General features: G+C 40.8%; 3 protein-coding genes, 1 long non-coding RNA gene and 1 other non-coding gene across 24 annotated transcripts; 1 reads left to right on the top strand and 4 right to left on the bottom strand.

The window, feature by feature from the left end:
* Positions 1-23,594: 23,594 nt before the first annotated feature.
* LOC140595526 (uncharacterized) lies at positions 23,595-27,298 on the bottom strand. Its single transcript, XR_011997241.1, has 2 exons — positions 27,045-27,298; positions 23,595-26,813 (listed from the first exon to the last, which is right to left on the bottom strand). It is a non-coding gene; the product is annotated as an uncharacterized lncRNA (long non-coding RNA).
* Positions 27,299-35,503: 8,205 nt separating this feature from the next.
* Positions 35,504-53,431, bottom strand: LOC112918868 (uncharacterized). Its single transcript, XR_003234768.2, has 4 exons — positions 53,303-53,431; positions 44,066-44,429; positions 36,813-37,757; positions 35,504-36,422 (listed from the first exon to the last, which is right to left on the bottom strand). It is a non-coding gene; the product is annotated as an uncharacterized protein (transcript).
* Positions 41,356-43,941, bottom strand: DCAF16 (DDB1 and CUL4 associated factor 16). Its single transcript, XM_072738026.1, has one exon. The coding sequence runs from the start codon at positions 43,806-43,808 to the stop codon at positions 43,158-43,160; it is 651 nt and encodes a 216-aa protein (XP_072594127.1). The 5' UTR covers positions 43,809-43,941; the 3' UTR covers positions 41,356-43,157.
* A 154-nt stretch (positions 53,432-53,585) lies between the features above and the next one.
* On the top strand, positions 53,586-94,986 carry NCAPG (non-SMC condensin I complex subunit G). Its single transcript, XM_025997157.2, has 21 exons — positions 53,586-53,802; positions 54,189-54,422; positions 55,257-55,485; positions 57,433-57,578; positions 57,852-57,936; positions 59,328-59,520; positions 60,000-60,149; positions 64,543-64,683; positions 65,673-65,796; positions 66,914-67,000; positions 67,534-67,713; positions 69,932-70,042; positions 72,493-72,612; positions 78,637-78,864; positions 87,101-87,282; positions 87,577-87,751; positions 89,591-89,752; positions 90,189-90,327; positions 90,936-91,022; positions 92,539-92,605; positions 93,544-94,986. The coding sequence occupies exons 1-21, from the start codon at positions 53,692-53,694 to the stop codon at positions 93,665-93,667; spliced, it is 3,075 nt and encodes a 1,024-aa protein (XP_025852942.1). The 5' UTR covers positions 53,586-53,691; the 3' UTR covers positions 93,668-94,986.
* Positions 88,167-247,443, bottom strand: LCORL (ligand dependent nuclear receptor corepressor like). Of its 20 annotated transcripts, XR_011997238.1 has the most exons (9): positions 247,113-247,427; positions 204,674-204,739; positions 194,377-194,456; positions 193,343-193,472; positions 190,760-190,806; positions 142,055-142,306; positions 120,372-120,465; positions 107,614-112,436; positions 95,955-96,252 (listed from the first exon to the last, which is right to left on the bottom strand). XR_011997238.1 is itself a non-coding variant. In XM_072738009.1 (8 exons), exons 1-8 carry the CDS (start codon positions 247,252-247,254, stop codon positions 96,239-96,241), a joined length of 5,601 nt encoding a protein of 1,866 aa, XP_072594110.1. In that variant the 5' UTR covers positions 247,255-247,427; the 3' UTR covers positions 93,461-96,238. The 20 variants fall into 20 exon arrangements, 15 of the variants coding, with proteins under 15 accessions (XP_072594120.1, XP_072594110.1, XP_072594111.1 ...); XR_011997237.1 differs by lacking the exon at positions 107,614-112,436 and having other exon boundaries at positions 93,461-96,252; XM_072738009.1 differs by lacking the exon at positions 190,760-190,806 and having other exon boundaries at positions 93,461-96,252.
* Between the last annotated feature and the right edge of the window lie 14,148 nt (positions 247,444-261,591).

The raw sequence follows: 261,591 nt of genomic DNA, 5'->3' as shown, positions 1-261,591 counted from the left end.
CCCCACCCGCATCCTGACAGTGGAGCGTGACCGCACCTACCCCCGCACCTCAGGCGCTCCTAGGCAGGGATCATTTGAATGTTCCGGGGCCACTGCAAGGAGGCACTGCAGGTGTGCCACTGCCGGCCTTCCGGCTCTGGGCCCCTACAGGGTTGCAGGAGTCCGAGGCAGGCATCCCTGGGAGTTTCCCTGGGCAAACTTGGCCTTATGCTTGGGTCCCTGGGACCCAGGAGGAGGTGCAGCCTGGATGGCAGGCCCCAGGGAGAACCTCCTGATCCTGCAGAGAGCACAGAGGCCAGAAATCGGCATCCAGAAGCCTGAGCAGGGACTTCCTGGGCCCAGGGGTACCTGGGAGCTGGCCAGACGTGGCTGAAGCGGGGTACCCAGTGCCCCCTGTGAGCAGCCTATACTTAGTTCCAGAGAGGCACCCGCGGGAGGGTCATGAGGGTTCCCCAAGGGTGAGACGATCCGGTGCCGGGAAAGGGCCTGAGGCCCACCCTGGGAGACCCTGGTCCTGGGAGTTGGAATGTCCTCAGGTGGCAGTGAGGCTAGACCATGTATCTGTCCTCTTAGGTAAAAAGCCTCAGCAACACACGACGGCTGCACAGCTGGCTCCCTGGGACATGGTGGCAATCCTGAAATCCTGTTATCAGTCCTGCTGTTGTTTCTAAAATTCATAAACTGGTGACAAAGTGTGGGTGGATTCAATCAAGGGGAATAGCGAACTGGGTATCTATTTGCAAAACAAATGCTTTCAAAGCCTCACTTAGTACTCACCCGTGAACATACCTCCCAAATTGGATTAATTAGAACGCGCGGGGGAATGAGAAAGCAGGGCGTAAGTGCACACTTAGCAGACGTCGCAGAGAACTCACCTAAACGCAGGCGCAAAATGAGTCACAAGGGAAAGATCAAAACTGCAGCCCCGGTGCACGCGTCACCCACACAGCCCTTCTCAGAGCGGATACTCGTTTGACAGTGTTGGGGACCGGAGCCCCGCCGTGGCCTGGACCGCCTCCCCTGGCTCCCCCTGTCCTGTCGCGGCGCCTCCAGTGCCAAGACCCATGCTGCCCCTTCATGCCCACCCCGCCCACCTCCCCACCACCCAGACCGGGGCCCTGGGCGTGACTTCGCCCCGGAGAGTGGCCTGAGAATGTAAATCAGATGCTGTCACCTGCTCGAATCCCTTTGTGGCTTCTCCTGCACCAAAGAGGAAATCCAAGCATCTTATCAACAGCCCTGGGCCTGGGCCACCTAACCTTCCCCTAATCTCCCTTCTGTCGCCCAGCCAGGAGTCCCCCTCTGCCTAGCACTCCAGCCACCGAGCACAGGACCTTTGCATGTGCTATTTCTGCTGCCTTCCCCTGCTCTTCCCTCCCTGCCCTCACGCCTGGTACCGAAGGTCTGGACCTTCTCCCTGCCACACGGCCTGCTCCTCGGGGCTTCTGCTCCCTCACCCCCCATGTATTTGAGGTGGGAACCTGCTCAGTGGAGATGTGAGAAGAATCGATGCACTCTTCTGAACGTGGCCGGGCCATGCACGCCTCCCCGTCCTAGGACTGCCAAAGGCGCCAAGGCCACAGGATTCTGCCCCGAGGAGCCCGCCGCCCTGAGTCCACCCCCCAACCCACCCACCTGTGCCCAGGCCCTGGAGGCCCCGAGTTACCTGCAGAGGCCTGGCCTGCGGCGGGCAGGGGGGAAAGCCCAAGGGAAGCTTTCTGCTGCCCACAGGGTGGCCCCCGGCCCCGTGCCACAGTCCCCTCCAGGCGGAGCGGCCCCTCCCCAGACAGCGCATGGCCTGAAGGGCAGGATCCCAGGGAGGAGCGTCGCCCCTTGCTCTCCAGCGACCCCGGGATTTGCCTCTGAGCACATCCTGGCATCTCAGCCCCACCTTCTGTTGACGCAAACCCAACCCCTGCTGGCCCGGGACACAGCCTGCCCGGAGGTGGCGCCCAGAGGTGGCACCCTGCGGCCGGGTCCTCGAGGAGGTCCAGAATGTTTCTAAGGCCGTGCACTGTGCACCGGTCATTGACGTCGGTCGGCAGACAACAATCCCTTGTCTCTTACTGACTCTGCGGACTCTGAGCCCTCACACCGATGCCGGTGTGGACGGGAAGCAAGGCCCCAGCCCCACCAGCTGCCGGGGCAGCCCCTGGGCCCACCAGTGGTTCGGGGCGCGCTGAGGGCCACATGAGCCCGTCTCTCCTGCAGGCATCCAGAGGCGGCCTGAGGCCCCAGATGCCCGTGGCCACCACTTCTCAGGACGTCAGGCGGGCTCGCGGGCTTCCCTCCCTGCACCCGAGGCCGGGGTATGCAGGGGGGGCAGGGAGCTGGCCACTCTGCATCCCCGGCTGCTGGACAGGAGACCTCGGAGGCGTCTTGTGAGTGGTTGCATCGGGGGGACCGGGTGGGCAGCCCTGCAGACATGCAGACTTCTGGGAGAGGAACATTCCAGAAAGGGAGCAGCGAATTCAAAGTCCTGACGTGGGTAGAGGGTTGGAGACTGGGGCACTACTCCTGCGCGTGGAAGGGGCTGGTGGCGGGCCTGAAGCACTTGCCACTGGGCACAGGGATGGCGAGGGCAGGTGGGCCAGCCCAGGAGATGCCCACAGCTCCTGTGGGACTCGCCGACTGACTGGGGCTTGGGACGCCAGCAGGCAGGGCTCCCTGGAAGCAGGCACTTCCCGGTCAGGACTCAAGGCTTTTTCTGGGGTCCAGGTCACCCCCAGTTTGGTTCTGGAGCTGGAGCAGAACGCCAGGGAGGTCACAGGTGCATCTGAAAGTGAGAGAGGAAGGTGACCCACCGATTGGGTGCCCCAGCACCACTCTGCAGCCCCCCCCCCGCAGACCTTGTCAGAGCCAAGGCCCCAACTCCCAACCCCCTGGCCCCTGGCCCCTGCCTCCTCTGAGGGTCCCTAGATCTGCAGTGATTCCCGCCCTGCCTGCCTCTCTTCCCTCCACCCTGCATCCCCAGGCCCGCGTCCGGCCCGCGCCTGCTGCTGCACCCAGGTCCGCCCGGCGGTGGGAGGCCAGGGCCCACTGGGTGGGGGCCTCTCTGGGAGCAGCAGCCTCACCCAGGGTGGGGGGGGGCAGATGCACAAGGACCAGGGACATGTGCACTGACCCACAGCTCCTTCACGCTCCGTGTCGGGCCTCGAGGCCCACGGCATCTGTGTGAGCGTGTCTGCGCCCCAGGCTGAGGCACAACGGCCCGAGGCACCGGGTGTAGGTGACTGGGCAGCCCCAGCTCCGGCTCGGCTCCGGTGCTGCGGGGTAATTCCCCGGGGAAGTGCGAGGCCGTGACCGCAGGTGCGCTTCAAACAAGTGGGCACACGGGGGCGCCCGGGGCGCAGTGGGCGCAGCGTGGAGGGGCTGACCTCAGGGTCCCCGGATCCCTCCTGGGCCCTGCGCTCTGCAGGGCCTGCTTCCCCCGCTGCCGCTGCCTCTGTCCCTCCCCCTGCACCCGTGTGCTTCCTCCCTCCCTCTCCCTCCCTCACTTTCTCAAATAAATAAAATAAAAATGGGCAAGTCCTGCAGCCTTCATCAGAGTGTAGCTGCTCCAACCACGTAACTCCCGTAAGACTTGGTGGGGAGGTGGGGGGAAGCACCCACTTGCGGGAGGTTGGGGGCCGCAGGCCTTGCTGCACCCCTCCAGGTCCCAGCTTCCTCCATCATCTAGCGACAGCGAAGAATGCCCAGGTGTCCTAGGATGTGACCTTATTTAGAAATAGGGTCCTTGCAAACAGTCTAGTTGGAGTGGGGTGCTTTGGGTGGGCCCTACACCCACGGCTGCTGTCCTGGGAAGGGGCCGAGGGGCAGAGACCCAGGATGCCAGGTGTGAGGGGCGCACCGACAAGCCAAAGGCACCAGCAACTGGCGGCAAAGCCCAGGTGTGAGGGCAGCGCGGGGGACAGACCCCTCACGGCGCCCTCGGGCGGAAACACCTGGCCCACAGCTTGACCCTGGTCTCCCGGCACCAAGAACTGAGAGGCAGTAAGTCGTGCTGCAGTAAAGCCACCGGGGTGTGGCCGTGGTTATGGTAGCCACACCGGGCTGGCGCAGGAGGGACGAGGAGCACTCTGGGGACGACTAGAGAATGTCCCCGCAAGTAAAGCCGAGGTGGACCCCCTCCACGGACACCCCCACCCCCACCCCTCGCTGGCGAGACCCCGTCCCTGCAGGACCTGCAAGCGCCGGATGGAAACAGCAGCCTGAGCTCCCAGGAAGTCAGGGATGTGGTGGGGACCAGGAGCCTTGGGAGCTGGGGGGCAGAGGCCCAGCCCCGTCCTGGGGGCGGACGGGCCTCGGGGCCGCACAGGACAGGCCCCCAGGAGCAGGAGCAGGCGACCCAGCCGGCAGGAGCGGGGCCTCCTTACACATCGTCGCGGCGTACGTGCTTTTCAGCAGTTTGATCACCACATGTCTTGTTGTGGATCCACTTCAGGAGTTTTCCTACTTGGAGTTTGTGAAGCTTCTTGGATGGGTACGTTCACGATATTCACGGAATTTGGAAAGTTTTTGGTCATTATTTCTCCAACTCTTCTCTGCACTCTGTCCCTCCGCCCGGGTGCATGTGCCGGCTCCCCGGGTGGAATTCCACGGGGCTCTCAGGCTCTGCTCATGTTTCTTCTGGTTTCCTTCTCAGATGGTCTAATGCCTATTGACCTATAGTCGGGCACACAGAGTCCTTATGCTGCTCAGATCTGCATTTGAAACACCTCTGGTGAATTTTTTTCATTTCATCATTGTACTTTTCAACTCCAGAATATCTATTTGGTTCCTTTTCATTGTTTCTATATTTTTACTGATATTCTCCATTTTGTTAGACAATGTTTCCATGGTTTCCTTTGGTTGGTTGTACATGGTTTCCTTTGCTCTTTGAGCATGTTTAATTCATTTATTTAAGTCTTTGTGTGATTAATGCACTGTATAGGCTTTTTTTTAATTTAAAAAAAAGATTTATTTATTTATTTATTTATTTATTTATTTATTTATTATTTATTTATTTATTCATGAGAGACACAGAAAGAGAGACAGAGAGAGAGAGAGAGAGGCAGAGGCACAGGCAGAGGGAGAAGCAGGCTCCCTGCAGGGAGCCCGACATGGGACTCCATCCCGGGTCTCTAGGATCATGCTCTGGACGGAAGGCAGCGCTAAACCACTGAGCCACCTGGACTGTCCTCCCCCCTTTTTAGGGACAGTTTCTATACATTTCTCTTTGTCCTTGTGTGGACCACACGCTCCATTTGTATGACTCATAACCTTTATCATTGTTGAAAACTGGGCATTGTGAATTTTACAGTGTGGCATCTTTGGAAATCAGATTCTCCTCCTTCCCCAGGACTTGTTATCACTTCTCGTGGTTGCTGTTGTTTGTTTAGTGACTTTTCTTAACCAAGTTTGCAAAGTCTACATCATTTGTCATGTGGCCACTGACGTCTTTGTTCAGCTAGCTTAGTGGTCAGTTAGTGATCCGACAAAGACTTCTATAAAAGTCTAGAACAGCAATACCCTCCCCCTCGAACCATAAAAGCTCCCAGTCTTTGCAGATGGGCCATGTGCGTGGATTGGGGCACGCTTTCAACACTCATCCAAGTGTCACTCGGGTGGAGAGATGAGGCCCCCTGGGCCACTCTGAGGATGCGCCGGCTCAGGGAAGGCGTGGGCAGCTCTAGACCCCCAGTGGTGCCCGCCCCAGCCTTTCCTCCCGAGCTTTCAGCGTGTCTGCTGTTTGCCCCAGGAGGATACACTTGCCTTTAAATGTTTCCCAGGATCGCCCCCCTAGCTAGCTACTTCTCCATCCTGGAGGGTCCCTAGTTGGGTCAAACAGAGGCAAGGCTCTTTTGCAACAGTCGTTCAGGGGCACCCAGGTCATCAGAACAAGGATGGAGAGTTCTTTGGACACAGGGCCCACTCTGCCCTCTCTGGCCCCGGGCACCCACATCTGCTTTCATGACTGCCTACCAAGCAAGGGGGCGGGTGGGGCAGGCCAAGGGCAGGTGCAAATGCCCAGAGGCCCAGACCGTGATCGAGCTGCCTTTCCTCCATCAGGCATTAACCAGTTGCTAGAAGTCTCTGACCATTTTCCAGAGTTTCAATCAAGCTGATTCTCATATTTTTTGCCAGTTTATTTGGGGGCTTTTGAATTTCCTTTCTCCACCATTCTCACTGATGTCACCGTGTAAAAAAACATTTTTTTTGTAAAACCCTGTCAGAAAATGATAAGTAGAAGGAAAATCTCTCAAGGTGGTAAAGAATATCAGCCAGAGTCAACAGCAAGCGTCATCAGTCACGCCGTGGTGATGGTGGCCCCACGCTGCGCGCTTACAACAGTTACAGGGCGATCTTCTGTTGTGCGTATTTTAGGACATGAACGACCACCTGAGTCCTGTTACCATTTAAAAGAAGTAAAGCAGGGACGCCTGGGGGGCTCAGGGGTTGAGCGTCTGCCTTTGGCTCAGGGCGTGACCCTGGGGTCCTGGGATCGGGTCCTGTGTTGGGCTCCCTGCATGGAGTCTGCTTCTCCCTCTGCCTGTGTCTCTGCCTCTCTCTCTCTCTGTGTCTCTCATGAATAAATAAATAAAATCTTAAAAAAAAAAAGAAAAAAGGAGTAAAGCATCACAGATACTGTCGGGAACAACGACAACGCACCTGCCTTTGCTGCGACATCGCGCTGGGTTTCTGAGCCAAAGCAGCACAAGGGACCCTTACAACTGATGTGGGTCGAGCGAAAACCTATGCGGAAAATCAGGAGTCTGCAGGCCAGACGTTAGCACCAGTAAAACACCTTTAAAAATCAAAATATAAAACTATAGAAACACTTAGAGGGGGATCCCTGGGTGGCTCAGCAGTTTAGCGCTGCCTTCAGCTCAGGGAATGATCCTGGAGACCTGGGATCGGATCCCAAGTCGGGCTCCCTGCATGGGGCCTGCTGCTCCCTCTGCCTGTGTCTCTGCCTCTCTCTCTCTCTGTGTCTCTCAGGAATAAATAAATATAATCTTTTTTGAAAAAAAGAAGAGAAACACTTAGAAAAGAAACCTTTTGACAAGTGATACAGTGGGCAGGCCTTCCATGCGCCTGCGTCCGGTTCTGCTCTGCTTTCCTTCACACCAAGGGTTTCGCCAGCCCGGACTCGTATGCTGGGGTCAGCCCAAGGCATGAGTGCGGGCTGGGGAGCTGGACGGGCGACACGGGTCACTCCTGAGATAAAACCGCAGAGCTGGGGCAGGACCCTCGGCGCTCTCCTGACCACGTGGTCATGGGGCCTGGACTGCGTGTCCCTGTGCTCAAGCCCTCACAGTCCCCTCGGAGCACAAGTGGGACCCTGCACTGTGTTTTAGCCAGTGACACATGCAAAAACGAGGGGTGCCACTTCCACGATCCCCATTTTGATGAGATTTTAATGCCCCCCCCAGCCACGTGACTCTCCCCCTCGCTGGCTTTGGGAAGATCTGCTGGCAACTGTGGAGGGTGGCCTCCAGCTGACAGCCAGCAGGAAGCAGAGGCCCGGGCCACCACCTGCGGGTGAATGGATCCGAGGAGCACACGGAAACTGCCAGAATCACGCGACAAGTCGCTGAGTGGGCGGCTATGCAGGCAACATGTGGCCACGGCTCCGCCAGGCGGGCACGGAGGGGCTGGCCCTGGCCCTGGGGTGGGGGTGGCAAGGGCAGGCCCGGGGGGCCCTCCTTCCCTCTCGAGCCACGGCTGTTGGGGCTTCGGCTACCGCAACACAACCTGCCTACTGATTGTCATTGATCCTTGGAAAACACCCTTCGGCGGCGCAGGAAAGCGGCCGCGCGTGGCCGGGGCGCGACGAGCAGTCCCACCGCCGCCGGCAGAGCTGTGTGGACGGACCGAGGCTCGGCCCTTGTTCAGGGATGGCGACCCAGCAGGAGTGCCGCCCCGAGCTGTGAGGGTCCCTGGGCCCTGCGCGGGTGGGAGGGCAAGGGGTCATCTGGTGCACCTGCCCGGCGCTGGACGCCAAGTCCTGACCACAGAGGGTCACTCGAATCCGGGACAAACAGCCTGGCACCGAAAGGAAAACGGCCGAAAGCTCGAGTCCAGCCCCAAGGGCTGAAAGCCCTCAAGGCCGCGTGACGCCTGCCGGTCCCAGTCCCGGCCCCGGCCCCGGCCCTGGCCGGGTCCCTGCTGTCCCCGTCTCTGCCCCCGCAGCAGAAGCCTGGGTGGCAGAGCTCCAGGCACCTGTCTCTGGAAACGCAATTTAGCAAACATTCCAACTGCCGGTGGGGCGGGGGTCAAAGTGCAGCAAACCCCTGGGGGGCCGCGAGTGGAAAGGCGGGGGGGCCCACAGCCATCACCTCGGCAGCAGTTCGCTGCCCCCCCCCCAGGACAAACCCCACAGCTCAGCAGAGCTATTTCAGGCCACCTGCGAGCGGACAACTGCCTCTGCAGGGAGCGAGGCCGGATGCGCGGTGCAGGCTCCCCTCTCTCAGCGTGCAGGTGCACCCCTGCACCCCGAAGTCCTCTCCCCGCCACACACCCGGGGTCCGCTCAGCCCCCGCTGAAGGCAGGCACCCCCAGGCCTGATCCCGCCGGCTGCTCGCGGTCTCCCCGGAGCACCGGCAGCCCGACAAACCCTCGCGTGAGGCTTACACGGAGCAGAGGCCACGGGCTGGCCGGTCCCCGCGGCCAGGAGGTACCGACCACTCAGAGCGGGTCCAGGGGCCCCTACGGCTTGCCCAGGTCCGAGCTCCCGAGCCGGTGGATGCGGCCTGGTCATCCGGCCCCGGTGCACACGGCACCCGGCTCCTCCCAGGAGGGACACGAGGCACCACCGGGCCAGGGGCCCCGAGGAGGGGGGCAGAGCCGGGCCGCGCACCTGTCGGGCCGGGCAGTGCGTCCCTGGAGGCTCGGCGGCTCTGTGGCGGGAGCCCCCCGCCCCCCAACCTCAACCTCGCGCCTCTGGGCCCCAGGGGGTGTTTCTGTGGTTTGAAGCCAACCCGTGCGGCTGCGGCCACGGAATGATAGGGATGGTCACTGCTCAGTGGCCGTCACAGTCGTGTTCCTGACGGTGGGGGTGACTCAGGACCAAGCAGCTCTTGCGCGAGAACCCCCGGTCACCTGCCCTCCCTCCCAGGCTGCTCGTTTCTGCTGCTTCTGTTAAAAGTACGGAGCTTTAGCCCCCATGCCCCCTGCTCATGTCTCCACCAGGACAGCCACCAGGACGGCCACCAGAGTGGCCTGCGGACAGCGGACAGGACAGTCAACGTTTGGTCGCTTTTACAGTTGTTTCTTGTTACATAAGACTGCACGTTTTCGTAGAAACTGCGGTTTTCGCAGATTTGAAGGGCGTGAGCTCGGCGCCGCAAAGGCCGGTCAGGCCCCTCTCCCCACGGTGAGTGTCATTCTGTAACATGAGTCCGGAACCCTGAGAGAAAACCACCTTTGCCTGCTGTATTGGTTTCCTGGGGCTCCCGTAGCAAACCAGGTGGCTTAGGACCGCAGAGAGGGTGGTCTCACGGTTCCAGGGGCGGAGCGGCTGCCCTCGGGGACCTGGGGTTCCTGGGCGCAGGCCTCCAGCCCCTGCCTCCGTCCCACGTGGCCTCCTCTCCTCCTGTGTGTCATCTTCCTACGAGGACACGAGTCATGGGCTCAGGGTGCCCTGTACCATCGTGGCCCCGTCTCAACTAGTGACACTAGTCACTGAGATCCTGGGAGTGACGACGTCCACCTATCCAGTCCCCAACCCCAGTTTGGGGGCAGATATGCAGACTCCCTGCTCACTTGCACAGCTCGCCCGTCCTCCAGAGCTCTAGGTTGGAGCTGGTAGAGAGGCCACACCGGGTCACCTCACCACCGCAGGGGTCACAGGCGGGATGGGCCACCGCAAGGGTGTCCCCAACGACCTCTGCTCACAGGCCCCTTCTCGGTTGATATCATTTAAAAATCATGATTATGAAAACCAAGACCGTTACAAGTTACAGACGGTTGTTTAAAAAGCCTTATTGTTAAAGCCGAGCGGCCGCTAACCGGCCTCAGTCCCGGGTGAGTGGCTTGCTCTCCGCTGCTTCGAGCGGATCCGGTTTTCTTCTCTCCGCCTGCACCTCTCACATCCGAGAGGGTGAGCATGAGCTCCTGGGATCCGTGTCAGGAGTGCTGGCCTCGCGGTCTAGAAGGATCCGCGGCTGCACTCCTGTCCCTCTCAGCACGGGTGCCCCAGAGCCGGTGCCGCTGGGAGACGCCGCGGCCTGTCTGTGGCCAAGGAGCTGTGACTCCTGCAGCTTTGGACCTTGAACGTGTAGCAACAAGTCGCTCATCAGAAGATATCTTTGGGGCACCTGGGGTCCATTCAGTTCCTGTCCGACACTGATGTCAGCTCAGGTCCTGATCTCAGGGCCGTGAGTCCAAGAACCGCCTTGGGCTCGGTGCTGGGTGGTGGAGCACCTGCCGATGGGACACCTCTGGATGCGGAGCATCAAGCCGTGCGCAGGTCCGGCTGAGCCATGGGCGCCAACGAAGGAGCCACAGCAACCAGCACGAGATGCAGGGCGGGACCGTGTCCCATTGGCCGGACTGTTGCTGGGGAGGAGGAAACCGTCCTTCTCCTGCTGGGATAGTAAAGTGGTCCGGTCCCTAAGGTGACATCCAGGTGCAGGTGCAGCTCCTGTTGGGTCTGCAGGTGGCCGGGAGTGGTCGGGCCCGGAGCTCCCTGCCTGCAGACTCCATCTAACTGAAGCTCCTTCCTAATTTTCACCTGGACAATTCCCTGCCCCACCCCCACTGCAGGTGCTCACCGTGGGTGTTTTTTTGTTTTGTTTTGTTTTTTTGTTTTTGTTTTTGTTTTTTTTTTGCTGCGTCCACTTGCTTTTATTTCTCACTGTTTACAAGAGTCCAACAGGAGGACATACGTGAGGTGGGGAAGGGGGCGTGCAGGGGCTCCTCCCTCCTGGGGCGGGGAAGGGGGAAGGGTTGGGGTACACAAGGGAGGCCCCCAGAGATAGTTCTAGGGCCCTTGTGGGGGAAAGAAATGGTCCCGCCCCCCAATCTTGCCTGCTTTATTCTGAAGGCCCCAGACCCCACGCCAGCCCCCTGGGAGCTGCTCAAGCTGGGGCCGTGGTTTGGGGAAGGGCAGCCACCCCCAGTATCCCCAGTATCAGGACCCCGGCTTCTTGGATCCGGAGTGCTCACTTGTGACAGCGGCTCTGCCACGGGGAGGCGGGGGTGCGGCTGCCGGGATAGAGGGCCAGCAAGGGCATTGGTCTAGTAGGGCTAGTAGGGCTTCCAGGGTGGCACCCCAGTAATGCTGTCAGGGGGGCCTGGGTGGGACGTGCAGTGGTGACTTTGGGAGGAGAAGCCGGTCACCGGTGAGCCCACAGTGACCGGAGAGATGGCCCTTGAGGGGGAGCGCCTCCCTGCAGTCTTCAGTCCTGTCCCTACAGTCCGGTCCCTGACACCCTGCACCCCACCTCAACCCCTGTTCCTGGCAGTCCGCGTCCCTGCACCTGGTGCCTCTTGGACCCGAGCCCCACGTGGGACTGCCAGGTTGCTCAGCGACAGGCTCCTACTCAGCAGGTGGGAGTAGGGCCCTGAGATCAGGTTCGAGGGCTCCCCACCCAGCCAGGGAGAGACCCTCCGAGACTTCCAGGGCCACCACCTGGCTGAGCACAGGAAACCAGTCCCCAGACGCCCTGATGCCTGGGAGCGGGACCCTCCTACCCATGTCGGCACACAGTGACAGCCCCACAGACAAGCAGCCAATCAGGAGCCTCCCACCGCAGCCGCCTTCTGACCCAACCAGCCCGTGAGAACAAGTGCCCGGGGGGCCCTCCGAGCAGCTCAGCTCAGGGAAAAGGAGTCCCAGGGACACTCAGACCAGCAACCCCACAACCAGGCCCAGCACAGGATGGGGTCCTCAGGACACCTGACCAAGTGGCAGCACCCCAGGTCCGCTCAGCTCAAACCAGAGCCATGGCAACAGGCTGATGGGGGGGCGGCGGGCTCTGACCTGGGCCTGCAAACAAGCCAGCAGAGGGCAAAGGAGTCCTGGAAGCACAGCCCACGGGGCAGACACCCCCCCCCCCCCCAGCACAGGGCACATGCTCCCACGGGACCCCTGGGCAGCTGGCGCCCTTGGACCCCCCCCCAACACAGGGCGAGTGTCCCCACCCATAGGACCCTAGGCAGCTGGAGCCCTCGGACCCCCCAGCACAGGGCACAAGAGTCCCCCAGACACTCCACTGACCAGGAATTCCTGCCAGCACAGCCCCTGGCTGAGCAGAGGTCCTGCGGGGTGTGGGAGTCCCCTGGACATCGCTTCTGGAGGAGGGCCTGGCCGGGTGGGGGGATGCTGACCCGGAAGGGCAGGGGCTGACCTGCACCCCGCCTGGCCCATGTGCACCCTTCAGGGCTCCGGAGAGCCCCCGGCCAGCCACAGGGGCCGGCGTCCCGCTGAGAACAAAGCAAAGCAGGGGTTTCTGCACAAACCCGTCTGGCCCCAGACCTGGCAGAGCTGGGACCCCGACCTCCCTCCCTCCCTGCGGGTGACAGGTGGGAGTGTAGCCCGAGCTGAGAGTGCGGGAGGAAGGCACAGAGAGGAGGAAGGTCCTGTCCAGCTCCCCCCAGGTCCAGGGATGTGGGTGGCAGCTCAGGGGAGGAGGAGCGCCCGCATGGAGCTGGGTCCCGGGGTCAGGGTCTCCAGGGCCCGGGAAGGAGGCTGGCGTCGGCGCTGCTGGCGGGGTCCAGGTCGCGGGGACACAGGGTCGGCACCGCTAGTGGGACCGGGCCGGGCTGCAGGCGGGGGGCTCACTCCGGGTGGGCTTGAGCCGCTGCAGACCACCCTCGGGCTGGGCGGGGGCAGGAGGCGGGGGCCAGACAGGGGTGGGGTGGGTGGACCGGCCGGCGGGGTGCGGGGGGACAGCACCCTGGTTGCCCTCTTGTCCCTGCCGTCTCCGCCCCATGGGAGGGGGCCCGGCCCTCCTGCTTCCTCTGCTCTCCACGGCGCTGGGACCCGGCCGGGCTCAGGTCAGGGTCGGGTCAGGGCTCATGTCGGGGTCGGGTCGGGTCGGAGCTTGGGTCTGAGTCCCGGGTCGGCTGGGGTCAGGGTCGGGTCAGGCTCAGGTCAGGGCTCAGGTTGGGGTTCGGGTCGGGGTCGGGTCATAACCCGGGTGGGGCCCGGGTGCGGGGTAGTGGGGGGCTGCAGGCTGCTGATATTGGCTGTGGGCACAGACACAGGAAGCGGCAGGGGGCAGAGACCGGCCCTCCCCCACACTCCTCCACAGCCTGAGTCTCGGTTCTGTGCCACGACCCCAACGCTGGCCCCACGGGCACACCTGATTCTGGGTTGACTGCGCCCAGGTACCCCACGGCTCTGGCCGGGGTGTGGCTGCCCGTGGGTCCCCCACTGGAGAGGGTCTCACGAGGGGAAGCCTGCAGCAGGGCCTTTGAGGGCAGCAGAGTGTCCCTGCGTGTCACCCCCTCCCCCACAGCTTTCCGGGCGACTTGTCATTTTATTGCATAAGGGAGGGTGCTCCCACAGCAGAGCCAAAGGGGTGGTAAGTAGGATTCTTGAGGCTGCTAAAGGGCACTTAGCGGGAGGGTGGCCGAGTGACAGCGCGGAGCGACCCTGCCCCGGGGCCCCTGTGTGGCACTCTTCCCGGGACGCTGGCCGGGTGTTTGACTTCACGGTGTCTCCATTCGGATGGTTTACGTGACTGAAGGGGTTAAGAAGCCAGGGAAGCCCAGACCCAGTGGGAATAGGAGAGAACTGGGGAAAGGCGGAGGAAAGGTGGATCAGCCTCTTGGCCCATCCAGGACTTTCCCCACATACAAAAAACGACGCACCCGAAACTGCGCTCGCTATCCCTCCGCAGAGGCCCTGGTAGGCCTGAGGTCCCCTGGCGCCTGCTGCCCCCGGTGAGGGCCCGGGGCCTGTGGGGGAACCTCCGCAGCGCCCATCCTTTGGGTTTCCAGGGGCTGCTTCTGCTTCTCCGGGTCCCACTGGTCCGCATGCCCGCGTCCACCGGCCCCGTTCCCGGCAGGCATTGGCCGGGTCACCCCGATGCCGTCTGTAGGCACCACCGCACCCTGGTGCCGCTTCAGGCACTTGTCGGCGCGGGCTCTGGGGAAGCTGGTGGGTAGCTGGGGAGGCTGCGGCCGGTCCCTGGCACACCGGTGGGGCCGACTCTGGCCGGCCTGCCTCAGGCTCTGTCCCTGCATCACTTTGCGTCCCTAAACGGCTCGGATTTCATAACATGCTTAGTTTGTGAGCACCTCATGTAGGCATTCTCACCCCAGCCCAGCAACGGTGCAATGGAGCAAGTGGGGATTAAAATGCTCGTTTTGGGGACCCCCGGGTGGCTCAGTGGTTGGGCGTCTGCCTTCCGCTCAGGGCGTGACCCCGGGGTCCCGGGATTGAGGCCCAGGTCGGCTCCCCGCAGGGAGCCTGCTTCACCCCCTGCCTCGGTCTCTGCCTCTCTCAAGAATAAACAAAATCTTCTTTTAAAATTAGGAAAAACTCCCATTCTGTTGAAGCCACGCGGGTATAGTATTTTGTGTTGGCAGCCTGAGCCGACGAACACAGATGCCGACATCTGGCTCCCTGCAGCAGCCTCTCCCAACCACGGCCCTTCATTCTAACGCAGCCGGGTCACCAATGGCCACGGACCGTGGCTTCTTCCTCGGACCATGACCACGTCCGTCTTCGCACCGCCGGCCGCAGCCCACGCTCCCTCCTGAGGCGTCTCCTCCCCAGTGAAGCACCAGCCTCACCCGGGCCTCCCGATGCGTGTCCCACGGGCCTCTGGCACGGGGCAGGGTCTTAAAGCTTCCGTGTCTGCCAGCCCTGTGCTCCGGCTGCAGGGTGTCCCCGGGAAGCTGCCCGGAGACCCGCTTCTCCGAGGACTTGGGAGGACGCCGCACCCGCACGGCGCCGGCTGGGGCTGAGCACTCACCGCGGGGGAGTAGACGGACCACCCATCGCGTCCCCGCCGACAGCCCCTGACAGCCCCTCGTCGGGCTGGTTTCCTGGGCGGCAGCCCTCCCGCCTTGGGACTCCGGGGCTGCCGCCCAAACTACCCCCGACCCAGCGGCTTGGAGCAAGGCGCCTCTCTCCCTCCGAGCGGGCTAAGCGTGGCTGAGCTGATGCAGGCTGGGCCTGGCCTCAGACTTTGAATCCTCTGGCTTTGGCTCAGGCTGTGGGCGTCGGATTCAGGTCTGCGCTCTTGGGGCTCCGCTCGCGACAGTGGCCGCTCAGCACCAGGCCGTCCCACGGCGGTCTCCAAAGGGTGCCAGCACGACGAGGAGGTCTCCAAAGGGTGCCAGCACGACGAGGAGGTCTCCAAAGGGTGCCAGCACGACGAGGAGGTCTCCAAAGGGTGCCAGCACGACGAGGAGGCCGCGCTCAGCGCCCCGGCGTTCCTCGGACCGGAGCAAGTCTCGGGGAGCACAGCGCTCAGGGGCTGAGGAGGTGGGCCCCGCCGGCGGGGGGTAGGACTGAGCCAACACTTGCTGAACAATAATGCAAACGTGCAAACGGGCAAACGGGCCGGACGTCGGATTTCCTGCCAGGTACCTCTGCCTTGAATATCCTACGGACTCCTGAGAGTCTCCATTTGTTGGCTCAGAACCTGGCTCTGCCACATCCTCCCCCCGTACAGCGGGGTCTCCTTGGCCGTGTCCCGCCGGCAGGGGGTCCTGCGGCACTGGGACAGAACCCGAACACCCACCTCCAACAGCCAGCCCCTCTGAGTTCTGGATCACCCGCCTTCTAGAACACTCCCACCCCCACCCCCGTGGGCCCGCACAGCTGAAGAGCTCCCCCTGCAGACGTGTGCCCGACTGTCTTGGGTTGTCTGCGGGTTTTCAGACGCTGCGTCCCTGGTTCCCAATGGGATGTTCACTGCCCAGCTCCCACTGTCCAGCGCTAGTTCTTGCCCTGCCTGTCACCTCGGGCTCCCAAGGCCCCCCCAGGGGTCTCAGCTTGCTTACGCCGCAACGAGGAGCCTGCACCCCGCACGGCCCTTTTGGGAGCTCACCACTTAGAGTGGAAACAAGCTTCTCTGTATCAGCTCTTCTCTGGGGACAGCACCTGATGGTGGCCGTGAACCGCTGTTCATGGAACCGACATCAGGACCCCCCAAAGGGGAGAGAGCTGCTGATTAGCCTTGGCTTTGCGGAGGCCTGGTTTAGATGACGTCTGCTCACACGCACGTAACCCTATGCTCAGTTCGAATCTCCCCACTCATATTTATTTAGGGCATCACCGGACTATTCGACAAGCTTCCTTAGGACGAATGGGCCCCGCTCCGGGGGGCTGAGGACAGGAAAAGCAAGTCTGGACAGGCGCACGTCGGCAGCAGGACGAGGGTAAAGCTCTGCAAGATGAATGTCGCCAGGACTGCTGGCTCTTGCCCGCTGTATTAATTTCTCCTTTAAAAGAAAGCTGACCCATTTTTTCCAGCCCACAACCCTAATGGACTCTTATTCAGAGGCCACCCTTCTCCCACATAAAGAGCCGTATTGTGTTTAATGATAAGCCTTTTAATGGAATTTGCTATTTCTGGGTCTCTGAGAAAATGCCATTAATGAGCTTGCAAGTGCAAGGAAAAGCAGATGCTTCGGGGGCACGCTTCTCAAGGGCAGGCTACCCTGGCAAGATGATGAGCAAAACCCCAGAAAACAGGGACGTCTGGGTGGCTCCGTGGTGGTTGGCTCTTCCTTTGGCCCAGAGCGTGACCCCGGGGTCCCCGGATCGAGTCCCACGTCGGGCTCCCTGCATGGAGCCTGCTTCTCCCTCTGCCTGTGTGTCTGCCTCTCTCTCTGTGTCTCTCATGAATAAATAAATAAAATCTTAAAACAAAACAAAACAAAAAAACAGAAAACAGGTTCCTTCTCACTGTCTTGGAACTGGGTTGGCCTAACAAAACTACGATCTAGACAAACTTTGTCTGCAAGGTCTCACCCTTACCCACCCCCAACATCCTACCTGGAGGCCCCTTATTCTGATGTCGCCCGAGTGCTCGTCACCGTCATCGTAACAGAATGTCAGCAGCGCGTGAAGTGAGACCGAGACATGGGTAAGCTAGGCGCATGATACCTGTCATTCCTTCAAAACCTTCGGAATAGGTCAGTGCCCGTTCTGGAGCCTGAGCACGCCCTGAGCGGACCGAAGGAGGCAGGCCGCTCCGCCTGGTAGCTGGCAGCCTTAATGATAGCAAAGGGAGCTTTCATAGGAGGCTTGTCTTGGGTGGCAGCGGGGCAACGGATCCCCACACCTGCCCTCCAAATCCTAAGGTTTACAAAGGCCCTACCTGGGTGCGGTCATTCATATCATGTCGGTGTCTTCAGCCTGACATCACCACCCCCAGGCTCTGTCCTTGGAGCAGCCTCTGGGAGCGGGAAAGGCAAGTGGGGCCCACATTCCGAGGACAGGAGAGGGGGAAGGAGTCCCCGAGCTCCTTACCTGGTCCAGCTCACAGGTCAGCTGGGGGTCACGTCTTGATGATGGTCCCCAACGATGCAGTGCCTCTGTTAGTGAGGGGGGCTTCTGCTACTTCGGGATCCCTCGGCGCTTCCTGTGATGTGCCGACACCTGCACGCGGGGAGATTTGCTGGGACGCACACCCCTTCCCGCGCCTCCTGCTGGCGCTCCCTCGTGGAGGTGCTACACATACATAGATAAGGTATAAGATGAGGTCCTGGTCCTCAAGGGTTGAATGGGTCAAAGTAACCCAACCCATATTCCTGAATGTCACTGGGAGCGGGGCACTATGCTAGGAGCTGTTGGAAGTTCCAAAATGAGGAAGATAAAACGGGGAGCCTCACGTTTCGTAAGTGCTTGCTCAGCTTAAGCATCACCTGAGCGGATTTAAAATGTGATCCCACCTCACACCTGTCAGAGTGGCTACACGGAACAACTCAGGAAAGGACAGCAGCTGTTGGCGAGGATGCGGAGAAAGGGGAGCCCTCTCCCACTGCGGGCGGCCGCCCTGGAGACAGCGCGGAGGCTGCTCGGGGAGTTCCCGCTAGAGCCGCCCTGCGACCGGCAGGTGCGCGGCCTGGAGCTCACTGGGAGATAGAGACGCGGGGAGACGCCGGGGCACCTGCGCCCCGATGTGCACGGCTGCCGGGTCCACAGCAGCCACACTGTGGGCGGAGCCTCGGTGCCCTCGGGCAGAGGATGGATAAAGAGGATGGAGATAGATGATTGAGGGATAGATGATAGATAGAGAGAGATAGATAGGAAAATCCTCGGCTATCAAAAAGAAGGAAATCTTGCCAATTTAACGACCTGGATGGAACTGGAGGGTGTTATGCTGAGTGAAATAAGTGAGAGAAAAACAAATACCATGAGTTCACTCACATGTGGAATTTAAGAAACAAGACAGATGAACATAGGGGAAAGGGGGGAATAAAATAAGACAAAAATAGAGGGAGACAGATCACAAGAGACTCTTAACTCTGGGGAACAAACTGAGGGTCGCTGGAGGGGAGGGGCTGGCGGATGGGATGACCGGGGGACGGCGTGCAGGAGGGCACTCGAAGTGATGAGCACCGGGTGTTGTGTACGACTGACGAGTCACTGAAGTCTACCCCCAAAACTAATAACACAGTGTAGGTTAATCAAATTCAATTTAAATAAAAAATTTAAAAATTAACATAAAAATAAAGTGCCCGTTGGCAGGCCTCGCCGTGGACTGGCTGTGCAATGCCGCAGGGAGGCCTGGCCACTGTGTGTATGCATGTACTCACTTATTTTTAAGATTTTATTTACTTATTCCTGAGAGATGCAGGGAGAGGCAGAGACCCAGGCAGATGGAGAAGCAGGCTCCGTGGGGGGAGCCCGACGTGGGACTCGATCCCGGGACCCTGGGGTCACGCCCTGGGCCACCAGGAGCCTCAAGCCACTTGTGTTTCATACTAACGTTTGAGGAGCACAGGCCTGAAGGGCTTCAGGAGAAGTGCAGGAAATTAGACGGCGCCCGATCCCTGGGCCACCAGGCGGGGCAAGCGCAGGGCTGGCGAGGACCGGGACCTGTCACCCAGGCCACCGGCCGTGGTCAGCGTCAGGCTGAAGTCACAGCCACCAGTGGAGTTTTAAAAATGCACAGTTGCCTGAGCCCCACCCAACAGCTTTCGTTCGCTGGTGCGGATTTTGGTTAGGACGCGCCGCCAGCCTCGGCGGGGAGAAGCCGGGGCCTCACGCGGCCGCCCTGCCCATGTCCGTGTCTGTGCCCCTGCCCGTGCCCGAGCCCGTGGGAGCCTGGACGAGGCCGGACTCATGGGCCCAGGGCTTCCGTGTCTACCGGGGACGGTCCAAGTCGCCCCACACACAGCCAGCGCCAGGCGACCACAGCGGCGGCCGGTGGCAGCAGCGAGCAGTAAGGCTGGAGCGGGCCTCGGGCCTGCTTCCCAGCCCAGCGAGAGCCTGAGGTTCAAGGGGCCCAGTCGCTGCAGCGGCTGCTGAGGCCCGGCAGGCAGGGCACCGCTCTGCGGGAAGGTTCCACCCCCAGGGGTGCCTGTCCTCGGATGCCCCGGGCCACCCAGACTCCAGGGGTCAGAGGGCTCCAGGGCGCGGGCACAGTCTGCACCTCCCATCACATCCCCCTGCGTTGAACGTGACCCAGTGCCGGGGACCCCGCGAGCCCCCACGGACTGGCCCAGGGCAGCCTCTGTCGCCTGCGCACCCCGGGGTCTCACCACATGGACCAGCCCCCGAGGCACCCCGACGTGGCGCTGTGAAGGCCCTGTGGATGCATCCCCCTTGAGGGTTTTCTCGGCTTGCCCTCCTGCTAGTGACGAGGCGCCGTCTACACCGTGGCCCCTCTGCAGGATCGCCTGCGTGTCCAGGCTGCCCACCTGTCCTCGCCCCGTGATGCTGTTCCCACGCAGCCCTCCCATTGGGCACAGGCAGCCCGTCCTAATAACCGCCCTTAAGAATCCCAAAGCCGGGATCCCTGGGTGGTGCAGTGGTTTGGCGCCTGCCTTTGGCCCAGGGCGCGATCCTGGAGACCCGGGATCGAATCCCACATCGGGCTCCCGGTGCATGGAGCCTGCTTCTCCCTCTGCCTGTGTCTCTGCCTCTCTCTCTCTCTCTGTGACTATCATAAAAAAAAAAAAAAAAAAAAGAATCCCAAAGCCGGGATCCCTGGGTGGCTCAGCGGGTTGGTGCCTGCCTTTGGCCCAGGGCACAATCCTGGAGTCCTGGGATTGAGTCCCGCATCAGGCTCCTGGCATGGAGCCTGCTTCTCCCTCTGCCTGTGTGTCTGTCTGTCTGTCTCTCTCTCTCTCTCTCTCTCTCTCTATGTCTATCATGAATAAATGAATAAATAAATCTTAAAAAAAAAAAAAAGAGGGATCCCTGGGTGGCGCAGCGGTTGGGCGCCTGCCTTTGGCCCAGGGCGCGATCCTGGAGACCCGGGATCGAGTCCTACGTCGGGCTCCCAGTGCATGGAGCCTGCTTCTCTCCCTCTGCCTGTGTCTCTGCCTCTCTCTCTCTCTGTGACTATCATAAATAAATAAAAATTAAAAAAAAAAATCCCAAAGCCCTGGGGGCTTGGCTGGGTAAGCGTGTGCTTGTAGCTCGTCATCAGCTCAGGGCCTGACTGAGAGCAAGGCCCATGCCAAGCCCGCTCCCCATGCCAAGCCCACTCCCCCCAGGGGCCTGCTTGACATGCCCATGGCCCGCGGCCCCCGGCCCCTCTGGCAGGTGCGCGGTCTCGCAAACCAAATAGTTCGTTTTAAGGCAGGCTTTCTTTTTCTTTTTTTTTTTTTAAAGATTTATTTATTTATTTATTCAGAGAGAGCGAAAGAGAGGCAGAGACACAGGCAGAGGGAGAAGCAGGCTCCATGCAGGGAGCCCGACGTGGGACTCGATCCCAGGACCCCGGGGGTCATGCCCTGGGCTGCAGGCAGCACTAAACCGCTGGGCCGCTGGGGCTGCCCAAGGCCGGCTTTCTAATAAGTAGGGTGAGCGCCTTGTTTTCAACCAATTACTAAGTACCCCTGCCCCCAGCCTCTCCCTTCCAATCTCCCTGAGAGCTCCTCCTAGAGTCTGCCCGTAGCTAACGTTAGTTTTGCTCATAGAAATGTAACTGAGGAAAACACCTGGCCTGTGGCCGGGATCAGGTCTCTCTCTCTCTCTCTGAGTCTCTCATGAATAAATAAATAAAATCTTTTTTATTATTATTTATTTATTTATTTATTTATTTATTTATTTATTTATGATAGTCATACAGAGAGAGAGAGAGAGAGAGGCAGAGACACAGGCAGAGGGAGAAGCAGGCTCCATGCACCGGGAGCCCGATGTGGGATTCGATCCCGGGTCTCCAGGATCGTGCCCTGGGCCAAAGGCAGGCGCCAAACCACTGCGCCACCCAGGCATCCCTAAATAAAATCTTTAAAAAAAGATATGAAGGGGAAAGTGAGCTGTTCCTATGAAAACTAGGTTGAACACTTTGGACAGATTCAGTAAAGAAATGCTGCTAAGCTTCGACGTGGAGGGACCTGGAGGGTATGATGCTGAGTGAAGTAAGTCAACCGGAGAAGGACAAACATATATGGTCTCATTCATTTGGGGAATATAAAAATTAGTGAAAGGGAATAAAGGGGAAAGGAGAGAAAATGAGTGGGAAATATCAGGGAGGGAGACAGACCATGAGAGACTCCTAACTCTGGGAAACGAACTAGGGGTGGTGGAAGGGGAGGGGTGCAGGGGTGGGGGTGACTGGGTGACGGGCACTGAGGGGGGCACTTGGCAGGATGAGCACTGGGTGTTATGCTATATGTTGGCAAATTGAACTCCAATAAAAAAAATTAAAAAAAAAAAAGAAATGCTGCTAAGGAAAAAAAACTATTTTCAAATTATGTAACACAGAGACGTGAAAAGTTCTAGATTCTCTTCACTTTAAGACACCCAATAAGGAAAACTACAGGTGCACGGTGGGAAATAGGCCAGATGCTCTGTGGGCACCAGTACAGGTGCGCTGTGGGCAGCAGGCCAGGTGCTCTGTGGGCGGGCTGAGCCCACGTACAGGCCGTCCAGCGCAGTCCCTGTGGTTCCAGGGCCCTACCTGCTTCCCTGCCCCTTCCGGCCTCCGAACCGTCCGCTCTGGGTGGTAACAGGAGGTCCCGCTAACTCGGGCGTAGTTTGTGTGAGACGAAGGTGTAACGCCAGCCAGCAGGCCAGCCCGAAGAATGGAAACTGAGCCACACGGGTGGTTAGTGAATGAGTGTTCACATGCATGCTTTCAGTTAGGGTCCTCGAACTTTTTCTGGAAAGGTCTACATAGTAGTTATTTTAGGCTTTAGTCAGGCTCCGTCCCAACTATTGAAATCTGCCATCGTTTTTGTGCCAAACAGAAGCTTCCCTGGATGACCCAGAAATGCATGTGCACTGCTGTGTTCCAATAAAACTTTATTTTGGACACTACATTTGAATTTCATATAATTTTCACATGTCACAAAATTTTGTTATTTTTACATTTTTTTCAAGCATTTAAAAATGTAAGAACCCTTCTTGATTCACAAACCATACAAAAATGGGCAGTGGGCTCATTTGGCCTCATAGTTTTAAGTTTTTTAAAAAAATATGTAATGTTATGGATGTGTTAGATTTTTCCTTCATGGTTTTCATTTTTCAATTATTCAAAATGCTCAAATAACATTGAATAAAAGGGTTTCTATTGAGTTTCTCTACATTCTTTCTATTTCTCTTGTGTGTAAGGGCCATGAGATAAGGGCTTTTACCTGGCACATAGCAGGAGCTCAGTAAATGTTTCCTAGATGAAAGACGTTTTACAACACGTATGCAATGGAATACTGACGCAGCCGCGGAAAATTACGTGGGAGAGCTCAAGGTCTATTGTGCAGGGTATAAAAGCCCCGGTAATACAATAGTTATGTGTGTTGGAACTCTATTTAGAAATTATACGTGCATATTGGTATGGGGAATCATATAGTAGGACATAGAAGAATATTATTAATTATATCACTGTAGTTATTACAGGTTTGGGGATGTTTTAAAATCTTTTTTTTTTTTTTTTGCTTGTAATTTTGATTTTTCTAAAATGGTGTATGATTGGTCATTGCTGTTTTATTCCACCTTGTAATGCTGGCGTCCTGAAGGAACTTCAACCTCAGCCACGGAGGCACAGGTTTGGCCAGACCCTGTGTGTGTGTGGTCAGGGGCTTGGAGGGACCAAGTCAGATGCGGGCTGGGAGGGGTCGGGGAGGCCCACAGGCTTGTCAGCTGTGACCAGTTCTCTACGCTACTCAGAAAATTCGAGATTAGCGCCTCTTGAGTTCTGACCTTGGGAAAAGCTTCCCCGCTTTCCCAGGAAATGTATGCAGGTGGTGGTTGAAGTTGGATAGTTGATCCTAGGAGCAGAGGGAGGTCCAGGGGGAGGTTTGTGCCTGTTGCCCAGCAGCGGGCACTGTGGGCACCGGTCACCAGGCAGGTGCCGCTCCGGCAGGAGGCAGCCGTCGGGGCCTGAGGGAGCTTCCTCGGGGAGAGCAGGAAGCAGCAACCGGTGAGTGGGAAAGTGATGGTGGCCCACGGAGCCCACGGAGCCCACGGAGCCGGGGACCTCAGACACGGCCGGAAGCCACAGGTGGGTTTTAAGCAGAACGACACCTTCTGGTTTATATTTTATTTATTTTTAACATTTTATTTATTTATTCATGAGACACACACACAGAGGCAGAGACACAGGCAGAGGGAGAAGCAGGCCCCACACAGGGAGCCCGAGGTGGGACTTGATCCCGGGACCCGGGGTCACGCCTGAGCCGCAGGCAGCGCTCCCCTCTGCCCCCCCAGGCGCCCCTGGTTTATACTTTAAAAGCTCATTGTTGCCGCCGAGGTGTGAGGTTGCGGGGTGGGGGGCAGAGGGGCGCCTGGGGGCCGGGCACCTGGTTCTCTGTGGCGGGACTTGCTCGGGACTCGGTCTCTACCGGGAGGGAGGCGGGCCTGGGTCTGCGGGGGTTTCTTTCCTGCGGCCTTTGAGCCCCCGTTGATGGGCCGCACCTCGCGGGCTTCCAGTGAGCCATGCACCTGCTGCACCTGCCGCACCTGCCGCCTGGTCCACGGGCTCGGGGACCTCGGGGTCGGGGTCGGTGTCAGGTCGGGGTTGCAGTCAGGGCCGGGGTCGGGTCGGAGTCGGGGTCAGGGTTGGGGTCGGGGTCAGGTCAGGGCTGCCCCGCGATGCCGTCCCCTCCCCCAGCGTGAGCTGGCGACACCAGCCCGAAGGCCGCAGGCTGCGGGGGGCAGGGCCGCTGTTGGGCTGCAGGTGCCCAGCCCCCGGTCCCTCACCGCGTGTCGGGCCACCACCCAGCCCGGCCATGCTGCTCCGGGGGCACCTGTAGGGGCTCCACACCCTCCAAGCGGCCCCCCGAGGGCTGTCCCCACTCGTGGCTGGGAATGGAGCTTGGGTCACCTGCCGCTGCGAGGACCCTATTGTCACGCGTTCGGGGTCCGCGGGGCCAACAGGACGCCCACCCCCGGAGCTGGGAGAACAGGCCGGGCCGCGAGGCGAGGCCCCGACGACCCCTTGCTCCCAGCCCCCTCGGCGGGTCCTCCTTCAGGAGGGGACAGAACCAGCACCTGTCCTGCTCCCGGCCACCCCCCCCCCCCAGAGACGCCCCGGACACCAGCCAAACCTCCCCTGTCCAATCGCCCAGGAAGAAAGACTCACTTTTTCCGATGAGAGACGAGGGGAGTCGGCCCCTTGCACTGGAACCTCACAAAGGGCCTCTAAAGACATGGGGTTTTAGCCGCTGGCGGTGTAAGGCCCGGGAGGGAGGTCAGCCCAGGGCCAACCCCAAAATTGTTCCGTCGCTCTCAGGTGTCTTCGTGTTTATTTTCATTTGTATTTATTAATATAAGTAAGAGTAAGTAGTATTCCTCGAGAAATAAATCAAGTTTAAATTATATCAAATTTAAAAGATGACTTTGAGTCAATATTATAATTGTTCTGGGGCGCCTGAGGGGCTCCGTCGATGCGTCTGCCTTCGGCTCAGGTCAGGATCCCGGGGTCCTGATTGGCAGGGAGGTTGCTTCTCCCTCTGCCTCTGGCCCTCCCCGCTGTTCGCGCTCTCACCTGCTCACTCCCTCTCGAATGAGTAAATAAATGAAACCTTGCCACTGGTCACAACCCAGACGCACGAGAGGGCACCAGGTAAGTGAAATAAGACAAAGACAAATACTGTATGAGGTCACTCGTATGCAAAATCTTTTTTTTTTTTTTTTTAAGATTCTATTTATTCATGAGAGACAGAGAGAGAGAGAGGCAGAGACACAGGCAGAGGGAGAAGCAGGCCCCATGCAGGGAACCTGACGCGGGACTCGATCCCGGGTCTCCAGGGTCACGCCCTGGTCCGAAGGCGGCGCTAAACCGCTGAGCCAGTCAGGGATCCCCTCCTATGCAGAATCTAAAAACCAAACAGATGAACAAACAATACAGAAAGACATCTAGAAAGTTCTGGTGAAAGTGCTGAGCAACCAAACTAAACACGAAGTTTAGACCCTATCAAGAGAAAGGCGGACGACCACGGAGCAATGAAGCTTGGACGCGCAGTGGAATTTTTACCCGAAACAGCCGGTGCCAGAAAACGGCTGGTGCCTTCCTCGCTGCTCTGGGCAAGGAACCGCTCACTGGAATTCTGTCCCCAAATGAATTACCACCCACCACCGAGGGCAAAATCAAGACAGTGTCAAATACGCAGAAGTCCTTCCCCCACCCAGACCTCAACAGGGAAGATTTTTAATAAGTGAACTTCAGCTGGAAGAAAAGTGAACCCCAACAGAAGGCTTTGGATTCAAGAAAACATAATGAGACGTGATGAAATGTCAGTGGATTTAATTAATGCTTGATTATAAAAATGATTCTTTAAAAGATTATTTATTTACTAGAGAGAGAGAGAGAGAGAGAGATCGAGCATGAGCAGATTATCCGCGGATCCCAGGACCCTGTGACCGGGACCTGAGCTGAAGGCAGAACCAACTGAGCCACCCAGGTGCCCCTATAAAAATGATTTTTTTAATTAAAAAAAAGCCAAATGCCCTGGACAACAATGGCAAGATGGGAAAGGATAGGGCTGTTAAATGGGTAAAGTGCACAAAAAATCCTTTGCAGGAATGGGGCACCTGGGTGGCTCAGAGGGTTGAGCGTCCAAGTCTTGGTTTCGGATCAGGTCATGATCTCAGGGTCGTGACACGGAGTCCTGCGTGGAGCCCCAGGGAGTCTGCTTAAGATACTGTCTCTCCCTCTGCCCCTTCCCCCTCCCCTGCTCACTGTCTCTCTCTAAAATAAGTAAACGAATCTTAAAAAAAAAAAAAATCTTTTGCAGGAAGAAAGAATTACATGATAACTTTCTTAGAAAAAAATATTGATAAGTATATATGTTGAAAAATAAGAGATAGTTCTGAGAAGAACAGAAATAAAGCTGTTAGGTGGGGAATGAGGGAGTCGAGACCATTTTATTGACCCAACAGAGGGCAGGGATGGAGAAAAAGGAAGAACGGGAAAGGAAGGTCAATGAAAAACATAACAATGTGATAAAAAGAACGAGCCCCAATATCTAAGCGATCCCCATCAGAGTCCAGGGCTTGAACTCGCTTCTCCGAAATACACCTGGAAGAGAACTTACAGGAAGATTCAATATAAGAAGATGCAAAATATGTGACACACGAACATTAGCGGAAAGAAAAGTCGAATATTGATCAGATATTAAAACGTCCAACATAAGCGGTTACCCGAAGGCCGCGAAGCGAGGCGCCGCGCGGTGAGGACCGTCCTGACTTGCAATCCGAAGGGCCTTCGGGGAGCAGCCTGCTGGGCGCCGCGCCGTGTCCGGGCCTGGCGGCAGGTGAGCGCGGCAGGTGAGCGCGGCAGGTGAGCGCGGCAGGTGAGCGCGGTGGCGGCCTGCCCCGCTGGGGACTGTGCTGCGCCGCCCAAAGCCACGCTCCCCGGACCCACGGAACGCCCCCCGCCCCCCCCGCCCCGGTTCTGGGCCGGGTCCTGCAGGGAACCCTGGGGGTGCAGGTGGCACCACTGCAGCAGAGGATGCCTCGGCGCCGCGGCCAATACCTTCCGTGGGGTGGGTCGGACGGGAGGGGCCAGCAGGTCGCCAAGGCGGGGGGTGGGGGGGGAGGGGTGTGCGCGCCCTTCTTCCGTCCTTGACCAGAGGGACCGCGGGAGCTGGGCTGGCGACGACAAGGGACGCGGGTGGCGGGGCCGGGAAGGGGCTCGTGCCAATGCCAGGGCTCTGTAGGCTCTTCCTGGGGCCACACACACAGAAAAGGGCCTGTGAGCTACGACACATGGGTGGGAGGAGGTGGGAGGAGGTGGGAGGAGCGCAGGGAGGGGGTGGGAGGAGCACAGGGAGGAGCGCAGGGAGGAGGTGGGAGGAGCGCAGGGAGGAGCCCAGGGAGGAGGTGGGAGGAGCGCAGGGAGGAGGTGGGAGGAGCGCAGGGAGGAGGTGGGAGGAGCCCAGGGAGGAGGTGGGAGGAGCCCAGGGAGGAGGTGGGAGGAGCGCAGGGAGGAGCATAGGGAGGAGGTGGGAGAAGCGCAGGGAGGAGCGAGTCCGCACACTGCGGGCCTCAGGAGCTCCCCACGCGCGCCAGCGGCAGGAACCCGCGGCCGTGGCTGTGCACCTGCGACCTGGCCCCGCGGGCCGCTGCTGGGGACACCGACAGGGCGCTGGGCTCTGGGCATCGCCCCCCCACGCCCGCCCCCCGCGCGCAGGTGCGGCCCCCCCCGCGGGCCCGGCTCTCTGACCGCCGGTGACCGTTTGCTCGAGTCTTCCGCGAGTTCTTTTCTGGGCGGACACGCGCCTCAGCAGCTCCAGTCTTTTGCCTTCTCGGGCTCCTGCGTCCTGCTCCGAGGGGCGCGCCCACCCGTCAGGCTCCCGCCGCTGCTGTTTCTCTTTCCCGTTTACACCTTCGGTCGCCCCGGGGGGGCCGCGGTGCTAAACGGGCTGGGGCGGGCGCAGGCCTGATTTCCCGGAGGGGGAGGCGGCAGGTGGTTCCTGTCGCGCTGCTGACCTCGGTGACCTCTGTAGGAGCAGCCCGCCCGCGTGGGGGACAGCGCGGGGGACGGCGAGGGGGACGGCGAGGGGACGGCGTGGGGGACGGCGAGGGGGACCGCGAGGGGGACGGCGAGGGGGACAGCGAGGGGACGGCGAGGGGGACGGCGAGGGGGACAGCGCGGGGGATGGCGAGGGGGACGGCGAGGGGACGGCGTGGGGGACGGCGAGGGGGACGGCGAGGGGGACGGCGAGGGGACGGCGTGGGGGACGGCGAGGGGGACGGCGAGGGGACGGCGAGGGGGACGGCGAGGGGACGGCGTGGGGGACGGCGAGGGGGACGGCGAGGGGACGGCGTGGGGGACGGCGAGGGGGACGGCGAGGGGGACGGCGAGGGGGACGGCGAGGGGGACGGCGAGGGGACGGCGTGGGGGACGGCGAGGGGGACGGCGAGGGGGACGGCGAGGGGGACGGCGAGGGGGACAGCGAGGGGACGGCGAGGGGGACGGCGAGGGGACGGCGTGGGGGACGGCGAGGGGGACGGCGAGGGGACGGCGAGGGGGACGGCGAGGGGGACAGCGAGGGGACGGCGAGGGGGACACCGAGGGGACAGCGAGGGGGACAGCACAGTGGACGGCGAGGGTGGCGGCGAGGGTGACACCGAGGGGACGGCGCAGGGTACAGCGCCAGGGACAGCACAGGGGGCAGCGCAGGGGACACCGTGCACCGCTGCCGGGGCCTCCCACCGCCGTCCGAGGCCAGCACATTCCTGAGTGTGCGGCTCGCGACCCCTGCACGGAGGCCTGGTCGTGCGGGTAGGAGCAGGACCTCGGACCCACGGTGGCGCCGCCCGGGCCAGGTCCCCAGCCCTCCGCAGGGCCCGAGGAGCCGGGTGCCAGCCTGTCCCGCAAGTGTGGTCCCAGCTGCTCAGTGGGGACACTCCTGCGGGAGCGGGTAAGGCAGCCTGAGAGGGGGGACCGGGGACCTGCGGGGGACACCGCGGGGGGGAAGGCGGCCTTGCCCAGTCGCGTCCTCCCCTTCTTTGGCCGAGGACGTCCTTGCTGCCCTCCGGCCCCTTGGCGCCCTCCACTTGTGCCGCCTCCTGGGGGCCCCCTCGGCTGGGCAGGATGCTGCTGGCCCGACAGCGCGTCCTCCCGACGGCTCGGCAGGTCCCTGACAGGCCTTGGGGCCCTGCGTCCCGGGGGCACCTGCGCCACCGCTGAAAGCGAAGAGCGACGGGGACCGCAGCCCAGGCCGGCGCCGCCCCTGAGCCCCTCACCCCGCTCCGGCCCGGGCCCCGCCGGCCAGTGCAGGGCGGACCTCTGGGGGGTCACAGGGCCCCGAGCTGGACACACGCAGGCCCGAGGTGACCCCAGCCACAGGCCCCAACGGGCAGGCACAGCCCGTGCAGCTCTCAACAGAGGGCAGGACGCACAGGGTCCCGGGTCTCCTCGCCGCCCCACGACCCTGGCCCGCACCCCGGCCCGCGGCCGCCCTCGTCCTGCCCTCCCGCCCTCGCAGCTGACAGTGCGCCTGTCTTCGTGGCGCCCCGCGTGGGTTCCTTCACGGCCCACCCCCTGCGACCCCGACACCCCACAGGGCTCCGGGAAGCACAGCATCCTCACCGGGGGTTGGCGACCCGGCCGCGTGTCTCCGAGTGGCCGCTCCGTCACCTTTCTCCACGGTACCAACCCACGCGTCGTCCAGAGTGTATGCGTGCACTCATGACTTAAAAAATACATTTTATTTATTTATGAGAGAGAGAGAGAGAGACAGAGAGACAGAGAGACAGACAGACAGAGAGAGAGACAGAGAGACAGAGAGACAGAGAGAGAGAGAGAGAGAGGCAGAGGGAGGAGCAGGCTCCGGGCAGGGAGCCCGACGTGGGACTCGATCCCGGGACCCCAGCGTCAGGCCCTGGGCCGAAGGCAGGTGCTACCCCGCGGAGCCCCCCGGGCTGCCCCCCTATTAAGTAGCTCTGCACCACACGAGCCCGGCTCGGCCGCGGAGACCCAGGGCCGCCCGCTCCAGGGGCTGCGCCAGCCCGGCCCCCCACTTAGACCTCCTTAAATCCTGGTTAGTTTAGGAATTCTCGGGAGCTTCATAAAAACCAGCACTTCAGCCCCCCCGTGACAGGCTTAGCTCTGGGAGGCAGGAGCGAGGCACTTAGGCAACCGCTTCACTGACGCTGCTGTGCTGCTACCAGGCCCCACTCGGAAACCGTTTCAGTGGCTCCAGGACAGCTGTCCCCCGGCCGGCCGCTCCCTCATGTCCTCCCTGTCGCCCCACCCCAGGCCTGGCCGCTGCCAGGTGTCAGCTCCCAGCAGCTTCCGAGGCCGAGGTGACCTACTCCGTCAGAGATGCTCTCCCGGGCGGCCGCGGCGAGCCGTACCCCAGGGACCTCCCCCAGCTCTGACCAAGCAATGCATCAGCAGGAACCTTTATTTTTATTTTATTTTATTATTTTAAAGATTTTAATTATCTGACACAGAGCGAGCGAGCGAGCGAGTGGCGAGCACGAGCAGGGGGAGAGGGAGAGGCAGACGCCCCACAGCTCCATCCCGGCCGGATCATGAGCAGAGCTGCAGGCAGCCCCCCAGGAGCCCCCCAGGAGCCCCCCAGGAGCCCCCCAGGCGCCGCCAGCAGGAGCTTTCAGGGCGCGCGTTCCCAATACCGCGCTTCTCACCCAGGATTCTGTCTACGGGCTAATGTTACATACACTGTAGCACCCACGTAAGCCAACAGATGGATTCAAGAACAGGGCGCCTGGGGGCTATGATTTTGCTGGAGCTTGCTTGTCCCGAATTGTAAGTCTCTCTTATTCCCAAATAAACGCATCTTTCGCTGATAAAATAAACTGGCGGTTTTGTTTTTAAGAGTTCATTGGATGAAAACCTCGGGATATTATATATTATGATACATTAGAAAATTTTAAATAAAAAAATAGAGTCAAATATGTTTCGACATAATAAAAAATACGTATTTATCTCTTTAGGACCTTGTGATTCAGAGGCTTAATTCTAAATTCAGTTTCTTTCAACACTGACCCAATAGCTGTTATAAGTGGAAGCCTCTGTAACTTGGTAGATCTAAGCAAACGGTCTCACCAAGGCTGCTCACTGAATTATGGTATCACTTTTGCAAACCCATCCATAGATTTTCATAAAGGATTTTGTTGAAATTCAGTAAAATTATATCTTCCCTGACACCAATTAATTCTCACAAGTTAATCACAGAATGTTGCATTTTTTAAAAATGTATTTTTAAATAGGTGATTATTTATACAGTACAATATTCAAAAATGAAAAAAATGAAGTTTCTCTCCCACTCATTTCTAGTCATTGGTTCAACTTCCACAGAGGCAACAAATTCTATTTTTATATGAACACATAAAGTATTATTTTCTGACCCATTTTATACTTGCTACTATATGATTGAAGAAGAACATCGTTTTCCTACACTGTGTCCCCACATCCCTTATTCCTAAGGAATTTTATCAGAATTCCAATGAAAAACTTCCACTCATTGGAATTTACCATTAAAAGGCAAGGCCTGGGGATGCCTAGTGCTCAGGATTACTCCTACTTTCTTTTACACCCCTCCCCACCTTTTTTTTTTTTTTAAGATTTATTTATTCATGAGAGACACCAAGAGAGAGAGGGGGAGAGAGAGAGAGAGAGAGAGAGAAAAAGAGAGAGAGAGAGAGAGAGAGCAGAGGGAAAAGCAGGCTCCATGCAGGGGGCCTGATGTGGGATTCGATCCCAGGACCCCAGGATCATGGCCTGAGCCGAAGGCAGACGCTTGACTGACTGAGCCCCCCAGGCGCCCCCGACTGCCTTCTTTAATACCATTTTTGGCAACCCCCAGACTGTACTCGAGCAACGATAATGGTTCTGTTTTCAGGTAAACATCGTATCTATACACACGAGCAACGTCTGCAGCATTAACCAGGCGACTGTAGTAGTCAGGGTGATGCTCACTGCTGAAATAAATAAACCTTACATTTCACTAGCTTCACATAGTAAAGTTTATTTTTTTGCTCACAAGAAACTCGGAGTTATTGGTCCTTAGACCTCCTTTCTAAGGAGACTCTGGGATTGGCTCTTTCCCTCGGCTCCACCATCCCCTAGGACCTCACGGTCATCCACATTCAGCCCGCAGAAGGTGAAAAGAACACAGCGCTTCTCCGGTCCCTTGGCCTGGAAGTGACACACCAATTCTGTGCCATTCCACGGGCGAGAGCTGAGACCAAAGGCACTACCAGCGATGTGAGGGTCTGGGGACGAAAATTCCAGGCTGGGTAGCAACTTCTCAAAAGAGCTCTGTACTATGAACAGGGAGCACACAATCTGACGGGCATATAATCTACTGCGAATAATTCAGACGTGTTGTTAATAATCTGAACATCACTGGTAAATAAAGGTAAATAATTGGGATATAAATTGAAGTGAAAAAAAAATCTCACTAAAATATAAGCTCCATGAAAGTAGGAAGTTTTGCCTGTTTTGCTAAACGTTGAAGTCCCAGTGCTTAGGCCAGCACTTGGCACTCCATAGGTGCTAAGTATTTGCCGAAGGACCAACTGAATGAATATGCCGTATGTGCTGGAATTACCGATAAGCCAAAATATTTATGGGAATGGATTTAAAAAGAGTTATAAGTAATTGACTGGGAAAACTATTAATTTTACATATAGAAGCAGATCATGGCTGGGCGGCTCAGTTGGTTGAACGTCCGTCCAGCTCTTGGTTTCGGCCTACGTTATGATCTAACCCTGAGGTCCTGGGGTTGAGCCCCGTGCTGGGCTCCTCGCTCAGCATGAAGTCAGCTCGTCCCTCTCCCTCTGATCCACCGCCTACTCTCTACCTCTCTTGAAAATAAATAAGATCTTAAAAAAAAAAAAAAAGACGACATTGAGAAATTTCTTAGAGTTGGATAATAGGAAAATCAATGGATAGTGGGAATATTAATTAGGCTAGATAATATCTAGGAGAATACCTTACATGCATAAAAACATTTAAAATAACAGTACACGGCAGAGTAACAAATACAATTTTTGTGACTCCAATGGTTATAGAATTGGTATACTAATATCCAAAATTTTAAACAAATAACTGCATTAAATTTGAAGTTATTTTATGCCACTTAGATAATAGATTTTCAAGAAAAATTTTAATTTCGGAATTTTTCAGTATTTTGAGCACAATTTACTTTTTTTTTTAAATTTTATTTATTTATGATAGCCACACAGAGAGAGAGAGAGAGATAGAGGCAGAGACATAGGCAGAGGGAGAAGCAGGCTCCATGCACCGGGAGCCCGATGTGGGATTCGATCCCGGGTCTCCAGGATCGCGCCCTGGGCCAAAGGCAGGCGCCAAACCGCTGCACCACCCAGGGATCCCTAGCACAACTTACTTAAAAACCGAATGTCAACTTTCCTACCTCAAAGTTCATGAAAAGGACCAACTCCAAAGATGTATAAACCACATCTAGATAAATCACCTTTGACCCGGATAAAACTGAATAATAGAAAGTATTAAAGGAAACAGAGGTGCCTCTAATATTCTGTTCTCAGGGATCACATTTTAAAAATAGCTGCAGTAAGAATACTTTAATAAAGACAATTCCCCTTCTACCTTATATAGAGAATTAATCTGAGATGGATCATAGACTTAAAAGCTAAAACTATAAAGCTTCTAAAAAAAGAGAGCCCCTTGGTAACATTCAGGATGGCAAAGATCTGTCAAAGCACTAACCATACTGAAAAAAAGATAAACTGGATTTCATCAAAATGAAAAACTTCCACTCATTGGAATATACCACTAAAAGGCAAGGCCTAGGGATGCCCGGGTGGCTCAGTGGTTGAGCATCTGCCTTTGGCTCAGGGTGTGACCCCGGGGTCCCGGGATCGAGTCCCATGTTGGGCTCCCTGCATGGAGCCTGCTTCTCCCTCTGCCTGGGTCTCTGCCTCTCTCTCTGTGTCTCTCATGAATAATAAAAAATAAAAAATAAAACTAAAAGGCAAGGCCTAGCCTGGCAGAGATATTCAAAACACACACGTGCAGTTGACCTTCGAACTGCACGGCTCCACTTACACACGGATGTTTTCCGCTAGAGGACAGTACTGTAAATGCATTTCTCTCTCCCTTATGATTTTCTTAATAACACTTTCTTTTCTCTGGCATACTTGATGGTAAGAATACTGTACATAAAACATGTAACATAAAATATATGTTAACCGACAAGTGTGTTATCAGTAAGGCTTCTGGTCAACAGTAGGCTATTAGTATTGAAGACTTTGGGGGGTCAAGGGTCACATGTGGATTGTTGCCTACACAGGGACCGGGGGCTCCGACACCCCTTCTCCTTCCATTTCTCAAGGGTCAACAGGATCTTTGGCAACTTGTATAAAAAGTGTATAAAGAACTTGTAGAAATCAATAATAAGACGATAATATCATTTACAAGTGGGCAAAAGACTTGAACAAATACTTTAATAAGTATATGAATAGGGGATCCCTGGGTGGCTCAGCGGTTTAGCGCCTGCCTTTGGCCCAGGGCGCGATCCTGGAGTCCTGGGATCGAGTCCCACGTTGGGCTCCCGGCATGGAGCCTGCTTCTCCCTCCTCCTGTGTCTCTGCTTCTCTCTCCCTCTCTCTCTCTCTCATAAATAAATAAATAAATCTTTTAAAAAAAAGTATATGAATAGCTACGGGCATACCAAGAGGTACTGTTGCTGATCAATGTTAATTAAAGCCGCAACGAGACACGATTACAGATCAGAATGGGTAAAATTAAAGAATGACAATAATGAGTGTTGGTAAGGATGTGTAGCAATGGAAACTTTTGTAGTTCGCCGGTGACAGTGTAAAATGATAAACTCGCTTCGGAGAGCGTTTGGAAACTGCCAGTTTTGCTAAAACAAGCACACACCTATCTTATGACACAGCAGTTCGACTCTTGGGTATAAACCCAAGAAGAATGAGTGCACATACCCACCAAAAACACAGGCACAAAAATGTATACTGCAGCTTTATTTGTAACAGCCTCCATTTGGAAAGAACTCGAAGGCCATGAATGGATCGATGAGTCACGGTATGTCCATACAGGGAATAGTCCACAGCAAGAGAAAACCCAACCGGTGGTATGTGCACGCGGCTGTGAATCCCAGCCGTTACTCCCACACAGGAAGCCACGCGTAAACCGTACACACTGCACGATCCCATTCTCAAGAGGCTGAGAACAGGCCTAAGTAACCAAATTTAGAAGAGAAGAGTGGTTCTTCCTCCAGGAGGTGTAGCTGGGAAAGGAAACTAGGGCTCAGAATTTTTTTTTTGTACTTTAAGCGTATACATCCTGATACGTGTATACATGTGGAAAGTTACACTTAACGATCGGTGTACTTGTTGTACTTTACGGTAGGTATGTTATCCTTTACTTAAAAAAAAAAAAAGTCAGCTAGACGAATTGAGTTTTCTCCATACTTTGATGAAAGAGAAAACACACATCACCACACATAATCATTTGTGATTAAATAATATTTTATTTGATTATATAGTGATAATACAAATTATGGGGAAAATCCTCAATCACGACTCAGAAAAAACCCTAAAGCATTACAGGGGCATATACCATGGAGCTGTCACTGGATTTAACTATATCTTGATAGCAAAAACACTACAGAAGGCGAAAAATAGTGTGAAATTTTAAAATATTATTTTTAAAGGAGGTAATTCCTTATGCTTTTAAATGAACAGAGGCTAAAATTTAAATAAAAATGCTGTTGACTCTACTGCTATAGACTATGCATCATTTCTGTAAATAAGAAAATTTAGAGATTTGCCTAAGCAAGGGACAAAATTCCTTTTACTAAAAAAAGTCATATATTTTTTTTCTAAAAAAGCCTTCTGCAGTGCACATCTTACTGAGCATCCACTGCAGTTGTGGAGAATGGCACCTGAAGAAGCAACCTAATCGCTGACATGACTACAATTTTACTATATTTTTAATGTCAAACTTCTAAAATCTGACTACTCTGGTTGTAGCAAAATAATAAAATTGAAGTAAAATTTGAGGTTTATATTCGTGACACTCCAGAATGTGTCCATAACCCCAAATCCAAAAATGTCTATTTGTTGTACTTCTAACTGCCTCGTTTTAACATTAACCCACTGTCCCCTGTACATCCCCCTCCCCACCGCCGGCCCCGTAGTGTCCGGGCATCTGTCTCCCCCTGGTTTCCCAGGTACACACTGTTCCCAGTGTCCAGAGACCCGCTTCCCCAGGCCCGCATCCTGCTTACTTGACATAGTGGCCATCCCAGGACTTTTCCTCTTTGCGTTCCTCTGTGAGACCTTACGTTATCAGGACCCCAAGCCTTCTTGGGGACTCCCAAGGAGATGGACTCCTTTGTTTTGGTGAAGCACATTCTCCAGGGGCCTCCTAAAAAAAGGAACACGGTAAGATGCAATGTTGAGACCACACAAGCCCAAACGTTATGTTAGCCCTGTACGTGGAAGAGCGGAATTCCACGTTGGAATTTTTCCTCTTCTATTTGAAGGCCTTGTTTTCATAGTCTTCCTTCGACCAGTGTTGCTTCCAAGAAATCTAAACCAGATTGCAAAGATTTCTGTTTCTTTTGAGATTTATTGGGGGGAAGGGGGGCCGAGAGCAAGCAGGGGGAGGGGCAGAGAGAGAATCTCAAGCAGACTCCCCACTGAGCACCGAGCCTGATGTGGGGCTTGATCCCAAGACCCTGAGATCATGGCCTGAGCCAAAATCCAGAGCTGGGGCTTAACTGCCTGGGCCACCCAGGCGCCTCACGAAAAATACCTTTCTTGTGACTCTTGATTCATCTCCTTCGGAAGCGGTTAGGGTCTTTATTCTCGGTGTCCTGAAGTCTCAGGATATGCTTCTGTGTGTTTGATTCATTGTGCCGGGGACTTGGTGGATCCTCTTAATTTACGTGACCCGTATCCTACATTTTGGAGAAATGTTCTTTAATTTTGTTCTCTTTTCACCCCCCTGCTCTCGTCTCATTTTGGAGCTCTTACTAATCAGATGCTGCATGCCGTTCTGATCTTCTGATTTTTTTTCCTTCTCTCCTATTTTCCACCTCCGTCTTTTTGTTCTACTTTCTGAAATTTCTTCACCTTATCTTCCAATACACCTACTGAATGCTTAATTCAAGCCCTATTTTTCCAATATTTGTATTTTGTGATTGTTCATTTTTCCCCCAGCATCCTGTTCTTACTTCACGGATGCAGTATATTCTCCTGTGTCTGGGAGTATTATAGCTTCTCTGGGGAGTTTTATGGCCCTTGCGTTATTTCCGGGTTTTGGGTTTGTTTGTTTTAGGTTATTTTAGTTGTTTTAGTCTCCATATCTCATTCTTGAAGTTGTCCTCAAATATGTATTGATCCTTGGCTATCAGTTTAGCATGATTACGAGAGACTCAGAGCCGCACAGGAGCGGGCAGGCCTGTGACTCCGGGTTTCACTGTAACAGACCATCGGGCGGCCCGTTGCTTGTAGAACTGCTCCTCTCTCCGGGTGGGGGGGTGGGGCGGGCAGGGCCGCGCCTGAGCCCAGCTGCCATCCGAGGCCGGCTGGAGGGGGCTGCGGGCCGTGATCAGAACGCCGCGTCCTCTCAACCCCGGTTTTCGGCGGGGCACCTCACACCGCCACTGCCCTCCCCGAGGCCCGGCTCTAATCTGCTCGGTTTGATCTGTCCAGGGGATAAGCCTCCCAGCTTCGGCTGCAAAGTGGGATGAGTGACCTGGTTACAAACGGAGACAAAAATAAACGTTCAGATCCGTGTTTTCAACTTTGCTCCTCACCCCCCATCTCCCGGGTGACCTGGGCCTTCTGGGGGTTCTGGAAGGAAGAGATGAGGGTTCCAAGCGTGTGGACCGTTTCTGCAAATGCAGAGCGGCTGCCACAACCGTGCTACCTCCCAGGTTTTGTTTTGAGTAATACTGGAGCTTTCCTCCATAGTAAAGCGAAGTGAGACGTTAACTGCTTAAAACACGGCTTAGGATTTAGCAGTGAACCCAAACAGGACAGACAGCAGCAAACCCGAACCACCTATTATCGTGACAGCATTTTAAAAATGTGTCTGGAAAGGTTTTAATGGTTATGTGATTATTTTAACCTATAAAATGTGTCTCCTACAAAACTCTCATACCAGCAATTGGGCTTCCCCTTCCACCTCACGCCTCTAATCTTGGCTCAAGCATGTGTTCGCCTCCCGCTCCCCTGCCCATCACGTATTTGGAGGCAGGTAAGCCACACATGGGAAGAGCCCACCGCCTCCAGGAACAACTCCATGATTACAACCCAATTAATCAATGCTGCTAACATATCTATAGGGCTGCCAGATTAAAAAAAATTTAATGTGGATTTCAGATAAGTAATTAGATTTTTCCTGGTATAAGTATGTCCCATATTTCATTGTTTATCAGAAATTCATTTGGGCATCCTGTATTTTACATTTGCTAAATCAGTAACCCAACAGATTTAAGGAAACTTCATAGAAAAGTGGCCAACATTAAAGAGGGAAGGTGGCATCTGGACCAAGGCATTCAGGGGCCTGGGAGTCCACATTACTCCGGGGCAGGTAGCTGGGGGCCGACACCACACAGCCCGCTTCGTGATGAATTCCCGGGGCGCACGCCGGTTGTGGCCAGCAGTAATGCTTTCAATTAATAAAGAATTTAGTTCTCTAGGTGTTGGCCCCGTGTCACCAGAGCTCTGCCACTGGTGCCGAATCAAGTCTTTCTGGTAGTTCGGGGTGCAATCATAAAGCCAATCTAGGGTTTTCTTTCACGAGGACTGGCCATACCCTTGGACTGTTCCAAAAGCTGGGGAGCCTCCCCAAGGAAGTTGTCCCTTCCAGACGCCTGCCTAACCAGAACACTGTAAAACACCAGTTGACACACTGGAGCCTCGGGTCCCCCACTGACACTACGGGCGGCACGTCAGTGTTCAGGGTTCGGCAGTTCACCCAAATGTGACTTTCCCCGAAGAAGGAGCTGCTGAGTTTACAAACTGCAACACTGACTCTGACACCGTTTCATCTGGTTTCTGCTGAAATCTCATCGGATACCACATCGCCTGGGTTTCTATGTATACTCGGAACCTAGTTTTAATCTTGTTGGGCCGACTGGGATCCCAGGTCTCCTGGGTGACCACAGATCATGTCCTACTCCAGGGACATCAATTCCTAATGGATCCAGGAATTTTCATATTATGTGTCAGGGTCACCCATGTCTTCCCAAAGAAATCGCCCAAACTCCAGCCAACCTTTTCTTTTCTTTCTTTCTTTTTTTTTAAGGATCCAACCCTAACCCGTCACTAGCAATTTAAGCTAAGTCCATGCTGTTTGGAAGCAAGAACTCTGGGATTTTAGAATCAGGCCTTCCTTTCCCACATCTCCCTGAGAAGAGCCGGTCATAGTTCTCACAGCTAACAGCAGTTGGGTAGCCAGCAAGTGCCAGGTCATGGCGTTACCTGTATCCTTTCCGTTTTCTTGGTCTCACGTCCAAAACTGTTATTTAATCCCACTGTTGTCACCAATTGAAAGAATTCAGAGGATTGTATACAGCGATAGACTCAAATATGTAACTGTTAACTGAATTTTGTTTAAAATTGGCAAAGATATGCTAGAGATTTTCTTTTCGACAAGAGCAAGTTGACACCGGTGGGTGGTGCTGGCTGGTATGGCCCTCTCAATGTCCCAGTCCAGTGGGTACTGCTCACTGGGGACTCAGGCCAGGACCTCTGCACAGGCTTGTATCAGGCAGTCTGACAACTTATCCAGAGTTTCTGGGCTTTTCCATATGCCCCAGCCATACAAGCAAAACACTCCTGGCCCCAATCTTTGGGTGCCATTGCCTCTTGAACTTATCAAATACAACTTTTATCTGTGTATAAAAGACCTCTTTATTCCCTTAGCTGACTACCCCTTTTGGGGTTTAATTGTGCCCTCCATGTGAACTTCCACTACACTTGCACATTTACAAATATCTACGGGTCTGTGTAAGGATCAGGCAGGCTTATTTAATGTGATCCCGGAGAGCAAAAATATCAATGGCCAAAAGCTTCAGGGCAATTATATTGGTTCAATATATTTTATTTTTAAAATTATTTAAAAAAAAGATTTGAGACAGAGAGCACAAGCAGGGGGAGGTGCAGACGGAGAGGAACAAGCAGACTCCCCGCTGAGCAAGGAGCCAGATGCAGGGCTCAGCTGCATCCCAGGACCCTGAGATCATGACCTGAGCTGAAATCAGATGCTTAACCGAGTCAATCACCCAGGTGCCCTGGTTCGATGTATTTTAAAATTAATTTCTGGGACGCCTGGGTGGCTCAGCGGTTGAGTGTCCACCTTCGGTTCAGGGCGCGGTCCCTGGATCCAGGATCGAGTCCCGCATTGGGCTCCCTGAGGGGGGCCTGCTTCTCCCTCTGCCTGTGTCTCCGTCCCCCCCTCTCTCTCATGAATAAATAAATACATCTTAAAAAACAACAACAATTAATTTTTTATGTGTAGTATCTAATTTTGTACTCCCAGTGTCTGGATTATAGTAGATACACCGTATGTTATTAGATGAATGGCTAAACTTCTAACAAGAGACATTTAAAAGTAATGGGATACTCCAAAAGGCATGAAGTTCTCTAATACTGAAGCCAAAAGTAGAAAATTATTTATTAGAGACAGAAGAGAGAATTTATGTATTGGTAAAAAAATAACCCAAGCGATCTCTAAATTCCCTAACAGCAGACATGTATCAATTTTCTTCCTTCTCTTGGGAACGCTGATGGGTTTAAAAGACATGATTACGGTCTTCTGTGCTCAAAGTATCTGGACTGCTTCAACAAAAAGAGGCTGCCGATCTGCATGGCAAGAGAGTAATACCTTTAATAACATTAATGTCTGTTGGTTTAGAAGTCCTGTTTCCTTTGATAAATATTCCTCTGAATACATAATAAATTTGTCATTTCTCCCAATCTCTTGTAGGGGAGAGTGGGAAAGTGGTAAGTCCTCCCCTACAGCCCCGTGTCCGTGGCACACAAAAAGAAGTAAAGGCTTAAGTCTTTTCCAGGAACCTATCACTCTGTGTAACCTGTAATTACTTAACATATACTAACAAATGGGTTCAAATACAGGTCTTGACTGAATAGTTGACATTTTCTTTTATGAGGATGTTTCATTTTCTAGAGCTGCCAAGTCACCTCCTATCAGACACGCTGTATAGATACTATTTATCTGTATCCGTATCAGTCAGTTGACTCTATTCAGCACTTAGTGAATGTTGGATAGGCCTTAAGCAAAGCAGGATCTATTTCATTTGTTGAGAACAAATGACCATACTCTGTTCAGCATGTATAAAGCTGTCGGTTTATTCAGCTGCAGAGCTGGGGAAAGGCTTCTTTTTGGAGTGAATAGCAAAAATGCTTCATGAGCAAGGCACTTTTATACACACATACAGAAAAAGGAACAAATTATGGTTACATAAACATCAATATATTTTAATTTTCAGATCTCCCTACCTCTTCCCACCTCCCGCTTAAAAAAAAAAAAAAAAAAAAGGAAAACAGGTTCTTACAACATTTTAAAAACCCAGTTTCACAGAACATCTACATAGGAACAGTTTCTGATACATTCAGTTATACTAACAGTATGATATGGTTTCAGTTCAGCAATTTTCCACTAACAAATATTTTTTCCTATTACAGGTCCCTCTTTTTTCCTTAAGATATGACAACTAAGGCTTAGCAGAAAAACTCATCAGATTATAAACATTTCCCTCTCTCCTTAAAGTTGCTATACGTGTATAGAATTTGTGATTCCACTGATGCTTCCCTTTCTTTGATGCCACATCATATGCAGTAGTTAATTATGGAGAACAGGAAAAATTAAGACTAAAATGAAAGTGTATGTGACATATTTTTCACAATCCATTTTCTGATGGCTTTTTGATGCCTGGTCAGCCAGGATCACACACACAGGTTTCACTCTATTGTAGGTGTGTGAAAAGATTTAATGGTCACATGCATCTTCTTTTATGTAGACTTCTAGGTTTTGACTTATTTAAATAAATACAGCAAGATTAATTCACAAGGGTACATACTCTTCCTTGTTGAGCTAGAAAAAAATCTAAAGCTAATCTATCTAGAAAAACAATGATGCTACAAACCCCAACTTCAAATTGTACTAGGTTGAGATTTTTCTGTAGTAGTAATAAGGTCTTTAAAGTTAGAAGAGTTCCTGAAAAGTTTGCAATAGATGTAAACAGTGCATAAAGTACTGCTGAGATTATACAGATGAAATATTTTAATTCACTAGTAGTTAATACTGAAAGTGTAAATGCTCTTAATCCTTTCCTACTGGTCTTTTAAAATACAATCTGCTCTTGACTAACCTCTGAATGCCAAGATGCATGAAACACATTCCCTGCAGAACAGGTGTCTGTTTAACCCCCGGTTTCAATTTTTTTAGGCCAACGTAGCTAGAGACGGCCTGCTGGGAGCCTAGGATATAAAGGTTTATACTGTAACTGCAGATACTGTAACAGGTCTGAAGCAGTGCAGTCTAGGTTTGAAACTGCACTCCCTCCCGCCAAAATAAGAACCCTAAAGGGTGTCATCTATAGGCCTATCTGTATAAAAGGTGGGAGATAAATCCTTAGCCCCATCATTTTCTTTTGTCTAGGTAATTCAAATTAATTTAACTAGCATGTAGAAATTAACGTTAGAAAAGCATATGCTCAGAAAGGTGTTATTGGGAGTAGCTAAGTTCCCACTTTCCCCACTGGCTATTTTGAAGGTTAGGTAACAAGAGGGGTAGGGGCCCGTTACTACTTCCTCTCCATTCAGTGAGGCACAATAAATTGGGGGGCAGGGGCTGAGTGTGAACAATAGTCAACTTCTGTAATATGGTCCGTTTTGTCCAATTCTCTACTGAAGTTTTCATTTTATCCACAGGGTCTGTCAAAGGGCAAGCTCATCATGCATTTTCTGTAGCAGAGTTACGGTGCTACTGTAGTGGCAGTACTTAAGGGCTTGTCAGGACAGGGCATCGTTCATTGAGAAGGCATGTGTTTCTTAACTGCGGTGTGTGTGTGTGACTTCCTTCTCAATCAGCAATAGGACAGATACCAGAACAAATGGTAGCTCTTTATAGTGATGCAGTTAGGAGTCTGTTAACTGCCTTTTGGAAGTCAGTGTATGAGTAAGTCGTGTTGATGGGTTCAGTGCGGGTTGTTTCCTTAACTGTTTTAGTTAACCAGCCACAGCAACAACCAGAAACACATGAATTAGGGATCTGTTTTAGGTATTCAGGTATGGGAGTGGCTCTACTCAACGTTCGGCTTAACTGTTTGGTGGCAAGCTGTAGTGCTCCATTTAGAGTGGCATGATCTCTAGACAGCCGGCTGGCATTTTTAAGGGGCTTCTGAAAAGGGGGTACTCCACAAGAAGCCAGAGGAGGCCACTCAGGAATTGGTTCCAGTTTGGGTACACAATGGGAGCAATGGGAGAGTCTTAGGCCTATCTCTCGAAGTATATGGACTGGTGTGCTTGGATCCAAGAGTTTAGCATGATATAACCAGGAATTAGGATTTAAAGGTTTCCAAGTTGTAGAATATTTTAAAAGGCACTTAACCTGCCAAGCAAGACTCTCAAGGGGTGTTAGGTTGGGCACCACAGGGTCTTCTTCTTCAGAGGAATCCCACTCTTGCCCAGAACTCTCATTTAGGTAGTTAGCGTTTTCTTCTTCCTCACTTTCTGATTCTGATATGGGGTCAGGAGAGGGATTTCTGGGACCCATTAGAACAGAAGAAGAAACCAGAAAAGGGTAACAATCTAAGCCAGCAAAAGACTGACTAATACTAGCAAACAGAAACAAAAGATGAAAAATCCTTCAGCAAGCTTAATCTGTGTGACAGTCCGTTATGCACACATGGCATGTCTCTGGCTCATACCACTGTGCAGTTCTTCGAGATTATGTTGTATATTCTTCACTTACAAAGAAGACATCTCGGTTCTCAGGACCAGTTCAGTGTGTAAAAGTGTTAAGTCACTTACCAGTTGTACAGGTCAGAGTCTCTCCTTCAAATCCTGGCTACCCAAGAAGAGAAGGGGTCCTCATCTAGGAAAGCTGATTTTCTTAGTGGTCTCAACTGGTCTTGATACTGGGAAGAGACACTTTGTGTATTCTGTTTTGTTGGTAGAGATATTATATCTACTTGGTAAAGAAAAGAAACAATGGTTGCCTTTGTTGTCCACTGGTGGTGCAAATTTTGTGCAGGGAGACGGCGGGATGAGTTGTCAAGGACATCTGGTGTACACAGATCCGATGCTTTCCATGGATGGTGCAAATGCCCTTGGAAACTGGTGACTTAGTTGTTGAACTATCTGGAAAGGTAGCTTTAACCTGTGAATGAGAAGACTAGAGAAATGATATTAAAGTCTGAAAGCAATGAGTAACATTACTGTCCATCTAACTTTATTGAGTATCTAAGAACACAGATGCTAAATAAGAACCCTTACTGGGCTTTCCCATTTCTTTCTCATAGACTCAGGCAGAATTTTCTATTGGGAATGACTCCTGGGAAGCAGAGCCTGAGGTCATTTTAATCACTTCTTGGTACATAGCTGGGTCAGTTTATTCTTTAGTATACTGTTCTAGCCCAGAAAATTACTTCTGCAAAAGCAGTTCCTTGATGACCCAAACTCCAGATAGAGAGCTATAAGAGGTAGTTCTTTCCCTTTAGATATGCTTGTTGGGATTAGTTTTAGGGGACCTGTCCTGGCTGTAGAGCTGCTAGACGTTAGGGCTCTTGCTGGGACCCAAAGGCTGTGGTCATTATAACCATAATCTATAGATACGAGAGAAAATGGCAGGTATAAATCTTTTTTTTTTTTTCCAGGTGTAATTCTTAATATAGTAGAAATTACAATGAATGTAAACAGGTTAAAAACTCACAGTTAAAAAACAGACAGACTGGATTAAAAAAACAAGATTCAATAATAATGCAACAGAAGATACTTCAAAAAAAAAAAAAAAGAAAAAGGTAAAAAAAAATAAAAGAATGAAAAAAGATGTAACAGGCAACTGTGGACCAAAATAAAGCTGAGATAGCAATCTTAATACCCAACAAAAAAGATTTCAAGCCAAAAGATATAAGGGACAAAGATGGACAATTACACCAGTGAAAGGAACAGAATAAAATTATAGTACTCATCATATACACGTATGACCCTGAAAGCACAACCTCAAAATTTTTCAGGTAACAACTGACAGAACTATATAAGCAGGGGATATAAGAAGCCTGAAAAACAGTCAAAATATTAATGTACTTTAGGTATTACATCAGTTGTCAGGACTCTATGCCAAACAGGTTAGACATCTGAGAGTACACATACACGCACGTGAAAATAGATCACGTATTAGGTTATAGATTCCAAAGGGTCTATTTCATTCAGATGAAATTCTCTGACCAAAATGCAATAAAAGTAGGTATTAAAGGTTATTTAAAAGCAACTCTATGTTGGGAAGCTAGTTAACTCATGGGTTAAAATGGAAATTGAAAAGGATATTAAATACTAAAACCGAATAATATAAACTATACAAAGCAAAATTTGTGGGAGGCAGCCAAAATAGTACTTAAGGGAAGTTACAGCTCTGAATACACCGATGAGGAAATTTAAGTATCTACAAGTTAAGCATTCAATTCAAAATAACGGAAAAGAGGACGCCTGGGTGGCTCAGCGGTTGAGCATCTGCCTTTGGCTCAGGTCGTGATCCCGGAGTCCCGGGATCGAGTCCCTCATTGGGATCCCCGCAGGGAGCCTGCTTCTCCCTCTGCCTGTGTCTCTGCCTCTCTCTCTGTGTATCTCTCATGAACAAATGAATAAAATCTTAAAAAAAAAATAATGGAAAAGAGCAATAGCAAAATAAGCAGAAAGGAAATAAAAGCAGAAATGAAATAGCATACATACGAGAATAACAGAAGACTGAAAAATTTTTTAAAGATAGAAGAAAAAGTGACTAGTGATACTGATCAAGTGACTTAAAAACACAAAAAGTGTTTAAAAATAAAAAATATGACAAATATATACTAAATGTGAAAACCTAAATGAAATGGCTGAATTCTGGAATAAAATACCAAAACTCACATAGGAGGAAATAGATAACTTGACTAGAACAAGTCAGTATGTGTTAAAGAAAATGAAAAGGCACCAACCTCCTTTTAAAAGCACCAGGCCCATATAATTTTATAAATGAGTTCCACTAAACTTCCAAGAAAATTAATACCTATTTAAGTTGTTCCAGAAAAAAAAAATCATATAAGCTGACAAGCTCCTTTTATGATGATAATAAAATATTAATTACAAACCTAGAGAGGAACCAAATGAAAAAGTACAGGCTCATTTCACTTGCAAAAATTCCAATATTACGTAATAAAATCCAATAGTAGATCAAATAAAAGGTAAAGAATATGCGTATAGAGCTTATCCCCAGGAACGGAAGAACACCTCAACCTCAAAGAAATTTATAGGGACGCCTGGAGGGGCTCAGCAGTTGGGCGCCCGCTGGGTGCCCGCCTTCGGCCCAGGTTGTGACCCCGGGATCGAGTCCCGCATCAGGTCCCCATTATTATTTACAAATAATACAGTAATCTAATTTAAGAAACCTGACATTGAAACAATTAGAGTTAGGGGACCCCCGGGTGGCTCAGTGGTTTAGCGCCTGCCTTCGGCTCAGGGTGTGATCCTCGAGTCTTGGGATCTAGTCTCACATCAGGCTCCCTGCATGGAGCCTGCCTCCCTCTCTCTCTGTGTGTCTCTCAGAAATAAATAAATAAATAAGGTAAAAAAAAAAAAAAAAAGAAACAATTAGAGTTACTAAAAGAGCTCAACAAAGTTCTTGATTTGAGATTAATCTATGGATATTCATTATCATATAGTATATAGGAACTGCCAATGTTAATTTATTTAAAATTCTCCTAATAATCCTACAAGAGAGGTACTTTAACTGCCCTCAATTTACACATGAAATTTAAGCTACGTGCCCAAGGCCATATTTCTACTAAGTGAGAGTGTGGATTTGAACACAGGTACTTTTAAGTTAAAAACTTCTACACAAACAATACTAACTGAAAAAAGCATTACATATAAATCTTTCACAATGAGGAAAAAAATCCAACAACATCAAACCTATCAAGGATCTAGAAATTATTTAATAATATATAAGACCTCTATGAAGAATGGAAAATTCTAATGAAGGACACAGAAAATGATTTAAACATCTTGGATGGAACAAATGAATATTATAAAAAAATTTTCCAAATTGATTTATACAATCTCAATATGGAGAGAATAAAATTCCCCATGCAGCGACCCCAATTATTTAAACTGAAGACTGAAGGGGATTCTTGGCCTACAAGATATTAACACATATTACAAAAGTCACAGAAATTAAAATATGGTAGAGTTAGTATATTGGACAAATAGTCCAACTGTACAGAACAAAACTCAGAAACACAGCCACACAAAGTTGTGGAATGTAGCACAAAATAAAGTTAGCACGTAAATCAAGGGGGATCGGACGCAGTTAGTACAAAATATTGGCAAAGCTGGCTCCGTGTTCAATGAAAGATCTACGTGAGAATGTAAAACTATGTAGTTAATAGAATATAATACACGAATATAGAGTATCCTTGTGACTTGGGGCCAGGGAGACTTTTATTATTATCTTTATCTAAGATTTTATTTATTTAAGGGCGGGGAGCAGAGGTAGAGGGACAAGCACACCCCACACTGAGCACAGAGCCTGACAGGGGGCTTAATTCCATGATCCCAAGATCATGACTTGAGTTAAAAATCAAGAGTTGGATGCCCAACCGACTAGGCCACCCAAGGACCCCTCCCCAGAGACTCTTAAATAAAAACAACATAAAGCATGAGACCAAAAAATGAATTCAATTACATCAAAATTCATTATTTCTGAACTGAACTAAAGATATCAAGAACTAAGTTAACTACAAATCCACAACAAAAAGACAGCAACCTCAATAAAGAAATGGCTAAGGACAAAAATATTCAACTTACATGAGAGAAAATCAACAGGACATTAGCTATATGATGAGGAAAGAGTTATTATCACATTATTCTATTTGGTAAAAGTTAGAAAGCCGGAGACCATGCCATGGGTCAGTGAGGAGACAAACGAACAAGCCCTGTAGGAACCAGTCCTGCTGGTGATATTACAGTCCGGGGTAATTTTTCTGAAGAGAAGTCTGGCCGCACTACTTAGCCAAACTATTTGCACATCTCATGATCCAGCAATTCTACTCTTGTGTATATAAAGAAATTCTCCGTAAGACCTGCACGTACTCTGACGCTTCCTCTTTGATGGTAAGGAATTAGAAGTGTTCTAGGTTTCCATCACGGGAGGAGTGGATACGCAAAATGTGGGGAAAGCACACTAGAGGTATACATAGCAACACGGGTGTACTAAAGGCACAACTCTAAATGAAAAAGGCAAAAAACCAAAATAACATTTCATCTATGCTACTCTGTAGGAGTGATTTCCAAAATCAGTAAACATCTCTAGTTTCAAATATACACTGAGTTGTGCTAATAACGTCATATGCTATGGCTTCAGGTCAATATTCCTGTGAAGAACATTTCTCTGGCTTCCACACATTCTGTTCCCCCAAAACGTCTGGCATACATTACGGCTTGTTAGGTTTTTTTGAAAGAAAATGAGAGAATGACAAAGGTCAGCTGTAAGTAACTGTACAAGCATGTTCTGTTTTTATTCTATGAAGACAAAAATTCTCAAATTATATTCAAGTGATCTGGGACTACAGGGCACAAGAACAAATGAAAAGTTTTTAAAGCAGGACCAACGTTGCTCCTAAAGCAATATGAAGAAACTACGTAAAACTTCGTCTTTAAGAAACATGACTGCAAATACTTTCAAGTTTATATTATTACCTAGTTCAACATGAAAACAGAAACAAAATTGTAAACATACCGTAAGTCTTCAGTTTATTGAGACAGGAGAAGCTGTTGACTTTTAATTCTCCTGTCCTGTTACATTTTTACTAGATTTTTTTTTTTTCATTTTTACTAGATTTTTATCTGCAAGATTATTATTGGGCTGTACTTGTTATTGTGTTAAAGTATTCTTTAAAACGCCCACTTTTTTTTTTTTTTTAAAGATTGTATCTGGGGGATCCCTGGGTGGCTCAGTGGTTTAGTGCCTGCCTTTGGCCCAGGGCGTGATCCTGGAGTCCTGGGATCAAGTCCCGCATCAGGCTCTCTGCATGGAGCCTGCTTCTCCCTCTGCCTGTGTCTCTGTCTCTCTATCATAAATAAATAGAATCTTAAAAAAAAAAAAAAAGATTCTATTTGAGAGTGAGCAAAACAAGGAGCAGGGGGAGGGGCAGAGGGAGAGGGACCCTGACCTGGGGCTCGATCCTGATCTCGGGGTTCTGGGATCATGACCAGAGCTGAAGGCAGATGCCCAACCCACTGAGGTACCCTTCTACTTTTTTAGCAGAAATAAGACAAAGTCTCGTCGGGGGCATATGTAAATTCTAGAGTGAACTCGTCACTGTTACTCCTTTACAGTCCATGCGTACAATTTTCCCACATCAAAACTGAACTAACTGGATCTATTATTCCATTTACTTGTGTCTAATTTACCTTTAAAGAATGATTTTACCATAATTTCAGAACTAAACAGGCTTACCTTCCAAAATTTTTAGTTTTGTTATTTCTTCAACTAAACTAAGTTTACCAAGGACAGGAAGAAATTTATTCCCATAGTTGCTAATACTTGTTCTTTTTTCCCATAAAACTAAAAGCAAAACTCAAGAAAAAGGAAAGCTTTAAGGCAGTGAGACTAGGATTTTTTACTACCATTTATTATTATTTTTTACCATTATCAACTTTATTGAGGTATGACCGACAATTTGTATTTAACATGTACAATGTGATGTTTTGATACACGTATATACTGTGAAATGATTACAGCAAACAAGCTAATTAATACATTCATCACCCCAGTTACCATTTTCCTGTGTGTGGTGAGAACACTTGAGATTAACCCTCAGCATTCCAGGTATACGTAATTACTAACTATCACCAGGCTATACGTTAGGTCTCCAGAATTTATCTAACGCAAAGTTTGTACTTGTCCAGCATCTCCCAATTTCCTCCATCCCCCAAGCCAGTGATAACTTCCATCCTACTCTGTTACTACGAGTTTGACTGTTTTAGATTCCACATAGAAGTAGGATTATACAAAAAAAAAAAAAAAAAAAAAAAAAAAAAAAAAAAAAAAAAGAAGAAGTAGGATTATACAGCCATTGCCTTTCTGTGCCTGGCTTATTTCCCTTGGCAAAATGTCCTCCGGGCTGACCCGTGTTGTAGCAAATTGCAGGACCTCTTTCCTTTTTAAGACTGAAGAGTATTCAATTATATAAAAATCACATCTTTATCATTTATCCATGGACGGACACTTACATGGGTTCCCTGTCTTGGCTCCTGGGACCACCACTGCAATCAACAAGGGACTGCAGATGCATCTTGGAGGCTGTGCTTTCATTTCCCATGGATATACGCCTAGAAATAGGGTTGCTGGACCACACTGGTATTTTTTAATTTTTTGAGAAAACTCCAGATTGTTTTCTATATAATCGCTGTATCAATTTACATTCCCACCAACATGTATAAGGATTCTCTCTTCTCCACATCCTCACTAACACTGGGTATCTTTTAATTTTTTTTTCTTTAAATTTTATTTTATTTATTTATGATAGGCACACAGTGAGAGAGAGAGAGAGGCAGAGACACAGCCAGAGGGAGAAGCAGGCTCCATGCACCGGGAGCCTGACGTGGGATTCGATCCCGAGTCTCCAGGATCGTGCCCTGGGCCAAAGGCAGGCGCCAAACCGCAGCGCCACCCAGGGATCCCGGTATCTTTTAATTTTTTGATTATAGTCATCCTATCAGGTGTGAAGTGATATCTTACTGAGGTTGTTTTTATTTTTTATTTTTTTGAAGATTTTATTTATTCATGAGAGACACAGAGGGAGAGAGAGGCAGAGACAAAGGCAGAGGGAGAAGCAGGCTCCATGCAGGGAGCCCAATGTGGGACTTGATCCCATGACCCCGAGACCACGCCCTGGGCTGAAGGCAGCGCTAAACCACTGATCCACCTGGGCTGCCCTCTTACTGAGGTTTTGATTGCATTTCTCTGATGATCAGTGATGTTGAACACGTCTTCAAATACGTGCTGGCTGTATGTCTTCTGTGGAAAAATGTCTATTTAGCTTTTTTGCTCATTTTTAAAATTGGGTTATTTGCTTTTTTGCTATTGTAAGAGTTTCTTATATAGTTTGGGTATTAACCCCTTATGTGAAACATAGTTTGCAAATATTTTCTCCCATTCTAAAGGCTGCCTTTTCGTTTTGTAATCCATCTCTTTTTATCTTTCGGATTATAATGTTCAAAAAATACTAAATAAAAACATGTTATTAAATCCTTAAAAAAGCTAATCGAAATAGTTAGGCTGACCTCTGGTGGCCAGATGCCTCATCCTTCAGTAACTGACAAATCTCTCATCTGCAGAGACCCCCAATTAAAATACAGTAAAGGGGGATCCCTGGGTCGCTCAGTGCCGCCTTCAGCCCAGGGCATGACCCTGGGGTCCTGGGACCGAGTCCTCCATCGGGGTCCCTGCAAGGAGCCTGCTTCTCCCTCTGCCTGTGTCTCTGCCTCTCTCTGTCTCTCTCATGAATAAATAAAATCCCACATCAAAACTGAACTAATCTTTTTTTAAAGATTTATTTATTCATGAGAGAGACAGAGAGAGAGGGAGAGAGAGAGAGAGAGGCAGAGAAACAGGAGGAGGAAGAAGCAGGCTCCATGCACCGGGAGCCCGACACAGGACTCGATCCCGGGACTCCAGGATCGCGCCCTGAGCCAAAGGCAGGCGTCAAACTGCTGAGCCACCCAGGGATCCCCCTGAATAAATAAAACCTTAAAAAAAATACAGTAAAGGAAATAATATTGTTAGAAACTTCACAGTAAAAGGAACCAAAGGTAGCATGCACCGAAAGCATAAAAAGAGCTCAGCAATTAAAGGCCACAAAATAAGAAAAATGTCTCCAAATATTAGTCTGTTCTAGTTTACCAATTTTACATGAAAAACACATGGGATATACAGTGGTTCTCACACTAAGAACAGTTTCACACTGTCCAATACTGTAGACACCAGCCCCAAGTGTCTACGGAGCACCCAAAGTGCGGTTCCTGTAAAATAACATCAAATTTCAAAAACGTGGTAGGGAAAAAAAAAAGAAAAGAGAATGCAGACCATTAGTAATTTGTTGGTTACACGCTGAAATAACATTTTGGATATACTTGGTTAAGACGCTAATGCCCTTTCTGGGTTTCTTTCCCCACAGCCCTGCAGCCATCCTCATTTCAGCCACAGGGAGATTATACTGGTTGTATATTCTAGGAATTCCTGGGCCTCTATGCTCTTGCTCCAGCTGGTTGACCTAAAACACTCACCCCTTCTTCGCCTTCTCAGAACTAGACCTCTTGACGATTTTGCGATTCCAGGCAACCCAAAAGCTACCGCTGCCATTACTTTAACCGGCATTGAATACTTCGTGCTGCGTGTGTAACAGGAAGCAAGAGAGCCGGATGAATAAACCATCGAACGTTCACACGACAGAATGCCGGGACAGCCTGTCTGTGCCTCAGTTTCCTCGTCTGGAGGTTACCTGGCCCGGGTCGTTTGCAAGGGCCTAAGTGAAGCGCTCAGAACAGTGTCCGGCAAACGAGGGTCCGAAGGGTGCAAGTCAGTACTATTAAAGGACCCACATCAGTGAACCTCAAAGACCACACTGATTTTTTTTTTTTAAAAGCAAATTGCAAAGGATTATTATTATCATTTCTGCAAACGATGACTTGTAGGAACTTGTAGGTTGGAAAGCGAGAGCAGCTCGGTGCATTTACTCGGAGGCTTCCCCCCAGCCGTTAACACGGAACCACAGCGGGGGCAGAGAAGCCGTCAGCCGTGGAGAGCAGGTGAGTCGGCCGGAGAGGTGCAGGGGCGGCCTCCGCGGCCCCGCCCGCGGCTCCAGGGCGCCTCCAAGGCCCCGCGGCAGGCCGGGCGCCCGCGCCTCGGGAGGGGGGGCGGCGCGCAGCCTCCAGCGCCCGGCCTTTCCCTTCTCGCACCGCCCCCCTAGAGCCCGAGCGGCCGCGGCGCCCTCGGCAGACCCCTGCGCTCACCCTGCGGGATGCTCTCCTCCTCCTCGCCCCGCCGGGCCGCACCGAACCAGCGACGCCCGCACAGCGGCTCCGCCGTCCGCCTAGTCGCGCGGCTTACATCACTTCCGGGCGGCCCTACGCCACTTCCGGGCGGCCCGGCGCCGCGCCCCTCGCAACGCCACTTCCCGCTCGGAGCGCCGCAGCCCGTGCCCCAGGCGCATGCGCCCGCGCCTCCGTCAGCGCGGACGGGCCCGCCCCTCTGTTCCCGCCCTCGCAGCAGTCTCGCGGTACCTCCTCATCCCGCGGGAGTTATTTGAACGCGGTGGCGGGAACGGCGCCCCGGACCGTCGGAGGCCGGCGCGCCCCTGCGTCCCTGAGCGGCGGGGCTCGCCCCCCCGGGTCGCGGCGCCATGGGGGCGGAGAAGGCGCTGCTGCCGGTGAAGGAGGCCTTCCAGCTGGCGCAGCAGCCGCACCAGAACCAGGCGAAGCTGGTGATGGCGCTGAGCCGCACCTACCGCGCGGTAAGCGGGTCCAGCCTCCCGGGGCCGCGGCCTCCTCCTCCACCGGCCGGTGACGTTCCCCCCGCCCCCCGCGGCGGCCTCGGGGGTACCGGGAGCCCCCGGGGATCCCATGGCTCCTCCCCCTCGCACGGTGTCGCGGCGGCGGGGGCGGCGGGGCCGGCGGGGCCGCCTCCTCGCACCCTGCGCCTTCGCGTCCCTTTTCCTCCCCGAAGTCCTGGTCTCTGCAGAGACATTTGTGCAACAACAATAACAAAAACATTTATTTCCCCCCCCCTTGGCCGGCTTGCCCCCCCCCCCCCGCCTCCCCGAGAGTCCGTCTGGGCTGCGCTCGGGCCCCGCAGCCGTCGGGGGGCGCGGGGGTCGCGACCTGCCGCTCTGCCCTCCAGGTGGACGACAAGGCCGCCTTCCACGAGGAGTTCGCTCGCCGCCTGCGGTGCGCCATGGTGGTGTATAAGCGGGAGCCCGCCGTCGAGAGGGTCCTGGAATTCGCAGCCAAGTTTGTCACCTCGTTTCACCAGTCGGATGCGGACGAGGAGGCGGAGGAGGCGGCGGCGGCGGCGGCGGAGGAGGAGGAGGAGGACGGGGGCATCTTGAATTACTTGTTTACCTTTCTTCTAAAGGTACGAGGCTGAGACTTTGGGGGGTGTGTGTGGGGGTATCGTAGAAAGTCTTGCCGTATTAAAAGGGCCATGGGAGTTGGCCATCAAAATCCTAGAGGAGGACACAGGCAACACCCCTTTTTGAACTCGGCCACAGTAACTTCTTGCAAGACACATCCACGAAGGCAAGAGAAACAAAAGCAAAAATGAACTATTGGGACTTCATCAAGATAAGAAGCTTTTGCACAGCCAAAAGAGTTTGCATGCTTTAGAGGAGGAGATGTCTGTGAATGAGCCTGCCTTTTGTAGGAAGTGTTGGGACTGTCCTTGAGATGAGAAAAACGGACTTTAACTCCAGCGTTAAGCTTTGATGGTCTTAGCCAGTTCTCACCTGGCTTCAAACGAGTTGCCTGTTTTGTTTTGTTTTATTTTATTATTTTATTTGTTTTTTTGAAGATTTTATTTATTTATTCATGAGAGAGAGAGAGAGAAAGAGAGGCAGAGACACAGGCAGAGGGAGGAGCAGGCTCCATGCAGGGAGTCCCACATGGTACTCGATCCTGGGTCTCCAGGATCACACCCTGGGCTGAAGGCAGGTGCTAACCCGCTGAGCCACCCGGGCTGCCCCAAGTTGCCTATTTTAGAAATAAAATGAGGGTTCCTACAGAGGGGAGTGTGCCCTGGTAATTTGGTTCAGGCTTCCTTTGGACTGTGTGTACGGGGAGCCTCACTGTGTGCCGGCGGATCAAGGCAGCAGGGCGCTTTCTCTGCAAGTAGCGAATGACTCTGTAACTTCCCGAATTCCGAACAGGACTCCTGTGATTGTAAATAGATTTTAATTTGTTCCCGTTACAGTCTCACGAAGCCAACAGCAATGCAGTGAGATTTAGAGCGTGCCAGCTCATAAGCAAGTTCTTGGGAAGCATGCCAGAAAATGCCCAGATTGATGATGATTTGTTTGATCAAATTAATGAAGCCATGCTGATTAGGTTGAAAGATAAAATTCCAAATGTGAGGATACAGGCAGTTCTGGCTCTTTCACGACTTCAGGATCCCAAAGATGATGACTGTCCCGTGGTTAATGGTATGTGTAGCTTCCTAAACTCTTTTTCGGTTTCCTTGACTTTGTTAAACTCTTGGTAGACAGGGTTTCTAAAAGATTCTCTCTTTGTGGGGAAAGGTATAGGGTACATATATGACTTAAAAAAAAATACCCAAGTAGTCCCTACCAAACTTAAAAAGTAGGCCAAAGAGCATCATTCACCAGTGCCTTTGAAGTCTGCCCTACCTCCCATCCTACCCTCCGTCAGAGTTCACGATTATTCTGAATTTTGAGTTAATTATTCTCTTGTCTTTAGACACATGTATGTATCTCCTGTCATTTATGCGCTATATGAGTTGTATTTGTTTGCACTTTCGGATCATTATTTCTAATTGTAACATTCATCCATGTTGATATTTACTGTCTTACAGCATTCTGTTGTACGAATATAGCACAGTTAATTATTTCTAATATTGACCGTCTGGTTTCTAGTTATTTTACTCTGAAAAAAATGGTGTTACTGCGAATTTCCTTATCATGACTTCTGGTACACAGGTTAAAGAGCTTTTCTAGGGTATATACCTAAGGGGGACTTGTTAGGATCATGTTAGGATATGTGTACATTTCAGCTTTATTAGGTAAGGTACAAGTGTTCTACAAAACAGTTTACCAATTAATATTCCCAGGAACAGTGCAGAAAAGCATTCATCGGTCATATTCTTTCCAGTGTTTGATATTGTCAGATTTTAAAATTGTTTATCTGGTCGTGTGTGTGATACATTTCCTTTTTATGCATCTTTCCATATATTTAACAGTCAATTGTATTTCTTCTATATAATGCCTATTAATGTGTTCTCATTTTTCTGTTGGTTTGTCTTATTGATTTACTGAAGTTCTTTGTTCTGGAAAGAAATTTTGGATCTTGTGAATTGTAGGTATCTTTCACCTTTAGATAGATAGCTCTTTGTTTTACTTTTTTTAGGATGTCTTCTGCTGGACAGAAATTCCTGATGTCAAAATTAATCAGTCTCTGCCTTTATGACCTCCTTCTCCTCCTCCTCCTCCTCTTCTTCTTCATGATCTGTGCTTTCTATCTTTAAGAAATTTTTCTCTATCTCTGGCCTTGTAAAGATAGTTATATTCCACTTGTCCATATATGCCTAACTATGTTTTGGCCACATTTTCATTTTTTTCTTTGTCCCTGCTACTAGCTTTATTATCAGTTTTGGTAACCGATGATAGTTAAAATATTTGGTGTTAAATGGTACACATAATACTGTATAAAACAGGGACGCCTGGGTGGCTCAGCAGTTGAGTAGTCCTGGGATCTAGTCCCGCATCGGGCTCCCCACATGGAGCCTGCTTCTCCCTCTGCCTGTGTCTCTGCCTCTCTCTCTCTCTCTTTCTCTCTCTCTCTCTCTGTCTCTCATGAATAAATAAATTAAATCTTTATAAAATATATTGTATAAAACAAATATTTAGTAGTCAACATGTACTTAATTATAAAGCTGGGGAAAATTTGAGAAGCAGAGGTGAATAAATACTTAAATACAGGAAATGGATTTTTTTTTTTTTTTTTTTTAGGAAATGGATTTTGTTTCAGGGAGTAAAATGAGAAGTTACTTCCTTTTTCAGGACTCATTAAAAGTCAAAATAATGAGCCCTTTACATTAAAGTCATCTGCCTGCTTTACTGGATTTTCTTTTAGATCTTGAAGAGTCGCAAAGACATAATCTTAATGATGGATTTTCCACAATCTTTAGGGCTTTTTGTTTTTTAGGTTTAGCCTTTGTGCCTAGTCCATTGACAAATTCCTACTTATTAAGAGAACTTGATAGGAAAAAAAATTTCACTAAAATCAAATGTGTAAGACTAAAAAACTTTATCGTTTAAAAATATTGTTAAATATCAAAATGTGAGTTATCTTATGACTGTGGTTAAGTAAATAATAGTTCCTTAGTGTACTGAAATGTATTGCTCTATTTTTAGCATATACTACTTTGATTGAAAATGATTCAAATCCAGAAGTTAGGCGGGCAGTGTTATCATGTATTGCGCCATCAGCAAAGACTTTGCCAAAAATCGTAGGGCGCACAAAGGATGTGAAAGAGGCTGTCAGAAAACTGGCTTATCAGGTAAATAAGTCTAATGATTTGTGTAGACATATTCTTAAAATTATTTTGAAAAATATTTGGCATATAATAACGATTTCTTCAATTTTTGTGGATTTTTATGGACAGGGAGTATATAGATAATTGAGGTAGACTCTTACTGCATTAAATGTGTTACCAAATATTAATTTGTTTTGGAAATTCTGGGTTATTTTCTTAGATGAAGGAGTTATTACTAGTTATGAAATATATAGACTATGGAGTTTAATGACTTACTATTTTTACTTTCTCCTTAAGGTTTTAGCTGAAAAGGTTCATATGAGAGCTATGACCATTGCTCAGAGAGTAATGCTCCTTCAACAAGGTCTTAATGACAGATCAGGTAAGATAGACTTCTATATACAAAACATCAGTAGGGGACACGTGGGGGGCTCAGTGGTTGAGCCTCTGCCTTCAGCTCAGGGCATGACCCCCAGGGTCCCAGGATCGAGTCCTGTATCGGGCTCCCTGCAGGGACCCTGCTTCTCCCTCTGTCCGTGTCTCTGCCTCTCTCTGTGTGCCTCTCAAGAATAAAATCTTTTAAAAAAAATCAGTAGGTTTTGGTTTAGTAGGCTTAGAAGATTTAGAAAACATGTGTCCTTAATTATGTCCAGGAAGTCTGTCACTGACACAGCCTGTCAAAATTTAGCTTGGTACATCATGTAGAAAACATTTCAAAGGGTTAAAAGTCCTGGTAGTTAAAGGAACAGTGTTTGTTTTAATTTTGCTGTGTTTTACAGTTGAAGGAACTGTGTGAAGGCTATCTAGCTAATTTATATCAGAGGTAGGGCAGGATCTTTTTCAACTCTCTCTCTTCCAAAGAAGTGCTGTCTGTCCCCTTTGTGTATGTCTTGGTGGTGATGTGTGCTGTGCTACAGAAACCAATTAAAAATAATCAGGCTAGGGATCCCTGGGTGGCGCAGGGTTTGGCGCCTGCCTTCGGCCCAGGGCGCGATCCTGGAGACCCGGGATCGAATCCCACGTCGGGCTCCTGGTGGATGGAGCCTGTTTCTCCCTCTGCCTGTGTCTCTGCCTCTCTCTCTCTCTCTCTCTCTCTTTCTCTCTCTCTCATAAAAAAAAAATAAATAAAAAAAAATAAAAATAATCAGGCTAGTATAGTTTTCCTACCCTTTTTTTTTTTTCTCTGTTAAAACTAGAGACTGCTTACAGGCATCATGAGGAATGATATATTTTAAATTTCCAGTCCCCATGAAAAGGCTAAGACAGCTTAGTTTTGCTGTAGCAATAAAACTTGAGATTCAAAACATTGTCAGAGGACCAATGACTAGGAGGATGAATTTAACAGTTAAAGTTTGTTCAGTTATACATGCTGGTATGATTCACTACTGCGAATATAGCAGTCATGTAATAGATGAAGTCAGGCATCAGGTGAAATAATCGTTATCATAATGTCAGGACTAATGCTGAAGCCCAGTGAACCCAGGGGAAAAGGAGTGCAGATATTTTTGTAGGCTGCGAGAGTGGGTGGGTATTTGGTTTGGGCCTTTTCCATTTTTATTGGAAGTGAGCAGCATAGTGACTCTTGCAATATTATTGTAGTTTTATTTTTTCTTCCGTATTTTTCTTTGTTCTTCTTAGTCTCTTCTCATTGTTATTGTAAATGTCCATTTCATGTTAGCATTGATCTGATGATATTTAATTAATACAGACAAAATATAGAAAATGGAAGCTAGAGGGAGCCCCTGTTCACTTATATTTCAAATGACTTAACAGATGCAGTGAAACAGGCGGTGCAAAAGCATCTTCTCCAAAGCTGGTTACGTTTCACTGAAGGAAATATATTAGAGTTGCTCCATCGGTTAGATGTGGAAAATTCTTCTGAAGTGGCAGTCTCTGTTCTCAACGCCTTATTTTCAGTGACTCCTCTTAACGAACTGGCAGAAATCTGTAAAAGTGACGATGGCAGGTACATGTTCCTTACTTGAAATGTGATTCTCGTGAACTTCTACAATTAGAATCAGTCCCCTTCTGGTCCTTTTCTGATGACTTCAGATGGTTTTAATAGCTTTTATCTAACTCACCTGTGTTTTCTTTACTGTGGCATGGTGAGTGTCTTTTCTTTTTTATCCCCTTTGGGGAAGAACTCGCTACCTTATCACGGACTACTTTAGCTGCATTCTTTTTCCCCCCCCATTTTGTTACTTTGATGTGTGCATTAGCTTACCATGGAAAGTCCTGCAACATGCTTCCCCATTGTATGACTCTTTTTTTTCTCTTGCTCTAAATATTTTCGTTTGTGAATGTGTCTGGATAAATCAATGACTTTGCAATTAAAAGGATGCTGGTTATAAATCAGGCTTGCTTTTTATTCCTATTTTTTATACTCAGTTCAAATTTTTAACTTTAAGATTATGCTTTCTCTTATTCTCTCCCTTTTAATTGAAGGCAACTGATTCCATTGGAAACATTAACTCCTGAAAATGCTTTGTATTGGCGTGTCCTTTGTGAATATGTGAAATCAAAAGGAGATGAAGGTGAAGCAGTTTTGGAGCAGATTTTGCCGGAGCCTGTAGTATATGCAGAGTATTTACTAAGGTAAAATTTTTTCTTATTATTCGGATTGTACTTTTGTTGCTGTGTTAAGCCTCTAGCCCCTTCCCTCAAAGCCATGTTTGATGACTTTGTGAAAAACCATTTTTTTTGACAAGGCAGAGATAGATAGCAATGTATATTGAGTCTTTCTGAAGAATGTTCTGTGCTGGATGGATAAAGTGCAAAAAGTCAGTGTGTTTAGGGAGATTTCCTTAAAACTGTTAGGATGTGCTTATGAACATTTCTCCATAAAGTTGATAATGATGATGATGTGTTACTCCTTGAAATTGGTTGGCAAACCTTTTCTAAGGGTCAGAGCATAAATATTTTAGTTTGTAGACCTGTGTCACAGTGACAGTTCTGCTGTGTTGGTGCAAAAGCAGCCAAAGAAATATGGGATGAATGATTGTAACTATTTTCCAATAAAACTTCTTTTAACTTTTATGGATACTAAAATTTGAATTTCATATGATTTTCATCTGTATATATTTTCAAATTATGTTTATATCCATGTATAAACAAACTTCCATTTAAAAGTGTATAACTCTTATCCTGCAAACTGAAAACAAGCAGCAGGCTGTATCTGGTGCACGGGCCATACTTTTCCAACTGACAAGGTGAACCTTTGTGGCTACTTTAGTATTAATTAAACCTGCACTATTTGGCTTTTTGTTTTCTAAAAGGATTTTTCAATATACACTTTTTTATTAGTTATTCTAATTTCACTTTAAAATTGTACAAGTAAAACATGAATGCAATTCTGGTCAAAATTCAAATACAGAAATATGTAATGTAGAAGAAAAACGTAGAATTTTTCTTTCATTTCCTAATTCTTCAATTCCATTTATCTTACAATTAACAATTTGTGGAATGTACACTTTTGGCCCTCTTTCTCTACATATATATATTAAAATACACAAAAATTTTAAACATAGCACAATACATGTTTTTGTTTTTTTTTTCCCCCCAACTACTTATATCTGTGGTCATTATATGTTGGTGCATATAAACTTATCACACTCTTAACATATCATTCCATGGTATGATGGCAATACTTAATTTACTTCTCTGTTAATGGACATTTAGCGTGATTCTGGTTTTTTACTGATAAGGTTGTATTAAACCATACATTTTTATATGTTTGGGATTTTGTGGGGTTGATTCCTAGAAGTGGAATTGCTGGGTCAAAGGTTATATGTATTTTCATAGATTTTGGTGGATAGATTTTTAACTTTATGCTTTTTTAAAAAAATATTTTATTTATTCATGAGAGACACAGAGAGGGAGAGAGAGAGACAGAGACACAGGCAGAGGGAGAAGCAGACTCCATGCAGGGAGCCCGACGTGGGACTCGATCCCGGGTCTCCAGGATCATGACCTGGGCCGAAGGCGGGTGCTAAACTGCTGAGCCACACAGGGATCCCCTAACTTTATACTTTCAATGCAGTTTTGAAAAAGCTTCTTCCATATAATATGAATTATAGGCCTGAGTTCTTTTTGTATAGAATGTAATATTTTGCTTATGATGAATGATTCCATGTAAGTTAGGAAGCAAAACTATAAATGCATTTTCATTTGTATGCAAAATATTGAACTAAGGATAAATATCTAAAATTTGAGCCAAAATGGAAACTTACAGCCTGAATTCATTAACATCATAAAAAATATGAGTGAATCTACTGTTTCAATAGTAATTGTTTCAAGCTTCAATATAATTAGAGTATTCATCATATTGCTGTTTGGGCCATGTTGCAGTATTTCCAAAACCAATGAGTTTGATGTAGTGCTTAATAATATGAATTAATATAGAAGTAATAAATACTTATAGAAAATAAGGGATTGTTTCACAGATTAATTCTTAGTTACTGAAATCAACAGGTAAGGAGCTTGGTTCCCCTGGCTCTGAGAAGTTAGGGATTCTTATATTTCCATTGTCACTTAATCTGTGAGTTCTGAAATAGGTAACTTTAATCAACTTTTTATTTAAAAAGAACAAAACTTGGGGATCCCTGGGTGGCGCAGCGGTTTGGCGCCTGCCTTTGGCCCAGGGCGCGATCCTGGAGACCCGGGATCGAATCCCACATCGGGCTCCCGGTGCATGGAGCCTGTTTCTCCCTCTGCCTGTGTCTCTGCCTCTCTCTCTCTCTGTGACTATCATAAATAAATAAAAAAAATAAAAAATAAAAAATAAAAATGTTTAAAAAAAAAAATAAAAAGAACAAAACTTTAAAAATTGTATCTTAATTATTATTGAAAGAACAGTTTAGAAAGAGAATAGTTTTCTTTTTGGAGCAACATCACTAGATAGGATTAGCTTATTCCGGTACTGAAACAAAATTAAATGGAAAAATTGCTTCCTGAAAAATCTCAGAAATATATTTTCAGGCATTTGGTAGCAGAAAGAGGTAGTGACCCAGAATTCTGATATGAAACAAGGTTTCCTGTTAACTGAAGTATTCACATAAAGGAAGAAATCAGGGATATTAAATTTGGCTTGTCAAATTTGAGGAAGAAAAAGAGATGTGAACACAATTTTAGAAAACAACCTTAAATATAAATTCTTGGAGAGAGCTTTAGAAAAAGGCTTTCTTTCTTGAGTGTTCTCCTCATTGTAATGAATGTGTTTAAAAATGGTTAAAAAGAGATGATTTCATGGTAATTAAAATTGGTGGGTACATTTTAGGTTGTATTTATGCAGTTTGAGATTCTTAATCTATGAATGAAGTTATTACTCTGAATTTATTTTAAAAAATACCCTCAGTCTTGATGCTATGCATTGTGCTAAAGCTGGAGTGGAAGAGTAGGGAAGGATTCAAAGATGAGGGGATCCCTGGGTGGCTCAGTGGTTTAGCTCCTGCCTTCCACTCAGGGTGTGATCCTGGAGACCCGGGATCGAGTCCCACATCCGGCTCCCTGCATGGAGCCTGCTTCTCCCTCTGCCTGTGTCTCTGCCTCTCTCTGTCTCTCGTGAATAAATAAATTAAAAAAAAAAAAATCTTCAAAGATGAGTGAAGGTTTTTTTTAGCCTGTTAGAAACCAGCAACTCTACTAAGCTAATGATTTTGATAATTACTAGTTTCTTTCCTTTAGTTTTCTACTAGAACCCAAAGAGCGCTGATGCCCATTGAAAGTCCTATCTCATGGCCAGAGATTTGTGAGCTTTTATTTACTCTTGGTTGTTATTTTAAAGACGAGTCAGTTTATTAAGGACTCGTACATAATTCTGCAGTTCTTATAACTTGATTTTTGTTGACAATTTAAAAATGACATTTTCATCAGGATTGTTTCATATTACTTTCAACCTAAAGGCACCTAGTTGTCTAAGCTTTAACTCTTAATTCTGCCTTTACCTAGGTTTTTTTTGTTCACACAAAAAAGAGAACTCTTGGTAGGCTATTGAATTTTTATCTAGATGAGGGTTGTAAAAGGCTTTAATTTGGGCAGAGGTAATAAGCATAAAAGGGTAGTTGATGCTTATTTAGGAATACCTACAATGAAATAAGAACAATGCAGATATTAGTAGAGCCCCCAAGCCAGGATAATAGAAATTCATGAAGCTCTATTTTTCTGATTTTTTAAAAGGTCATTGTATTCATGGCTTACTTGCATAATTAAAAAAAATTATTCCTACTTTTCTTCTAAACAAAAGAATAATGATCAGTTAGGGATGATGAGTGTGAAGACTAGCTCTTTCTGAAAATTGGGTTTTTGTTAAGGGGGTCAGATACTGATGATACTGAAGTAATGTTACCAATTTGAGAGATATAAATATTTGCCTTTTGAAAATTTCCGATAAGAAATTTGAATCCTTAATTGAGTATATTTTCCAAATTCTTTTTGATTCAAGCCCATAAATTTGTTTGCAAAAGTTCCTAATAGCATAGAATAAACTTAAGTTTATTTTATTTTTTTCAAATTCCACTTTTTTTATTTAAAAAGTCCAGATTGAGCAAAGGCAGAGGCTGCCTCCACAAAGGTCCCTCGGCTGAATGAGGGAGGGGTGGTCAGTACCAGCCCCCTCAATTCTGGGGTGCAGGAATCTGAGGTCACAAGCAGAGGGCCCCGCCCCGGGTATGAGAGCGTGTCCCTGCAGTGTGCCTGCCTGTGTGGGGGCACCTGTGGTGAGCACCTGCTGGGGGTCCCAGCGTGTCAGGGGTGGGCTTTCTCTACCCTGTCCCTGGCCCGGTCCTGGAGATCTGGTGCAGTAGGTGTAACCCTCCCCACACTGGGCGAGTTTAAGAATAAACTTATTCTTTAGGCCAAGTTAGTATAATGTGGTATAAACATCCATATATTTGAAGTGATAGGAACTGAAAAAGACCCTTTTCTGACCACATGGGGAACTGTTTAATGTTTTTTAACAGATTGTACATTTTATTTATTCTGCTTGTTTCAGTTATATTCAGAGTATCCCAGTTGTCAGCAATGAAAAGAAAAGTGATTTTTCCTATATTGGAAATTTGATGTCAAAAGAGTTTATAGGTCAACAGCTGATTCTAATTATCAAGTCTTTGGATACAAGCGAAGAAGGAGGAAGGTATGTCTAAATTTTGGCGCTTGTCCTATTTTGCTTTTCTAATATCCTGTATTCAAACACAGTCTTATTACAGTATGATTAAATATATTTAACCTAGCTCTCTTAAGTGCAATAAAGTTTTCTTTTTCCTCTTATGCATACAGTATCTAGTAGGAGATATACTCGGTGTGGGTATGTGGGTGTATACATACATATATGTTTATATATGTACTATATGTACACACATGTGTGCGTGTATATATGTGTGTGTATATATGTATATATACACATATATATAGTTGACTCGAGCAACACAGGGGTAGGGAGTAAGGGTGCTGATCCTCTGTCCCCCCTTCTTGGAGTCAGAAATCCATATATAACTTTTGACTCCTCAAAAAACAAGTTATTAATAGCCTATTGACTAAGAGCCTTACCAATAAGCATAAACATAAAAATCGACATAAATAGTTAACATATATTTTTTATATTGTATGTGTTATATACTATATTCTTAAAGTAAGCTAGAGAAAACCTGTTATTAAGAAAATCATAAGAAAATAAAGTACAATTTTGTATTTATGGTATTGTACTGTATGGGCAAAAAGGATGCATATAGGTGGACCTGTGCAGTCCATGTTGTTCATATATATGGAAACACAAGTTCCTTATTCAGTTTTTTCAGAATAAATCAATAAAATTACAGATTTTGCTTAAAAACCTCTATTACAGAGAGTTAGTAAATACCGTTAAAGATTTGATTCACTTCTAATATTTTGTCGTTTCATCATGTTGATTTATGAAAGGTTGTAAGGTCATTTATAAAGTTTTTTTTTTTTTTTTTTTTTTTTTTGCAGATAGGAAATTTTTACGTAGTCTGTACGTGTTTTTTTGTACCTATAGTATTAAAAAAAGAAGTGAGACAAATGTAATTAAATCTTCAGAATAAATGTTAGAGATAAGATAGGTTTCTACTGTCATGTTTAAATGAACATAGTTCTTTTTGAATGCAGGAAACGACTACTGGCAATTTTACAGGAGATTCTTACTCTACCCACAACCCCAATATCCCTACTTTCTTTTCTTGTTGAGAGATTGCTTTGCATCATTGTAGATGATAATAAAAGAATACAAATTGTAAGTAATTTTCCTCATTGTTGATAAAGGTTAAAAGATTGTGGTCAGTGGTATTGAGGATTATCTTATTTTCTTTTCAGTATTTTTTTATTTATCTTTAATTGCTTTTTGTTTTAGTCATGTTTATTTTTTAAACTTCTTAAAACTAAATCTCTCCCACACACACATTTAAAAAGTTATCTCCTTCCTTCCTATCATTTTGTTGAATCAGATTGAAATAAAAGAGGTTAGGGAATAGGGGACACATTGGTCTTTGTCACTAGAGTGTTTGAGAGGTTACTCAAGTTATACATATTTAGGTTCAGATCCCTTCTGCTGCTTTGTGACTTTGAGCAAGTTATTTAACTTATTAACCTTTTTACTTGTCTGCAAAATGAGAATACCAATAAAGCCTGCCTTGTTCAATGATATAGTGTGCATCATGTGCTTGGTAAATACAGAAATAAATGCTATCTATTGTAATACTATTGCCAATATTTTTTCTGGGGTAGCCAAAAAAGACAGGCCTGTATCGGTGCTTTTCATAAATTGATACAATTTCTGAGTTACAGGTTAATTCAGGGGTTGTCTTTCCCAATGCCTCCTTATACATACTTACACATAAATCATTTCTACAGTGTACAAGTATTCCCAGTTAGTAGTTATCCCACGTCTGCTTAAGTACCTTCATTTAGGCTGTAGCCTTTTCCTAAATCAGCCAACTCCTGTGTCCCAGTGGCTCTGAAAGGAAGCCACTTTAGTTATGTATTGTATATGCAAAGGAAGAATAAAAGAGTATTCTGTTTTTCTATATTTAACTCCCTCAGAGCTGAACAAGGGAGGGAGTTGATTGTAGACAGAATTTTAGTTTTTGGTGCTTAAAATTAGATACTATATTTGTTTTAGAATACATGCCTGTTTACCATCTCATGATCTTAGAGTTTTTAGTCATATATTGTTTGGTCATTTCCCCCCCCAAAGTTGCTGGCAAGCAGAATGTGTGCTGTTTTTACTTGTGTATTTTGCTCCATTTTTAAAGAGATTGTGGATACTATTTGAAGTTATGTGTAGCAATTTGATTTCATTTTATGACATAGAACATATATTAAAGCATGTACTCTGAATTATAACTTACCAGGTTACAGAAATCATCTCAGAGGTTCGGGCACCCATTGTTACTGTTGGTGCTGCTGATCCAGCTGATGTAAGAAAGAAGGAACTCAAGGTAAATTTCCTCTAAATTGAATAAATGCTTGACTATAATGTAGCTGTGCAAGTCTTTTAATTCCTCTTCCTGTATGATTTCAAAATTGTTCTCACAGAGTCATATTATTGGTTAACTGTTGAAGTGTAAGAGTATCTCAGATATTACCAGGTGATGGAGTTTGAAAGGTTTGCCCTCTTTGGATCAGGAAGGCTGTGCCTTTTTTTTTGTATATGCCTGACTCTGCTTAACTTCTGTTTGTCAAGATGTTAAATATTACTTTTTTTAAAAAAAAAATATTACTCTTAAGTTTGCTACAGATGTTCATAGTATATATATATTTTTAAGATTTTATTCATGAGAGACACACAGAGAACGAGAGCGAGAGAGAGAGAGAGAGACAGGCAGGCAGGCAGAGGGAGAAGTAGGCTCCATACAGGGAGCCTGACGTGGGACTCCATCCAGGACCCCGGGGTCACACCTTGAGCTGAAGGGAGGGCCACCCTGGTGTCCCCATAATAGTTTTTGTTAAAGCAATTTATATCTTTCCTTAGATGGCTGAAATAAAAGTTAAGCTTATTGAGACAAAAGAAGCTTTGGAAAATTGCATTAACTTACAGGATTTTAATCAAGCATCAGAATTAAAAGAAGAAATAAAAACATTAGAAGATGCCAAAATAAATCTAATGAAAGAGATAGAGCAACTTGAAATCAAAGAAGTCCACATAGAGAAGGTATAAATAACTTTTCTCATACTAATTTTCAGCTGTTATTAATCATCTCAACTATATTTTCTTTCTTAACTCAATGCTGACAGATATATTTACTTTGGAGTTGGAGTGCTTTTTAGCAGTATCATGAATTAACATGAAAATATTTTTTTTGTCTTCCTTTTTATTTTAGACTTTGAAAGACCTAAATTAGCTTTATAAAATAATCTCTGTCATCTCTGTACTCTATCTTCTTCCTTGCTAAGGAAACTTAACCCTCTAGTATTTTCCTTCTGTGTGTGTGTGTGTGAAAGCTTTATCCATCTTTCTCTTTTGTGGAAGACTCCAGACTTTTCTGAGCTAGAAAAAGAATTTCTGTGGTAACTATACCATTATACATGTAATTTTTAAAGCTTAACCACACTTTTGTTTTTAGAAAGAGCTAAGGAATTTTGTTGTTTTAAATGAAACACTAAGCATTTTATTTAGTAACATTTAAAGCTGAGTTTCAGCAGTCGTATTTTTTTAAAACTTCCTTGTGTTTGATAAAACATTTGTCATTTTTTAACATAAGATAGAATAATATCAATTACTGTGTTTGATATTAACTTTCAGGAGGTCTTTTAGAATTTTGCCTTTTGTAGTAAACATGATTATTTTACTTCAAGTTTAGGAAGTGCTGGTTGGAGTATGCTCATAAGAAGAATGCTGGGTGGGGAAGAATTTACTCTGTAGGAACATTTTGTAAGTTATGCTATGTCCTTGAGCTCTCTAGCTGTAGACATCTCTGCTCCAACACTCCACTTTTGAATTTTATTTTTCTAGCTAGTATCTTATTTTGTTTGATAAAGTATGGATCATTATAGGTTCTAACTTTGAGGAGCATATTTAAAGTGACAAATGAAAATATAAACTTCAAGTCTGAATTGGGAAAATATGAATAAAAATGGTCTATCGTGATTTTTTTTTTTAATTTTTTATTTATTTATAATAGTCACATAGAGAGAGAGAGAGGCAGAGACACAGGCAGAGGGAGAAGCAGGCTCCATGCACCGGGAGCCCGATGTGGGATTCGATCCTGGGTCTCCAGGATCGCGCCCTGGGCCAAAGGCAGGCGCCAAACCGCTGCGCCACCCAGGGATCCCTCTATCGTGATTTATATCATCTGTTTAACTGGACTTTCTTTGATCTTTTATGTGTTCATTTGTCCTATTTAAGAGTTATAAATCTATTATAAATAGTGCAGTTATAGCATAACATAATAAATTGTATAGGCAAGGAAGTTATAGGGGTTTTATGGAGAGGCATCTAACCCAGGTAGGGTGTTGTTGGATTCCCCAGGGGAAGAAATGTTTTCACTTGACATTTGAGTAAAAATAATACTGTAAGCCAACATTTATAGAATGCTTTTTCTGTGGTGGTTACTACTTCATGCACTTTGCAAGTGTTTGATTCTCACTACATAACTTTATGGGGTTGGTCCTATTTTCATCTTATAGAGGAAAAGTAACTTGCCCAAAGACACACAGATAGTAAATTGTAGAGGCAGGATTAAAATCCAGGCAAGTCAGGCAAGTGGCTTTAGATTTGTGCTTTTAATGTACTCTGTTATCTCTCCTTGATGAATTGTTAAAGGAATGCAGGCAGAAGGAAGGCGTGTGTGAAGACCCAGAGTAATGTGAAACTTTAGGTCCACATAACTAGAGAATTGAGGAGGGAGAGGTAAATCAAGTGGAAAAATTAAGGGCCAGGTCTTGTAAGTCGTCGTATAAGCAATATTTGAAACTTTCTGCCTTAGCCAAGGATCATGGTGAACCACTAAAAGTGTTAAGTGGTAGGATGAGATTTATTTAGGAATTAGTAACAGGGAGAAGAGTCAAGAATATATCATAGGTCTTTTGGTTTGGACATTTGGGTAGATGGCAGTGTTAATTTATGGAGATAGCACAAGAAGAGGAGGAGGGCCTGGGGTAATAACGAGTTAGTTCTCTTTTGGACATTTTGAGTTTGAGAAGCCTGTGGAACATACAAGAGGAAACGTAGTAATTGTATATATGATCTGAAACTTAAGAAATAGCTGGGTTAGCTCATCGATGGTAAATGGAGTTGGATGATTGGATAAGATTGCCCAGAGAGTGTACATACAGACAATATGCTTAGACAAAGCCCTGAAAAAGCTAACATTTAAGGGATGGGCAGAAGATATTCTTACTAATGGGGAATATTTTGTGTTTCATTTTAGAATGATGTCGAAACCCTACAGAAGTGTCTTATTTTGTGCTATGAATTGTTGAAGCAGGTGTCTATTTCAGCAGGTATAGGTGCAACCATGAATGGCATCATTGAATCTTTGGTATGTTGGCGGCTTTGAGGCTTTATTTTAGCCCACTCCTTTCTCATTTCATAAATTATATGTTCCTTGGAGTTCCAAAGAAGAAAAAGATAACCATCTTAAACACCTGATAAATATAATTGGTAAAAAAAAAAAAAGAAATTATATAGTGGCTACTTCATGTTGTGAAGGTTAAATTAAGATAATGTATAATGTATATAAAATTAAGATGATATATATAAATTAAGATAATGATACATAAGTTATACTTATTCCTTTAAAAAGTTTGAAAAAATTATGTTACCAAGAGATGTAGAATATCTTCATTCTTTGAATAGTAAGAGGAGGTATTGAAACACGTAAGGAAATATTTAAGTATTAGGAAATATTTAAGTATTAGAATCTTGCTGTATGTATTAGAATCTTGCTGTATAGACTGAGACTGTTACATTGTGAGTCCCATGAAAGGAATTTGTTTTTTCCTATGAATTTAAAGGAATATGTAATTAAGTAGCTCTTCAAAGGTAATTTCCACATTAGTGAGCATAGGGACATAAATACTACAAGACTCTAGTAAAATAACATTGTCTGATAGCAATATAATGCAAACCACTTGTAACTTTATATTTTCTGTAGCCACATTTAAAAATTAAAAAGAAACAAGTGAAATTAATTTTAATATCTTTAACCCAATATACCCAAAATGTTTTGATGGCATCATTTACTCAATATTAAACTATTGAGATATTTTACATTCAGTTCTTCATACTGTCTTTTTTTTTTTTTTTTTTTAAGTAGGCTCCATGCTTATGGGGCTTACTTGAATTCTTGGCCTTGAGATCAAGACCTGAGCTGAAATCAGGAGTTGGATGCTTAACTGAGCCATCCAGGCATCCCCATATTAAGTCCTTAACAGAAGCACATCTCAGTCTGGCATAGTCACATTTCAAGTGTTGAATGTGTCCGGACTCTTCCAGGATTCTCCTCCAATTGTTTTTACTTAAGATTAATGAAAAATAGCCAATGGATATAATCTAAAATCAAGTTCCTTGGATTGTCATGAGTTTATAAAGGCAGTAAAGAAGACCAATTAGCTTTTATGACCATGTAGAGCTTCTGATTAAAAGTAGGTTTTACTAAACCATTAGAATTTAGCTTCATTCTTAGTGAAGCAAATGTCTTTAGTGAAAAGTAGTTACTTTTAAAGTTGTATTTGCATACTTTATGCCTGGTCCTATTGCAAGAGAATGGTAAACTGGTACAATTACACAATGGAAGTAGTAAATTTGAAGACTACACATACTGGAAAAGATATACAAGTTTGAGTGAAGAAAACACAAAATTGAATAGTCATAATTTAAGTGTACAAAAACAATTTATGTCTAAAGATTGAAAGATATTAGACGTAAATGAGTATAGGGTATTTTGATGGAAGAGTTATAGTATTTTAATGGAATTACCATTTTAAAATAAAAATCATAAGTTACTAATTGAACAAATACTTCTTGAACATCTACTGTATACTAAATGCCAGTGATAGAGTGTACATGCTATACAAAACATATAGACTATCCTTGTGGATCTTCTGGTCAAATGAGAGGGACACCAATCAAATAAACAAGTAGAAGAATATGCCATTCATAACTGCTATGAAGAAGAGTTATATGGTCATATGTGAACTTATAATAGTGGGAGTTGCTCTGTGCAGGGAAGATGACCTTGATCTGGTTTTTGACATTAGCTGTGTGAAAAAGGGAAGGAAGAATGTTCTGTATTTGCTCTCTCCAGTACGGTTGCCACATCCACACGTGGCTATTAAAAACTTGTGCCTATTAACAACTAGAGCAAACTGAGATGTACTTGAAGTGTCAAAATACATTGGGTTTTGAAAGCTTAGTACAAACAACACAATGTAGATTATCTTAATTTTTTAATATTGATTACATGTTGTGATGTTAATATTTTGGTTATATTGGGTACAATAAAGTGTATTAAAATTAGCTTTACATGTTTCTTTGAATGTGCCTACTAGAAAATTTAAAATGACCTATGACTTACATTATATTTCTGTTGAACAGTACTGAATGGAAGGGATCAAGGTCAGATGATTTTATGAGCAAAGAGCAGGGGATAGCATGGTATAAGATGATACGAGAAAGCCTACACAAATGAGAGATATGCCGTGTAAAGGTGTTTTATCTTTGTCCTGTGAGCATTGGGAGCCATTGAGTCACTTTAGCAGGTAGAAAGGGATGTCTCATGATCAGACTGTATTTCACTCTGGCTTTATTCCTCTGTTTTAGCAATTTAATACATACCTTTTTTTTTTTTTTTTTTTGTAACTAAAAATTGAGTTAGACAATATGGATAAGAAGTAGATCTATAATATACAGAAGTTTTATTTTTAACCATGTTTTTAATATGCTGTTATACATTTATTATCCTGATCAAAATTATTTTATTTAATTTAGATTCTTCCTGGAATAGTAAGTGTTCATCCTGTACTAAGAAACCTGGCTGTTTTATGCTTGGGATGCTGTGGACTACAGAATCTGGATTTTGCAAGTAAACACTTCGTATTATTGTTGCAGGTAGGATTTATCTTATGACAAAAATCTTGATTGTATTTTCTGAAATAAGTACATAGAATCTGTGATGATACAATGAGTGCTCTAAATTTAATTTATTCCAGGGTTTATTAATGATGGTGACTCTTATGGATGACTTTTAGGGATTTTTATCTTTTATGTCCGATTGAATAGATAAAGCAAAGAAGAGGAGTAGGAAGTGGAAATAATGGAGAAGGATCTGTTTTGTCAAAAGTCTCACTGATAAGTTGGTTTTGGTATTTGGGCCAATACCAGAGGAAAGTGGGGGAATGAACTATGTAGATATCTGGGTAAGATGTTTCTGAGGAGAGGGAAGAACATGGGAAGGGGCCCTGAAGTAGAACTTTGTCTCAAATGTTCAAGGAGCAGGGCAACTATGGCTAGGGCAGACTGAGCGCGAGGGAGAATAGTAGGAGAAAGGAATTGCAGGCAACAGGATGTCCATATCTTTAGGGACTTAACAGACTTCACAGTGAAGGAAATGGGAAAAAATTGGAAGATTTTGAGTAGAGGATTATTATGATCTGACTGGGTATAGAGTTGATGTAGACCAGGGACTGGCAAACCTTTTCTGTAAGGTGCTAGAGAGGGGGGTGCCTGGGTGGCTAGTCTGTTGGGCGTCTGCCTTTGGCTGGGATCATGATCCCAGAGTCCCCGGGATTGAGCCCCATGTCGAGCCCCACGTTGTGCTCCCTGCTCAGCAGGGAGTCTGCTCCTCCCTTTCTCTCTGTCCCTCCCCTTCCCCCTGCCTATGCTCTCTCTCTCGCTCTCACTTTCTCTCAAATAAACAAATAAGTTTTTTTTTTTTTTTTTTTTCCAGTAAAGGGCTAGAGAGTAAATATTTTTGACTTTGCAGACTGTATCCTGTGTCTCAAGTACTACTCTTAGGTGCAAGTGTGAAAAGACCCATGACAATATATAAGTGAATTAGTGTGGCTGTAGTTTAATATTTATGGACACTAAAATTTGAATTTCATATAATTTTCACATGTAATGAAATTATTTTTCTTAACTACATAAAGATAATTCTTCTTAACTTGAAAGTTGTGCAAACAGGCAGCAGATTGGATTTGGCCCCTTAGCCATAGTTTACAGTCCCTAATGTTAACTGTAGGGGTATAAGAATGGAAGCAGATTTACTCATGATATGCAGTAATCCAGGAAAGAGATGATGATGACTCGGACCAGTATTCAAGTGACTAATGGGGTTGCAAGAAGGGGCGGTAATCTAAGTTTGAAGATGACATCTATAGAATTTGATAATCTGATGTGGCATCTGAGAGAAATAAATTGAAGGTAATGAAGAATTATAGCCAAAGTAACTGGAAAGAGACTTGCCCTTTCCTGTGATGGGGAAAATAGAGGAACAGGTTTCATGGTGGGTGGATGAGATAAGGAGTTCAGTTTTGGGCATGGTAAGTTCGAAGTTTGTGTTCCAAGTAGATACATCGAGTAGGCATTTGTGAGTTTGGAGATAGGAGGGAAGTGCAAATTGGAGAGATGAACCTGTCTTTATGATAGTATCCAGTGCTTCGAGACTGGATGTTACCTGAGGGATGAGTGTAGATTGAGATCTCAACTTTGTAGTTCCCTAGGGCTTAGGCAACATTTAAAAAGAAGGGGAGAGGGCAGCCTCGGTAGCGCAGCGGTTTAGCGCCTGCAGCCCAGGGCGTGATCCTGGAGACCTGGGATCGAGTCCCATGTCAGGCTCTTTGCATGGTGCCTGCTTCTCTCTCTCTGCCTGTGTCTCTGCCTCTCTGTCTCTCTCTGTGTCTCTATGAATAAATGTAAAAGTCTTTATTTTTTTTTTTTAAGATTTTTATTTATTTTTTTTTTTTATGATAGTTACAGAGAGAGAGAGAGAGAGAGAGAGGCAGAGACATAGGCAGAGGGAGAAGCAGGCTCCATGCACTGGGAGCCTGATGTGGGATTCGATCCCGGGTCTCCAGGATCGCGCCCTGGGCCAAAGGCAGGCGCCAAACCGCTGCGCCACCCAGGGATCCCAATGTAAAAGTCTTTAAAAAAAAAAAACATTAAAAAAATAAAAAGAAGGGGAGATGAAGAACTAGTAAAGACTAAGGTGGAATAGACAGTAAGGGGAGTGTGATGTCCTAGAAGGCAATTGAAGATGATATTTTATAAGGGCTAGCATCATCTGACTGTCCAATGCTGGTGACAGGTTGATAAGGATTTATAATTGACCATTTGGGACAAATAAGGAAGTGTTGTGGCTTTCGTGAGAATGGGCTGGAGAGAGAATTATGAGAGAGGAATTGGAGATAGCCAGTACAGACTATTCTTTTAAGATTTTATTTTTGTTAGGAATAATAGAAATGGGGAGGTAGCAAGAGAAGGGCTTGGGATAAAGAGAAGAGCCTTTTGATTTTGTTTTACTTTTTTTTTTTTTTTTAATGATAGAGAATGTTATACCATGTTTGTGATAAATACTAAAGACTAACTCATTGGCCCTGTTGAAAGGAAAAAAAATTGATAATATAGGAAGAGAAGACACTTGGCTAGAGTGCTACTGAATAAAGAAGGATGAAATCTGGTGTAACCAGTGGAATGTATTTGACCTTTTAACTCCTTTGGATATCTGTCTTTAACATTTGGGCCTGGCTTAACTTCAAAAAAAAAAAAAACTTCCCTCTACTTCTCCATATAAAAAGACAATGTGATTCATGTAGCATCTGGTGTTGCCAAATGTAATGGTATAAAAAAAGCTGCAAGGGAGTTTTAGTGCAAATTGTTTGCGAGCAGGTAAATGGGAGTGCTTTGTGTGCTCAATTTGAAAATAACATATGACAACACAGACATCATTTTCATGAAAAAATTAAAAGACAACTCTGGGGTGCTGGGTGGCTTAGTTGGTTAAGGATCCAACTCTTGATTCAGGCTCAGGTCATGATCTTAGTCAGGGTCCTGAGATCTGTCGGTATCGGGCTCCATGGAAGTCTGTTGGAGATTCTCTCTCCCACTGACCCACCCCAACTTGTACATGCTCTTTCTCTCAAATTAATAAATCTTAAAAGAAAAAGTTGAACTCAACCAATAATAGAATATTCCCTCAGCATGAAACCTTTATCTTGGAGCATCCTTTAATGTTGCAAACACATTACCAAGAAAAAGAAAGCATATAATTAGAGAAAACCTTGGGGAAGTCACATGTTCTAGAAATGGCCAAATTGCTTGTGGCTTATATCAGAGGAAGAAAATTAAACTCATACTTACATCAAAAGAATTTCATAAGGAATAAGGAATTTCAGGGTTTTGTTTTAGTTTCCTCTTTTGGAGCATTTGGCATCTAATCAACTTACTTTAATGTGTAGTGATGGAGTTCCTGTTGATGCTTTGTTTATATTTATCCTATGCTGCTGATGTCACAGAAAAATTTCTGTTACAATTATATTCTTTTGGAAACTTGAAATGTCAGAATTATCTTTAAAATAATGTGAAGTTCCTCTCTCAAAGAAACTGAAAGAAATATTTTGGTAGTTTGTCCAGGCGAATCATGTAGAGTGCTTGGCCATACATCGGTTTTGCTCCAAGATGTAGAGTGAATCTGCATGTGTTATAGAGAGTCCTTTTGAAGCCAGCAGGTATTGGGACAAATGATTCTGTTAGTAATTCTAAAGAAAGTCTTGTTCACTATTTTAAAATTTTTTGGCTTAATATAGGAGTCCAGAGAATAAAATTCTGTATTTTCAAAGAAGTTTTGCTAAGGAATTAGTGTACAGTAAGCTTTCTACTTCTATTTCCTGTCTTCCGAGAAGATGGGTCTTGAAGTGCTAGATTGATCTCTGGTCATTACTTTTTTTTTAAGTGGAAGAAGAATCTTATTAGAACATTCGATAGTGAAGGATTCATTTATGTCTAGCTTCAGTAGTATTTTTTTTTTCTCTAAAAATGGGATAAAACATTCATTAAGATGTTCTATATACCATTAAGAATGTTGCTGAAAAATTGTGAGTTACAGTCAGGTTGGAACTCTAATAGGAAGATTAAAGGTAGACAGTACATAATATTTCTAGTATTGCAACGAAGGAAATACCATAGGATTTTCCCAAAAGATAATTAAGTTCACTTAACCTTTAAAGATGAAATATGGATTTTGATCCTTTTAATTCTTGGTGGCCATAACATCAATAATAAGTGCCGTGGGGACGCCCCAGTGGCTTAGCAGTTGAGCATCCGCTTTTGGCTCAGGGCGTGATCCTGGGGTCCTCCCTATGAGGAGCCTGCTTCTCTCTCTGCCTGTGTCTGGATCTCTGTCTGTCTTTTCATGCATAAATAAAATATTTTAAAAAAATGCTGTGGTCATTTTAGCCAAAAGAAAGACAGAATGACTGTAGTGTTTAAAAGTGTCCTGAAGCATTTAATGCTAACTCATGCTCCACTTGACAGAGCTTATAGGAGCCTTGATGCTGGTTGTTTATATTTTTATTTTTTCTATTTTTTTTGGTCTTTGTTTTTATATATGTACTTTTCTGTTGTGGAAAGGAATTGTCAAATTCAAGCAGATGTGAAAGATAAATGATGTTTCTTATCCCAACTATTCCACAATTTTACTCTCTTCCAAATCAAATGAATCAATAGAAAAGCAGCCTTGTCATGGAATTCAAGTTTTAAAGAATTGAAGTTTGTCCTCCCCCCAGTCCCCCCCCCCTTTTTTGTAGTATAAACAATTGAGATCATTAAACTTTTTTCAGGGACTAGCTACTAATATTTGCCTGAAAAAAACAGCTAGATTTTTTTTTTTTAAACTAGGCTCCATGCTGAGCATGGAGCCCAGTGTGGGGCTCAAACTCATGACCTGAGCTGACATCAAGAGTCAGATGCTTAACTGAGCCACCCAGGTGCCCCTTGATAAAAATTGTTTTGTAAATTAAAAATGTTTGTGAGGGATCCCTGGGTGGCACAGCGGTTTAGTGCCTGCCTTTGGCCCAGGGCGCAATCCTGGAGACCTGGGATCGAATCCCACGTCGGGCTCCCGGTGCATGGAGCCTGCTTCTCCCTCTGCCTATATCTCTTCCCCCCCACCCCCCCCGTGTGACTATCATAAATAAATAAAATAAAAAATTAAAAAAAAATGTTTGTGAATGATATCAGGTTCAAATGTGAAATATATGTAAAATTTGCTTTTTCTTTTCTTTTTTTTTTTTTTTTTTGTATGTTATTCTGCAGTGGGGTTTTAAGGTCTTTTCAGTTCCTTGAAAGGTTCACGATCAAAAAAGTTAACCACTGAACAACTTAAGTTGTTTATAAAGTTATTTTTAGGCCTATCAGATTTTAGATTAAGGGAAAATAGCTATCTTTGGGGGGAAGTAAGATATCAGTTCTTTTGTAAATCAAGTTTTAGTAATAAAAATTGATTCAAGACATGTATTCACAATAACTTGTTAGAAAGTCGAGAGGGAAATTCTTTTTTTTTTTTTTTAAAGATTTTATTTATTCATAGACACACAGAGAGAGAGGCAGAGACACAGGCAGAGGGAGAAGCAGGCTCCATGCAGGGAGCCCGATGTGGGACTCGGTCCCGGGACTCCAGGATCACACCCCAGGCTGCAGGCGGTGCCAAACCGCTGCGCCACTGGGGCTGCCCTAATTGATTAGAATGTAATGTTTTTGTCTTGATAAGATGGCGAGAAACAATTTCCATATAATTGAACAGTTTTTCTAGATCTTCAAAAGAATCATAGCCAATATATTCATTCTTTTTCAAATAAAAGGAACAAATAATATAATTCAGTCTGACTCTAGTTCTAGGAATTTTTTTGTACTAAAGGTGAACTTTTTCTGAATGAAATATAAGTGTAAATATAATGGTACAAATAAATAAAAATAATAACTTTAAAACAAATTTTAATTTCTGAAAAATGTTTCATGTGGACTTGACTGTTGGAAATAGAATAAGAAAATAAGATGTGTGTTAATTTTATGCCGTATACACAGAATGAAAAGTTTACTGAATTTACTTTTTTTTTGGTGGGGGATGTTTGAATTTAGGTCTTACAAATTGATGATGTGACAATAAAAATAAGTGCTTTAAAGGCAATCTTTGACCAACTAATGGCATTTGGGATTGAGCCATTTAAAACTAAAAAAATCAAAGCCCTTCAAAGTGAAGATGCAGAAGTAAACAATGATGGAGACCAAGAGTTCAAAGAAGCTGAAGAAGAGACTGCCACAGTCAAGAATGTTCTGAAACTTCTTTCTGATTTCCTAGATAGTGAGGTAAGAAATAATCACAGCCCTGTTGTTACGAAATTTCTTTTTATTGTTTATTTTTATGCTCTATTCTTTTTTAGGCTGAAGTTTAAGTTTGACCAACATTTGAAGATTGTCTTTTAAATATAATTAAATTCCTCTTTCATCTTTAATATACTTTGTTTCTCACTGCCATATTGCATGTGCAGAAAATTGAAATGTAAACAAAAATGACTATTGGAGGCTGTTCATTTTTTTTTTTTTTTTTAAGATTTTATTTATTTATTCATGAGAGACACACAGAGAGAGAGAGAGAGAGGCAGAGACACAGGCAGAGGGAGAAGCAGGCTCCATGCACGGAGCCCGATGTGGGACTTGATCCCAGGACTCCAGGATCATGCCCTGGGCCAAAGGCAGATGCTCAACCACTGAGCCACCCCAGGGTCCCTGTTCCTTTTTTTTTTTTCATTTTTTCTCATGTCTTTGTGATTTATGATTTAAAAATTATCAACTTTTTTTTTTTTTTTTTTTAAAGATTTAATTTATTTATTCACGAGAGACCCAGAGAGAGAGGCAGAGACACAGGCAGAGGGAGAAGCAGGCTCCAGGCTCCGTGTGAGGAGTCTGATCTGGGACTCAGTCTCAGGACCCTGGGGTCATGACCTGGGCCGAAGGCAGATGTTCAACCTCTGAGCCGCCCCCCCGCCCCCCCCCCCCATGCATCCCCTTCAGGAGTCTGAAGAAACAATTTAAAATAATTTTACATTGGGTTGGTGGAAGGTCTGAGATAGGATATGAGATTAGATTTTTTTTTTCCTCAAAGTACTCTTGAGCTATATTTTTATAGCATATGTAAACAATTAAAAAATCTTTATCTTGACTTTTTTTTTCTTGAGGTGAAATTGATACAAACATTTTTGAAGTGGACAATTGGCATTTAGTACCCTCACCATGTAATGTAACTGCCACCTCTAATTTGAAAACATTTCCCTTATCCCCAAAGGAAGAACTGTATCCATTGAGCAGTTGCTCCCTACTTCCCCTGCTGCCTGCTTCTGACAGTGACCAGTATGCCTTTTGTTTCTGTGGATTTAACTATTCTGGATGTTTCACACAAATACAGTCATATAGTATGTGACGTCGTGTCTGCTTTGTTTCACTTAGCTTATTTTCGAGGCTCATTCATGTTGTAGCTTTTATCAGTACTTTTTCCTTCTTATGGCAGCAGGATCTCTCATTTTGTGTATAGATCACAACTTGTTTAGCCACTGATCCATTGAGAGATATTTGGGCTGTTTCCGTCTTTTGTCTGTTGGGTATAGTGCTGTTAGGAACATGCATGGACGTGTAGTTGTCTGTTCTTTGGGGTATATACCTAGGAAGGGGTTACTGGGCCATATGGAAGTTTTTTTTTTAATGATTCACCCCCAATCCAGTTAATTAACATATCCCAAAAATTCACCTATTTACTTATTTTAGTGAGAACATTTAGTTCTACTCTCCTAGCAAAGTTCAGTTATACAGTATAGTGTTAGCTAAATATAGTGTTAACTAAAATCACCGTGTTTTACATTATTAGGTCTCCAGAATTTATTTTTAAAGAATTTGTAACAAAGTTTGTATCCTTTTACCATGGTCTCTGCATTTCTCCCCACTCCCCAATCCTGGCAGCTACTTTTCTACTCCATTTTCCATAAGGTTCTACATATAAAGTGATACCATGCAGTATTTGTTTTTGTCTGGCGATTTCACTTAGCACAGTGTCCACAAGGTTGCATTGTCCTACCATATTGCAGATGATAGGATTTCTTTTTCTTACTTCCAATATAGTGTGTGTGTGTGTGTGTGTGTGTGTGTGTGTACAAAGCATTTTCTTTATCCACTCATCAGTTGATGGACACTCGGACTGTTTCTAGAATTTGGCCAGTATAGATAATGCTGCTCTAAGCATTGAGGTGCATGTATGCCTTTGAATTAGTAATTTTGTATTCTTTGGATAAATACCTAGTAGTGCAATTGCTGGATTGTAGGATAGTTCTATTTTTAACTTTTTGAGGAACCCCCTTACTGGTGGCCTATTCTTGAGAACGTTCCATGTGCATTTGATAATTATTTTTTTTTTAAAGATTTTATTTATTTATTCATGAGACACACAGAGAGAGGGGCAGAGACACAGGCAGAGGGAGAAGCAGGCACCATGCAGGGAGCCCAACGTGGGACTCGATCCTGGGGCCTCAGAATCAGGCCTTGGGCCGGAGGCAGCGCTAACCAGCTGAGCCCCCGGGGCTAACAATGTATATTCTGCTGTTTTAGGACAGAATGTTCTGAATACATGTTAGATCCATTTCATTTAATGCGTCATTGAACTATTTACAGTTGTTATATCTTCTTGTTGGATTGTTCCCTTATGATTATGTATTGTTTTTGTCTCCACTTAATTCTTTGTTTTAAAGTCTGTTTTGTCTGATACTTGTTTCTACCTCACCCTTCTTCCCACTTCCATTTACAGAAGAACGTTTTTCTGTCCCTCACTGTCACTCTGCATGTGCTTTAGGTCTTAAGTGAGTCTCCTGTAGCCAGCTTTTTTTTTTTTTTTTTTTTTTAGAATTTATTTATGTATTTATTCATGAGAGAGAAGCAGAGACACAGGCAGAGGGAGAAGCAGGCTCCCTGCGGACTCTGGGATCATGCCCTGAGCCCAAGGCAGACAGATGCTCCACCGTGAGCCACCTAGGCTTCCCACCAGCATTTTTTTTTTTTTTAAATCCATTCTGTCACTGTGTCTTTTGATTGGAGCATTTAGTCCACTTACATTCAAAGTAATTATTGATAGGCATGTACTTACTGCTCTTCTGTTACTGTTTTTGTGGTTGTTTCTGTAGTTCTCTGTTCCTTTCTTGGTCTTTTCATTCAGTTTGCTGGCTTTCTTTAGTGATACACCTGGATTCCTTCCTCTTTACTTACTGCGTATCTGTTACCGATTTTTGTCTTGTAACCATCAGATTTATATATAACATGGACAAAGCAATTTATGTTAAGTTGATTGCCACTTAAGTTTGAATAATTTTATTTTATTTTTTTAGATTTATTTATTTATTCATGATAGACAGAGAGGCAGAGACACAGGCAGAGGGAGAAGCAGGCTCCATGCAGGGAGCCCGACGCAGGACTCGATCCCGGGCCTCCAGGATCACGCCCTGGGCCGAAGGCAGGCGCTAAACCGCTGAGCCACCCAGGGATCCCCCAATAATTTTAAAAGTACTAAATTTCCCCTCCTCTCCCTGTATAATTTAGGTATATGATGTTATACTTTTTATCTTTTACTTCTGTGAATTCCTTGACTGAGTTTTATAGGTATGCTTCATTTTACTTCTTTGTGTTCCCTAGTTTTCTTACTCCTGCTTACAGTGTTTCTTTTCTACTAAAAGAATCCCCTGTAACATTTCTCATATTTATTTATTTGTTTGTTTATTTCAGAAAGAGAGCACGAGAGGGAGGGGAAGGGCGTAGGGAAAGGCAGAGGATCTCAGGCAGACACCCCCGCTAAGCGGAGAGCCAGATGCAGGGCTTGATTCCACAGCCCTGAGATCCTGACCTGAGCTGAAAACCAAGAGTCAGGCACTCAACTGACTGAGCCACCCAGGTGCCCCACTACTTCTTGCCGATTTAATTACCCCACGTCTTGGTGTGGACCTCCCTGGGTTGATTCTGCTAGGGGCTTTCTGTGCCTCCTGGGTTCAGATTTCTATTTCCTTTTCCCTTTTCCAGTTTCGGGAAGTTTTCAGCTGCTATTTCTTCAAATGAGATTTCTTTCCTCTTTTCTCTCTCTTCTTTTGAGGTCCCTGTAATGCAAATGGTATCATGCTGATGGCATCTCCTATGCGTGTTATGCACCTTCCTTTCGTGGCTGAGCTGTGTTTGCCTTTAGTCCAGTCATCTGCAGTGGCTCACTTTGCCTGTTGTTGGCAAGCTTTAGTCCCTATATTTTAGTGGGCCAGTCTAGGGAGGGCCACTTTAGGCTTGATTGGGTCAGACTGAGTGTCGGAGATGTGGTCACAACAAACTGAAAGGGCTCTTTTGGTGTTGCCCCCTGGGAAGCTTTCATTGGTAGGCAGGACTGGCTGTCAGATTAGGTGTCTTGCCTTCACCCCACTGCTTTGGTTGCTTTGGGGAATTCCTGCTGTGTCCGGGTTGGAGGGGGCAGCTCTGGAGAATTCAGGAGTGGGCTGTGCTGTTGGCAAGGTAGGTGGAAAGTGTTCATCCTGGGCTGATTCCCTGAAGTGTTGGGTATATAAGTTGGGGAGCCGGGGAGGGCAAGGGCACCTGCCAGGTCTTTTGTTCTTGGAGAAGTCTCCTAAAGATCCCCGTCCTTCTAGCACACATTCTCAGATTAGTAAATAAATCTTCCCGTATACTCCTGGCCTTTTTCAAAGGACCACCTCTGTGCTGTATCTTTGCAGGATTGTTTGTTAAGCTGTCTCCTTAAGGGCAGGGACCGAGTTTCCTATCTCCATGTGTCTTTCCCAGAGCATCATTGGCTGATTTTCTTAAAGCTCTGGGTGTCAAGCCCCACCGATGATAAGAATTCACAGTGTTAAGCCTTCTGGTTTTCAAAACCGTATGTTCCAGGGATTCATCTTCGCAGTGCAGGTCTCTCCTGTGCCTGGGGGGGGGGGGGGGGGGGGGGGATGGTCTGCCCCTCTCCTCTGTCCAGTGGCTGCAGTGCCCCTTCTTCCTGTGGACAGTCTCGTGTGTCTGTGGAGAGTCTGTCCTGGGTTATTTACACTGATGTGGGTGTTACCCTAGGTACATCCATGGGAGGAGATGAGCTCAGGGTACTCCTCCTCCATCTTCCTGGAAGTCCAAGGTTTTTTGTTTTGTTTTGTTTTAATGTGGGCATTTACTGCTATAAATTTCCCAAGGTTTTTTGTTTTGTTTTGTTTTAATGTGGGCATTTACTGCTATAAATTTCCCAAGGTTTTTTGTTTTGTTTTGTTTTAATGTGGGCATTTACTGCTATAAATTTCCCTGTGAATGGTGCTTTTGTTGCACTTCGTAATTTTGGGGTTTTGTATTTTTCATTTTAGTTCATTTTCTAAGTGTTTTCTATATTTCCTTTTGTTTGATATTGTCTTTGGTTTGTTGGTATATAACAAGTATATTGTTTACACATATTTGAATTTTACAGTCTTCTGGTATTGCTGTCTAGGTATAATCTCTTGTGGTTAGAGAAGATACTTTGATGTTTTCATTTTTAAAAAATTTATTTTGAGTTGTTTTTGGCCTAACATAGTGTCAATCCATGAGGATGTTCCACGTACCCTGGAGAAGAAAGTGTATTCTATAGTGAGGTGGAGTGGACGGCATGTTTGGCGGGTCTGGTTGGTCTGCAGTGTTGTTCAAGTCCTCTGTTTCCTTACTGATCTGCCTGGGTGTTCTGTCCATTACGCAGAGCTCTTCAGTTATTATTATTATTGAGCTATTTCTTCCTGCATTTCTGCCAAAGCTTGTTTTATGTATTTTGAGGCTTTGTTGTTTGTACTTTTAATTGTCTTTTTGATGAATTAACCTTTTTAATATACGTATTTATTGTTCTTTGTCTCTTTTAACAGTTTTTTACTTAATCACATTTTGATTGCAAAATTATGGTGATCGGTCCTTATCAGCGATTTAAGTGTAAATAAATTAAACTCACCAGTCAAGGGACGCCTGGGTGGCTCAGTGGTTAAAGCGTCTGCCCTTGGCTCAGGGTGTGATCCTGGAGACCCTGGATGAGTCCCATATCAGGCTCCCTGCAGGGAGCCTGCTTCTCCCTCTTCCTGTGTCTCTGCTGCTCTCTCTCTCTGTGTCTCTCATGAATAAATAAATCTTAAAAAAAACAAAACAAAAACCTCACCAGTCAAAAGGCAGATGTTGGCTTTTTAAATTTTAATATTTAAGCGATATACTAATCTCCTGTTGGGAATTACCCAGTGCGATGGGCTTGCTAACACACCATTGGTAGAAAATGAATGAATAGTAAAACTGTGTGACAAAGGAATGAAGGTTTCCAATAGTGCTGGTACCTTAATCTCTTTCTGGCTAAACTGGATTCTGTGATTTTGACTTCATTTTTGTTATCACTACTAAACAAAATCTGACTTACTTTACTGCCCTTTGGGCCACAATAAGAATTTTTTTTATATGCTTTAAAGACTTGCAGTTCTCACTTCATATTCCTCACATTCAACTTGAGATGGATCACTATTGCTATCAGGAAAGTATGTCGTAAACATTTTAAAAAGATGGGGAGCATGCAACCTTGGGAGTTACAGACTGGTACATTTGTGTTCTGGTCGCATTTGTGTGAATTTTCAATAAGGTGTTTATGGTCTCTGGCTTTTTCCTTATCTGCCAAATGGGGATGTTGATGCCTATTCACTGGATGGTTCTTCAGTTAAGTGAACAAATATTTGAAGGCAAATTATGTGCCAGTCACTTTATGTTGAGGGTACAGCACTGAGTGGAACAAAGTTTCTGCCCTCATGGTTGTTGTGAGCTACAAATAGTTAGTGCCAGTGCCCAGCGCTTATTAATCTTGTTGACCTCTAAATCTTTGTTTTGAAAAAAATTTTGAAATAGTTCTTGTATTTTCTCATTCCGTTGTTTTTACTTCTATTTAGACTTTTATTTTACATTCGTAGATTATAATCTGCAAAGATAATTTTCCTTAAATCTCATTTAAGTATTAATTTCTCTACCATTTCTAAAACCTTAAGTGGTTCCACATCCTGCTTCACTACAGTTGAATTTCTTTGCCGGATTTTCAGGATCTCTGTCATGTGATCATTGAACAAATTTGCCGTTTATCAGTAACAATATAAATAATAACTGATACTTGTTTTTTTTTTTAAGATTTATTTATTTATTTATGATAGACAGAGAGAGAGAGAGAGAGAGAGAGAGAGGCAGAGACACAGGAGGAGGGAGAAGCAGGCTCCATGCCGGGAGCCGGATACGGGACTCGATCCCAGGACTCCAGGATCGCGCCCTGGGCCAAAGGCAGGCGCTAAACCGCTGAGCCACCCAGGGATCCCCAATAACTGATATTTGTTGAGGATTTACTAAATGGATAGCACTTTAGAAAAAAAGATTTTATTTATTCAAGAGAGAGCAAGAGAGCAGGAGGAGAGAGAGGGATAAGCAGACTCCTGGTGAGCACCAAGGTGGATATGGGGCTTGATCTCAGGACCCTAAGATCATGACCTGAGCTGAAACCCAAGAGTCAGGTGCTTAACTGACTGAGCCACCCATGCGCCTCTATGTGGATAGAACTTGTAAGAGTTATTATTTGTAGTATTTCTTTATCCTTGTAACTGTAATTTTATCATCTTTTTTTTTTAATAAAAAAGTGAGATACATGGGGCACCTGGGTGGCTCAGTCAGTTGAGCATCTGAGTTTTGATTTCGGCTCAGGTCATGGTCTCAGGATCACGGGATCGAGCCCCAAGTTGGGATGCCACAGTCAGCAGGGAGTCTGCTTGAGATTCCCTCCCTCCGCCCCTTACACCATTCACGCGTGCACTCTCTCTAAAATATGTGAATCTTCAAGAAAAAACTGGGGTACAAAGTTAATATGCACAGGATCATGCAGCCAGGAAGTGTTAGAGGCTTGACTTTAATAATTCATTCGGTCACAATGACTAGTACTTTCAGTTACCTGCCTTTAGGCCTGTGCCTCCATTTGAATGTCACTGTATCTTCTCTCCATTTTCTTCTCTAAGGTTTGCTTTGATTAGTCTTTCTGAGAATAACCGTGCGCGGGAACACCTGCTCACAGTTCCCCTTTATTCATACACATTGTCCCCCCCCCTCCGGAGCTTCCCTTTACAGGCCACCTCCCTCTGACGGCAGGGGTCGTTACTAGTGTTTTCTGGATCTTACATCATGAGAAGCATGTAATACAGGCTCTTTGACTTTTGTTTTCACGGTACTTAAAAGGCCGTTTGGTTCTTCTTCTTTTTTTTTTTTCCCGTTTTTTTTTGTTTGTTTTTTTTCCGTTTGGTTCTTCTAAAGAATTTTAAGGGAGTTATAGTTTTCTTAGCTAGACTAATAATTTATCACATAGCCTTAACCTAAAATCTTTTTATGTGTCTTTAACGAATTCACAGTATGAGTGATTTTTTGATAGTTCATAGAAAAATATTATACGACAGGCTGCCTTGTAAGGCTTAAAAAGGAAATACAAATTAAAATTTCTTTTAATGAAAGTCATTTTTAATAGGTGTCTGAACTCAGGACAGGAGCTGCAGAAGGACTAGCCAAGCTGATGTTCTCGGGGCTTTTGGTCAGCAGCAGGATTCTTTCTCGTCTTATCTTGTTATGGTACAATCCTGTGACTGAAGAGGACGTTCGACTTCGACATTGCCTGGGCGTGTTCTTCCCCATGTTTGCTTATGCGAGCAGGTATTTGGTTATATTGATCAATCAGAATCTGAGTTGAAGTTCAATTCAGGCTCCCCATGAGTCCTATCTATAAATACAAGTTTCTTTTTTTCAGTGGTTAGTGATAAAAATGAGAACTTAATTAGATTTTATTTACCTGAATTATTTGTCTCTTTCCTCGATGAGAATATACTGTTATCTTGATGGGGTGAATTTTATACTTTTTTGTTGTTTGTTTTTTGTTTGTTTGTTTGTTTTTTTGAGAATCATATGCCTTTTCTTTGCTCACAAATTTTTCAAATTGTTTTTCAATAGGACTAATCAGGAATGTTTTGAAGAAGCCTTTCTTCCAACTCTGCAAACACTGGCCAGTGCTCCTGCATCTTCTCCTTTAGCTGAAGTAGATATCACTAATGTTGCTGAGTTATTTGTAGATTTGACAAGACCAAGTGGATTAAATCCTCAGGCCAAGAATTCACAGGATTACCAGGTGGGTGAGGAAGTTAGTCTATGGATAGTAAGGATGATGCCTGTCATGGAGGTAACTGTTTTTGATGAAATAATCCTTTTCATAGGTTCTTTGAAACAGAAAGAAGCCACATTTTGATCTTGAGATTTCTGGTGTATATGGTGGCATATAAACACAAAGTAAGAAAAAGACCTTTTGGGAAATGTGATAATCCTATAAAGATAGAAGTAGTCAATGCTAGCGTTTTTGCTACTGAAATTCAGAACTTGCCAAAAATAAATCACTTTCACTACCCCTTCCCGACCTAGCGCTGGCTGTTAAACAGTCTGAAAAATGTCCTGTATTTATTTAGGACTCATTGAGTCTTCAAATGTTGGGTTATACCTGCTATATTTCTGATACAAGGAAGGAGAATTGAAAGAATGAAGCTCACCTCAAGCTTATTTTTGTTTTTAATTCAAAGAAGATAAATTAGCGGCAAACTTTCCCGTAAATTAAATTTAAGCTAGGTTTTTAATCCTTTAATATAATTAAATCAGACTTGTTACCATATTGAAAGTTAATGTGTTGTTAATGATTTCAGATGCTAGCTAATTAAGTTGAAAGTATTGCTTTTTAATTTGAATTGATATTTAGTGACTTCATACTCCTTTCACATCATTATGTTATATGTTCTTGGAAAGAAGATTACAAAGGTTATTAAGGCAAAGTATAGTAAGGGTAGGTGATAGGGTGACTAAGTGCTTTAGGACTTTTGAAGAAGGCAGGTATCATGGGGTGGGTGGGGGGTGAAGAGTACAGCATTAGTAGTAAAATTCAGTTCAGTCTTGTTGGGATTTGGACAGTGGTTTGGGTAGAGCAAGAAAGACCAGATAAAAGTGATTAAATGTAGCTGGTTGCCCAATTCATGGTGGGAGTTGTGGAGGAATCATTCTGGCTGAGGAGCCAGGATGGCCCTGTTGAGGGACAGAGCATTAAGGTAGTAGGGAACGGGGAGTTGGCCATATTTGCCATAACGATGTAGGGAATATATATTGAAAGGCTTAATGGGATGAAAGTTACCTATTAGGAAGATCAATTTGATCACTATTGTTAGATGAGGTGAACTGGTGAGGGGAATAGAGAATATTAATAAAGAGAGGAATTGGAAATCTTTAAGATTTTTAAGAGATAAAAGCTTGTAGAAAAAGAATAATAGCAGCAAAAGAAATTAGAAAGAAAAGAATAGTAGGTGTTGACATGGAAAAAAATCACGAGTATAAAAGACACGCAGAAAGAGCCCAGAGAGGCAAGAAGGATAGAGTCCAACCAGGATAACCCTAAGGTCCTGAGTATGGGTCAGAGAAGACTCCGAAGAAGCTGCTGACATCGTTCAATTGCAGAGTTTTCTCACGATCGGCATCCTGCAGGAGCGAGGGAAGTAGGCTGAGGCAGGGGAGGAACCTGGGCCCCAAGTCATCCCCAGGAAGTTCTTGAACCGGGATGGTGCTTTGAGTCGTCCAGAGCCAAGACAAGGCTGGGCTGTTAAACCTGCATCTTTTCCAGCCATTGAACGTGGACTAGGAATATGACGGGGCCCTGCTGTCTTCGGCCTGGATCAGTTCTGCACCTGAGAACTTTTAGCCTCCAGAACTCCGTCGTGAAGGGGGCGGGTCTGGACCTTGTACCACAGGAGCCTCTGTAAGAAGAGGGAGAGTTCAGTTTGGGAGGAATATGTTAAATTTGGTCCTAGACATCTTGCGTTTGAGATGATGGCAAGAAAGTTGGAAATGTTTGTTAGATGTGTAGGAACTATATTGTAATGGTGGATATTCCAATATTCCAATTTACAATATTTCAATTTTCTCTTGACTTTTCTAGGCTTTATCTGTTCATGACAATTTGGCTATAAAAATTTGCAATGAGATCTTAACATGTCCATGTTCACCAGAAATTCGAGTCTATACGAAAGCCTTGAGTTCTTTAGAACTCAGTAGTAATCTTGGTCAAGATCTTTTGGTTCTGTTGAATGAAATTCTGGAGGTAAAGTAGTTTCTAAATACTCTGTATAAATGCTGCATGAATTTTTTATCAAAGTAGAATTTATGTGGTTGTATTAAATACATTACATGGTTGTATTAAATTATACATATGTTGGCAAATTGCTTAGTTGAAGCAAACAGGGACCCCTGGGTGCCTCAGCAGTTGAGCATCTGCCTTGGACTCAGGTCGTGACCCCGGGGTCCTGGGATCGAGTCCCACATCGGGCTCCCTGCATGGAGCCTGCTTCTACTTCTGCCTGTGTCTCTGCTTCTCTCAGAAATAAATAAAATCATTAAAAAAAAAAAGTAAATATTTTACAAATTAAATAGAATTTTTTAAGAGTTTTAAAATAATGTGATACCATATAGAGCATTTTTGAAAGAAGATTGGAAAATGCTACATTAAAAATGTTAATGATATTTTTTTTCTTTTATAGCAAGTAAAAGATAGGACATGTCTGAGAGCTCTGGAGAAAATCAAGATTCAGTTTGAAAAAGGAAATAAAGAGTTTGATGACCAGGCAGGAGCAGCACAGGATGACAACGTGACTATGACTCCTTTCCAAGTTGAAGATGGTAATTGCATACTAACCTGAGGATTTTAAGATTCTGTCCTTTTCATCTTAATGAGGCACATTATTTTTTCCTCTCACATGTGGTGGTTGGATTTCAGAAATGAAAGAAAAATGTTTCTAATTTAATTGCCTTGGAAGGGATCCCTGGGTGGCGCAGCGGTTTGGCGCCTGCCTTTGGCCCAGGGCGCGATCCTGGAGACCCGGGATCGAGTCCCACGTCGGGCTCCCGGTGCATGGAGCCTGCTTCTCCCTCTGCCTGTGTCTCTGCCCCTCTCTCTCTCTCTCTCTCTGTGTGACTATCATAAATAAATAAAAATTAAAAAAAAAAAAAAATAATTGCCTTGGAAAACATATTGCTGATAAGTGTTTATTCTTTCATAGGTCTTTTTTATGTGTACATTTTTCACCATATAACCACGCATACATACTGTCTTAGTTTCATTTGCTTTCCAATATTCACATTTCTTGGAACACTGATCTATGATAATTTTCAATAGCTGCTAATGATACTGATTGTCCTGTTTTATGAAAAATCAACTTGGAAAGACCATTTAAAATATTTAATGCAGCTTTTAAAAATTTACATTGTTGCATTATTTCCTTTAATAGAAAAAAGTAAAGAAGCATGTAAAACTTCTCTCAGGGATGGAAAAGCAACCCGAGCATCAAAATCCACTCAGCAAAAGACTGACAGAGGTAGTGTATGGATCTTTATAATAAAACTTTTCAATTTTGTTTTCCAATGAAATACTGATTTTGCAAGTGTCCTTGTAGATAAAGATTTTTAAATTTCTCAGTATCTTTAACTTTATTTTCAATTCTTTAAGCTGATACTGTGTTTCGCTTTGTGTCTAAAAGATTCTAGTACCAGTGTTGCTCCGAGTGCTTTTGATTGAAAGTGATAACGACGCAGTGTATCATATTGCCAAGTACTGTTTGGGTTGAATTAAGATTTTTTTTTTAATCAGATGATCAGTGATGATTTTATATTATCGTTTGTATTCTGTCCCTTATATGATTAAGCATTTTTGAAAAACCTTTTATCCCTGTAATGCTTGTCTGGGCTTCTGTTTTCCCTTTTCCCCATTTTCTTTCATAATTTCTCAACATCATCTATTTCCCAAGGGATATCCAACAATAGGGGATTTGTTGGAATAAAGTAAATGTTGACTATTAGGGGATCACTTGGAAAAAAATCTGAAATTCAACATCTTTTTATTGTTTTATTATTATTACAAAAGCAGTTCATGCTTATTACAGAAGAATCAGAAAATACATGCAAGCAAACTAATATAAAGAACGTTAATAATCCCACCCACAAGCCACCCATTATTTTAATTCTTAGAAAACAATTTTGAGGCCCTTTCCTGTGCAGATTTAATTTTTTTCTAAATGGAATCTGGCCATAATATTTTTGTAGCCAATCACTTATTTAAATGCTTATTGTCGGGTATTGTTACAGGTTAGTCCCATATTGTTGGATGTTTTCCTGGGGCTAGCTGCATTATAAGCAAATATGTAAGATTTTGGAGAAAAACAGTAAGTTTCACATGAATCCATAGGTTATGTAAATTTCAACCAAATGTTCCTTCTGAGAAATTTGATCAGGTTCTTAACATAAATGAGGAGCATCACGGGCTAAATTTGTCTTAATTTTGGAAGTTTCTAGCAAGTAGAATTTTTATAACCTTCAGCATATTGTTAAAAGGTGTAGCTTTTATACAAATGATGTTTTACGACACATATTTGAATTGGCCACGTATGTGTTTGAATATTTTACAAGAAGCCATTACCTAACTGATTACAGTTCTTTCTTCCGGGCCTATTGATGGGCTTTCCCCGCCTTTCTCACCTTAATTTTCATTAGTTTCTCCATACACCATGTGCTATAGCTGTAATAGAAGTACTTCTCTTTCCATACCATGTTTTTCACATTCTTCTTTCTCCCAAATATATTTAACTAAAATTTGCCTCCTTATAATTTTTTTTTTTTGCCTCCTTATAATTTTTGTCCATATTTTCCCTTGCCTGTTATCCAAGTTTACAAACGAAATGAATAGTTGGTTAGAAACTAGGAAAAAAGAAAAAAAAGAAACTAGGGAGAAATGTGTTGCAGAGGGAAAAGAAAGGATTTGGGTAGCCCAGAACGTAGATTAGAAACACTAAGCAATTGCGGATAAATTTTGATCATGAATTATACACTGTCTTGAAGGGCAGAGAAAAAGGACAGCCTCGACTAGGAACAGGAGGCGCCGGGCTGCGGAGGTGGACTCTGAGAGGTATGCCGTGCACATCTAGAAAATGTGGAGGCTTTTTGTCGTTGTTGTTCTAGTAAATAGCGAAGAAATTGTAGTTTGCTTCTACTGCCAAAGAGTGAAACTCCTATGTAGTAAGAGACTCAGTGAAAACTGTAAAGAGCAAGGTCGTGGGTATATAGAGTCTAAAATTCCATTATCAAGAGCCTTTGACCTCCCATGGCTTGTGTGCTTTTCCAGGTGGGCAGCCCTTAGTCCTGGGTGGTCGTCTTGAATATGTCCTTTCAGTTTATATTTCCTGATCTAATCATGTGGTTGTATGTACGGCTCCTCCCTTCTTGAATTAGCAAACTCTTAGGATTTAGATTTGGGTTCTTGACCTTTATAAGTAGGATTATTCTACCATTGTAACTTGATTATATTTGTGGCATAGTGTTAGTTTTAGGTTCTGCCAAGTAAGCCACTGCTGTGAGCTCTAAGTTTATAGCTCTCTTTCATTCGTCTATTGGAAAAATCGTACTGTATTTTCCGTATGTAGCTTTAGGTTAAGTTTTGACTAAATTTAAAATGTTTGGGGAACTTGCTGTTTATAAACAGTGTCTTAAGAATATGTTGCTTAAAATAAGAGAACTTAAAATGTTTTTTCACTTGGAGTTGTCCTCCAGAATTCTTTTGGGCAGTTGTTCCTGTTTAATCACACACCTCATTACAAGATTTTGTTGTTTTGCCTTATAACACCAGGTTCCATATAGATAGACAAAGCAGTTAGCTAGGTTTTCCGTGATTTACTTGGCAGGATAGCAAGATAGTTAGTCTTTTTTTTTTTTTTTTTGGTTTTCGTTTTAAACTTAATAGAATCAGGATTCAATTACACGCTGATAAATGACAGAAACAAAAAGTTTTATTGATAAACTTGTTTTAAAGCTTGTATTTAAATTGGTGTATTTTCAACATCTATTTAGTGATCCTGAAATTCCAGAGCCAGAATCAGAAATGAAGATGAGATTGCCAAGACGAGCCAAAACAGCAGCACTAGAAAAAAGTAAACTGAACCTTGAGCAGTTTCTCAATGAAGAAATAAGTTAGAGATGATGGAGGTGAAGTCCTTTTAACCGTGTCCTTTCAAAGTATGTTCAGGTCTCTACTTAAGTTACCCTTGTATCAAAATTAGAAAATGTATTTCTGATGCCTTGTAAGATTTTGTGCGGTGTGAGTCCACATCACGGTGGCCTGTACTGAAGCAGGACAGCGCCTGGCCCTGAGCAACCGGAAGCCTGTGTCAGTGCCGTGGGAGCAGCCACATGTGGGGTGGGCCTAGGAACCTGCTCCGGACCCGCTGCTCAGGCCATGCGCGCGCCCTCACGTTCTGGACCGCCTCTCGGTGTCGCTAGCTCTAGTAGCTGCATCTGAGAAGCTCGCGACTTCGAGGGGGCGCGTGTACCCAGCATAGATGGACACGCTTCAGGGCACGTTTAGAAAGGGACATCTGTCTCCAGGGCAAACGACGTAGCACACACTGGCTCGAAGGGGCTGTCAGGGAGGGGGGTAGGACAGTGGACCCAGAGTCGCCAGCCATCTAAGTTGAATGGTTCTTTTGATGATTTTTGTGGTTAAGAACTAAGAACATTTTGGCTGTGCTACCTGAACGGGTAATTTCTCTTCTCACCATATCTGCATACAGGAGCCCTCGTTTGCTTAAGTTTCTGATGGTGTTTCTTGGGTTAGGGAGATGTTCACATATACATATACATATATATTAATTTTAGTAATCTCTACACCAGTGTGGGGCTTGAACTCATGACCCCAAGATCAAGAGTCTCAGGCGCTCCTGACTGAGCCAGCCGGGCGCCCCCACATAAATATATATTCATTATGGGGTTGCTTGCTTTGTTTCTGGCGTGACAGTACTTGCTGTGGATAACAGGACAGTTCTAGCGGGACCGTGTGACAGGAAGCCCTTTATGAACTGGCTTAGGAGCGCGGTCTTCACTGTCAGTTTCGTCTTTCTCCCCCAGTTGGCACTCCCCTGACTGGTGGAAGTCCGCCTACGAACTCCGTCCTCTGTCCTTCTGCAACACTCAGCAAAACATGTTTTCTTACCCCTTTCATTACCTTTTCTCTTGGATTATCCAGAATAGAAATGTCCTAACATTGGATCTGTTTTCGTAGTAATTGTGCTTTTTACGATTTAGGCCATTTATTTGAGGTGATGTTCTAAGATAGAGCTAAATTAGGATCGTTTGTGCTTTTTAGAATCAAATTGCTGTATTACATACACATATGTGCTTTGTAAAACCCGGAAATACAAAAGGAGTCTGAGCGATACCAAGTAAGAACGCTTGTTAAGCAAAGGAAAAGGCAGATGTGGTGGCGTAAAACAATAAAACACAGATGCTTGTCTTTCATCCTGTTGGCTCTGTGTCGTCCTGTGCTTCAGATTCCTCGTGTAAGTCTCCTTTTGTTAAATCCCTGTCACTTTAAAAATACCTTTTGGGGGTGGGGGTGGGAGAACCAGGACCCAGAGTGTCCACGGAATGTGCTGGGACCACGGGTTTGGAAGCCCCGCCAACTACGTCCCTGACCCCGCAGCCGGGGCGCCGAGGGACCGGGCCGCGCTCGTGCGCCCGGTGGGCCAACGTACCAGAGCTGTTGTTCTCGGCCCGGGAAGAATGAAGCTAAGCACCGAACCTTTAGTCTTCTCACTGCCCACGTTAGACACAGTCGCGTAGCTGTTGCTGAAGCTGTGCTTTTGCACTATCGTAGTTTAAGGTAAGGAGAGGTGTCCTGATGGAGGAGGACATTTTACACTTAAATGGCTAAAGTACAATAAAATCAACAGATGTAAATCCATTTACCATTTTTCATTCAAAACTGGTCACTTACACGGCCCAGTGACGTGTGCGGGGGCCCAGCCTTGCCGGGGGGCAAACCTGCAGCCGCGCCGCTGACCTCGCAGCCCGCGGGTCCCGGGGGTTGAAGGGCGCAGACGGCGGGTCAGTGGAAACCTGCTGCTTGCCGGTGAGCTGTGCTGGGTCCGCTGCACGTGTGGGACTTGCAAAGAGACGTCTGGGCGGTACCTTTGCCTTTTACCAGTTTGCTTCGAGGTAGTTGGTACCCGCCTGTGTACACTGTTCATGGGTCAGGTCATCAGCACGCATGTTTACATACCAGCTTTCTAAATCACATGATGCAGTATATATTAGGGTTTGTGCACAGAGATAAAACCAGGGACAATTATGTATTTAAACCGAGGGCATAAAAAATCCACAAAATACCATTAAAAAGAGAAACATCAAAAATCCATTTGTACTGCAAAATTCCACAACGGTCTGATGTAAACGGCAAAAAAAAAATACAAGGAATGTAATCAAAATGATTAATGCTAATGATTTAATATAAAGACATCACAGGACTAGAAATAGTTCAAGATCAAGTGATAGATGCAGGATATTGATGTACAAAATAAGGACAGTGCAAGAGGAGCTGCGATCTACTTCTCTTCGCTTTTGAGATTTTGGTTATGGACCGCGCAGCTCGCTAGGGACGCTGCTGTCAGACTCAGGTTCCATTCAAGGGGACGAGTAAGGCACATCTTAATGGGGCTCAGGGGGCCACTTGCTGTGCTGCCATCGGACACATTCAAGTGCTCATCGGTTCTCATTTGTCGCAGGCTGGAAGACAAAGCGCACAGCGTTTTAGTTCCACGACCTCAAAGGCAGGATCCACCTCGTCAAAGTTCAGGTCACGGCCCGGCCTGCGGCGGCGGCAGAGGGCGGAGCGCGGGCACCTCGCGGGCACCTCGCGGGCACCTCGCGGCCCCGACGCCCGACCCCGCGCTCCGCCCGCGCCGCGTCCGCCGGGGGCGCCCCTCCCCCCCCGCCCCCCGCCCCGCGTCCCTCCCCGCGACCCTCCCCGGGACCCTCCGGCCAAGCACAGAGCTGGCTCCGGACGCGCGGGGGCACGTGGGCCTGACCAGCGCGCAACCTGCTGGGGGAGGTTCCCGCCGCTCCGGGCTCGGCCTGCGGGGGTGTGGGGGCCGCGCACCTGCTGGGGGGGGGTGGGGGGGCGCGGAGCAGGTGCCACGTGGAGGCAGGGACGTCCCGCGGCTCCAGGTCGCCGTCCAGGGCAGCGGGGCCGCCCCGGAAGGGTCTGGATGCGCTTCGCCGAATTTTATTTTGCGGGTTTTAAACCAAAGTCCACGACTCCGGGATGCGTCTGTGTAGCCGACGGTGCGTGTAGGGCTGCCGGCCGGGAGAGGGAAACTGAGTCACGGGCGCTTTTCACATTTTGACAGACGTCGACCGCGACTCGCTCTGGGGGCTCCGCGCGCCCCACGCTCCGCCCAGCGGCGCCCGAGACGGCTCCTGCCCCCGCTTCCGTCACGGCCCCTACGGCGGCGGCGGCCCGGGGGGCGGGGCACAGGGGCGCTCGCACCGCCGCGCTCGGACCCCGCGCATTTCCGCGACCCCAACGGCGGGGTCCGGCGCTGACCCGCGGAGGCCCCGAGTGACCGCGACCAGTGGCCCCCTGCCCCTCCTCCCCTCCGCCTCCCCCCTCCTCCCCCTCCTCCCCTCCCCTCTCCGCCTCCTCCCCCTCCCCTCCCCCCTCCTTTCCCCTCCCCTCCTACCCCTCCCCTCCTACCCCTCCCCCTCCTTTCCCCTCCCTCCTCCCCTCCCCCTCCCCTCCCCTCCCCCTCCTATCCCCTCCTCCCCCTCCCCCCTCCCCCTCCCTTCTCCCTCCGCCTCCTCCCCCTCCCCTCCCCCCTCCTTTCCCCTCCCCTCCTACCCCTCCCTCTCCTTTCCCCTCCCTCCTCCCCTCCCCCTCCTATCCCCTCCTCCCCCTCCCCTCTCCCCCTCCCTCCTCCCCTCCGCCTCCCCCCTCCTCCCCCTCCTCCCCTCCCCTCTCCGCCTCCTCCCCTCCCCCTCCTCCCCTCTCCCTCCCTCCCCTCCTACCCCTCCCCCTCCTTTCCCCTCCCTCCTCCCCTCCCCTCCCCCTCCCCTCCCATCCCCTCCCCCTCCTATCCCCTCCTCCCCCTCCCCCCTCCCCCTCCCATCCCCTCCCCCTCCTATCCCCTCCTCCCCCTCCCTCCTCCCCCTCCCATCCCCTCCCCCTCCTATCCCCTCCTCCCCCTCCCCCCCCCCCGTAAATGCACCCCACCTGTGGACAAGTAATGGCTCTAGCTCCCCTGACCCCGGCACCGGCAAGGCCCCCGCACCCCCCACCCCCAGTACCCCCAGGGCCCCCGCCGTGCCCTTCCCACCTTCCCACGGGCGCGGGGCTCTGCCCCTTCGGGCTCCCGAGCAGGGCGGCTGCGGGCCCGTGTGCCCCCCGCCCCACCCCCGCCCCGGCCCATCCCGCGTCCAGGTGAAGTCGCCCGGGCCGGCAGGTGGAGGCAGGACCTGGCGCTCCCGCTGCCCGCAGGTCGAGGTGCTGGGGCGCACCTGGCGCCGGAGCCCCCGACCCCCCTGACCCGGCCCCGCCCTCCGGCCCCGGAACCGCCCTCGGCCCATCGGGGTCCCCCGCCCCCCGCCCCCCTCCAAACCCCGTCGCTGTGCTCGTGAGACCAGAGGCCCCACCGCCTCCCTCCCCCTCCTTGGGCCCAGGTCACCCGCGCCTGCGGCCGGGGACCCCATGCTCGCCGCACCCCTTTCGGACACGATGTCCCGGCGGGGCCGCCCCAGGTCCCGGGCTGCATCACCCCAGAGCGAGGTCGCCCGCCTTCCCTCCTCCCGCTAAAGCACGAGCTGCCGGGGGCACAGCCCACTGGCCCCCTCCACGCCCGCCCTCCGGCTCCTGCACAGCTGCCAGGAGGCCGAACAGACCTGCCCCTGGCCCTGAGGGAACCGGGACCAGACGCGCCTCCCACTTTACACAACTTAAAAAGTAGACAAAAATCCATGGGATGCACAGATGGATCCATAAACACTATACTGCGGAGCCCAATGCCGGGCTTGAACTCATGACCCTGAGGATCAAGACCTGAGCTGAGATGGAGTCAGATGCTTAACTGACCAAGCGCCCCAAGGGCCCCTGAAATATTAAGACCAGGGACAAAAGACCGTGCAGGGTGATAAGGATCCCTGAAAGGAGGGAAGCCCGGAGAGTCGCTCTGCTTACTGCCAAAGAGTTTCGAGGCCGCAGTAGAGAGAGGGCCCCAAAGGGGCTTGGAAACCTTCCAGGGGTGACAGGACAGTTTGTGGGTGAGGGAGCCCAAGGCAACCAGAAGCCGTGGCTCGGACCACAGGAGACACACAGAGAAGGCTCCACGGATCTGCACTGGTTTCCCCAAATCTGTAGATAAATCCTGATCAGTGCGTGAATGTTTCCAAGGCCGTGAAAACCACCCCTGAACAGGACTAGGCAGACACTCGCTAGAAGCCGCGTGGGACGGGATAGGGTCTGTGTTCCCACCAGCAAGAATGGGAAGACCCCTGACACACGGCAGGAACTAATCATCGGGAGGGCCTCACCTTGGGGCCAAATCAGCCCTACGGCAAGACCTCTCCTCCTCAGCACCACTGACGTCGGGGCCTAGTGATTATCGTGGGGAGCCACACACGTAGAAGGTTTAGTGGGGTCCCCGACCTCTACCCACCAAGTGTGACGGTCCAAGGTGTCTGTGCATCACCGAAAATCCTCCACTGGACATCACCAGTTGAGAACTACTGTCCTACGCTAAAGGCTGTTCCAACTCTGCCTACCAATGCCCAAAACAAAATTTGAAAGAATAAAAAGTTTTCTTTTTTTTTTTTTTTTTAAATTTTTTTTTTGATTTTTATTTATTTATGATAGTCACACAGAGAGAGAGAGAGAGGCAGAGATACAGGCTCCCTGCACCGGGAGCCCGACATGGGACTCGATCCCGGGCCTCCAGGATCGCGCCCCGGGCCAAAGGCAGGCGCCAAACCGCTGCGCCACCCAGGGATCCCTAAAAAGTTTTCTTAATAAGCTAATGGTGTCTCAGAACAGAGCCACAAAACACTGAAGGCCTTGCAAAAACAAGCAAGCCCCCACCCCCAGCACACAATGTAAAATCTACAATGTCTAGCATCCAATCTAAAATTACCGGGTCTGCAAAAAACAGGAAAACATAAAAAATGAGAAAAACCAATCAATAGGAACTGGTAAATAACACAGATTGTAAAACTAGCACACCAGGATGTTTACCCAGGTGCTTTCGAAAAGCTGAGGAAAGCATGAGCATGAGGAGGAGAAATACAATAATTTCCCAAGAGACTAAACTTAAATCTCAAGATGAAAATCTAATTTCTGAAATGAAAATATCATGGGTGTTATTAACAGCATACTAGACAATCCAAAGAAAAGGTTATCAAACTTAAAAGCAGAAATAGCATAATCCAAAATGAAACAGCAAAGCAAACAAAAATGAATAGGTACCAGTGATCCACGTGACAAAATACATGTGGTTGGAATCCCGTCGGGAGGGGAAAGAGGGACAGAAACATTTTAAGAAAACAGGGCTGAAAGGTTTCCATATGTGATAAAAACAATCCCCTCATAGCCAAGTAGTTAAAAAAAAAAAAAAAAACTCCAAATAGAAAAAACATGAAGGCAACAATGCCAAACCCATTTATAATCAAAGTGCTGATAACCAGTGATAAAATCTTATAAGCAACTGGAGGAGGAAGAAAAACCCAGGACGTAGAGTAGCAAGTATAATAGTGCCCGCGGACTTCTCTGCACGACGGTGGAGCAACAGCTGCAAAGTCCTAGAAGAAACCTATGGTCAAATCTGAATTTCATATCCAGCTAAAATAGTTTTCAAACACAAAAGTTGGGGGGGAAAGTGAAATAAAGACTTTCACAAAAAATGGCAATGCTGGGTGGATTGAACAGCAAGCCCACACCACAGAGGTGCTAAAGGAAGTTACTCAGGCAGAAGTAGAACGGCATCCGATAGAAACCTGGATTTGTACAAAACGGTGAAAAGTACCAGAAATGAGAAATTCATGTGGAAAATACTTTTCCTATTCTATTTTTTTTAAAGATTTATTTATTTATTTATGATAGACAGAGAGAGAGAGAGAGAGGCAGAGACACAGGAGGAGGGAGGAGCAGGCTCCATGCAGGGAGCCCGACGTGGGACTCGATCCTGGGACCCCAGGATCGTGCTCTTGGCCAAAGGCAGGCGCTGAACTGCTGAGCCACCCAGGGATCCCCACTTTTCCTATTTTAAGAATCTCTTTGAACAACTATGAAAAGGAGAAACAGCAACAACATATTGGGAAGATTATACCATTTATAGAAGCAAAATATATGTCAGTAAGAAGAGTGCAGAGGCCTGGGGGGAGGCCATGCAAATGTCCTGTAAGTTCTTGGACTAAAGGTGAGGTGGTGTGGCCACCGGAGCTCAGACGTGCAGGGCAAGCCCACGCGAGAACTTCTTAAGAAACCAATTGAGGGATGAAATAGAATAAAAAAGCAGGAAGTAGATAATAGATGGGACGAATAGAAAGTAGAGAGTGGGGTGGCTGTCATCAAAAAGACAAGCAATAACAAGTGTTGGTGAAGATGTGGGGAAAGGGCGAGCCTTGCTACTCCCGGTGGGTGTGCCCCCTGCGGAAAACAGTGCGACGTGGGGGGGCGGGGGGTGGGGGGCCTGCAAGGCTGCGACACCTGAAGAGCCTGGGCTTGGCCGCGGTGGGCAAACCCCAGTTGTGCGGAGACCGGACCGCCCTTACAGATGCGCCCCCCCCCATGCCGGAACAGCACCCATGATGCCTGCTACACCCCCAGCACCCCCAGAGCCCCATGGTCCCCCCGCACCCCTCCCGCTCCCCTGCACCCCCAGCTCCCCCAGCGCCCCTGGCACCCCCTGCGTCCCAGCATCCCCCTGCTCCCCCAACATCCCGGCCGCCCTGCACCCTCTGCACCTCTATGCTCCCCGGCTCCTCCCCAGCACCCCCGGTGCCCCCAGCATCCCGGCTCCCCCCTGCTCTGCTCCCCCAGCATCCCCCGCGCTGCCCTCCCTCCGCAGGTCCGGGTCCAGGGAGCTGGAACACCAGGAGCCAGGAGGACCCTGCACTGCGGCTGGGGGCTCCCGGGGCTCCCCCCCCCTTCTACCGACGGGGTCACGAACTTTCCCCACAAAGGCCACGGGGTACTCCCGCTCTGTCCAGGGAAGTGAGGGACGCGCGGCCGGGCCAGGCGGCCCAGTTTAGAGAACTGGTTCTGTGTGCGAAACCAGCTCTGCAGCACGCCCTTCCTCTAGGAGGAGACGCGACCACTCTGTCAAGTCAGAGCGTGTCGCCAAAGCAAAACAAGAAGCCGTATTAGTTTCACAGGTTCCCCGAGGTCCCCGGCGACTCTAACGTCCAACACAAAGCCTCGGGGATCAACGCAAAGCGCATCCCGCTTGTTGGACCACAAGTCTGTGGAATACGCTGGATGCTTTTCCATGAAAGACGAGGGACAACTGGTGAAGTAGAATATTGTGAAAACGCGGTAACGGCTGACAAAGCAAGAGCACATCCAAGAAAATTTCAAGAAAAAAGCACCAAACTTGGGGTCGTCCAAGTGGCTGCTCCGTATTTTGATAAAGCCCCACGGGGCCTAGGGTTGCTTCCAGGCCGAGGCCTTCCCCTGACTCCGGCCCTAGGCAGGAAATCTCGCTCACAGGACGGGTCTTCGTCAAAGATTCCTGATTTCCTCACAAGACTTCAAGCGACCCCAAGTCTCCGCAGTCCCGCCGGGCCCTGGCGCTTAGCGAGGCGGCACCACGAGGTCCAGGCAGAAAAGACGCCGAGGAGCGGAGTCATTTTCCCCTGCGAGCGCGCGTGTGCAGCGGCCGCGGGGCCACCAGGCGGGGCTGAGGCTTGAGGGGCCCCGGCTCCGCGGGAGGTCAGGGTGCGCCAGGGCCCTGCTGGGCTCCCACGGCCCTGCCCAGGGCCCCCTGCGCTGAGCCCCCCAAACCTGACCCGAGGATGAGACGCGCAACCCAGGCGGGCGGCGGTCACCGGGCGGCAGGTGCGCGGCGCTGTCCTCAACGGCGACACCTGCTCGTTGGCCTCGGCCACGGCGACCGGGTCCCGGGGCGCATCTGGTGCGTACAGGGGCCTGTGGTTTGGGTCCTGGCGCTGTCTGCGGGGCTGGGGGGGGCGCAGGGACCGTGGGGCAGCCCCAGCGGGACCCCGCACGGAGCCGCGCTCCGGGGGATGCTCCCCAGTGTGGGGCCAGGAAGCCGCCGTGCAGGGGCGGGGGGGGGGCGGGGGTGCTGCGGGGGGCCGGGGGGGGGCGGGGGGGGGGGCGGGGGTGCTGCGGGGGGGCGGGGGGGGCGGGGGGGGCGGGGGGCGGGCTCTCGGCGGCGTCGCCCCGCGCATCTTGCGCAGGAACTGCCCTGCGGGGACAGCGCGTCGTCCAGGAGGTTTCCTACCGCGGCCGCCCCCGGGGTCCCGCCGCCCGCCACCCCCCGCCCTGCGCCGCCGCCACGCGGTCCTGCCGCGGCCCAACTTCCTTTCCCGGGCTCGGGCGGGCGCCGGGCGGGCCGGGCCGGGCGGGGCCGGCGGTGCCGCTGGCCGCGGAGCAGCCCCGCGCGTGGGCCCGAGTCCGGGGTGGAACCGGCTGTCGTCAGGCCTTCGGGGGCAGGAGACAGAGGGGCCCGACCGTCGCCCGAGTCCAGCTCGGAGCAGCAACCTGGGTCCTGCGCTGTCCCCGGCGCGCCCTCGGCTCAGGCCTCCCTCGCGGCCCCGACCCAGCCCGCGGCCACGCAGGGAACCTCCCGGGGCTGCTCCTGGACTCGAGGGCGCGGACGCTCCGAGGTTCCGCCTCAGCGTTTCCGACGGTCACCGGCCACCTCCGGAGCCCGCCCTTCCCCCCACCTCCGCGGGCCGCCGCCAGGGACGGTTCTCGGGCCCCTCCCCCACCCCTCCTCCCCCTCCCCCCACCCTTCCCCCCTGCCCCTTCCCTCTCCTCCCCCTTCTCCCCCTCCACTCCCCCTCCCCCTCCCCCTCCGGGGCGCCCCCCCCGCTCCCGTCACCCTCGCACCCTCGCGGCCCGTCCCAGCCACGTGGCCCCCTCCTGGCCCCCTCCTCCCCGCCCCCCTCGGGCCCGCCTCCAGCCCCCGCCCCGCTGTCCCATCCCTTCTTGGAACCCGCTTCCGGGCCACCCCCTCCCGCCTTCCTCTCTCCGCCTCACTGCGCTTCTGTGCCCCCCCCCCCCGTTTTGGTTTTCTTTTGAGGATTTCACCGTTTGTTTGGGGGACGCGGCCCTGAGCGCAGAGGCACGGCCGTCGGGCAGCCCCGCGGGACCCGAGCCCAGGCCAAGAGCCGCCGCTGAACCGAGCAGCGACCCAGGCCCCTGCGCCCCTTTCCCCCCGTCCTTGGGGCCGCGCGATCCCAGGCCCTTCCCCTGTCACACGGAGCCGCCTGTTCCGCTCTCGTGGGTTCAGGGACTTGTGGGCCCCAAGATCTCGGCCTCGTGCCGGCAGCAAACCCGGATTAGCTGCAGCTGGTTCGACAGGACACGTCCAAGATGCCCGCGTCCGCTTAGGCGCAGCTTCCCCCATAAACCCCCGAACGACACTGTAAATGTACTTTTTCTCCCTCATGATTTTCTTATTAAAATTCTCTTTTCTCCAGCTCCACCATGAGAACACGGCACAGGGCACGCGACGGAAACACCCGCCGACCGTCCACCCCGGCCCACAGGCCACCGGCGCTGAGGTGTCGCGGAGTCTCTAGCACCGGGGCCGGCGCCCCACACCGCAGTGCCCGGGCCGAGGTGACCGCCTCATACGCGTCTTTCCTCGGAAACCCAAACGCCCCGTGCCTGACTGTTCTCTCGGATCTCAGGGATCCAGACGTTCGAGCCCAAGCCCGGACATTTCCCTTCACTCCTCCTCCTCTGACATAGCGGACCCCACCCCCGGGCCCCGTCAAACAGCCTGTTCTTCCCTCATTGCCGCTGCCGGCCCAGACTTGGTTCCGGGACTGATGCCGGCCCCGCAGCGGCCCTGACTCCCGCTGTGCCCCACAGGTGACAGCTCCGGCCCCGACTCCCGCTGTGCCCCACAGGTGGCAGCTCCGGCCCTGACTCCCGCTGTGCCCCACAGGTGGCAGCTCCGGCCCTGACTCCCGCTGTGCCCCACAGGTGGCAGCTCCGGCCCCGACTCCCGCTGTGCCCCACAGGTGACAGCTCCGGCCCTGACTCCCGCTGTGCCCCACAGGTGGCAGCTCCGGCCCCGACTCCCGCTGTGCCCCACAGGTGGCAGCTCCGGCCCCGACTCCCGCTGTGCCCCACAGGTGACAGCTCCGCTCCCGCAGGCCTTCCCGGCCGCACCTCCCCACGCAGTGTGCTCTGCCCGCGGCCTCCTCCCTGGGCCAGGGCCCGGCCTGGGTGGCCGGTGAGCACCCCCCTGCCTCACTCTCTAATCCCCCCGCCGGCTCCCACGAGCCCCCTCCCGGGCACAGCAGGCCGCCTTCTGCCGCCTTCTGCGGCCTTCTGCCGCCTTCTGCCGCCTTCTACGGAACGGCCTGTTCACGGGCTCGCGAAACACAGACTATGACTTGGCCCATCCATCCCCTTAACTGATGGGATTAGTAATGGAATATCCCACCTAACACATAAAATATACTCTATTGATTGAATAAACACGTGATACAGGCCTTGTTTTCTTTCTTAAGCTGGAAAGGGAACTTTCTCAACTTTCTACGGTGTCTAGGAGCACGCTGTAGGCATTAAGAGGATATTAAGACCAGAATCGCATTTCATCTTTCCTTTCATGTCTACATTTGACATACAGCAGTACAGATGTAGCAAAGAATTAAGTTTTAAAACTCCCATGTATTAAACTACACCTGGACAGTTAATCTTGGAATGTACAAAAATGAGACGTTTATGGTAGAAGCAAGACTTTTCAGCAAGAGAAATATTCCATAATTCACTATACACATTGCCCTATGAATTCTTCTATAAAAGTCCTTGTTAAAAATCTCTCAAATCTCCAGTCACTGATTATACTATGATGAAGAAAAACACATATAAAACTAATAATGAATTTTACTGTCATTTCCAAAAAGGCATTAAGAAGTATGGAATACCAGGAATAATGAGAAAAAATAACACTTTAAGAAACATTTTAAAATCAGATAAATATAACAAATACTGTTATAAATACAAATTTGTAAAAAATAATGTCCTTGATTAAAAAAAAAAAGAATGTTAAATATAGAAGGAAAGTTATCAGTAAAAGGTAAATAAAACTTCAAGCAGAACAGGAAATAGTACTAGTAATTTTAAAAATGAGAAAAGGTGAAAAACAACTCTTACTATGATACTAAATTTTAAAAAAATATCACAAAAGGATTTTGAGATTAACTTGAAAAAATAATACTAAGGCATCTTCCATTTTATTTTTCCAGGATACTTAGCGAGATAGAGAATCATACTAAAATAAATTTATATTTATACCTGAGGAAGATACAATGGCTAAGAAGCTAGAAGAACAAACTACGGTTCTGTTGTAAAGTGAGTCAATGCAAACTGCGTTTGGTAAACTAACAGCACGAAATGAGAATGGCATAAAGAATTAGAAATGAAACGCTGCACTTTATACTCCATTCATGACAGTCTTTTAAAAATATGTGTGTATATTTTTAGGTGAATTATACATTTTTTTTTAAATCAGGCTTCATCACTCTTTTTTCCTGACATATCTGTTATGCTATTTTTAGTTATCCTGAGGACAAGAAACAAAGGACATTACTTTTAGATTTGATTCATCTTTCATAATGGAGACTCTAATTTGATCAACATTAAAGCTTTAATCATCACATGTTACGAAGTTAAAGTTTTTAATGAATGCATGTTAAATATTACTCAAATAGGTATTTTAAAGTCAATTAATTGAATTTTGGGGGCCATTGTAATCATCTAACCTATTAAAACTTGAGTTTAATTATTACTTTTAATATTTTAATAGAAGATTTAATCGTTTTTTAGCTTTTAAAGAGGTTTTACAAAAGGTAACACAAATAAATCCATCAGTACCGGTGTAAGCCCCTAAAACACACAATGCAACAACCAACCACACAACACAATACCCTCAGATTCACCAACGTAACCTGGCCCTCTTTCGTGTCTGGGAAGTAAGGAGACGAGCACCTGGCACTTGCCACACGTCCTCAAGCGTCTACTTTCCGACAAGCAGAGGCGTTCACACCCTGTCTTGCCACGGTCTCGCGCCAGGGGCTCCCCGGGCTGCCCTGCCAGGCCTGCACGAGCAGCCAGCGCACCGCCGCCGATCCCAGTTCGCATCCTAGATCCAGCGCTACCTGCCACTGACCTGTGCGGGACTCGGCCCTCGCTCCGCTGTACAGGTGGTCCCTGGAAAGAGCCTCCTCTTTGTGTCTGTGCAATCTAGTTCAAGTCTCCCCTGCAAAAGCCTATTCAACAAGTTTGCTTATTTACTGAAGAAAATATCTCGTTCCTGGACGCTCTGTAAAGAGCAGAGTCTTAACGTGGTCCCCGAAGCAGCAGAGGTCGCAGCCACTGGACGGTGCTCGGGAGGCGGTAAAGGCCGCGATTATTACGTATGTGAACGGACCTCAGCAATTTAGCAACGAGACAGTCTTTACTTCTGCCCACGTGGTCTCAAAGCTATTAATTTATCAAGACAATGAAAATGCATTATCCTGTAGCGTAGCAGTTGATTCTTAGATAGCTCCTTGGGCATATTTACCAAACTATTTTCCATATCTTTTATTAGATAAAATGCAAACACAGATAATATAACTTGTACATTAATGATATACGTTTAGAAGCCTTCTATGTCTCTACTGAATAGATTTTAATTTGCTTAAAATCCCGGATACAGTAAGGTGTAGGGACGCGCACTGCTACACTGAGCAGAACCTAATTTCAGGAGTTTCATACTAGGTGCCAAGAAATTAGGTTGTCCAAGTATTTTGGAAATAAACTGAAACCAAATCAGCTGTTCCTCTTCTCCCCATGATCTCCTACTTTACTCAAGGCACCTACAATGAAACTTTCAAATTAAGCAGAGAAAAACTTACCTAGTTGGGATTTTGAATAATAGTTTGCCATTTGTCCACTGTTGCAAGACTGTCGTTTATGTCTTTTTGTTGACATTTCTGTGGTCTTCCACGGTGGTCTTTTTCTTTTGTTCAATTTGCTAAGAACGTCAGAACTATCAGGATTCTTGTCATAGTTAACACATTTATTTAATTTACTATTGTCAAGTTGGCCAGGAAATTTATCGGTCGAAGGACTATCTGTTTTGGCATTTTCTATTTCTTTAGATTGCTTTTTAAAGGAGTTCTGCCTAGCAGAATGGGATCTCAGGGTAAAGCGCTTTGCTGCTTCTACGCGAGTCTGATGATTACTTCCACTGTCAACAGATTCAGGAGAGTAAATGATTGTATTTAGCTTAAAAGTATTTCTGTGTTCAAGATAGTTGATCTTCCTCAAAAATATTCTACAATCTTTTAGGGTTTTTGACTTCCAATTATTTGGACATACATTTCCTGGTCTTGGTCCCTTTTCAAAATCTTTTTGGCTGCAATTTGTTCCATTCTCCTTTGCTTCTGACTTAAAATTATTCTCTAGACTAGCACATGTTTTCAAGTCAGGCATTGCCACCTTCCGTTGCAAAGAGTCATCCCTGACCTCAGGTGGCAAAATAAACTGATTTTCTACGGTGTTTTTTCCTTCGAGGGGGGTGTCAGCATTTGTTCTTCCCTCAGTCTTATTTAAAAATTGGTTCCGGCAGAAAAATCTCAAGTTCCTCCTTTTAGAGATCCAATCAACTGTTCCATGGTTGTGCAACTTCCCCTCTCTTTTCCACCTTTCATGTTGTAACCTCTTAAACTCAGTTCTTTTTAATCTAGCTAAGGTTAAATTACTTTTCACATTTAACAGTGGAGAGCTAACCATTTTATGCAGTATATGCAACTTCCCTGCTGATTTGGAAGGAGAAGATAGTGCAAATTTTTTAAAGTGCTTTCTGAAGGGGCTGGTATTAAAATGAGAATATTTGGTTCCTAGTTTGGTTCCTCTGGTATTTATTACTTCCAAAGGGTTTCGAGCATTTGCCTTTCTAACTAGTGAAAGAGACTGTGTTTCTGTTGTTTGCATAAACCAGATGCAGAGTTCGTTCAAATCGTACTTTTTCCGAAAAAGCATTTTTACAGGTGAAACTTCAAGTTCTAAAAGACAGGTTTCCAAAGGGTTGGCTATTTTGAAATTATCATTTTCGACGCGTTCTCTTTTTTTATGAACACAGTTTTCAGCTTCATCTCCACTCACTTGCACCCAAGCATTTGTTATTTGCTCAAATCTATTGTTTAATTCTTCTAATAAGGAATCGTTTGAAGCAGAAGCAGCCCACCACCTGAGCAAGGGGTTTGATGAGATGATAGGGTCCAAAGACACTTCGGAAACGGGCGTTAATTTGTTATCTTCCAAACGCATTTTTGCGTTCCTGGAGTCCCTAGTTCCCGGGGCCCCTTTCGAAGCTGTTTTTATCCTTGACGGCCTATGTTTTTCCTTCTGACTTTTACCTTTCTGCAAATGGAGTCTATAGGACTTCCGGAGCAGAGCATTTCTGTAAATGAGTGAGCTGGAAGATGCGAATGGATGTAGGAAATGGAGGGATGGTTTTCTGTCCCTAACAGCATGTGTCAAAGGCACAGCGGCCACCACACTTTTCGGCCCATTGTCAAACACGTCCGCGCCAGCGCCGGGGAGCCTTGCACCCACCTTACTGCACCGGTGGTCACGCTTCTCTTCAGCTCCGTGTTTTTCTAACATGTTTTCTTGTTCTAAAGGGGGCAAGCAGCTGCTGATGCTTACTTCCCTCTCCTGAGGGGAGACTCTATTGATGGTCACAGATATGCCAGAGACCTTCACCTTTGCGGGCCGACCAGGCCTCCTAGTTACCGCAAAAGGCTTCTGGTTGGGCCGAGCAACGTTCTTGGAAGGTTGAGGGACCACAGACTTGTCCTTGATGGGCCGAACGTGTTCAAAGCCAGACCCCAAGATCTCGCCCTCAGTAGTCGAACTTGAAACAGCACTTCCCCTCTCACCCGAGTCAGGCTTGTGTTCTCGAGGGTTTCTGAGGCCACTACCCTCAGCCGGAAAGTCTGCGACCTTATTGCCGCCAGACCTACCGCTGCTTATGTTTCCAGCTCCTTCAGAAACGTGTCTCTTAGCTCTTCTTGACCTTCCATAAATAACAGTTACGGTAATACTCTTTTTACAGATACCTTCTTTTACTTCTGATACGAGAGATTCGGGACTTTTCTTTCCAGCACTAGAGGACTCATTCTGGCAAACGGTGAAGTCTGTTTGCTCGGCCTTAGCTTTCGGGGGTCTTCCAATTGGCCGCTTAGTTTGCTTCACAACCTGGGGACCTATTTTTTTAGGTCTGCCTGGCTTTCGTTTGAAAGATGAATCCATACCACTGCTTGGATTTTCCTTCGGTTCGACTTGTGGCTTTTCACTATTAATATCATCTATAAACATTGCAGAGGATTCTGTAGTTTCACTTGCACAATTCAATTTATTTAGTTCTCCCTGAAGAGTGTCACTGTCATTAAGATTAGAACTATGATTTTCCAAGTTAGGGTTTGGGACGTCCTCATTTGTTTCTGGCTTTTTTTCAGTTACGTGAGGAGTTGGACATTTTTCAGAAGGAAGATCAGTATTGGACTTGGAAGTACCAACTGAAGTTAAAGTATATTTGACTCCTTCACTGCTTTTAACCTCAGATAGAAACATGAGTTTGATGGGACTAGAATAGCTGGAAAAAGAAGAGCTTCCAAAGCCCTCATACTTTGTTGGCACACTTGTAACACTGGAAACCAAGCTACTTGTATCTAAAATTGATGACTTTTCCAGATTAACACGTTTTTTGCTATTCCACTCTATTGTAGGCGTATGACTGTTTTTGATATTGCCGGCCGCTACCACGGATTTTGATAAACTCTGCTCTTTGCATGTCATTCTGCTTACAGTAAGGGTCATATTTCTACCTGCATTTTGATCTTTACCATCAATTTCTATCAACTTCTTGGATGCCCTGCATCCTTCAGATGAGTGATTATTCCAAGACTTTTTGGCCATATTTATCGTGTCTTCCAAACGCTCCACAACAACTTGTAAGTTAGAATTCATTGCAATTTTGTTTAGATCTATGTTGTGTGAGCTTTCAACTTGAGTATTTTTTACTGGATCTTTTCTTTTTGTAGATTCAGAAACTTTTTTGGCCTTAGGGGACTTTTTGAAAACATAATTATTTGTAACATATATAGAGTACCACCCTGGGGGCACAATATTTCGTTTAGTTCTGCTCAGAAGTCCAGGAACATCACTCTTCAGAGGCGTTTCAGTATTCTCCAGTTTTGGATTCTCCTTGTGATTTTGCAAAAGTTTTTTTCCAGCTGCAGATCTCTCCCGTGATTTTCTTATGCTCATTTTCCCAGGGGAAGTTGTTTTAAAGCTTTCTGAAAATGCATCAAAAGCCAAGTTAGTCTCTAAACTATGAAGAGGTAGTTGCAATGATTGTAATGCACAATCTGGTGAAAATGATGTTTCTACATGATTATTATCTTGCAAGCTTTTAGAATTTTGTAAAGACCCTTGGCAATGATAGAATTGTTTGTCTGTTGAAAATATCTCATCATTGCGTGTCAACTTCCTTGAATTTTTTTCAGTATATTTTTTTCTTACAAAATTTTCATCAAGACTAGCAAGTTCTCTTTTTATTTGTAAAGAGTGCCTTCTAAACATGGGTGAATCAGGAGAGTTGTGCATTGAAAATAAGGTTTCTTGACGCTTTCGAAATCTTGTCTGAATAATTTTATTTTCTACCTTTTTATCATGTTGGCTCAGCAATTCCATAAAACTGTAATCACTGGCCTTAGCGTTATGCAAGAGTGAGGCTATTAAATCTCTCAATTTTAAATCATTATCTGTAGTGCAATCACTGCTAGATAATTTTATAAGGTTTGTCATATCTGTAGTTTCTATTGATTTTAATTTTTCATTAATACGATCCATTAAATCTTGAAAAATTATAGTAGTTTCACCTTTTTCATGATTCGTAGCACAATTATCGCTGTCTTCCAGGAGCAAATAATCAGAGTTACTGCATTTCTTAGCTTTTTGTATTTTACCTTCGTGATCACCCTTGTCACTGTTTATTTCTGCTGGTATGAGAGATGGAGGCTGGTTAATGTTTATTTCAAGTCTGTTATTTTCTAAGGCTGAAAGCTCCGAGACGACATCTTTCAGTTTTTCAAATCCTTCAGTCTGTACAGGTGATAATGGTGGGGGTGACGGACTTCGTGATCTACAAACACCCTCGAGTCGGACTGAAACGTCGCATACTTCCCTTGATGAAAGAGGAGCTTGGAAGGTCGATTTTGTAGAGTGAAGGTTTGGTAACGGTCCAGAACAGCACCTGTGAGAACTATAACTGTTGGCAATTCCTCTATTCACCACTGTCTTAATGTGCTCAATAGTTACAGTTTGGCAAGTTAAACAACGTAAATCTTTAATACAGACTGGCAGAGGCACAAAACCAGGGCTTTGCCTTTCACTTTGTAGACCCCCTCTTTCTGCCAGCCTATATTCACAACTACAGAATAGACCATGTAAATTATCTTCAGTTAGGGGCTTTTGAGATTCTGAAGACACAGTATATGATGTATTACAATAGCAAAGAGAAGCAGCATTCTGCTCTTGGACTAGAAATTTCAACATGGCCAAAACTTGTTGCTGGTGATGTATGCACAAAGATTCCAAAACTTTGCTTAATGCTGATTTTCCTTTTTCCATTTTAGTAGCTTCCTCTGATTTTGCATCAACAGTTGAACTAAAAATAAAAATCAAACAAAAAATGAATTACAGCAAAAATACCAGTATTATAAGGAGTTATAATTTTAACAGAGTTTGAACAAAAGAAATTTTGGTATCGCTGGACTCCTAACTCCTACAGAGCCGCAACAGTGACATCTTGATTATTGTTCAGCCACAATATAATGAAGCACTGATGATAATTAATTTCCTATGGCAAGGATAATAGTCAAAGGAAAGCCCTAGTTTTGTAGAAGACCTGAGTAGAGATATGATTATATTTATAGATTGCTAATGTTTAGTGCTTTGGAGGTATTAAGAATATTTAATGGAAAGTGCTTCATGAGTTACATTTTTGAAAGTATACATTTTATAAGTTATTTTGATAATTGTCAATCCGTATTAGTGCAAATAAGAAAAATAAGATGTAGGAGAAATTCTTTATTTAAAATAGATATTTTTTCAAGGTAGTGAAAATAAAAATTAATAAAAGACAGCTTTGCATACTCACAAGGAAAATTAAGGAATTTAGATTTCATGTAAATTACAGTATTTTTTCTAAGATTAAGCTGCAGGCATTTTAACCTAATAATAAAAAATTTAAGCTATTTAAAAATAAAATCTATTTTTAATTGATTTTAAATACTAAAGTAATTACATGAAGACTAAAGGCATTACTTACCTAATTATTTAATTTCAAATGCTGGAAAATGTCCCACTGAAGAAGCTAATATACATCTAAATTTAACTAATACCCAAGATTACTTAGCAACCAAGGCACAAGTGTACAAAAAAATTTTTTTAATCCAATACCAGCAGCAAGAATAAAATATATTAAAAGAATTCTGTTTCAGAAAAGTATCTATTTAAATTAAACATATCACCAAACTCTGTACATGAAAATAACCTCCCATTCATGATTTCTTATATTTGCTATTATTAGTAGTAGCTCTGCTTTATAGAAATTTTATTTAGGGTTGGAATTGGGATATATTGATTATGAATTGCTACAAAAGACTGTTATCTTGTTTAAAGGGTTATTATATTCATGTGTATTAAAAATAAAGGATTTTTATTTTAAAATGAAAAGTGAAATTAATTTTATTTTGCTCTCTAAAATGGCTTAACCTGTTTCACAGATAAGTATGCAAATATTTAACTACATTTTATAAATATTATGTTATTTGAGTAGCAAAAACACTGAAGTAAATTCTGAACATTAGATAAAAATTTTCTAGAAAAATGATAACTTTACTAGATTCAACCAATATTTCACCAAGACTAACATGTGATTTGACAAAAGCAGTCATCAAAGTGATAAGATATGAAATTAACAATAAAACATTTCAAGTCCACAGACATGACCCCGATACCCCTTCCTTTCTGAAAAAAATTTTTTTCTTTTGGTAAATTTTATCGCAAGTGGAAGTCAATGATGGAATGGATTCCCAAGATTCACTATTAAATAATTCAAAAACTATATGGAGAACAAAGACATAAGGAAATGTTAATTATCAAATATGAAGATTTAAGTGATTTTATACTTTTTCCAGCAAATTAAAAATTATAATTTTCACATAAGCACTAAAAAACCCAAAAGAGTTCTGAAAGATGCATTTCTTTAAAGTCATGTTACGGCCTATTAAATATATCTGTGAATAAACAGAGATTTTGTTTCTTATAAAAATTCACCGCATCATATTTTAAAGATTATTTTCCTTTCATAAGTTTCAAAAATGCTTACATGTTTTTTGTTAGTAATGTCAAGTATAAAGTAGAAATAATTAAAATGAATGATTAGTGTTAACTATTCTGAAAACCACCCCAAGTTTTTTACAACTGTCTTCTGAGATTTCAAGGAAGTCTATACTTCTAAAAAGTTTCTTATTCAGTTTATTACTTTTTTTTTCAGTTTATTACTTTTAATAATGGAACTTCCATAATACCATAGTGGTAATTTCCATGAAATGGTATATGAAGAATAGCTTCATAAAGTGACTAGCTGGATATTCAGGTATTAGATTATATCTAATACACACATATCAAGATATTAGATAACAAAATTCTCAAATTACAAAATTCCATAATGTTTATTTGGGTCCAAAAATTTTCTTTTCTATATTTCTTGCATGTTAGAATCTCAAAGAGAAACCTAATATGAGTAAATAATAGTTGAATACATACAAGTCTCCAATCTAGAATTTATTGTCAAGTGATTATGTCAAGTTTCTATATTTTTCATAGCTCCCTTGTTTTTAATGTTAAATTTTTTTCTAAGTTTTTCCAGGATGATTTATAAATGAAAACATCCTATTTTTTTTTTTTTTTTTTTGTATGTTACTATGGGGTTTGCTCATTACAGGTTTTGTTGTTGAAATAGTTCTTTGGAGAAGTCAGTTTTTCATATTAATATAAATAATTCCTATAGTGAATCAAAAAAGTCAGTGTAGTCAGTTTTTTTCTTTTCTTTTCTTTTGTTTTTTTTACTGAATGAGTAAATCAATCACACACCAACAGTGTTGTAAATTTAAGTGCAAAAGCATTGAAGTGCTTTACTACAAATTACAACCTAGAAACACGTTAACTGAACAATTAAAATTCATACAATCAGATTTAGATATATAACAACACAAAGTAGGAACAGAATTACAGTACATTTACAACACAAGACAGATACATGAATTCATTAGAAAATATTGTAATAAATAATTCATGAATTATAGTGCAATTGATTTATGCATAAATATAACTAATTGCCTAACAATCAGTTTATATTAACAAAATCTGTCAAAATCAAGGCAGCCACAGAGTTTTACTAAATTACTGCGACAATGGAAATACTGCAATTAAAAAACAAATACAAGTATTTGTACTGTAAACAACTAAAAAAATCAGTCTCACTAAAGTTAGTATACAATTTAATATAAAATTGTCATTAGCTACCAGAAATGGTTTAAACAACTTTACTGAGCAGTAGTTTTCTAAAAACAGAGGCACTGTTTTTTCTTTTCCTTCTTTTTTTTTTTTTTTAAATATAAAATACTTGAGGAACATTCAAATAAGTAGAAAGCATATAAGGGTTGCTTTCACCTTCATTAAAAGTCTGCTGAAACTGGATTTTTCAGAAAACTGTCAATTAATAAGTAGTAACTGGTAACTAAATTTATAAAGTACTTTGAAAGTTTAACATAAAGAACATCTTTATAGAATCACTGGGGAGAAGGGGAACCCATAAATTTCCCTGCCTTTCCTAGTTTGTATAATCAAAAGTTAACTCAATAATTAGAAACATTTTGTTTCTTTTAAAAGTTATGGGTTGATCATTACCTATAAACTATCAAAAAATATTTAATTTACTATTTCTGACCAAAAATAAATAATACAAATACTAAATGCTGCAAATTAACTATAATATTACCTATAAAACTACTGATCACTGTGAAGTCAATAGCAAAATGATCCCTGATTTTATGAATCCTGTAAAGTTTTTGGTCAGGTCATCTTTTAAATGATATAAAAGTGTTCTGTAAGTATCCCTTTACTATAAACTTCTCAATCAATTTATTAATGTAAATATAGTGTGAGGAATAAAAAAGCTCAATATAAATATTATGTAATGCATTCAGGCCCCCAAATTTTTGCAAGTAAAATTCTGTATAAAGAGGTTAATAAAATCGTGGTGAAACATTTACTTTGTTTTTTAAATTTGTTTTTCAATGGGGGAGGAGGGGAAATATATTAAATAATCCAAGTTCTGGCCCTCACAAAATATGGCTTAATTCTTTAAAAAGAAAGATGACCCTGACATCTGCTGTTTTGCAATCTATTATGTATATTTACTTGGGGGGAAAAAAAAAAGAGCAAGAGGATTCATACCCTAGTATGCAGGTAACGTTAAGCTGAAGAGGGTTCAGTATAGATCTAAGAGACCAAATAACTACCTGGTTGTGTAGTTTCCCACTCTTCAGTTTCTTTAAACATAATGTAAGCAGTTTTTAAATGTAATAGCTGAAAATCTCTTTAGTATTACATATATATGTGATTATTAGATACACACAAACACAAGTGTAAAAACACAAGTATTTGACAAGGTGCACTTATTTTTTAAATTCAGCTTTAAGTATTCCTTTTGGACTTAGGAAAATTGGCTTAGAAAAGTGATCGGAACCTGAATTTTAACAGAGAAAAGGGGCACTCGGAGAATTCTGAATATATGAAGCAAATCCCCATTCTTTATATGGAGGCACATGCTTTATAACATTTTACCACTAAAACTGCATACTCCATAAATCCAACATGGATACTCTGAACCACATTTTAAAACTGCTATATAAAAATTATTGGTCTCTCTTATGAGTCTAGTAAAAGTTAAAATGCACTGCCCAGCTTCTAACTACCCAATTAGTAGAGAGTTTACATTACTGAAAGTTCAAAACAGCTTCAGTGTTAAACATCTGTAAATCTATTCAAGACCCTGAACAAACTGCAAATTTGGTTATTAGCAAAATGATAATGTATCGCCCACCAAAATGAAATCTGTAATTCATTTTGATAAACTGAAAATGTTTTGAAATGTCACAGCAGCAAATATATTAAAGTTACACTGAGGTTTTTCAATAGTAGGAGTGTGTCACAATCCTTAAAATTTAAAGTAGTCATAACATCAACTAACCAGCACATTTAAACCAAAATTATCATTCTCAAGCTTTTTCTGTGCACATTATAAACATGCTCTAAGTTGCATTCCAACTTTCTTTTCTAACCTTACACATTAGCTTATTTTTCAAATGAAAAACAAAATTAAATTATTTTAATAATTAAATTTAAATTACTTTTTGTTCTTAGTATTCCATCTTATATTAAAGGATTCTATGGCTGCTGGGGTTAAATATGTGTCAGTTTTTTTTTTTAAGTATATACCTTATAAACCCCAACTTCCTGTAAATCAACTATTAAATGATAAATATTAAATTTCATTATACATATCATTTAAGGTTTTCTTTTCTATTCCTGGTGGATGCACTTGAGTGCATTTCATATTTCATAGAATACACTGTAGTGTACTAATACTGTATATATTAATTTTTCTTAGTATGGAGATAGTGGTCTATTTAAACTTTGATTGGTTGTTTGATGTACTTACAACAGCTGTAAGTGTATTAGGTAAAAATGTTCACAAACTATTCATATCATACTTCCATTATAAGATGGTTCAACTGAATGGCTGGAGTGGTCTCTCACCAATAAAAATGTTTCACTTGACAATTACTTGTTTTTCCACAACGCTTTATGCTATTGACTACTAAAGAAAACCTGAATCTTTTTCACCTATTTATACAAGGATTAAATACAAACTATCAGAATTAAGTAAGCAACTATATAATTCTGTCCACAGTGAAAACCCTGAATAAAACTTTTTTCAAAAGGCATGTAAGTGGTTTTTGAACTGTAAAATTTCATGTCTCCTGTCAGAGTGAGCATCTGTAATTCCCACATGTGTGTATATAGACACACAAACACACACCTGTGCACATACACACACACGCCAACACACATACACACACGCACATACACACATACAAACATTTTCCTAACAAGTAATCTACACAGGCTTGCTGTTTTTGCAGCTGCCAGTCCCTGAATCTGTCATATTATATAACCCAGTGTCTGGTAATCGGAGTTTCTTCTTCGGAGGAGTCTTCAGTGTTCCAGATCTTTCTTTTACCTTGTATTCTAAAGTGCTGTGAGGTACCCCATAAATTCCTTGTGCTTTGGAAACACTCATTTTTCCGCTCATTACCATTGCAATAGCCTCTTCCATTATTTCATGATCGTATTGGCGATAACGGCCACGTTTTTTCCTGGGCTGCTTACTATCTTTTCGATCCAATCCATCTTCAGTATTTTCAGAGGTTCCATCAACTGTTCCATTTTTAGAATTAAGACACAAAGGAGAGAGGTCCCCATGTAGAAAATAAGAGTCAACACTTGAGTGAGTTACAGGCCCAGAACATTCTATTTTGTTCTGTTTAGGGAGTATATTTTTCAGTTTTTGGAGAGCTGATCCTTCTAGGACTGGAGAGGTTTTGGAAACTTGATACATAACATCCAGCAGACCAGGACCATCAGGTTGTGGTTTTGAAACAGAACTTACTCGGAGCTGAGGAATTTTTAACTGTACAGTAGGATGTGAAGTTTCGTATTGTAGGCTTTCATTTTTTTCTTTAAATTGAGTAACCATTTTCTGTAGAGTTAACTGATGGAGGTAACTGGAAGCTGTTGGGAATTTTAATTCTGAGGTTTCAAGTAGATTGAGTTTACTTTTTTCTGTGCGCTCTGCTTGAGCTCTTGCCCACAAGGCTACTTTTTGCAGTACTGCACAAGTTTCTTTACTGTCTTTATATGAGTAACTATCATTGAAATCTCGAGTTTTGTTTTTAAAAGACGCAGGCTTCCCTGCTGGTAAGGCTTCTAAGTGGAGAAGTAAAGTTTTTTGAGGTATGCCATAAAGTATGCCTGCTTTATTTATGTCCAGTGCTCCAGACTGAATGTCTTTCAAAGCTTTTGAGAGCAAACCATCTGCAAACTCAGCACTTCTTTCCACATAGTCCTCTCTGTTTCTGTGTAGTCTCCTGGATGGATGGAATGAAACGATGGTAAACTGATGCATGAGAGACTCTCACACAGCTATGGAAGGGGAGGGTCCACTCCTTTATTATACTCCTTGCTTAGGTAACATCACTGCTTATGACTCTTTTTAAGTCTGTGAGATGTAGTAGTTACTCCTTATCAAAGCAAACGCTACAGTCCTGGTAGGACAATGTGTCAATCATACGGTGGCCTCAACGGGCAGACCTTCCAAGAACATAAAATCCTAACTCAGTATTTGTAAAAATATTCTCATGATGTTGCTATTCCTCTGACAGATGCTTGCAGAGCAACACTTATAATTTTTATTTGTACAATTAGAGTTCCATTATAAAAAATACCCAAATCCTAAAGGAGTTTTTGTTAGTAGAAACGTGACGTTACCGCTAAACAAGTAATAAAAGAGTCAACCCCTTTAAAGGAAAATTGTAGCAGCAAGAATATTTCCAAACACAAACACCCCGTATTTCCACAAGACTAATTTTTCTCTAGACAAAAACTTAAAATTTGAAACAAGTAGATCAGTTATATTTGGGTAAAATAATTTGATACTACTATGTTATTTCTGTTTCAAATATATCACTGTAATTTTCTCAAAGAGAAGCTAACTGTACCTTATGACTCAAAAGCTAGTACAGCCTTAGTTGAAACAAATTACACTCTCCAGCTAAGATTTAAATGTGACAAAAAAGCTTCCTATGCAGTCTGTTAATGGGAAGATGCAAAAGTTACTAAATAAAAATCCAAAAATCCAACAGAATAGCATCTTACTGCCGACTTTTAAATTAATTTAAAGAGAGCCTTCAAAGTATGAAAGGACTTTTTGTGGTGTTTCCTCGATATATATCATTGTATATATTATATAAAGTTTGCCACCACACCTAAAGCACAGTGAAAAAAATGTAAATACTACAAGCTGTAAGAATTATTAAGTATGGTACTTTTAAAATTTGCTGATTGTTTATAAAATTAAATAGTGAAATCACATATTTTCCTTAAAATTGCCTCCTGAATACTGAATTTTAAATTTTCTCGACTCGTCCTGCTTCTTAAGAGGATGATTAAGTTGGTAGTTCATTTTAGTAACATGAACTAAAGTTTGGTGATTGTTCTGATAACTTTTCTTTAACAGAAAGAATAAAAAAGAAAGAGAAAGGACAAATGAAAGGTATGAGAGACACACATATGAGTGACAAAAATTCTGGAGGAAAGCTATATATGTCAATCTACTCAAAGTAGTATTAAGAGTTCTCTGTAGAGATAATTGTATATTAATATTAAATCATGTTTCCTAGATATTGCTTACCCAGCCATTGAATTTTCAGAAGAAGGATCACATATGGATGACTCTTCAGATTTTATGCTGGTTTTCTTTGTAGAGAGATCTAACACTCCATCCCCTATAATTTTTGCAAGAGAAAAAACTTTATATTTGTGACAGGTAGGTAATCCTTACATTTTAACATTTCATATTTCGCTGATCTACTAATCCATGACCTAAAAATTAACATTTGTATTTGACATGTGGCCGTTACCAACTCATCTTGTGGTTTTAGCAACAGGACATGACTGGGAAGGCACTACATAGGAAAAAAGAATCGAGGAGGAGCTGGCACTGCCAAATGATATGAAGAAACAAACAGGCTGTGATATAAAATCTGTTTAAAATCAACCGTTGGTCACTTTTCCCATTGTTCTGCTGTGAACAGCCATTAACTGCTTATTCATGACTTTTTTCTACTCAAGGCTGCTCAGAGGATGCTTCGAGAAAATAGGAATGATGTAAGTTGTACAAAACAGAGATCACAGAAAAAATGATGATGAATAAGAGAACAATTATTAGCATTTACTAGGACTGGCAATATGTGGAACATATATTTAGGTAAACTGTGACTCCACATATAACCAATCTATTTCTTTTTAGAACTCACTATAAAATTTTACTATTTTACATAGCTGAAATGTATAACAATTGCATCATTGCCTTTGTAATATACTGTGTTTATATCTGTGATTGGATGAAGACATTACCTATAACAATATAACATTTTAGGAAAAATAGCTTGTTAGAAAACAACTGCCTAAGTATTTATTAAAATGTAGTTATTTTTATTACTATTATAATATTGAATTTACATAAATAAAACATGTTAATCTGACAAACTTAAGGATGGAAAAGAATAAAAATATACTATGAATTTGAAACAGAGCACTAAATAATACTATTTCTTTACTGATAGCTAAAAATTTGGAAATTTAAGTTATAAAGAATCATTATAAGAAAACAGGTTTAAAAAATATAAAAATTCAAGTTGGCTTAAAAAAACTCAACTGGGTTTTATTGTTACCGTGCAAATTTACCCAACACTTAGGTGGCCTGGCAAGATACAAAGACAAAAATAAAATGCCTCACTCATAACTTGCTATGTGTAATTCAATGATTTTATTGAGTGCCTACTATGTGCAAAGCACTATTTTAGGAATTTGGAAGCAGCAGTAATGAAGGCGTAAAAAGTACCTTTTGTCATGGTGCCAACCATGACCAATCAAGCATGTTATCTGGGGGAAAGCTTCTATCAGGAACAGTTTGTGCAAAGACTGTGATATGGAATCATTTTTGAAATGTCTGAGGAATAGCAACGAGGCCCAGGTGGCTGGAAGCCAGGCTGAGTGAAAAAGATCAGAAATGTAGGAAGGCAGATCACATTAGGCCTTGAAGGTCATGGTGAGAAATTTAAATTTAAATTTATTTATTTTAGTTTTTAAAAGATTTTATTTATTCATGACAGACACACACACACACACACACACACACACACACACACACAGGCAGAGACACAGGCAGAGGGAGAAGCAGGCTCCACGCAGGGAGCCCGATGCAGGATTCAATCCAGGACCCTGGAGTCATGCCCTGAGCTGAAGGCAGATGCTCAACCGCTGAGCCACCCGGGCATCCCTGAATTTTATTTTAAGAGAGACAGGAAACCCCCGGAGGATTCTAAGCATTAGACTGACACAATTTTAATTTATGCTTTTAAAGGATCAATCTGTTTTCTGGCAAGGGGGTAAAGGTGGAGTGGAGAAACCTGTTGGGAAAGGACTAGGGTATTCCTAAACTCTGGGCTTTCATACTTTGTTAAGTTGCCCCTGTTAGAAGACTCTTCATTCTTTCCTTCTATCCTCACACTCATCCTAATTCTCACCAAATCTTACTGGTCATTACTTACTTATTCAGTCATTCAGGCCACAACTTGGATTTGGGTGACTGTCACTATTCTAGGTTCCTACACTTGCAACACTTACCTATAATATTTGGCATTAAGCATGCTATATTCTAGTTGCTTATATATTTACTAGTGTTAGCCATGCAGACTATAAACTATGAGAAGGCAAAGACCATGTCCATTTTATTCACCCGTGTATCCCCACCGCCTAGAAGAGTGCCTGGCATACAGTAAGTGTAGAGTAAATATTTGCTGAATAGAATTTTGAAGAATTAAAAAAGGAGACTGGATAAGCATAAGGTACATAGTACCTTGAAAAATTGTTAAATGAAGCATCTTGCCCCAGGTTATCTGTTCAGCTCAATTTTTTAAAAATTTATTTATGATAGTCACAGAGAGAGAGAGAGAGAGAGAGGCAGAGACACAGGCAGAGGGAGAAGCAGGCTCCATGCACCGGGAGCCCGACGTGGGATTCGATCCCGGGTCTCCAGGATCACGCCCTGGGCCAAAGGAAGGCGCCAAACCGCTGCGCCACCCAGGGATCCCTCAGCTCAATTTTTTATGTTTTGTCTCCAACTCAGCTCAGCCCCTCAGGTTTCCCATGGATCCAATCACTTGCAGTCCCTCAAACATGCTACTCTCAAACTGCAGTACGTGGTTCCCTCTGCCTAGAATGCTCTACCTTTTCAACTTGTCAAACTCCTACTCATCCTTAAAGATCCATATGCCCCCAAGCAAAGCTGATTATTGTTTCCCTTGTGTTGACATTTATAACACTTAATGACACTTGTGACACTGTCTTGAATTACTGATTTTATATATATATATATATATATATATACACACACACACACACACACACACACACACACACACACACACATCTTTTTATCCCACAAAACTGAATCCTTCAGGTCAAGGATATTATTTATTTGTATTTCATAAGTAGTAGAGTGCTGTAACCTACTAAAAGAAATGAATATTGTCTTCTCCTTTACTATCTCATTTCTCTCCTTCAACAATTAAAAACTTTATTATTTCAAGACTTTATAAGATCATCTTCTTTAAAAACCATTACTACCTAATCCATATTCAGATTTACCAGTTTTTTTTTTAAAGATTTTATTTATTTATTCATGAGCCACAGAGAGAGGGGCAAAGACACAGGCAGAGGGAGAAGCAGGCTCCCTGTGGGGAGCCCGATGCGGGACTTGATCCCGGGACCCTGGGGGATTACAACCCTGAGCCAAAGGCAGATGCTCAACTACTGAGCCACCGAGGTGCCCCAGATTTACCAGTTTTGATCCTGCTCATATTTTACATAGTATATAGCACATAAAACACACTGTCCATAAATCTGTTATTCCTAGTCAATGTTACAAAATGAATTAATGAAATTTCTCCAATTCTTTTTTTTTATTTTTTATTTTTTATTTTTTTATTTATGATAGTCACACAGAGAGAGAGAGAGAGAGAGAGAGAGAGAGACAGGCAGAGGGAGAAGCAGGCTCCATGCACCGGGAGCCCGACGTGGGATTCGATCCCAGGTCTCCAGGATTGTGCCCTGGGCCAAAGGCAGGCGCCAAACCGCTGCGCCACACAGGGATCCCAAATTTCTCCAATTCTATACTCTTTTAGACTTTTGATATAATTTAAAGTTAATTAGTCCACAGACCAGAAATAAGAAAAGGAGGTACAGGGAACAACTCCTCTCTCTCCTTTACATTAACTATGCCTACTTGTCTATTGCTCTCTAGTTAGGGCAGTAAAGGCATTCTTGTCCTTTTGGGGCCATTCTTAGACACATGGCCCTGGTTAGGGATAATTTTAATCTTAAGGATGAACTAAACCTAAGTCTTATTCCATCTTTAAGAGAGCTACCCAAATCAGGTTTATACTCCTGATTTCTTTTCTTTCAGAACGCTAAACAGTGACCGAGGTGAGAGATGCTTTCACTTTTTCCCCACAGCCTTGTCTCCATATCTAGGCTACCTATGTTAAAAGCTTTGCTCTAGAAATATTTGCTAACTTAAATAACACACTATCGTTATCTAGTGAAGACAGAAAATATACCCCTTCAACATATTTCTACCACACAGTAAAATTATGTAATCAATGAACATTTGTGTAGTGAATACAAGATACATAAATATATAAATAAAGAACTTTAAAAGAAATTTTAGTTGTCACAGAAAATCTCACTTTCTGTTAGCAGTGCTTTGGCCTATAGTAAAGTATTTTGCTGATATCCTTACTTCTTTATACACCATAAAAGCTTGAGCTCAAGAGCTAGAAAAATCACAGAGTTATTTCTAGGGCTGTCCAAATTAGAAAAGCAAAACCAGTAAGAGAAGGGGAGAGACAGCCTGGGAAGGCTTGAGAAAAAGAAAGATCAGTAATGGGCTTAATGGGCATTTTCTTGCTCCTGCTGATTTAGATCTAGCTGAAGTGATTACCTCTACGAGCATCACTCCTTCACACTGGAGACAGCACATCATAACTAGATTGTTTTGCGTGCATATACTTCCAAAGTACTAATGATTAACCTAATGGATAACTAAGCATATTTTTAAAAGATTTTATTCATTCATCTGAGAAAGACAGGGAGAGAGAGCAAGTGAGTGAGCATAAGCGGGGGCAGGGAGGGCAGAGGGAGAGGGAGACGCAGGCTCCTGACCAAGCCGGGAAACCAACACAGGGCTCAGTCCCAGGACTGTGGAATCACGACCTGAGCCAAAGGCAATACTTAACCACTCTGGTGCCCCCTTTTTAAGGATTTTATTTACGAGAGAGAGAGAGAGAGAGAGAGAGAGAGAGAGAGAGAGAGAATATATGAGCGGGGGTGGGGGACAGAGAAAGAGAGACAAGCAGACTCCCCGAGGAGGAGGGAGCCTAACTCAAGGCTTGATCCTAGGACTCTGAGATCATGACCTGAACCAAAGTCAGACGCTTGACCAACTGAGCCACCAAGGCGCCCCCAAAACTGAACACTTATTATGTTCCAGGACAATATAAAGTAAGTAGAAGACAAAGAGACTGAAATTTATTTACTATTCAACTACTGGTAGGTACTTAGGTTATTTGTGTTTTACACTATTACAAGCAATTCTGAAATGAAAGTCTATTTAAATGTCGTCTTGTGCTCATGTATAAGAATTTTTTTTTTTTTTAAATATACACCTAGTAGTGTAAATGCTGGATTTACATTTTGGAATTTAGTAGATACTACCAAACTTCTTTACCATATCCTTGATGACATTTGGTATTGTTGAGATTTTAAATTTTTGCTAATCTGGTAAGAAAAGCAAATTATAGGAATAAATTAACAAGAGTGCACTTAGTATGCATTAATGTGAATTTTTAAAGCACACAAAATTATTTTACTTATAAATGCATAATAGGTTTTATCAAAGGTTGCTTCTAAGATGTAAACAAAAGGATTTGATAGTTCCTTAAGAGAAAGCACATCAGAGGCAAACATGATCAAATAGTGACAGGAACATTACTATTTCTACATACTTGGAAATTACCTAATAATAAATACAAATTATTCCCATTTACTTGTTAATAGACTTGGTCTTAACACTACAATTTACTTATTTTTGATCAAACACTAATGCAGAATGCATACAATTATTATTATTATTTTTAATGATTTTATTTATTTATTCATGAGAGACACAGAGAGAGGCAGAGACACAGGCAGAGGGAGAAGCAGGCTCCATGGAGGGAGCCTGACGCGGGACTTGATCCCGGGACTCCGGGATCACGCCCTGGACCGAAGGCAGGCGCTAAACCACTGAGCCACCCAGGGATCCCCCTAAAATGTATAGAATCAAAGAGAGGCCTTTCAACGAGGTCAGGCAATTGTATATATTACACTACCAGACAGAACTTAAAATGGACTGATCTTTGAAAAACCAAAACCATGCCTAATAAGCTGGGCAATTTCTTGATACCAAAGCTTTATTGGGTTAGTTTTATATTTAGAATTCACCTTCTGTTAAAATCAAGATTTGAATTTTCATTTACAGATTTTTCAGTTCCATATTTTCATGTAAATTCCCGACCAAGGATCTATTCAAAGCAGACAAGTGCAATTGTCACAACACAGAGTTGTTTTTTCACCCCTCCAAGGGGACCATTCTTTCTCATCTCTCATCTTATGGCCTTTGTCCATTCTTTAAAGTATGCTCTCTGTTCTCTTGGCCTGACAAGTTAATTTCTACACATCTTTCAGGACCATCCATCCCATCAAATGCTTTCCTAATTTTCCCCACAATACCCTTTATATTCTTCTATGCTGTATATTAAGATGTGTTATTAGTTTAGTACCTAAAGTCTAATGGGAGAGTTAGTAACTATTTTTAAAATCCATTTAAGATTTATATGTAATTAAGCATAACTACCTGGCCGATCTTCTCACCAGACTCCCTCCCTAAGCCAGGGCCTGGAAGGAACAGTACCTCAATACAGATTTATTCAGTGACTCATCAATGACTTGCTCTGTTTGTCACAACAGTCAGCATTGCATACAACAGACTCAAACAGTCATGCAATCAATGAACTTTGTTCCGCTAGTCAGAAATAACAACACAGTCAAAATGCTGACATCTATATGGGAGAGAGGGTTAGTTTCACACAGAAAAATTCTGCTCAAGAATGGTTTCTATATTTTTTTTAGGTTTTAATAATCATATAGATTTTTCTTCAGAAATTGTCAAGACTGATGATCACTAATCAATTATGAATATTAACTATATTACAAACATATTAACTCCTCACAATACTATTGGCCTTCAGTTGCTGTTCAAGATAAATAATGAAGCTCAGTCCATACAGCAGCATGAGTCTGAGATAAAAGGTCTTTGAAACTACATTATCTCTCATCAATATTAAATATGTAAATATTAGTAAGAGTCACTACATGAAAGCAAGTAAATTTTAATGAGGAGAAAATATCACATACATTTTGTTATCTAGAAGGGAAGAATATTCCAAATTAAATTTCATAGAAATGGCAATTACTAGCAATAAAGCTTTAATCAAAATCAACGCTACTTAAAAGTTAGTAATTTTTTATGCAAACTGCAAACTTATGTTAACAGCCTTAATAAATACCTTAAAGCTATTTCTACCTTTTTAAATGGGTCTTGTCTTTAAAAAAAAAAAAAGGTTTATGAAAGAGAGAGTGCACACGTGCGTGAGTGTGCACAGGTGGGGAGGGGCAGAGGAGGAGGAAGAGTGAGAATCACAAGCAGACTCTGCTGAGTGTGGAGCCTCATGTGGGGCTTGATCCCATGACTAGAGACCACGACCCAAGGAAACCACAGGTCGGACGCTCGACAGACTGAGCCACCCAGGCGCCGCAGGTCTTGTCTTTCTTTTATGCCCTCAATGTCCTAGTCAGCCTCTGTGGAGTCAGACTCTTTCTGGTCTTAACTGTACCCTTTAGGAGATTCCTATGCTGTAAATTATTAATTCATTTATATTTGGCTGATTTCTAGAAAATATTAGTAACTCACAAACAATCTAAATACATAAAAATAGTATTTTTCTATAGTACACATAAAGTGTGAAGCACTACCTAAGAGTATTAGGTATCTTAACCCATTTAGTGCTTATACAACCCAATACATAAATACGTTTCCCTAATTTGCAAACTTTAATGACACAACTGAAAGTGAAAGAGAGGTTAACTATCCTGCCCACGGTCACACAGTTGTAAGTAGCAAAAATGCCATTCAAACTCAGACAGCCCTGTACCAGAAACTACATTTTAACTACAATTCTAATCTGCGATGTTTTGAAAAGAAAAATCACAATGTTGGTAATGGTGCAATAAACATAGCATGGTCAAACATTACTAGTTCAGGAATACAACCCTTTTGGAAACATTACAGCAATATGTCATCACAAATCTTAAGAATGTTCATACTTTTCTTAAATGTTCACACTTTGAAGAAAATATTTAACATGAAAATGTCATGTACAAAGATATACCAAAGATTTTAATATTACTGATCAATACAATTTTTACAGCCCCATATAATTAAAAAATGGTTATGTAAATCATAGTAGTTTCACTTGAGAATTAAGTCTACGTATCAGTTAAGGTAATTAATAAAACACTGAACATTGTGCAACTGCTATTACAAAGTTTTTAAAAAGGAGGATATAAACTTGAATAAAAATATAGAAAATGAACCATAAAAAAAAGCCAAAAAATCAAATATAGAATAAAACCTGGAAGTAAATATACCACATGACAACAGTGCTGATCTTTGATGAGGATCTGATTAGTAAAATATGTGTGTGGGCACATACCTGCATACATATAACTTATTAACTCAAATTTACTATAAAAACTTATTAACACAGTAATACCAAAGTATAAGATTCCCTTGGATTACCCAAATTTTATTTTTAAATTGTTTTTGATGTTACTGATTTAACCACTGAGTTGAAGTTCCAGAGTCCTGGGGGAAATAACCAATAAAATATCAGAGTAGCATATCAATTAAGTTTTAACATTGGTTTTGGTTTTTCCTTCCCTTATTTGCCTCCTTCTACAAGCAAGCATGTTTTTAAAAGGGAAAGTTATAGCCTTCCCAAAATGGTTTACTTAGTGCATATATAGCTGAAACCCATAGAATTCATTAATTTACTATTTATTAGTAATAAAAGGCAATATAAATTAAAGTGCTTATCGTGAATTTAGGATGCAAAAATTAATTAAGGTCTCAGTACTTCCACCAAATACTGAATTGAAACAAAATTTCATAAGGCTTCAAGTCGATACTTAAGAAACATTTTCAAAAACAAGTTCTCTTTTTTACCCCATGTATTGCACTACCTTATTCTATAAGTTCAAATTTTAACCAAACATTTTACTAAAATGTGCGATATTTACTTATTACAACAATATCACACTGGAAGACTTTACATTTGTTAACCATACATTTGATAGTCTCTATCATGTATATTCAAAAATGATTTATATTTTTAAAAACTTTTTATTGAAATATGACATTCGTAATAAAAACACAAGTATACAGTTTAATGAATTTTCATAAACTATAGTCCTATATAAACAGCATCTAATTATGACCATCAACCAAGAGACACCCCCCCCCACCCTATCTGCCTCTGATCACTAACTCACTACCATCCCCACTATCTTGACTTCTAACAGCTTTATGCATGCGCACCTTGTTGCAGCAACTTTACTTCTAGGAATACATGTGAAGTAGAAATCGAGTACAAGGTCTTAGCTCAAGCAGGCTTACTTACATATCTAAAGACAGAATGAAATATGTGATCGTTCCACAAAATATAATACTATTCAGCTAAGTGATTCTGTATTAAAGTATTTAGTAACAAGGATGTTTAAAAATATTATTTTGAAAAAACACAAGTTGCAGAGGATTGTGAAGCGTATGATTTGTGGGAGTGAGCTCTGGGAAGACAAAGAGAGAGTGAGTGTATGTATTTCCTCCCAGAAGAAACTGGATTGAAAATTTAACAGGAGCAGTGACTGCTGGGTAGGTAAGAAAGGATAATTTTTATTTTCTTCATTTGCTTATTTATTTTCTAGTTTTCCTATAACACTTGGCTTTTATAATTCATTTATTCAATTAATACTTATTGAATGGATACAATATGCCAGTCCTTTTTTAAGGCACACAGGAAACAGGTAAGGGAATACGATAGAAAATGTTCTGCTTTCATGGAACTTACATTCTAGAGGGGAAGACAAAGAAAAGATAAACAAATCAATAAAAAAAAGTCACAAGGTGTTAGGACTTATAATGAAAATAAAACACAGTAATAGGACACAGTAATAACAATGGCAAGTGGAAGTTACTATGCTGGAACAAATGATGGGGCAAAGCCTCTGAAAAGGTGATCCACTCTTTTTAAAAAAATAAATTTTATTAAGATAAATTCAAACATGTAAGAATATAGAATGATTCCCCCTTATATCCTCTCTTCAGTTTGATCAATTACCTAGATTTTTGCTATACTTGCTCCATTTATCCCTATTAAGTATTTTATAGCTAATTCCAGATGTTACGTCATTTCTGTGGCATGAAACTTTAAAACATAAACATTTCCACATATAACCATACCAATTCTTTGCTATGGTCTAAAACTTGGTTTGTACTGAAATTCCCTCCAGTGAGTCTTCAGGACACTGACTTTGTTTTTTAAGTTTATTACTTATTATTTACTTATTATTACTTAAGTAATCTCTACACCCAACGTGAGGCTCAAACTCAAAACCCTGACATTAGAAGTCACGTGGTCTTGCAACTGAGCCACCCAGGTGCCCCAACACTGACTTTTTGAAGAAGCTAGGTCATGGGTACTAATGGATAACATTTTACATTACGGTTTGTTCTGTTTCCTGTGGTGTCCTTTCCTTTGTTCTATGTCCCAATAACTCTGATAAACTTGGAATTAACTGTAAAGCAAATGGTTCTCAAACTTTTGGATTTCATTTCTTTTTACTCTTAAGAAATACTATGGATCACAAAAAGCTTTTGTTTAGATGAGTTACATCCATTGATATTACCATATTATATAGAAATTAAATAGATAAATTTAAAAAATATTCTTGATAACAATAACTTTGTTAATGTTTTTAAAAACATTTTAAAGAATAACATTTTCAAAGTAAAATAGATTTTAAAATAATTTTGCATATCTATATAATGTCTAGCTTAATATAAGATAGCCATATTGTCATATATGCTTCTCTATTCAATATATTTAGATATACTAGTAGTCTCTGGTGGACTTCATTATATACTTGTGAGAGAATGAGAGTGAAAAGGACAAATAATATTAGTATTAGTGTGACCCAGGGTATCTGAAAAAGTTTCAGGGGCTCCAAGAGCTTTCTGAACCATATTAGAGAACCACTGGCCTAAAGAACTGCTTGGATTCCTTTTCAATGTTTTTGGCAAGAGTACTTCAAAAGTGATACGACATATGATGTGGCACATAAAATCTAATCTCAATAATGCTCAAGCGATCAGTGTGTTCTGATGGTGATAATTTGACCCTGCCTCCATTGTACAGTTCCCGAAATGACCTCTCGTCTAATAAGTTTTATTTTCTGATGATGATGTTTGATGCAATTCTCTTATTAGGAGCTGCAAAATATTAGTATTTTTAGTCTTCCATATTTATTAGCTGGAATTCTTCTTTAAGAATCTTCCTTAAATGATGGCTATTTGGTCCTGAAATACGATTTGTTTAAAAAGAAAGAAAGATGAATGCTTAACTTTTTCCTTTAATTGCTCATTTGCACAGTAAGGAGTTGGTACACTGTGTACCTTCAGTGTGGACTAAAGACTTTGATTATTATAAACTAATGGATTTTAAAACATTCAGCATGCTTCAGTTACAATTGTTCTTCGTTTTGATGCTCAAATGTTCTCTTATTGGCCAATGGGGAACCCTTAACATTGGCTTCTGTATTCTGTTGACAAATTAGTCTTTGGAGCTTCCTTGCTTGCTGGCACAAGATGTTCTAGGCTCATTTTGTACATTTTCTGATCCAGACCAGGATTGCAAGGAGGCCAGATTCCTTTTAAAGGAAAATAGTGTTTAGAGATCATGATCCAGGTATAGGTTCAATTGAAATGTCACTGCTTTTAGGGTACTTCAGCAGTCAGACTAGGAAATACATATTTTTGAAGAGAAAAAAAATTTGTGAATTTGCATTGACATTTCCAAACCACATGTAATATTACAGGGTTTTTACTACTCTGATTTTATTCGTTTTTCTTTTCTTACCCTAGAAATCTTGTTTCCCTAACAATGTTACATGATTATATATTTATCGTTTAAAGAACAAACGGGCAATATTATTACTAATATTACCAAAAGGATTTCTTTAAAGCACTCTGTCCTTAAAATATCCTCTACTAAGAATGCACAGTCAAAATATGGCTTATAGACATATAAGAATTATAGACATAAATTCTTTCCTCAGTGCCAATATGTTACTAATATAATGCAGCCAGGATTTGTTTGCTACATTCTTTCTCAAATTTTAAGGATTGCTTTATTTTAAAAAATGTATATTCTTTGGAATATGTAGGATATTTACATAAACAATATAATAAGGTCCATTCACAGCATTTTCATCCCGTCCCGTCTGCCTCATCCTACTTCATCCCTTTATAGGTAACCATGCTTTTAATTTTTATCCCTTACTGCTTTTTTTGCAAATGAGAATATATTTCCAACCCTTTGCTATTATAAAGAATGTGCTCAAGTGTATAATCTTGAATACAATACGTAAAACAGAGAGACAGAGAGGTGGGCAGGGACAAGATCTTAGAGAAGCCATACAAGTCATGGAAATAAATTTAAATTTTGTTTTTCATATATTAGAAAACTAAGAGGAAGATTTTAAATATAGAAGTAATGTAAGTTTTACTTTTATTCAATCTGAGAATGAGAACACAATTTTGTCAAACTGATAACTTCAAAAGTTGTATTAAGGTATACATTATGAAAGATATCTCTTTAGAGGGAAAATAGAAGAAAATTACAGAGAAAACTAAAGTCCACTGTATTGTCACTTAGAAACCATGTGGTGCTACAGTGGCCAATTTTATACCAAACTCTAACAAATATTCAGAAAAAATGTAACGGTTAGAAAGAAGTTAATCTTTTCTTTCTCTTGCTCCCCACTCTCTTCCTTTCCTTCTTTTTTAGGCTTCATACAGCTAATTACGTTAGTCAAGTGACGGTTTGTTTACATGGGAACATTAAGGAACATCTGACTGTAAAGTGCATGGCTATTTGTTTGTGATATTCCTTATAAGACAGAAAACCAAAAAAAATCCAGTTCACACATTCTGTGACAATTATATTTCTTGACACTCTATAATCTGACTTTATAGAAAAAGCTTTGAATAGTCTCCTGATTTTTAAGTAACTGAGGCAATCTTCATACAATTCCTCAAACATAACTGATTTGTTCCTGCTTCTTTTGATTTCTGGTACTTTTGTCTTTGATATTTTTTCTGCCTGGAATGCCTTGCCCTCAGGTCTTCATATGCTCAAACTCATTTCCTCAGGGAGACCTTCCTGACCATCTTACCTAAAATAATCCTCCCAGTCACTCTTGATATCTTGCTTATCGATTCTTTTGTAAAATTAGGGGCAAACAGACAGGCATATTTCAAAAATGTTACAACTAATTCTGGAAATGCAAAACGTAATAACAAATTAGAAACTCAAGATACTTAAGCAGTAATTAGAATAGCTCAGGAGAGAATTAGTGAATTTGGAAATTGTTCTAAATACCCTAATCAGGATGCAAGAAAAGGAGACAAAGAGGTGGAAAATATAAGAGAATATAGGTGATACAGAGGATAGAATGAGAGGATCCAAAATATGTCTTATTAGATTCTGACAGGTGATAAAGTGAGAGGTATAGTAATTTGAAAAGATAATGGCTAAGAAAATCACAACTGATGAAAGACATTTGTCCTAAGTCATAGAAATCATGATTACCCATCAGAATAAATAAATCTATACCCAAACATATTCAAGACAACCTGCAGAACACTATAAACAAAACACACAAAGAGAAAGAGAGCTGCTGAAAGTACACAGTATGAAGATCACCTATAAAGGAAAGCTTATTACTTGCAGTTATAGCAACAATGGAAGCCAAGACATTCTTGAGAGTAGTTCTGACAAAACGATAATTGTCAGCCTAAACTTGTATACCCAGAAAAATTATCTTTTAAGAACATACATTAAAAAAAAAAGAATGAGAAACTGAAGAAAACCTGGGAATTTATTATCAATAAAATTAAGAGAATTCTGTTTATTAAAAGAATTTCTGTTCCCAAAGGAAAATCTGAGCTATAGGAAGGAATAGTGGGCAAAGGAAAAGGTCATCATATATGTAAATCTAAACAAAAATTGATGATATGAAATAAATAGTTAAAATGCTTAAACTGTGGTGTCATAAAAAGAGAACCAAAGCACTGATAAAACAGCTCTATGCGTTGGGATAGATGGCAACTTAAAATGCTCTAAATTCTGTATATTAACTGTTCAGCTAATTACACACTTAATTTCTAACGTAACCAACTAACGGAACAGCAATAAAGTATATAACTTCAAAATCAGCAAAGAAAAAAAAGAAGTAAAGGGAAAAACACAACCTAAAATAAAATAATGTAGGGGGAAAAGTTTTAACACACAAGATGCACAAAATAAGATGATGGAAACAAATGATGCTATGAGAAAATATAATAAGAGACCCAAACTAAATTTTGGTGGGAATTAATAGAAACGTGCTCACATGTGTACATGTACATGTATGTACATGCAATTTAGGAGGTATGGGGAGGTTTTCTTAGAGAAGTGATGTTTAAACCACCTGGAAAAAAAAGAGTTATGTTTTATGTAGAATAAATTGGTGGAGGTAGAAAGTGGCTTCTACAGAGAGGCACCTGCACGTGTGAATGTTCTAAGGCCAGGCTATACAACATATTGAAGAAAATGAGGGATAGCGAGCATGAGGACCAAAACGAGAGCCACAGGATGTGGCTGGTAGACAGCAGCTGGATCTTGTTCAGGATTTTAGATTTTATCCTAAGGACAATGAGAAGCCATTAAAAGGTCTTATTTATTTATTAAATTTTTAAAAAAGATTTTACTTATTTATTCATGAGAGACAGAGAGAGGCAGAGACACAGGGAGAGGGAGAAGCAGGCTCCATGCTGGGAGCCCGATGTGGGACTCGATCCTGGGCCTCCAGGATCACAATCTGGGCTGAAGGCAGGTGCTAAACTGCTGAGCCACCCAGGGATCCCCCCATTAAAAGGTTTCAAAGCGGATGAGTGGTATGCCTTGATTTGGGATTTTTAAGTATCACCTGTTTCTTCTATCCCTACAGTCGGAGAATATTAGATTGAAAGGCACATGGAGTAATCTAGATAGATATGTTTTATTCTTCAGGTTTAATAAAATATGGTATTATATTAAGCATAGAACATAACATTTCTTCCATGTCTTTAGCTTTCAAAAACGAAAGCTTAGCACTAAAAAACAAGATAGATAATTTTATTGACTTCATTAGTGAATACATAAATACCTTCTGAACTGAACTATAGAAACTGTTCAGTATTTTCCTAACAGAGTAACAACAGGCTCCATTTATAAATGGCATAAACATAACATCATAAAACTATAATTGGCTCTCTTAATTACAGTTTAACATCTCAGCTGACAACTTCACCTACTGTAATCTCAGCCAAGAAACCAGACTAGTAGTGACAGTAGCAGAGGCAAAGGATACTTAGTAATACTAAACATATCACTGAAAGTCATAGAAGTTATTCAATGCAGTCTCCCAAATGCTCACTTGAAGCCTATCTGATATTAGTTTCACACATAATTTTGATTTTTTAAAAATCTTACTCAAATTAGGAGATGTGATTTCCAAAGGTTAGCCTGCCGGTAGCAGTTGTAGTAGTAATTTCTGAATTTTTTTTTTACTTATCTGTTGCCAATTAGCTTGAGGGGAAATGTGAAGATATTACAAGGCAGTGCAATAACTAATGTTCATCATGACACTTAATGTTTCATATGTTGTTTAAGAAAGTATTAACATATTTTCCATTTAAAATGTTTAAAATAAAAAATTTCACTGCTAAAAAAATCATAAATCCAATGATCAAGTCTCAAGTCCCATTTTAGTTATCAGTAATATTTGAAAACAATGAAGATTTTTAAGCCAATAAAACCAACATGTCAAAGGTATAGTATAGGGGAAAGAAAGATAAACATGGAAACAACTGCAATGCAGTGAGAAATTTGCTATAAAGAAAGCTCTAGGAGAATATTCACTGAACCTCATTACAGAAATCTACACCAGCTGGGCCAATGACATGCTGTTTCATCTCTGCCCACATCTGATCTTTTGTATAGGACTGGTAAGATCTTCATGAGTATCACAATAATGATAAAGTCTGTAGGTTGCGTATTTCTTCCTGTACTTTAGAATTTAGGAGAAGTTTTTAGTTTGGCCCTAGATTAAAACTGAAAAATTTTTTAAAAAGACACGTGAATGACATTTTTAACTCAGTGTGCCAGGGCAAAAAAGAATCCTTAGTACAAGCAATGCATGACTTACTTCCTCCCAGATTCTGAGGCTCAGAGTATTTATACAAATCTGTATAAATGAAAGTGCACCAAGAAATATTTCTACTCTTTGAAACACGTGGTTAGAAAGTACAATGGAGAGGTAAATGGGAATGTTCCCCTCTGGGTAACTACATTTTAAGCTTGTCTAGAGTTTGTAGAAGAGAAGGAAAGGAAAATGAGGAATATGGAAATTGACTTTGAAAAAACAATTAAAGATGAAAAGATTTGCATGGAAAACAGAAGTTTAGAAAGACATAATAGTTTCTTTCTTTTTTTTTTTTTTTTTAATTTATGATAGTCACAGAGAGAGAGAGAGAGAGAAAGAGAGAGAGAGAGAGAGAGGCAGAGACACAGGCAGAGGGAGAAGCAGGCTCCATGCACCGGGAGCCCGATGTGGGACCTGATCTCGGGTCTCCAGTATCGCGCCCTGGGCCAAAGGCAGGCGCCAAACCGCTGCGCCACCCGGGGATCCCAACATAATAGTTTCAATAAATATTTACAGCACTAGTAGAAGGAGTAAATTTTCTCATATTGCTGCAGAGAGGAAAAGTCCCCTAAAGATTAGCATGGAAAAGAGAGGTCTTAGGGTTAATAATTTCTACACATTTTTATAGTACTGTTAAGTAAAATATTGTTGCAGACAGAAAAAATATAAAACAAAAGGCAGATGTTTCAGAGATATGAGCTTAATTATCAGAGCTCTCAAAGATTTTTGGCAAGTACTTATTATCAATCAGCGACTGACTTACCATCTCCTATATGATAGACCAAAAGAACCCTATATTGGGGCAGAGACTGGGTAGGATATTCTTTTGAGTATCTTTTTCTTGGTTTATATAGCTAATTCTGTTCTGACAAGTGTTTTTGCCTATTTTTCTACATGGTTGTATTTTTCTCATTCACTTTAGTTTTGTTCTGTTAGTTTCTATTTGCTCATTTAATTTGATAAACATTTTTTATTATAAATGGTTGCCAGGTGTTATCAGTTATAAATACTGTCTTCATTTTAGCCTTGAATTTTCACTCTGTTCATAGTGATTTTCATAATACTTAAGCTTATCCCAATAGGGTCAAATTCACAAAATTGTTGTACAGATTGTTATTCTTGCATCTTAAGAAAGTCTTCCTTATTTTGAGTTCGTTAGGATTTAATCCTAGATCTTTTCTGTAAGTTTTTCCTTTCACATTTAGCTGCTCTTTAACCCACTGGAATTACTTTTGTGAGTGGTGTGACGTAGGAATCTTTTTTTTTCCCTTTGGTCCCACATGATTAACCAGTTGCCCTGGAACCATTTATTCAAGAGGCCATCCTTCCCAGTGATATAGAATGACATCTCTACCTTATACTAGATTCCACTAATGTCTGGAGAGCTTCCAGCTTGCTCATATGTTCTACTGATATGTATATGGCCAATAGCACCGTGTTTTAATTGTACTGCATTAAGTCTTGATATGTCTAGAGTGACTCCCTCAAACACCTCGACTTACTAATGCTTAGCTCTTTCAGAATTGCTCATAAATTTTAGGATTGGCAGGTCATTTTTCACAATAAACCCACTGAGAATTTGACTGGAATGACACTAAATCTATAAGCATATTAAGGATGAAATGCTATCTTTTAGAGCCTGCCCGTTCATTTAAAATATAATTGCTTATTTTGAGAGTCTCATTTTGTAGCCTTCAAAAGTATCATGTTTTCCGTAAGGTTTGGAATAGTTTATTAGTTTCATTTTTGGTGTTTTGGTGCATTTCCTGCTTTTGTTGCTACTGTCGAGATTTTTTAAAAAACTGGATGGTCTAGCTGGGTGGTTGCTGATTTGCAGTGATATATACTGATCTTGTGAGCAGTACCTTTTCTGAACTTTTTACCAGTTCTAAAAGTTTACCTATTCTTTCATACTTTCTACATACACAACCACATTGTTTGTAAGCAACCACAATTTTATTTATTCATTCTTTCCTTGTAAGATATTATTGCTTAATTTCATACTTCTATTTTTTTTCTCATCATGCTACTTAAGTCAGGCCCTCTTACGGTCTGGTGATATATAAATTGGTGATAGTGTGCACTGTTGTCTTGTTCATTACTTTAAATCATCAGGATGTGATATTTTTGGTAGTGGCAGTGCTCATTTAATTTGATAAACATTTTTTTATTATAAATGTTTATTATAAATGTGTCAGCTTTTGTAGAATTTTTCTCTATCAAGATGATATGTTTCTTTTCTGTTTTGGCAATGTGGAAAATCATAGAGGTTTTTCAACTGTGGAATCATACATGCCTCACTGTCATTATTTACTATGTTTTTATACTCACTATATTTAACTTGCTAATACATATTTAGGATTTTTTGCACCTATGTCTGTAAGTAAAACTGGTTTGTAACTTTTTTTCTTTTGCTTTTTTGGTCTGGTTTAGATATAAAAATTATACCAATATTTCTCTTTTCTATTCTTTAGAATAGAAAAGACAGAAATTGTCTGTTGCTTTACCGTTATATGAAGTTTACCTATAAAACCATTTGTGATTAATAATTTAAAGATTTAGAAGTTAGACTACCCATAAGTTATTCACATTATTAATGGTTAGATTAACTATTAGATTTATGGATTACATCATCTAATTTGAATAAAGAAACTCACAAAATGAACAATGGTCTTAAGTGAGTACTGTTAAGACATTATAAGTGAGCATACTATGGAAGATACCAGCACTAACAAATAAACAAAGGCAGAACATTGCCACGCTAGTTTAAGCACTTTAATGATTATAGGTAAGAGCAGTATAATCAGGGCAAAAATTTTAAATCTTTTTTAAAAAAGATTTTATTTATTTGAGAGTGAGAGAGAGCATGTGCGCATAGATGAGGGAGGAGCAGACTCCTGACTCGGGAGCTCGATCCCAGGACCCCAAGATGACGACCTGAGGTGAAGACAGATGTTTAACTGACTGAGCCCCCATGTGCCCCCACCCCCACTAAATTTTGATTCTTAAAAAAAAACATTTGAGGGGCTCCTGGGTGGCTCAGTCAGTTAAGCATCTGCCTTCAGCTCAGATCATGATCCTAGGATCCTGGGATCCAACCCCACATCAGGCTCCCTGTTCAGTTGGGGAGCCTGCTTCTTCCTCTCGCTCTGCCCCTCCCTCCTGCTCATGCTGTCTCTCGCTTTATCTCAATAAAATCTTTAAAAAGAAAACCATCTGAAATGTGGATTTATACCTTCTATCATTATTAATAAAATTCTCTCAAAGTTTATAGTGTGTAATAAGATACTAGCAGTGAAGTTGTGATTAGCAAGACACTTAAAAATCATCTTTATTTTAACCTTAAAATTTTTAATTTATGGAAACATTAGTACAGATATTGGATGTATACATACACACACACATGCATCAAAGGATACATCCTCTATTTTTTTTTTTTTAAGATTTGGTGTACAAGTGTGCAAACTTAAAACCTACCAATTTATACCAGAGCAGTAGGCTTTATAAAAAAAACAAAAAACAAAAAACAAAAAAACAACCTAATTTTATTACTCTCTGCTTGAAGCAATCTAGGAGTTTTCTGTGGCCATAAGAAAGTCAAAATCTTCAATATTTCCTGTGTAGTTTTCTCATAATCTGGTCTCTATTTTTTTTGGCTTAATCTATTAACATTCTCCCCCTTGCTCTCTACACTATAAGCCACACTAGACTAAATGATTCCTATAATCGTGTAAGATAAGAAGTAATCCCCCAAAATCAAGATTTAAGGTATAGATTTATATCTACTATTGTTACTCTTTTAATCTTCAGATGAAAAGTTTGTTCACAAAAAAAAAAAACAACAACAAAAAGTTTGTTCACATACATATCTGTGCACTTTGCAGAGAATATCACAGTAATTTAAATAATTTACATTACTTGTTTTCCACATATACGTGGGTCTGCTCTATCACTTACATTCATAGAATCACAGAATTTAAGGACTGGAAATTTACTTTTAAAATGTCACTTATTCCAACCACTCGTCTGATGCTTTTGAATACCTCTAATGACAAGGCAACCATTTTCCACTTGGAGAAATGTGTGATGCTTAAAAAACATTCTTTTTCATATGACCTGAAATCTGTTTTCCTCTAATTTCTAGATCCTAGAAATTATTCTAGTCACTGGGCTATTCAAAGAAAGTTCTGCCACATTTAGTGTAATGACCACACAGATACTTGATCGTCACTATAATGTTACCGTAAGACTTTCTTCGGTGATAGTAAGGAAAAGGAGAAACACAGTATGGAGACTAGTGTCTGACTATCTTTTATGAGTTGGTTACTTCATATTTAATCTTCACATTGCTTTAATGAATTTGCTATTATTATTAATGCCAAAAAATAAATGAGGAAACTTAAAACTCCCACAGGTAAAGTTACTTGTTCGAGTAATTAAGCAGCAGAGCTGGTCAACCACAAGTCTGCCAGGTACTAAAGAAAGCCTATGTTTTAGTCTCATTAGGACACTGACCTGCCTTCGACAAAGAGCTCTAAGAGGGTATGAAACATGGAAAACAAAACAAAACAACAACCAAGCAAAATTCTAAAAATTCCATGCTAACTTCCAAAATTCTATGTGTTGATGTATTTTTTCCTCAAGCCTTATATTGTAGTCATCTTTGACATTTCTGTCTTATAAACTAATTATTATCTTAATATTTCTCAGATCTTTCTACGTAAGTAAACTCCCACGACCTAAAATTAGGGAAGCAAAAAGAGAAAATCATTTCCCTAATTCATCCCCTCTCAATTTTAATGTTATACAATGAAAAGACCATCTTCTTTAAACATTAACTAGGTACTCTTCATTAGAGCCCAAACACACACTTCCTTCTATAAGCAAACCTAATGCTGGTATTTTCCTGGCTTCAAGGACTGACAACACTATTCCTAACTTGTGTTAACAAAAGATACCTGTTCTCTCTTCTCCAGGCAAACACTTATTTGGCATCCTCCACAAGCACTTAAAAGGCCCTTCCTTCCTTTCCTCTGTGAATTATGGCTCTTCTTCAATTAACTATTAGATCAGTCCACCACAGACTTCATCATTTAGGCTTCTTATGAAAAATGTATCTCTATATTCTTAGTTGCATGATTATATTTATCACATATATTAACTTTTCTTTTTCTCCCATTATTTCCCCATAAATAATTGAAGAAAAATCACCTATTTTTTTTTATTTTTCATCTAAGTATAAAAAAACTGAACAGCAAGTGCTTAATGTTCTCAGCTGTATGTTTTAAAAACAATTTCTCATTAAATACATCTCTTTATTTGTATTCTTTGTTTTTAAGCTGCTTGTTAGGATTTTCTCACCATATATTTAATTGTGAAAAGAGACCAAGAGCACCTCAAATTCTCTTTCAAAAACAAAGTAAAAAACAATACAAAATTCAGCACTTCTCTCTAGTTCATCCCATAGGCTAGGTAATTGCAAGTAATATTACTTCTAAAATAAATTTCTTTATGAATGTAAGGTTTTATGTATATTAAATACTAAAACATAAAATTATGAATTACACACACATGTACACAAAATCTTACCTTGCTGAGTATTTTGTTCTTGCATTCGATTCACAGTGAGGTCTAAGGGGCCTTCCTGCTCTTCCTGAAGCGAGTTTTCTGCTTGATTCATTTGGATACTTTTACATATTAGACTTGGTCCAATTGAACCATTTCTATTTTCTTGAATTTTACCACTTTTTGAAATATACTCAATTGCAAACTGACGTATCATCTTTTTCATTAATTCCTGAGCAACTAAGGGAATGTTAGGATCACAGTTCTGAGGAAGATCTAGGGAAGAAATAAATATGATAGGCATTAAAAAAGAGAAATGCAAAATACCAATACTTACACTTATTTTTATTAAAAATTAATGGATTCAGAAGTCTTCAGTTCAGTCCACATTGCTAATGGTTTCTAGGACTTAGCAGTAGAAACCTTGTAGATTTAATTAGTATTACATCAATCCAAACTTGGCATATTTAATCATTCCTTATAAACATTTTCCAGGGTGCTCGGGTGCTCAGTTGGTTGAGCGTCCCACTCTTGGTTTTGGCTCAGGTCATGATCTCAGGGTTGTGAGACGGACCCCCAAGAAGTGCTCTGTGCTAAATGCATAGTCTGAAATTCTCCCTCTCCCTCCCATCACATGCACCTGTGTTCTCGTAAATAAATAAATAAATAAATAAATAAATAAATAAATAAATAAATAAATAAAATCTTCAAATAACAACAACAAAAAAACCAAACATCTTCAGTCCCAAACTAAAATACAAATTAGACACAGAAGTGGAACAGCTTATTTTCAGAGTTTTAATTCAAATGAATTCTACTAGATATTGAAACACTTAGAATGCAAACAAACTATAACTAAGCAATTGCTAATATACAAGTAAATGTATACATTAACTATTTAATAAAACATCTACACTCTTATACTTATTACCATTAAATTCTTCAATTCTGTCAAATGTGTATTCCATAAATAACCTGAATGTCATCATCAAAAATTTTCCTTTCCTCAACTTATATGGAAAAATTTCAATCATAATGAAAAAATAAAGAAATATACAGTGATATAGGCAGCCTCTACCAAGATTCAAGAATTGTTAGTATCTTTCCACATTCACTTTTTTTTTTTTAATTTTTATTTACTTATGAGAGTCACACACACACACAGAGAGAGAGAGAGACAGGCAGAGATATAGGCAGAGGGAGAAGCAGGCTCCATGCACTGGGAGCCCGACGTGGGATTCGATCCCGAGTCTCAGGATCGCGCCCTGGGCCAAAGGCAGGCGCCAAACTGCCACGCCACCCAGGGATTCCCCACATTCACTTTTAAAACTTTTTTTGTTTGCAGAACCACTGAAAGTATATTGTAGAATTATGACATTTCACTACTATTTCAGTATGCATCTACTAAGACCCTCCTATAAAAATGGCAATACAATTATTGAGGGTCTTAATCCTTGACCCCAAAACATGTAGATCAGCTACAACTACAATAAAGATCAGAAGTGATACACAATTTTGTTTGAAACTTGCACAGGAGATAAAATACCTGAATGATTTTATAGAAGTATGGAATGAGGAGAGACAACTTGTAAACACAGTATATAACAGTGATAAGAAGTTTTGGTATTAGGGAGGGTGGGTGGTGGTAATTTTTTCACCCATACTTCTGGCCTCACCCCAATCCTTTTATTTTGTTCCATCAGAGGCAGAACTACTGATAACTTGGGAAAGATGACTATGCAAACATGACTAGGCTCCACAGTTTTTCCTCACAGAAGTTAACCTAGAGATACTTCTTTGCTCCTTAAAAACCTCAACTCTTACCAAGGCCGATCAGTGTTATATACATAGGCCTGCTGTGATCCACGGCTGTCTGAGACTGGAGGATTGAGTCTCTTTTGTTTTGGGTTTAAATATTAGCTGGAGCACATGTCTTAGAAATCTGAGGGCAAGTTCCCCAACTAACATCTACAGTTATAGATACAAGACTCTAAAATGCAAGATGGTTTGGGAATATATGATATTTGGAAGTGAGGAGAGGCAACAAACTACTTCCACCTTGACCACTACCAAATTTGGTAACAAAACGTGATCTAGGCTGAGATGAATCTATTTATTTATGGTCTTGCAGAAGTATCAATATATTTGACTACAGGGTGTTGTTTTGGAGATGTCACATAGCAAACATAACATCTGAGAGAAGGAACTGTGGGCCAATATAAAAGTAACACTTTAGCCTTTACATTTACTCTTCATTTAGAGCCCAGTAGGGAAGAGAGGCACTACTGTCTTTAGGTACTGGAAAAAAAAGGACTTAACTACAGGTTGGAATCTTAGCCATCTTTAAGAGCTTAGGGTAGTTACATATCCCCTCTAGGTTTTAGTTTTTCCGTTCAAAAAAATGGAAATGATAAACGAACTTCTGAAATCATAATAGGGCTTGATCACAGGATATTTTAAGGTTATGTAAGACTGTAGGTAAAATACTGCAATTCCTATACTTGGCATTTTAACAGTCTAGTAAACATTAGCCATTAAGATACAGACTGAACACTTATATTTTATTTAAGTCACAAAACGGCAAATAAGTAAAAATATTAACTAGGTTAATATTAAATTATTAGCTAACTGGGAAAATACAAAAGACCTAACCTCTAAGTACATGCGATACTTTTTGGTCCAGAATAGACAGTATTAGCACATGTACCCTAAATGACATAGCTTACCAAAACAAGAAATTTCCAAGTTGTACATAAACTCTCAATTTATATCATTTTAAAATTATTACCTCCAAGCATCTTTGAAGGCTTCTTGTGAATATTCTGCTCCAGCTTTTTCCAAGCCTGATTTTCCTTTGTATTATGTGTTAATAGGAGATATTAAATTTACTTCTTGGTATTTTGTTTAACTGTCTGAAAATTTATTGACAAATGTCACCTTATATATTAAAAAAATTAAATTTACCAAAAAAAAAAAAGAATAGAAACATTTGGATTTATATCAACTGACTGGGGTTTATAATTTTAGGGTTAGAGTTTAAAGCTAAGTTTAAAGCTGAATACATTGTGCTACTCTATTTTTTTTCATGTACTCAGTTTTTGGTCTTTTATATTGGGTAATACATGTGTATTTAAGAAAAGAGAAAGACAGTGACAAAGGAAATGCTGATTAGCTAGGGAGCCTTCTAGGTTATGTGTACAAGCTGTTATAACTATAAAAAAGCAAATGAGTTAACTAGAGATACAGACCAGGAATTGTAATGTTTCCAAAGGTCAGGGAAGCAATAAATATTTGGCTGGAAGAGAGAATGCTGCCACACAGAAATAGTGTCCATTGTCCCCAGGAAGACAAAAATAACTTGTTTTTTGCCCTCTTAATTCTTTAAATTTAACTAATTCAAATGTTTAACAAGCTTTTGTAACAGCCAGTTTCAAGATAGTTCTCAATGATTCCAACCTCCTGGCTTCAGTCTGTTGTGTAGCCCCTTCCATGTTGCACTGGTTGGTGGTATGGGTGATTTAGAGCATTCTAAAGAAGCGTGTCACTTCCAAGATAAGTTATAGAATTCAGTTTCTATCTTGGATACTCTTGAATGTTAGTGTTTGCTGTCACCCCCTCCCCCATACTCTATTACTCACTCTGGAGGTCATACTGTTAAAAGCTCTTTGGGGAGGCTCACATGGAGAAGAACTGAAGTCCCTTGCAAACAACCAGTGAGTGAACTTGAAAGAAGATATTCCAGATCAATGAAATCCCAGATGATCATAATCCCAGCTGATCCCCTGACTGCAGCCAAACATCCAAGTATGCTAGTATAAGATTCATAGCTCAGAGAAAAAGTGAGACAATAAATGTTTATTTTAAACTGCTAAATTTTGGGGATAATTTGCTAAATAATAATGATAATAAATTAAAAATTTTGGTACATGTTAGTGGGATGTTGCTGTAATAAAAATCTGAAATTGTGATTTGGTTTTAGGACCAGGCAGAGATGAGCACTGGGTATTATACATATTGGCAAACTGAATTTAAATAAATGAATAAATAAATATTCTAGTTCTAAAATAATTTTTTTGCTAATTAAAAATAAAAAGAGTTGTTATATTGAAAAAAACCCCAAAATAACCAAGCAGTGGGCTCTTGGGGTGAATTAACATTGTAAGACAAAAAGAACTTTGAAGAAGTTGTTAATAGGAACCTGTGGTCTTTGATAAGATGTGTAGGGCGAAGATTTGTAGGACGGTAAGATAAATGTTATTGGAAAGTAGAGGAAAGAATATACTTATTTTATAGTGGTAGAAAGTTTTATAATAACCACTGTTTGCAATAACTTGGAAAGTAGAAAATGTGCCTAATAAATTGGGTGATTTATCTAGAGAAATTTCTAAGCAAAGTGTTGAGATGCCCTCCAGTTTCTTCTTGTAATTATAGTAAAATGTAGGAAGGGAGATATACTAAAGGAAGAGCTGTTAAATAAAAAGAAACCAGATCTTGATTATTTTGAAAAATTTCAGATATACAGATAGCAAATGAGGCTAAAATTAAGAAAGGCTGAGCTAAGACCAAATCAGGGGAACAACCAGGAAAACAGCTTCAAAAAGGTGATGTTTTTTTTCTCCAGAGTTATGGAGAATATGTTGTGGGACCTATGTGAATTTTAAATTTTATTTTTTTGCGTGTGGGGTGTCATTCCTTATTTATTTATTTATTTATTTATTTATTTATTTATTTATTTATTGTTGTCATTCCTTTAAACAAAAGAACACTGGAGTTAACCAAATCTTTACAGGAAGTATCCATTCAAGAACACTGGCTAAATTTCCTTAAGAATAGTAAGCTGTATAGTGTTTCAAGGTGTTTTAAATTGCTTTATTCCCATCCCCCCTCACTACTTTTGAGGAAGCCTTCCTAAGGCAAACCCCAACAATGTTAGGGTTCTAGATATTTAAGGAAATCTCTGTCCATTCAGTAGTTTACCACTAAGCTAACTAAGCAGAGATGTTAATAGCTACACAATACAAAGAATACTGACTTCATGGAATTACATCAGAAAAGTCATTAAACAAACAAACAACATAGCAACAACAAATAGTAACAACAAAACCTGAGGTGGGGGATAATCTGATTTCTACCAGTGTCACACTGTATTATTTAAAATATCCAGTCTTTTAAAACATCACAAGAAATGCAAAAAAATAAGAATGTATGGCACATATACAGGAAGAAAAAAGTCAACAGATAATGTCTCTGAAGAGGCTCAGATATTGAATTTCCCAGATAAAAACTTTAATCAGACATTTTAAATATGTTCAAAGAGCTATAGGAAATTATGTATAAAGAACTAAAGGGAAGTATCAGGAGAATATTTCAGCAAATAAAAAATAAAGTTTTTTAAAAGAACCAACTAGAAATTCTAGAGTTGAAAAGTACACTAATTAAAATCCAAAATTCACCATGATGGATACAGCAAAAGATTTGTACTGGCAAAAATCAATCAATCAATCAGTGAATTTGAAGATAGGCCCATTGGGATTATCCATTCTGAGGAGAGAGAGAAAGAAGGAAGGGAGAGTAGGAAGGAGGGAAGGAGGGACAGAAGGCAGGCAGACAGGCAAGCAGGCACACATGTAGGTAAGGGGAGGGGACAAGAGGGGAGAAAGAAGGAAAAAAAGAAAAATAAGAGTCTCAGAGATCTATGGAATATCATCAAGTGCACCAACATTCACAATGGTTGTCCTAGAAGAGAGGAGAGAAAGAGGCACAAAGGATAGCTGAAGAAATGACAATGTCTCAAATTTGATGAAAAACCTTTACGTACATATCCAAGAAGGATAAACTCAAAGAAAGCCACATTTAGATGCATCCTAATCAAATGATCAGAAGCCAAAGACAAAGAGCAAGTCCTGAAAGCAGCAAGGAAAACCCCTCAATTCATCACATACAAGATCCTCAATGAGATTAATAGCCAATATCACACGAGAACCTGTGAAGGCCAGAAGGCAGTGAGATGACATATTCAAGGAACTGAAAGAAAAAAGATTGTCAATTAAGAATTTTACATTCAGCAAAAGTATCCTTTAAAAACACACAAGAAATTTAGACATTCTCAAATAAATAAAAACAGAAAAGTTGCTGCAAGCAGACCTTACCTAATAAAAGGACACTGGAGAGTAACTCAAATCCACACAAAGAAATAATAAGCATCAGTACAGTAACTACATAGGTAAAATACAGTATAAATGTATTTTTTTAATAAATGACCAAATGTATTTTTTGTTTGTAACTTTTTTCCTATTTAATTTAGAAGACAGCTGATAAAGCAATAATTATAAATCTCTCAGTGGATAATGTAGTAGTATGGAGGACAAAACACAGCGAGGAGGGAAATGAAATGGAGATATACAGGATCAAAGTTTTTCTAAACTACTGAAATTAAATTGGTATTAATTTGAACTAGACTGTTGTCTATTAGGATGTTAATTGTAATCCCCAGGACAACCAACTAAGAAAACATCTGAAAAATATAATAAAAGACAGAACAAAGGACTTAAAATGGTATACCAGAAAATATCTCCTTAAAAGAAAGTAATAATAGAAATGTAGAGAAAACAAAAAGAAATAAGACATATTGAAAATAGCAAAATGACAGATGTAAATCTTACCTTATCAGTAATTATATTAAATGTAAATGGAAAGGCAGAGATTGGCAAAATGTATTAAAAAGAACAAGCCAACTACACACTGTCAAAAGAGACATTTGAATTTTTTTTTGAAAGATCTTATTTATTTGAGAGAGAGAGAGAGAGAGAAAGTACGAGTGGGAGAGGGGCACAAGGAGAGGGACAAGCAGACTCCCTACTGAGCAGGGAGCCCAACATGAGGATCGATCCCAGGACCCCGAGATCATGACTTGAGCAGAACGTAGATACTTAACCAACCGAGTCACCCAGGTGTCCCAAAAGAGACATTTTAAATTTAAATATCCAAATATGTTGAAAGAAAGAGGATAGGGAAATAAAAGACATTATGTAAACAGTAACCAAAAGGAAGCTGGGGTGATTCTACTAATATCAGGCAAAATTGATTCTAAGATAAAAATTGTCAATAAAAACAGATAAGGTCACTTTATAACAATAAAGGTTCAATCTATTAAGAAGACATACTAATTATAAACATACATATACCTCACAACATAGCCCCAAAATACATGATGAAATAACAGAATTAAAGAGAGAAATAAAACACTCAATACTAACAGTTGGAAATTACTCAATAAACCACTTTAAAAAATACGTTTATTTATTTATTTATTTATTTATTTATTTATTTATTTATTCTTTCTTTCTTTCTTTAGCAAACACATGAGTGGGGGAGGGGCATCGGGAGAGGGAGAGAGAAAACCTCAGGGCTCAATCTCATAACCTGAGCCAAATCAAGAGTTGGGCACTAACTGACTGAGGCACCCGGGTGCCCCTAAACCATTTTCAGTAATACACAGAAAAACCAGAAAGAATATAAACTAATAGAAGACTTTAACAACACTAAATTAATTATATCTAACAAACATATGCAGCACTCCATCCCAAAACAGCACAATGCATATTTTTGTCAAATGTATATAGGGATTCTCTATGACAGACCATACGTTAGGACACAAAACAAATAGATTAAAAACATAAAAGGTATGTTCTCCAAAGTCAAAAGAATAAAAAAAGTAGAAAAAGAAAATATGGGAAATTTACAAGTGTAAAAATAAAAAAAAATATTCCTAAACATGTAAGGAGTAAAAGATTGAGTCACAAAGGACATCAGAGGGGATCCCTGGGTGGCTCAGCGGTTTAGGGCCTGCCTTTAGCCCAGGGCGTGATCCTGGAGTCCTGGGATCCAGTCCAGGGTCAGGCTCCCGGCATGGAGCCTGCTTCTCCCTCTGCCTGTGTCTCTGCCTTTCTCTCTCTATGTCTATCATGAATAAATAAATAAACAAATAAATAAATAAATAAATCTTAAAAACAACAACAACAACCCCCCCCCCAAAAAAAAACCCCAAAAAACAAAGGACATCAGAATATACCAAAAGTTTACTGAAAAGGAAAATACAACACACCAATTGGTATGAGATGCTGCTAAAGCAGTACTTAGAGGACAATTTGTAGCTGTAAAAACATATTTTTTAAAAGCAATTCCAACCAACAACCCAAGGTTAGAGCAGAAAAATTAAAGAAAAACAACAGAGAAGATCAATGAAATCAAAACTTGGTTCTCTGAAAAGTCAACAAAGTTACAAACCTTTAGCTAGACTAACCAAGAAAAGAAACTAGAGAAGATTTAAGTTGCTAAAATCAGGAACAAAAGAAGAGATGTTACTTCTAATCTTAAAGAAACACAAAAGAGTATCAGAAAATACTATAAAAAATTATACATCAACAAGCTAAATATTCTAACATATAATACTGTATGTTAACTACAATGTAATTAAAATAAAAATAATAAAATTTCAAAATGAAAAAAACAAATTAGATATCCTATATGAAATGGCTAAATTCTAGAAAGATATAAATTATCAAACTGACTCAAAGATGTAATAGAAAACATAAATAGACCTATAGTAAGTAAAAACATTGAATAACTAAAAAACTTGCCATGAAGAAAGGCCCAGGGACCGATTTACCAGTGAATTCTATATTAGACATTAAAAAAATTAACACCAAATCCTTCACAAATTCTAAGAAAGAGGAAGGAATATTTCCCAATTCATTTTATGTCAGCAATAGAGAAAAGAAATCACATGAAAAGAAAACTATCATGCCAAGTGAAAACTATCAATTATGAAGAGATGCAAAAATCCTAAATGAAATACTATCAAACAGAATTCAGCAACACCTAAAAAGAACTATGCACCAAGAATTTATTGGGTGGACAATATAGTGATTCATAACGTATTATATTAAAAATGATGAAACTTAAAGACAACCTAAATAAATAGAAATATATTTTGTGTTCATGAACTGGAAGATGTAATATTTTAAGATGGTAATACTCCCCAAAGAGATTCAACACAATCCCCATCAAAATCCCAGCTGGCATTTTCATAGAAATTGGCAGCTTGATCTAAAACTCATATGGAAATGCAAGGAATCCAAGATAGAAAAAAAAAAATCTTGAAAAGAGAACAACTAAATTGAAGGATCAGCATGTCCTGATTTTGAAAATTACTATCAAGTGCAATAATCAAGACAAAGATTAGACATATAGATTAATGGGGAAGAACTGAGCCCCAAAATAAACCCTTACATTTATAGTTAATTGATTTTTGGTAAGAGCACCTAGACAATTCTTTTTTTTTTTTTTTTTTAAACCTAGACAATTCGATGAGAGAAAGAACAGTCTTTTCAATGATGCTGGGACAACTAGATACTTACACAGAAAATGAAGCTGGATCTCTACCTCATACAATATATAATAATTAATTGAAAATGGATCAAAGGCCTCAACAGAGGCACTCAAACCTGAAAAATCTTAAAAGAAAACACATGCATAAATCTTTATAACCTTGGATTAAGGCAACAATTCCTTATATATGACACCAAAAACACAAGCAACAAAAGAAAAAAACAGATTAGACGACGAAAATTAAAAAGTACTTCAAAGGACACAAGAAGTGAAAGACAGTCCACACAATGGGTGTTAATATTTATAAATGTTTGATAAAAGTTCAGCATCCAAGAATTCTTTATAAGAACTTTTACAAATCAACAAAAAAACAAATGCCCCCCCCCCACCAAAATGGAAAATGATTTGAATAGATATTTCTCCAAAGAATACATTACTAATGGCCAATAAGCACATGAAAAAGATTCTTAACATCATTGCTCATTAGGGAAATGCAAATCAAAACGACAATGAGATATCATTTCACACCCAAAAGGAGCATTATAATAAAAAAAAAATGCAGATAAAGTACTCATGAGGATGTGAAGAAATCTGAACCCTCAAACACTGCAGGTGAGAATGTGAAAATAGTGTAGCCACTTTGGAAAACACATTGGCAGTTCTTAAAAAATGTAAACACGTGATCCAGGAAATTCCACTCCCAGGTATATACCCAAGAAAACTGAAAACACGTATCAATGAGTTTGAATATCCATGGTAGCATTATTGCGTAATGAGTGCATGAAAATTCATGGAGCATTATTCGTAACAGCCAAAAAGTAGAAACAACCCAAATGAACATCAACTGGTGAATGTATAGATAAGAAGTCATATATCCATACAACAGAGTATTATTCAATCATAAAAAGGAATGAAGAACTGGTACACACTATAAGGATGAACCTTGAAAACATTAGGCTCAATGAGGGCTGCACATTATACGATTCCATTATATGAAATGTCTGAAACAGGCAAATCTTTCTCCTTTTCCCTCTCCACACCCCCTCTTAGTGGTTGCCAGAGGCTGGGGGAGGATAGGTAAAGGAGGAGTGAGTGCTAATCTGCTAATGGGTTTCTTTTTTAGGATGACAAAAATGTTCCAGAATCAGATAGCAGTGAGGGTTGTAAAACTTGGTCAACGAGCATACTGAAACCCACTAAAAATTGTATACTTTTAAAAAAGTTAATTTCATAGTAAAAAAGGAAAGGAAGGATATAACTCTGAGGAGTAGAATATGACAGATCCAAGAGCCATAAAGAATTGTTCTTAGACCTTAAGATCTAATCAAAGAACTCCCAACTCTTGCCCAGCTGGATTTCAGATTTGCTATGAATGGTGACCTCTGTGTGCTCCCCTTTTCTCCAATGCGGAACAGAGTGTTTACTGTGGTTATTCACCACTCTGTTGGGTGTGTATGGGCAGGTAGCTTGTTTTTCTTACTTTTAAAGGTCAATAAATCAAGAGGAATTGTACCTGAAGTGCTGTAAAGAGCTGCACACAAAGAACCCAGTTTGCACCTGGACCTAAATTAGTATTGTGAGATAACAGTGTAATAACAATAAGACTTTTGAAAGTCTTGGGCAAAGATGAGTATATTTTGCAAATAAAGAGAGATGTGAATCACTGGGGACAGACCGATCCCAACTTCCTTGTATGCACACCTTTGTTTCGTATTCTCCCAACTGATGGCTGGCGTATCATACCATTGTTTACCTGGGAGGAACAGCTGCTCTCGAAATCATTCTAAAAATACTGATGGGTTATCTCAATTATGAGATCATCAATGAGGAATATTGAGTCCAACAAAGTGTCTTAAAGGCCAGGATCATTTTTGTCATCACCTTCCCCGCATCCCCATTTCCCTCCTCTCCATATTTGATAGCTGTATTAACAATTAACCCTGGTTTACACTTTACAGAACAAGGACTCTGATATCATTTAATGTCAAGGATCATATTAGCACAGATAGTAATGTAATGAAAAGTAAAAAGGGAAGCAAAGTCTTATGGAACCGTTTACAGTACACAGTTTTTGCCCTTGCCTTTTATTTTTTCCCAAGTATTTTACTTCTAAACATTTCAATCTATGAAAAAATTGAAAGAAGAATACAATGTACTTCCACAAAATTTTGCCTCTATAGATTCAACAACGGTTGACATTCTGTATCATTTTCTGTACATACACACAAGTTATTTGGGGGGGGGGGGGAAGCATTCGCAGATGTCATGAATCCTTAACCTGAAATGCTGGGTAATAAAGAACATCACCATATATAGCTATAATACCATTATTCCTTTCAAGAAATTTAGCACAAACAATAATGCCTTCAATTTTCCCAATTATGTCCTTTACAGTCTTTTTTCTCCCCAGTCTCAAGATGCAATCAAGAATCACATGTTGTATTTGACTGTCATGTGTCTCCAGTCTTTTTTTCTTTCATGCCATTCATTTGGTAGCATGTTCCACAATCTGGGTTACATTCCTCATCATTTGGGTTCAGACTGATTGATCATTTTTTGCAGGAATAGCACCATAGATGATATGCCTCCTTGGAGTATAACAGTTGGCCTGGTATCAGTGATGCCATATATCACTTGCTTTAAGGTGATATTCAACAAATCTCTCCATTGTGAAGTTACATTTTCTCCTTTATAATTAGTAATCGGCGGAGTCATACTTGAATGGGATTATCCTGTTCCCTAGCATTCTTTACTCAATTGTTTTAGCATTGATTGATGATTCCTGCCTAATCAATTATTACACTAGTGTTTGCAAAATGGTAATTTTGTAATTCCATTATTCATTCTCTATTTTTATGTAGCGTTCTTAAAAAAAAAGTGCCTTCTCTTCTGTGAAGAGAAGACCCTTATCTTTTGTTTTTACCACTATGGACTCGTGGATTGTTTCTTGTTATCCAATGTTATCATCCATGACATCATTATTCATTTTAATGCACAAGTTGTTCCAAATTTAGCCAGTGGAAACCTTCAAGTTGGTTCTTGTATTCTTTTGATATACCTCCTGTTTATGGGGACGTCTTTATTTTTTGGCAAATAAGGAGATACTCCACGTCCCCTTTCTACTTTTCTTGTCCCTGACTTAGAATCAATCAATATTATAAATATCCTATTTTTCCTTTTTTTGTGGTATAGAGTGCTACTGAGGCATCAAGATCTGGATGCTAGGTGTGGTTATTGCTACTGTGGTGTCACTGCTTCTAGAATCTTACAGTAGGCCAAACTAATAAATACTATATATATTAGATATATATATATACATACACATTTTATTATATATTGTTATTTTACATAAAATTTATATATGTTAAATTATATTTATAAAATATAAATATATTTAGATCTTGAATTCATACACCTTTAATAACATAGCTCTGTTTTTTTTCTTCCCCCATTCTGTAATTTACTCCTTTCTCCAAATGAAAAAAATCTTAGAATTACTACACCCATACCACTGCTGAAAAATTTTAATCCTTAAAATATGTCCTAGGTTATTTATTTAATTTCTTCCTGTGTTCTGTATTATCAATATGACACAGATGTGTTTCCTTGTTGTTGTTTGTACTCAATCACAGGGTTCACTCCCCCATCCCTTCCGATTTAATTTTATTTTTAAAAAATGCTTAAGATTCTTTCTCCCTTTCCCTCTCCACACCCCCACTTAAAAAAATGTAAAAAATTAACGTTTCAAAAGTCAAAACTATACAAACTCAAATAAGTTTCACTTATTTTTCTTTCACTCCCAAAGTAACCAATTTCATTAGCTTCTAGTTTATCCTTTTGTGTTTTTGTTTAAAAATAAAGACTGAGGGATCCCTGGGTGGCGCAGCGGTTTGGCGCCTGCCTTTGGCCCAGGGCGCGATCCTGGAGACCCGGGATCGAATCCCACATCAGGCTCCCGGTGCATGGAGCCTGCTTCTCCCTCTGCCTGTGTCTCTGCCTCTCTCTCTCTCTCTCTGTGTGACTATCATAAATAAATACTCATATATTTTTCCCTCTTCTCTCTTAAAAGTGAACATACTACATATAACATGCAGTATACTTTTTTCCTTGCTTTTTCCACTTAAAAAATATACACCCAGGGTCACCTGAGTGGCTCAGTTGGTTAAGTGTCCAACTCTTGATATCAGCTCAGGTCATGACCTCAGGGTGTTGAGATTAAGATCCACATCCTGCTCCCCTCAGTGATGTGCCTGCTTGAGATACTCTCCTTTTCCCTCTGCCCCTCCTCCTGCTGTGTCACTCTCTCAAAAAAAACCACACACACCCAGGGAATTAATCATTCTTATCAGTTCACAGAAAAGAGGTGTTCTTTATTCTCTAGTTTCGTGTCTATTCTATGTTTTTTTTTTTTTTAAGATTTTATTTATTCATGACACACACACACACACACACACACACACACACAGAGAGAGAGAGAGAGAGAGAGAGAGGCAGAGACACAAGCAGAGGGAGAAGCAGGTTCCATGAGGGAGCCCGATGTGGGACTTGATCCCAGGTCTCTATGATCACAACCTGGGCTGAAGGCAGTGCTAAACCGGAGGCACCCAGGCTGCCCTATTCTACGTTTCTATCACAGAACAGTCACCATGTTAGGATCCTAAGGATAGGCATGTAAGTGATTTCTAATATTTTGCTATTAGAAATAATACTGAAATGAATTCTGTGCATGTTGTTAAACAAGTACCTTAGGTAAATTCTAAAAAGTGAGATTACTAGATCAAGGGGTAAATACATATGTAGTTTTTTTTTTAAAAGATTATTTATTTATTTGTGAGAGACAGAGAGAGAGAGAGGCAGAGACACAGGCAGAGGGAGAAGCAGGCCCCATGCAGGGAGCCCGACGTGGGACTCAATCCTAGGACCCCAGGATCACGCCCTGGGCCGAAGGCGGCACTAAACCGCTGAGCCACCCAGGGGTCCCCCATATGTAGTTTTAATAGATACTGCCTTATACTCCTTGTAGGAAGTGTATCACTTTGTACTTTCCACAACGATGGATGAAAGTGTTTCATAGGCACCCTAACAGGGTGCTTATAAGGCTTTTGAATTTTGGCCAAATATATGAGAAATGGAAACTCACTATTGTTTTAATTTGCAGTTCAAGGGCCATTTGAATGTCTTATTTTTCTGTGTTTAATACTCTGTTCATGCTTTTTGTCAATTTTTCTAAGAGCGTCTCACCTTTTTTCTCCCCTTAATTTAAAAAAACTTACATAACTTATATAATAGAGATTAACTCTTTGTGATGATATAAAGATTTCCTCCCAGTTTGTCTTTGTCTCTCAATTCTATGAAGTTTTATTCCTGGGAAAATTATTATTTTTCTTTTTTGATATAAATGACTCTTAAATGTCAATATTTCATTTTATTTCACCTTAAGTAACAGAGAAAGCCTTTGCCCTATATCTGGGTTACTAGAGAATTCTACTGATACTTTCTTCCAGTTTATACATGGTTACATCATTTTGCATTTAAATCTCTTATTCAATTTGAAACTTATTCAAGTACACATGAGGTGTGGATCTAATTTTATCTTTTTCCAATTAATTTTCTAGTTGTCCTAAGACCATTTATTAAATAGTCCATCATTTTCCTTACTATTTGTAATACCACCTGCATCATATGAGAATATCCCTGAGTATCTGAATCTATCTCTTAATGAGCTGTTTGTCCATTTGGGTGACAGTACTATAATTTTAATTATAGATGTTTTAATACCTGGAAGACCCAGTGTCAGCACTTTAAAAAAATCTATTCTAGGGATGTCTGGGTGGCTCAGCGGTTGAGCATCTGCCTTCAGCTCAGGGTGTGATCCCGGGGTTCCGGGATCGAGTCCCACATTGGGCTCTTTGCATGGAGCCTGCTTCTCCCTCTGCCTGTGTCTCTGCCTCTCTCTCTGGGTCTCCTTTGAATAAATAAAAACCTTTAAAACAAACAAAAAAAATCTGTTCTATGTACTTGTATTCTATATATTAGCTCCAAGGAAAAGTGGGGGGTGGGGGAAAGGAGAACTTTAAGGGATCATATGAAATTTATGATTTCCTATTACTTTAGGAAAAACAAATTATTTGTATGTTTATTCCAAAATAGTCTTTTTTGCTTTTGTAAATGGCATTGTGTTATCTGATTATGTGTATATGAAAGTCATTGACTATTCATTTTATGTATCTTGACACTGCACTGAATTCTTTTACTACTTGAGTTGATATTAGCATCAATGCTCTTGGTTTTCTATTATCATATGCAAAGAGAACTAGTTGTATTTCTTCTTTTCCAATTTGTATGAATCTAAGGCAGTTCTCTCTTGTCTAATTGTCCAGAGAACAATCTTGCCTTGTTCCAACTTTAATGGGAATGTTGCCAGTGTTTCCACATTATGCTGTATTTAAAAATAGGGTATATGTGTTTTATTAAAGAAATATGCACCAATTCCTTTTTTATTGATTATTTTTATCATGAACACAGGCTGAATTTTGCCAAAGGCCTTTTCAGCAACAGTGGAAATGAACTTTTTGTTTCCCCTTAGATTAACAGGTGAATTATATTAGTTGGTATTCTAAAACACAACCATTCTTGCATTATTGGAACAAATCTCATTTGACTATGGTGTATTATTTTCTTACTGTAGCACAGAATTCTGTTTGACATTTTTGCATTGAGAGGAGACTGTTCTGTAGTTGTATATATATATGTTAATTATCTTTATGAGATTTTTATCTATATCAGTTTCATACTCAGGTTAAAATAATTAGGATATTTTCTTTTTTATGTTCTGGAAAAATTTATGGAGCATTAAAATTGGCTAATCTTAGTTTTGGTAAAATAGAACTTTAAAATCTTCTGAGCTGATGTTTTGTTGAGCTTTTTGATACTTTTTCCTACTAAAAAAAAGAAAGGCTTGCTTAACCTTTCTATCTCCTCTGATAGACAGAAATCTATCTTTTCTGAGATAAGAATTCTGGTAAATGGGATTTTCCTAAGTAATGATCTATTTCATTTAAGTTGTGGAAAATAGATAAACAATTTTGTTTTCTTCCCTTTCACCTTAAGGTTGTTTCAAAGAATGTTTTACATTGCAGGTGTACAGGCCTTTAAATTTTGTTATTCATTTCTATCTTTATCGTATTATGGTTGAAATGTTTTTATGTGTTATTTCTACTTTACAGAACTTTTTAAGGATTTTTTTGACTTAGTATATAAATTTTTTGGTGAATGTTCTCTGTATACTTGAAAGTGTATTTTATATTATCTGAGTAGAGACTTCAATATATACTCCTTAACTATCCCTTACTATTCTTTTAAGACCTTTATATCTTCACTTAAATTCATTTCACCTATGTTGGACTCAAAGTGACATGTTAATAACCCTATTTGTTCGTTCTTTCCTCTAAAGTTTCTGTAAGTCTTAATTTATGAAGGTAGTTGCTATGTTATTTGGTACACAGATATTAATAAATGTCCTTTTTACATTATGACTTAGGACCTTTAACAAAGTCTTTTGTCCTCAAGACAAAGTCCTCAAGTCCTCAAGAGAACCAATGTAATTTGGTATGTAACAAATATTTTGAGTACTTCATATTTAATTGTACAGGATATTTTTTTTTTTTGTACAGGATATTTTTAAAAAATGTCTAGCCCAAAGTTTAAAATTTCATAAATTAAAAAAAATACCCTTCATCAAGGGTATTAAGTGTAATGGTCCTTTTTTACTACAATGTGAGTGGTGCTGAAGAACACAAGGACTACTAGGTATAATTTATTGCCACTGACTTGATTCATGCTAAGGTGCCAGCAATTTTAACCCATGTTGCTTTTGTGCCATCAGTGCAAATGTCAACATGGCACAAGTGGAAAATAACATTTTAGATTATTAAAAAAAAAAATACTTTGACCTTGCAGATTCCTTGAATGAGTCTCAGGGACTCCAGGGTTGCATGTATCATGCTTGGAGAACCACAATCCTATGAAAACCTGATATATTTTTATCCCATAATAAATAGTATACTGGGAAGGTAACATAGAAGAATGGTTGGAAATACATCTTTTTTTTTTTTTTAAGATCTTATTTATTTATTCCTGAGAGACAGAGAGAGGCAGAGACACAGGCAGAGGGGAAGCAGGCTCCCTGCGGGGCGCCCAATGCGGGACTGGATCCCGATCCCGGGATCATGACCTGAGCCAAGGCAGACGCTCAACCACTGAGCCACGCAGGGGTCCAGGAAATATATCCTTGTGGTCAGATACACCTGGAATCAAATTTCAGCTGTGTTGATTACAGGCTTTGTAACTTCGGGCAAGTAACTTTATAAGCCATAATCTGTTTATCTGTAAAGTGATTCTACTAATAGCATCTAAAGGAGTTACTCCAAGGACAAAATGAACTAATACATACAGAGCGTGTATAGCCAGTGCCTATTACATTGCCCTCAGAAAGCACTAGCCTATAATTATTTAATTTTTATACAATACAGCTATTTTCTAACAATCCCTGTATCAAGAGAAGAAAAATCAAAGACAGTAATTTGGGTAGTTTCTCTAAATCAAAAGCTTAAAAAATGAGCAAAACCTTTGAAATACTAGATTACTAAAATTTTATTTTATTTATTTATTTATTTATTTTTTTATTTTTTAAGAAATACTGCAATTTATTTTTTTTTTTTATTTATTTCTGATAGTCACACACAGAGAGAGAGAGAGAGAGAAAGAGAGGCAGAGACACAGGCAGAGGGAGAAGCAGGCTCCATGCACCGGGAGCCCGATGTGGGATTCGATCCCGGGTCTCCAGGATCAGGCCCTGGGCCAAAGGCAGGCGCCAAACCGCTGTGCCACCCAGGGATCCCGATTACTAAAATTTTAGAATATAAAATTTCAATAATGGCATTTTGTAACATTTGAAAGCCTTTTTTTTTTAAAACACTGAACTTTTAACCTTGTCTATCTTCTCTATTTTTTTTCTTTTAAAGATTTATTTATCTTAGAAAGAGAGAGAGAGTGCACAAGAGAAAGAGAGTGCAGAGGGGGAGAGAGAATCTGAAGCAGACTGCGCTGCATGTGGAGCCTAACGCAGGGCTGGATCTCATGTTCCTGAGATCAGGACCTGAGCAGAAACCCAAGCATCAGATGCTCAATGAAATGTGCCACCCAGGTTCCCCTATCTTCTCTATTTTATCTTTGCACTCTCTTTCACTAATTTTGTTCATATCTTCATTTGCTTTACTCCAACTTATTTAGGGTTACTTTTTTTTAACTCCTTCAGTTAGATGTATGGTTCACTCATTACATTTCTTTTTCTTTCTAAGAATTTAAGTTTATAAATTTTCTTTTACCAAATCAGCTTGTCCAATAATTTTTAAAATGTCTTTTTAAAATCATCCAATGCTAAATGTATTCTAATGGCTATTAGTTCTTCTTTATTCCCTGAATTACTTAGAAATGTCTTAAAATTTCCATGTTTATTTATTTAAACTTATTACTGATCAGCATCTTAACTGAACAGTATCAAGGCATATGGTCCATATGATATCACTTTTTACTTATAATGCACAGAATACAGTCAATTTTTATAAAATTTCAAGTACACTTGAAAAAATGTTTATATTGTTTCCCAACCCAATTGGTTGGGTTCAGGGCTCTATATATGTCCATTTGTTCAAACTTGTTAATTGTGTTTTTCAAATATTCTTTCTTTTCATTAATTTTAAGTTTATTGACTTAATTAAGACAAACTCTCCTTCGGTGATGTTCTCCTTATACCTTTACTGACTTCTGCTTTGTATTTTCGAGCTATGTTATTCTGGTATGTGTAGTCAGAAATGTCATGGTTTCTTGGTGAGCACCTTTTATCATGATATAAAAATCCTATCAATTTCTAATACTTCTCTTTGACTTTATAAAATATAATGATTTTATATGTTATATGTATCTGGTCAGGCTTTCACTAGCATATATCTTTTCTCAGGCTTTTACCTTTTCAAGGAGTCTTAGGACAAACACGTAGGTGGATTTGAATTTTCATTCTATCTGGTCATCTGTTTTAATTGGAGAGCTCACACTCTAGAACTGATACTTCCATTTACTCTTATTTTTTGCTTTTATAAGTCCCACTTCATCTTTTGAAGTTATTTTTTTTCCATAAAATTTCCCCTTTTCTACTGGTTTGAAACTAGTATCTCTAGATCTATTACTTAGCTGAGAAATTTTCACATACATACTTTTCCTTGTAAAACCTAAAGTCAATTAATATATATGCCCTATTTAAAAGCACTGCTTACATGTTCCTATTGTCAAGTATTACAGGATCTTTAATCACACAAGTAAATATTATTTTTATTACTTTATGCAATCAGTTTTTCTTTAGATTTACCCCAATGATTGTCAATTTTTATTTTCACTCCTTGCATCTCAGACTTTCTTTCCAGGATTGTTTTGTTTCTTCCTCAAGTATAAACCTCAAAGTTTTTTTGTTTTTTGTTTTTTTTAAAAGCAAATCTGCTGGAGTAAAGCCTCTATTTTTTTTTTAACCTGCAAATAAATCTAATCCTTGAAAGATCTTTTACTATAATATAAAATCCTAAGTTGATAGTCATTTTCTCTTGTAGGGGTCCATTTTGTTTAGAAGCCAGAGGTTAGTCTATTGTTTGACTGTAAGTAATCAGTCCTTTAGTTCTGGCTGTTTTCAACATTTTCTCTTTCCCTCGGTCTTTTTGTTTGTTTGTCTTGTTTCAGTTTTCAATAAATAAGTCTGATGTGAATTCATTTTCTTTCATCCTGTTAAGTAACACTAGCATCCCATAATATGATTCTTATTCTTTCATGAATTCTAAGAAATTCATATATATATATTCTAAGATGTGTGTCTGTATATATATATTATTACACACACACACACACACACACACACACCCCACTTCTTTATCCTTTCATCTGTTGATGGACATGGGCTCTTTCCATAGTTTGGCTATTGTGGTCACTGCTGCTATAAACATTAGGGTGCAGGTGCCCCTTAGGATCACTACATTTGTATCTTTGAGGTAAATACCCAGTAGTGCAATTGCTGGGTTGTAGGGTAGCTCTATTTTCAACTTTTTGAGCAACCTCCACAGTTTTCCAGAGTGGCTGCATCAGCTTGTGTTCCCACCAACACTCTAAGAGGGTTCCCCTTTCTCAGCATCCTCGCCAACATCTGTTGTTTCCTGACCTGTTAATTTAATTTTTAAAAAATATTTTACTTATATACTTGACAGAGTGAGTGAGTGAGAGAGTGAGAGAGCGAGAGAGAGAGCGAGTGAGTGAGAGCATGAGAAGGGTGAGGGGCAGAAGGAGAAGCAGACTCTGCAATGAGTAGGGAGCCTGATGTGGGACTCAATGCAGGACTCCAGGATCATGACCTGAAGCCAAAGGCAGATGCCTGCCTAACGGACTGAGACACTCAGGCACCCCATGACTTGTTAATTTTAGCCATTTTCACTGGTGTGTGGTGGTATCTCACTGTGGGGTTTTTTTTTTTTTCTCACTGTGGTTTTGATTTGTATTTCCCTGATGCTGAGTGATGCTGAACATTTTTTCATGGATCTGTTGGCCCTAAAATATACTCTTTATATTCTTATCTTTTAATTACAAAATCCAGTCTTTGAAGGCAGGGTCCTATTTTTGTTATTTTTGCCAATAATTGCAAACAGTTCCTTGTTTGCTTGTGTATTTTATAATTTGTTTATTTTGGGGGGAAATGAGTTCATTTTTAAAGGATCTTTATATTTGAGACTGTTTTGAGATTTAAGTTTTGGATATGTTTTCAGAAAGTCTGTGCCTTTGGTTCTTCTAGGTGCCTGGAGGAGCTACCAAACCAAGATGATTAAAAAAAAAAAAAAATTTAGGGCAGCCCGTGTGGCTCAGTGGTTTAGTGCTGCCTTCAGCCAGGACGTGATCCTGGAGTCCTGGGATCGAGTCCCATGTTGGGCTCTCTGCATGGAGCCTGCTTCTCCCTCTGCCTCTCTCTCTCTCTCTCCTCTCTGTGTTTCTCATGAATGAATAAATAAAATCTTTAAAAAAAATTTTTTTATCACAGTAAAATACGCCTAACATAAAATTTAGCATTTTAAGTGTGATTCAGTGGTATTATATATATTCATAATGTTGTGATTACAATCCATCTCCAGACCTCTTTTCATCTTGTAAAACTGAAACTCCATACCCATTAAATAACCCCTCACTGTACCCCTTTCACCACTGGCAACCATAATTCTACTTTCTGTCTCTATGATTTTGACTACTCCAAGTACCTCATATAAGCAGAAGCATACAGTATATGTCTTTTTGTGACTGGCTTATTTTACTTAGGGTAATGTCCTTAAGCTTCCTCCATACTGTACCGTATGTCAGAATTTCCTTCCTTTTGGGGCTGAATAAAATTCTATTCTATGGATACATCACATTCTACTTATCCATTCATCTGTCCAGGGACATTTGAGTTGTTTCCAACCCAAGATGATTTTAAAATTATGCATTAGTATGAATTCAGATTCCTAACTTCTGTGTCAAACAGCTAAAAATTACTAGAGGAGATTTCTTCTTTTTGCATATAGATATAGGTTCTTATTTTCTATTTATATTACATTTTTTCATTCTAGCATTTTTCATTGTTTAATGAGAGTTTTGAGTCTTTTCTATTTCTAGAAACAAGAGATCAGAGCTTCCATGCTTATAAATTTCCATTTACATCAATGGTCATTTGTAACTAATTACACAAATTTTCAAAATAAATACTTTTTTCAAAATAAATACTTTTTAAACTATTTATTTAAAAACCAAGTTATTCATATGCCTTATTTTTAAAAGACATAACTCACTTAAAAATTCAGAATTATCTCTTTAGACAGTGTAAGTATACTAAAGTGACTTATGAAATCTATCTTAAATAATTAAAGTTTAATAATATAGTGAGACATTTAAACTTCCCTATGGGACCACTATAAGCAGTCCTAACCCTGTGGGAAAATTTTAAAAGTCTAAATGTAGAATAATAAGTAAAAGAGCTAATAATTTTTAATGCTGTCATGATCTCATGACAATTCTTGCAGATTCAGTGTTGAATCTCATAGGAAAGGGTAAAAATGGCTAAATCCTTACAAGAAAGCTCTCCTTGGGGCAGTTACTCACCCTGATAAAAAGCAACTCTGCTACATTTCTGGCATGTCTCTATGCTCCAATGCTAAACACGGTCTAAACAATTTATGGCAATAATTAAATGAAAAATCAGATTAAGGAAAAGATCCATGATATGCTTTCAGAATTTTTCCTTCCTTAAAAAAAGCCATTCAGTAGATGATACTAGAGATATTTCAGAATAAAAGAGTTCAGCTTGTATTCTATGCCTTTTTAAAAGTTAAAATCCACTGGTTCTTTGAAAAGATCAATAAAACTGATAACCCCTAGACAGGATACCAAGACAGAAAGGGAAGACACAAATCAAAAATGCAGAAATAAAAGATTTTTATCTCCTAGACATTAAAAGGGTAATGGAGGAATATCATGAACAACTTTGTACCTAAAAAGTTGATAACTTACCTGAAACAGAACAATTTCCTAAAAGACACAATATACCAAAACACTCACAACAAATGCTGGTGAGGATACAGTGAAACAGGAATTCTCATTCTTTGCTGCTGGTAGTGTAAAAATGATGCAGCCACACTGGAAGCCAGTCTGGCAGTTTCTTGCAAAGCTAAACAGTTTTACCATAAGCTCTCGGAAATGCAGCCCTGGGTATTTACACAAATGAGTTGAAAACTTATATTTACATATAAACCTGTGAATGTTTAATAGCACCTTTATTTATAATTGCTAAAAACTGGAAAAAACCAAGATGTCCTTCAACAGGTGAAGAGATAAACAAACTGGTACATCACTAGCATGGAATATTACTCAATAATAAAAAGAAATGAGCTATCAAGCTACGAAAAGACACAGAGTAACCTTACACACATATTCCTAAGTAAAAGAAATGAATCTAAAGTGTGTATCTAAAAAGACTACATACTCTCTGATTCCAACTAATGGCATTTTAGAAAAGGCAAAGCTATGGAGACAGTAAAAAGATCAGTGTTTTGACACAGGAGGGCATTTCTTGGGGTGGTGAAACTACTGAGTATGACACTGTAACGGTGGACACGTAAAATTGTACACTTTGCAAGACCCACACAACTTTACAACATACACAGAGTAAACCTAATATAAACCAGGGGCTCTTTTTTAAAAAAATATTTTATTTATTTATTCATGAGAGACATACAGAGAGAGGCAGAGACACAGGCAGAGGGAGAAGCAGGCTCCCTGCGGGGAGTCCAATGTGGGACTCGATCCCGAGTCTCCAGGATCAGGCCCTTGATTGAAGGCAGCGCTAAACCGCTGAGCCACCCGGGCTGCCCTAAACTAGGGGCTCTGTTTAATTATAATGTATCAATATTGGTTATCAGTTGTAATAAATGTACCACAACAATAAAAGATAACAGGGGAAACTGCAGGGGAGTATGGGAACACCATTATTTATGTTCAATTTTTCTGTAAAACCTAAAACTGCTCTAAAAAATAAAGTCTATTAATTAAAAACCCAAAAAATCAGATTAACAGAAACATCCGCCTGATATCACACACTTCTCTTCCACTAACAAACTATGCAGTAGATGGCACCAGAGATCCTTTAGAATAAGGAATTGCAAGATGCACTATTCATAAGGCTTAGATTTGATGTTGTTGATACATGCTTTGCAATTGTATTTATTCATTGAATAATACAATTGACTTTTAAACAAAAAAAAGTATTACAGACAGCTACATTTAGATGTAAATTATATCATCCCATAAGTAAATAATCATGAAAATCTAGGAATGCGGATTTAAAAAATTATGGAGCAATAGTAATTCTACATTATGGGTAAATAAAAAAGGTGCTACATTAAGCTATTTAAAAACCAAATTCCAGTTCACATTTGACAACTATATAGCACATCCATTTGACACTTCTTGACTACTAGTGAGCAAGTATCTCATTAGTAAATTGTCTTTCTCCATAGACTAAAAGCATTCACTAATTGTAGCATCAAGGCATTTTAAAATTCATTTTCTCCTCAAACTGAGACAGAAAACAAGTATTATGTCTTTCTAAAAAGCAGAGGGTAAAAACATGTTAATTACCCACCAGGCAACTATCGTCTATCCACCCCCTGGCATTCAAGCTGAAATAATATGCAGTTTTGTAGAGAACAAATGAAGTAGCCGTGAGTTGCAAAAAACAATCTCTTCTCCTCTCTTAATTTATATCACTTTAAAGTGATATTATACAGGCATCTAGCTATTAAGTACATTACCTATTAATGGAGCCAAATATTATATACTTCTGCTTTGATGGAGGTAGGAGAGAGGAGATATAAGGTAAGAAGGAACCAAAGAATCATCCTGGAGAGAAGAGTAAAATGTATTCTCTTATTTCCAAATTTAGAATCCAATTTTCAGAACACAAATGATCAACAATGGCAGCATGTGACTACAATAGTAACATAAAGTAGTATATTATACCTCAATTACCATAATGGTAATACCATTCTTTGTACTTGAGAATTACTATTTAACATTTATTTCTAAGAAAAAAAATATTAGAGTTCCAACCAAACTGATCAATACATTTTTAGAAAACGGTTTAACTGCAGTGGTGGAACAACATGAGAGTAAGTCTAAGAGCACAGTAATTGAAAACCAGTCTTGGAAGTAAATCCCCTGAAAGTCTACTATACATTACTAGTTAATATAAAATTATAGACACTGATGGATCTCTGATTTGTCCACAATAAATGTATTAATCTTAATCTGTAAGAGAAAACTGTAGTCACCTACACCTTGGGAAATATACCTTGGACAATATATAGCATGGTGATTCCCAATCTTTTATAACTCAATTCCCTATTGAGTTTAATTCAAAGCAATGCTAATATTGTTCTGTCTGGCAAATTTTATGAAGAAACAGTAGTATGAATTTGAACCAAATATAAAGGAAACGTTTGTTTGGCTTACAGTCTTATTACAAGTAATTATATGACTTTTTACAAACTTTCAGGACCATTAGACTTTAGGCTCCACCAGGATGAGAGACAAAATCTAATCTAATCTCATAATTGTACAGAAAGGAAACAAAAATCCAGAAAGAGCAAGTTGTAGAGTTTAGAACATCAGTTTTCTAATCTCCAAACTGTACTCTTTACTTAACTATATGGTCTTCTTACAGTAATACAAGTATCACTCAAATTTATTTGGTTCTTGAATTCACAGTTTAAAGAGCAAGGTCAGGTAGCAAGGGATGTTTGCAGTCATTAGAACCTATTTGATTCCAAATTTTCAATAGAGAGAAATTTATTTGAAAATTTATCTGAATTTATTCAGTTTCTGAGTTCAGGTAATGAGAGTTCAAATAAAGAAGGAGACCTATTTTGTAAGAAGATGGGGAAGAAAGACTTGATCCATGTCTTTTCTCTTTGTGCATGTGTTTCTAACTCTACCCCACCACGTCTCAGGAGTCATTGCTACTGAAATGTCTATTTTTCTTAGGGTAATATTTGGTTTAATTAGAGAAGAGGACTGTAGTTTCTCCTCAACTCCAAAGCTCCCTTCACATACAGTAATTATAGAAGTTTCCCTATTACTACAAGCAGAAATATAGACAGATTAAATAGATTAAACTGAACAAATATGGTACAGATCAACATGCTCGGTACGCATGGGTCAGTTTACATTACTTTGTAATAATCTCATAATTTATTATATACATTTTATAATCATATAATTTATATACAGGGTTAAAGAATTTCTAAATATGTGATACCTTTTTAGTCCCCATAAACAATTCAGAGGTATTTATCCTCATTTTAAGTTGGGCCTCTATTCCTCCCACATATTCCTTAATGTCAAACTAACATTGCTATAGGATAATATTCTAATCATTTTAAAGTTTTTCAGACACATTTTCCCAACACTATGTCACCATCATTTTCCTAGCATACTGTAACACACTTCTATATATGATTCAACAAGTTCTAGCATCCATACGGTACCAAACTAGAAAAAAATATTTGAAAAGAAACATTTATAAATATATAAATGTTAACATCCGGAATCACTGCACTATATTATGAGGAAACGGTAATTCCACAATATAAAGAGTAGTTATTAATACATCTAATTTTTTTTAAGGTGCCATCAAGGCTCTTTTTTCTTTTTAAAAGATTTATTTATTTATTTATGAAAGACAGAGTGTGGGGAGGTGTGCAGAGACACAGGCAGAAAGAGAAGCAGGCTCCATGCAGGGAGCCCAACGTGGGACTCGAACACAGGTCTCCAGGATCAGGCCCTGGGCTGAAGAGGGAGCTAAACCGCTTAGCCACAGGGGTTGCCTTATATCTAACTTTTTAAAGCATTTGTAAGAAAATTTAAGAAGAACATGGCTAACTGAATCTCTCAATTAAAAAAAAAAAACCCACCTGATTTTCATTAATGATTTCATCCTTACTTTACCCAAAATCTCTTGTGACAGAAGCCATAAACAGGAAAATCTTACAGACTTAGATTTCCTCTCCCTTTCCTAGTTATTCTCCAGGAAAAGATGTTGACAAGAACACCAGAGGACAAACAGCAGCACACACTCTTGCTCACACAATTAAAAGGCACAGCTAAGACATATATAAAAAATTTCTAAGTCGTTGTATTATCAATTTACCCACTGATAAGCCTAGCTACATATTTCTCAAATGAGAAAAAGAACTAGAGTGATAAAGTGAAACAAAGTCTGGTCTAGTCTTATATAAATCACGGAAGTAGCCAGGAGAGTCATCTGACCTGGTTCTTACATTTACAAATTTGCTACACATGTAGAATTTTAATATTATCTTTGAATGAGGTTATGTATTTATATTTATATATGACAGAACTAAAAAAAAGCTTTAACCTTACAACTTCAAATTTCCATTCCTGGAAATTACGAATTAATATTGGATATTACAAATTAATGCACTTTATAACCCTAATAATGACCTTGTAAATACGATTTTATTTCATTTTATAAATGTGTTTAAAGGCTTAATCTGTTACACAAAACATTTTAGATACACAATAATTTGCCCACCTCAAAAAGGTAAAGTTACTAAGCCTCTCTCAACTTTTCAGAGATCCCCTTTTTATTTTCTTAGTTTTCTTAGTCTCAGCTTAGTTTCATTTGTCTAGTTTCTTCAGCTCCCACAAGGAGTATATTGAAACTATGCCTTTAATCTCACAAGGTTGAACGGATTAGGAGATAAAAATGCACTTCAACAAGGTTTAAGCACTATTCAAACATCATGAATGACCTGTTAATGACCTGACTCTAGAATTTATAAAAAGTATGTACAAATCAACAAGAGAAAGCAAAGAACCCTATAAAAAAGGGGCAAATGACTTGGAAGAGATCCTTTAAAAGAGAAGATATGCAAACTGCCTGTAAGAACTTGGAAAGGCATTAAACATTACTAGTTATCAGGAAAATGCAATTTAAAGCAAAATGAGACACCATTTCACACCTACTAGATTAGCTAGTAACAAAGACTGATTAATAGTAGTTGTGTTCTAACCGGGACCTGGAGTAACTAGAATTCTCATGCATTTCTAATGAGCCTGTAAAATGATTAATTTTGGAGAATGGTATAACAGTTTCTAGTATAGAAATATACAATGACATTATGACCCAGCAATTCTTCTCTTATAGATTCTCCCAAGAGAAATAAAACAGATGTCCAAAAATTATTAAAATGTTCATAGCAGCCTTATCAATAATCCCTAGCTACTTATTAATAACCCTTTTCAGAGGATAGTAAGAAAGAACAAAGAATACAAAATGATTCTTACATGTTAATCCTGAGTGAGAAGATGTCAATAGCACTAACTAATGGAGAGCACAGAAAGAAAAAGAGAAGGCTTAAAAAGGAAAATTAGTTTAGATTCGCTAACTTAAAATTCCTCCCATAATACATATGTGAAGAAGTCTAGAAAAGAGCACGGAACGTGGTGAGGTGCTGTGGCTCATCTAAATAGAAGTTAAATGTTGACGCTGGGAAAGGGGAGGAGATCTGGAAAGGGGAAAAATGAATACATTTATTTTCATAAACATATATGTGTACATATAAATTATAAGGACATATTTATTATAAGGATAAGTTATTATCGTTAAGGTATAACATTCTGGGGGCAGCATGAAGATCAAACAGTAAAGGAGGAAGACAATTCATTTTTCTGTATGAGACATCTTCAGTAGTATGGTCAAAACTATGGGATCCTACTCAGTCATGTTTTAAAAGTACAAATATATAGGATTAGAAAAGAAACCAACTATATTGAAATACAACTGTCAAAAAAATTTTAAAGTGAGATACTGTTATATGTGTTTTCTTAATGCATTAAAATATAAGATTAAGTAGCAAGTCTAATACCTACAATTTTGAAATAGTGAAAATTATAAACAATAATTTAAGATATGTCAAGGAAACAGCTAGGACTTTTATTGCTGGAACGGGTATTACTACTACTGTTGTTTATTGTCAATATTTATATTTGAAGGAAAAATTAAATTTTAGTTAGAGGTTAGTGAAAATAAAGATGTCATTTTTTTTTCTCCCATGAAATCCTATCCATGAATTTTTGGAGGAGTATCCCAGGTTTAGAACCACAGAGTTAGGACGTAAAATTAAACAGACATAAAACCTCAATGAAACAGTATCATGGAAATTACAGCAGCAAAATAGCAAATGCTGGTTTTAATCTGTAATGATAAAATCCTGTACCCACAGTTTCTGCTTCATTTCTTACAATTGTGAAGCAGAATGAGAAAGATCAGGGAACAGTATTGTTAAGCACAGTAAGGTAGAAAAGGTGCAGAGGTTTTTGAGTTATTTACAGTAAAATACATCACAACAGTATTTAAACTGATTTTAAAATATGTACCCTATTAGGAATCACTTCATAAGCCACCATAACCACAGAGTGCCAATACAACAATCATTCTATGTACCACACATTCCACTCCCATCCTCCTTCACCCAGCTTCCAAATCTTACCAAAATCTACTGATATGCTCTGCTATGCAACCAGGGTCAAAACAGATGAATAGTAACGGCCTGAGTCTTTTCGGCTGGCCCAACTGCTACCCTAGGCACAGGAAACCATTCATCATGGCCCTGAACAGGAGGGGTAAACCATTTCCTTCTTTTAGGGATGCAGTCAGACACGTTACTCCAGGTACTTTATCTTACCGCTCATATTTCTCTACGGAGGAGTCTGTATTATAGAAAAATATGACTAGAATTATCTGGAATGCCGAGTCATTTCTCAGGATAGGCTGTTTTGTTCTGCCTCTCAGCAGCTATGGCACTTGCTATTAAGTCGTATCCATCTCTGACCCAACAAAGTCGTTGTTTACAGAATACCTCCTTCCTCCCACCGGCACCTTCAACAGAGCTTCGGGGCGAAGTGTTCGGAGGCTACTTACTGGCGGGGAATTATGGCTGGGAATGGCACATGTGCTGCAGAAGACACCTGCTGGAGAACTCTCTGCTGCGGCACCCAGACAGACACCAGTATCTCCAGACAAGCTTTTATTGATTTTTTATTTTATTATTTTTAAAAAAGATTTTATTTACTTATTCATGAGAGACACAGAGACAGGGGCAGAGACACAGGCAGAGGGAGAAGCAGGCTCCCTGCAGGGAGCCCGATGTGGGACTCGATCCCGGGTCTCCAGGATCACGCCCTGGGCCAAAGGCAGGCGCTCAACCGCTGAGCCACCCAGGCGTCCCTGTTGTTTTTATTTTAATCTCTGTGCCTAACGTGAGACTCCCAACTCACAATCCCAAGGTCAAGAGTCGCCTGCTCTACTGGCTGAGTCTGCTGGGTGCCCCTCCAGATAAGCTTTTAGATCTGCTAAAGCTGGGGCGTGGGGCAATTCTCAGGAACAAACAAAACAAATAGAAACAACTAGAAAAGTAAAAGTACTATAAAGCAGACTCCCTGTCAAAGAAAACCTAATACTTTACAATAGAGTGAAGTCAAAACAAGGTTTTTTAGTAGTTTCAAAAACTATTCTAAAACAGTAAAGTTGGGATCCCTGGGTGGCGCAGCGGTTTGGCGCCTGCCTTTGGCCCAGGGCGTGATCCTGGAGACCCGGGATCGAATCCCACATCAGGCTCCCGGTGCATGGAGCCTGCTTCTCCCTCTGCCTGTGTCTCTGCCTCTCTCTCTCTCTCTGTGTGGCTGTCATAAATAAATAAAAATTAAAAAAAAATATTAAAAAAAATAAAACAGTAAAGTTGATAAGTACTACCGTATGTACTACATAGTACACGTATCATTCCGTCTTTTAATCCTACAGTAGGATTTAAATGTATTGTACTCGACGTGACAAGAGCAGGTAAAGTATCTAATTTTCAGTAACAAGCAGAAACTTAAACTGAGGCGTGGGGTTTAATACTCAATTGGCAGAACTACTATTATTGCCCTTTCCTGTCTATTGAATATGAGTCATAAAAGACCTTCCCAAATGTTGTTTTACATTTTATTTTAAATGGAATGAGACTCTAAACAAAATGCAAGTACGTTACTATTAAAAAGTACTTTAAAAACACTATCTAGAAAATAATGGGATAGCTACAGAGGCACAGAGGTGTATTTTAGCTGAAGATCACTTTACTTTGTTAGAAGCATAGTAATAAAAGAGACACTGAGAAAGAATACATATTTTCTGTTCTCTAGGTGTGAGCAATCTAGTATGGAAAGATACAATGTGGGATCCCTGGGTGGCTCAGCGGTTTAGCGCCGCCTTCGGCCCAGGGCGTGATCCTGGAGACCCGGGATCGAGTCCCGCGTCGGGCTCCCTGCATGGGGCCTGCTTCTCCCTCCACCTATGTCTCTGCCTCTCTCTCTCTGTGTCTCTCATGAATAAATAGATAAAATCTTTTTTTTTTTTTTAAAGATACAATGTAAAGATCTTATATAGATCTTGGAGGGGCATCAAGGCTCATTTGGTCAATTTCAACATTGGTGAGTAGAGTACAGGAGGTTAAAGATGACATGCAAATCAAGAGCATGTGAACTCTTCTGTTTTACCTCCACTTACCCTACTATAACCTGCCAGTGTCCTCCTTGAGACTAAGCACTGAATCTTACTCCCTTACCTATTCACAGTAATCTACCATGGTACCACACACGTGGTAATTCAATAAATTTCATAAATAAATGACTCTTAACTCTTTAATAATTTTTTAAAGGATTTTATTTACTTATTTGAGAGACACAAAGATAGGGAAAGAGCACGAGTGGGAAGGAGAGGGAGAAGCAGGCTCCCCACTGAGCAGGGAGCTTGACTCGGGACTCGACCTCAGGACCCTGGGACCATGACCTGAGCCGAAGGCAGACACTTAGCCAATTGAGCCACCCAGGTGCCCCCAGACTCTTTATTCTTTAAAGGGAGTAAGGACTGCATAAACAATTCAGCAATAAGCTAACCTGTTCTGTTAATTTACAGGACATAGAAAAATAAGAATGTGGAATTTAAGAAACAGAACAGATAAACATAGGCAAGGGAAGGAAAAATAAAAGAAGACAAAACTGAGAGGGAGAAAAACCACAAGAGGCTCTTAACTCCAGGAGACAAACTGATGGTTGCTGGAGGGGACGTGGGTATGTCACTGTCGGCTTGTTTCCTGTGTCCCTACTAAACATGTACTACAAAAGATAAATACAAAGTCAAAGTCAAATGAATAGACATGGGCTTCCTGAAGCTTCTCTTCATTCCACAGATTTAATGGTCTTAATTGCCCATGTAGAACGAGGAATCCGCCAGGTCAGAGGAACATAGAGAACACAGAACTATAAAATCTCTACATTTTTTAGGGGGATGTGGAGGGAGAAAGGAGAATAGAAAAATGTGATCATAAGAATTCACACCATTATTGTAAAAGGATATTCCTGCAGTCCTACTTCCAAGTAGAACCACTTGAGGTCTTAGTAAAAGCCATGGCCCACCACAGCTTAATGTGGCTACTTACCTATACAGCTTTCCTTAAAAAAGGATATGGACATGGTATTATCTTTTAGTCCTAAATTATTTTGCTCCTTCTTATCCATCCTGCTCCCTGTGTTTTTGCCTCATTAATGCCATAAAGTAACAACTATTATCTGTGAATCTCCTAACCTTGTTAAAGCAAAAGTCCAACTCTGCTATGACTACAAGTTTCCCTCTTAGATCTTTTAGTAATTAAGTCAGCTCACCAATTCCGGACTTAGAAATAATCCATCAATCTCTAAAATATACTTCAGAGCAAAGTTTTCAAATTTTGTTGACTGTTTAACCACACCAATTAACAAACTTGAGAATGTGCCTTTAAAATATGTGTATTATTTATAAGTTACACAGTCACATTCTTATCATGAGCCAAACATCTCAAAGCACAGCATGCGCTCGGAGAAAGGTTCATCAATGATACAATCTTTTAAGGCCACTTATATATTTTTTTGGATGTAAATCAGATAAAACTACATAGCAGTATATGTATGTCCATTTAACTAGACCATGTAAACTGCAATATATCATAATACTCAGAATGCAAACCAAAGAATAAGGCTCCATTATCAATCCCTTCTTATATGAGGAACTGAACTCTCAGGACCTTCAGATATAAGCCCCAAGTAAGGGTTCCACTGCTGGTCCATTTATCAAAGATAGGAAATGTTACCTTATTTTTATCATGGTTTTAAAAAATACTTTAAATTTTGAAGTCATTTTAGACTACAGAACAGTTTCAAAAGCAGGGAAGAATTGACATATATTTTTCTCTCAACTTTTTCCTAATGTTAATCAACATCCTATATAACCAATGATCAATACTCAGAAGTTAACACTGGTATAATACTATTAACTAAACCACAGACTTTATTTGAATTTATTAGTTTTCCCACTAACATTCTTTTTCTGTTCCAGAATCCAATCCAGGATCCCATAATGCACTTAGTTGTCATGTTTCCCTAGTCTCCTCTAATTAGTGAAAGCTCCTCAGTCTTTCCTTGTCTTTTATTATCCTGACATTTTGGAGGAGTTCTGTTCAGTTACTTGGAAGAATGTTCCTTAATATGTGTGAAATCTTTTCATGATTAACTTCAAGTAACGCATTTTGGCAATCTACTGCAGAAGCAATGTGCCTTTTCGGGTGCATCATATCAGTGTACCAATAAGATTTAACATGTTTTGTTAATGGTTATGTTAACCCTTGATCACTCGGTCAAGTTGCCGTTGATTTTATATGAATTATATTGTTACTTATTTTGTTCAAATAGTGGAACTATTTGGGCCATTGGGAGCTCTTTCACACTGGCTCCCATGTCTCACCCAACATATTCCTATCCTTTTCTGAGTACTTCCTTACTGCTGGCACCACAAAATGCTCTGAACTCTTTTTCTATTTTCCCAATCCCAGCAATGGAAGCAACCATTTCTCCAAGAATCTTGGTTCCCTTCACTGCAGAAGTTTTATTTTATTAAGGATGCATATTGATGTAAACAGAATTCCTGTACGCCAGTGGATCATCTTATTTAATCCCTGTCTTCATGCACAAATGATTTTGGAAAGCTCTGTTCTATAGCATTGCTCCATGATGATAAATATTTTTTTGCTCTAGCAAAACACTCAGCATTAATGAAGGAACACCCTCTATTAATAGTCTAAAACATTTCCAGGGTTAGTAAGAATTAAGTCAAAGAAATGGATGCAATAGGAAGAACCCCAGACCTGTCAATGAGATCTGCAGTTTTTTCTCTATACTTTATATACATGTAAAGCCTATAACTCTGAGCTCCAATAACTACAAGAAATGATGATTTCAAGAGGTCCATAAACATACTTCAGTCTGGGTAGGCACTGAACATTATTCTACCAAAGACAGAGTGTTTCTTTTTACAAACACCTTCAATCAGTATTGTCAGAACAGTAAGTGTGCCTTTTAGAAAAACAAGTATGGATAAAGACTGACATGAAAAAAAAAGCTAGCATTTAATATGGGCTCACAGATGGTTTTGTAGAACTCTAGAGTATTTTAAGTTGAAGGAACGAGGTATGTGCAAAGTAAATCAAGAGCCAGTATGGCATACCACACCCAAAGGCTTTGGAGCTCAAACAATATCAGATAATTAGAACATATGATCACACTCACTAGCATGTTTGGCTAGCACCATGGTTCCAGTTGCTCATCAGAAACACTGGCAGCCCAATTTAGTGTTTTCACAACAGAAGTAACTTTAGAGCAAACCACTTTAACATCTTGATGGCTTAAATAAAAAATAAATTTTAAAAAATATATACAAAAGCATTTAAACATTTCTTTTTTTTAAAGACTTTATTTATTGATTTGAGAGAGAGGGAGAGAGAGCATAAGCAAAAGGAGGGGCAGAGGGAGAGGGAGAACAGGCTCTCCACTGAGCATTTGGGGCTGGATCCGGGGACTCTGGGATCATGACCTGAACCAAAGGCAGATGCTTAGCCTACTGAGCCACCCAGGCACCCTGCATTTTAACATTTCTTAGTTAAAGCATACTCTCCATTACCCATACCTAAAGTAAAAAGCAATCTGACATAATAAACAGCCCTCCAAAATTTTTATTTTGGTTTAGAAAATGTGTCCTTTTGTTACAGAAACATATTCATATGAGATTTTTACTTTATTATTAATATTTTAAAATTACTTTTGGTTCTCTGAGCATTCAGAATATGGAAAGAATTAGAAAAATAGCTACCAGAATTGGCCAGCTTTGCAAATTATTTATGCTGAAATTTTCCCTCAGAGTGCCTCACTCTTCAATGATTATTGAAGGCTAACTATATCAACACACTTTAGCAAAAAGTTTTCCATTTATCAACTAAGAAATTTTTTTTTCAACTAAGAAATTGAAGCACAAAAGTGACTTATTTGTACAAAATACACACAAAGAACACTGTAATTTGTATGCTATTTTGCTGACAATTCTACTTCCTCAGAGCATCCAAAGAATATGACATTTACTGCTGACAGTTTTGAAGCATTATTTACTCACTTTTGAGACTGTATGGTCTTGATGTTAGCTATTAATTCATGGAATCCTAAGGACGATATTCTAAACAATTAGAAGATTTAATGTGGCAGCTAAGCTCCAATGATCTCCCTTTGGTGATTTAGTGTCATTCCAAGTAATGACGATAATGACTAATAAATAACAGTAACAGCAGTTTTAGATTATTGTGTCCTTACATATATTATCTCTGCTTCTCCAACTTATTGAAGTATAACTGGTATACAAAAACTGCACATAATTAATATATACAATTTGGTGAGTTTGCATCAAGCTCTCTTAATCATCACAATAATCATCTTGAAAAAGCTAGAATTATTCCTGTTCTATAAAAAATGGAAACAAGTCTGAAGAATGTTAGAAAGTTTGTCTGAGGTCACACAAGGCTGAATAAGCAGTTCAGCCAGGACTAGACTCTAGGTCTAATCCAAAATCTGACCTTTTAACTACTATGCCCACAAATGATTAGAGCAGGTCATTTAGATGCCAAATTAGTGCAATCCACCATGGAGTTATTCTCACTGGATGCCCATTACAATATGGCACTAAGCTGAATGTTTCATTTACCTTGTATTAATCTTCACAATGATAGAGTATTATATAACTTGTCCAATATCACAGCTAATTTTTTTATCACAGCTAATTTAATGGGAAAAAAAAAACTATACGCAACACATCTAGATTTGCCTCCATAGCCCACAGTCTTTCTACCAGAAGCTACTAATGAACACACAGTATACATATCAATGACTAAAACTTTAAAATCTAAACTAATATCTTCTATTTTAGCAAAACTATATTTTTGGTAGGTGAGGACAGACAATAGAGTATAAACAGCTGTAATTATTGTGCCTTTTCTGCAGATGAGAAAGATAAATCACAAAAAGGGTATGACATCTGTCAGAATCACATAACACACGGTGGGGAAGATTTGAATCCATAGCTGTTCATTGTAAAGCTTATGCTTTGCTCCTTCTATCAAGGATAGAAACATTTTAGAAGACTTCACTCAAAACATTTGAAGGAGGAAAACTCACACATGTCCATAAAAGTATGGATTTATATGGAAAAAGGCAGGGGTAACTGCTAATTATTACTAAAAAATCAATATTACTAACTAATAAGCCTTATAAAACAGCGTGAGCTTGCTGTGGATATAATGCACAACTAGCCAAGAGCAAGTAGTAAACTGTAACGGACAGTTCAAATTATATGTAAGCTAAAAATGGCAAGATGGCAATTTATAAACTGACTTATCACATTTCACAAGTATGGTATCTGATTCTCTGCTAGAATCCTATACTCCCTGTATGTTGGTAAGAGAAATTCAGAAAAAACGAGGTTCCAAAGTACCACAGGGAATAGGTGATTCGTTAAAACAGAATTACATACCATATTAAATGAGACAGAAATGAAAGCTCATGTGTTAGAGCATGTTTAATAACTGCTATAAAATTACATTTAAAAATGATCTTTATGTGAGATTAAGAAACTGAAAATATCAGACTCAAAATTATGAGAAGACAAAACTTCAACATTTTATAAAACAGCAAGAGATAGTAGACTGATTCAGTATCTGGCCTATAATTAAGGTAGTTTTTACACTAGATTTTCTCATTCATAAAGCTACAGTTTATGGAGAAAATTATCTGGAAAAAATTAGCTGAATAGCAGCATACTCTTTCTCCTTTTTTTTTTTTAATTAATTAATTAATTAATTAATTTATGATAGTCACAGAGAGAGAGAGAGAGAGGCAGAGACACAGGCGGAGGGAGAAGCAGGCTCCATGCACCGGGAGCCTGATGTGGGATTCGATCCCGGGTCTCCAGGATCGCGCCCTGGGCCAAAGGCAGGCGCCAAACCGCTGCGCCACCCAGGGATCCCCTCTTTCTCCTTTTTATGCCAGTTCGGGACATATGAAATACTTCAGTCCTTGGCTAATTTCTCTGGCCATTAAAAGTTTACTTTTTCCCTTAGAAGGCTCTGATCCTGAGATTCTAATACCACGCAATTTAGTATGTTGGGCTGTCTTAAATTTCCAGGGAGACTGCAATCATGTTTAACCTTTAAGATATCAAGAGGAAATAGATAATTTAAGTATTATTGATTAAAGTTTCAGACATGTTAGTTACAAGCGTAATGACATTTTTCTATATTTACACTTTAAAAATGACATCTCTTAAAAAAAAATGGACAAAAAATTTGTCAGTAGTTTTTACTCTAAACTCACCTAACAACCTGCTATCTTTAGGTACGTAACACAGAGATAATTGCTGTTTTAAAATTATACAAACTAGGGGTGCTTGGGTGGCTCAGTTGGTTAAGTGTCTATCTTCGGCTCAGGTTATGATCCCAGGATCCTGGGATTGAGTCCCAGGTCAGGCTCCCTGCTCAGTGGGGAATTTGCTTCTTTTTTTTTTTAAAGTTGTTTTTTTTTTTTTTTAAGACTTTATTTATTCATGAGAGATGAGAGAGAGAGAGAGAGAGAGAGAGAGAAGAGGAGAGAGAGAGGCGGAGACACAGGCAGAGGGAGAAGCAGGCTCCATGCAGGGAGCCCGATGTGGGACTTGATCCCGGGACTCCAGGATCACGCCCTGGGCTGAAGGTGGCACTAAACCGCTGAGCCACCCAGGGATCCCCATGGGGAGTCTGCTTCTCTGTTCCTTCCCCCTGCTGGTGCTTGCTTGCTCTCTCTCAAATACATAAATGCTTTAAATAAATAAATCTTATTTATTTTATAAATGTTGTAGCTTAAAATACCATGAAGAACTTGAAAACTTAGAGACAAAATTTAAAAAGAAAAAAACCAGAGAAAAGCAGACCTCTAAGATATATAGATTCTTCCAAAAAGTTTTTAAAAACCAAACCTTTATTGTCACAGCATCTAACACAGACATAAAATTTGTGGCAGGAGAATTTATGAATAAATTTATACATATCAGTTCTTATAAAAAATCTTAAAGATGTATTATTTCATACACTAAAATCTAAAGACACCTGAAATACAGCAACTGAGAAGGTGAAAGCTGACTAGGAAACCACTTTTGCATCATCTTTTGTGTAGGCTCCTCCTGTATTTGCCTAGACATGTGGCAATATGCCTGAACCAAACTGCCTTATGGTATCTTTTTTTTTTTTCCCTCTATGTAAACTTTATTTATTTATTTATTTATTTATTTATTTATTACATTAAAAAAATTTTTTTTTTTTTTAATTTACTTATGATAGTCACAGAGAGAGAGAGAGGCAGAGACACAGGCAGAGGGAGAAGCAGGCTCCATGCACCGGGAGCCTGATGTGGGATTCGATCCCGGGTCTCCAGGATCACGCCCTGGGCCAAAGGCAGGCACCAAACCGCTGCGCCACCCAGGGATCCCCTACATATTTTTTTTTAATTGGAGTTCAATTTGCCAATATATGGCATAACACCCAGTGCTCATCCCATCAAGTGCCCTGCTTATGGTATCTTAAAAACTTAAAAACTCATAGACAGCTGAGCCATGTTATTCCATCATAACATAAAGGCAGTGTGCATGAACATGCATTCTTTAATAGATGCATTTTAAAAGATACATTTTCATCATTTTTTTTAAAAAGTATTTATTTATTTATTTATTTATGATAGACATAGAGAGAGAGAGAGAGAGCCAGAGACACAGGAGGAGGGAGAATCAGGCTCCATGCCAGGAGCTCAACATGGGACTTGATCCCAGGACTCCAGGATCACACCCTGGACCAAAGGCAGGTGCTAAACCACTGAGCCAGCCAGGGATCTCCTATTTTCATCATTTTCTAAATGCATAATCAACTGTTCATAAATTGAATGGTACCACATGTTAAAGAGTGTCTTCTGTGTTTTTTATATCTTTAGCCAAAACAATTCAAAAAAACAGTATTTATAAGGAACTGAAAAGGAAAAACAAAGAAATCAAGATACTCCTTGCCTCCAGAGTTCAAACATATGAAAATCAAGTTTTTAAGAGTATTTAGGGAATATGGTAGAGTTTTCAAAAATTGACAAAAAATCATTTTGCAGAATCAAAATTATCCTTTAAAATCTCTTAAATAGCCAATGGGTAAGGTCTACAGTCTCATACACTGATGTATTATGAATCACACATCATTTTAAATACGAGAATCATGCTCTAACTGCAGAGATGTTTTTGAAGTACAGGAGGTATGTAGAAACTAGACGCTATTAAAACAATAGTAAATTCATTTATGTTCCATCTCATGGTTGTCCCCTATGGTGGGCTATATTCTGACAAAGTAGATCAGTGTAGCTATGCCCACATGATACAGATTTTTATTTTTCACATTTGAGTGTGAGTATCTGCTGCGGGGTGCTAATACATTTGACATTTCTAGATACAGGATTCATAAAAGTTTTGGTAAAAAGATAGTCTTAAGTGAATGAGAATTCAGAAGAAGTATCACAACAAAGAATATAAGATGCACGAAAGAAACCAGCATTTTTTTTTGTTAACTCTAGAAGTTAAAGGAAATGCTGAATATAAAACAAAGAGTCCTCCATCTTGTCAAGGAGGCTAGATTTAATGAACTAGACAGTGAAAATGTTAAAGAACTGCTAACACCACACAGTGAGGAGTTCATGATTGAGAAAATCTTTCAACTTGATGCTCATCATCAGTTTGAATCATAACAGATAAAATGTTTATGGCTACAACTGAATTTGATTATGATAGAAGACTCCACATGTGAAAAAATGAAACTGCAAGGAAAATCTTAGGTGACCAGGAGATGAAACACTGGTAGTGAAAGGAACTTAAATAGTTCATCCATTGATAGTTTTTAATTTTTTTTTTTTTTAAATACTGTTGCTTTTTCCAGGGATTCAGACATTGATGAACTTCAGGCATTTGAATTTACCTGTTTACTACTTCACCGGCTCACTCTGGCTTACATTACTCACCACCCAAGCAGCAACAGGGACTAAAGCTTCTATCTCTTTCCATAAAACCTCACTCAGGCAACTCTATAATACATTAGTTGAACATTTTTATAAATGCCTTTTTTAGGGGCACCTGGGTGGCTCAGAGGTTGAGCATCTGCCTTTGACTCAGGTTGTGATACCGGGGTCCTGGGATCAATCAAGTCCTATATCAAGCTCCATGGAGGGAGCCTGCTTCTCCCTCTGCCTGTGTCTCTGCCTCACTCTCTCTCTGTGTGTCTCTCATGAAAAACAAACAAACAAACAAACAAACAAACAATTGCCTTTTAAAAAATTTCACTAAGTGCTACTGGTAATAACTAATTATCTTACATTATTTCATTATTAACTTAGCACATGTTCCTTGGTCAACTTATATAACTGTGATTTCTTTGTATGTAAAGGAACAGAAACAATCTGTAAATCTTCTGCCTGCTTTAAAATGCTCTTATTTTATTTTATTTTTTTTTTAATTTTTATTTTTATTTATGATAGTCACAGAGAGAGAGAGAGAGGCAGAGACACAGGCAGAGGGAGAAGCAGGCTCCATGCACCGGGAGCCTGACGTGGGATTCGATCCCGGGTCTCCAGGATTGCGCCCTGAGTCAAAGGCAGGCGCTAAACCGCTGCGCCACCCAGGGATCCCTCTAAAATGCTCTTATTTTAGATTGGTCTTTAAAAGCAAAATAATCGGGCAGCCCCGGTGGCGCAGCAGTTTAGCGCCACCTGCAGCCCAGGGCGTGATCCTGGAGACCCTGGATGGAGTCCCACGTCAGGCTCCCTGCATGGAGCCTGCTTCTCCCTCTGCCTGTGTCTCTGCCTCTCTCTCTCCCTGCATCTCTATGAATAAATAAAAAATCTTAAAAAAAGTTTAATAAAAAGAATAAGTAAAAGCAAAATAATCTTTAAAACTGAGGAATGGGAGTGGCAATCACCACCACATGATTCATCTATAATTTTTCAAAACTGATATTATCTTTAACTTTTGAAATGCATTTCCCCTAGGATTTCAGTAGTTCGCTACCCTGTTCTGTTTTTACATCTTCGCTCAAATGTCATCTGACTGCCCTTTGTAAAACTGTGATCATCACTTCTCTCCTGGCATTTCCTAAGCTGCTCTATCTGCTTTGTCTCCAGAGCACTTATACACATATATATGTGTATATATATTCATATGTGTCCATGTATATTAGAGATATGTGTGTATGTGTACACACACATGCACATTCAACCACAAATACAACTCACCTGTTTATTATCTGCTTTCCCTCACTAGACTATAAGAGCCCATGAGGACTGGGATAGTTTTTGGTCTTCTGTTAATTGGTATGGTACCCGCATGTAGAAAGAAGCTTACCAGATCTTTGCTGAATAGATGAATTTCTCTAAACATGCACAGAAATGTGTTTTATAAAGCCCAACATGCCAGTCTTGCTTTGGGAAAAGCCATACTCAGGGGAAAACAAGAACTAAAATGGTAGTATTCTATAAAAGAACACACAGGTGATATACAGTTGGTGAGTTTATGAGTCACTCAAGAAAACCATAAAGATATTACACAAAGATTTAAAAAATAACGTGTTAATCCTCAATAGTTAAACAGCACATATTGGTTCTTCTGTTACTTCCACATAAAAGTGCTTTTTCTTGTTATACTCTGGTTAGTAGGACTCTGGTTATAAAGTGTTTTGAATAGCACACATAGATTACTACACATATTTGATACAAGCTGGTTTAATTATCTGACATATTAGAGACAGAGCATAGGGAAGAAATAATACCCAAGGACAGATGGTAATTAAAAAAATAGAGCGCCAACTAGAATTATACCTCTGCTGAGAATTAGGTCTTCCTTTTCACCTAGTGAACTATATTTTCTCAATTGAAGGAGAATATGCAAAGAAATAATTTAGATAAATTCGCAAAGAATTATATAAAGATAAATGGAAGAACCGTTGCTTCTCCAAAATTTAAATAATTTCCTCAAAATGTTATTAGGATTGTGCAAACCACTTAAAGAATAATTCATTGACTAAATATTGCTGAGAGAAATTTAGAATCACTTATATTTTTAGTATTTTAGGCTGATTCCTAGCATATCTTAGGATATTGGTACTTGCTTGTTACTTCAAGATCTCACTACAAATTTTTTTTTTTTTTTAATATAGTTGGGTCTTTTTTCTTTTTTTTTTTTTAAATCTTTTCTTTTTTAAAAATTTTTATTTATTTATGATAGTCACAGAGAGAGAGAGAGAGAGAGGCAGAGACACAGGCAGAGGGAGAAGCAGGCTCCATGCACTGAGAGCCCGATGTGGGATTCGATCCCGGGTCTCCAGGATCGGGCCCTGGGCCAAAGGCAGGCGCCAAACCGCTGCGCCACCCAGGGATCCCTCACTACAAATTTTGTAAAGGTCTACCTACTATTGCTGTGAATCACATTTTAAAACACTGTGGATAGAGAATCATGATTTTAAAGATTGCTTTTGATCTTTAAAACATTCCTTTTCTAAATGATTTACATGCACTCCATTAAGTTACTGAGCATTAACTGTATTAGATACTATTTTAGGTGCTGGGGATATACCAAAACAGACAAAATCCCTGTCTTATTGGTCTTTACATTCTAGAAGTAGCAGGTAACAGACTTTAAAATAAAGTCTGGGGAAACAAACAAACAAAAAAGCAGAATAATTGAAAAGAGAATGACTGAGATGAGTTATCATAAATAAATGAGTGGAGCATGGATGGTCAAAGCCAGGAGTCTGGTGATATAAAGGAGTGAGCAATGCTCACTGTGGAAACAGGATTCTAGATGGCAAGTATGAGGCAAGTATGAAGACCCTGACATAGGAATAAGGTTAGCACATTTGAGGAAAAGCAAAAAGCCATCAGTCTGCAAAAGAATGGGCAATAAGAAATGTGATCAAAAAGGGCAGCCCCAGTGGTGCAGCAGTTTAGTGCTGCCTTTGGCCCAGGGTGTGGTCGTGGAGACCCGGGATTGAGTCCCACGTCAAGCTTCCTGCATGGAGCCTACTTCTCTCTCTGCCTGTGTCTCTCCCTCTCCCTCTTTCTCTCTCTGTCATGAATAAATAAATAAAATCTTAAAAGAAAAAAAAAAAAAAGGAGGCACAACTAGAGTCCTTGACGTATTTTATCCTAAGTGACATTCAAAGTCACTGGAAGTTTTTGGGCAGAGAAATTAATGATCTGGTTTAGGCTTTGTTCTTTTTAATATCTATTTACTTGAGAGAGAGAGAGAGAGAAAGAGAGAGAGAGAATCTTCAGCAGACTCTCCACTGAGCGCAGATCCCAATGTGAGGCTCGATTTCACAACCCTGAGATGATGACCTGAGCTGAAATCAAGAGCTGGACACTTGGATGACTGACCACCCATGTGCCCCATGGTTTAGGCTTTAGATACATCAATTAGCCTTCTCTGTATAAAAATGAATTGTTGGGAAGGGAAAAGTAGAAGCAGAGACATGAGTTAGGAGGCTCTTTAATAGTATATACCAGAGAAGATGTATCTTGAATTAGGGTGGTAGCAACAGAAGTGGCAAAACATGGCCAGATTTAGGGTAAATTTTGAAGACAGAGCCAATGAGACTTGATGTTAGGTTATATGTGGGTATGAAGGACACTGAGGAATCAGGAAGGCTTGTAGCTTTTGAAGCTGACCAACTAGGCTAAGAATGATATGGTTTACTAAGATGGGAAAGTCTGGGGTGGAGGAAGGTTTTAGGGGCATAAAACCAAGTGTTCTGTTTTAGATAGGTCATTCTGAGATGCCTTTATTTTTTTATTTTTTGAGATGCCTTTAGATAATCTTATGAAGAGTATATCAGTTAGGCAGCTACATATAAAAGGGTAAAACTAGAGAAAAGGTTAGTTTAGATATAATGTTTAGGTGTCATCAACACACACATAATGCTGTAAGATGAAATGAGGCCATGATGTAGTTAAGGTATATCCAGAACAGAATACAGCTAAGGATTAACTTCTGGGACTATTCAACACTTAGAGGTCAAGAAGTTAAGAACCAGCAAGGAGCATGTGAAAGCAGCAATTTGTGGGAAAAATAGGAAAAAATTAAAAAAAATTATTCTTTTAATTCTAATAATATTAAAAGAATAGAAATCAGAATAAGGAAGTGATCAACTCTGTCAAATGATGCTGAAAGGTTAAGTAAAATGAGAACTGGTAACTTCCCTTTAAACAGTACAAGATGGAACTGCCAATGAAATTGATAAAACAATTAGAGATGTGGTAAGAAAGAAACTCTAATTGGAACAGGTTGAAAAGAGTAGGAGAATTGAGAAGTAAAGACAGTAAAAGTATAGATGATAAGTATTTACTAAGCATCTGCTATGTGTCAGATGCTTGAGATACTGGTCAACAAAAATACAAAATCTAATTCCTCATGGTGCTTATATTCTAGCAGCAGAAGAAAGACAATGAACAATAAATAAAATAAGTAAATTATATATGTTAGAAGGTAATGATGCTATAAAAAGCAAGCGTGATTATTAGTTGTTGGAGAGATTAAAAAAAAAAGACATAAAATAACTACCTGAAAGAGAGGAAATGGACTAAATGAGACTGAGAAGGTCAGCATAATTGGGTTCTTTATTCCAGTCATGTTCAGCTGGTCCAGGGCAAGTGTGTAATAAATGAGGAATTGGACACAGAGAAAGTTCTAACAAGCAAATATGACAAAGGAAGAGAGAGGCAATAGAGTTAAGATTTTATATGAAAGATGATCACAGTGATCAAGCACAGTACCTAAGCTGAGTAAGGACAGAAGTGAAATCTTAAGTCATGTCCAGGAGACAATGAAGAGTGAAAATCCGTGTGGTCAATAGACTGGAAGTTATAATGAGGTTAAGAAAAGGAGGAAGGAAGAAGAGTATTGGAATAAAATTGTAGACAAAGAAAGAGATGGTTGAAATAAGATTTGAGAGGTGGCAAGTCTAGGAATAAAAATGGGTAAAGATGGCTTGAGGGGAATGGAGGAAAATATCATTGGAAATTAAGAGATCAAATAACTGAGAGGCCAGAGTGTTTAATGTAGCATCTAAATAAAATTTGAAGTCACTAAGAATTGTGATGGGAATAATATTTGGGAGAAAGAAAGTGAAAATGCTGGTAGAGGTCCACAACATGATAATGTAGATGAAATGGTTTTGGTGTTCTGTGCTTCCAAGGAGCTCAGGGTTTTAAGAAGAGCCAATAAACGATGGGAAAGCAGCTATAAAGATATTAGAGGTTGCCTGCCAATGGTATCACCCTATATTACATAAAGCAAAGAATTAAAAACAGCCAGAAAGGGAGAGGGCTACAAAAACATCTTTTATGAATATGTAGATGAGTTACAGAAATAAAATAAAGGGAACATTAAAAGACTGAGGACACAGGAGATTTTGCGGATGAAAGACAAGTTCCAGAAGACAAAACAGAAATTCAGGTGCTTGTAAAAGATAGCTGACTCAAACTCAAGAATAAAAAAGATAAAAGGAGATAAAAATCTAGATAATAAGGAGTGACCTGATAGTTGGCCTCTAATTCCTGTTATGGATGGTACTGCAGTAGAAAGGTGATTTTACCGGAAATGCAAAAAACCCGGTTATAATTTTAAATGTATTTTCTTAGGATTCCATTCATATCTTCCAGGTATATGACAAAACAAGAAAAATCTTTTCATAAACACCTTTGAATGTGGTCTGTAACAGTATGTGAATTATTTTATGGCACTAATATACAATTTCCTGAGAGTTCCAAAAGGCAGCCCATATATGAGAAATTAATTCCATGTATGACCCACATGACCCCATAAAGGCAATGTCTGTAAGAAACATTCAGGGCTTGAATGAATCAGGTCAAATCTACATAGTCACTCAAGGATGCCTGCATTTAAAGAAAAGCAATCTAAAAGATCAACACCCCTGTTTCTAAGAAATCAAATGCCTTATTATCAGTCATAACCAATTGATTAGTGAGCTATATTAATATTTATTTGATATAGTATAAAACTAGAAAATTAAGAGTTTAAAAGGAAAAGGATCTGTATTGAGAAAAGGTTGAAAGAGTTTAAATAAAACCTGGCTACCAATTAATTTAAGGGGAAAAGGCTGGTTAATAGCAGCTTTCAACTAACTGGATCAAATCCATCAGGAAAGCTCTCTGAAAACAAAAAAACCCATAATAGCAGTTACATGAATGCTAAACGTGTGTGAGGATAAAAGATAAAGCAGGAGAAACATATTAGATGAAGAAAGATTTCATTTCATCATATATTTAGCAATATGATTCATTCAACCACTATGTGTATACTATCTTTTCAATTTAGTCAAGTAGCCTTCTTTAATTTAAAAATAAAAGATGAGACATCTTCCTGAATCATAAGCCAGGAACTTACACTGTTTCAGGTAATCAGACAATGTGAAGCTATAAGTTAGAATAATTTAGCTTACATATCATGGGGATACTTTGAAAAAGGCATTTTATATCTCTGTGCCTATGTTTCTACACACTTCAAAACAAACTGACTGATATACACAGTAATAAACTTAAGTACAAAGTTGGGAAAGGTAAATTATACGTGCATGCTAATTTAACTTCTTTCTCCAAATAAAACAAGTACTAATACCAGAGTATGTAGAGAAGCTGGAAGATACTGGACAGTTTATTAGTATTCATTTCTGTGTTCAAGAAATATTTACTGAGGATATGAAAAGTACTGTTCTAAATACTGATGATACTGCAATTAATAAAACAAAGTGCCTACTATCATGGAGCCTTCATTCTAATTTATTCTCTAGAGAATTTTAAGGTTACCCCCTAGAAGGAATTCAATTTTGAAAAATTTCTCAAAAATATTCAAAACTAGTTGAAGTTCGGCTCTGGACTAAATGCTAACCCCCACCTCCCCATTCTATTTATTCCTGAAAACGTATTTTTGACTAGCTTCTAATTACAAGGGATTGACCAAACTGTATTTAGTATTTCAGTTTCCTCAATCTATTATTAAACTTCATTAGGAAACTAATCATAAAAACTGTTTATAGTTCATTTAAAGGAAAAATGGAAATGTATGAGAAATATAGCATTTCTCATAGGTCTTCTGTAGTCTGCCTAATGCAATTAAGATAATTCTAATCCTAGGTGGCCAAGTAGTAGATAACAGAAAAGTTTTCCTATTTAGTACATAAAAGAATCTTGGTACTTCTCACACAGAACACTTTTTAACTCTTTTTAAACTTCTTGAGGACTCAAATGTTTACAACAGAACTAAAAGACATTAGTTAACTTCTCTGTGTTTCATTGTCTCTACCTGTTAAAATGATAACAGTACCTACACCTCAACATTGTTTTTGGATTAAAGGAGATCAAGGCACAAAAAGGTTTTAGTGCTCAATCAGAACTGATGACATCAATTATCATTATCCTGTGCAGTGGGTTCTTAATAACAGATTGCATTATCATTATAATTGTCTCAAAACCATAGTTAGGAAAAATAATAAACAGGCTACAATAAAGCTATTAAAAGATTTCTTTGTGTTTTGGCAAGATAATTAACATACATGTTTCTCAAACTGAGCAAAAGATCAGTATATGTAAAGTATTAGTAACACTGATGTTAAGAGTATCCAGAATTCCTGAAAATGGCTGTAATTTGGGAACTTTTCAGGAATCAAATAAAACTTCACAAACAATATGCTTTATCAACAATATATTTGTTACACCAAAGACTCAGAAGTGTTTCTTATCTTTAAAAACATGTTTATACCTTTTATTTCCATGTAAAGTTAACAGAAGGATTAACAAATGAAGGAGTTTGTTATCACTTAAAGATACTGCTATTATTATCTTCTGGCCTTTATCCTAATTGGACCATACTGGAAACCTCTAAAATGATTTTATTCAAAGAAAATTTAAAAATAAAGAACAAAATCAAAACCAAGTAAATGAGTAGAAAAATCCTTGTTTAATTAAATCTGGATAATCATGCTGGACTACAAATAAAGGAATTAACAAAGGTAAGACCTGAAGTAAAGCAAAAAAAACTAGTAAGAATCTTCCACTTAAAAACTCTGCAATCCTTCAAAGACCTCAGACATCACCAAGATTATCCCCAAATGGAGAGGTCACTAAATATCCATGAACACTCACCCAACCTTTGGTAGGAGACCTCTTGAAGACCCAGATGCTTGAATCAGCTGAAATAGTACCAAGTGTTTTCTGATTACTCTTAATAGGGCAACGGAGCACAGGTTACTCCACACTATCAAAAATTATAGGTCATTATTATTACTGATAATTCTAGCTACTACCATTATAAATTACTCTAGAAAAAGGAGATTGTGTAATGAGTTCTAAGGTGAATGAAACTTACTGTGTGCATGTATGTTAATGTGTACATTTCTTCCCATTCTTAGTGATAGAAGTCTATTACATAATTCTTCTCGTGAATGTAAATACATTGGCAGAATAAAATTCTCTAAATTAATATGCTATAAAGTTCTTAAAGTATGTAAAAAAATATTTTTAAAGATTTATTTATTTATTTATTTATTCATGAGAGACGCAGAGAGAGAGAGAGAGAGAGAGAGAGAGAGAGAGAGGCAGAGACACAGGCAGAGAAAGAAGCGGGCTCCATGCTGGGAGCCCGACATGGGACTCGATCCCGGGTCTCCAGGATCACGCCCTGGGCCGAAGGCAGCGCTAAACTGCTGAGCCATCCAGGGATCCCTGTAAAAATATTTTTAAGATTGGTTCAGATAAAAAATTTCTAGGGGTGTCTGGGTAGCTCAGTTGTTTAACCATCTGACTCTTGATTGCGGCTCAGGTCATGATGTCAGGGTTGTGAGATCGAGTTCCCCTACCAGGCTCTCTGCTGAGTGTGGAGCCCACGTAAGATTCTCCTTCTTCCTCTCCCTCTGCCCCTCTGCTGGCTTGTGTGCACACTCTCTCTCTCTTTCAAATAAGTTAATCTCTTTGAAAATTATGAAAGAACTTTTTTTTTTTTAAAGAGATTTATTTATTTGAGAGGGAGAAGGAGAGAGAGCAAGAGAGCATAAGTAGGAAAGATGAAGAAGCAGGCTCCCCACCGAGCAGGGAGCCTGATGTTGGGGCTCCATCCGAGGACCCTAGGATCATGACCTAAACCGAAGGCAGACATTTAACCAACTGAGGTGCCCCAGAAGAATGTGGTTTATTTTATTTTATTTATTTATTTATTTGTTTGTTTATTTATTTATTTAAATTTTATTTATTTATTCATGAGAGATAGGGAGAGAGAGATAGAGAGGCAGAGACACAGGCAGAGGGAGAAGCAGGCTCCATGCAGGGAGCCTGAAGTGGGACTCGATCCCGGGACTCCAGGATCACGCCCTGGTCTGAAGACAGCACTAAATCCCTGAGCCACCCGGGCTACCCAAGAACATGTTTTTTAAAGACAAATGCCAATTTCTGAACATTTAGCACTTCAGTAACACACAGGAAAAGATTTTAAGTCCTCTGCACTTAAAAAATAGTTCTTAACTTTAGGTTTTTGTTTTTTATTCTTTGGTTTTAAGTTTTTTTATTAAGAGAGAGAAAGATAGAAGGAGAACACATGTGTGTATGTGGAGAGGGGAAGAGAGAGAGGGTAGGAAAAAATCTCAGGCAGACTCCCCACTCTGCATGGAGCCTGACAAGGGGTGCTGTCTCATAACCCTGAGATCATGACCTTAGTTGAAATCAAGAGTCAGATGCTTAACTGACTGAGCCACCCAGGTGCCCTTTAACTTTAAGCTTTTTAATGTACTAATGATGCTTCTAATCAGAGGAGTCTTATATTTCAACACACAAAAGAACTCATAACACTGACGACTAAACAAAAGCTTCCTTGCTCAAAAGTGAAGACTATTTTCAACATTACTGATTAAAATCTAAAGGTTATCCATTTAATAGAAAAATATCCAATATTAACCTAATTTCAAAGAAGAATACAGCAGCAGGCTCAACACCTAGATGAAATAATGTTTTTCTCGATCTCTGGAAAGTGGGAAGTGGAATGATAACCCCTCCCACCCTGCATTCCCCCTACACCATGACTCATTCCAAGGATCTACATGGTAAAAATTAAGACACTCCATTACTGCAGAAATTACCAAGAACAAAAAATGGAAGGTTCTATATTTTTCTCAAGTAACTAAGATAAAAAAAAAACTGCTTCTCTCTGATACATATGTATCAAGTGAACAAGTGAAACAAGCCTCATTTAGTTTAAATAGTTTAGACAGGAAGCAAAAAAGAACATTTGACATTTAATGTCAAGTAAGCATATTCAAGCTACCAAAGAAACAGTGAAGCCCGAAGCCAGCAAATAAACTCCAACCTGGCTGATAAATGATTTAACTGTTACATTTCTAAAGACAGCTTTGTAGTAATCTACCACTTATTGAACATGAAAGAACTTTTGAAGTTTTGAGAACAGCAACAAAATAAGGAAGACCAGAAGCATAAAAAAAATTTCAATAGGTGAGGAAAATGTCTGATAAAGTCAAGGAGAGAACTGAGAAAAGGGTGGTGAAAGGAAGACTAGCACTACAGTAATTGCGAATCCTAATGTCCCCAAAATATGAAGAAAAACTAAGGATAATAAAAAATGGAGTAAAGACTGGCACATAAAAAAAATAATTTGTGTAAGAAAAATACAAACATTCTATATTTCTACTGCTAATTTTAGATGACAAGGTATACCAATATTACCTTTCTTTCGAAAGAGTGCATTTAGGTAATTTTCTGCTTGGCATTCAATCTTTTCAGTGTTGGACTGGCCCTGAGATGATAGTTCCTCCGTTGGTGTTGACTGTGAAGAATCAAGAGATGGTATACAATCCTAAAATTATAAGAAAGAAACATTGAAAAAATCATTTTCATTACACATGTGATTCCATTAAAAATAGCAAGAAAAAATTTTTCTAAATGCTAATTTATTCTGTATATCAAATTACATAGGGAGAACATAAAATTTGGGACAGGAGTCAGGAGAAAAGAAATTTAGTTCTGATACCAAATTAATTTTATTTCTTTGCAAAACTGTAGTCAAAAGGGAGGTGGCGACTGTAGATAAAATACATTGCTGAATAAATTTACTATAATAAAGCATTCCAGTAATGAGAGTTTAACAACAAAGCAGGTATGTTTACCCACTAACCTGACCCAAATGGGTACAAGTTCTCAAGTTCTCATTTCTTCTTAGCCTTTCTCACAATAGTAAAGAATTAGGACATTCCCAACATACAAGAAGATGCTGCTTGCCTAGTTTATGCCCTGTTTATAGTAGACACTAAATATTTAATCATTTACACAGGAAATAACTCTGATATCCAAACGAATTCAAGAGAATAAAAGGCTAAATAGTAGTATCACGTTATCCTCCAACTACAGATTCCTAAGAAATCAGATTATAGGGTGGTCTCAAACCAAACCAAACCAAACCTCCAAGCTCACTGTCCTCTACCAAATACAAAACAGATCTAAACTGAACTTCATGAGTCAGGGAGCTATAAGGAAGAAATGTGAAATAAGCAAAAAAGATGAGTGTTTCGGTGATTTCACTTGCAAGTTAAGCTAAATGTTAGACTTTTAACAAAAGACTTTAAAAAAAGTCTTCTCATTACCAAAATCAAATATTTAAATTTCCACTGTAAGTCACCAATTTTCAGAACAAATTAAGTTAAAAAAATTGTGTTACAATTGTGCAATTAGTTTAGAAATAATTTCATAGCACTAAAACTTACACTGACTGCTTCTCTCTGTAGGTTACAAAATGAACATTTTTCATCCATAGACCAGTCAGTCAGCTCTTCTGGTTCACAGTCTTTAAAAGAGGGAAAAATATTCATTAAATACACTAACTTTATTAATACAAATAAAATTACCACTCTCCACAGCAATGTCTCATATAAAAAGCTAACTACTGATAGTAAGGGGAGAAGGCGTAACTTTAAAATTAAAGTGATGACATCTAGAAAGAAATAAAGAAGGCTGTAAGGAGAGTAATTTTGCACTATTATGGGACAAAGTAGCAAGAACAATGTACTGGTTATAATTTAATTTTCTAACAATAGGGTTTTAAGTATCATCTAACCTTCTAGAAGATTCAATTTATCATTACCTATTAATTTTTAATTTTCACTGTGAAAGAAATCAAAACAGGAAGGTGTGGGGAAAAATAAATTTTACACATCATGAAAGCAACATAAAACAGAGAAAGGGAGTAAAGCATCAGAAAAGCCCAAAGATTTGAGAAAATGGAATGTTAAAAAAAAAAAGTAGAAATCTATCGCTAAAAAGGTCAGATTTTTATTACATTGTGTAATGGTGTTGTTGCAAGAGCTCAAGTAAAAGGCAGGTAAACAAGCTGTATTATTCAATACAAAACATGAATTTTTTTCACAAGAATGTTTCATATAATCCAACTATTGTAATATATTAGAAAGTTTGTGTAAAACAAACATTTTATGATGAAGAAATTTTATGAAGATATAACAACACCGCCATCCTAACTATATTTGGTACAGACAGTGATTTTTCAAACTTATTTCTTACAGTAAAACTCCTTTCAATTTCCTTTCCCAAATAAATTCCTATATAGAACCTCCAATATATGAAACAATTATCATCTGAGGCAATCATACTGGTACTAATCTGAAAAGCACTGGGGGTAACACAGTAATTCTAGCTCATACTTTTGAAATACATAACAAAGTCAAATATAGGTTTCTGTTAAACTACATAGAAAATAAGTTTACCTTTTGGGAATGGTAATAAATAAATACCAGTTAGGATGAGCCCCCAAGAAATTCTTGTGTCAATCGAGATATACAAGTCAGAATAGAAGATAATGTAATCTGTTGGAGTATAAAGAGTGTAGTGATAGTTCCCTTTGGCTTTAGCAGTGGTCCAGAAATATTCCTAATATTTATCTACACTTAGAAGTGGTAGGAAATGGGAGCATGAGACCCAGTATAGGGTAATGGAAAGATAATTAGATTTCAAGTTTCCTTCTGGAATGAACTTACTTGTAACCTTGTCAAGTTATAGAGTTTTTGTTTTAATTTCCATATCTGTAAAATAAAGATCCCATCACCTAACTTATTTGTGGATTAAATGAAAAAATGTGAAAATATTTTATAAACTACAAAACACGATGCAAAGGGTAGTTACTAACAAAGCAGGATTATCAGTCATTATTTTTTTAAATCCTGCACAATCACAAATGTTCTTAATAAGGCTAGTTCGTAAAACAGATAATTTTAATACATCAGTTTAAGAAAATGGATCACTTTCTGCAAACAACCCGATAAATCAAAAAGTTTAAACAATCTATACAATTAAAAACCCAGAATTGTAGTTATATAGGTTTATTATTTTTTTCAACCCTTTGTAGAAAGACCTGTCACTATAACAGAGGAATACATTCATTTCATACTCTTGAATGTGGAACGGTGCCATGTCTCTCACTAGGGAGGCAGAGCTTTCTGATCAGTGGGAACCAATGTGGGAAAAGTGATAGTATATATTCCAAGCTGAGGCTTTAAAAGGTATGGCAAGTTTCCCCAGTTCTCTTGAGTTTCCACCATCCAACATGAGAAGAACTTGCCCAAACACACTCACTACTCCTTCGGATTGGGACTTGCAGTCACCAGAAGTGATCCCTGAAGGCCAGTGAATCACATCATCCATAAGGATGCAACAGATTTAAGAGCTATTTGTTATGCAGTATTACTGTGTGAAAACTTGACTCATATGCTAAGCATAACAATTCTGATAGATTAAGGAAATCTTACTGTTTTTCATTATGGCTTCATGAATAAAAAATATGAAAGATATCTAGCATTAGAATTTTTTTTAAATAGCAGTATTCCTGGAGAAGAGGTATTTTTGAAAAATCACTGTAAGGTTTCATGAAGTTTTAGTGATAAATATGTTGAATTGAGGAACAACTTTGGAATAATTAAAACAATTATCAGTTGTAAGATAAAATTGGGCATGCTGAGCTTATCTCATTTATTTCAGTTATTTTAGAAGTTCTTCAAAGAAATGTTAATTAAAATAAATGCCTATGTAGTTAAGTAAATGGTATCAAATAATCAACAATTATATAAATGCCATTAAATTTTGCTGGGGAAAAAAAAAACTACTTTACTCACAAATATTGAATAACTACTCTTTCTACAAAAACTTTTGGTTTTGAGTCCAAATAAATGATGAGATATATATTTTTTATTTATTGGAAAACAAAATTTGAAAAAGCAACTCTAGGCCAGATTTCTCCAAGTTAATCTTTTCATGTCATAAAAGTTAACAAAGATTTCTCAAACAAAATATGACAATAAAATAAATCAGATATCCCTAAAATAAGATGTCTCTCATTTTGAATACATGAAGTTGTATAAACTCAAAACGGTGAAATTATATATCTTACAGAAATAGCCTTATTAATAAAAGGCAATGTTATAACAAAAACTAATAGTAAATGACTAACAAAAGAGCAACCTTTTCACCATGGATATATATTCACAAAGTCTGGTTCCAATCATTTTACCTAATCTACCTTAGAAAGTTAACAGACTTTGAAATTAAAGAGCCTTGGTACTGAGATAGCTTTCCAAATACTGGATGTGGCCTTTGGCAAGTTACTTTCTTTGGGGTTCAATTTCCTTATCTGTTAAAATGAGGATAATGATTGCATCTTACGGCTGTAGTAAAAATTAAATAAGAACATATGCAGAACACCTAACAAGTTCAGTTGGTGTTACTTTCATTTCCTTTTAGATATTCACAAATCTTTTGAATGCTTTTATTCTCTTCAGTACCCTTTAACCGTAAGAAGTAAATTTTAAGTTTCCAAAGACAAAGCTCAATGAAAAGTGAAAAGGAGGCTATGAACTAGATTTCTCATGAAGGTCATGAAAAAGTGGTTATAACTATGTTGTTGATCTTGAGGAAAGACAATGAACAATGTTATTAAAGAATAATTTTTCATCATGAAACTATATACTAACTATACTAAAAACTATGAAGAAGAAAATAAAAACTATCCATAATCCCAATTATTCTGAGGTAATGATTAACATATTCTATGCCTTTTTAAAAATTAGCATTATCCAATTCTTTGAAAATATCAATAAAATCAACAAACCTCTACCCAGCCTACCCAAGTAAAAAAAAAAATTCATTCATTCAGAAATGAAAAATGGGCCATCATTACTGATTCTATGATTAATAAAAAGATAATAAAAATATTATGAATCATATTAGTTGCCCATGAATATGGTAACTTCAGATGAAATGGACAAACTCCTTGAAAGACACATCTACCAAATCTCACACAATAATAGATAATCTCAATAAGACTCTAGCTATTAAAGAAATTAAATCAATAATTAATAACCTTCCAAAACAGAATGCTCCGACTCAGATGGTTTCTCTACAATCTGTTCCAGAAAATAAACACAAGATCAAGTATTTTCTGATTCTATCATTATCTACCATTATTACCCAAGTACCATAAACAGTCTGAAGAGACACCTCACCCAAGAAGATATACAGATAGCAAATAAGCTTATGATATCAATATCATATCCCATTAGAGAATTAAGATGAGCTACCCCTCCACACCTACTAGAATGATTTAAGTCTGAAACATGGATGACATCATATGCTGGTGTGGATGCAGAGCAAATACAATTAATCTTTCCATACTATCTAGCAACAGTGCTCCTAGGTATTTAGGAAAATGAGTTGAGAAGTTAGGTCTATACAAAACCTTGCACACAAATGCTTATAGCAGCCTTATTAATAATTACCAAAACTCGAAGCAACCAGATGTCTTTCAAGTAGGTCAATGGATAAGAAAACTATGGTACATCCACCCAAGGCAGTATTATTCAGTAATAAAAAGAAATGATCCATGATGAAAAGACATAGAGGAAATCTTACATGCATATTATTCAGTGAAAAAAGTGAGTCTGAAAAAACAAAATACAGTATGATTGGCATTATGAAGAAGAAAAAAAGATAGCAAAAAAGAGTAGTGTTTGACATGGGTTGGAGATGAGGGAAGAACTTTAAAGGTGGAATACAGGTGATTTTTTGGGTAGTGAATTATTGTGTAGGATACTGTAATGTGGACACATGACTGTGAATTTGCCAAAATGCACTACTGTACAACACACAAAGACGTAGTTAATGTAAACTATGGGGGCTTTAACTAATAAAATATATCAATATTGGCTCAACAATTTTAACAAATGTATAACACTAATGAAAGAGAAACCTTGGGGGTGAGAGGGTCTATGGGAAATCTGTATTTTCTATTTTTTTCTGTAAATTTAATCTGTTCTGAAAAATAAAATTTTTATTTTAAAAATTAGGATATTACACACATGCTTAATTGTCACAAATATTTTCTATGCTCAAATACCTCTAAATCATTTTAATAAATAAGCATGGTCCATCAAACCGATGTTTCAGAACTTATTTAATCACTATCCTATTATTGGATATTTAGCCTGTTTCTCTAATCTTGGTATTCTAAATAGCATGATGAATACGCTCAGATAAGTTTTTGTGTGCACAACGATAAGAGCTAATATAATTTATAAAACTATAAAATAGAGCAGTATTAGATTCTCTGGTTTCAAGATAAATAATCAATCGATATTGGAAAACTCCTGACAATACTAGGCCATGAATTTCTAGAAGAGATTCTACTTATTCAGTTTTCCTTCCTCACTGCTCATTACAGTTCCTGACACAAAATAAGCATTCAAAATATTTCATCTAACAAAAGAGGCAAAAATACACAATAGGGAAAAGACAGTCTCTTCAATAAATGCTGGGAAAACTGGGCAGCTACACGTAAAGGATGAAACTGGACCACTTTCTCACATCATACAAATGAATAAACTTAAAATGGGTTATAGACCTCAATGTAAGACCTTAAATGATAAAGATCCTAAAAGAGAATATAGGCAGCAATTTCTCTGATATTAGTGGTAGCAGTATTTTTCTAGATATGTCCCCTAGGGCAAAGGAAACAAAAGCAAAAATAAACGACTGGGACTACATCAAAATAAAAAGCTTCTGCAGAGCAAAGAAAACCTTCAACAAAGCAAAAACGCAACCTACTGAATGGGAAAATATATTTGTAAATAATATATCTGATAGGAGGTTAACAATCGAAATATATAAAGAACTTATTCAACGCAATACAAAAAACAAAACAAAAAACCCGCGCACGCACACACACACACACAAAAACCAACTAAAAAATGAGCAGAGGACCGAAATAGATATTTTTCCAAAGAAGAAATACAGATGGCCAACAGGCACATGAAAAGATGTTCAATATCACTCATCATCAGGGAAATGCAAATGAAAACCACAATTAGATATCACTTTATTCTATCAGCATGGCTAACATCAAAAAGGCAAGTAAGTGATGGGTATTAAGGAGAGCACTTGTGATGAGCACTGGTTATTGTATGTAAGTGATAAATCACTAAATTCTATACCTGAAACTAATATTATACTCTATGTTAACTAACTAGAATCTAAATAAAAACTTGGAAAAAAAAAAAAGAAAAAAAAAAAGAGTTGGAGAGCATGCAGAGAAAAAGAAACCCTTGTATGCTTGCTGTTAGTGGGAAGACAAATTGGTACACCAGTGTGAAAAGTAGTATGGAGGTTCCTCAAAAAATTAAAAATAGAAATATCATATGATCCAACAAATCCACTACTGGGCACTTAACCAAAGAAAACAAAAACACTAATTCAAAAAGATACATGCACCTCTATGTTTGTTGCAGCATTATTTACAATAACCAAGATATAGAAAGTGCCTCAGTATTCATCAATAGATGAATGAAGAAGATGCAAGATGATATACACCCATGCACACACAATGGAATATCACAAAGCCTAAAAAAAAAAGAGAGAGCCTGTGACATTTGTGACAGTATAGATGGACAGTATAGTTTAATGTAGTGAAATAAGTCAGACTGAGAAAGACAAATATCAAATGATTTCATTTATGTGGAATCTAAAAAAAAAAATCAAATGAGTAAACTAAAAGCTGACTTGGACCTATAAATACACAGAATAAACTGATGGTTGCCAGAGGGAAGGGGGAATGGGTGAGAGGATGGGCAAAATGGACAAAGAGAAATGGAAGATAATAGGCTTCCAGTTATGGAATGAGTAAGTCGCAGGAATAAAAAAGGCACAGCATAGGGCATATAGTTAATGACATTGTAGTAGCATTGTATGGTGACAGATGACAGCTACACTTGTGGTGAGCACAGCATAATATGTACTGAAGTTGAATCACTATGCTGCACACCTGAAACCAATGGAACATTGTGTGTCACCATACTCATAAAAAATTGTTTATAATGTTTTACCTAATAAATCTTATGTAAAAAGTAGTTTTGTTGTCTCTATCCATAGTGTTTACAGTTGAAAAAAGATACTAAGTTAAAAAATATTAAATTTCAGTCAGTGGTACTCTCAGGGGTCAGCAAATCTTTCTATTAACAGCCAAATAGTAGGTATTTTAGGTTTCGCTGGCCATACTATCTGCTACACCACTCAACTCTACTGCTGCAGTATGAAGCAGCCATTGACAATGTCTCAACAAATGAGAGGGGCTGTTTTCAATAAAACCTTCTTAACTGGACAATTAAATTTGAACTTCACATAATTTTCATATGTCACAAAATATTAATCTTCTTTTGATTTTTTTCAACTATTTAAAAATGTAAAAATTATTTTTAGCTCACAGGCCATTCAGAAACAGTAAACAAGCTGGATCTGGCCCACACGCTATAGCTTGCAGACCTCTGATATAATCTTCCTTTGGATCTAACAGTCAGTTTACACAGGCCTACTGCACTCTTTTCCAATTTTTATAAAAATCTACAGTCATGGCAAGTATCAGATGATCCTACAGGTGAAAGAAACCAGTCACAAATAAGATATGAAGAAGGACTGGCTAAAGCAGGAAAAAAAAGAGGGAATATTTGCTTAAAAGTTCTGTAGCAGGAGGAAAAATAAATTTTGGAAAGACAGAGGAAGAGAGACAAAGAGTATGAGGAACTTTTCTGGGCATACATAAAAGTTTGAAATTTATGACATTCAAACCTTCTTTGGAGACCTGCCCCCTCCCAAAAATAATAGTTATATTTTCCCCAAAAGGAGAGAAAGTCATGAAACATATCAAAGAAATAGAAAACTAGGGCTCTGTTTAGTTTCCAACAAAATAAAAATTAGCACCACTCAAAAGCTTCCTTCAAACTATTCAACCTGGAGGTGGTTCTGAATCAAATTCAGGAATTAAAATACGTCTCAAGACACTAATGTATATGATATAAAAGTCTTAAAAACATGCTCTGTGCCACACTTGAGTTTTTAAGGTAGCAGTACGAAATTTAGAATATTAATTTCCACAGAAACAGTAATAGGTATGCAATGTAGTCTATTTAAATAAATTAATGTATTATAAAATTAAAATACTATGCAAAATTAAGTATTATAAAATTAAAATACTATGCATTTAATTTTATAACAAAAAATAATTTAGAGTAATATACGGGGATCCTTTGCTATGCAATATACTAGTTTCTGAGTTTTGGAAAGTCAGTTAACGAGAGTTCAGACTTCCAATGATTTATCTAAAAATATACAGTAATCTATTTGATTCTTGCATACAGACTTGTATAGTGAGAAACACCTATACTTAGAGTCCCAAGCATCTAAACATTAAACCATTTTTAACAATAACAACAACAAAGAAAGCACACTTATTTATAAGAGGATAAGAGAGAAGCTGGAGATAATGGGTAGTTTCTACATGCCTTTTCAAGAGGTTCTACACTTTGATAGCACTGATTTAATTTTTCTTCAAAATGTAGAGCTGTCTTCATCTTTGCATAGCTATAGATTTATTGCTATAATTAATATCATCATACTTAAGTCTACAATTTAATTAGAAGCTTTTCTTAAATTCAAAAAAGGAACTAAAAGGAGGAAGAATTTACCTAAGAAACTGGAGAAACAATTTACCCGAGAAACCTGGAGAAAGAATATTCGGGGTGAAAAAAGGGAACAGATATGTGTCTATATGGAAGTTTCAAAGCTTAGCTAATTTTGTTAGCTCTCTCCACCAAAAACAAACAAACAAACAAAAAAAGCACTTTTTCAAAAGGACATAAAGTACAAGACCTATCTGAACTTAAATAAATGGAATGACATATATGGCAATGGGTTGTTAAATTAAGTAAATTAATTATAAATAGATCTACAATGAAATACTGTGCAGCCATTAAGAAAGATGATCTAGACTTTATAAACCCAAATGATATACCAGTGAACAAGGCAGACAAAGAAATTGTACATAGTGTGTATATACTACATACTACTATAATAAAAGAATACACACATATACCTTACATCATATAAAATTGTTTGAAAATTATTTATGGATCGTGTGAACAGGGATAATTTTTTCTTTCTGGTTTATCTCTATTTGTGAATTTCCTAAAATAAACATGTACAACTTGTATACTAAAGAAATGCTAGTCTAAAAACAAAATACAAAGCATTTATTTCCTTAGAACATTCTGCTGTTTGTATAATAAACAATTTTTGAAGGAACATAGGTATATACATATATATGCAACTATATAAATAAACAAAAGTGGGGGAACAACAGGCTGAGTCACAAGCTATAATTTGGGTTGTCAGAAGGCAAATATAATGCTGACTTCTGACATGAATGAGGGCAGCAGGTTAAGAAAGGAAGTCTGAAGAAATGTCAGGCTTAGATTAAATTCTTGTTTTTTTAAAAATATTTTTCCTCTGTTCATTTTTAAGCTCAGAAAAATAGGTGGAACTACAATTGATCAGTATTGCTAAAAATGTATCAGGTAAAAATACTTAATTCAGTGCTGAATTATGGTAAGATGAGAAATGAATAAAGTTAAGAGAAATAAAAAATGATCTTAGCTATACGAATGATAAAACCCTAGAACAAGCACATTTTGGAGTCTCCATTCTTAAAGTCATGTTCTACCTGGATATCAATTCATCTCAGTGAAGAGAGGTGGTTGGGACAAATGATCTTGCATAGATACTTTCAGATCTGATTCATAACTCAATTATCCTGCTCAATATTAATAAAGAATGGCCAGAAAACTGTTGTCTACTCCACCATCACTCCCTTAACTCCCATCATCTTTCCCTCAACTCAAAGATGTATTTATACAGAAAAATAAGGACCTTTAGAGACGTGGGGTCTTGGTAGAATGGAAGGTACACAGTCGAATAGAAGGTACTAGAGTTAGGACATAAAACTGACCAGATACAAGATTCAGAAATAATTCAATCAAAATCAAAGTAAAAATTTATACTACCATTACTTACTCTGTAAATAAACTGGAGTATAAAATTTTAGATGTCTACAAAAACGTTCTCCTACTATTATATATTTCCCAGCAAGCAATAAAACAACTAAACTATGATATCATAGAAATTATATGACAAATCAAAATCTTCCACTAGGATTTATGCTATAGCATTTGAAAGAAGTGGCTAATAAATAACAAATAGTATTGTATATAAATAGAAGACTCTGAGCACACATGGTAGGATTTCTCAGAGTGACAATCTGAGGTTTCCAGGCTGCCTGTCTCATGAACAACAGGAAATATTTACTTAACTGAACCCTTTTAAAACTTCTTTAAGAATAAATGAGGGTATGTAATATATAACAAAAATTAAATTTCACCATTAAGTCAAAAAGAAGTTTCACATTCCTTTTTGATCAATGTATTAAGTATTTTAAAAGGTTATGATAACATTATGTAATAACAAAAACAATATTTGGATCACTTTATTTAGTTAAAAAGTTACTAATTAAACAAGACCACAAATTCATGTTTAATATAAAGTTAGCACAGAACCACCACCTTTCATTTATTAAATGGGATGGAAAGTCAGAATTTTAAAATACAATTTAAAAAGCATTACCTTCAAATAAACTGAGGTCTCTTCGTAGCCGTGGTCCATAAAGCCCTTCTAAAATACTCTCAAAACCTGTGTTGTAAAAGAGAGAAAAGTATATAACCTACGGGAAAAGTTTAATTTTATAATAATCAAATTAAAACCATATATCCAAATGAATTAGAGAATTTTAAATTTAACTAGGAGGGGTCATTTTTCTTTTAGGTTATTTAAGCTGAACTAGGCAATACACAAAACAGTAAACAATCATACAATGACTATCAGAAATTATGTGATTGTGAAGAATTTAAAATATTCAAGCATAAATATTCACTACTAAACAAGTAAATAGCTTTGTTATTTAGAATATTCCGAGGTTGAAATGTTATAGACTGATTTTTTTGGGTAATAACTTTGTAGAGGAGAAGAATGAAAAAAGACACGTATTACATTCCAGTTTACATTTGTAACAAAAAACGTTAAAAGAAAGAAGCATCTTTAAATCTAATTATAAGATGAGTAAATGAGTATCAATGGGGAGAAAATCTTGCTGTGACCAGTATGACGTACAAATTTAGTCCTACGTACTTATAAAAATTAAAACACAATTTGTTCATGGCTATGGACTACTTTGTGTTAAGGAAAAAAATACTGAAAATCTTGTCAAGTTAACAAGAATCATGAATTTGCAAAAGTGTTCTACCTTCTGGATATACAGATTTGAATATTTTACTGTCTTCTTTTTGAAGCCTGTATCTTATTCAGTTTTAAGCAGCTTACAGATAAAGTAAAAGGCATTCCAAGAAAAATGACCAGGATGGCAAAATAACTAGGAAACCAAAAAAAGGAACTAATTTAAGAATGCTTAAATGAGGGAAGAAAAAAAAGGTAGCACAACAGGTATGAAAAATTAAAGGTAAAGTAGTTTGTTTTTTAGTGGTGTTCCTAAATTGTAAAACAGTAGAAATACTTCTACAGAAATGTTTAATAAATCATAAAATGCTTTAAAAAAACATTTTAACATCTTTGAAATCAAGATGCATATTAAAATCAACGGTGGGGATCCCTGGGTGGCTCAGCGGTTTATCACCACCTTCCGCCCAGGGTGTGACCCCGGGGTCCTGGGATCAAGTCCCGCATTGGGCTCCCTGCATGGAGCCTGCTTCTCCCTCTGCCTGGGTCTCTGCCCCTCTCACTTTCTGTGTCTCTCAAGAATAAATAAATAAAATCTTAAAAAATATGTATATAAAATAAAAAAAATAAAATCAATGGTGTGTTATAGCCAAAGAGTGGCAATATTTTTTCAGTTAGCAGAACATGAAATGATGCAACTTAAAATTAATGATGTCTTAGCTTTGACAAAATAAGGTACTTATTATCATGGTACTTGGTAAATATGTATTTAATAAAAATCTTTGTGAAGTGAATCAGTACTAGTTCCTAGAGTGGAAATTTCAGGCAGAAAAGTGAATGAACCATCATCAGAGAGAGCTTTCAAGAACGCTATATTTTTTTACATAAGACTCATATTAGGTAAAGACAGACTGAAAGAGTCCCAAATCTCTATTACTAAGACATTCTATTTATCAATGTGCTCCAAAAATACTGTAAACAACTATTTTAAGATGTTATTCTGTTTTATATTGGACAAAACATATAGCCCCACCCTATATAAGCCTACTGAATTTAAATGCTGCACATTTCCTAGATTTAAGTGTGAAAAGAGGCAGCAAACAAGGACTTACATGTTTGTTCTACTGGGCTTCTCAGCTCCTCCTTAGATATGATCAAGGTCTTAACATATATCCCGTTAAGATTTATTCATAGTATATAGTATTGGTGCTACTGTAAATGGTATCTTTAATTGTTTCTTGTAGGTTAACAGAAACATAACTAATTTGTATATTGACTCTGTATCTAGCAACATTGCTAAATTCTCTAATAATTTATCTTGATATTCTTTACATACACAAATATATCATGTATAGATATGGTGGTTCTGTTTTTCCCTTTCCAATCCTTACTGCTTTCTTTTTTTTTTTTTTCTGTTCTTGCCTTACTGCCTTGGTTAGGATCTCCATATTATGCTGAAAATTAGTGAGGACAGCAGATATCCTTGACTTTGTGAAAATAAAAGAAAATCTCTTTTTTGGAGTCGGGAGGCCGGCAGGGGGAGCTCTCACATCCTACCAAGAGTCGTCAGTTGTTGACCCAAAGGAAGACAGGGACCTTGCATGAGGATACTACCTGACTATCCCAGGAGGAGGAAAAAAGGCTTTCCTCCTAAGGGGCAGCAGTTCAGCCAATGAGAGGCTGTCACTCTGCCAATGAAAGACCACTACACTTTGAACTAGTTTGTTCCAATGGACTTTTTTTTCCATTTGTTTTTATTGAAATTCGATTTGCAACATATAGCATAACCAATGGACTTTTGTTTACAAGAGCCCACCCAACTTCCCTCCTTTTATAAAGAAACTTGCTTAGGGGACTTGCCTATGGTTTTCCATAGCCTGCTTGTCCAGGATGGCAGTTTTCTACTACTCCTGAATAAATCTATCTTTTGCTGGTAAAATAACTGGCAGTTTTATTTTTAAGCTTTAACTATATACGCTCAAACTAAATGGGAAGGCATTCAAAATTTCATCATTAAATACAATGTTTGCTATATTCTTTTGAAAATAAACAGCACTTGGGTTGTCTGGATGGCTCAGTTGGTTAAGCTAGACTCTTGATTTCAGTTCAGGCAATAATCTCATCATGGTCATGGGATCCAGCCCCATGTTGGGCTCCATGATCAGTGGTGAGTCTGCTGGAGATTCTCTCTCTCTGCCCCTCCCCTACTTGCACATGCACACAAGTATGTATGCATGCTCTCAAATAAATGAATAAATCTTAAAAAATATAAACACCACTTATCACCTTACGGAAGTTCCTTCAACATCTAGCTTGCAAAAGAGTTTTTATTACTATCAACAAATGATGAATTTTATCAAATTTATTTTGCATCTATTCCAATAATTGCATCATTTTTTCCTTTATCTAATATATGTTAAACCAAACTTTTCCCGTCTTTAGGAAAAGCCAACATTATCATGAGGTATTTTTGGTGGTTTCCTGTCCTGACAGTTTCTTTAAAATTACTGCATCTATGGTCACCAATGAAACTGGTCTATAAATTTCTTTTGTACTTATCAGGTTCTTATATTAATGTTGTGCTACCCTCATAAAATGAATGATAATGTTCTTTTTCTTTAACACCTGGGAAAAATGAAAAATATAGGATGTCTTGCTTGAATATTTGGTAGAAAATGCCAGGGATGCCACCTGGAAATAAAGTCTTTCTAAACAGGCTTACTGCCAATCAAATTTATTTAGCTGTCAAAGGATTTGTCTTTTCTAGAGCTGTGTCTAAATGGAATCACAAAACATATACTCTTTTGTATCTCGCTTCTTTTACCAGCAAACAGTCTGAGATTCATTCATGTTGTTACACATATCGGTTAGTATTTTCATTTTAATTGTGGAGATGTATTCTCTTATATGGATACATGACAAATTGTTTATCAATTCTCATGTTGATGGACATGTGGGTTGTTTAGGATGTGTGGCTATTATAAATAAAGCTGATATGTACATGCATGTATAAGTTTTATTTTATAAATACGCTATCACTTCTCCCTAATAAGTATGTAAGAGTGTAATCGCTGGGTTTAGTGGTAGAGTTGTTTTGGTTTGTCGTTAAAATTTTAAGAAATGAAAGAGTTGTTTTGCAAAATGGCTGTAGTCTTTTACATTTTTTTTTTAGATTTTTACATTTCCACTAGTAATATACAAGAAGTCCAGTTGCACCAGAGCCTTATCAACGCATGACACTGTCAATCTTTTTTTTTTAGCTTTAGCACTCTAATGAATGGGTATCTCATAGTTGTTGTAATTTTCAATTCTTTGATGATTAATGACTGTTAGCATCCTTTCTATTGAAATGTCTCTATTTTGTTTTTTTATGCTAACAGTAATGGTGGCCTCAAAGAGCAAAGTGAGAAGTGAGCTATTCTCTATTTTCTGAGTTTGCATATTTTACTATTTATTTATTAACTATAAACCAGGCCTGGAGTCTTCTTGATGGCAAGGTTTTAAATTATGAATTGGGTTTTTAAATCAATATAAAACATTCAGGTTATCTAATTCTTAACTAAGTCACTTTTGGCCATTCATATCTTTTAAATTATACTATTTCCATAAAGCTGTTCAAAAAATTTTCATATTTGCCTTTAATGTCTGTAGAATCTGTAGTGATATCCCCCTTTCATTCCCAATACTGGTTTAAGTATCTCCTCTCCTTTTTCATCAATCAGTCCAGCTAAAATGTTAGCAATTAGCAATTTTATTGATCTTATCAAGATACCACTTATGGTTTCAATTATTTTCTTAATTGTCCATCCATTTCTGTGATTTTGATTTCTGTCCTACCTTTATTATATTCCTCCTTCTAATTACTTTTTTTTTTCATTTGCACTTATTTTTCTCTAAGCTTTCCAGGTGGAAGCTTATAGCATTGATTTTGCTCATTGCCCCTTTCTAATAAAAACATTAAACTGTAAGTTTCTCTATATTCACTACATTAGCTCCATCTCATAAATTATGCTGTCTTTCCATTTTCATTCAGTTCAAAATGTTTGCAATTTCCCTTATGATGTCTTCGCTTACACATAGGCCATAAATACATTGTTAAATTTCCAAATGGTCACTTTCCAGAAATCTGTTACTAAATCTGACTGAATCCCTGTGATCATAAAACAATATTCTGAAGATTATAATCATTTTAAATTTACTGGAATTTTATTTACAAGTAACATATGATGTATGCTGGTGAACATTCCACGTACACTTGAAAATAATGTATCCGCATTTATTGAGTAGATTGTACCATAAATGTCAGTTAGGCCTAGTTAATTGATAGTGTTAAGTCTTCTATAATTTTTTTTTATGTGTTCTACATTTCTATAGATCTTTCTTTTTTAAGTTCAGTTTTTCCTTCATGTATTTTGAAGCTATGTTATTAGGTACATATATTTTTTATTAGGTCTCCTTTGTGAATTGATCTTATCATTAAAAAATGTTCCCCTTTGCCGTGTTCTAAAGCCCTATTCCTTGAATAGGAATTTGATGTTGTATCAGCCACACCAACATTCTTATGTTTTTTGTCCTATATCTCTTTCTAACCTCTTTTAATCTATGTCTTTATGCTTAGAGTTTCTTCTGGACAACACACAGTTAAATCTTCCATTTTTATCCAGACTCTAAGTCTCTACTTTTTAATTAAAGTGTTTAGACCATTAACATTTAATGTAATTATTGGGATAGCTGGATTTATATCTACCATCTTGTTACCTGTTTTCTGTCATATCTATTATATATGTTCCTTCTTCCCATTCTCATCTCCCATAATATTCTTATTACTTATTCTATTTTACTGCCACCATTATTAGTTTATCAGCTATCTCCCTTTAGATTTTTAGTGCTGCTATAGGGATGCAAACGTTTTTCTCTTAAAAGTTTTAGAGATTGAGTTTTACATTTAAGCCTACAGTCCATTTTGATTTGTGAATGAGGTGATAGGGTTAATGTTCTTTTGTTCTATATTGACATCTATTTGATCCAGCACCATTTGTTGAATGATTTGTTTCCTTTATTCATTCTCCATTTACCTCTTCATTATGTTTATGTTATCCCTTGGTCCTTGACCACACTGAGCAAATTTCAATAGCATTTTTAACATCCTTATCTGCTAATTTCATTATGTATTATTTCTAATCCACTAACTGATATTTCTCTTGATGATGAAATATTTTCCTGATTTTTTTGCACATTTAGTAATTTTATGTGGATGTCAGACATTATGAGTGCTGGATTTTTTTTAAAGAGTATCATACTTTATTCAAAAAGTTAAAAACACTTGAAGATCATTTTGAGGCTTTTTAAAAAAGGTTTTTAGAACAAAAGTACTAAAGTCTTCCCACCACTATGTTTGGCTTTCATGGATCTCCACTGAATAACTCTTGTATTCCATGACTGCTCTTACTCTGGCTGGTGGGAACCTGAATGACTCTCAGACTGTGGGAGTTCTAGCCATTGTTCAGATTACAGCTCACTGGTATTCTTTCCTAAAAGTGTTATTTATCAGCCCTTATGGGATGTTCATTCTACATATGCATTAACTTTTTTTCAAAGATTCAAGGGTAAGATGTGCTGGTTTCTTGAGCTCTTTTTCTGTGTAGCTACCTCTTTTCTGCCTCCACAAATTTTAGCCACTTAAAATACTCTGAATGCTGATTTCTGTCTTCTCAAGTCAGTGAGACCCCTGGGCTCTTTTTGGCTCATCCTGCCTGTGGTATAGTCTGGAAATGACCTCCAAGCAAAATGGTGGAGTGATCATAAGGCCTATATCATTAATTTCATTTTTCTCAGGGACTACAGTCCTATTTTCCAATGCTGAAACAAATTTCTTTTAAATATAGACTCCAGTTTCCTAGCTGTCTACACTTGAAGATAAATCCAAACCTTCTTACTTCTTCATGGTTAGAGATGGAAGTTTATCTGCTGGCTTGTTAGTTTAATAATTTTATTTGTACATGTTTTACTATGTTATTTTTCAAATATTTAACATCATTTTTTCCCTCCTCATTCCTTGTAGATATTGAAGTCTGTCCTTTTTAAAAATATGATAAGCACAACCATTTATTTTTTTAAAGATTTTATTTGAGAGAGACAGAAAGCATGAGCAGGGGGAGATGCAGTGGGAGATGCAGTGGGAGAAGCAGGCTCCTCCTCACTGAGCAGGGAGTTCAGTGTGGGGCTGGATCCCAGGACCCTGGGATCATGACCTGATCAGAAGGCAGACACTTAATAATGAGCCACCCAGGCGCCCTCAGCACAACCATTTTAAAAATCAGTATCTGATCATTCCAATATCTTCTAGTGTAGGAGTCGTTTCTGCTGTCTCATGGTTCTTACTCAGCTTGCCTATTTCTTTGTGCACTTAATTCAGTACTTACTGGCTTCTGCCCTCAAAAGATTAAAAATTCCAAGACCTAGGATGGATGTAGCCTCCTCCGGAGATGCTTCCTGTCTGCTTCCAGAAGGCACCTAAAGGCACTATCAGTTGGAAACCGTCTTGTGGTGGGTAGAATGAATGGCCTCACAGAAATGCTCATGTTCCAATACCCGCTAACCATGAATAAATTATGTTACATGGTAAGAAGGCATTAAGGTTACAAATGGAATTAAGGTTGCTAATCAGTTGACCTTAAAGTAAGATCATACTGGTTGGCCCACTATAATCACAAAAATATTTAAAATGGGAAAAGGGGCAGAAGAGTCAGAATGAGATGGTATCATTAGAAAGACTCAACTGGTCATTGCTGGCTTTGAAGACAGAAAGGAGCCACATGCCATAGAATGCTGGCAACCTCTAAAAGTTGGAAAATGCAAGAAATGTACCCTGTCATGAAGCTTTCATAAAGGAATACAGTACTGCCAACAACTTGATTTTAGCCCACTGAGGCTCACTTCACACTTCTGACCCTCAGAACTATAAGATAATAAATTGGTGTTATCTTAAACCACTAAATCTGGGTTAATTTGTTACAGCAACAGTAGGAAACTAATATACATTTCTTAATACATGAAGGTGGTTAAAACAAAATAACAGAAACTTAAGTAGCTTATAAACAACAAACATTTATCTCTCACAGTTCTGGAGAATACATATTCAAGATCAGAGTGCCAGCATGGTCTGACTCTGGTGAAGGCTCTCATCTGGGTTACAGAATGCCATCTTCACTATGTGTCCTTTACACAGTGGATGGAGTGAGTTAGCTCTCTTGGGTCACCTTTAAAAGGGTACTAATCCCACTAATCCTAATCCCATGAGAGCTCCACCCTCATGACCTAATCACCCCCTGAAGGCCCCAACTCCTAATACCATTACTTTGGGCATTAAGTTTTCACCATACGAATTTTGGGGGAACACAAAAACTCAGACCATAGCAACACTTCAAATCAATATTACAGTCTGAGGTTCCTTGATTGTCAAGATACAGATCTGCTATAAAGCCAATCTGTGACAAATTCAATCTCAGATATTTTTCTCCTTTTACATTCCTTTTCCTGCTCTGCTTATCAGGCAACATTTTGGAACTACAGAGAGGAAAGATGATTTTAGATCTGGTTGCTTTTACCCTGAAGGCATGGCCTTTTGAAATCTAGCTTAATTTGCAGAAGATCTCCTATAAGAATGTGTATCTTGAACAAACCCTGAGGCCATAATTTTGATCCTTTTGCCTAGTTAGTCAGGAAAATAAAATAAACAATATTAACAAAGGACTTCAAGCTAAAGCAGCTTTTGCCTCAAATCTTCTACTTACCTCTAACGTTAGCCTGGGTATTCCCAACTGTCTTTCCAGCTCTCTTTAATCTTTTTAAAAAAATCTCACATTTTTTTTTTCATTGCTTTCAGCATAAGGATTTATCTACATAATTGAGATCAACCTTACCAAAAGACCAAAATTCCTTGTGCCTTCAGTTTGACTATAATATAGAGTTCATTTATATAAATACATGCAGTTTATCCATTTCTCTACTGAGAGCTATGTGACTTTTCACTTTTTGTTATTATGCACAATGCTGCATTAAAAATCTTGATAAATGTGTCATCCTGTCCAAGTGTTATTTAGTTTCTTCTCGATAGAAATCTATAAGTGGAATTATGTGGCCCTACAGAATGCACATTTTCAACTTTGTCAAATTATTTATTGTATTATACAGTTACATTATTTTATAAAGTCTATCAGCAATGTTTAAGAGTTCCTGTTTTCCCCCAAATAACCAAAACTTGGTATTATCAGGCTTTATATTTGTCAAATACATAAAAATAAAATCATTTATCATTTTAATTTGCAGTTGTTTAGTTATTACTGAGATTTGACATATTTTGAAATATTCTATGTTCCAATTGCCCTTTTGCCACTTTTCAATTGATTGTTGGCCTTTTAAAATTCAGTCATAGTTTTATGCATCCTGGATGCTAATTGTCAATTTTATGAACTGCATTCATCCCCCAACAATGGCTTTTCATTTTGTTCTTTCACACAGAAGTTTGTTTTGTTTTAATACAGCACAGACATTTTTTTGTTGTATTTTGTTTACGGCTTGTACATTTTCTCTTGGGTAAAAAGTTTTTGACAAAGACAACTATCTTACATGCATATGTGTATGTATAAAATTCTTAAGTTTTGCTTAATATATGTAGTTCTTAAATCCACCAGAGTTCATTTTTTAGCAACATCTAATATAGAACCCCAATTGTATCCCAACTATTAAACTATCTCAAAATGAGGGTACCGGAGTGGCTCAATTGGTTGTCAGACTCAGGTCATGACCTAAGGGTCCTGGGATCAGACCCCACCATCAAGCTCCACGCTCAGCCTGGAGTCTGCTTAAGATTCTCCCTCTCCCTCTCCCTCTCTCTCTCTCTTTCTCCCTCTGCCCTCTCTTCACTCAGGCTCTCTAAAGAAAATTTTTAAATTGAATTTAAAAACAAATAAAAATTTAAAAATACCATCTCTAATGATTAGTAAGGCTACCCTTATGCTCCTGAAGTTCTAAAACATGTCTATATTTTTTTAAATTAATAGCTATACTGAAATATAATTTACCACCATAAAATTTATTCATTGTAAATACACAATCCGGTGATTTTCATATAGAGTTATATAATCATCACAGCAATCTAATTTTAGCACATTCTATCACTTCCAAAAGAAATATTGTGCCCGTTTAAGAGTCTCCTTTTGTGTCTATAGATTTGCCTTTTCTGGATATTTCACATAAATAAAGTCATGCGATGATGTGCTTTTTTTGTGTCTGGCTTCTTTTACTGAGCATAATGTCTTTCAGACCCATCCATATTGTAGCATATATTACTACTTCAATACAATTGTATAACCATTTATCAGTTGATAGAACTTTGGGTTGTTTCCACTTTTAGGCCATTGTCAGTAATGCTGCTATGAACATTTGTATCCAAAGTGTAGACATATATTTTCATTTCTATTGGGTTGGTACAGAGAAATAGAATTGGAATTGCTAGGTCAAATGATAATGTTGTTTTAACATTTTAAGAAATTACCAAAATGAAAAAAAAAAAGAAAGAAATTACCAAACTCTTCTAAAGTAGCTGGGCCATTTTATATTCCTACCGTGATTTCTCTACATTCTTAACAACACTTGTTTTTTTTTTATTACAGCCATGCTGCTAAGTATGAACTGGTATCTCATTTACCTAGTAACTAATAATGTTGGACATCTTTTTATGTGCTTACTAATAATCTGTAGTGCTTCAGTAAAAAATATCTAGTCAAATCCTTTGCTTAAACTGCAACTGGGTTATTTGTCTTTTCATTATTGAGTTGTAAAAGTTCTTATGGATATAGGTCACTTATCAGGTACGTTATCTGCAAATATTTTCTCCCCTCAATGGGCTCTTTTCACTTTCTTAATGATGTCTTTTGAAGCACAAAAATTGGTAACTTTGATTAAGTCCAGTTTATCAACTTTTCTTTGTGGATCTGTTTTTAGGCTCTCCATTAATCTGTTTGTCTACTAATAAGCAAATACCACAATGTGTTAGGCATTACCAGAGTTTTAAAAAATATTCCTGATAACATTTAATTATTTTCTTAAAAAAGTGTAACATACAATTTGTTGAGGTTATGCTTGCTTACCTTTATGGACACCAAAAATTTTAACTTGAAATATTCTTTTGGTGTACCCAATGGATATGGCCAACTTATATCCAGTAAACTTGCTAAACTTTTACTACCCCTTTTAATATCTATTGACTCTCTTACAGTTTTCTATATAAATACCTATAGAAAGCCACAAATGTATTTCCTCTTTCAAATCATTGTGCTTTTCTTCACCCCTAATTCTATTGTTTTGGCTAAGGCTCCAGTTAACGTTCAACAAGATTGGTAATACTTTAATTACATACACAAGAACAAAGGTAAGAATTAAAAGCACATTTCCCATCTAAAATTGTGCAAGCCAGAAGACAATGGAGTGACATTTTTAAGTACTAAAAGAAACTATCAACCCAGAATTCTATACTCAGTAAAAATATCTTTCAAAAATAAAGGTGAAATAAAGACATTTCAGACTCCCCCCACCAAAAAACAACCCTGAGAAAATCATCAGGAGACCCACAATACAAGAAATATTAAAGGAAATTATTCAGCCAGAAGAATTATTTCTGGCAGAAGAAATACAAACCCTTGGATCTATACAAAAAAAGGAAGAAGATTCCTCAAAAATTGTTAAGATAAAGGTAAATATAAAAGACAATTGCCCATTTTCAGTAACTCTAAAAGATAATCAACTAAAGTAAAAATAGTAGTGATGCTGGTTAGTAGCATATATAAAATTTTTGCAAATCATATAACTGATAACAGACTTGTATCTAGACTAAATACTCTCAAAGTACAATAAGAAAACATTCAAATTTAAAGAAAATGGATAAAAGATTTAAATACAATCACCAAGAAGACATATGGATTACAAATAAGCACATGAAAATGTGTCTAACATCATTTATCATTGATATGCAAACCAAAATGCCAATAAAAGATCACCACACACCTATTAGAATGGCTGAAAAGAAACTGCTGGTAAGGATGTGCAACTAGATTTCCCATTAATTGCTGACAGGAATGAAAATAATACAATAACTTTAGAAAACAGTTTGACAATTTCTAGAAAGCTAAAAATACACTGCCACATGATCAACAATCCCCTAGACATTTACTCAAGAAAAATGAAAACTACATTCACACAAACTTGTAAGCAAAGTGTTCACAGGGTTTCATTCACAATTACCCAACACTGGAAATAACCCAATGTTCTTCAGGTGTTAAACGGATAAACCATGCTACAAAAGAATACTACTCAGGAAAAAGAACAAACTACTGATACATGCGACAATATGGCTAGATCTCAAATGTATACTGTTAGGTGAAGGAAGCCAGACTCAAAAGTACATACTGTATGATTCCATTTATATAACACTCTGAAAAAAAGCAAAACTGTAAGGTCAAAAAGCAGATCAATGGTTGCCAGTGCCAGAGTATAGGTTAAGGAGATGACTGCCAAGGAGCACAAAAGAAAACCTGAGGATGGGGTGTGTGGGTGGCATAGTCAGTTGTGCCTCTGGCTCAGGTCATGATCTCAGGTTGTGGGGATGGAGCCCCACGTCCAGCTCTGCGCTCAGCCCAGGGCAGAGTCCACTTGAGATTTTCTCTCCCTCTTCCTCTGTCCCTCCTGTTCATGCATTCTCTCTCTCAAGTAAACAAATAAATCTTTTTTTTTTTTTTGTAAACAAATAAATCTTGAAGGAAAAAAAACAACTTCTGGGGATGACAGAACTGCTCTATTATCTTGACTGTTGAAGAGTTGGCTATCCAACTGCTTGTGTGTTAGAATTCATAAAATGTTCTCTGTAAATTATATTTTAATCAACCTTGTTAAATTTTCTAAATATAACATGAGAAATTTAAAGCAGAGAAAGCTGAAGGTCATTACTGAGAATTAAAAGAATTGTGAGGCTAGATGGTTTAATGGGTTATCCTTAAGAACAATAAAGCCAACCACAAATGATGTTTAAAGTAAAGATGGAAGACTGAAAATAAGATGTCAAAGTCATTATGATGTGGAAAGGTAACTTAGCTTCCCACATGTTCGCAGCATACCAAAAATCCCATGATCCTCAAAAATAAAGAGCCTTCTGTATGGAGTAGAATGATGATTTGAAAGCAAAAGCATGATACAGAGTATACAGAGAAAAACTACTTTAAAAAACCACCAACAACCTAAAATTACTGAAGTGAAATATACCAAGTGATGGTGGGATACGGGAAGTAGTGGGTAACTACAATAGAGCAGAAGTAAAACTTGCTGATAATAAGTAACTATATTATAAACTTGAGGGTAGGTACTATGCTGATGCTTTCTTCATTCCCCATTCTGCTTATCATAATGCTTATTAAAGTTGACCTAAGATTACAAATCTAATACTGTATTTTTGTAATGAAAACACACCTGATTACAATGCTTTCTATCTGTAAAGTTACCTTCAGACAGATTCTTGAGTTGCTAGATTCAATTCTATGTTTTAAAGTCTTATTAAATGTAGCAAGTCTAGTAACTTTGACCTCTATAACATAAACCATGATTATTTAATGAAAAGCTTCTTTAGTCAGTACTCAGATGCTAAATCCATTTAAGTGTATCTTTACTTCATGGTGGTAAATCCATGCACTACACTCAACATAAAACTATACTGAGTAAAACTATAGTTTACACAAAATTTCAATCTTATTTATCTTCTAAAATCTCGCTACTAAACACTGACTCCTGGACTTAAATATAATAGACATTAAAGCAAAAGGCAAGAATTCGGACTTCAGGGTTGGAGGAGACAGAAAAAGATGGTGTTGGGTAAGATCTTCCAGAAATGGATGACACTCAAACTGAGCATTTTTTAAAGATTTTTATTTATTTGAGAGAAAGCGCGAGTGAGAGAGAGAGAGAGACAGAGAGAGAGAGTGCACACGCATGAGCAGAGGGAGGGGCAGAGGGAGGAGCAGACTCCCTACTGAGCAGGGAGCCCAATGTGGGGCTTGATCCCAGGACTCCAGGATCATAACCTGAGCCGAAGGCAGATGCTTAACCGACTGAGCCACCCAGGGGCCCCCCAAACTGAGTCTCAATGGGAGAAGGGAATTAAGCAAAACAAGGAAGGGCACATTACACATACAGAAAAGGACAGTAGTATACATAAAGACATAGGGAAAGGAGAATATACTCAAGAATAGCATAATCCAACAGAGTTGTTATTTGATGATAGAGATGTTCTATATCTCTGCTGTCCAATTCAGGAACAGATTTTAGTATTTTTATTTAGTTTTAATTGATTTAAATTTAAAAATAAATGCCTAGAATTGAAAAAGTATGGCAAAAAATAAAGAATGTGATGAAAGGGCAAGTATAAAGGGCTGGTGAGATGAGCACAATGCAGATTCTGAAAGGCCTAGTGCATTTTGCCTAGTTAATTTTTATCTTGAAAGTCATAATGAGCCATGCTAGGCCTGTAGGTAGTCAAGAGGCAGGATTAGCTTTACATTCAGAAAAGATCACTCAAGCGGCAAGGGGCATATAGACTAAATGGGAAAAGAACAAAGACAGATGGCTAGAAAACTTGCAGAAATACAGCGAAGAAGAAACAAGAACCTAAGTTTAGGCAGCAGTTTACCTAAGAGAAAGAGGAAAGTTTTGAGTGATATAATACAATTAAGTAGAAATAATAATTAAATGGTGACACAGCTTCATTATCTTAAGGTGGAAATTAAGAGGAGTAAAGGTTTCTAGCTTGAGAAATTGAGTGAATAAAACATTCACTGGGACAGAAAAGCCACGAAACGGTTCTGTTTTGTTTTTGTTTTACGTAATTGGTAGATATGGAAAGAATTCACATTTGGATATGTTTACTTGGATATGTGAGCATAAATCAGACAAAAAACATCCAGAGGTAGAAACATAGATTTAGAGGTCATGAGTACATAGATGTAAGATAGGAGTCCCATTTTCTAATCCATTAAAACAGACTTTTCTCAAGTATCAGAATTTTTAAAAATTTAATTACCACTTAAAAGCTTTTCCCTATGTAATTGCTAATACAGTAATGTTATTATTGTTTTTTTTACTACAAATGTTCGGTATTTCAGTACACAATAGACAAAAAATCAATATACCATCTGGTACCACGCTACCCCCCTGACCTCCCCCCCCATCCCTGCCAACTCTCAAGCTCTAAAAATGCCACATTATATCCCACCTCAGACATGCACACAAAGCTGTTCCTTCAACCTACAATACACTCCAATCCCCAGTCTTACTCCTAAAACATGTCTCGATACCTCCTACTAATTCTTAAAATCTTGGTACTAAGAATTACTAAAACCATAAAGCTCCTAGAAGAAAACATACAGAAAATATTCCTTGACATTAGTCTTGGCAATGATTTTTTTTCTTTTATATGATACCAAAAGCACTGGCCACAAAAGTAAAAGTAGCCATTTGGAACTATATCAAACTAAAAAGCTTCTGCACAGGAAAGGAAATAACCAACAAAATAAAAAAGCAACCTACAAAAAAGTATTTACAAATCAAGTGGTCCAGTTTCGTATGATAAGGAGTTAATATCTAAAATATATAAAGAATTCACACAATTGAGCAGCAAAAAACAATCTAATTAAAAAGAGGCAGGGGAACTGAACAGACATCTTTCCAAAGACATACAAATGGCCAATAGGTACATGAAAAGGTACTGACCATCACAAACCAGGGAGATGCATATCAAAACTGCAATGAGCTATCATCTTACACCTGTTAGGATTGCTGTAATCAAAAAGACAAGAAAAAAAAAAAAGATAAGAGATAACAAGTGCTGGTGAGGATGTGGAGAAAAGGAAACCCTTGTGCACTATTGTTGGAAATGTAAAGTGGTGCAGCCACTATAGAAAACAGTATAGAAAAAAAAAAAGAAAACAGTATAGAGACTCCTCAAAACATTAAAAATGGAATGACCATATACCCAGCAATTTCACTTATGAGTATACATCTGAGGGTAACAAAATCACCGTCTTGAAGAGGTATCTGCCCCTCCCTACTTCACTGCAGTATTATTTATAATAGCTAAGACATAGAAACAACTTAAATGTCCAACAATGAATGAATGGATAAAGAGGATAATGGCATATACAGAAAACAGAATTATCATTCAGCCATGAGAAAGAAACCTTGCCATTTATAACAATATGGATGAAGCTAGAAGACCTCCTGCTAAATGAAATTAGCCAGACAGAGAAAGACAAATCTGTATGTGGAATCTTAAAAAAATTAGCCAGACAGAGAAAGACAAATCTTTTATGTGGAATCTTAAAAAAAAAAAAAAAAGAAAGAAAAGAAAACGAAAAGAAAAGAAAAAAAAAGAAAAGTCAAACTCCTAGAAACAGCAGAATGGTGGTTACCAGGGGCTGGGGGTGGGGAGATGGAGAGATGCTGGTCAAGGAGAACAAGCCTTCAGTTATAAGATGAATAAGCTCTGGGGATCTAATTAAGAGCACAGTAATACTGTGTTGTGTACTTGAAATTTGCTAAGAGCAGGTTTTAAGCTTTTACATCATATATACACGAAAAGGTAACTATGTGAGGTAATGGTGTGTTAACTCTATTATGGTAATTACTGCACAAAGGGTACATATGTCAAATCATCACATTGTATGGTTTAAAATATACAATTTTATTTGCCAATTATACCTCAGTAAAGCTGGGAAAAACACTGCCTCAATTTAAAGCTTTGTCTAATCTAATCTAGCTTTAGACTACATTAGACCCATTGTTTCATGTTTCATATTATATAATACCTGTATTATTCTCTTTGGAGCACTTATCACAATTCTAATTAATCGTGTGTAATTTTTAAAACGTCTCTTCCCAAGTAATCAATTATTCATTTGGCAAATATTTACACACCTACCAGGCGTTCTAGAAGCTGGGGTATATCAGTAAGAAGAGACAAGTATTCTCCCCTCAACTCAAACTGGGAGAAGGGGAGTAAGAGGAGGAAAAATTCACATAAATATTTAATATTTTTATTTGATAGGGACACCCGGGTGGCTCAGTGGTTGAGCGCCACCTTTGGCCCAGGGCCTGATTCTGCAGACCTGGGATTGAGTCCCACGTCGGGCTCCCTGCAAGGAGCCTGCTTCTCCCTCTGCCTGGGTCTCTGCCTCTCTCCTCTCTCCTCTCTCTCTCTCTCTCTCTCTGTGAGTGTGTCTCTCATGAATAAATAAATAAAATCTTTAAAAAAAATTATTTGATAAATACCATGAAAATTTTATAAGCTCCAAGAAGTAAAGTATCATGCCATCTTGCTTGTTATGCTAGCCCTAGTGTCTAGCCCACACAGGGCACTCAAATATTGTTGAACAAATGTTTGAGGAAAAAATTTAACTCTGAGACCAAAGACATTAATCCTCAAAAGAACTTTTAGAACACAGCCCAATTATAAGTTAAAAACTACCTGTTCTTAATAATTATCTTTACATTAAGTCTCTTTCTGAAATACACAGCCATTTATTTACTTATATCCTATCTTGTTCTAAGAAGAAAGACCCATATTTAGTGCTTTTTCTACTTCTTAGAACCTAAGATATGAGTTTCAATGTAACCACTGCCTCTTTCTTAAGCTGTCTTATGATTCTGGTCTTTCTGTAAGCATATAACTTAAGAGTTGTGATGCCTCTATTAATAAACATGTCTCTATTACAAGGTCTTGAAGTCTCCCTAATTCCCAAACATGAGCATATGATTGGAACTACTGGTATCTACTAATATCAAGGATGCTGCCAAATATCCTACAATGCATAGGACAAAACTCCACACAAGGAATTTTCCATCCCAAAATGTCAATAGTGCCAAGGTTGTTTCAAAACTCAGGGTTAGGCAAATTTGGTAAATATGTCTGAATACACACTAAAAGAGAAAAACTCAAAGAATATCTTAACTATCCACTTCTTTCTGATTTACATTCATGCAGCAAGTGTAAATCAAAGTAGTCATGAAGAACTACAGAGGAATAAACATATATATAAAATAAATGGTTACACTGTACAAGACTTAAACACAGTTGATCTGATACAATAAAAATTATTTCACTGAATTTAAATGCTGAATTTAGTTATTGCTATAAAAACTGATCTCATCCTCTCATTAAAACTATTAGCATTCCCTGACTTTTATATCAGAGTCTGTTTTGCTCTCTCATAAGTATAGGATGATAATGGATATGGAGTTAAAATCCAGGCTGGAGCCCCATATTTCCCATCTTATCACCTATATGGTCTTGGACAAACGACCTAACTTACCTAAATCATGAATCTTTCTTCTGTAAGACTGGAATGTTATCAATATTTCATATGTTGATTTATTTATTATAATCAAACACTTAATAACTCATATATCTCAGATACAGAGTCCATTTGTATAGAATTTTTAGTGAAACGTAAAGCAATAAACAAAAGGTAAACACTATTCACAAACCAGAAATACACACAGGTATCTGAACTAGACTTTATTCCTACCAGAATACATATGGACAAACTCAAGAAATACATTCTGATCACTCTGTGTCCATATTTTTTCCTTTTATCTTTTACTGTTTGTAAATTATTTTTATAGAGGTATAATACTAGAATATTCATGATCTATAGCAGTGATGATGTCTGACTGTAAACAAGACTAATAAGTGAAACAACTAGATTTATGCACAAATGAAAAGACAAAATATGGGGTAATAATATGCTCTAGGAAGAAATTTATATTAATTTAAATAAGAAGGTTGAGGAGTATTTAAAATAATCCAGCACAGAAAAATTCAATGTGCAACTTTTACAAAAGACACCTTAGTACATAAAATACATCTGACTCTTACTTTGAAATCATTTGTAGAAAGTAGATTATCTTTAAAGAAGAGAAAAATATATACATCCAGGATGAAGGAAACGGAATGCAACACAGGCAAACAATAGATGGGAATTTCAATTTCATCTGTCACATTTTATTCCTTTAAGATGGAAGGCACTTGGATATACATAATATTATACTCTATAAATTTTCTGGAGGCCTGATACAGTTCATAACTGAAAAAAAATTTATAATTCCAAACAGTGAAGCTTTAAAGATTCACCTCTATTGAGCATTATTCTCAGCAATACAGAAAATGTGAAGTTTACTGGAGTATCTCTCTGATTATAATGCTCTTATAACAGGTATCAGAATCGTTATTCGAATCAACTTTCATCATTTAAAAGAGCATAAGACTTTATTAATTCTACTTAAAACTCTCTAATTGGTCCCTACTCCTTACAGGATGAATTACAGATGTCCTAAAAGAGCATATAGGGCCTCTCTGATCTACTCTCTGCCTATTGTCCCACCTCATTTTATATAACTTCATCATAATTAAATTACATGTCACTCATAAGAAACAACTCCTTATGTTTACACATCTGAGCTTTTTGCACATGTTGTATATCTGAAATCCTTTCCCCCTATCATCTTTGTTCATCTATCAAGTATCCTGTCTTCCAAACTAACCTAAAACATTTCCTTTCAGCTTTACAACTAGCTGAGTAACCATATTAAGCAGCAGTTTATGTGTAGAACATAGAGCTGTATCCAAGGACTGTCTAAATGGTACCACACAGTCTTTTCTAATCTTATTTGTCAGAATTTATTTTTGTCAGCACCACATTCTCCAAGTATGTTCATAGCCTAATTTGAGACATTTCTGTCTTTTTCTTCTCGTCGTTGTTGTTAAGGGAGCTAGAATATTTACTAGTCCCTTGACAATAGGGACAACTTTACCGCCTTTGTTGTATTATCCCCAGGATCTGTCATAATGATTCATCTAATAAAATGTAGTTGAGGGGAACCTGAGTGGCTCAGTTGGTTAAGTGTCCAGCTCTTGATCTCAGGTCAGGTCTTGATCTCAGGGTTGTGAGTTCAAGGCCCATTTAAAAAAAAAAATAATAATATTGTAGCTTTAAATTTCATGGACTCTAGGATTTGGCTAGAGGGAGAGAGGGACCATCTATACTTAACACTTTTTCAGTAAAGAGGTAGAAGAGATTTAAAATAGTAAGGTGGGGATCCCTGGGTGGCACAGCGGTTTGGCGCCTGCCTTTGGCCCAGGGCGCGATCCTGGAGACCCAGGATCGAATCCCACATCGGGCTCCCGGTGCATGGGGCCTGCTTCTCCCTCTGCCTGTGTCTCTGCCTCTCTCTCTCTCTGTGTGACTATCATAAATAAATAAAAATTAAAAAAAGTAAAATAGTGAGGTGATTAATATAAAAACAAGCATTTGTAGCAAATGACAGGACTTTAGAGAAGATGAAAACAGGTGACAAAGTCTTCAATTTTTCAAAAAACATTTTTGTTAAACTCCTAATAAACACTTGCCTTAAGGTCACAGTTTACTGGGGAAGAAGGCAAAGCAGCAGACACGATCTATAAATATTACATAAAATGTGTGAGATGAGCAAGACTAGAGAGCTGAACTCTAAGAGAAAGTGGGAGAAATAAAATAGTGGAAGGTATACTATCATTATTATTTAATTAGAGGAGGGGAGAAATGAGTGTAAGAACATGATGGTTAAAGTAAAGATGATAATTTTAATATCAGAGAAGATAAATTCAAGATGAAAAGCAAATACTCTTACAAATGAAAGAAATGATACTCAGGTATAACATAAGTAACTTACAAAGGAAACCAGTTTTTAAGGGCCAAGAAACTCAAAAGCAAAATATACTATTAACTCTGGCTTATCTCAGCGGCTTGACTCTATTCGAATTTAGTGACTTAATTCTGTAAAAATAAATAGGTTTTTAAGCCCAGAAGGGGAAGGCGGCAGGAAAGGAGAGTCTATATTTCTTGAAATCTCAGCTTACTTTTAATATAGTTTATCATTCATAAAATTCTTGTCTTGGCTCCAAATGTCTTTTGGCTATTTTCAAAATTCAAGACCACCCTCGAAGGACAAATATTACTTGCCACAAATGGGGTTATTAGATATGCCACAACTGATAAAAGCATTTTCCAAAAATATTTTACATAAATAGCTGTATGGCAGAAAAGTACAAAAGGGACAAGACAGATGCCTGATGACTTACAAATTTTTACATAACTTTTTAAAGGAACTGTATATCTAAAGAGAATAAAACAAAGGTAGAGAGTATTAATCATATTGTTCAATTTCCATTAGATTTATGTTTATTTTCTTAGCAACGGAAAAGCAAGTGTACTGAAAAAACTCATTTACTCAACAATTACTTAAGTACTCAGTGAGTGCTAAGAAGACAGAGAAAGAGAAAACATGTTTTTTTCTTTGCATGCAACACACACACACATACTTTGAATGTGATGGAATATATAAACATAAATGTTTATGCTAGAGGAAGGTGAGCATCGTATCAGTGCACAGAAAAGGGCACCAAATCGAAACCTGGAGAGGCTAAGAAGGCTTCTTGGGAAAACTATAGTCAGCTAAGACGAGGTAAAAAATAACCTAGGAGTTGAACCAAAATTAAAAATGTATAATGTGGTACACCTGGGTTGGCTCAGTAGGTTAAGCATCTGCCTTCAGCAAGGTCGTGATCCCGGGGTTGCAGGATCAAGCCCCCATGTTGCTTCTGGCTCCCTACTCAGCAGGGTCTGTTTCTCCCTCTCCGCCCCCCCCCCCCCACTTGTGTTCTATTGCGTGCAGGTGTGCGCATACACTTACTCTCCCTCTCTCTCAAATAAAATTATTTTAAAAATGTATAATGTATAAGAATGTTAACTATTGTTTGCAATAATGTAGACTGGAAACAACACAATTATCCTTCAAAATGAGAAGAGATGTTACACATATTTATGTACCAGAATATTATAAAGCAGTGAAAATGAATAAACTGTATCTGAAGGCAACCGCATGAATGAATCTTACAGATACAAAGTTGAGTTTCAGAAGCTAGACACAAAAGAATAATGCTATATAATTCCACTGAAACAGAGTTCCCCAAAACAGGCAAAAATAATCCATGGTATTAAGTTGTGTCAGAATACTATCTACTATTTGGAGAGGAGGGTGAGATTAGTGATTGGGAGAGGATACGAGGGGACTTTTTGGGAAGGGGTTCTATTTCTTGATCTGGTGGTAGTTGTATGAATACATTCATTTTGTTCACTGAAATGTATAGTTTATATGCTTTTTTCTATGTAGTTATACTTTTTAAAAAAGTTTATAAAAAGAAGCACTGAATAGCAGCTATTGGTAATCCAAAGAAGAAAACAAATATGCAAAAGCCCAGAGGTTCAGTGTCTAGGAACCCCAAAATTGTTCAATGTGATTCCTCTGTAAAATGCTAACTATAATATCTATACTCAAAGTTATTCTCAGGGTTAAGGGATACAATATACATAAAGCACATACCTGGCACAAGTATTAATTGGGGTTCAATAAATATTAGCTGGTATTATTTCTATACTACTATTACTGAGCTACTGATGCAGCTGATTGATGATAGTGCCCAAGGTAGAATGACAAAAAGGGTAAGGTAGTGTAGAGGCAGCAGATTACGCTGGGCTTTCCAAGCCATGTTATGAATTTAGACCTTATCCTAAGGTTGGTAGGAAAGTGGTTAAGCTTTTTACACAGAAAATCATATAATTTGAGTTTAGGACAATTATGCATAGAAAGATATAAACCTTTAAAAGAAAAAAGACATCAAGAAGAGACTGTCAACAAATATTGCAGAGAGGTCCACTATAGAGAAAGGAACAATGAAAAAAAAAATCACTGATTTGAAAACCAAAATGCGGGCAGCCTGGGTGGCTCAGCAGTTTAGCGCTGCCTTCAGCCCAGGGTGTGATCCTGGAGTTCTGAGATTGAGTCCCACGTCGGGCTCCCTGCATGGAGCCTGCTTCTCTGCCTGTGTCTCTGCCTCTCTCTGTGTCTCTCATGAATAAATAAATAAAATCTTTAAAAAAATAAAAAAAAAAGAAATCAATATGCAACAATCTGTACCACATACAGTTGACACCTTGAATAAAAGGTACCCTAAATTTACAATTTACTACAAAAATCTTAGTTTAATATTTTTTATAATTGTATAATTGTATAATTTTTATATAATTGTAACTTTAAGCACACATATGACAACAGGATCTCCTGTTCAATTGTTCATTAAAATTAAACTAAAAATACTTATTTTTTTAAGTCTCCTGGAATTATCACCATTATTATCACTAAAGACAAATTATACACATAGATGAATATCTATATATACCTAGGTATCTATATACATCTGTATGTATATATATATCCCTATCCATCTATATCTCATAAAGTTCATATCTTCTGAGCTATAATTTGCTATGGTTCTTTTAATAAACACCCAAGACATAAGTAACAAATTAGCATGAGCGCTGACATAACACTAATGTGAAAAACTTTAATGTTATTATTATTTCAACAACAATCAAGTAAGATGAGTGCTCTGAGGGATTTTGACACATTAGCTATACCACTGTTAATTCAGTGGCTCTATAAGATCAAAAACGATGAACTGCTCTTCAGCATATGTAACGAACCTATTAATAAGCAGTACTCTCTTTGGTTTGCTTGATGTATAGAAAATGTCAGACAGATCTAAGACATAAGCAGCAATGGTTTCTTACTGGTTTTAGAGGTATTCAAAAAACAGAGGACAAAGATGGAAGAGAAGGAGAAAGAAGATAGAGTATGTGAGAAAGGAAAAATAGAGAAACAGTAAACTTCTGGGGTCTAAATCCATTTTTTGGGGGGGCTCATAACCAAAGCATATACAACCAAAAACAAGCAGTAAGAGGTCATAAATGTCCTATTTTCCACAACTCTTACATAAATCCACAATTATTTGCAACAAAATGTGTGAGCTGGGTTTTTCACATTGGAAGAAATGGGTTATAGCCATTCAGACAACCAATATATAAAATGTTTTGTTCTGAATAAAAATTTTAATATTAGGGGTGCCTGGAGTGGCACGGTTGGTTAAGCATCGGACTCTTGATTTCAGCTTGGGTTATGATCTCATGGAGTGGGAGACTCTGCACTCAGCGTGGAGTCGGCTTGGGATTCTCTCGCCTTCTCCTTCTGCCCCTCCTGCTTGTTCTCTCTCTCAGGTAGATAAATAAATCTTTAAAGAAATTTTTCTTTAATATTAAAAATCAGGCCAGAATTTGTAATACCGCTAAAGCTGGGTCACAGAAATATGGAAATTCATTATGCTTTCTTCTACTTTTGTACATAGTTAAAACTTCCCATAATGATTTTTATAAATTATGCCCAAGTTTTCAAATATTCTCTTAGGAAGGCTCCTTTTGATTTCCCCCAAAGAAAGAGTAATCATGGTTTGCATAGGGTTAGTCTAAAAGAATTTTAACAGTGAATTCATTGAATGGAATGTGGAAAGTGGCATTCCTGTAACCTTCCAAACTTAAAAGCAAGTTAACAATAATGTCAGTTAAATTTCAATTAAATATCAAGATAAGGGCTAATTTCTTAGGACAATATTTTATTTTATTATTTTTTTAAAATTTTTATTTATTTATGATAGTCACACACACAGAGAGAGAGAGAGAGAGAGAGAGGGGCAGAGACACAGGCAGAGGGAGAAGCAGGCTCCATGCACCGGGAGCCCGACGTGGGATTCAATCCCGGGTCTCCAGGATCGCGCCCTGGGCCAAAGGCAGGCGCCAAACCGCTGCGCCACCCAGGGATCCCTTAGGACAATATTTTAAAAACCAATATAACTATTCACATTCTGGCCTTAAACCAATTTTTGTACTTTATGGTTTCTGCCACATTGCAAGCCTCAGGGATGCTATAATAATTTTTGGGAAAACAAAAACAAAAACAAAACAGAGGTAGACCAAGAATTCAGTTTTAAGGGCACCCAGGTGGCTCAATTGGTTGAGCATCTGACTCTTGATTTCAGCTCAGGTCATAATCTCAGGGTTGAGGGATCAAGCCCTGCATTGGATTCTAAGCTAGGCTGGGAGTCTGCTTGAGAGTCTCTCTCCCTCTTCCTCTGTCCCTCCCCCCGCTGCTGGCGCATGCTGGCTCTCATTCTCTCTCTCTAGAATAAATCTTAAAAAAAAAAAAGTTCAGGGGTGCCTGGTTGGCTCAGTCAGTTAAACGTCTGCCTTCAGCTGAGGTCATGATCTCAGGGTCCTGGGATCGAGCCCTCCCTGAGCAGGGAGTCTGCTTCTCCCTCTCCCTCTCCTGCTGCCCCTGCTGTTTGTTCTTCCTCCGTTAAATAAATAAATAAATAGTTTTTAAAAGTTCAGTTTTAGATATGCTACATTTAGGTTATCTGAAAGATACACAAGTAAGTGAAGAAAGATCAAGTAAATCAAATATTAAGATAGATCAGTAACTGGGAGGACACAGAGAAGATGAAGGTAAAGGAAGTGTTTGGGATTTTGTTTAAAGATGGAATCATTAGGGACACCTGGGTGGCTCAGTGATTGAGTGTCTGCCTTTGCCTCAGGGAGTGATCCCGGAGTCTGGGGATCGCATCCTGCCTCAGGCTCTTTGCATGGAGCCTGCTTCTCCCTCTGCCTGTGTCTCTGTCCCCATGGCTCCCTCTCTCTCTGTCATGAATAAATCAATAAAATCTTTTAAAAAAAGACGGAATCATTATATATCACAGCTATGCAGTCTAAAACCTACAGTGAACCACATTACACTCTAGCAACTTTGACACAATTAGGGAAAACTGATTTGAGACAGTCTTTCCAAATTACTTCTTGTTGATTATAAAATTATTCACAAACAACATACAATTACAAAATAAAGTTAGTCTATCTAGGCTAAATTTTCCTGACAGATAATAAGGAATCAAATTTGGGAGGGGAAAAAGCAAAATACTACACACACAATAGTCAAGGTCTAAAGCCAACCCTGGACCTTCAAATGTTAAGAAAACAAGAATGCCGGGGGGCCCCACACCATCCCTGCAGCAGATGCAGGAGCCTCTGAACTGTGAAATATGAAAAAATATGCTGTTCTATATCCTCTCTTGTATAACTGTTTCACAATCCAAGTAGGCCTCCTAAAAGAAGCCCAAAAATGATTTTTTCTATTTTTCCTTTTTCTGTATGCTCATAGCTCATCAATATGTAAAATCTGTTGATTGCAATGCATTATATTTTTGAGTTTTTCCTTCTCTTCCATTGACCACTACTACTCTTATTTCAGATCCTTATAATTTCTTGGTTGGGCTATCTTGACATCCTCCTGGTTGATTTGCCTGTCCTGTTCCTGTATTACTCTACTGGTAATCTTATAAAACCACAAAGGAAACTATGTCACTTCCATGCTTAAAACCCATCAATGGTTTTCCACTACCTGACAGTTACTTAATGGGGATGATAAAAATATTTCCTACTTATATAACTCGTGAAAATCAAATGAGCTTGAATGTAAACATTCAATGCCTAACCCAAAGTAAATAATTAAAAATAACAATAATTACTATTATATTCCACTTACAAGTTTCTTCATGGTTCATCTTCTCTTTCTCTTTTCTCATGTCCCACAATCATCCTGTGGCCATTCTTGGACCCATATAAGGAAACCTGATCACTCTCTTGCTTTGTATCACAATGTTAATATTGTATATGCTTCAATTACAGCACTTACCATAGTAAAACCTCATGTAACCTACAAGACTGTGCTTCATGAAAACCATCTAATGCATGAGTCCCCTAACACAATGCCTGACCCCATAAACACTTACTTTAAAAAAATTATGAGATGCACAAAAGAACATAGCAGATGACCATGCTTCCTTCAATATTGAAAATCCTATTATATTTTATATAAATTAAAGGGGCAATTTTTGAATGGGTCTAAAGAATGAAAGGGTCAGCAAAAACTCATTCTGTGACAGAAGATAAAAGGATCTGTGGGGTCAGACTGATGAGAAGAGTGAAGATAAATAAGATGACTTAGTAAGATAAGTTACATAAGTAAGCTAATACATACTCATAGGGATATTCCATCCCATTTATCCCATTTATAAGTTGTACCAATGCCAGAATGGAAACATTAAAAGGTCAAATAATAAAGCAAAGGAGAAAAAAATAGGTAATGATTAGACTGATGCCATAATGTTAGTGTGTTTAAAAAAAAATTTGCCAGGGTACTACTTTCCTATACTCTAAATGGGTATAGGGAAGAAACAAAGGGGAATTAAAATGATATATTGTCATTAGCTCTTCCTTCTATTTGATCATTTACCATCCTTTGGAAAAGTTCAAAAGAGATGGAAAGGAAATGGCCATCATTCTTGGAACTGGGGTAGACAGAAATTCTTTTTTTTTTTTTTTTTTTTTAATTTTTTATTTATTTATGATAGTCACAGAGAGAGAGAGAGAGAGAGAGGCAGAGACACAGGCGGAGGGAGAAGCAGGCTCCATGCACCGGGAGCCTGATGTGGGATTCGAACCCGGGTCTCCAGGATCGCGCCCTGGGCCAAAGGCAGGCGCCAAACCGCTGCGCCACCCAGGGATCCCAGAAATTCTATATCCAGACTAAAAACACTGATAATCCGTGCTGGGAAATAATATCCTTGCCCATAATTCCATGTTCTAACCACCTGCCATTCCCAACAGATGACCAAGAAAGAAATCTAGATGTATTACTTCTGGTTAATCTGCCTTAACAGAACCCTTAACTCAGATATGTGTGTTTAAATAACAGAAGACCCTATTCTCTTTAATTTCTCACCAAGAACAAAGGGCTGAAGTAGTTTAAATCCAGAATAATTTTCCCTACCATTGAAACACAGGGTTCTGAAATGCAACAGAGAACAGCACTATTTTACTAAAGCTTTAGACACAACTAGACACAACTAGCTGATTAAGGGTGATCAGACTTGTTAATTTCTTCACCAGGTTTGACTAAGAGTCATATAGACCGGGATGTGAATGCCACCCGCGGATTTCCTCCGCGGAAAGTCTTGGGCAGCCTCTCTCAGCCTCGGTTTTCTACCCTGTAAAATGAAGATAAAAATTGTACTATGTCACATGTGAAAATTAAATGTGATTAATACACATGGTGTATGAAACATGGGGAGCACTCAATTGATGATATTAGCTACCATTATTTCAAAGGGCAATTCTTAGTGCTGAAAAACCTGTAAGACAATCTATACATTACTAACTACGTGGTTTTAAGAGCTGAGGGTGATTAATCCAAGAGAATGTAATATTTCAGTTCATAACACTGCTTTTAAATACTTTTACTTTGTAATAATTTTATGTATTTATTTATTTTGAATATTTATTTGTATGAGAGAGAGAAACAGCACGAGCAGGGGGAAGCACAGAGGAATAAGCAGGGAACCTGACACAGGGCTGGATCCCAGTACCCTGAGATCATGATCTGAGCCAAAGTCAGATGTTTAACCAACTGAGCCACCCAGGGGCTCCTGTAACAATTTTAAATTTATAGACAATGTTTTAAGTACAGTAAAAACTTTTATTTTCCCTATTTGAGAGTAAATGACCTACATGTCCCATCACCCTTAAATTCTTTAACAGGTAATTCCTACAAAAGCATTCTCTTAGGATACAACCATTAAAATCAGTAAATTAAGAATGATAAATTACGTATACTATTTCCAATCTATATATAATGAAAGAAAGCCATGAGTTCACACCCGTATTTCATTTCCAGTCCAACACTACAAAGAGCATTCTAGTTTTCTCCTACTCCATTCTTGTAACTCTCCTTTCAGACCATGAGAGGCCTGGCTCCCATTATCTTTAATATTTATTTTTTTGACCAGTCTCCCTCTATGTAACCAATCTCCCATTGTGGCTCTCTCCCCCTCCGTACATAGACACTTCCCTCACCTTTCTCGGCCCCAATACCCCCAAAGCCTCCTCCATGTATATAACTTCCTCATTTTATTCAAGTCCCTATTCCTCATGCCTGGCACCCCTCCTACAAGAATATCTTCCTCCACCTGCTCAGGCACTAACATCCTACCTATACTGAGATGACCCTCTATTGGGATGCCTTCTTATCCCCACCCTCAGGCTCTGATGTCTTATACTGGGATGCCTCTGCGCATCAACTCCCTCCTCACTCAGCCTGACTCTCAATACACCCACACCAGGCTACCTTCCTACACGGATGTCTTTCTTTCCCATCCCACCTCCAAGTAGATGCCCTCTTTATCCTCTTACCCTGTTAAAGCCCAGACACCTCTTACTAGGAACAACCAACCTCCCTCACTAGGTCTACTATCCTTCACAGACAGCCTGCTCGGGCGCTGACAATTCGCACCAGTGTGCCCTTCTAGGCAGATTACTCCTCACCTCTTGAAAACCTATCAACCCACATGGAAACCCTCCTCACATATACCATCCAGTGTACATATGTACCCTTGCTTGGTCCCACCTGATGGTTTTAGTACTGAACTGTTCAGAAAGGGGAAGACGGAGAGAATAAGGAAGAATTGATAACATTTTAAGGAAAGAGATACCAGTGAATAAACTGCATAAGCACCCATAATCAGAACTGATTAAAAGCATAATTTATCAAAGTATCTGCTTTTTCCTCTTAAATAGTGCTCTATTCTTTCTAAATTTAAAAAGTTACTAGATGAAGAAGTTAGTGTTGTCCTTCTTTTCTCACCAAACATGAATTTTGTTCAAGTATCTTACACAGGTCTATGGAAAAACTAGTTCATTAAAAAAGAGAAAGTTTGGGACGCCCGGGTGGCCCAGCGGTTTGGTGCCTGCCTTTGGCTCAGGGGGTGACCCCGGGGTCCCAGGATCAAGTCCTGCGTCGGGCTCCCCGCAGGGAGCCTGCTTCTCCCCCTGCCTGTGTCTCTGCCTCTCTCTCTCTCTGTGTCTCTCATGAGTAAATAAATAAAATCTTAAAAAAAAAAAAAGAGAAAGTTTAAGAAATATGGTTGTTTCAAACACAAGAATTAAATATTTTAAAAAATATCCAGAATATGTAAATTTGACTTGTTTTCAGTATAATAACAGTTGAACTGTTTCCAGTACACTTATCTCCAGGTGTAACTTGGCAAAAAAAGTAACCTGGATTGTCGGAGGAATAACACCTTTTCCTTGCCCCTTGTTTGTTTCTATGAGCAAGGATGCTTTGCAAGCACAATACGAGCCTCTCTTCTCCCCTAGGGAAGTGAACTAACTGCCTGATCTGATTGGTGATTTTGTAAAGAAGAACTGAGTAGACAGGGCTCAGTTCTGCTTCTTTTCCCCCCGGGAATAAGCTACTGGGAAAACATACCTGCAGAGACCTCCTGTTTTGCTCTGCTTCCCTAGTATGCCTAGGCCTGGGTGGATAAGTTGGCCTATGCCAGGCCATGTGACTCCCACCACGCTACTCTTCTAACCTGGCCTCAACAGCAGTAGAGGTGGTATTTTGGCTTCCATCTCTCTCCTTATTTTTAAAGTTGTTCAAGGCCCAGGCAGAAAAGAAGGATGCCATTTCCGAGTACTTCAGCCATCCAACATCTTAATTAATATATTGAAGTGGAGATTGCTCATTTTCCCAGTTTTGACTTAAAAGGGCTGCTTCAATTTGAGTTTCTCAAAACTATTACAAACAAAAAACCCTCAAACCTGAAACCAGCAGATGTTCAAAATGAACACAAGCCAATTTATCAGATCATGCTTATTACCCGTTTAAAAAAAAAAAAAAACAACAACAAACAAACTTTAAGACTTCAAGACTCATAGTTTCTTCCTTATAGAAGCCATAATTTATACTTCCCATCCTACTCCCTACTCCCACCCAATATTCCAATTGTCACAAGAGTGCTGAATATTTTCAGAATATATCATTATTTAGGCTTCTATGCTTTTGCTTACATGATCCCTCTGCCTCTTCCCTCCACCCTACTTTCCCACTGGATTATTTAACTTAGGAATAAGTGAACTATGGTCTGTAGGCCACATCTGGCTATTTTTGTAAATAATTTATTGGAATACAGCCATGCTCATTCATTTATATATTGCTTTTGCACTGTAACAGTAAAGTTAAGTAGCTGCAACAGAGACCATATAATCCACAAAGCCTAAGGTATTTATTACCCAGCCCTTTACAAAAAAGCTTTTGTACAGCACAAGGAAACTCATCAACAAAACAAAAATGCAACCTACTGAATGCGAGAAGATATTTTCAAATGATATATCTGATAAGAGGTTAATATCCAAAATATATAAAGAACATATATAACTCAACACCAAATAAAATCCAATTAAAAATAGGCAGATTACCTGAATAAACATTTTTCCAAAGTAGATCTACACAGATGGCCAACAGACACATGAAAAGATGTTCAACATCATTAATCATCAAGGGAATGCAAATCAAACCACAATGAGATATTACTTCACACTAGTCAGAATGGCTAGTATCAAAAAGACAAGAAATAAGTATTGGAGAGGATGTAAAGTAAAAGGAATGCTTGTGCACGACTGGTGGGAACGTAAAGTAGTACAGCCACTATGGAAAACAGTATGGAGGTTTCTCAAAAAACCAAAAATAGAAACATCATATGATCCAGTAATTCCACTACTGGGTATTTAGCCAAAGGAAATAAAAAAACTAATTCAAAAAGTTATATGCATCCCTATGCTTACTGCAGCATTATTTACAACACCCAGTCCAAGGATCCATTTATAGATGAATGGATAAAGATGTGAGATACACACACACACACACACACGAGTATTACTCAGCCATAAAACAAAAATGAGATCTTGCCATTTGCAACAACACCCATAGGCATAGAGGGTATTATGCTATGTGAAATAAGTCAAGCAAAGAAAGACAAGTACCACATTATTTCACTTATGCGAGGAATGCAAAAAAAACAAAACAAATAAATAAAATAACAAAAACCCTCAAACTCTTAAATACAGAGAACAAATTGGTTATTGCCAGAGAGGAGGTAGTGTAAGGATGGGCAAGACAGGTAAAGGGGATTAAGAAGTATAAACTTCCGGGATCCCTGGGTGGCTCAGCGGTTTAGCGCCTGCCTTTGGCCCAGCGCGATCCTGGAGTCCCGGGATCGAGTCCCATGTCAGGCTCCCTGCATGAAGCCTGCTTCTCCCTCTGCCTGTGTCTCTGCCTTTCTCTCTCTCTATCATGAACAAATAAATAAATCTTAAAAAAAAAAAAAAAAGAAGTATAAACTTCCAGTTACAAAATGAATAAAATGGGAGTGGGGGGAGGGAGGGAGGTTTGCACCTGGATGGCTCAGTTGGTTAAGCGTCTGCCTTTGACTCGGCTCTGGTCAGGATCCCAGGATCCTGGGATTAAGCCCCACGAAGGGTTCTCTCCTCAGTGAGGGGCTTGCTTCTCCCTCTCCTTCCCGCTCCCCCCGCTTGTGTGCGTGCAGCTCTCTTTCTCTGTCAAATAAATAAATAAAATCTTCTAAAAAAATTAAAAAATAAGTCAGGGGATGAAAAGTACAGCATAAGGAATAATAATAATAATAAAAAAAAGCTTGCCAACTCCTGTTTTCACTCAATCTTTTGAAGCCTCATTTCAGGTCCTTCAAATCAAAATTAATTGCTCCCTCTTCTGTCTTTCCATTATACCAACTCTAATACTCAACATCCCTGATAACTGTGAGTACTTTAAAAAAAGCAAAGTCTAAGCCCTATTCCTAGTGTATACAATAAGCTTTTCACCTACCTACAGTCCCCACCTCTCCCAACAATTTTCATTCTTAGGGTAAGTATTTTGAAAGAAGCTTCTGCCCTGTTCTCTACCCCTTATTCAGTTCTCCCAAGGGAAAGTGGAATGACTAATACTGGCAACATCCTGATAGCTGCTCCTAGTGGGATGAATTAATGTTTTAAAGGTCATTTTTCATGCATGGCCAAGCCTCCTCTCCCTCTGCCTAAATGGTCATACCTACCAATAAGCAAATCGCATGGTAAACTTAGAAGAGGTCTGCAGTGCCAGCCGCTCTATCTTTGACAGGTTGCTAAACTCAATTCAGGGACACAGGGAATAAAGAAGTCTGATTTGGTCTCAATTCCAAGCCAAGTTCTCCCATGCAACCTTACCATTTTAAAAGGTAATATTTTAATCTCTGATTCTGAAGTCTACTTCCAATTCAGAACCCAGTAAGGAAGAAACAGAATTATACCCCATCAACTAGCACAAAGTAGGACTCACGATATTTCATGATTAACTGACAACAGTAAAATAACTGGAAAAAAAAAAGCATTCCTTTAAATTGTGTAACACACTAATTCTGCACATATCTTAGTGATGAACTTAATTAGGAAAATATTTTTTAAAGAAAAAGGGATGCTTTTAGAGTACACAGTAAGTGGAAACCAAGCCCTTTCTATGTATCTGCCTCAATATCTTGTTGCATTCAAGTCTTAGATTAAATAACATACAAAGTAATCATTAATTTCCCCGTCTTAATGGTATCTCCCACCTAAGTAACAAACATCCCTAGACCCCAGGTTCTTCCAATTGCTATTCCATTTATCCATTTTTCCTCAAAATGTAGCTTCTCAAATGAGTAGTCTACTAAAAGACTAAAAGTCTACTAAATGTTACCTTCTCTTACTTACATCTTATTTTCTAGCCTGTTAATACAACCTGCCCTACCACACTGCTGAAATTTACCAGTTAATGTCACCTAGAACCCCCACGTTGCCAAAAAACAATGTATACTTTCCAGTTTGAAGGTATTTAACATCTCAACAATGTAACAATCCTTTCTTCTTGTAACACTCCTCTCCCTCCATTAAGTAGTACTACTTACTGTCTCCCGGTTTTCCTACTTAGAGCCAATTGCCTTACTTTTCAACATAAAAGTTCAGAGGCTGTATTTGGGAGCTCCCCTTCATCTGTCCAAAGAATGTTAAGATTCCTTAAGGCATGGTATAGAGTACTCTCTACTCTTCTCTACTTTGATTATCCCCTACCCCTAGGTGATGTCATCTATTTCCATGGATTTAAATATCCTCTTTATGCTGATAACACCTTAACTTATATCTTTAGCCTACAAACTACTACTACATAAATAGTACAGAACCTTTTCCCCAAACAAAAAACAGTGAACATATGAGGACAGAAATTATCCTAGCGTACAGATAAATAATTTGTGCCAAAGGCTATAATGATTAAAGCTAAGAAAGAAATAATATTCTCTCAATTCTTAATCCTTTCTACCATTTGTTAAGACAGTCCACTGTCCCGAAATGGTCGACTACTTAAATACGAAGACTACTGGACAAGTTACTTCCTACATGCACACACCGCACATGTCCATCATCAGAAAAGAACCGGCCAATCTGAATTAATTAAAAAAGGTCTCAAACTTGTTACTCAATAAATACTTTAGGAAAGATTCTAGGTTGCAACTGATTTTTAAAAGTGACTGAGGATGCAGGGTAGAAGATATAACTAAAAAGATAGTCAAGGATTCGGGGCAACGTGTACAAAAGAGAAGCAAAAGCAGATGAGAATGTATGGGCTGTCAAGAAGCGGCTAGACAAATGAATGGGGGAAGAAGCAGTCTGGTAAACCATGATCAACTAATTGAGTAAGATTATGAGTTTTTACTTGATGAAGAAAGACAAATGGGAGATACTACTGCTTTGTAAACTACAAAACCAAAGCAGGTATTTCAAATAATGATTTATTATAGATTATAAACTAGACTGAAACACAATAAACAGCAATGCAGATACTGACATAAACCAAAATATTATCTGAATCTGCTCAACATGTTTACTTTACTATAAAAACCGAATCCACAAGACAGTGTAAAGGAGGTAATAATAGCGTGGCAACAAATAAAGAAAAAAGAAAAACGAGAAGTGAATGAAGTAAACAGGATAGGTTTGCTGTCAACCATGAGAAAACTGCATAAAATGAGATGAGATACAGAATAGTGATTCTTCATGAAGTTTTACATTATCTTACTTTTTGTGGTGAATAAAAACTATTGAAAGAATTGCTTAATGATAGAGTCAGCATGGACTCTAAGCATGGACTCTAATAAAGTTAAACGGGTACCTCAAATTTAGAATTTATGAATTTGGTGCTCTAACCAACTGTTATCTATCACCCATGAAAGCTGGCTATATTCATACACCAAAAAGAAGGAATACTACCGAAAAAGAAAAAGATAGTAAATCCACATACAAAAAATGTAGATTATACTTGAAAGACTGAATTTATTAATAAGGAAGAAAAAACTGCATATCCAAAAATCTACCTGCCTTTGTTGCTCCTCCCAAGAGGTAGAATTAGAGACCAGGATTGAAAGTCTGACAAGTCAGGGGAATATGGAGGATACACAGTAACAGCGTTGTATTAAGGTGCACAGCCAAGCTGAGAGGGGTGCACACATACAGCCAGCTGAGGGAAACAGCATGGGCATGAAGAGACAGCATGATGCAGGAAGGACGTTATGATATACACAGACCAGCTTGTAGCCTATATCTAACATCTACAAAAATACAAAATTCACACATTGCTTGGTTCTAAGGATGGCAGGATTTTACTCTTCCAATTATAAAATAATCCAGGAGTACGAAGAATTTCAACTTTTACAAGTAAAATCCATTGATATGCCTATTATAAACACAAATTTGGATACATGTCTTAACCACTCAACTATACATTATCATAGAGTACATCTGCCTGGTGTATGTTATTAGTGCCATAATTTACACCTTTTTAAATGGGTAAAAAAAAAAAAATTGCTAGTTTGAAAAAATAGTACAGCCTAGTGCCAAGGTTTCTGGATGGCTGATCCATCCATACCAGTCCTCATCAAATTCAGATTTTTAATTAAATCTACTCTTCTGGAATTTATTTGACAATAATGACAAGATGAAGCAGAAGTTAGTGCAAAGACAAGAGTAGAGGGCAAGAAGCAGCCAGAAAGAAATGTCAAGTTGATTATCTAGAATTTTATTTACCTGGACTGTCCTATCTTTAAGACTCATAGTTCTATGAACTGGCCCATAACTTCTTCATAGGTTAAAATTAGAAGAAGAAACTATCCTCTGACACTAATACTGCTATTATAAATGGCGCAGGTAGTTTGAAAGAAAGTCTACTCTACAAGCAGTTGCTGAGTGCAAAGCTCTAAGGCAGTGATGTGTTTAATAGAAAGAGACAAATAGAGAGTAGACAAAGGGTAGCTTCAAGATGATCTAGCACGATACAGATTTTTAAAATGAATTTAAACTAATTTCTTATATTCAGGTACTCTAAAGCCAAAAGATCGCTAAAAATGTAGGAAGCATCATTTCTTTTGATCTCCCCATACATGAAAAGACAGGATTATGCTAAGTGATATACTGTGATTCTAAAACCCTGACTCTGGAATACAGATCATGCATGCCCTCACTATCTTTTCCTCTAATAGGCCTCATGGTCCTTTTACTGCTTATCAGCATTCCCACCAGAAAGAATCTATTGGCAAAAGCGTAAAGCTCAAAGCTGCTAAAAACCTGTGTAAATCACTAATAACAATACTTTATATTTATGGAATGCTTTCTATATGGCAGACACATATTAACATATATCAACATAATTAATTCTCAGAACCACTTCATTATCTCCAATTTACAGATAAGAAACTGAAGTAACCCTAGGCTTCAAACACAGGTAATCTAACTTCAGAGCCTATTTATTTGCTGTATTTTCTCCGAATAAAAGATCTGGAGAAAGATAAATTAAGCTGTGGATCTGGTTATTATCAACACATTTGAAATAAGGGGTGCCATGGTGTCAAGAGTTGGCCGGAGCTACTATACTACAGAACTGTGTTGTCCAAGAAGGTAGCTACTTGGACACGTGGGCTATTAAATACCTGAATTGTGTCTAGTTTAAGGTGTGCCAGGTGTATAAAATACCTAACTTCAAAAATTTAGTATTAAGAATGTAAACTAACTCATTAATAATTTTTGTATGGATTCTTAAAATATTTTGAACATATTGGCCTAAAAAAAGTGCCTTTCCAATGTGGAGATTAAAAAACTTTAAATATTTGGCTACCATTATATTTCTACTGGACAATACTGGTATGTAGGAAGGAAATTGGAGTTTATAGAATGATTCTAATCAAATCTTTGCCATTTTGTTGTGCTGTTGCCCCCTTAGACATATCAGTTACACTAAGTATTAGCTTCTGTATCAGAAAAATGTTTTTTTTGTTTTTGTTTTTTTAAAGATTCATTTATTCATGAGAGACACAGAGAGGAGAGAGACAGACAGACAGGCAGGCAGGCAGAAGGAGAAGGAGGCTCCATGCAGGGAGCCCGACGTGGGACTCGATCCCGGGTCTCCAGGATCAGGCCTTGGGCTGAAGGCAGGTGCCAAACCGCTGAGCCACCCAGGCTGCCCAGAAAAATGGGGTTTAAAAACAGTTCTAAAAAACAAAACAAAACAAAAAAAGAGTCCTAAAACCTAGTGTTCAGATTTTGGTATCTACACCTATCCTCCACTAAAAAGAATGGAGGGCTCCTTGGAGAAATGTCTTACATGGGGGCTGGGATAGGGTAAACAGAAGATGAACCTGGAATATCTTGGCAGGAAGTGTGTGCTCAAAAAGTCATTTGAGAGATGAGGGTGAAAGGGGTTGTAGAGAGGTGGACTTGTCAACAAACACCGGAAGCAGCTTCATGAGGCTCCCAGAGACCAAACCTGAGGCAATCTGGGAATCAAAGTAATGACAGTAATGGATTGAACCATTAAATAAAAGTAGAACCCATGAGTTCATACTGATAAAAGTAACTGGATAAGTAAACAGTGGAGGAGATGGGAAAGATTGCTTTATGACGGAATACCAAGTACTAATTACAGAAGGAACGATGAAGTTAGAGAATCACAAGTGGATGTTAAAACTTGTGGGTGAGGGGATCCCTGGGTGGTGCAGCGGTTTGGCGCCTGCCTTTGGCCCAGGGCGCGATCCTGGAGACCCGGGATCGAATCCCACGTCGGGCTCCCGGTACATGGAGCCTGCTTCTCCCTCTCTCTGTCTCTCTGCCTCTCTCTCTCTCTGTGTGTGACTATCATAAAAAAAAAAAAAAATTTTTTTTTAAAAACTTGTGGGTGAAATATTGGTGAGACTATGTAAATATTCTGTTCCTCAAAATATTTTTCCACAAATTACACATTAATTACAAAAGGATAAATAATAACTTCCAGGGAGAAATACAGAGAATACCACCGTAGCTAATTTTCAAAGCTAACATCACCAACATTGGGACAAAGCAACATCAAGAACCTCAAGATATGATGTACTGATAAAGAACCTCTCTTTAGAGGTGTTCCTGCCAAATATGTATAACCAATCTAGTCACAAGAAAACAACAGACAAATTCAAATTAGGGACATTCTACAAAATAACCATCCTGTACTTTTAAAAATGTCAAGGCCAAGAAATACAAGAAAGGCTGAGGAAGTGTTCCAGATTAAGAGAGACTACGGAGATAGTACTACTGAATGCAATACATGATCCAGGACTGGGAGGTAGGAGGGTGCTTGGAGATAAAAGAGATTAAAAATTGAGCATAGATTATGAAATAGATAACTGTATTATGTCATTTTTAAGTCTCCTGGTTTTAATAATTACACTGTAGTTAGGCAAGATAATGCCCTTGGTCTTAGGAAATATACACTGAAGAATTTAAGGGCAGAGAGGTATGATGTCACCAAATTATCCTCATATAGTTCAGAAGAAAAAATAGACATAAGGCAAGAATGATAAATGCAGCAAAATATAATACAATTGGTGAATATGGTTAAGTGTATGCAGGAATTCCTTGTACTATTCTTCCAACTTTTCATGTAAATTTGAAATTTCATCAAAATTAAAAGTTAGCAAAAAGTAGAAAAACAAAAAGCTTGGCCTATCTCCCAGACTGAATATCCTAATAGACTATACAATACCTGGTAACATTTAAAAATATGCTAATGCATTACTTTTATGCCTGACTACTTTGTTTTAAATTTAATGTATTGTCAGATACTAACTGTATTATAAATTCCATAAGACCCAAGACTGTTATCACTCAATGTCATATTGAGTACCAGGATACTATTTACTATACCCAATAAGCACTCAAACATTTGTTAGCTGAGTATACTCAACATTATAGCATTGCATAGGACGATTATAGAAAAACTATTAAATTATAAAAAGCACATTATAAATAGAGCTATTAACTAGGACACAGAGTCTGTAGAACTTTTCAATTAAATTGTAAAAAAGAAAAACGAGGAATCACAGAGTAGTCACAAATCTAACCTAAAGACATGAGTTCCACAAATAGAGGAAAGCGGACGTAACCTTCCATATTGAGTTAAACATCTTAGCTCACTACCGGCAGTCATGACAACCAAAATGAACTTTTTCCCCTTTGAAATTAGAATTTATATAGGAGTCATTAAAAAAAAAAAATCAGATTACTTTAAAAACTTAGGCTAAGGGGATCCCTGGGTGGCTCAGCAGTTTAGCGCCTGCCTTTGGCCCAGGGCGTGATCCTGGAGTCCCCGGATCGAGTCCCATGTCGGGCTCCCGGCATGGGAGCCTGCTTCTCCCTCTGCCTGTCTCTGCCTCTCTATCATGAATAAATAAATAAAATCTTAAAAGAAAAAAAAAAACTTAGGTTAAGAACTGAGACTTAAAATTTCACTACTGGCTCAATACCAATTTGCTGTATAAGCCTAGGGACACTGCTTACAAGAGATACTGCTTTCAAACTCATATAAAAATAAGACTTTTGGAAGATTTTCTTTTCCAAAGGTAGAAAGTATAATTCATAAAAATGATTTCAAGCAATAAAGCACTAAATATATTAAATATAGAAATATACACATATAAATATTCACACACACCCAAAAGGAAAGAGAATATGGCTTTTTTGTAAATATGTTTACCAAGTTAATTATTAAATATAAGCACGCCAATAGCAAAAAATAATTTAAAATAGTCACACAAAATACATTTAATCCTAATTCACACTATAAATAAGGTCTTCACATATACGATACTGAAAAAACCCAATCAACAAGTGTATGTCCCGTTTAAAAGAGTTTTATTGTTTATTTAAAAACAACAGTGGCAGGGATCCCTGGGTGGCGCAGCGGTTTGGCGCCTGCCTTTGGCCCAGGGCGCGATCCTGGAGACCCGAGATCGAGTCCCACATCGGGCTCCCGGTGCATGGAGCCTGCTTCTCCCTCTGCCTGTGTCTCTGCCTCTCTCTCTCTCTCTGTGACTATCATAAATAAATAAAAATTAAAAAAAATTAAAAAAAATAAAAACAACAGTGACAAAAACAAAGTATGAGATGGGTTTTACTAGGTCTCCTGGCTGGGACTATGGGAAATAATTCTCAAATATAGTTAGAGACCAGGAAAAAATTTCCTTTCAAATACAGTACAGCTCTACATTACATTAAAAATATAACATAGAGCTTGCATGTTAGACATAGCACGTAGCTCAGTTTTCAGGGTCTCCCAATCCTACCTGTATGTCTGAATAGATGGGGCAGAAAGATATTTGAAATCCCTTTTTCCATCAAATCCAATGTCCTGTTTAAAATTTGACTATTCTTCAAAACTACTTTTTTTTTTTTTTTTTTTTTGATATAGAGCCATACTTAATGTGTCTAAGCAAGGAGATAAGGGAAAAATCCCGAAGTATTCCCAAACAGAAGCCCCGAGGAAGACCCGCACGGTCCGGTCCTGAGCCAGGGTCCCCCGCGGTCCTCCCGCCCATCTCAGGGAGCCAGCGCCACAATTTCTAAACAGGTCGTCAGCGGAGGGGTCTTGAAGCGATCCTAAAAATGGGTCCGTTTTGTATTCAGGAAGCACTGGCAGCACTTAACATTTTTATAAAAGAATACCGTGAGGGTTTAAAACCTCTTCCTTTTTTTTTTTTTTTTCACTTTCCCTAGGAACTACAACCGCTTAGAAAAACTTGACTACACCTATTTCCCAGAAAATTTCCTTAAATGAGACCAAACTGTGTTTCATAAGGGCTGAACAGTTCGTTGGGTAAAGTGAACCCCACGGCCCCCGCGGGGCGCCCTTCCTTCCCGTGCGAATCCCCGCAGCCTGCACCCGCCGAGCTCCCAGCGCGGGGCCCCAGGCCGGCGCCGGACCAGGGGATCCCAGCACGGTCCTCCCTGCCCCGGGGGACGAGGCAGATCGTCGGGCGCTGAGCGGGCCCAGTGGATCCCAGCACGGTCCTCCCTGCGCCGGAGTGGGGGGACGAGGAAGATACTCAGGCGCTGAGCTGGACCAGGCGATCCCAGCATGGTCCCTCCGAGCGGGCCCAGTGGATCCCAGCGCGATCCCCCCTGCAGCGTGGGGGAGAGGGAGATGAGGCAGATCCTCGGGCGCTGGGCGGGACCAGTGGATCCCGGCGCGATCTCCCGAGCGGGACCAGTCGATCCCAGCGCGATCCCCCCCCCCCCCCCCGCACCGAGGGACGAGGCACATCCTTGGGCGCTGAGCGGGACCAGTCGATCCCGGCGCGATCCGCCCTGCACCGAGGGACGAGGCAGGTCCTCGGGCGCTGAGTGGGGCCAGTGGATCCCAGGATCCCGGCGCGATCCCCCGAGCGGGGCCAGTGGATCCCAGGATCCCGGCGCGATCCCCCTGCGCCGGGGGACGAGGCAGATCTCCGGGCGCAGAGCAAACAAGTCCGGGGGGCCGGGGCGCGGGCGCGGGCGGGGGCGCGGGCGGGGGCGGGGGCCGGGCGGCGCGCGAGCCGAGGGCAGCGAGGGCGGCGGGCGCAGGGGCCCGAGCGCGCGGGGCGCTCCCACCTGCAGGCGCCCGGGTCTCGGCCCGCGCCTCCCGCAGACGATGCCCCCGGGCCCGCACGCCGACCCGCCGGGTCGCAGCTCCTCGCACCCGGCTCACCCCGACGGACCCGCGGCCTCCGCAGCCCCGAAGTTTGCGGCCGGGGGGCCCGGGCCGCTCCGAGGGAGGCGGGCGCAGGGGGGCGGCGGCGGCGGCGGCGCGCGGGGACGGCCCATCGCCCGGCAGCAGCCGCGGGCCGGTCGCCCCGGCGTCCGCGGGCGCACAGGGAGGGGGCGCGGCGGGGGGGCGCGGGCGCCGTCGCCATGGCGACGCCCCCCGGCCGTCCGGACTTCCAAACAGGGAGGCAGAACTTCAAATCCCAACCGTCAGCGCCCGAGCGGCTCCGTCTTAAAGGGGCACACACCGCGCCGCGCCGCCCCCGCCCCCGCCGCCGCCCCCGCCCCTCGGGCGACGCCCCCGCCGGCCCGCCCGCGCCCCCCGCCCCGCGCCCCGCGAGCGCCCCGGAGCCCCCCGGTGCCGGCCCGGGGCCGGGGACGCGGAGGGGGCCGGGGCCGGGGCCGGGGCCGGGGCCGCGGCGGGGCGGGGGGCGTGAGCGCACGGCGGGGGCGCGGACCGGCCGCCCTGCCTCCCGCCCGCCCGGGCCGCCCGCCGCCGACAGCGCGCGCCGCGAGTTCCGGCCAACAGCCCCGGGCCGCCGGCGGCCGAGCTCCCGGGGCCGCAGACAAAAGGCGAGCGCCGGGGCCGCCGCCGCCGCGCTCCCGCCGCGCTCCCGGACGGCCCGGAGCGGGACCCCGGCGAGCCGAGCCGAGCCGAGCCGCGGCGGGGCCGGGGCCGGGGCCGGGGCCGGGGCCGGGGCCGCGGCGGGCAGGGCGGGCGGGCGCGGGCGTCTTACCTACACAGTGCATGAGGCGGTGGCGCCACGAGTCGAGCTCCCGCCGGAAGCCTCTCCTCTCCGCCGCGCACCGCGGGCTCCGGCACTGAGCGGCGGCGGCAGCAGCGGCGGCAGCGGCCATTCTCTCTCTCCCCTTGTCCATCTGCGTCCCGCGTCACGCGCCCTCATTTACATACGAGCGGCGCAGGCACGAGGCAGGGGCGCGAGCCCTCGGCGCGAGCCCCGGAGCGCGCGCCCCCCGCGGGGGGGTTGATTGACACGTGTCACTAGCCTCCCTCGGCCCTGCCCGCCCCCTCCCTGCGCTCCCGGCGGGGCGGGCGCGAGGCGGCGCGGGGGGAGGGAGCAACCTGCCGCTTCCGCCGGCCCCGCCCCCGCCCCGCCCCGCCCCCGCCCGCGGGCTGAGCTCCGGCTCGCCATCCTGCTCCCGCCGCCGCCGCCGCCGCCGCCGCCGCCGCCGCCGCCGCCCGCGAAAAGCCTGAGCGCGGAGCCCGGCCAGGGACCCGCGCGCCGATGGAGCGCACGAGCAACGCCTCCCCCGCCGACTCGGCGACGCGACTCGGGGCCGCCCGGGGACTTCACCTCCCAGGCTCCCTTGCGCCGCGGTCCCGGAGCGGAGCCGGCCGCCGCGCCGCGGTGCATGCCGGTCCTTGTAGTCCCGCGCCGGGAGGGGGCGGGCACTCCCTGGCTCTCACGGGGGGCTCGCCGCGGCGCGGCGCGCGGGCTCGCGGTGCAGCCGCCTTCGCGCCCCGGGGCTCCCCGTGGGAGGGCGCTCCCCCCCCCCACGAGGGCTCGGGCTCCGGCTCCGGCTCCGGCTGCGCTGCGCGCTCCCAGCGCCGGGAACTTCGGGGGCGGGGGGGTCCCCAGGGGCCCCGCCGCGCGGGGAAGCTCGAGCCGGTCCTGGGGCCGCATCACAGGTGCCCCCGCGGCTTCAGCGGCCCGGCCGCAGGGCTCTCGGGAACAGCATTTGCGAGCACCGCGGGAAAAGGTGGGGGGGGGCCTCCATGCAAAACTACCTGCGACGGGATTGGGTGTGTCCGGTGAACCCCCCCACCCCCAGACCGCGAACTGCGCCCCGCAGGACGCAGACGCCTGCAGGGCGCGCCCCGTTAGCGCGTGGGCCCGCACTTACAAACCTGGGATCAGCCTCACGCTCTGCTGCAGAGACTGCTCCTCCTCGACAGAGAAGGAAAACTTTTGCACTTTCTTTTTTTCTTTTGCTTTCCCCCCTCCCCCCTTTTTGGGGAAACTTTTGATTGGATGTAAACTCCTAAGGCATTTCTTGCTCTTGCAACAGCGAGGTTGTGCAGGGCTTTCCGGCCCTGCGCAGGGGTGCACCCAAAGCTTAGACACCCAAGGTCTGCTGAGAGGTGCCGTGCATGCCTGGGAATCCATGCACATCTTTTTGGGGAAATAGGCCTTATTCTTCTTGGAAACTCGTATGCGTTCAGCTCTACCCTTCCTGGTTTGTGGCTTGTCCCTCTTGGCTTGCTCGCTTGCTTACTTGCTTTTTTTTTTTTTTTTTTCCTACCAGAAAGCACTTCCTTGCTCATCATTACCTCTCAATAGTGAAGATACATTTTCACAAAGAAAGAAGGATGACATTTGAATTTCACAGTCACCTCTTCCAGAATGGTCATAATCGGAGAAGCAAGTGAAATTGCTAGCGAAGGTGCTTTCTGGAATCATGAGTGGATGGTTTCCGTGACAGGTTCCGCTCATAGTTGCCAGGATGACCAGCCTTTGGCGTTCTCCTGATGGCTTTTACAGCGGCCTACGTTAGTTAGGATGGGCTGGGTTATAGCGCAGTAACAAAAAAAAAAAAAAAAAAATCTAAAAATTGTAGGGGCTTAAAAGAACAACAACAAAAAAAGGTATTTCCTGCTTCCCTGCCTGGACATGGGGAGCTGTGGGGGAGTGGCAGGGGAGTTTCACTACAGATGGTTCTCACCAAGCAACCAGAAGGCTCCAATCTCTAGAACTTCCCTGCTTGCGTGATATGCAAAGGACCCGTGGATGGCAAACTGGTTCTTCCTGAAAGTTAGACGAGTCAATTCCACTCGCATTTCTTTGACGAAAGCAAATCACATGGGCATGCTACCTTCAAAGGGGCAGGGAAGCGTCATCCTATTTGCCCAGAAGGAACCTAACCCAAATTTACCGGTGAGCTGCACCAAAGAGCATTGCAATCCATTCTTCTAGTCACCAATTTACGGATCACTCAACTAACACTATAAAATCCCTTCATCCCTTTCACAAATGAGGCAATCTAAACATTTTATTCAGTAATTATGGCATTAATTGCAAAGTTCAGCATCTCTGGGCGATGCTTGGTAGTCCCTGTATTAGACCAGGAAAAAACTTCTCTTACTGAAGAGAAAGTACCTCTCCTCCCTGTTTAAACCCACACGCACACTCCACATAGGGCGCTGCCGCAGGGACAGAGCAACCGTGGTGAACATTCCTATTTAGAAAGGGGAAGAATGGGAGATACACATGAATAGTTTTAGCAAATATTTTACCACAGCCAGCATGGATTGCCAACTTTCCAGCCTCTAACAATAGTTTCCTTGCTACCACCCACGGAGTTTCTAAGTCACAGCTACATATTTTAGGTTTTCTGTCATAACTGTACTCCTGGGTACCAGCTTCTACATTAGTCAGAATGGACTGGGTTATGCTTGAGTAATAGTAACCCCAAGTCTCGGAGGCTTATTTTTTTTATTTTTATTTTTTAAGATTTTATCCTGAGAGACACAGAGAGAGAGGCAGAGACCCAGGCAGAGGGAGAAGCAGGCTCCATGCAGGGAGCCCGATGTGGGACTCGATCCCGGGTCTGTAGGATCACACACCGGGGCTGAAGACGGCGCTAAACCGCTGAGCCCCCAGGGGTGCCCGTCTCAGAGGTTTAATACAAAGATTTTTTTTTTTTTAATTTCAAGTTTTTATTTAAGTTCTAGTTAGGTAACATACATGGTAAATTTGGTTTCAGGTGTAGAACTTAGTGATTCATCACTTACATACAACACCCAGGGCTCATCTTAACAAAGAGTATTTCTTACTTACACTACATGTTCTCCAAAAGTCAGTATCGGGGAGATGGAGAGAACATCTGTTTATGAGGCCCCACCATCTGGAAGCACCGATCACTATGACAAGAAAGATAAGATGCTGAATCACAGTCCAGCTCTAAAGGCTTCTGTCAGGAGTGACAAGGTGCAGTGGGTGAAGTGCATCACGCGGCCATGCCTACCTTCAAGGGCGGGAAGGAGCAGCTTTCGGGGCGTCACAAACCACTCGAAACTTCCTAGCTTAGACACCAGCTATTCCTTCAGCTCATAATTCTATGGGATGGCGGTTTGCATCAGGCTCAGCCAGACACTTCTGCTGGCCTGGGCAGGCTCACCCAGGTGCCTGTGATCAGCCGGAGCCACGGAGACATCAGGCCAGGTGTCCCTCGTCGTCACAGGCTAGCCCGGGCTTGTCCCATGGTTGCATCCGCAGAGTGCGAAGAGCAGCGACAGCCCCACTGTGTACAGGAGCACTTTTTAAGTTTCAGCGAGAGTCACATTTGCTACAGTTCCAATGGCTGAGGCATTGTTGGGCTTGGCCATTGGATGGTAGACACACTGCCAGGGGGAAAGAAATAGTTTGTGGCCACTTTGGCGCATGGGAAAGTGCAATGCCACCCCGTTCCCCCAAGGAATGAGAAATAGAGATATCAATGAACAGAACTAATGAATATAACTGGGGAAGAATTTCTGGGAGAGGGGAAAGAGCATGGCCATATGGGATGAAATACATAAATGGAGCCAACTTCGGAACTCAGCTTGACTTAGAAGAACAAAGAATTTTCCATGGCAAGTACCCCAAGGTATGTTATAATAATCCAATACCTTGATCTTAGCGTAAGCTCAATAAACATAGAGATGGAGTCTAGCTGATTCACTCGTGTATTCTCAGCACCTAGTGCTGTTCGAGGCACTTAATTGGCACTTAATGTTTTTTTATTGATTTGACAAATATATAGGATATCTATAAAGCCAAGGGTAGGAAAAGGATCATATCCAAGACGTTCCTCTACACCGAAAATCTAGTTAGCCACAAAGGAATTTTCCTCTAACAACAGATCCATGACAAGGAAATGTTAATGTTCTTTGGAAAGATGTTTTTGTTCTGTCATTTCCTACATGTATTATATCATTTATTTATTGCTATGAAACAACCAGTCCATAACTCAGTGGCATAAAAGAGCTGTCACGTGTTACTGTTCAAAAGTCTACGAGTCAGACGGCCGGTTCTGCTGATCTGGATCGGATCTGCTGATCTTGGCTGGGATTGCTGATCCTGGAAGCTGCATGATCTGGGTGGCCTCACTCTGGTCTAGAATTTGGCTCCTTATTTGTTGGGGTGATGGGAATGCGGAGCCAAGAGTCCCATCATTCAGAGGCCAGCTAGAGCTTATTTACATAGTGGCAGCCAGTGAAGCAGCAGACGGTGAGGACTAATGTGCAGCTGCTTTTCAAGACTCTGCGTTGCTTGCTTGCCATTGTTCCGTTGGCCAAGGCACATCTCATGCCCAAGGACCAAATCTGAATAAGTGGACACTAACAGATAGCATGGGTATAGAAAGGTGTGAGTAAATTGGGGTCATTACTAATAATTAAACCACCATGAATATCCAAGTTCACTTTTTATCTACCTAAAACTGATAGTTTGTTTGTTGTTGTTTTTACAGAGAGAAGCGCATAGAGGGAAGGGGCAGAGGGCGAGAGAGGATCTTTTTTTTTTTTTTCAAAGCATCTTTCTTTTGCTTTTTAATTTAAATTCAACTTGCCAACCTGTGGTATAACACCCAGTGCTCATCACATCACGTGCCCTCCTTAATGTCGGTCACCCAGTTACTCCATCCCCCAACCCACCTCCCCTCCAGCAATTCTCAGTTTGTTTTCCAGAGTTAATTGTCTCTCATAGTTTGTCTTCCTCTCTAATTTTTCCCCATTTGAGAGAGAGAGAATCTTTGTTTTTTGAAGATTTATTTATTTATTCATGTTAGACACACACACACACACACACACACACAGAGGGAGAGAGAGAGAGAGAGAGAGAGAGGGGCAGAGACACAGGCAGACTCCAGGCCAGGAGCCCAACACGGGACTCGATCCCGGGTCTCCAGATCACGCCCTGGGCCAAAGGCAAGTGCCAAACTGCTGAGCCACCCAGGGATCCTGAGAGAGAGAGAGAGAGAGAGAGAGAGAGAATCTTAAGCAGTCTTCACACTCAGCAGTGCTGAGCCAAATGTGGACCTCAATCTCCTGACCCCATGATCATGACCTGAACCAAAATCAAGAGTTGGTAGCCTACCTAACTGAGCCACCCAGGCCTCCCAGCACGTCAACAGTTTTTATATAGTACCAAGTATTGATATAAACTGCCGGAGGGGCACCTGGGTGCCTCAGTGGTTGAGCGTCTACCTTCGGCTCAGGCCATGACCCCGGGGTCCTGGGATCAAGTCCCACATTGGGCTCCCTGCATGGAGCCTGCTTCTCCCTCTGCCTGTGTCTCTTATGAATAGATAAATAAAATCTGAAAAAAAAAAGTATAATCTGCTGGCAAAATTAATAGTTTCTTGACTTATGTGACCATTGGGCAGGCAATTCTTAATCAGGGTACATTTTCATAGAATATGATGTAAACATACAAATAAATTGGAGTAGTTAGAAATATTTATGTTTCCATAGCAGAGAAATATAAGATTTACAGAAGGGTATGACTAGAGTCATGTTGAGATACTAACCAAAAATGAAAGCTGTTCTTTTACTTAGCAGCAAAAAACCCCCAATATACTAGTAGGATTGTAAAATACCTACTCAATTATGGATTATCAACCTGTAAATACAAACATAATATGCATTTTCTAATTTGATAAACTCTAAACACTTTTGTATGAATTCGATATCTATAATTATAAAGCATGAATATTCAATGCCTTAATTATAAAATGTTTCATAATTCTGAAAAGTCTTTTTTTTAGTGAACTTTATTAGCTGCTTTAAAAATATCACAATTTACTATATTTCCTTTAGTTCTGAACTATAATGCAGTGCACTGATCAGAGATCTAAAAATCAAAGACAAATTTGATCAACCAGTTATTTAAGGCATGGAACATAGCCCCTTTCCAGAAAATTTCTAATCAGCCACATAATCATATTATGCTAAATTTTATGCAAGCATCTTAGACTCATCTGAGTTTATGAGCCAAACATTTCTCAGCATTCTTTTTCATATGAGAGTATGGACTCCAAGGACACCATCATCTCAGATATACATGTTGTGCATTTAATTTCAATATTTCAAGTAAATAATTAGAGATATCTAAAAATAGATGAATGATTTTGTCTTCTTGATGCATTTCCAGATGTGATCAACATCTCTTTTGCACATTTATAACTGTCAGGATAACCAATATGAAATTAGAATAGGCACATTTTCTAATTTTTTCAAACAAAGTCATACACCTTTGAGCTTGGCATCTGAATTTAATAGTATTTACCATCTACTTTCTCCTGTATCCAGGCAGATGATAATAGGAGCTATTTATCACTACTCTTTTTGTGTCTACTTGAAACCACTCCCCTAGCCTAACTCATTATTATCACTTTCATTTTCAGCCTTTTAATAATTTCAACGTATTATATGCTTAATATAATGGCAATTTGATCCAATTTAATCCAATTGCATAGTTTAGTATCAAAATCAAATGAAAAATGTCATCCATATCACCTAGACTATTATAGTTTCGAAAGAGTACAGGTCATATAGGTCAATTCCCTATTTTTGCAGATAGGGAAATTGAGGACCAGAAGCAATTTGTGTAGGTCACGCAGTGTATAAGTAGCAATACTCTACCTAAAGATCAGATTTCCTGTGTCCTAATCTTGACTCTTTTTACTATAAGGATAGCCACCATTTTTTGAGCACTTATCTGCATTATTAATTCATTTAACCTTTACAATAACCCTGTGAAATAAGTACTGTTATTATTATTCCCATATCTCAGAGAAGGAATTATAAACAGGCTCAGTGAAGTTAACTTGTCCAATGTCACTTAGCTGGTTAGTGGTGGAACTGCAATTTCCAGCTCTGTCTTTCCAAATTTGACCACTACTTTACATTGGCAAAGCAGAAAAGAAGGTCAATAAAGTTGCCTTGTAAGGAATCAGAAATTGAGAAACATAGGCTTTATCTGATTTTCATGAGGGACTACTATTGATTTGGAGGAAGGTAGTAACAAACACAAAAGTATGGTCCCTCAGCATTTAATATATCATTCAGGCAAACTAGGCTTTCTACGGGCCCCCATCTCACACTTCCATGCTGATCTGCTCTCATGAAGCTTGTTCAATACCTCCAAGCAAAATCATGATAACTCCTTTTTATGTTCTTGAAATATTTTATTTATACTTTTTCCCGTTGGTGTTAGCTCTTTCTTCCATGTATTATAATTACTTGTGGATGCATCTTATTGTTCTACTCTATCACCTTGTAGATTATGATGTCAAGGCCTAGTATTCATCATTTCTGTAAACCTGTTTTCTACATTTAGTTGGTACCAAAGAGACTTCTGTTGACTTGAAATGAAATGGTAACAAATTGGGATTTTTAGAAGAAAAAATGAAAGATACAAGACTTTTTTCACCCCCACACTACCACCATTCTCAAGCCCTACTCATAAATCCAAATTTATTTTTCATCCTTAATGTCAAGGCAGTAACAAAAGGAGATGGCATGATTGCATTTTACAGGGGTTATATTTGGAACCAAGAAGTTAACATTGTTTGGCATTTCTGCATGTTGAAACTCCTGGTACAGAATAAACCATAATGTCTTATATGAATAAATCTCATTACTTTACTTACTGGAATGACATAATGAACAGAAATATGAACAATTTATGAATTTGGAATTGTTTTTCCATGCTGTTGACAATAGATGAGATTTAGTTCTCAGTTTCAACATATAGAATATATTTATTTTGATATGAAAATATTATAGAATACCAATATTTCATGAAGAGGCTAGGGCAGCCCGGGTAGCTCAGCAGTTTAGTGCTGCCTTCAGCCCAGGGCCTGATCCTGGAGACCCGGGATCGAGTCCCATGTTGGGCTCCCTGCATGGAGCCTGCTTCTCCCTCTGCCTGTGTCTCTGCCTCTCTCTCTCTCTCTCTCATGAATAAGTAAAAATATTAAAAAAAAAAAAGAGGCCATCAGTACACCTCCAAAGTGATTCTAGTAGATTGAGGAAGTTTATTTTTAAATATTATCAGAAAAATATATATTTAAACAGTGAATATGATAGTGGCCCATATTAATATCCACTTAGAGAATAGATGTGAAATAAAGGTAGAAAAGAAAGAAGCAGTTAAATTATACTATGATTTACCTTCATAAAGTAGAGATGGAATTAAAAATGTGTAGTTGGTATAGCTTTAGCACCTTTTAGCTTAGTAAGTATGTCAAAATTATATCATATTTGAAAATTTCAATTATAATATAAAATTTAAATTATAATTAATGATTACTTATGCAACTATGGAAGGTAAAGAATAGTCTAATATTATCCTGTTATAAGCTTTCAAACTGAATAGGCCAAATTGCCTGATCTTATTCTTATACACTAAAGTCATTAAGCTCTACATCAGAAACTTGAAAGAAAAAGAAATCTAAATACAAAACTCAGCAACTATTTTGAGTATCATTAGTTTCCATGATTTCCTTCTCCATTGTTCCCAGGAAATAGATTAACAAGGCAGAAGGTTGAGGTGGGAAATAGGGCTGAAAGCCCGGGATTAGTTGAAAGGTTGTGTGAAGAGCTGTGAGAACTACCTCCTCTAGATTCCCTCGCCTCCAGGTGCAGTCAGGCTTTATTCCAATGCCTGCAAGAAATAGGAAATTTGTTCTTTGGAGAAATTGGACTGGAAAGATTATGGATTTGAGGAGACCAAGTATAGTAGAAGAGGGGTTAAAGTTGCAAACTGAGCACAGATTACTAAATAAAAGTTTGCTAAATTGCCCCCAACTTGCTCCTACAATACCCATAACCAGACTTGTACTTTTTAACAGGAAACTAAAGATCCTTCTCAAGAGAAATTCAAAAGTATAGGAAAGACTTACAGATGGAACATTTGAAAAATCTCCCCAATGAAAAACTGGCTTCCTGCCTTATCACATTTCAGTAAAGTCCACCAGTCATACGGCCCACCCATGTACACAGAGCATCCAATGAATGATTAAGGGTTTTGTTCATAAATATGCATTGGCTGCCAAGAGCCCTTAGACATTTGAGGAAAATGTCCAACTTGAAAGAGACCAAAACAAGCAGATAAAAGTAATTCAGGAAAAACAGAAAATTCAGGGAGTAGAAAAAAACTTTTTTTAAAAAAGATTTACTTATTTATTCATTCAGAGAGAGCTTTAAAAAAAGAGTTATTTATTAGAAAAAAACTTCTAATTAATTAACATCCTCAAAGAGATAAAAGAAGATATTGCATCAGTAAAACAAGAATTACTTTGAAACAAGATGCTATGGAAACAGAGAAATCAAGAAAAATCTCTTGGAAATTAAAAATATGTCAGAGGAAATTAGATGAAATTCAATAGAAGTGTTGAGATAGAATATTTCTTCAATGTCGCATTAAAACAGACAATAAGGGATGCCTGGGTGGCTCGGCTGGTTAGCGTCTGCCTTCGGCCCAGGGCATGATCCTGGGGTCCCTGTGTGGAGCCTGCTTCTCCCTCTGCCTGTGTCTCTGCCTCTCTCTGTGTCTCTCATGAATAAATAAGTAAAATCTTAAAAAAAAAAAAAAAAACAGACAATAAGAGATAAGGAAATTTCAAGATCAATCCAGGAAGTTCAAGATCTGACCAACATGAATTCCAGGAAGAGAGAACAGAGCAAATTGAGGGAAGGGTGTTATCAGAGAAATAATAAAAGAGAAGTTGAGCCTGTATATTGAGAGGTTTTACTCCAAGGCATATAATCATGAAATTTCAGGATCCCAGGAATAATGAGGAAGTTAAGAAAACTTCTAGAGAGCAAAAGTAGACCATATACAATGGATAAGAAACAGAATACTGTTGGACTTCTCAATAGATGACAATGAAACCATATCTTTAAAAATGACCTCCAACTTAGAATCCTAAAATCATCAGACTATCAGTCAATTATGGGAATAGATTGGAGATTTTTCAGGTTTGCAAGGTCTCATAGCATTTTCCTCTCATATGCTTCTGTTCAGGATGCTACTTGCATATGCTTCTTCATGACAAGGAAACAGGGACTCCAACAGAAGAGAGCAGTCAAGGGAATTCCTAAGATGAAGAAGGGCAGTCACAGAGGACAGCTGGCAGCAGAGCCTGAAAGCAAGTCCAGATGGAGGAATCCAAGGAAGAATTTCCTGGGAAAAAAATGGAGCAGAAATCATATAACAGGTTTGATTTATGAAAAATTGGAAATTGGAGCGCTGTTGGAGAGAGCAAAAAGAACTAGTAGTAGGCCCATAGATGACTTAGAAAATAGAAAAGATACTCAATGTCTGTCACTTTGCATTTTTATTTCTGTTTCTCCAATGTCTAAAATAGTGGCTGGCATGGAAGAGGATCTCAGTGAGTGCTTCCTCGGTAGACGGATAGGTGGATGGATGGGTGCTAAGAGTAAACAACTTTGTGCCCTCCTCCATCAGCACCCAACACAGTTGCTTGGACATAGACAAACCTCTATGAGTGTTCACTGAATTTATGAATGCAGTTTGTTTACTCATTTGATAATCCCTTCACAATAGATTACTTTGTTTTGAATTCAGAAATTAAATAGGTTTGATCAAGGAAGGGAATTTATTAAAATTCTAGAAAAATTCAAGATGGTAGCTTTAGTCAGAGAGTGGATCCAGGTACTCAAAAATAATCTGGGGCTGCCCGGGTGGCTCAGCGGGTTAGCGCCGCCTTCAGCCCAGAGCCTGATTCTAGAGACCCAGGATCGAGTCCCGCGTCAGGCTCCCTGCATGGAGCCTGCTTCTCCCTCTGCCTGTGTCTCTGCCCCACTCTCTCTCTCTCATCTTTCATGAATAATTAAATAAAATCTTAAAAAATTAAAAAAATAAAAAATAATCTGCTTCTGCCCCTTCCCACTGCTTTCCTCTTGGTTGTCTTCATACTTAGATCAGCTCTCCCCAGATGCTGGCTAAGATGGCCATGAGTAGTTGTAGACTTAATCCACCAGATTACCAAACACCTCTTTTTTAGTAGTTCCCCCAAAATCTAGAGGTGTTTCACAGTTGACCAACTTTTATCAATTTCCTGAGCCAATTATTATGGCCAAAGTAGTAAGATGTTCTGATTGGTTAGGCCTGGGTTACATGATGAATTCCAGCATTATGAGTCAACTTCACCCAAACCACATCCACTCAAAATCAGGGAGAGATGGTTCCTCAAAGGGATACCAGGGCCCTATTACCAGAAAAAGGGAATATAGATATCCAGACTGGCAAAAACAAGTAGCTCCTTTACTGAAAAGAGATTTACCCGCTTTTACCCTGACCTCTATTAGAGAGACAAATATTCCTCAAATAAGCCTTTTGGAACAGAAATAACATTTGAGAATGCTTGTTAAATGTGACTTTATTTTTCCTTCTATCTCATCTGACCATTCTCATTTCTTGGCATGTAAATTGGGGACCAGCTCCGTTCAATAGAGATAGGATGTGAGACACAGTGCAAGCCACACGCACACTTTTAAATTTTCTGGTAGCCACATTTAAAAAGTACAAGTGAAATGAATTTTAAGAGTATATTTTATTTAGTTCATTACATCTAAACAACATCATTTCGACAGATAATTAACATACAAGGCGTTAATGAGGTGTTTTATGTTCTTTTTCTGTCCTAAATTTTTGAAAAATCTATATGTATTTCACACTTGCAGGACATTGCCATTCAGATTAGCCACAGTTCATAGTTACATGTGGATAGATGCTACCATACTGGGCAGGACATTTCTGGCCTGTGAAAGCTTTTATATTCTATTAAGTAGAGTCTTTATTCTCTCCCTCCCCCAGCGAATTTCCTCCCTCCTCTTTCCATTCTAGACATTTTTAAATCTAATCAAATAGTACAATGCCTCAAATAGGACAATGTTAATTTATTCACAGTCTTATGATTTGGAAAAGGGAATACAAAGAAGTGTTCACATATTTTCTACTTTTCAAGAAAAAGAGCTGAAATGACACGGCAAATCACACTGGTGCTTTCATTCAGCATGAGTCAAAGCAATATGAAACAGATGATCACGTCTTGATGACAATTATGGTTCTATTTGGCAGGAAGAAGTGCAGGAGGAATTTGGCCTGGTAGCTTTAAACAGCCGCCCTGATAGGTTCTACAAGGAATGGGGAGGGAGAGGAATCAAGCTGCCCACATGCAGCTAATGAAGCAGTTGCGTCACGCTGTTGGGGGAAACTCAGTTGCTAAGACAGGATGCCCCTTAGCACACCTCTGTTCCTCCAAGGGGTCTGTTTGCATTTACTCACTTTCAAGAATAAATCTTCAGATGTGCTCTTTATCCATTTAAAAAGCAGACTCTTCTATTACGAATCTCTTGATCTGTCTGAGGGGTTTCTTCAGGGGCACGTTAAAGCTTATGTAAAACTTAATGCCGAGAAAAAATAAATTTATATATATAGAAAAAAAAACTTAATGCCGAAGCAGCATTTTCTTCTAAAGCATTGTCGTAAAGTGCTCTAAGTTAACATAGATTTAAAAAAATGAAATAAAATTAAAAGCCCTCCAAAATGTCAGCTACTTTATTTTTTTTATTTTTTATTTTTTTTTAATTTTTTTTAAAATTTTATTTATTTATGATAGTCATACAGAGAGAAAGAGAGAGGCAGAGACACAGGCAGAGGGAGAAGCAGGCTCCATGCGCCGGGAGCCTGATGTGGGATTCGATCCCGGGTCTCCAGGATTGCGCCCTGGGCCAAAGGCAGGCGCCAAACCGCTGCGCCACCCAGGGATCCCTGTCAGCTACTTTAAAATCAAATTTTAATTTGATTTTGTCCAGACAAAACTGCAAGATAGTTGACTCTTGAACAAGGCAGGTGTCAGGGGCGCTGATCTCCTTGCACAGTTGAAGATCCAAGCGTAACTTCTGGCTACCCAAAAACTTAACGAATAGCCTACTATTGACCTTACAGGTAGTAAGTTAAGTTTTGATGAACACGTAGTTTGTATGTCATATATCTCATCTACTGTATTTTTACAATAAAGAAAGCTAGAGAAAAGAATATGTTAGGAAAGCCATAAGGAAGAGAACCTGGGTCTATAATACTGTAGTGTATTTTTTTTGTACTGTATTTTAAAAATTCATGTTTAGGGAGACCCATGCATTCAGACCCATGTTGTTCAAGGGTCAACTGTGTATATAAAAATGTGACAGGGGCACGTGGGAGGCTCAGTCAGTTAAGCATCTGACTCTTGATTTTGGCTCAGGTCATGACCTCAGGGTCATGAGACGGGCCCTGCTTTGGGTCGGAGCTGGGAATAGAGCCTGCTTGGGATTCTCTCCTTCTCCTTCTGTCCATCATCCCCAGCCCTCCTCTGGGGGATTCCACTTTGCTCATTCAGTAGGATTAGAACTTACATGCAGCTACAGAAATACCGCTTATTATTTACAGAAATGTCTTCAACAACTTGCATTTGGATAAACTGGGTGATTTGATTTTAAAATGTCAATATTTGAGATATGCACCTAATCATAAAATATCTTTTAGTCAGAAAGCAATAGCTCACACATAAGAATTCCATAAGCATTTTGGGCACCTAACATTTGTCAAGTGCTACTACACTAGGTGCTGGGTCTTCAGTGATAAGTCCGGGAATCTGCCCCTGTGATTAGGGCATATGCGTATAGTATGTATGTGCCGTATTTGTATACTTCCTTGTTCAAGATTTTATTTTTATTTACTTAATTTGAGAGAGAGAGAGAGGGAGCACAAGCAGAGAAGGAGGGAGGAACAGGCTCCCCACCGAGCCAGGAGCCCTATGCGGGGCTCAATCCCAGGACCTTGGGATCACGACCTGAGCTAAAGGCAGACGCTCAACTGACTGGGCCACCCAGGCGTCCCCATACACTTCCCTTTTAGAGGTTACACCTTGATTTCCCCATGAAGACCGTTCTCCCTCCTATTTTCAGTTTATGTGCTTCCTATGGCCTTGAGTTCATCTCCTGTGAACAGGGACCCAGAACTGGCCACTCAGAACAGGGTGTTCCCCTGGCACAGTGATTGGCTCAGATACAGGCGCACTACCTGCCCAAGGCCAATGGGACACAATGAGGTTTGGGAGGGCCCTTGCGCTCTGCACTGAATGTACTACAAGCACCGTGCAGTTCGCTATTTTGGATTCAAGAGTGAAGCCAACACCAAGAAA

The sequence above is a fragment of the Vulpes vulpes genome, chromosome 14 (genome assembly GCF_048418805.1).
Source record: "Vulpes vulpes isolate BD-2025 chromosome 14, VulVul3, whole genome shotgun sequence".
Classification (NCBI taxonomy): Eukaryota; Metazoa; Chordata; class Mammalia; order Carnivora; family Canidae; genus Vulpes; species Vulpes vulpes.
Note: the sequence above shows the minus strand (reverse complement) of the source record. Positions and strands in the feature narration are given on the sequence as shown.

Bases quoted from the DNA above. Each gene is read 5' to 3' on its own strand.
- DCAF16 (XM_072738026.1), bottom strand. From the start codon at position 43,808: ATGGGTCCCAGAAATCCCTCTCCTGACCCCATATCAGAATCAGAAAGT.
- LCORL (XM_072738009.1), bottom strand. From the start codon at position 247,254: ATGGACAAGGGGAGAGAGAGAATGGCCGCTGCCGCCGCTGCTGCCGCC. The intron at 120,466-142,054 runs GTAAGATTTTGT...CAAAAATTATAG, and splicing joins AGAACAAAATACTCAGCAAG to GGGATGGAGTGTTAGATCTC. The intron at 112,437-120,371 runs GTAAGCAATATC...TTTTATTTTTAG, and splicing joins TCTGAAAATTCAATGGCTGG to TTCAACTGTTGATGCAAAAT.
- NCAPG (XM_025997157.2), top strand. From the start codon at position 53,692: ATGGGGGCGGAGAAGGCGCTGCTGCCGGTGAAGGAGGCCTTCCAGCTG. The intron at 57,579-57,851 runs GTAAATAAGTCT...TTTCTCCTTAAG, and splicing joins TCAGAAAACTGGCTTATCAG to GTTTTAGCTGAAAAGGTTCA. The intron at 57,937-59,327 runs GTAAGATAGACT...ATGACTTAACAG, and splicing joins AGGTCTTAATGACAGATCAG to ATGCAGTGAAACAGGCGGTG.